Below are 288,358 nucleotides of genomic sequence, written 5' to 3'. Positions count from 1 at the left end.
GCTGCTACTGTTCGAACAACCAGGTCTTGAGGATTCTCCTGAAGGTCAGCAGGTCCTGGGTCTGTCGCAGGTGGATGGGGAGGGTGTTCCAGGTCTTGGCGGTGAGGTGGGAGAAAGATCAGCCGCCGGTGGTCGTTCGGTGAATGTGTGGAATGGTGGCGAGGGTGAGGTCGGTGGAGCAAAGCTGGTGGTTGGGGGTGCAGGAGGTGAGTCGTTTGTTGAGGTATGTTGGTCCGGCGTCGTTGAGTGCTTTGTGAGCGTGGGTGAGGAGCTTGAAGGTGATCCTCTTGTTGACGGGGAGCCAGTACAGGTCTCTCAGGTGGGCAATGATGTGGCTGTGGCAGGGGATGTCGAGGATGAGGCATGCGGAGGCATTCTGTGTGCGTTGGAGTCTTTTCTGGAGTTTGGCCATGGTTCCAGAGTAGAGGGCGCTGCCCTAGTCCAGCCTGCTGGTGACAAGGGCCTGGGTGACCATCCTCCTGGTTTCGGTGGGGATTCATCTGTAGATCTTGCGAAGCATGAGGAGGGTGTTGAAGCAGGAGAAGGAGACGGCGTTGACTTGCTGGGTCATTGACAGTGATGAGTCCAGGATGAACCCCAGGTTGCGTGTGTGGTCCAGAATACAGGAACAGCAGCAGTTGGTGGTGAAGAATGGCAGGCAGCAGTATCTGAATGTAAGTGAAATGTGTGGCTCTTTCATTTATAGGCCCCTTGGGTTGTTTCAGTGGTACTCAGCTGCTGCAATTGGTCTACCTGTTTAGCATTTTTCAATTGTAACCAATAACCGGGACCGCAGTGATGGTGCACGCCGACCATGGGTTTCAAAATTGTAATTTACTACCGCGATCGCGGTTCCCATTGGCTGCAATGGCATGGTCATTGGCGGTGGCACACTGCGGGAGCCAGGCGGTCGCTACTGCAATTTGGCATCTTTCAATTGTAACCAATGACCGGGCCCGCGGTAGCAGAGCACACCTACCGCTGGTTTCAAAATTGTAATTCACTACTGCGATCGCAGTTCCCATTGGCTGCAATGGCATGGGCATTGGCGGTGGCACACCGTGGGGCCAGGCAGACGCTACCGCGATTCGGCATCTTTCAATTGTAACCAATGACCGTGATCGCAGTGGCAGAGTACGCATACCGCACCTATGGACACATTATGCTCTAGCAATGGCAATAGCCAATTTTCATCATTGAACACTAGATCTTCACGATGTATCACAGCACCTGTTTGCAAAATTGAATGCTAGTGTGACATTCAACTCACTAATGTCTACACATGCCATGTCAGTGCACATGATTACATGCTTTGGCATGTACTTACTCACAAGTCACCTATGATATTTGTGTGCATGTACACAGATTTGGTGTGTAAAGGAGTCTCATATTTGTTAACATGTCAATGTGTGAGATGGATAATCAACACACAGTAATGATGGCCTGACCACATAATGTGCCTATTTCACTGTGTACATTGCTGTGCTCATTTTAATAGTTGATCAGCTTACGCTCACTGTGCTCATTGTGCAGAAAAGTTGTGCTCTGTGCGACTTAAGCAAGAAGGTGTGGCAGGTACAGCAGCTATGTAGAAGTCAGCAGTGTTGCTGTTTCCAACATGTGCTGTGTCAACTACTCCCAGGGCTGTGGATGTAGGAGTGTACCATTTACCATTCACATAGTCAGATTCTGTTTTGGAGGGACCACATGTACAACTACATGAGATCAAGGTGTTTCTGCATGTAACTTGTGCATTAGGCTGTTGTTACAGTCCAGTCATTGTCGGAGCTGCGTCAGTCAAGATGTAAGATGTTTTAGAAATCTCATAGGGGAATTAAATTGACATTTGTCCACTTTAATATTATGTAGGAGACAGCCAAATGTGCATCATCCGTTCCCAGTGCCGGCGAACATGGAGGATGAGGACATCATAAGGAAATTCCATCTGGATCGCCTTACCCTTCAAGACCTATGTGGTCATTTGGAGCCCCATCTGAGGCCTCACAGAACCTATCCGACTGCTTTGACGCCAACAGATAAGGTGATGGCGGCCCTGCATTTCTTTGCAACTGGTTCATGCCAGTACACGGTGGCCATCGCTGGTGGGATATCTCAAGCTATGTTCAGCATGGTGCTACGTGCTGTCCTGTCCGCACTGATGACATACAAGGAACACTACATCCACTTCCCAATGAGACATGAATTGGCAGGTGTGAAGGGTGATTTCTATGATCTTGGACACATACCTAATGTTGTTGGTGCCATTGACTGCATACATGTTGGCCTAGTTCCACCACAGGCAGGTGAGCACATCTACTGGAACAGGAAACATTTTCATTCCATTAATGTGCAAGTGGTATGCCAAACAGATATGATTATCTCCCATGTCTGTGCCAAATTCCCCTATTCTGCACATGACTCCTACATACTGCGTAGCAGCATCATCCCACAATTGATGGCAAATCTGCATCCGGAGCGTGCGTGGCTTGTTGGTGAGTACGCAGAGTCAAGTAGTGTGCTGTATGTGTGACATGCTATTCTCAGCTACTGTTTATATTAGTAAATTGCTCCCTGTATCTCACACCTCGGTGACTCTGCGTATCCCAATCGGCCTTGGTTGCTGAGCCCACTGAGGAATCCAAGGACCCTTGGTGAAGTCAGCTACAATGATGCACATGGGAGGACACGTCGTGTGGTGGAGCGTACTTTTGGGCTTCTGAAGTCTAGATTCCGGTGTCTGGACAAGAGCGGAGGTGCACTAGTCTACTCTCCCTAAAAGGTGTGTCAGATCATAGTTGCATGCTGCATGCTCCATAACCTGGTCTTGCGCAAAGAGCTCCCCCTGCTCCTGGACGATGATGAGCAGCAGATGACCCCCCTACAAACCCACACATGCCTAGTAACGACGATAGTGGAGAAGAGGAAGGTGTTGACCTGAGTCAACAGCTCATCAACACTACTTCCCTTGAATGTAAGTGACATTCTACAACAGTGACATTGTCTGTTGTCTTTGATGGTAGTGGCAAGGCATAGATGATCTTTTTGACTGCTGCCTGTTGTTATCTCTGTGCAAATGGCTGATGTGTGTAGCACAGGGTATTTTTATCCAGGTACCTCATGTCTATGTTGAAGTTGTTGCTCATTGTTATGTGTGCTGGTTTGTGTACGTTGATGGCTAGTGGTGTGTTCTAGCTGTAATGGCATCACCTGACAAGTAAATCTCATTCTCTTGTGTCTTTCTAGATCCCTTCACCCTCTCAATGCCTCGTCACAATCAGAGCTTGTGGTACACTGGAATCTGAGTTGACATTGTACATACTGTGATAAACATGGAGCTGACACAAAGACATAGGTGTGTAAAGAGTATTTATTTAAAATAAGTATTTGTGACAGAGAAGTGATTATTTACAAAATTGTGCTAAGTGAATTTATGAGTTGTCAGTGATGGTAAATTAGATAACTAGTGTAGTCACCACAATGATGTAGTCACACAGTCCAACAGACTCCTGCCATCAACATGGCAATGTGGGTAAGGATAGTTAACACAGTCAATGTCAAAGGGAACACAGGTGCCATCATGGCTGGCTCAGCGACTAGTGTTTAGATGGTGCATTGCCACGTGATCCTCCCCTGGTGTTTCTCGGGCGGCCACTTGTGCGTTTGGCAGGGGGGCCTCTGCTGCAGGCTCAGCGGTGTCTGAGGAGTCATTTTGTTGCAGCTCACCCCTCTCTGTGGCCGCAGCTGAGGTGGTGGGAGTATTAGCATGCGGGCCACTGGAGGGGGGTTGAGCTATCAGTTGGGCCGCATGTCTGTCCCTCAGAACACCCACAAGCTGGCCCATGAGGTCCACAAGTTGGCCCATACGCATGTCCATGGACCTCAGCAGCAGGCGGAGCTCACGCACTTCTTCCACAACCTGGCCCATCTGTCCCTGGAGCTGCTCCTTTGCCCCAAGGACCCTGGCGATGGTGGCCAGGGCTTCGGTCCCAGTGTCCTCCTGTATTTCTCTCCCAGTTTCCCTCACATGTGCCCTGCTGACCCGAACCTGTGGCGTAGGCACTCAACGCACCCACAAACTCTACCTGGCCTCCTCTGATTGTGTGGTGGTGTTGGTAACCACTGAGGCAGGGAGAGTGTTGCAGGCAGCAGTGGTGATGGTGGTGGTTGAGGCCGCACAGGTCGTTGTAGCGTAGGTCAGCGCTGTTGTTGTTGCTGTGGTGGTGGTGGTGACAATGAGAGCCTGAGACAAGGTGCGCCCTGGCAGTCCGGATGGGCCAGGTTGTTGCTCCTCATCCGAGAAACGTAGGGAGTCTGCATCCAAGAGTTAATGTTCTGGGGGGGAGACAGGCTCTGCAGGTTGGTGGGGGTTTTCTGCTACAGTTGCTTGTGGATCTCCTGTTGAACAGAGGTTAAATGGTCATTGAAGTGCACTCCACAAGCTTGGAGTTAGACTTTTGGATGTTACATTTGATACACCAAACACTTTACATTGCAATCACTTGGTATGACAGCAAGATACTGAGCATCATGACATGATTTTGAGGTACATACATTACTTGTCCATTGTGTGACATGTAAATAGAAACCATGTGCCATGTATAGATTGTGTGATTACAAGGACATGTCGTTATCTAACGACTTGCGGCACGTCATCTTTCTGTGATGCGTCTTTTTGGTTTGCTCTGCATGGTATCACTTTCAGCTAAGCAAGAACTAGCCATTGTAAAGTTAAACATACCTTTTACATATCATGTACTTTACTTTGTTTGTCCAATTGACCATGCATGTTTTGTGCTCATATGGGCCTTCATGCTCTGCCACCATGGCACTTACACATTGCATTATGTACTGTGCACGAATGGGCCCTGAATTTCTTCCACATGTGACTTGGTGAGTCAAAGTTTAATTTCTGTGACAGTTACGTATGCTTAGCTGTCTGCACACTGGATGTGGCGTTTGGATCAATGCCAAGTTGGCCGACATGTGCGGGCTGTTGTGGTAATATGGCTCCGTGCATTTTGAGAAGCATGGCAGGGTGCATGCACTGTCTACCTAGCTGTTCGGTGACACAGTGGAGGGAAATAGCTACCACATGGTTATGAGTGGGAGAAGTGTACCATCCTGCTCAGCTTTAGGACAAGGGTGCCTGGTGCGAGTTGTGGTTCTGGCTTCCCACCCACAAACACCCCTCCCTGTTAAGATGGCTACTTACCTGTAAGTTTGTGGAGAGCAATACAACGGCTGCCACGTGGTTGTGGGTATGGGTAGTGCTCCATCCTGCTCAGGTGTGGAACAAGGAGGCCTGGTGGGAGTTGTAATGCTGGCTTCCCACCCACAAATCCCCCTCCCTGTTAAGATGGCTACCTCCCTGTGAAGTGGAGCAGAGGAAGGGAATAGGTTACACATGGCTCTTGGGTGGGGGAGTGTTCCATCCTGCTCAGGGGTGAGACAAGAGAGCATGAGAAGGCCACCTACCAGTGAGTTTGAGGTGAGCAATGAAATGGCTGCCACATGGCTGTGGGTGTGGGGAGTGCTCCATCCTGCTCAGCTGTGGGAAAAAGGGGCTTGGAGGATTTGTAGTGCTAGCTTCCTTCCCACACACTATCCTCCCTGTTGAGAGGGCTACCTCCCTGTGAAGTGGAACAGACAAAGGGAATAGGTTACACATGGCTCTTATGGGGGAGTGTTCCATCCTGCTGAGCTGTGGGACAAGGTTGCCTGGTGGGAGTTCTAGTGCTGGCTTCCCACCCACAAACACCCCTCCCTGTTAAGATGGCTACCTCCCTGTGAAGTGGAGCAGAGAAAGGGGATAGGTTACACATGGCTCTTGGGTGGGGGGAGTGTTCCATCCTGCTCAGGGGTGAGACAAGAGAGCATGAGAAGGCCACCTACCAGTGAGTTTGAGGTGAGCAATGAAATGGCTGCCACATGGTTGTAGGTGTGGGGAGTGCTCCATCATGCTCAGCTGTGGGACAAGGGGGCTTGGAGGATTTGTAGTGCTAGCTTCCTTCCCACACAGTATCCTCCCTGTTGAGAAGCTACCTCCCTGTGAAGTGGAGCAGAGGAAGGGAGTAGGTTACACATGGCTCTTGGGTACGGGGAGTGTTCCATCCTGCTCAGGGGTGAGACAAGAGAGCATGAGAAGGCTACTTACCAATGAGTTTGAGGTGAGCAATGCAATGGCTGCCACATGGTTGTGGGTTGGGGAGTGCTCCATCTTGCTCAGCTGTAGGACAAGGGGGCCTGGTAGGAGTTGAAGTGCTGGCTTCCCACCCACAAACACCCCTCCCTGTTAAGATGGCTACCTACCTGTAAGTTTGAGTGCAATTAAATGGCTGCCACATGGTTCTGGGTGTGGGTAGTGTTCCATTTTGCTCAGCTGTGGGACAAGGGTGCCTGGTGGGAGTTGTAGTGCTGGCTTCCTACCCACAAACACCCCTCCCTGTTGAGATGGCTACCTACCTGTAGTTTGAGGAGAGCAATGAAATGGCTGCCACATGGTTCTAGGTGTGGGGAGTATTCTATCCTGCTCAGCTGTGGGACTAGGGTGCCTGGTGGGAGTTGTAGTTCTGGCTTCCTACCCACAAGACCCCTCCCTGTTAAGATGGCTACCTACCTTTAAGTTTGAAGAGAGCAATGAATTGGCTGCTACATGGTTGTGGGTGGGGGGGTACTCCATCTTGCTCAGCTGTGTGACAAGGGGGCCTGTTGTGAGTTGTAGTGCTGGCTTCCCACCCACAAACACCCCTCCCTTTTAAGATGGCTACCTACCTGTAAGTTCGAGGAGAGCAATGAAATGGCTGCCACATGGTTGTGGGTGGAGGGAGTGCTCCATCCTGCTCAGCTGTTGGACAAGAGTGCCTGGATGGAGTTGTAGTGCTGACTGCCTGCCCACATGCCCCCATGGAAATATTGCTAGCCACCTTTGAGGTGATTCAGAGGAAGGAAATGTTAGATCTGTGAGACATGTGTTGGGAAGAGTGTGCTGTACGTAAGTGCATTTGTGTTTGGGAAGTGTAGTTTTCTAGTTATGCAAGACAGTACATAGTAGTGTAATGGGAGACATTTGTTGGCACTTACCAGCCTTCACTCCCCGGGTATTCCTGTGAGACTCTCTGGATGCAGTATGGCAAGCACCTTCTCCTCCCATTCATTGAATGTTAGTGGTGGAATGGGAGGGCCACCACCAGACCTCTGAGCCAGCTCATGGTTCGTGTTGGCGCGCTCTTTCACCCTGCCCTTCAGGTCATGCCACTTCCTCTTGATGATCTTCAGGGTGCGCGGGGTGGTCCCTACTGCATTTACTTTTTTGACTACCTTTAGTGACATGGTGTGTGATGTGCAAATGGGTGAAAGGTGCAGGTGTGAAGGTGGTGGTGGTGATGTTTGTGGTGTGTGTGTGATTGTCATGGTGTGATGTGTGCTGATTTGCCTCTCCTTTGTGCTGTGGGATTGGGCCCTTCAGTTGTGGAGTTGTGCAAAGGATTCTGGGCAGGGAAGGGGCGGGTTTTATACTCAGCTATGTGGGTGGGTCAAAATGGAGTATTCATGTCAGGTGTGTTGTGTGGGTTGACCTGCGATTTGTATTTTTTACTTGCCATGGGGATGTGTCATTGGGGTGCGTTAAGTGTTTTTTGAGCCTGAGCCAGATTTACAGCCACACTTGGTAGTCTTGTTGTGTGGTTGCTTTCGACCGCCATTACTCTTCCGGCGTGACCTCGGCAGTCGGAATGCAACAATCTTTCCGCCGGCTCTCCCATTCTTCATTTGTTGCGATCGCGTTGGTCGGAAACAACTGATTGTTCCACTGGCACAGCCATCGTATCGTAATTTCACTAGCGGTCATTCCGCTGGTCGAACGGCGGTTTTTGGTCTTTCCACAGCACATCCGACCACCACGGACGGATTTTCAGCTTTTCCGGATGTTCCCGGTGGGGTTTTGTGGAATCCGTCTGCAGCGGTAGTATTTTTCTGGTGGTGAATCCCAATCTCACTGCCGGCTTTGCCGCGGTACATGCGGTCAGTCAATTTCCGCTACCACGGCATGCTTTTCTGACCGCCATCCTAATCGACCCCTAAGTTTCTGACTTTTAAAAAGATGCTAGTCACATAACACATGACAAAGACTCTGGTGGGTGGAGGAGGTCCATGTTCAGGTGTCATCCTAGGTGGTGTCCAAGCCACCCCCCCTACTTTGTCTTGTTTATAACAATATTATGAACACTGGAAGGTTCCCTTTAGAATGGAAATGTTGAATCCTCTAATCTTTCTGTAAGAGAGGCCCAAGATCAGATCCGGCTAGATATAGACCTATAGCACTTCTAGATGCCTATAGAAACATTTTCGGTATAATATTATTACCCTCTCTCGAATACTGGGCACAGAAAAAGCAACTTGTTACCATCACACAATCCGGCTTCCAAAAAGGATGGTCTATGATAGACAATATAATGTCGCTGGCTATGCTAGGTCTAACTAGCAAACCTTATAATAGAACATTTTGCCTTTGATCAGTCGATCATTGGCAGCTCTGGAAAAATATGAGTGATTGGGAGATTCATGTGAGTCTGTTAACTTTAATAATACAGTTACATTAAGAGACCTGATTAGAGTTTAAATAAAGTTTGAATGGGGCTTAGCTTACAATGGTTTGAAAAGAGGTGTAGGTCCCTCTGTGCTTTTGTATTTATGTAACAGACCTTCCCTAGCCTCTTTATGACCTAACGAGTCCCAGCATCATTTTCAGAAGAGAACCACTTGCATTTTAATCTAATTCATGATTAGTTTTATTGTCAAAGTCACCAATTGGCTTACAAACACTTTTAAACAAACTAGTCAATTGCAACAAGGAGAGCAAGTGGATAATCAACTTAAAAAAACTAAGGGCATCATTACGGACTTTGTCTGCCCGCCACCGCAACAGCAAAAGGGACTGTCCGCCATAGGTGCGGCGGTCCCACCATGCCAATCAGCAGGCATCCAGCATTTATTACATTGTGGCGGGCGGTGCTGCAAGCAGCACTCGCTGCAATGTAAAAAATGCATGTTGTGCATTTGCATGCACAATGTACAGGCACTGCGCGGTGCCTGCCACCTTGTGCATGCAAATGTAGGGGGCTACCATGGGTACCCCCCAAGTGCACCCCCCACCCCTCCAACACCCCGGGGGCCCGCAATGAGCCCCCATTACAAAACACCGCATGCCTTTCCATGACTCACAGTAACGCTGAATGGGACCGTCCGCTAGAGGTGCGGTGGTCCCGCTGTGGCCATCAGGATGCTGCCGCCACTGTCATGGTGGCATCCCCCATTCACAACATTGTGGCAGGCGGTGCTCACCACCACAATGCTGGGAATGCATGTTGTGCATTGGCATGCACAAGGTGACAGGCACCTTGTCCATGCCTATGTGCACCCCTCACCCCCCCAACACCCTGGGGACCCACTAAGGGACCCCTACAGCAAAGACTGCAAGCCTTTCCATGGCGGCGTTAGGCGAGTCACTGCCTGCATGTAAATATGGATGGTGGTGCAGACACCGCCACCATATTATGGCCTTTTTCCACCTGGTCGATGAGTTGACCGGTGGAAAAGTGGCGGACGGTCTTACCATCCGCCTCGGACCCCCCAGCCATACTAATATGGCGGGGGGTCAATCATGCAAGAATGGCGGGCGGATCGCTCCCGCCGGGCCAGCGGTGGCTACCGCCGGCCCGGCGGGGGCGATCCGCCAGCCATCCTAATAGACCCCATAGTTTGTATCTTAAAGATAAAAAATTAAGATTGTGACCTAATATTGTCTCTTGGGAATTGTAATGGACTCCAATCTCGCCTGGAACAGTAATTTAAGAAAACTTAGGACAAGTTGCCTTACATTTGTATTGGTCCTCAGGAGATTTACCAGAATGTAGTTGGGGGCATGGCATTGGTGAATCACTGCTTTTAAATCAAAGGTGTATTCAATATTAACTTACAGATCCATTGAATTTTGGGATTTTAGAATAGACTGCTAAATACCTTTGTCTCGCAATCATCAGGGTCCTTGAGAGAAGCATCTCCCAAACCCTTTCTCTGATTGGAGTTGGGCTTTATGGCTACTTCCATTGTAATTGACAAGTAAATGTGTCATATATTTCAAATGGTCTGTCAAACCAATGTTCAATATTATTTCTTTGGTAGGCTTTGGCAGACGGATCTCAGATCCACTAATTCAGTTATATAGTTACTTATCTGACAAGGTTCATCATTGGTTGCTGGTAAGGGCAGTCATCTCAGTATTTGGCAGTTTAAAGTTAATTTGAAAGTTACTGCAAGAGATTATTCTTTTACAGGACTCAAGTTGGGGGTACACGCTGGTACATAGTGTTCACCTACTCTTTTCACAATGAGGACGCCGTCAACCCTGCAATAAATGGGCCCCACATTCAGCAGCGCCCGACCTTGTCTGCTTTCCTTTTGAGCAGCAATGTGCACGCTTTCATATTTGAGATTCTAGCTGGCTCAATAACAAGATATATATAAGAGAAATGCATGCACTGTAAGAGTATGAGATGTGTTGGTCTGTTCCAGTATTTCCACAAATAACAATTTAAATACCACTTTTTTTATTTTCTTTCCTTTTTGGCGCTACTCATCCCAGTATAGAGTGTCATACCACTTTACATCACACGTACACATTATACATTGACAATAAATCCTATAAATGTGTAAATTAATCTACAAATTTGTTTTATAAGACAGTAACGGTTACAAGAAATAGGAGTTGCATGTCCTTCGTAGCTTGCTGTGCTACATTAGAACAATTGCAATGAATAAAATGCGAGTCACACAATGATCTCTGTGTTAAAAGCAGTAACTCACTTACCTAGCTACATAAAATATAAATCCTTCATTTGCATGTTAGATGATGAGCTTGCTTTGCCGGAGACACATTAACTCTCTGCGCTATCTTGATTCAAAACTGGGACTAGTGAAAACACAGGTCTCTCCAGTAAGTACGTTACCCTTCAAAGCTATCTTACCATTAATATTGTTCCATGGGATTTACTGAGCACAGAAAGATCTCTGTGGCAGGTGCTTTTACCCCATAATATATTTTAAAATGCACATTTTGCAACCAATGAAGCAGAGTAGATTTACTGCTACATATCTCCTTGTTGCCAACTTACTTGTGGCCGAGTAAACAAAAAATAATTAATGCATAAATTGAGTCCCCGCATTTTGTTTCGGGGTTGCGACACTTTTTTGACATAACCCAGATGCAAAAATCTTGTTTGTTAAATCTCATAATGTGCTCAAATGTACTCATGATAGACCTGCAAAACATGTGTGTGAAGTCTTAAGATCTGGCATCACCTCCTGATGTTGCACTGTGATGTCACGCAGCATGATGTCACTTGCATGCTGCCTAACTCGATCAGGATTTCCAAAAATGTGGACTAGAAAAACACAGTAGTTACAGTTTGCACTTATATACTACGACCCGACAAAGGTATTTAGATTTCAGTCTTACACCAAAAGTGAATTTCGAATGTTTAAGATTCCACCAGTTTTCTATTCCAGTTGCTAAGTTTGATTGTGGGTAGCAGTACTGTTTAAACACCAATCAAACATACAAATTGTTCCATCATGTAAGACTATGGAGCATTTGATTGGTGTATGCCCCACACAAAGCGTGAGAATTTCTAGGCAAATTTTTTCTAGGCAAATTTATAACAGAGCTGGTATACCGACCATCAACTTGGTAATAGCACTATGTTTCCAAGGCTCAACTAATAGTGATATTAGATTGTCTGAAGAAATATATTCAAGGTGCAGTTGATGAAATATGGAAAGGTGATAAAAAGCATTTTGACCAAATTTCTTTTTTATTTTATCTATGACAAAAACTTGGGACTGGCTAGTTAAAAAAAATATACTGCTAAACTATTTATTAATAATGTAAGTTGATCTATCCCTTTTCCTTTCTTGGGATCACTACATGTGTTGGTACTAACTGTTGTAATGCAATAAGGGCCATAAGTGACACTTTTTTAAATATCTTTGTCTGTTATTTTAAATGTTATGATATATTATAGTCATTTTTAGCAAACAGTGAAGGATTACTACTACTGCTACTTTAAAGGAAGATAAAAAGTGCCCTGATACCCAAGATTAGGAGCTGCCTTTCGTGGCTTGTGTGATCCTTATGCTGATGTTCCATACCTTCTTGGCTCGTCCGTCTTCCAGCACACTTCTCTAACCCCCCTGAGCCATTATTAAACCCCTTAATTATTAAATTAGTATAGCACCAATGAGACACCAAGGAACCTGAGCTGCCCTAACTTGAACATGAACAGTGGGTAAAAAGCACTAAAATTAGGTGAGGGACCAATTATCCTAGACAATATGAAATCACATCACTTCATCACATGAAGTAATGTCAGAACCCTTTCTGCTATTCACTTAGGAAAACATCTATTTCCTAGTAACTGCCGAGTTACTAACTTTCCTAGATATAAATATTGTAAATGTATGTAAATATAAGTATAGTTTCAATACATATCCTGTTAAGTAAAACACACATTCATTTCTATCACTTTTTTGACCATCTCTGCAAAGTAGCAGTCAATGAAAGAGAAAATGCAGGAGCTTACATCTTCAAAATTATGAATGCATTTATACATAGCTGATCATACATGACATGCAATAAAATAGACATTAAAATTACAAAACATGTTTAATAAACTAAGCACTGTTATGCTATAATTCTTTTTAATATCTCATGAAATCCTTGCCATTAATGAAGTTTGTTGTCAAATGCATGCATTTGTGTGAAGAGTGAAGTTTTTCATCCACTGAACAAAGAGGTTTGTAATATGTTCTGGTTTTATCGATGCTCTGAAGTGACCTAAACATTTGGAGCACTGTATACAACTCAGGAAACAAATTATATATTCTAAATGTGAATGAAATGTTTACCTGGTGGGAAATCACATGTATATGCCCGCATTTTAGGGGTATGACTCCTCTATTAAGTCATGTAGAGGGCCTCATTAGTAGTGCTTGGTAATCTCGATGAAGCTGGCAATTGGGCTACCAGCCACATCGGAATTACAACTGGCAGTGGTTCACACAGTGATGTCTGCAAATCTCTGTGTCAAACACCAGGGACAAGCATGGGGCAATTGATGCAGAAACACTGATCCTCTGATTTTTCCATAGAACATGGAACCCTTGTTATTTTTACTCTTCGAGGATTACCAGGATCCCAGGTAAAATTAATTTAGAAGCAGGGAAAGAACAGTTATTATCTCCTGACTCTCATAACGAGGCCCGAAGTGCCAAGATTTCTAAACCAAGAGAAATAACTACTTGGTTCGTTCAAAAGGGGTTGTTTTCTATTATTGCAACAAAGATTTTCAGTGTACATGTTTAAAGTGGAAATTGCTATCATTCTTAAGTGTCAAGTTAGCTTTCAACCACCGATTTCAGCTCAATAGTAAAGAAGAGCAGAGGCCAGACATATAAACTTCAGGTTGCAGCAGTGTCTGGGACAGAATGCACATTCATGTAGTACACTGTATTTCAGCTTTCCTGTTTTCAGCGTTTATTTTCGGGGTATTTCAGTGGTGTCTTTGCAGTAAGTTTTTGAATCAATGTTTATCAGTGTTTATTCAGCTACCTAACCCCAAATTAAACATGAACATTTGTTCCAGTGTTTACAAAACATGTAAACATGTTGCTTTTTTGCACTGCATGCTATAACTCACATATTTAATTTGAAGGAGACATATCGCAGGGTATATAGTGTCTTCCCATTAGCAGTGGGTCAAATGAACTTATGGTACACTGTGCTGAGTTTAGAGGTCTGTCTATTGCATTTTTACTAACACTCACAGACTCTTTCACATGCCTGCTCTGACATCTCATTATCTCTCACACTCACTCACTCAAGACTCTGGTTTACAAGACTACCATTTGATTAACAAATAAGAAAGCATAATAATAACATGTTTTTAATAAACACATTCCTGTACACAGTTGTTGGTCATTGACTTACTTCTCATTGAATATTATGACATTGGAATGGTGGTCAATTTTGCTAACACCATAGTACCTTGAGGAACGTGTAGGCCTGCATTGAAAAAGATATATGAAAACCAATGCTTTCACCATGCGAGACACTTTCTACACTCTTTGTCTGAATACATGAAAGTCGTGCTGCTGCTATTGTCTAGACTTTCAGAGATATATAGTGTCTTAGTTTAAGTCAAAACTAACTTTTTAACTGACATCATGTTGTATTCAAGGTTTTGAAATATTGCTGTTAACATTGTAATTATAGGCTCAAAAACGAAAGCAGTAAAGCACATGTGGTTAAAAAGCTTAGATTACCTGAGCGTGTTATTCATAACAATGGGACACCTTGCAGCTTTGTGAATAGTTTGGTATCATGTCTTCACCATTGTCCTATGCATATGATGACAACACACTTTACAAAGGTACCTCCCACTACGCCGTGCACTGAATGTTTGAAGCAAGCCTGGGGCAGTTTGGTGGCTGACATTCTACTAATAACAACTTGTGATCAAAAGGGCCTGATGTATGAAAGGCCTTTACCTTTTCTATGTCTGTGGGACATAGGAAATTGTGATGGTAGATATTGGCCAAGATATGTACGAGCCAGCCATTTCACCAATCAGTGGAAGAATTAAACATTACCAAATTATCACATTTTAATAATCCAACATTCTGTACTGTGTATAAATAATGACATCAAACATGAAAACGTGCTTCTAAACCTGGCATCGTTAATCCAAGCACACACAACCGGAAGAAAAAGTAAAAAGAAGCAACATTTTAGTGGGACCCCTAAAGAATAAAATGCAAGAAGTCTAATCTTAAAGCAGTCTTCTTTCTGCTGCCTTTAATAGCAAATTAACATTGTGTTGATCGCTTCAGGAAGAAATAAAAAATGACACATTTATTTTCTGTGAACAGCATTTTAGCTTGTGGACATTCAGGTATTTATCAGGCTTTATATATTTACACTTAGATGGGTTATTTGCATTTTTGTGGGGTTTTATCGGTTATTATAGGTTTAATAAAACAGGAATATCTAGGTGTATGTGATGCACATGCTACTTCTAGGAAGCAATGCTCCCTGTACCTGTCTTACCACAGACTTGCAGAAAAATTGACTTCAGAAAAAAACATGCTACATGCTACATAATGTTTGCAAAGTCAACATTTTAGACTTTGCAAAATGGAGAGTTTTTGCACTTAAAAGTTGTGGGTCACATCCACAACTTTCAAATAGATGAACTAGACTACACTACTTAAGAACTCCCCCCAATCATTCTCGTGAATTTAGAGCACAATTAAGTTACATCACATAGCTACCATAAAATAATATAACAATGAAAGCATAAGATTTTAGCCGTTCAATCGTGATCGGGCCCTAAAGTGTGCATCAGCCTGGAGTTGGAAGCACTGGAAGAAAGTGAGAGCAGATGTGAGGCTGGCAACTTAATTGCAGGGTTTGGAACTAATAAATGTCTGTTTGAATCAGGGTTGCCTCACTTTACTCGACTGTTCTACCCTTATTCTGTAAGTGGCTTGATTAATGTATCTGCTGAAGCACCTAGAAGTGAATCCGTTTTCAGCTGTGTGCAGTGCAAGAAACACCATTCAAGCAGATTACACAGAGAGTAAGCAGAAGCCCTTGCTTCCCAGACAATCTAGCTCACCTGCACTCTGTACCTCAGAGCCTCCAACCCATGCGGTTGCAGGCACCTCACTCCCAGGGTCCGCCCCACCACATAGAGAAATGAAACGTCAAATATCTGCCAATTGGGATTGGGAGTAACCTAAATCCAGCTAATTAACTACTGCTGGGGAGGCTGGGTAGATCAACAGTGTTTTTTAAGGCGTTTATGTAAGGCTCGTCGGTGGCCACAATCTTATAGCGAGTTAGATTTATATTTCATTATATCACCATTTCAACAATATAGCTGTGCTCTCAGCTCTCAATCCTACTGCAAGTCAAAGCATACATAAACTGCATTTCAAAAATGATTTACATTAAGACTAGTTGCCCACAAACAGCACCCAAAGCAGCCCAAGCACAGACAAAAAGGGCCTAAGCACTGCCAAACAATAGGCCTTTCTGGCAGTGCCAGGGTGTCTCATAGGCCAATTCATCCCTTGGGCATGTGTGATCTAATTTCTCTTGACCAAAGATGAGCTGGTTAGCAGAGTGAAGCGTGACTGCATTGCATTAATACTTCTAGGACTGTGATACCACCATCGATGTATGAAAGGAAAAGTGATTGGACTGCTGAATTGAAATCTTGTGGAATGAAGGGCTCAGCTTTATCCGGTAGAAGCAGTTAGTTTGAGGCAGATTTAGAAACGTTTGGCATGTGATTTCGCGAATAGAGCTGTTGATCCAGATAGAAGCCCAGTGACTCAAACCTTCACATCAATATACGTAGGACTTCTGAAGCTGGAGTTTGACGGTGCACCTGCCTGGAGTTTTGTGGGGGAGAAGGGTTTGCAAATATCTTTCATGACTGTTTGTATATTCAGTATAGGCCATGTGCAGTGTGGGTGGCCATTTGGAGAATATGATTAAAAAAAATCTCTGAAATTCCCTGAACCAAACGAAGGTTAAAGTGACATTAGAGTTAGGTATAATGCAAAACACTTTATTACATAAAAAACTGAGAAACTCACTGAAAACAGCAAGGGTTAAAGTGATGCTATAGTTAGCTGTTAAAATAAAACAATGACTTAAACTTAAAAACCAAAAACTACTGAAATTCGCCAATTAAGGTTTAGTCAACTAACTATACATTGTGCCCATGTCATGCACTGCTTATAAACTCACATAATACATCACTCACGGCATGTTAAAATACATCATTGTCATTGGAGATACATCACTGGTGACATCTCAAATGACATCATTAATGACATCACGGATGACCTCATCCATGATACTGTTATTCACAATACTTAATAAGCCCTTAATTAATTAAAAAAATAAAGGTGGTAGCAAACGGCTTCTACAGCCATTTACAGCATAGAATGCCTCTATGTGCATGTGTGGGTGCACATGTATGAAAATAGCATAGGCCCTAGAGTCAAGTGTAGATGTGTGTAATGAAAGCTATATATTGCACATTATACCTACTGGTAAAGTTTTGGGTGCAAGCAGCACTCCATGTGAAACAAGGTAAAGGCTGAACACCTGATGTGAGTTGCAGAAGAGTGTTTGAAAGTAGGTCGTAGCTTAAAGCCTGAAGTCGAATATCTGTGAGAAAAACTGTTCACAAATGATTATCCACCAGTGAATGTCTGGGCACATGTCCATGTTAATTTGTGGTGATATAGATAAAGTGTATGTAAAGTGAACCTTTATGAGGTATGATCGTTTACTAGACCACAGTGAAATTTAAATTATGCATGTGTAATTTTCATGATTTTGTGAATTTCATGTTACATTTGTTATGCAAAATTCCTGAAATTAGACAATTATGCAACTTTGTATAATTACACGTTAATCATGTTGAAGATCTACTGCAAATGTGCCATTCACAGTATAAAATTTACAGGAACATGAGTGGCTGTTGCTCATGGTGACTTTGTCCTTGAACTATTTTCTAATTGCAGAATCTATCCCTGTGCCAAAACTTGACATGAGAACTAATTTCACACTAAACTATAACATGAAATGACAGATTTGCTTTTCATTTAATTATGCATAATTTCTCATAATTTTGCTGAGATTTCACATAATTATACTATGGCAAACTATGCAAATTTCACACATCCATAATATTTATTTGCAGAACTTCGCTGAAAATGTTGAGGCACTGCACATTGCTGAAAAAAATAGAATGTACTGGTGTCCCACTTTGATGTGGTCTTTCTTACACTGGAATTGTAAGCATGGCTCTGAGGCTACATGCTATTGTGTCCATCTAGGGATGGAGTGTGTGTAGTGTACTAAACTACAGAGGGTTGTCCATGGGGCCTGTCAAAAGGTGTCTTTTCAGTTGCAAATTCACACCTGTCAATCCCTCAACTTAAAATTGAGAGCTATGTGAAATCTTTAAGAGGGAAACCCTGTCAATTTGAAAGAGTACAAACTCTTTGTGGATGGTATTTTAGGTTTAAAAAGACGTGACCCCATTAAAGTCTATGGACACATTTTGTTTATTAGTTGGCTAAACACCACTAAAACAAGGTAACATCTACCAAATATGGTTAACTGGACAGACATGTTATGTGTCCAGCATGTGATCAAAGGTAATTACTAACAGAAAATGGGCTAGAGGTGAAGTGTGTTCAGTGACTCCAAATTGACAAATCCAATAGGACGCTGTCATAATGACCAGGTGATATCATCAGTGATGTCATTGATGATGCAATTTGAGATGTCATTAGTGATGTTATCTATTATGTAATTATGTAATTTAACATCATGAGGGATGAATTATGCAAGGTCATAAGCAGTGCATGGCAGGGACGTAAGGTGTATTTAGCTCTGTAAACTTTAACTTGTGAATGTCAATGGGCCAGATACACAAAGGTAAACTTAGACCTAAAGTCTAAGTTTAGAACTGAAGTCTAAGTTTAGACCTAAAGTCTAACTTAACTACTAGTAAAGTTAGACTTTCGGTCCACGTTTAGACCAAAAGACTAACTTTACTACTAGTAAACTTAGACTTTTGGTCTGAGTTTAGACCAAAAGTCTAACTTACACAAAAAGTCTAACTTTACTACTACTAATGTTAGACTTTTGGTCTAAACTTAGACTTCAGGTCTAAACTTAAGTAGTAGTAAACTTAGACCTTTGGTCTAAGTTAGACTTTTGGTCTAAACTCTGACCAAAAGTCTAACTTTAGTGTTAGTAAAGTTAGACTTTTGGTCTAAGTTAGACTTTGGTCTATACTTAGACCAAAAGTCTAACTTTAGTAGTAGTAAAGTTAGACTTTAGGACTAAACTTAGACTTCAGGTCTAAACTTTACCTTTGTGAATCAGGCATAATTTTTTTTGGCTTTAATATGTTAGTTTTGTTCTTATTTTAACACCTAACTATATCGCCACTTTAACGTTTGCTTTTTTCAATGAATTTCAGGGTTTTTTTTAGACATAAGCTTGGATTGTGTTCCCACATCTAACTAAAATGTTACTTAAATCTTTTTCGTGGAGAATTTTTGAGGTTTTTTAATGTATGGTAAGATCTTATTACCACACCTAACAACAACTCACGTCAATAGCATAAAGTAGTGTGGTGTACAGTAGAATAGTGTATAGCTGAGTAGTTTACAGTCGAGTTTCATAGAGTGGAGTGTCGTAGACGAGATTGGCGCCTAGTGTAATGTGTACAGTGCAGTTGCATACAGTGGAGTGGTGAATACTGCAGTGCAGACAGTGGAATGGGGTAGAGTGGAATAGCATATAGTAGAGTGGCACAGAATAGATTGCCATCCCAGGGAATAGTGTAGAATGGAATGGCATACAGTCGAGTCTCATGGACTGGAGTGGCGTACAGTGGAGTGTGTGCATTGGACTGCCATACAGTGAAATAGCATAGAGTGGAGTGGCATACAGTGGATTAGTCAAATTGGTCGAAAGTGGTGGGTTCCACTTTCGAATTGGTGGCGCGCACAGATATACTGAGACCTGTATAGGTCTAATTCTTATCAAAACTTTCAAAATAAATTCTTTCAAAGACGTACTCTTGATTTATCATCTTTATGTTTATTCACAAACATTTTGTTGTATCTCCATTGCAAATTCATTATTTCCTCTGAATTTACTGTCTTTTTACAATCACCCAATGCATTTTGGGTCGATAAGTAGACCTTTCCTCAGGGGTCTGAAATTGGAGAGAAAAAAGGAAATTTACAGGGCTGTTCAGCCTATTTAACTCTTATGTGAAGTACAAAAGAACTAGTACAATGCTCTGATTATTTAATGGACAGTCTCTAGCTAATACCTCGCTACTCTTGGAGGGTAATGCATCTCTAGATTTAATGGTGGAAAAAAGGGCGGTCTAAAAAAACAATGTCAATATAAAAGTGAATGCAAGCAACTTCCTTTAGTTAAACAAAACGGTAACTGTTTTTCGTATTATCTCAATTCATATTCGAATGATGTATTTAAATCCTTAACATAATGTATTAACCTCTTATCCAGTGCACTAATGCTAACTACATAAATTTAGTAAATGATAGATAAAATTAAAAAATCGGTAACCTAGTTGTTCTCTGTTTGCGTGATTATGTCTGTACTTACTTCCTGGTGTAAAATTGCCGCGTATTTGTCTTCCAATGGAAATCGAGTTAGTGGACGATCACGTGTCTGTGGTATTTAAGTGTGTCCTGATTGGTTTGAATTTTTCAAGTCTTCCAATACGATTGCCTTATGGGAATTCACGTATTAGTGCTATTGTAAACCTGTGTTGATTGGTTTCCGTCAAAATGACGTGTCTACACACTCGTGACCCGTCTAGGACTCTTGCGTGTATGGGGATACCACGTATCTATTAACCAATAAGAATAAAGTATATACGTGTGAACTTGAATTCTATTTCTTAATTAAACTCTGATTGGTTCAAACGCGTAGATGTAACGCTATAGAACCGGTTAATCGTGTGATACTACGATGTTACTAGTTGTTGAAACAAATAACTACTGACATATGTTTAAAACAATACGTAAGTACAAACTCACATTTTGAATATTAAAAAGTGAAACATGAAAAATATCAGAAGGCTTATCATTCTAACATGATCAATGCAAACAATGTGAAAAGAAAATTAAATCAACAATGTATGATCCAAACGAAATATCATCTGAAAAACAAGAATTCATAAGTTCAGCCATCTTGAATTGGGATGGTGATATGGTATTCTAGCAGGAATACAATATTAGATCCTCAACAAATGTTCAAAGAAAGCATGATAATTCAATCCTATCATTGATTCCTTTCGGTTGCATGCTGTCCATTTTCCTGATCCAAAAGTATTCCGCTCTCAGTCTTTGTTTATGGGCACCCATAGTAGGATGTGGTTTTATCACTTCCAGTGGATTAGCACAGTGGGGAGTGTGGTACAGTGGAACAGCATATAGTGGAGTCACAAACAGTTGAGTGGTGTACACTGCAGTAGCGTACAGTGGAATAGCGTAGAATGGAGTAGTGTTAGTGTAGGTCTGTACAGTGTAGTGGGGAGACGGATGTGGTTGACATTTTGGAGAACTGTAGAATATGGTGTGCAGAGTAACGCAAGGCTGCCACTTGTGTTTCATTCCGCTTCTGTTCATGTACCAAGGAAGACATGGCTACGCATTGTAGCTTTGCATTGTTTTGTATATCTTACATGCATATGGCATTGCCTTTGTGACACTATGCATAGCCCAAGGATGACCTAATAGTATCCCAAATTTGTCACCTAGTGATACATTGTGCCATGGTATACCACAGTAAGTTAGCAGTATCCCGTGGTCCATGGCGAAAAAAAGACAGTGTATAATTGGCTAATGTCTCCCTTTACAAAATGAAAAGGCAGCCATAATCTTTTTTGTACACTTTTGTTGTGTTGTGGCTTAGGGCTGTAAACATAGGTAATAATTAGGTTTGTCGTTTCCAACCTACTAACATTTTCTTAAAGTGGGAATCAGCATAGGAATAGGTATGGAAATTTTCATATACTTTTCTAAACAATTATTTAACCAGTTTATGTAGTACTATGGGAGTACCTAGCATGTACCATGATTTTTACATAATGTACCTGTTTTGTAATTTTTTCAAGTAATGCGATAAATTGCTTGTATTACCATAGTAATGCGTAGACTTTTATGGACATAAGTAAATATGTAAAAAATTGTCAAGAAACTGTATTGCCTTTATTTGTGAAACTTAGTTTATTACAATGTTTTTCCATATTTATATTTTGTTTAGATTTTTTAGGGTACTGCTGTATTACCTCAGAACGTCGTAATATTTCTTTAAATACATAGAAGCTTATAATTATATTTCTCTACCTAATTTCACTTAAATTAAGTGGTATTAGGTAGGAAAAGACTATACACCCTAATACCTATCTATATTTAAGGCACTAAGCCAGAGCACCACCAAAGTAGCCTTAAAACAACATGGTTTCCTGGATGTTTTAAAGGCAGTCCTTATCCAATAAGATCATGTCTTGCCATCACTATGTATTGCTGTACTACCTCAAAACTACAACAACTACAGATAGCACCAAGGTTAACATGCTAATAACTCCAAAAATACTTCCCTTTCTTGATGCCAGCACAAAAAAGAATCATCTGCACACCACAATCTTCAATCCTACTAAATTTCATTTAAATTTGACTGACTGTTTATGCGCTACGTCCAATACAAAAAGTCTATGTAAAAAGCATTGAGATCCAAATCTATTTTGGGAGCCTCCTGTTTTTTGCACCCCCTTGACCAAAGGCCACAAAAACTTACATCCTCCGCTAATGTAACAGGGGCAATAGGTCTGCAAAATTGTTTCTCAGAGATTCATTAAAATGGCTCAAAGTTATTAAGGCACAAGAATCTGAGTAATTCCTATTTCTGGTAAACCTAGCTATAACAATTCTCTTAGAAAACCATGAGTTTGGAAGATTAAAGTCAGAAAGGACACCATATCAAGGAGCACCTTTGCAGGCAGCCTTGCATATACTTGTATAGTCAGATTACGATTATCCATATTGTATTTTCAATTTGGAAACAACTCTAGAAGACATCAAAGGATACTGTGTAGACCCATTTTGTGGTGAACTCACTATTCATAAAAGTTGTTATTTAGAATACTTGAGAGGGGCGTAGACAACATAGTTGAGGTCAAGCTGATGGAAGATTTTGTTACAAGAAATATTAAGGAATCCTTGTGTAGCACATCTATTGAATCTGTACCAGCTCCATATTTTGACCATAAGCTAAAGAAAATGAAGGAAAAGGTCCTGAAGAAGGTGGTTATGATTTGCTGAAGCCACTGAAACGTGCATTGACCGTGTGCCGATTCCCTCGGCCAGGACACATGGTTGGAAGGATGGAATTGTACCGCCCTGCTTTGTATTTTTATGAGGATATCTGGGGAAAAGTGAGCAGTGGTTGTTAGTATGAGTCTTAGATTACTTGGTTGTGAATGGATGAACGTTTGGGAGTTTGGTGATAATGTTTTATGTAACTTCTTTATGTAAATGGTTTTGAGATTGATCAAGTTGTCAGCATGGAATTTTGTATTATTGATGCACACTGATGATTCATTTAGATTGAATGTATATATTAATGGAATTTATTGTTTAGTTATGAAATTTGCATGATGATCCTTAAATGATATAATAAAATATGAAAAAACAATCATGTTATTTGAGATGTCATCAGTGATGTCCTAGAACATGTCATGAGTGATGCCATACATAAGGTGCAGGCACGCTTTTGGGACATGGGTCTTATCACGGCCAAACGCATGATTACCAAACACTGGAAAGCAGCAGTTTCCCCGCAAGTACGCCACTGGAGAGCCTCCTTTGTTAATTGGGCGCAAGCGGAGAGCGCGGTGCTCCTTCGCGAGGAAACGGCAGGGCTCCGGAAGTTCCCCATCGCACACCTCTGGGACACTCTCCTTGGGACATTCCAGGGGGCTTGCCGGGATAGGGGGATAACCTGAATCCCTGAGATATGTTGCCCTGAAGGCCCTCTGTCTCTTTTGTTCCCCTCTCCTGACTTGCGACCCCCCACGCACATCGCGCGGTCCTGCCGAGCCCAACCTGACAGCCAATGACCCTCCTGCTCTGCCGCAGACCGATCTCCACCCCCCCTCCCTCTTCACTCCCCCTCAGCCCTGTTTGAGTTTATGACCTTAACCCTAGCACATACTCTTGCTATGCATACACGGGATAGATAAGGACTATGATGCTGCATACCAGACTCGCCAACTCTATGCGCTGCCATATGTGTAGCTGTGAGCTATACTGGGTTATCCTTGCCGCGCTGCGGCCCGCACTCTGAGCGCGTTGCTGGCGTTTGTCCACCCGGAGGCCTCTACATTCTGGGGACATGGTGACGTCCGCTGGGTCACTGACTTGGGGCCTGGGTGGCGGCCGGCATAGCTGTGGAGTGGGCTAGATCACAGCGCCATCCTCTACCGTTGATAGCCTGCACCTGAGACACCTCTAAAACTAAAAAGCACATACGTAACATTCCGCGCCTGCTCCCTTCACAACGCACACACCCCCCCTTCCGCGCGCATGTCATCCTGAATAATGCCGCCGGACCTCCGGGTTGTCGGCTAAATGGCTGTGTTCTTATCTCTGGAAATGTACACTTTATTTGACTGCTTTGCCATATGGACGGGGAATGTGAGTTGTAAGATGGCATAAATGTGCACAATAAAGGTTTTCAAAAAAAAAAAAAAAAAAAATGAGTGATGCCATACATGATGTCATAAGCAGAGCATGATGGGGCGCAATAGTATAACTGGTGAATTTCTGTGGTTTGTTTAGTTCAAAATGTTAATGTTCTCACTGACAATTTCACCAAACTATGGGGTCCATTAGGATGTCAGGCGGTGGCACCACCGCGGTGTTGACGGTGTGGAAAAATGCCTCTTTCTACCCGTGATCAATGGTCCTCACGTCCGCCATATTAGTATGGCCAAACATAGCCCATTTCCCGTCTGCCGCGGTGCGACGCACACTGCCATCAAAGTGCACCCGCCACTGCGACGGTGGGAGCCAATGGAGACTCACTGCTGTGCGGAATGACGTCCACCCCGCTCCACAAATTAGGATGCCCCAAACAAGCAGATGCACCGCAGTGGAGATACCGCCCAACCAGAGACGGCGGAAGCTCAACAGCAGAGCACGAAACCAGAGTCCCGGTACACACCACCCAGTCACGACCGTCATGGATCCAGCTCTACACGTTTTCCCGGTGCTGTACCTGCTACATCACCAGCAACTCATGGACCGCTGCGGACGCCGCTGCAGGTACGCAATAACACAAACACAACACATGGGCTGACACAGGGTCCAAATCCACATCAGCAACCCTGGTGGGGACAGGGACACATCCACAAGGGCACCCACACATCACCCACACATCACCCACCTGCCACCAAGTCACCACTCTGCATCCTGGACACACATCTTCCGCCACCATGCAGCAATGTCCCAGTCACATCACCGCAGCGGTGAACACAAGGAAATACATGCGCACAATGCAGAAGGCAGGGCCAGTGCCAGGCATGGGCAGGGCACAAAGACCACAGGGCCACACCCCCTCCCACCACACACTAGCACACCCCATGAAGGCACAAGCCATGTGCCCCTTCTGTGCACCCCATGCACAACAACAAGCCAGGTGAATACACACCCTGCACCCTGCAACACACAACCAGGGAGACAGCCACTGCAGGAGTGGCTGCACAGGAACACACAACACACAGCACAGTAGCACAGGGCCAGGAAAATACACACACCACCACAAAACCACACTCAGTGAATCAAAAATGAGTCCAAGCACCAAATAAACACATACAAGGAACAAACATCCAAATGGACACACAGCCTGAATAGTCACACATACATACCACCGACTGACACACAGACACATACACACCCCACATGCCAACAGCAATGGAGCACAACAAATAGGAAAACCAAAGTGGGGTGCACACAAATGGAAGGTCATGGAGACACACAACAACCATGTGTACATCACATGCAAGACAAGGAACAGAGAACAACACCTTCAGACCATCAAAGCACACATGGCTAGTACAGGCAGTGATGGCAAACCACGGATATCACAGTGCAACAACACAGGGAGACAGCAAGGCAAACCATGTATAGGCACAATGATGAAAGGAAGGCCCTGAAGTCAAACTGTGAACAGCCACATATCTATACTACTTCACAGGAGTACACCAGCAGCACCCCACACAGGGCCCATTGACACACTCCATGACTGACAAACACCAGTAGGAATCTACACACATACCCCCCTCACACCAGCAGCACACAACACCAGTGTCAAACATAATGAAGGCTGGCAATACTTGCCAGTCAATACACACACAAACAATCACACACCCTGGGGGTAGCCACAAACATCACACACACACACAGGGATGCCAGAACAAATGTCTGCACAAAAACAACACACAAACACATAACCCAACAGAAACACACACAGAACCACAACAAGACCACACATGCCCTGTGCAGCTAAACTGTGGAAAGGCAATGGGAGCACAGACACAACAGGAGTGCACAACATCATCACTCAGGAAGAATGCACAGACAACATACCGCAACATACACAAGAAGTGCACCATCACAGAACAACACAGCCACATCAAACAAACAACAGATGCACAGGCAGAAATATCACATAGCAAACACATCAGGACATCAGGGGATGCACACCAGACAATGACAAGGCAACATACACACACATCACTGCATGCACAACAAGCAGTGTGTGCACACCAAGCATACCAGCCACACACAGACATCAGTGACAGAACAGCAACACACACAACACCATACAGCACACCACAAATACAACAGCACACCCGGGAGGTGAAGCAATAACACAGCCAACACACATGCATCCAACACAACACCAACAGATGCACAAGTCTGGGACACAAAGGTGGAAACAACTTGACCAGAGGACTGGGCAGCACACACAGTTGAACTGCATAGGAGCAACCATGACTGAAAAACAGCACAAGAACATCACATACAACCCATTGGTGAAATGCCCTGAGTGACACATTGATCCTGGCCAACGAACTGCACCACAAAGCACAGTGTCACAAATGAAGTGATGGAGAGGCACACACACATGTAAACCAAGGGGACAGCTGACACCAAAGTGAAGTGTACTGCAGGTCAGTAGGGGACATGGCAGGAGTGTACCATACACAAAGAGAGGGAGTGCAGACCCACAATGGGTAGGCATCTGAAGCACAAATAGGGGATGGTATGACATCACACACAACATGCCACACTGGAGGCAAGAAGGCACCATGTGACAACAATACATGAGAAAACACAACCACAATGGCAGTGTAGAACAGCAGGTATGCACAGTCTCCACAAACAGTAACAAGACACATGGATGTTTAACAAAACACAACACTGACTTGCCAGTCACACACTCTGCATACTCACAAGTGACAAAAACAACAAGTAGTAGTCAGACAGAACTGCAAGGACACACCAACACACTGCACAGTGCACAGCATACAACTCACACATGTGCACAACCACATCCACAGGGCTGAACAATCAAAACAACAGGCATACAACTCCTGGGTGACACATGTGTGTAGTTGACAATGCAGGGGCATGCACACATCAACACTCCCGACAAACTCACTCCCTCCACACTGCACACTACCTGACCATCCAAGAGCACACATGGAAAGTAAGCCATGGGACTAGGATGACTGGCCATCACAAGATGATGACACACATACACCACTGGGCACACATAAAGGAAGACTCCACATACATGATGACCATGGCCAGCCTGCCTGCAATACTGTGTGCAGAAACCCACTCTGTGCTGGCAGTGCCCCCCCAACCTGACATGTGTACAATATAGCCAACATTAACAAATTAAGAAAATGACAATTGCTTTCCATTGAAAATTGACACCATTGCCCCCACAAGTATCTGGGTCAGGAAGAACTGAAGACCCTGTCACCCCTGAAAAAATAGAGTAAGTGAGCCGAAACATTGACAATGTTGAAGTGGCACACACACCATGTGGCACAGTAAACCATATACACACAGCAAAATAACTTTATTCAGTAAGGACACTGACAAAATAGACAACAGGAGCAACTGTCTTTATTCACATATTGATCAGATAGGCACCATGAGAAGAGAAAAGCATGGCACAAAATGCAGAGCATGTCTATGAGAAGCTGCACAGGCAAGGACAAAACAGCAGTGAACAACAAGGCCAGTGGCCAGGGCTAAGTGCAGAGTATGTCCATGAGAAGCTGCACAGGCAAGGGCAAAACAGCAGTGAACAACAAGGCCAGTGGCCAGGGCTAAGTGCAGAGCATGTCCATGAGAGGCTGCAAAGGGAATGTGTGTGACTGTACCTTTCCATGGTCAGCAACACAGTCAGTCGGTAACAATGTGCAGTACAGGCCTATGTGTGTGAGAGACAGGTGTGTGAGAGTGACTAACACTCAGACTTGGCTGTCAGGCGGACTGGGAGCTGGATGTGTCTCGGGGACTGTCGGGCACTTTACCGGGGAGAGAGCAGACCAGCTGAGGTAGAGCTATCAGTGGCTTGGCAAGCCGGAGGGCTCCTTGGACCAGGTATTGTAGTGGCACATGGAGGCGGAGTCATGCAGACGGGAGAGACGGTGTGGCTGGGAGATTGTGGAGGGGTGCCTTTCCACTTCTTGGGGATCCTAAATGGCTTGGCTGACTCAGGATCAATGGGCAGTGGTGTGGACACAACAGGAACACTCACCACCAAAGCTGCATCAGGTGCAGATGCTGGCACCCCCTCTGGTGATGTGCTGGACCCAGCGGAACACTTTGCTTGGCTTTGCCTCTGCCCCACTTCCCCTGTTTACTAGGTGTCACCCCTACAATGCCCTCCTTCCCCTGTTTCACTGGGCTTGGAATGGGAGTCGAGGTGGTGGGTGAATCTGCCTTGGAGCCCTTCCTAGGTGTACCCTTGGCATGCACCACCTCCTTGGTGGGCACAGAAATTGTATGCTTCTGTTTGCGAGATGCTTTAGGGACAGGAGAGTCCTTGGATGGGGATGCCTCTGAGGCATGTGTGCCTGAGGTCTGCTGCTTTGCTTTTTGTCCTCTGGTGTCGCCTGACGGACTTTTCTCTCTGCACTCTGGGGTGGCTTTGGTCTTCTGTGGGGATGGTGTCTGTGCCCAGGACTACTTGGGTTGCTGCTGCTGTGTGCTTCGTGTTCCGTATCGTGACTTTGATGTATGTGGACTGTGGTCACTATCATCAGACGTGGCCACTGCCAGGGTGGTGGACAAAGGGACCAGAGCTGGACTGTGAGTATGTGCCTGTTGAAGGGCAGAAGTCACTGTTGAGGACAAAGCCTGGACAGTCCGGTGCAGCCCAGCCACGTCTGAATGTGTGCCCTCCATGAAAGCAACCACCTGGGCCAATTTTTTGTCGTGGTCAATTAAGGTATTGAGGAGAGCTGTCTGGCCTATACACAGCTGGCGCAAGAGGTCCACAGACTCAGCATCGATGGCAGCAGGGGGGACAGGGGCAGTGGTGCCACGGGTGAAGGACACTCTTCCCCTCTTACTGAGGTGGACACGTGCAGCACCAGAGGAAGTGGCAGGGAAGGTGGGCACTGGCCGCTGTGTGGTGGAAGACAATGCAGAGTCCCCATTCCCTGTGCCCGCCAACATAGATCCATCCTCGCTGGCATCAGATGAAGTGGTGCTTTGAGTCTCAGGCTGGGATTCTGGCAGCAGACTCCTGTCACCCTCTGAGGCGCTGGTGACATCTGTGTCACTGGGCTCCTGTGCAGCTGTGATGCTAGTTTCACCCCCACTGGTGTCCGTCTCCTGAACCTCTGTGACCACAGGAGATGCCGCATGGGAGAGAGAGATGTAGGGTCAGATCAGTGGCAGCAACAGAACAAACATATGCAAGCAATGCATAACAAAAGATGAGCAAATCTACATGTTGCACACCACCCTGTGCAATCACATCGTGCCAACTCACTATATAGACTCAAACAGTGCGTGGAAACTGGAAATTCAGGCATGAGTGAGCCATGTGATGACCACACAGCACAACACCCTGCTTGTGGCTCTGTTCAACCAGACACACAACTAGCTCTGAGCACACCTAGGTACATGATGGGGGCACACTACTTGTTGCCACTGACAGATCTGGTTGGAACAGGAGGGGACAACACAGACACAGACTACAACATGACAGTCCACAATGGCCATTAGCCCATGCAACCCACCATGTCGTACTTTGGGGCCCAAAGACTGGGGCACATTGTTGTCAGATGTCTAGGCCTCCCCAATCTGGGTGCATGCAATGGACGCATTGATGAAGGCACAGTCAGATTGGGCACACTGCCGTTCCCTCCCATGGGATTCCCAAGACTATCCCAATGCAGAAGAAACCTGAAGAGCACAAATCAGAATGCAATGGGAATGCATAGCATTGAAATCACCTTTGTAAGTACAGGTAGGGCAAATGCATGACACCGGCACCCAGCCCAGCAGCCACTTACATGCCACTGCATCACACTACCAACATCACATAGGCCAGCGCTGGCACAGGCTCTGTACAGATGCAGCCACTCCCAGCCAAAGTCACCCTCCCCAAATGCTCACCCCTGGCTTGCTGCTGATGCTCCTTCAAACATGCATCCAGCTCAGGCTGTGTCACCGCCAAGATGCGCCCCATTGGTGGTGTCATGCTGCACCGTGCCAAACGCCCAGTGCGAGGAAGCAGCCACAAGGTCATCTCCACCACGTTCTTTGCCAGCCGGCTGATGTCGTCCCACCTCTTGAGGCAGTGGGTGCGTGGTCGGTTTGAGACCCCCAGAGCTCTCACCTTCGCTGCAATGGCCCTCTACACAGCCTTACGCTGGTGTACCTTGTGCTGCAGGCATGAGAGACAAGAGGGGGAAATGATCAGTGACACAGTGTTATGTACCGACATCTCTCAGTATAGCAGCAAGATACAAACTCATCACATATCCAACAATATGTCTATCAGAGACTAGAGTACATCTCACATGGTACATCTGCATGGGAAAAGCTGATGTAAATGCATGCAGGTGTGAGGGAGAACACAGTCCCTGCACATCTCACACACATGCAGGATGCCAGCACTGAAACACCTATGTAGCCTGCCCACATCTCCAGTCCATTGTTGGGTTGAGCAACACATACATCACATATCAACCTGAGTTTGGGGGTAGACTCACTGTGTCCAAGACTGCGCAGCCCTCAATGTCCCTGCCTTGTGAATAGATAACTGTGTCATGGATGTCACATTGAGGGACATGATCTCACAAATCCAAAATCCTTTTCACAAGGCCGGTCGTGTGCCATCTACAGTGCTAAGATGGCCCATAACTGGAGTGCAATGTGAAAAGACTGATGTAATACTCTGTAAGTGAAGTGATGTGTCCTTGTCTTCATGGGCGGGGACTGTGCTGACCAGGTGGGCTCACACTGAGATGGACTACAGGGGCACACACAGCCATTCAGCCAAGCAATCACTGTCCTGACTCTTGCATGAACAACCTTCTGCATCACTGTATGGCTGAGAACACAACACAGGTCACTCATACATACATGTGAAGGCAGGGAAACCTGTGGCATTGGGTACACACGCCTGTTAGGCAGTGCATGACACAACCCCACACTCCCAGGCACATACTACATCAATCCAACTACATGTGTGCCCCCCCGCCCTACCACCCCACTGTTGAGTACTTACCAGGACATTTGGGGCACCACATAGCCTTGGGTACTGTATGAGCACCTCGTCCACTAGGACCTCCAGATTCTCGCTCGTGAAGGGACTGGCACGGATCTTCTCTGTCCTTGCCATCACTGTGGACAGGAGACAACAGCAGTGGAATTGGGTGGTGAGGGGTCTCAGGCAGCAGTCCCTGGAGGCAGCAGCAGCTGAGGGGTCTCTGGCAGCAGTCCCTGGAGGTGGCAGCAGCTGAGGGGTCTCAGGCTGCAGTCCCTGGAGGCGGCAGCAGGTGAGGGGTCTCAGGCAGCAGTCCCTGGAGGCGGCAGCAGGTGAGGGGTCTCTGGCAGCAGTCCCTGGAGGCAGCAGCAGCTGAGGGGTCTCAGGCAGCAGTCCCTGGAGGCAGCAGCAGCTGAGGGGTCTCAGGCAGCAGTGCCTGGAGGCAGCAGCAGGTGAGGGGTCTCCGGCAGCAGGCTCTGGGAGCAGTGGAAATGTGAGGCTCACTCCCACACATATATAGCCTCCTGGGGTCGTTTCAAAGGTAACAAGCTGCAGCAATTGGTGGTCCAGGTCTGCCTCTTTCAAGTGCATCCAATGACCACCTCCGCGGTGGCGGAGCACGCCTACCGCGATTTTCAAAATTGCATCGTGTCACCGTAATCAAGGTTCCCATTGGCTCTAGGGCAAGCTCCATGGTGGTGACACACCGCAGCGGCCCGGTGTGCGCTAGCGCGATGGTGCATCTTCCAAATGCATCCAATGACAGCCTCCGCGGTGGCGGAGCATGCCTTACGCGATCTTCAAAATTGCATCATGCCACCGCAATCAAGGTTCCCATTGGCTGTAGGGCAAGCTCCATGGCGAAGACACACCACAGGGGCCCGGTGTGTGCTCCTGCAATTTTGGCAGCAGAGCATGCCAACCGCCATTTCCCCATGTCTCCATGCTTATCACTACCGCACTTGTGTGAATGGGGCTGCTGGTGACACACCGCTGGGGCCAGGCAGTTGCTACCGTGATATGGATGGCAGAGCATGCCCACCGCCATTTCCACATGTCTCCATGCCTATCACTACTGCACTTGTGTGAATTGGGTGCTGGTGACACACCGCTGGGACCAGACAGTAGCTACTGAAATATGGGTGCCATACATTGACACGAGGCACCGCGATTCAGGCGGCGGAGCATGCCCACCACCATTTCCCCATGTCTCCATGCCTATCACTACCGCACTTATGTGAATGGGGGTGCTGGTGACACCCCGCTGGGGCCAGGCAGTAGCTACCGCGATATGGATGGCAGAGCATGCCCACCGCCATTTCCCCATGTCTCCATGCCTAACACTACCGCACTTGTGTGAATGGGGGTGCTGGTGACACACCGCTGGGGCCAGGTGGTAGCTACCGCGATATAGATGGCGGAGCATGCCCACCGCAATTTCCCCATGTCTCCATGCCTATCACTACCGCACTTGTGTGAATGGGGGTGCTGGTGACACACAGCTGGGGCCAGGTGCAAGCTACCGCGATATGGGTGCCATACAAGGGCAATGGCCATCTGGCAAACATCAACAGTGCACAGTGCCCACATGGTCAATGGCACATCATTGTGCACACAACGCCAATGTTCCATTTACTCCACTGGTGACTACACATGCCATGTTTGTGTATGTGATTTCGTAGATTGGCTTGTACTCCCTCACATGTAACTTATGAATTTGATGGTCGTGTAGGCAGGACAGTGTTGTCCTGGACTCTACAATGTGTACACATGTCAATATGTTGAGGTTCAGTGACAATCACAGCAATGCTCGTCTCAATGAATGATGATCTTTTTTGCATGGCCTCTTATGTCTGCTCATGTACACATTCATCATTTCTGCACCGACTCTGGTCATTGTGTTGTGGATGTGTGCCAGGTTGAAATGATGCATGAAGGTGTGACAGGTACAGCAGCGAGGTAGGAGACAGTGGGGTTGATTTGTTACACATATGCTGGATGCTATACTCCCAGGCGTGCCCATTTGAAATGTGGCCATATCCCTATTTTTGTTCACATTGACCAAGGTGGTGTTTGAGGTACTTGTTTTGTGAAAGTTGACAGGTGTGCCCTTTGTGTAGCTGAAGGTGTCCCTACATGTAAGCTGGTCTGTAACTCAATTTTGGTGGCAGTCATTGTTGTTGTTGTGTCATCCAGAATGTGAGATGCTGTGCTCATCTCATGATGTATTGCATTGACATCTGTCCACTTTCAGCTCAACTAGAAGGAGGCCAAATCTGATTTGTGACTTGACGGTGCTGGAGGACATGGAGGATGTGGCAATCATCCGGAAATGCCGTATGGATAGAACCACCCTAAAAACCCTTTGTGATCTGTTGGAGCCCTACCTGCAGCCTCGCCAGACATATCCAACAGGTTTCACCCCAACTTATAAGGTGATGGCGGCCCTGCATTTTTTTGCCACTGGATCGTTCCAAGAGACAGTGGCCAGCACTGGTGGGATATCACAACCGATGTTCAGCATGGTGCTGCGTGATGTCCTGTCCGCCATGATGATATACAAGGACAGATGCATCCATTTCCTCAGGGATGCTGAATTGCCAGCTGTGAAGGGAGACTTCTATCCCCTTGGACACATCCCCCATGTTGTTGATGCCATTGATTGCACCCATGTCGGGCTTGTGCCACCACAGGCAAGTAAGCACATTTACAGAAATCGCAAACATTACCACTCCATAAATGTGCAAGTGGTGTGCCTGGCAGATATGATCATCTCTCACGTGTGTGCCAAACTCCCAGGCTCGGCCCATGACTCCTACATCCTGCGGAATAGCATTGTGCCCCAGCTGATGGCTAATCTACTTCCCGAGCGTGCATGGATTGTGGGTGAGTATGCCTAGTTGAATGGCGTGCTGGGTGTGTGACCTGCTGCCCTCTGCCTCAGCAACATTGCAATGTATATTTGTGTATGTCATACCTAGGTGACTCTGCATATCCCAACCGTCCCTGGTTGCTGAGCCCACTGCGGAATCCCAGGACCCCGGCCGAAGTCCACTATAATGAGGCCCATGGGAGGGCACGTCGTGTGGTGGAGCGTACTTTTGGTCTGCTCAAGTCACGTTTCCACTGCCTGGACAAGACCAGAGGTGCACTGGCATGCTGCATGCTCCACAACCTAGCCATTCACAAGGAGATTCCCCTGTTTCTGGCTGATGATGAGGACCCAAGGCCCCAGCCTGCAAACCAACCCGTGTCCAGTGATGAGGACAGTAAAGAGGAGGAAGGTGTTGACCTGCGTGAACAGCTCATCACCCGCTACTTCACAAGAAGGTGGATGACAATGTACAACATACCCATTGTCTGCTGATATTGCTGTTTTCGTGAAGGGGTATGTGAGAATTGTAACAGCAGCCAGTTGTAGACTCAGTGGTGGTTGGCAATATTTCTGGGACAGGTCATTTGGGAAAATCAACAGGACGTGTATGTTAACACTTGTTGCCCATTGTGATGTGTGCATGTTGGGTTATCTTGAGGGTAGGTGTTGTGTGATGTCTGTGATGCCACACCCAGACCAGTAAATGTTATTCAGTTGTGTTTCCCTAGGTGCCTTCAACTTCTCCTTTCCTACATACAGTCCATACTCCTGATACATTGTGATCATGTTGAAGACTGTACATCATGCAATAAAGATGGAGAAGACACGACAACATGTGTGTAAGGATGTTTAATTTGCAATGATGACATGTGAGGGGGGTGTACATTTCCATTGAGGTGGCGGTGGAGCAGTGAGTTGACAGTTATGGTAAGTGAGATAATCGAGTAGTCACCACATTGATGTGGTGGCACAGTTCAACAGACAGATGCCATTCACAAGGCAGTATGGGGAAGGACAGTCCAAAGAGTCAATGCAGTGGTGAAGAGGGTTGCCATCAGGGCTGGCTCCGTGACTGGCGTTTGGCAGGTGCTTTGCCTCTAGATACTCCCAGGGTCTTCTTAGGACAGCCCCTTCATCGCTTGGCAGGGGGGGGGCCCTGCTGCAGGGCCAGTGGGATCTGAGGACTCACCCCTCTCTGTGGGCGCAGGGGAGGATGGTGAACTGTCATCCTGTGGCCCACCAGAGGGAGGTGGAGGGGTTGGTTGTGGCGCAGGCCTGTCCCTCAATACTGCCACTTGCTGGCCCAAGAGGTCCACAATTTGCCCCATGCGGGTGTCAATGGACCTCATCAACAGGATGAGCTCGTGTAACAGTTCGTCCAACTGGCCCGTTCGTCCCTGGGCCTGTTCATATGTGCCAAGGACTCTGGTGATGTGTTCCAGGGATTGGGTTCCAGCCTCCTGGTGTCTGTGGATGACCCTGCCCCTCCCACCTACCGTGCTGCCACGGACCTGTTGCCTCACCATTGTGGGCACTCGCATCCTCTCCCTGCCCTCCTCAGTCGGTGGTGTGGGATGGTCATCCTCTGGGACAGGGAGGGTGTTGCAGGCAGCACTGGTGGTGGTGTCGGTGATGGCGGTGGCCGCACAGGCCGTAACAGCAGGTGTCTGCAGTGAAGTTGTTATTGCCGCAGATATGGCGGGGGGAAATGGGGTCCTGGGACCTGTTGCTCCCTGGCACACCAGATGGGCCGGCTTCCAGCTCATCGTCCAGAGAATCCCGGAAGTCAACATCTGAGAGTCCATGTACCGGGGGAGACTGGCTCTGCAGGTTGCTGGTGTTGTCCTCTGCAGTGAGTTCTTGGTTACCTGTGGATCAGATGGGAAATGGTCACTGTAGTGCACCCCGCAATCTTGATGTTAGCTGTGTGTCATTCACTGTTTGTACATTGCACAATTGACTGTTCATCACATTGTTTCCAATGTGCACCACTGTGCTTCCTGACATGATGCAGTGGTACATGCATTACTTGTCCATGGTGTGAGTTGTCAATGCATACCATGCGACCCGTGCATAATTTATGATTAAAGGGACCGGTTGCCATCTAGGGACTGGCACAACATGTTTTTCATTGAGGACTCTTTGTTGATTTGTCTGACCTGGCAGATGTCACATCTGGCCATGGATTGGCCATTGTCATCTCCTGCAAACCTTTGTCTTGTCATGTGCATATCTTGATTTATACCACCACACATGCTTTCTTATTTCTCGAATGGTCCTTGTTGCACTTGCCCCATGGCGATGCAAATGTCAATATGTGCTGTGCATGATTGTGCCCAGACTTTCTTCTACATGTGCATTGGTGTGTCACACTTTGGTAGCTGTGAGAGTTTCCTTAGCTTACCTGTGTGCACACTGTGCGTGGCAATGGGGTCGGTGTGCATATTTGTGCAATGGGAGGACTGGTGTTGTGATATGGCACCATTTCTTTTGGGACAGATGTGTAGGTGCAGATATTGGCTACTTGCCTGTTACGTGCTCCCATTTGGCTTTGTGATGTGACACATCTGTGTGTGCGTGGTGGAGGCTTACATCCTGTTCAGTGGTGTCATAAGACCGAATGATATGTCTACCTACCTGTGAGTTTGTTTGGTGTACTTCAATGGCTTCCAATTGCTTCTGGGTGGGGTGGGGGAGGGCTCCATCCTGCTGAGGTGTGGGACAGAGGGCATGGTGGGAGTAGTGGTACAGGCCTCCCACCCAAAACACCCTCCCATGGAAGATGGCTACCTACCTGTAAGTTTGTTTGGTGTACTGCAATGGCTTCCAACTGCTTCTGGGTGGGGTGGGGGAGGGCTCCATCCTGCTGAGATGTGGGACAGGGGGCATGGTAGGAGTAGTGGTACAGGCCTCCCACCCCCAAACACCCTCCCATGGAAGATGGCTACCTACCTGTAAGTTTGTTTGGTGTACTGCAATGGCTTCCAACTGCTTCTGGGTGGGGTGGAGGGGGAGCTCCATCCTGCTCAGGTGTGGGACAAGGGGGCCTGGTGGGAGTTGTAGTGCTGGCTGCCTGTCCCCATGCCCCCATGGTAATGTTGCTAGCTACGTTTGGGGTGGATGGGAGTGAGTGAATGTTGGATCCGTGAGACATGTTTTTATGAGTGTGTGGTGCAGATGAATGGAATTTGTCCTAGGTGGTGTAGTTTTGTAGTTGTGCAAGACAGTACATGTCAGTGTGCTGGTAGTCATTTGTTTGTACTTACCAGCCTCCACTCCCCCGGCTACTCCTGTGAGACTCTCTGGATGCAGTGTGGCAAGCACCTTCTCCTCCCATCGTGTGAATGGTTTTGATGGAATGGGAGTGCCACCGCCAGTCCTCTGAGCCAGCTCACGGTTCTTGCTTCTCCTCTCTTTGACAACCCTCTTCAGATCATGCTACCGCTTCATGATCTCCTTTTTGGATCTTGGGGTGGTCCCTACTGCATTGACCCTTTGGACTATCCCTGCCCACATTTGTGTCCTTGTGGCTAATGGTGTCTGTTGGACCAGGCTACCAACAGTTGTGGTTCCACTCTGACTATCTCATTTACCATGACTGTCAACTCACTCTCTGTGAATTTGGGCATTTTCTGTGTTGACATGGTGTGTGGTGTGCAAAGTGGTTGTGGGTACAGGGGTGTGAGTGGTGGGTGTGGTTGTGATGTTTATGGTGTGTAATGTGCAGGGGGTTAGTGGTGCAGGTGTGGAAGTGGTGGTGGTGCTGTGTGTGGTGTGAGTAGTGCTGGTATGTTGCTTTGCCTATCCTTTGTTGTGAGGGTTGGTGGCCTTCAGTTTTGGAATGTTGCAAAGGATTGTGGTCAGGGAAGGGTCTGGTTTTATACTCAGCTATGTGGTTGTGTCCAAATGGGGTATTGCTGTCAGGTGTGGTGTGTGTGTTGTCCTGGAAAATGTATTTTTCTTTTTGCCATGTGGTTGTGTCATTGGGGTGTGTTTTGTGTATTTGGGGGTCATGGCTGGTTTGCTGTGTGCAGTTTTTAGCCTTATTGTGGGTTTTTTGCTTCGCCATTTTTTTTAACGGATCGTCCGCAGCAGTGGCTATGCTGCAGCTCTTCCGCTGGGTCTCCCATTCGTCTCAGTGTGCGACCGTGGCGCATGTAAACAGCGGAACGTACCGAGGGACCAACGGGGATATCCTAATTTCCCGTGCGGAGTTTCCGCTATGCTTGCGGCGGGTTGGTGTTTTTCCACAGCACATCCGACCGCCGCGGACGGGTTTTGGCAATCACCGCCCGCTACAGGCAGTTTTTCTTGGCCCCGTTCCGCCGCGGTCTGTGTTTTTTGGCGGATGATCCTAATTTGTCCGCCGGTTTTTCCACGGTCCCGGTGGGCAGTTGTTTTCCGCTTCCATGGCAGTCGGGGTGGTTTCCCGACCGCCATCCTAATAGGCCCCTATAATGTTACTTTAACCTTTGTTTTTTTAGTGAATTTCTAAGGTTTTTTTAAAACAAAAACAGATCTTTTTATCACACCTAACTATAACGTTACTTTAATATTTGTTTTCTGGGTGAATTTCTAGTTTTTTTTTTAAAGTATATTCATTTTTTTAAAGGGTATGTATGGTAGAATAACTGAATATTATATTGTGTGTGTAGACATTATTCTGAAAGGAAATTGCTCTCGTATTGTAACTTAAGGTGCAGAGACAGAATATCGACGTGGAAATATCGAGGTAAGAATATCGTTGATTTTTATTTTTTTTAAAGTTCAATTTTTTATTTTATGTGTTTTTGTGAATTTATAATGTTTAAATAAAAACATTTTGTTTAAATAACTTATTTTTATTGGTTTTAATATTTATTTTAGGAGCGGGTTGTTGGGTTTATAGGGGATAAGGGTGGGTAGTAATTTAAAAATGTTGTTTAAAATGTAATATACTTTAATAATTTGTATATATTTTAGGAGCAGGATGTTGGGTTTACAGGGGATAAGGGTGGGTAGTAATTTAAAAATGTTGTTTAAAATGTAATATATTTTAATAATTTGTATATATTTTAGGAGCGGGATGTTGGGTTTATAGGGCATAAGGGTGGGTAGTAATTTAAAAATGTTGTTTAAATAAAAGTTAATATATTGTAATAATTTGTATATATTTTAGGAGCAGGATGTTGGGTTTACAGGGGATAAGGGTGGGTAGTAAATTAAAAATATTGTGGGTATTAAATATATTTAGTAATATTAAATACAGTTTTGCTGTGGTATATAGAATTTTTATGGAATTTACTTCTTGAGTTATTGAAGAATGTTTGTGTAAAATAAAATAAAAAAAATAATTTTCAAATATTTATATATTACAAAAAAATCAAAATTAATTTTTTGGGCGAAATATTTATTATAAATTTCGCAAAATGAAAATTATTATTAATAGTTTTCATTTTTTTAAAAGTATAAAAATATTTATAAATTATTTAAAAAAATAAATTGATTACATTATTTATGTGTATAAAATTATATTAAGATTTAAATATTATTTTTGATAAAAGTTAAAAAAATTAAAACAATTAGAAATTAAATTTGTTGCAAAATTATATATTTTAATTTAGAAAAAAAGATTTATACATTTAGGGCCTTATGTAGGTGGGCTTGCATTTACCACTTCATAAATACCGAATCATACCGATTCGGTATTTATGAAGTGGTAAATGCAATGTAGGTAATGAGTCGGTAAATATTACCGATTCGGAAAAATTCGGTAATTACCGAATCGGTATTTACCGATTCGGTAATGAGGCATACCTTCCCATTGATGGGAAGGTATGCCTCATTACCGAATCGGTAAATACCGATTCGGTAATGGGGGAGCACATGCAAGGGTGGCAGGGTGTCACATTGACACCCTGTTGCACCCCTGATTCGGCCATGTGTGAACATGTGGCGCAAATACATGCCCTAAGGGCATGTATGTCTGCCACATTGCACACTTAAACGTGCACAAAAATGCTTTTTGTCACCTATTCGTCATTTACCACCAACCTTTAGTTGGTGGTAAATAACGAATCCCCACACCCACCACACACTCCCCCTACATCTCATTTCATGATTCGGTATTTACCGAATCGGTAAATTTACCGAATCGGTAATATTACCGATTCGGTAATTTTACCGATTCGGTAAATTCCGAATCATGAAATTTTCCCCCTACATCTCACAAGCCAAAATACCGGTCGGTAACGGTATAATTACCGAAAATCAGCCGTTACCGACCGGTATTTGGCTTTCTACATGAGGCCCTAAATCCATTATTTAAAATATTCATAATTGTAATTTTTTTCATAAAATGTTTTCAAATTGAATTGTATAAAAAGTTATTAATATTTTTTTGAAAAATTTGTTAAGGATTATTAATGATAATTAAATATAATTTTTAATAACTTTGAAAACAATTATATAATTTTTGAAAGATAAATCAAATTTACTAATGTATTTTATAGTTAAGGATTATTATTTATTAATTTTAAAGATCAAAATGGGGGTATTTATCATTTTTTTAGAGTTTATTTTTATGTGGAGTTGGAATACTAGGGGCCCCTTTAGGATGGTGGGCGGATCGCCCTGGCTGGGCCGGCGGTAGTCTCCGGTGGGCCGGCGGGGGAGATCCGCCCACCATCCACACATCAAAGACCCCCGCCATATTATGATGGCTGGGGGGTCTGCGGCAGACGGAAAGACCGTCCGCCGCTTTTTCGCCGGTCGACTCGAGAAAAAGCATAACATGGTGGTGGTGTCTGTTAGACACCGCCATCCATATTATGATAGGTGCGGATATGAGCCTTTCCGTGGCGGCGTTGCCGCCATGGAAAGACTCACAGTCTTGGCTGTTGGGGGCCTGTAGCAGGCCCCCAGGGTGTTGGAGGGGTGGGGGGTGCACATAGGGGGTACCTATGCCCCCAGCATTTGCATGCACAAGGTGGCAGGCACCACGCGGTGCCTGTCACATTGTGCTTTCAAATGCATAACATGCATTTTTAACCTTGTGGTGGCTGCTTGCAGCACTGCCCGCCACAATGTAGAAAATGCGGGATGCGCCTGCCAGTGTGGCGGTCCCATCCTGATGCCACTGGCGGGATCGCAGCACCTTTGGCGGGTGGTCCCTGGCTCCCTCGAAATGGCGGGCGGACTATGTCCACCCGCCATCGTAATGGGCCTCTAAATATTTATGGTTTACTATCCAGCACTTCCCCTGTTTTAGTTGGATCTGGAGTTTGAATAGTAAATTATTATGATTTACTAACCAGCATTTTCCCTGCGTTTAGTTGGATTCCGAGTTAGAATAGTAAATTATTATGGTTTACTATCCAGCACTTTCCCTGCTTTTTGTTGGACTTGGAGTTGGAATAGTAAATTATTATGGTTTACTGTCCAGCACTTTCTCTGAGTTTAGTTAGATTTGGAGTTAGAATAGTAAATTATTATGGTTTACTGTCCAGCAGTTTCCCTGCTTTAAGTTGGATTTGGAGTTAGAATAGTAAATTATTATGGTTTACTGTCCAGCACTTTCCCTGCATTTAGGGAGCGATTCCGGCCGCAAAACGAACCGACCAACAGTACAAGCCATACGACCGAGCCGTAGGAAAAACAGTGATTCAGCCGGAAAACCGACGTGAGTTGCTCCGACCGACACGTACCAGGAATGAACCCGACCGACAAGTACCCGCAATGTCCGATCCGCGCAGTGCGATGCAATGCGTGTAAACCCAGACCAACTCGCACGGAGCCCAATCCACATGACCGACACGCACAGAAAACAGTGACATCAAGCAATAGAGATCTCCACGACCGACGCATATGAAACGCAGAAGAAAGGCAGTGTGAACGACCCGGAGAAGCCCGCACGAGCCAACATCAGCGTCCATCTCGGTCAGAAGAACGTCTCCTTCATGCCTAGAAAACCCAAAGGAAAAAAGACAAAAAAAGGACTATGGGGCATATTATCAAGAAACAGCATTAAAATAATCGCCGCTTTAGCGGCAGAAAACTGCAGCTAAAGCGGCGATAATGGGCTTGATAATATGCCGTGGAGAATTGCCATAGAAGCCCATGTTCTGGTGTCAACATGGGCTTCTATTGAAATTCTCTGCGGCATATTATCAAGCCCATTATCGACGCTTTAGCAGCAGTTTTCTGCCACTAAAGTGGTGATGATTTTAACGCCGTGCTTGATAATATGCCCCCAAACAAGCAATGACAAAGCCAATAAATATCCCCCCAAAAAACCTGGAACAAAGACACACCCACAACTCCACATATATAAAGGACATCAATCACTACCATGATCCTTTGCAAATAGGAGACAACAGCCAGCAGAAAACACCATCACACAGTAACCACAGACACACTCCCAACTCACCCATCACACAACTTTCACACCATTAGCACCTCACCAAAAGCACATACACATACAGCTAGCAAAACCAACACTAACCCATCCTCACTTGCACCCTCACACACACATCACTCACCACCACCACCCATCACCATGCCCCCAAAGAAGAATCAAAAGTTCACAGATGATGAGTTAGAAGTGCTGGTAAACGAGACCATCAAAGTAGAGCCACATTTGTTTGGTACATTGTTCCAAAGGACCCCCATGTCACAGAAAACCAAGATGTGGGCGAGGATTGTGGACAAGGTGAACACACAAGCACCAACATTGCGCACAAAGGACGATATCCTGAACAGGTGGTATGACGTGCGCAGGAGGGTCAAGAAACTCATCGAGAAAGATCACGCCTTGAATCAGCGCACAGGCGGTGGCCTCCTGCCAAACCAATCTACTTCAGGACCTGGGAGGAGAAGGTGGGGGACATCCTGCCACCAGAGAGTGTCCATGGTCTAGCAGACATACCAGAGCCTGGTGAGTACACAAACAACATACTCAATATTGTGTGGGAAGGGGAGAGTGAAACCATGCACCGTTAGCAAAGCCACAGTAACCAATAGATAATCATCCAAAGATGTGTATGCTAGTCAGACAAACACAATACCTGCCATCTCATAGTGACTTGGAACAGTGTCATGACATGTACCAACCTACAAACAAATAGAGCAAGGCAGTGGCACAAAGCCAAATAAACACTGGCAGACAGTTTGCCACCACAAACACACTACTTCACAGTGCAGCTGACTGGCAGGAAGGAATAGTGGGTATACAGGTGAAGTCAGTGTATCCAAAGGCATGATGGGGTTTGTAGTCACAGATAATGCTCCCCCTCCAAATTGGCCCATCAAGACCTCTCTGAACCATGCCCACATCACAGGGAGTGGAAAATGACTGACAAGATGGCTGACACTGGGTCCTGCTGTCGGAGCAAAAGGCCATGGTAGGGCTTGTGCGCCAATCAGAAGCAGGACACCACTGACTGACATCCTGAAAGACAACTTGCATGCCCTCCAATGGAAGCACGTTTCATGGTGGGATGTCTGGCTGGGTGGGAAGGAGGACTGACAGCTCTGACCATACTTACCAGCATGTGGAGACACACACACCCCTCAACACAAACTCCACACAACTCACCGGGTAGAATGCATTGACTCACACCGTAGTGAAATATAACCCAATGATACACTGTACTGGGTGCTGCTGTGTGAAGCACAGGGGCCCTCTTTGTACTTGTAGCCAAACAAACACCAGGACTTCACAGTCAGCCATTTTACCATTGCTGTCAGACCCCCTCACAGGGAAGCAGAGTCAAAGGGAAGGAAGTATGGGCATGCTGGGTAGAAGGGTGTAGCCAAGAGCATGATGGGAGTTGCAGTCACAGACATTCCCCACCCACCTACATGGCCCAGCAAACTCACACTGAACCATGCTCGCCTCACAGGGAGTGGGAATGGACTGACAAGATGTCTGACACTGGGCTCTGTTGTGGGGAGCACAAGGCCATGCTGGGAACTGGGAACCAACAGACACCAGGACTGCACAGTCAGCCATCTTGCCATTGCTGTCACACCCCCTCCCATGGAAGCAGAGTTAAAAGGAAGGAAGTATGGGCATGCTGGGAAGGAGGGTGTAGCCAAGAGCATGATGGGAGTTGCAGTCACACACATTCCCCATCCACCCACATGGCCCAGCAAGCTCACACTGAACCATGCTCGCCTCACAGGGAGTGGGAATGGACTGACAAGATGTCTGACACTGGGCTCTGTTGTGGAGAGCACAAGGCCATGCTGTGAACTGGGCACCAACAAACACCAGGACTGCACAGTCAGCCATCTTGCCATTGCTGTCACACCCCCTCACAGGGAAGCAGAGTCAAAAGAAAGGAAGTATGGGCATGCTGGGAAGGAGGGTGTAGCCAAGAGCATGATGGGAGTTGCAGTCACAGACATTCCCCACCCACCCACATGGCCCAGCAAGCTCACACTGAACCATGCTCGCCTCACAGGGAGTGGGAATGGACTGACAAGATGTCTGACACTGGGCTCTGTTGTGGGGAGCACAAGGCAATGCCATGAACTGGGCACCAACAAACACCAGAACTGCACTGACTGACATCCTGAAAGTTAACCTGCACCCACTGCAATGTTGGCATGCTTCATGATGGGTTAATTGGCCTGGGAGGGAAGGAGGCCCTGACTTGTAAACAAATAACACCGATGCTGGTCATACGCACCCCTTCTATTCTAAAACACATTGCACACGTGGTACCAGTCACTCACAAAGGTGATGCCCGGGCAAGATGTCTGACACATGGGCCGGAGAAATGATGTGGCTGACAATCACACATATGCACTGGCCAAACAAAACATGGTCGCACACACAGCCATTGCAAACAAAAGTTCAAACTCATTGTCTGGGGATGCAGTGTCCAGGGGTGCCCCCTGGCCAGGCTGGGGAGCTGTGTCTTGCAGATGACAAGTGTGGAGAGCCATTTGTGGTACACATATACATCATTGACAGGGGACATGTGACAGTGAATGGAATGAACACACCAATATAGCCGACACCATAGCATGGTCTCATTCACACTCGGTGCTGTTGTGAGCTGCATTCCACTCCTACTTCGTGCTGAAACATATGCATCCTTCACACAACACACAACTCACTGAGATAGACACTGTAAACACAAGGTCCCACCTGGACTGCATTGGAGGAGACATGTTACTCACAGCAGCAAAAATGCAACACACACACCACCGGCCCTCACTGTCATGAGCATTGAAAAGCCAGAGTGCTACCTTGCCCAATCCATGTCACCATGGAGAACATTGAGAAGTCAAATCACATATGCACGTACAAAACTCAGCACCAGACTCATTAACGATGGTGACATCATCACTTGTATGAAATGAGATGGGAACTAGGAACACTGTAAAAAAACACTTCCTCCAAAGAGATCACAGGCATACTGGACTGTGGCCATGTCGTACCAATACACCAATGTGGCACACAAAGACTAGCAAAATCTGCTACCACACATGCCCCAATCTTACAACATATCCTCAGTGGAATAGCACGTATGTCCTTGTTAAAGCTCACATGTGTACAGGGATGACACACCTGTGTTAGCAACGGGATGGCCCTTGAGTAGTAATGGTCATGTACAGACAAATCTACATGAGCTGGGCATGCACACACTTCGACTTGCACATTGAAATGTTTCATTTTGGCTGGGCAATGTGCAACAACAATATCAATATCTGTCCGTGACAACCCTGGAAAAAGCTGTGTACAGGCAGGCATCCGGACGTACAGTAGAAAATGTCATGTATGTGAATCATTGATGCCTGTAGAAACCTAACTTACATTGTGTGTCTCTTCCAAACACAGGTGGTGCTGGGGACACAGCACCAAATGAAGAGCAGTCCCGGTCCAAGACTCTGGTGGACCCTCAGCTCTCTGGTTTGAATCTGTCTCTGTCCTCTTCGGATGACGACAAACAACCTGGCACCTCCGGTGTGAGTCATCATGCAGCAGCACCAACATCTGCACCACCTGTACCCATGCCTCCAGCATCTGGAAAGAGACAGGGCACCCCCGGCAACACGGACAGACCAAGGCCACAGAACACCGACAGCACAGGGACACAGGACCCCCAGGAAGCTACAGACAACACCAGCAGCAACACCACCCAAGGGGTCCCAGTGTCACCTGTGCATGCCGCCACTGGTCCTGCCCATGTGGATAGGGGTGCTGGGAGGGGTGGGAGGCAGAGGGCGCGCCTTGCAGAGGGGTTTGGACTACATGATGACTCCCAACTGGCACGCATCATAGATGCGTACCAGGATAGCACCGGAGGATTTGGCCAGGTAGTGGGGATCCTCAAGGACATTCAACAGAAGCAGGCTGCCATCCATGCCCGCATGGAGGCAAAGTGGGATGCACTTACTGCAGTGCATCGGGACATACTTGTATGCCTCTGCCAGATCACCACAACATCTGTTGCCACACCATCTGCCAGTGCCACAGGGAGGGAGGATGACTCTGGCGGAGAGTCCCCTGCACCGCAGACGCCTGCACCTGAGGATCCCCCCCAAGAAGAAGAGGGGTCGTCCGAAGAAGGATTTTTGAGACGCAGATGTCCCTACACATCCCCCAGGGCCTCTAAACCTGTTCTGGGCAATGTTCTTTGCGAGCAACCCGTTCACCTTGTCGTATCTGACACAACTCGCCTACATGACATGGAGGGTTCATGTTGGTCCAATGTAGCAGATGACTGTGGACTTTACTCTGGTAATTTCAGCTACCAACACTTCCAACTCTACTGTGAACTTTGGATTCTAAACCCAATGTACAGCACCCACCATCCTGTGCACTATCCTCACACATGTTTGTAAATAAACTAACCAGTACACCATACTTGCCTCTGTTGTGATTCCAACTTGTCATGCGTCATGGAGATGTTGATCTGCTAAACAACACAGTGCATGCCAAATACTACAACAATGTGACCACCGTTATGTGAGTCATGGTGATGTGACACATGTGAGGGAGACACACCACTATGGCACCACAACACATACTCACCATGTCCATGTAACCCATCCCACACAATGATGTTGACCTGAAATACATTGGTATGCACAGACACAACACCTATCCACAGTCAGTGGTAACAAGTCCACAGGTGAGGTAAGCAAATGTCACTCAGATGTGGGAAGACAGACATCACACCTAACAAAGCATTGCACAGGTTCATTTCACATCAGCAACATGTTTATTCCACAATAGTGGCAAGGTAATTGTACGTTACAGTGGACACACGGTCACAAAGTGTCAGAGAATTGAAGTCCAGGAGTGTGTGGCACAACACTTGATGGGAATTTGGGGGTCAGTGTTGACCAAAAACAGGCAAAGTACCCTGGGAAGGACAGACACAAACACAGTCAAAAGCACAGCAGAACAGGAGAGAAATGCAATACACATGCACAAAACATGTAACAAGAAACCTACACAGAAACAAGTGAGCAGTTCTATACTATTGGGGAGTACAGACCACCTGAATGGACACATCACTGCACGCATCCAGTCAAGTGGCACACAGACACACTCAAACATCAACAGAGCAGCCACAACACATTGCAGCCTAACTCCATATATGGACATAACAACCCTGTAAACTCACATTCAGGTGAAGAAGTTGTTGATGAGCTGTGTGCGGACGTCACCCTCATCATCATCATCATCACTGGCATCGTGTCCCAGGCCTGGATCCTCCACAGGTGGCGGAGGTCGGCCATCGTTATCCTGGATGAGAGGCAACTTCTTCCGCACTGCCATGTTGTGTAGCATGCAGCATACAAGGATAATTTTGCACACCTTTGCAGGCTCATATGGGAGGGCCCCTCCGGTCTTGTCCAGGCAGCGGAAGCGGCTTTTCAGGAGACCAAATGTCCACTCAATCACCCTCCTGCTCCGACCATGTGCCTCATTGTAGCGCATCTCGGCTGGTGTAACAGGGTTCCAGAGGGGTGTTTGCAACCACGGCATGTTGGGGTATCAGGAGTCACCTACACACAAACAATTAAACAATTAGCATAGTTTTGAAGGAGGGCGGAATACAACATTGCCAAACACACACAATAGTAAACAGTCAGTACCCACCGACAAGCCAGGCACGCTGTTCTGGCATCTGTGACATCAGCGTTGCAATGCAACTACTCCTCATGATGTAGGCATCGTACGCAGAACCGGGGAAACGTTCACACACATGTGTGATACACATGTCTGCAAGACATACCACCAGAGCATTGATGGAGTGGAAATGTTTCCTGTTCCGGTATGCCTACTCATGTGCCTGTGGTGATATCAGGGCCACATGTGTACCATCAATAGATCCGATGACGTTCGGCATCCTCCCCAGTGTATAAAAGGCATTCTTTATTTCTGTGAGTTGACCTGGGCTAGGAAACTTGATGTACAGGTCAAGGAAATGCAACATCCCCTCCAAGACATCGCGTAGCACACGACTAAACATAGTTTGCGACTTACCACCAGCAGTAGCCACAGTGTACTGGAAGGTACCAGTAGCAAAGAAGTGCAGGGCTGCCATCACCTTCACCTCTGGGGTGAGTGCTGTAGGGTATGTCCGGCCAGGTAGCAGATGTGGCGCCAACTGCTCCTCCAACTCCTCAATCAATGGCCTGGTGAAGCGGTACCGTCTGATGCAGTCGCGTTCCTGCATGGTTTCAAGGTCTGGGAACGGTCTATGTAAAGCTGGTGCCCTGCAGAATAGAGATGCACAAAGGAAGATTGTCGGTTCATCCACCCATGTGCCTAGGACCAAGAAAAATATCACATGATACATCATGACAATACACAATGTACTGAGGTGTGTGCTGTTGGGCATGGACACATATGTCACCTACATGGCCATCACCTCACATCTCAAGTCCACATGTCCACATAAGTCCCATGTAGTTCAATGGCCAATCATTGGGCTGTGTCACCCTACCTATGTACTGCTGTGACATTACAAACACACACCACAGTGACAAGTGAGGCCTGATGTCTCCCAGGCTTCACAGATATTTGCCATGCAGATACCCGGGCTCCCTGTATTGCCACATGGACACTGGCATGACATGGCGAAGCATGTACTCGCCACAACGCAACCGTGAGTCCTACAGGTAGTGGCCACTGCTGTCTCTGCAGGCCCTACATGTACGTCTCGTAGACACACACACAACATCAATGTTGATGCACAAACCACATGGATGTGGAGACTGTCTCCCATTGGGCACATTTGATCAGCCACATCTGAGACACAACATGCACACAGACTGTGGGTGTACATCAGAATTGTGGCTACAGTTCTCACTGTGACGTACATGCCATCGCCCCCAGGACTCAGGGTGTATGTGACATGTCCTAAACATATCCAACATGAAACTGTGTCCATGACTCATGCCCATAACTGTAGAGTTGCACATCAAAGTGGTAATGTGCACAACACACAAAGGATTCTGTCCCCATGAACACGTGCACACCCTGGGAGTGGCTGCACAAAAGTGCCACACAACAAACCAAATGTTATCCCCCCTAAACACACATGGAATGCAGCCTTACATGCCATGGGACACTGTGTGGCCAATGCTGTAGTGTGGTAGTTGTGCACCTGAGTCCCTGGCAAGTAATTGTGTGTTGAAGCCGTCAAATAGTCACACCAATGAGGCCCGACACGGGTGACAATGCGTACGCATTGCAGAGTTCAGGACCGAGCCGTGCGTACGCTTAGCCATTGACTGCAATGAGGTCCGACGCGGTTGACAATGCGTACGCATTGCACAGTTCAGGACCGAGCCGTGCGTACGCCTAGCCATTGATTGCAATGAGGTCCGACGCGAGTGAGTATGCGTACGCATTGCACAGTTCTGGACCGAGCCGTTCGTACGCTTAGCCATTGACTGCAATGAGGTCCGACGCGGGTGACAATGCGTACGCATTGCACAGTTCAGGACCGAGCCGTGTGTACGCTTAGCCATTGACTGCAATGAGGTCTGACGCGGGTGACAATGCGTATGCATTGCACAGTTCAGGACCGAGCCGTGCGTACGCTTAGCCATTGATTGCAATGAGGTCCGACGCGGTGAGTATGCGTACGCATTGCACAGTTCTGGACCGAGTCGTTCGTACGCTTAGCCATTGACTGCAATGAGGTCTGACGCAGGTGACAATGCGTACGCATTGCACAGTTCAGGACCGAGCCGTGCGTATGCTTAGCCATTGACTGCAATGAGGTCCGACGCGGGTGACAATGCGAATGCATTGCACAGTTCTGGACCGAGCCGTGCGTACGCTTAGCCATTGACTGCAATGAGGTCCGACACGGGTGACTATCATGCATATGTGTATGGCAGGCATGGTCCGAGACCGGCGTAGGCCTTGGCCATTGAATCGTATGGAGACGGGTGCATGTGTATTTTCAAACTACGCGTTGTACAATCAGTTGACCGAGCCGGGCGCACTCATTGACTCTGGACTGTCATGGAGACGGATGCAGATTCAAAACTTGGACGAGTCATGCGCTGGAAATTCAGTTGGAGGCCTACAACAATGTTGCAATTACTAGGGTTTCATGAAGGTGAAGATTTGAACGATGCAGAAGACGTGTGCGAGTCGTACATTTCCATGGATTGGCCAGATTTATAGAATGCAACATGTTGGACCTATCACTTGGGACACATGACACAGAGTCTGCCTCTGATATAAGGCTGGCTGGCCCCCAGGGAGCTCACTTGCCTGCACTACATGCTACTGGACCACATCCCTGCTACCATTGCTGCTGTCTCTGCATCCTCTGGCTACTGCTATGGCACCTACTCTGGAGAGGGCCCAAGCCATCACTGAGGAGGAGAACCAGGCCCTGCTGGATGGGCTTCTTCCACAGTACAGCAAGCTGTATGGGAAACCAGGGGAGCAGGTCAGTGTGCATTCCACTGCCTTCCTAATTGTGCATGTTTTCTGACTAGCAGTACTAGCAGTGTGTACACCAGTGTCAAGCATACTCACTGAGTACTTTCATCCCCAAAAGTGTGTAGGTACATGTAATGAACAGGTGTTCTGCAGCTAAAGTGCATTTGTGCAAGCTTCAACTTCCCAGGCATTGTTAATATGTCAGACAAGCAGGGCATTTGTCCTTTTCCATGGGTGCACTACCTGTGTAACTCATTTTCCTTTGTGATGACGACATGTATATCCAACTGTGTGCAGCACAAATATGGGGCATGTGTGTTAATGGGCTTTTAACTTTGTCATCCTCACAGGTTGATGCCCACCAGAAACAGGAGATATGGCTGACCATCGCCCGGGCAGTTCGATCGGTGGGGATCTACAAGCGCCGGATCCGCAACTGCCAGAAGAGGTGGCAGCACCTTCGGGGCTGGACCCAGAGGATCGCAAGGGTCCAGCTGAAGCTGTTGCCTCCTCGCAGGAGGGGCGGACACCAGACCCTGACCCCCCACATGCACAGGATCCTGGCGGTGGTCTTCTCGGACCTGGATGGGCAGCTGAAGGCCAGACAGCAGCAAGGAGGGGGTAAGTCCATGCCTAATCTGTGTACTATGTCTGACATGCTAATTGCAGTTTTTGGGCCTGGTCACACTTCCACATTACGTAGGTCTTGTAGTCCAATACTCATGTCCCTCAATTGCGTGATGCACCCTCCTCATCTGATCCACAGGTGTGGACCCTACAGTCTGTTGCTTGTGTCATTAGGGCACAGTGTCCCTGCAGTCAGCCATGCTTCAGTCTCCGGACAGCATCTGTTACCGTGACTCTGTTGTGTGTTTCATGGGTGGATCAATTGTTTACACAATGCCTGAGATCTGACATGTGATCTGTGTGTGCCCTTGATATGTGTTACAATTGCTGGTCTCACTCGCCACATGTGTCTGGGGTATTTCAAACAAACACATGCAGCAGGGGACTCCAATTTGTGTGCCTCAGGAGTATGTATATCAAGTGTGTCACACTTGCTTAGCCACCTGACTACTGTCCAGGGCTAAACACTGTTTCACATAGACCTGGGCAGTCATGCCTACTCAAGGGCATTTAGAAACACTCTGTAATCCCAATCCTGTGCATCAACTTACAGGTTGTGCTTAGTGACATGTGCCTTCAGGTGTCTGCCTCTGTGTCATTGTTTTGTGGCTTCCTTTTCCGTACAACTGAGGTGTTCATGAATTTGGGGGTCAGCAGGACATCTGAGATGTGACTATTGGAGACAAGACCTGTGTGACATATAGGTGTGTGATCACTTGACAGTGCACAATGGTGTATGCAAATGTGCACTTCAGGCAGCTGTATTTCATGCACAGCAGACTGTGATGTGCTAATGTACAGGGAGTTGTGTTCGCAAAGACTCATATGTCTGTTTTGTATGATGTGGGGTCTTCTGGGTCCGGGATATGTTGTTTGCTGGGGATGGGAAAGTGCACTTGTCAGCTGCAGAGTTTGCTATACCCGTGAGCTATGATTGTGACACAGTGCATACTGTTGTTGTCTGGATGCCCTGCCCCTGTGACAGGAGACAGTGTTGACTGACTTTCCAGGCATGCCAGTGCCATGGCATTTAGCTTGCTATGAGTGATCCTGCATTGTGTTCAAATGTGCTCCATGCACCCCATTGTGGCATTAACTATCAGGACATGAGAACATCATAGTGTGTGTTGCTGGCATGCATCACAAGCATGTGAAATGTGACTCTGCCCATCGCTTCATCCTGACACCTGTACTGAGTCAGTGGCAAGAGATGTGATGTGTGTATAGTGACATACTCCTACGTGTTCACTTGCATGTCCAACAAATGTGTAAGTGGTGCATGTCAGCACATTGGGGTATTAGCATCCAACATGCAACAGACATATGGGTGCAAGTCCAGGAGGGATATGAGTGCCATGGTTGATGGTGAGACTGACAATTGGGTTATTCTAAGCAGAGTGAGCACTTTGAGCAGTGTTCAGCTGATGATGCCAGGGCTTGCCCTGTGATGTGCTGTACTCACTGTGTTGTGTGCAGTCAGTGCAGCTGACTGATGTTGTTCTCTTTTTTCCTAATTCTATCCAGATACATCCATGGCCACAGGAGGGGACAGCTCCATGGAGCACGAGGAGCCACAGAGCCTGACTGGAACAGAAGGCGAGGAGTCGGAGGGACCCAGTGGCACGGAGGGCGAGTGGAGTCATACCGAGGAGTGCTCAGCACCATCCCCCCCAGCTGAGGGCCCCAGCAGCTCGGAGGATGACTCCCTTGTGGCGGCGGGTGTCAGCAGCCACCAAACCCCAGCTAGTGAGGCTGTCCCCGCCATCGCCTCCATCACCACCATCACCACCCTCCCATCGGCTCCCATCCCAGAGGTCAGTGGAGGCTCCCTTGTTCGGGAGCATGTCTCCTTTGTGCAAGGCACCGCACCCCCTGCCCCTGTGTCCCCTGCTGCCCTGAGTGAGGAGGCTGTGGACTTGCTTCGACAGATCCATGTAGGGCAGACATCAATGCTGAGTGTCCTCCATGCACACACCAGTCTGTTGACACAACTGGTGTTGTTCATGGAGGGCATTTCATCGGGCATGTCTGCCCTACAGAGGACCAATCAGTCCGTGGCCTCCTCCCTGATGGCAGCAGTGTCCCGCCTCCAACAGTCCCGCACCCCTCCTACCCCTGCACCACCCATGATTCCCAGCACCCAACCTGTCCAAAGCACACACACACCTGCACATTCTCACAAAACCACAGACACGGGCAGCACCCAAACACCCAAACCAAGGGCTAGATGTGTACGCAAGCAAGCGCAGGGGAGTGATACCACACTCACAGGGGATGGTTTACAGACACACTCACAGTCATCCACAACCACTCCTCAGTCCTCCGATACCTCTCCCTCCCAGCCCCCTTCCCTTGCCTCACCTGCAACCCCATCTCCACAGAAGCTCTTCCTCTGTGACCTTGGCCTCTTCCCCACCGACCCAGCAGATCCATCTTACAAGGGGAAGAGGAAGTCCCCACACACAGAGGGGAGTGCCCCTCACACATGGACACCCTCACCCAGGTGCAGTCAGACTGAGGCACCCACCCGCAAGTCCTCCTGGAGCTGGAGGAGCAAGATCCCACTCCCGCCCGTAGCTCCACAACAAAGTCTCCGTCCTCCATCCCCCAGGCCACCACTCCAGAGGTTCCCCTGCCACACCCTGTCCCAGGTTCCCCCACCCACAGATACACCATCCCCAAAATGCTGAGGCCCTCCCCCCTACCACTTGCTCTTCCACCCCCGGTCAGACAGTTTGTGCCACTGATGTGGGGACCGTGTCCCCCCTCTGTCCTGCCGACCTCACCTGAACCCCATTCCGCTCCCATTGAGTTAGGCACTGCAGTGGAGTCTACGACCACCCCGTCTGACTTGGGCACTGCAGTGGGGACACAGTCCACTCCATCTGACCTGCCCACTACAGTTGTGCTGGCACACACCCCATATGACTTGTGCCCCACAGTTGTGACTGCACCCACTACTTCAGTCAGCTCCACTGCAGTTGCCAGTGACTCTCCTGCATCCACCACCCCTTCACTGCCTCCTTCTGCTGCGCCCTGATCCTGTCCCTGCGGTGCCTGGCCTGCCCCCATGTATGCCCCGCCGAGGGGATGTCCCCTGTCCTTACCAGTGCAGGCAAGCAACGTATGACAGTTGTCACTCAAGTTAACGTTTTGTCATTTGGATATGGACTGGCCATTGGCCTTTGTTTTGGAAGGACTTTGAATTTAAAACTTGCTGAATAAAGCTTTTTTCTTTCTCCTTGTGAATTTTATTTAGCTGTATATTATGTTGATGATGTTCAGCATGACCTTGCAGTTGTAATGCTGGATTTCAAATGTTGAATACTGAGGTGTTGATGTGAGGTACTCCATGTGGTCCATGAGATATGTATCCTATTCTGGTCGTCATCCATATCATCCTTTGCAGCTAAATGGGTGTGTCAGGATTCACAATTTGTGGGCATCTCTGTAAACATTTCATTTGCATGGTCACATTTGTGGCTTGCACACATGCACATATGATGTGCTTCCCATTGTCCAATTTGTCTATTTCCCTGACTGTGGGCGCATCTCCATTGGACATGTCAGTGTGGGCATCATTGGGGTAGGAGCAACTGGGTCCTCTGTGCAACTTGCTGGACATATGTATTGTGCATGTGCAGATGACTTAAGGGAGTCTCCCGTACCCAGACCCAGGCTGTTGTGACCAGAGCCTTCATTGGGTGGTAACTGATGGCTGACTGACCAAGTGTTCTGCTGACATGACTGAGATCTGCTGTGACTATGTTTCGCACAGCTGAGCTTCCACAGGAGTTGAGTCCCCTCAAGTAAGTGTGTTGTTCCGTGACATTGCCTGGGCCCGTGTTGTGTGGATATGTGTGTGTGTGTACACATCCCTTTTCATGCACAGGCAGTGTTCCCTTGATATGTTCCTGTTGTTGATGCTTGCTGAGTGGTACTGTGTTCATCCGACATTTTTGCCATGGGCTACCAGATGTGTGGGTGCATGACACACTACTGTTAATTGGTGTTTCATCATTGGGATTTGTCTGTTCTGAGTGGTGATGATGTGGTCAGACGCAGATGGGACACAGTCAGGGGTCCCCAAGGCACTTGTTTGTTCGCAATATCAGGTAGTTGTCCCTAGGTGGTACCTTTCAGTGATTGAGACATGTGTATGTGTGTGTGACTGATCTCACTTGTCCGGTTCAGAGATGCAATGTTTGCAGGTGTCAGCATGTGTGCCTTGTGGTTCTCCTTGGCTTCTGATTTGTCCTGGGACTGTGGCAGTTATTCGGAAGGTTACGTGAGCTTTGATGTCATGGCCATGTACCGCATACTGTGCAGTATGTCTGTCATTCACTGTCCTTGTGTGATGAGTCTGTGCACCTTAGTTCCTCCCAACATTCCTGTGTTTGTCATGGGTGCATGTGCAATGTCACCTGTGCATGTGGGCTTCACAGATGCACATTGGTGCAGTTCAGGGTGTGTGGTGTTGAGGGTGGACTGATGTAAATGTTTGCATGGATGGGCCCCTATCTCCTGTTTGTCCATGGATGACGGGCCATGCTTAGTGATTTGTGTTTGTGTAGGTGAGATGTACGTTTTGTGGCATAGGACACATTTCTGGCTTTAACAGTTTGTACGACATCTACCTTTGTCAGCACAGTGGACGTGTCATGCATGCTTGTGTCACCCCAATGTCTTGTCCCTGGGGGTAGTGCTGTTGTGTGTGTGTCAGTCTCTTGCTGTATTAGTTGCTGTTCATTCCAGCTTGTGTCACATGTGTCTCTTGTGCTCCCTCTCATCTCACAATGCCTGATTGCCCACTAAGGGGGGCCCATTGATGGTTTCCTTTTGTATGGCACTGCGTCCACATCTGTCTCAATGTGGTTCATCCCCCGTCATGTATTGATTAGTTGCCTGGGGATACTGAGGCACACACACACACATGGTGTGTCAGATGTGCAGTGTGAGGTTGCCTGTTTGTGTTTGTGCATCTGCACCAGTGCATTGGTATTGCTGTTGTGGGCCATTGTCTGGATGTTGTTTTTGTGATTTTCCCTGCTGCCCTGTGAGTCATATCACATAATTCTGCACATTCATCCTGGTTGTTCGGTCCCATTGCTGCCATGGAATGTGAGTTTGTGACCTGACACCTACAGTCTACACAGTTTGTTTTGATTTGTGTGTCTATTTTCGAGATGTGTGTATGCTTTGTGATGGTCACTTCTGCTTTTGTGTCATTGTACACTGTATGCATTGTCAGCCCCCATGGGTGGTGCTTGTCTGCACATGGCCGAGAGTATGTTAGGTTTTCACAGCACTGTTAGCCTCACCACATCTGTGTGGGTATGGGACACAACCACTACTTTGCCCCAAAAGTGTTTCATGTGTTGGGACCAGAAATCATACATGCTGTTTGGCATTTGCAGCTTTGACCATGATGACACTTACCTTTTGGTCACTGTGATGAGGGGGATTTTGGACCCCATCCCCACAATGCTCAACATTTGCTGCAGTTTGGAATCACACACTTAACTTTTGTTCTACACAGTGAGGGGGTGTTATTTTTACATTGACACAGTGCTGATGATGCTTGTCTTGTGTAGGCCACACTCAGTTTTTGGTCACACATGTGATGGTAGTTACATTGTATGTTCGAAGTCATAATCACTGTTGTGGACATTTGTTACAGACTACATACTGTTGTCATGATGTTAGGGGGATGTATTTTGCTGACATACCTAATGTTGTTGTATGATGGGTGTGTTGCACATCACCCATCCTATAAGTGGGGGTTGCAGTAGTGATGGGCAACAGGTCCCCTATGGGTGGGGTGGCAGTAGTGATGGGCAACATAAACCCTATGGGTGGGGGTGGCAGTAGTGATGGGCAACATGTCCCCTATGGGTGGGGGTGGCAGTAGTGCTGGTCAACATTAGCCCTATGTGTGGGGGTGGCAGTAGTGATGGGCAACATAAGCCATATGGGTGGGGGTGGCAGTAGTGATGGGCAACAGGTCCCCTATGGGTGGGGGTGGCAGTAGTGCTGGGCAACAGGTCCCCTATGGGTGTGGGTGGCAGTAGTGATGGGCAACAGGTCCCCTATGAGTGGGGTTGGCAGGAGTGATGGGCAAGAGGTCCCCTATGGGTGGGGGTGGCAGTAGTGATGGCCAACATAAGCCCTATGCGTGGGGGTGGCAGTAGTGATGGGCAACAGGTCCCCTATCGGTGGGGGTGGCAGTAGTGATGGGCAACAGGTCCCCTATGAGTGGGGGTAGCAGTAGTGATGGGCAACAGGTCCCCTGTGGGTGGGGTGACAGTAGTGATGGGCAACAGGTCCCCTATGGGTGGGGGTGGCAGGAGTGCTGGGCAACAGGTCCCCTATGAGTGGTGGTGGCAGGAGTGCTGGGCAACAGGTCTCCTATAGGTGGGGGTGGCAGTAGTGATGGGCAACATAAGCCCTATGGGTGGGGGTGGCAGTAGTGATGCGCAACATTAGCCCTATGTGTGGTGGTGGCAGTAGTGATGGGCAACATAAGCCATATGGGTGGGGGTGGCAGTAGTGCTGGGCAACAGGTCCCCTATGGGTGGAGGTGGCAGTAGTGATGGGCAACAGGTCCCCTATGGGTGAGGGTGGCAGTAGTGCTGGGCAACAGGTCCCCTATGAGTGGGGGTGGTAGTGGTGCTGGCCATGCAACCCCTATGGAGGCCTGTTGCTAGTGGCCAGGATATGAATCCCCTGTGTGTGTGACACTTTGCGGGTACGTGTCGTTTGTTTGTGTGGTGGGTGTCTGACTTACCGTCTGCGCCATCCGCATCTGTTCCTGATCCGGTCATAGACGTACAGTACTGGTATGACCTGCGCGATGGGATTCATGATGCGTTCGTCTCGTACACGCTGCTTGTTGCTCCATCTCGTACCCGTTGCAAGCTGGTCCATCTCGTAGCCGTGGATTGAGTTCTGGCGCAAATCGTACCTGACATGCTTCTTTTCCGGATGCTGTGGCATGCCGTATGTGGTGACCCGTCTGGCGCGTATGATGTGCGCATCGTACTTGTCCGGTCAGAAACTGCTATGGATACTCCTTCCGGGCGATCGGTTCGGCGTTCGGAGTTACGGCTCGGACGTAGAATGAAGCTTGAATTACACCCTACGTGTCGGTCGGATTTTTGTCAGTTATACGCATCGTACTTCATCGCCTGGACGGACTGGCTCCGGATACGAGTCGGTCGCAAGGTAAGGCTACGAACCGCTCTCCGAGAGCTGTCTGACCCGGATCGGAATAGACCCCTTAGTTGGATTTGGAGTTAGAATAGTAAATTATTATGGTTTACTGTCCAGCAGTTTCCCTGCATTTTGTTGGATTTAGAGTTAGAAGAGTAAGTTATTATGGTTTACTATCCAGCATTTTCCCTGGCTTTAGTTAGATTTGGAGTTAGAATAGTAAATTATTATGGTTTACTGTTTAGCACTTTCCCTGCGTTTAGTTGGATTTGAGGTTAGAATAATACATTATTATGGTTTATTGATCAGCACTTTCCCTGGGTTTATTTGGATTTGGAGTTAGAATAGTAAACTATTATGGTTTACTATCCAGTACTTTCCCTGCGTTTAGTTGGATTTGGAGTTAGAATAGTAAATTATTATGGTTTACTGTCCAGCAGTTTCCCTGCATTTAGTTGGATTTGGAGTTAGGATAGTAAATTATTATTGTTTACTGTCCAGCAGTTTCCCTGCATTTTGTTGGATTTAGAGTTAGTAGAGTAAATTATTATGGTTTACTATCCAGCATTTTCCCTGGCTTTAGTTAGATTTGGAGTTAGAATAGTCAATTATTATGGTTTACTGTTTAGCACTTTCCCTGCGTTTAGTTGGATTTGGAGTTAGAATAGTAAATTATTATGGTTTACTGTCCAGCAGTTTCCCTGCGTTTAGTTGGATTTGGAGTTAGGATACTAAATTATTATTGTTTACTGTCCAGCAGCTTCCCTGCATTTTGTTGGATTTAGAGTTAGGATAGTAAATTATTAGTTTACTGTCCAGCAGTTTCCCTGCATTTTGTTGGATTTAGAGTTAGAAGAGTAAATTATTATGGTTTACTATCCAGCATTTTCCCTGGCTTTAGTTAGATTTGGAGTTAGAATAGTAAATGATTATGGTTTACTGTTTAGCTCTTTCCCTGCGTTTAGTTGGATTTGGAGTTAGGATAGTAAATTATTATGATTTACTGTCCAGCAGTTTCCCTGCATTTAGTTGGATATAGAGTTAGAATAGTAAATTATTATGGTTTACTGTCCAGCATTTTCCCTGCATTTAGATTTGGAGTTAGAATAGTAAATTATTATGGTTTCTTGATCAGCACTTTCCCTGCGTTTATGTGGATTTGGAGTTAGAATAGTAAATTATTATGGTTTATTATCCAGCACTTTCCCTGCGTTTAGTTGGATTTGGAGTTAGGATAGTACATTATTATGGTTTACTGTCCAGCAGTTTCCCTGCATTTAGTTGGATTTAGAGTTAGAATAGTAAATTATTATGGTTTACTATCAAGCACTTTCCCTGAGTGTACATGGATTTGAGCCTGTAGTTGTAAATTATTATTGTTTATTATTTAGCATTTTGTAAGTTTATTTGTAAATTGTAATAAGTTAATAGATGTATGTTATTTTAATTTTTATTATTTTTTTGATGAAAATATATTTTTATTTTCATTCGCAATTATATTTTTAATATTTTTTGGGTTTAGAAAATGTATTTTAACATTTAAAACAATAAACCATACATATTGATGTTATTCCAATTTTATTAAAGAGGTTAACATATTTGTAATATCTATTTATTATTCATAAATGTCAAACAAATCATATCTTATTACATATATATTTTTTTGGTTCAGTCTTCAACAACAGTGCGGACGTGTAGGGATGGGGTTACGGTGCGTACCGGGCCCCCTTTTCATCGTGCATCACGGCGTACTTAGCTTTTCCGGCACTTTTTGTGTCCCGTAAAAATTTTGCCGTGCGAAGTGCTGTGGGTACGAATCGTACTTGCTGATCCATAAAATGCTGCCTGACTCCGTGCGAATGTCGCGTACGCGGTGTCCCGGATCCGATTTGTGGTTATCTTTTAGCCGGTCGGTGTTTTTTACGATTCGTACGGAAATGGTGTTTCCGTACGAATCGTACTTGCGGGTTTGTAAGGTGTTTTTCCAGGGTATGAGTCGGACGGAGAAAACGCTCCGTCCGACGGTTCGTACCCGGGTTTTACAGGATCAGAATCGGCACCTTACTATACATTTCCTTTTTTTCCGGGTTGTTGGAGATTTAGTTTTTTTTAAACTATTTTCGGGTTTTTGAGGGTTTCGTTATTCAGAGGATTGTGGCATTGGATTTCCCTTTTCTACAGTTGTATTTTTTTTTTTATGGGGGGGTTTCCTTATTCAATGGATTAATTTTTGCCTGGTTTGTTGTGGATTTTATCGTTTTCGAGGATATTCTACAGCTACATAACTGTAAGTAATTATTTTTTTATTGTTGTGGGTGGGAAATGTTTATTTTTCATTGTCTTGTTTTTAAATTCATATTATGTCATATAATTTTGTGTTATAATTAAAATATTATGATATAATTATATTTATTCATTGAAAAAACAGATAAATACTTTGGGGTCGATTCCGATCCGGGTCAGACAGCCCTCCAAGAGCTGTTCGTAGCCTTACCTTGCGACCGACACATTCCGGGAGCCGGTCCGTCCGGGCAATGAAGTACAATGCGCATAACTGACACAATTCCGTCCGACACGTAGGCTGTGATTCTAGCAGCATTTCCCGTACGAGCCGTACCTCCAATCGCCGATTCGAGTCGCCCAGAAGCAGTTCCCACAGCAGTTTCCGGCCGGACAAGTACGATGCACAAATCATACGCGCCGGACGAGTCGCAGCATCCGGGAGAGCTGCATATCAGGTCCGATTCGCGCCACAAACATGATACACGTCTACGAGACGGACCAATTCTCAAGGTGTACGAGACGGAGCAATGAGCAGCAAGTACGAGATGAACCAATGATGAATCCCATCGCGCAGGTCATCCCAGTACTGTACATCTATGACCAGATCAGGAACAGACGTGCACAACGCAGACGGTCAGTCAGACACCCCCCACAAATAAACATCACGAACACGAGAAATGCTACACACACATAGGGGGGTCAAATCCCTTACACCAGCAACAGTAAAATCAGAGGGGTAGCATGATCCCCACTACCAGCAGTCACCACACCTAGGGGGGGGCCATCACCACTCCCCTCTCCACTCATAGGAAGCTGTATGCTCTGCACCACTACCCTTCCCACTCATAGGGGGATGTATGCCCTGCACCACTACCTTCCCCAGTCATAGGGGGATGTATGCCCTGCACCACTACCCTCCCCACTCATACAGTGCTGTATGCCCTGCACCACTACACTCCCCACTCATAGGGGGATGTATGCCCTGCACCACTACCCTCCCCACTCATAGGGGGATGTATGCCCTGCACCACTATCCTCCCCACTCATAGGGGGATGTATGCCCTGTACCATTACCCTCCCCACTCATAGGGGGATGTATGCCCTGCAACACTCCCCACAACTCATAGGGGAATGTTTCACCAGACCAGCATTTGTGACTACTGCACCCAACACCACAACCAATGTTTTGGCAATGTGGTGATTGTGCCACTTACAAACATAGACATGAGAGGCAAAGAATGCTGTGTATCACAAGAACTCCCTCTGCCATGTGCAGACAAGAATTGACCATGACCCCTGACAATGCCAACAGTGTACAATTAGACTGTGTGAAAAGGGAGCATCAAGATGCATACACATACCTCTACAAACAGACGCTCAAACTGCGGAATCCTGTGGAGACTGTCGATGTTATGTGACAAAGTCACATATCATGGCAGCAATGGGACATACCAAACATGATCAATGTGCAGGATGAAAACCTACAAGATGCGTGGACAATAGGGACAATCACACAAACAACATCCCCCCAATGGAACGCTGAAGCCACACCAATGCAGAGGCACAGATGCACAAGCACAGACAGGCAGCCACACACTGCATATCATACACATGTGTGTGTGTCACAGTGTCCCCAGGCTACTGCACAACGCATGATGGTGGGTTGAACTACAATGCACACATGTGTGCACTGTGCCATACAAAAGTAAGTCTTTGACTGGGCACACCTGGGGGGGCAAGCAGGCATTGTCAGGTAAACGGGATCACAAAGGATTCATGTGACACAAGGTGGGTGGAACAGCTACCAACACAGCAAGAGACAGACCCAACACAGCACTACCCTTTAGTGCCCTATATTTGTGGTGACATTAGCCTGTACGCCAATCCCACTGTGATGATAAAGCTAGTTTTTCCCCATACTGCGTAGCACAGTCAGATGTGTGTCCTGGGTCATGTGTCCGGGCCCACAAACTCACATCACACCTCCATAAACACAAATCACTGGCCATGGCAAAAAGTAGTTATGGGCCTAGACATGAAACAACTCCCATTTTGCCAATATCAACAGCACACACCTTGATCTGCAACAATGTGCATCAGCTAGGCACACAGGGACCGGTGATATTGCTCATGCACACATGACAATCCCAGGGGTGTTGGGGGGATCAAAGGTACCCACAAATCCTCACACATGGGCTGACAACAACACCTACACCAATGTTGAACCACAGGAGAGCCACAACGCACAAATGTCGACACCTTCCAACATAGCAGCAATGACCCTGATGATAGGGAGTAGTCACACACACACACACAAGTGAGCTTGTCAATGATAGATACCACATAGGGAAAATAACATGATGCTGCTAACACATAAGTGCCAATGGTAATCCAGAATGTGTCCCATGTGCGTTGGACAACAACCCTGGAATTTACTAATGAAACAGCCAGGGATGACAGCCTAATTACCAGTAGTGTGTCATGCACCTACATCCCAGAAAAGGCAGGGCAAAGAAGTTACATGAACACAGGCCAAGTCAGCAAGTCCACAAAAAAGGGACATCTGTCTGGAACACAGGCTGCGTCCAGAAAAGGGAAGTGAACACACACAGACATGCTCACACAACACACACCATGTGCCCAGGCAATGTCATGGAATGACACAATGCCATGATGGGACTGTACTCCTGGGGAAGTCAACTGTGCCACTTTTTGTCTGTGCAGGCTCCTGTCATGCCAGCACAAGACTTGCCCAGTAATACAACTATTACAACTCAAGAAAAGCAATGGTCACAGAAGCTTGTGTACGGGAGTCCTCCCTCAGTCATCTGAACATATGCAATACACATGTAGACCAAGTTGGACAGATGACACAGATGACTTGTGTAACATGGATGCACAAACATGCCTGTCCAGTGGAGATTGTACAAGTCAGGGAATCTTTCCATGTTCCCAAATGTAATCATAACCTATGTGCAACAGTGTATGCCAAAGATGTCCAGTAGCAAACCCAAAGATAAAACCCTGGTCACAACATTTTGCCATCATTACACTCTGAAATTGCAGCTAAGGATGTCATGGATACATAGCAGAAAAGTACACATACCCCATAGACCACATGAAGTACATCACATCAACAACTCATTCTGTTATACCTTTAAAACACCTGCACAACAGCAAGTCCATGACACCCATCATCAACATCATGTACATTTGAAGCAACACCACTGGATAACAAAAATGGCTTTATTAAGCACATAACTCATTGAAACTGTTAAATCCACAATGTCAAAAGGCCAATGGCCAGTCCATGTCAGGAGTCCTCCCAGGGTGAAATGTGACAAGTTGTCACCCATTGCTTGCCTGCACTGCTATGGGCAGGGGACATCTCCCCTTGGAGGGGCATACACAGGGGAAGGCCAGGCACCGCAGGGACAGGATCAGGGGACAGCAAAATGGGGCAGGGGAGGGCTGGTGGGTGCAGAAGTGTCACTGGCAACTGCAGCGGAGGCATCTGACACTGTGGGCGCCATCACCACGGCAGGGCCCAAGTCCAATGGGGTGTGTGCTGACATCAATTCAGGGCCCAAGTCAGATGGAGTTGTTACCAGCACCTCTGCAGTGGGCAGGTCAGATGGTTGGGACGGGGCCTCCACTGCAGTGCAAAACTCCAAGGGAGTGTCATGGGGCCCAGGTGAGGTTGGCAGGACAGAGGGAGGGACACGGTCCCCACATCAGTGGCAGGAACAGGCTGAGCATGTGAGGTGGGGGTGGAAGTGCATGTGGGATGGCCTAATCATTTTTGGGATGCGGTATTGGTGTGTGGGGGAACCAGGGGCAGAGTGTGGCGGGGGGACCTGTGGAGTGATGGCCTGGGGGCTGCAGGAAGGAGAATGTGACTTTAACTTGTGGGATTGGGGGGTCTTGCACTTCCTGCTCCGGGGTGACTTGCGGATGGGGGCCTCAGTGTCCGGGCGCCTGGGGGAGGGTGTCTGTGTGGCAGGGGAACTCCCCCCTGTGCGTGGTGACTTCCTCTTCCCCTTGTGTGTCTGAGAAGATGGATCGGTGGGGAAGAGGCCATGGTCACAGAGGAAGAGCTGCTTGGAATGGGGGGGTTGCAGGTGAGACAGGGGAAGTGCTTTTGGAGGGAGAGGCATCTGAGGTCTGCGGAGTGCTCGTGAATGCCTGTTTGTGTGTCTGTGACCCATCCCCTGTGTGTGTGCCATCAGTCCCTGGAGTGTGCGTGCCTGTGGATTTTGTTTTGGACTTGCGTGATTGTGTGCTGCCTGGGTTTGTTGTGGTGCGTGCTGGTGCCGGTGTGTGTGTGCATTGGTCAGGTAGGGTAGTGGGGACTGTGGGTGGTGCAGAGGTAGGAGGGGTGAGGGACTGTTGGAGGAGGGACACTGCTGCCGTCTGTGTGCAGGCCATGGACTGAATGGTGTAGGGAAGACAGGTTGGATGAGATACCCTTCGTGAAGGACACCAGTTGAGTCAACAGAGGGGTGTGAGAATGGAGGACACTCAGCATCGCTGTCTGCCCTATGTGGAGCTGCTTCAGTAAGTCCACAGACTCTACACTGAGGGCAGCAGGGGAGACAGGGGCAGGGGGTGCAGTGCCTGGACCAAAGGAGACTTGTACCCTCACAAGGGGGCCTCCACGGACATCTGGGATGGCAGCAGATGGGAGGGTGGAGATGGTGGTGGTGGCGGGGACAGACTCGCTAGGTGTTGTCTGGGGTCTGCTGTCACCCGCCTCCACAAGGGAGTCCTCACTGGAGATGCTGTGTTCCTCAGCACAGGTGTTTGTAGCTGAGGTCTCCTCTGTGTGGCTCCCCTCACCCTCTGTGCCACTGGGTTCCTCCAACTCCTCTAATGCTGACCCAGTCTTGCTCTGCGGCTCCTCTTGGTCCGTGGAGCTGTCTCCTCCAGTAGCTGTCGATGTATCTGCAATCAATCAGGATAAACAGATCCACATCAGTCACCTGTTTCACCTGACACATCACAGTTAGTACAGCACATTACAGAGTACGGCTTTGCATCAAGTGCCAGATATTGTGAACAGTGGAGACATCATTTGGAAATAACACCTGTCAGTCTGCAAGTCAACCATGCCCCTCAGATCCTGCCCCTCCATGGACCCATCTGCCTGGGACATGTTGTCTGCCACTTCTCATATGTGTGCACAAGCACCACATAGACATATCTCTGAACTGCAGGACTCGTGATTTAAATCTGCCTGGACTAACACATGCCATCTCCTGCCACTGACTCAGTACATGTGTCATGAGAAGGGATGGCAAAAATCATTGTCAGTAAAATGGATATGCTTCACTCACAAGACACCATGATGTGCACATGTCTTGATGGTCAATGCCGCAATAGAGTGCATGCTGTACAACTGACATCACTGCAGGATACACATCAGCAAGTGGGATACCATGCTACGGCCCAGTATGGCTAAGCAGCCAACACTGGTTTCAGTCTATGGGGTAGTGGATCCAAAATTAAACACTCTGCACTGTGTCACAACCATTAACATGTATGAGAATTTAAGCCCTGCAGATGTCAAGTGCACAGGGACACCCAATGCTAACCACATCTTCAGGCATCTGATGATCACACGTAATAAAAATGCAACAGATGACTGACTGGAAGCACTAATCTGTAAGCATGATGACATCACAGCATGATGGCAATGAATTGAGACTGACTGCACTGTGATGTACTATACAACATAATGCACCATCAAGTGATTCGACACCTATGCATGAACCCATTCTGATGATCCATTTCTCACACCCCAGCTAGCTGCACAAACCAAAATGACCAACACCAGAGGAGTCTAAGAGGCTAGGCCACCTCACAATGACACCGATGCAGACACTATATAGCAGACTTCACAATGCTCTAATGTTAGGCTGACACACAGGAGTAGAAGAACAGAATGTACTTCATGTCTGGAGTAGGGATACCTTTCCAGGAACATGTGCAACATGGGATTATCCTGGACACCAGGCATGTGTGAAACTCATGATGTACATTTTTCTGAGGCCCATAAATTCTCGTTGCTGATACATGGCTGTGTGTCAAATACCCCTGGCACATATGGTGTGCCAAAACATCAATTGGACACATATCTATTGCCCACACAGAGTACATGTCTTTTTTTCAGGCAATGTGCAGACACATGGAAATCATGTGCCTCACTCATGAAGACAAAACAATGCACCGGTCGCAGATGCTGTTCACAACGTTACGTTTGTACAACAGCAGGGACACACAACCCAAGTTACACAAGTCACAGCCTGAAAGGGGCACACCTGTGTATCAGATGAGGATGGGACATGACATAGTTTTTCCACATGACTCCTGTACAAGCAGACAGGAGATCTGTGGAAGTGTAACCAGGATGTGGACGTGCAAAGAGCATGTGATACATTGGACACAGAAAATGCATGCACTTACCCCCTCCTTGCTGCTGTCTGGCCTTTAACTGCCCATCCAGGTCCGGGAAGACCACCACCAGAATCCTGAGCATGTGGGGGGTCAGTGTCCGTCGTCCGCCCCTTCTGCAAGGAGGCGACAGCTTCAGATGGACTCTGGCAATCCTCCGGGTCCAGCCACGAAGATCCTGCCAACTCTTCTGGCAGTTGCGGATGCTGCGTCTGTGGACCCCCACAGCTTGAACAGCCCGGGCAATGGTCAGCCAGATCTCCTGCTTCTGGTGGGCATCAACCTGTGAGGATGACAAGGGTAGAAAAAGTCCTTTACCACACAAGCCACATGTTTGTACATCACACATTTGGATATACATGTCTTTCTCGCAAGGGAATATGATGGACACAGGTAGTGCAGATATGGTGATTGACAGTTGTCCTGATTATTCAACAGGAAAACATTTACTGAGTATTACAACCATGTGAAAATGCACTTTTCATGTACAGTACCTGTCCACTACAGGGACCTACACACCATGGGGGTATGACTACTCAGTGAGCATGGTAGACACTGTTGAACACAATTTCATTGGTGCCAGTCAGACAACATACACAATGAATAAGGGATGTGGAGTGCACACTCACCTGCTCCCCTGGTGTCCCATACAGCTTACTGTACTGTGGAAGGAGGCTGTCCAGCAGGGCTGTGTTCCCCTCCTCTGTGAAGGCTGGGGCCCTCTCCACATTACGTGCCATTCTTGGATCCAGAGGATGCAGAGACAGCAGCAGTGGTAGCAGAGATGTCGATCTGGAGCATGTAGTGCAGGCAAGTGAGCTCACAGGTGAACAGTCAGACTTATATATGTGGTGCAGAGGCAGATTCAGTCCCATGTGTCAAAAGCAATAGGTCCGACACGTTTGCATCCTATGAATCTGGCCAAGCACGCCTCATACAAGCCTTCCGCATCATTTGAAATATTCAAAAGCATTGCAATGACGAGTCTGAAACATTGTTGCAGGCAGCCAACGGATTTTCAAGAAACCGAATCGTACCAGGCTCCAATCCGTGTCTGTTCCAATTGAACACATTGTGCAAGGCGTGCGTGTGGCTCGGTCCACCCGTGTCAGTCCACATTGGTGACATTGTGCAAGGCGTCCGTGTGGATCGGTCCTCCCGCGTCAGTCCACATTGGTGACATTGTACAAGGCGTGCGTGCGGATCGGTTCACCCACGTCAGTCCACATTGGTGATATTGTGCAAGGCGTGTGTGCGGCCCGGTCCACCCACGTCAGTCCACATTGGTGACATTGTGCAAGGCGTGCGTGTGGATCGGTCCACCCGCGTCAGTTCACTTTGGTGACATTGTGCAAGGCGTGCGTGCGGATCGGTCCACCCGCGTCAGTCCACATTGGTGACATTGTGCAAGGCGTGCGTGCAGCTCACTCCCTAGGTGTTCAACGCATCTTTTGCATTGTCAGTCACCATATAAGTAACTGTTTAAGGTGTGCAACACACCTTAGCTTGCCATTGACACATGGGCACAACAACAATACACTCTGTGACAAAGTAACTCAAAGTGCATGTCAGGCTGCATTACCTGTGTTTGTATGTGGGTAAACATGTGAATTTGTATGTTTCACTTAGTGGCACCCACTCCCAGGCAGGGCAGGTTGTCATGGGGACAGATCCAATTGTTGGCTGGACACATAACCACTGTGTTTGACAACAGTACATTTCAGTGCATGAGGCATATACACAGTTCCCGGTGTACATTGTGTATTTCATGTGACATACACCCTGAGTCTTCAGTGGAATTGTAGGTGCCTCACAGGGTGTCACAGTGCCACATATGTGATGTTCATCCACAGTATGTGTGCATTGCCATGCAGAGATGACTCAGATTTCATGTGCTCAATGTCAAATGTTCACAACATCCCAGTATATTGTCAATGTGAGTGGATGTTGGGTCTGTGTGTCACAGACATCCATGTGTGAGCTGCCATGAAATCAGGGGGCACTTCATGTGTGTGTCATGTGTGCATTGTGTTGTGCACATTGTATGCCACATCATGATGGTGTCCATGTTGCGACACAAGGTCCCTGTGTGTGTCTATCAGGAACCTGTGATGTGGGGTAGACATCTGTCCTCACTAGTCACTGTGGTGTGTGTCTGGTATGTGACACTCGTACGGATGTACTGTGATGGGGTCCATTGATTGCTCACAGCACAACAGGGACCTTGTTGTGTGGCCCTGTAGAGCTGAGATGTCAGATGATGGGCATGTATCTGATATGTGGGTCCATACCCAACAGCACACACATCATGTTCTTGTGTCCTTTAATGTGGTATTATGTGCTATTTGTCATGTACACTGGCACATAGATAGGGGGAATGACAAACTGTCTTTGCTCTCCTATGTACTGCAGGAGACCAAATGTCCACAGACCATTCCCAGACCTGGAGACCATGGTTGAACGTGACCGCATGCGACGGTACTGCTTCACCAGGCCACTGATCGAAGAATTGGCGGAGCAGTTGGCTCCACATCTGCAACCTGGCCGGACATACCCTACAACGCTGGCCCCCAAGGTGAAGGTGATGGCAGCCCTACACTTTTTTGCCACAGGTACTTTCCAGCACACTGTTGCTACTGCTGGTGGGATGTCACAGACTATGTTCAGCCGTGTGCTTCCGGATGTGTTGGAGGCAATGTTGCATTTCCTGGACCAGTCCATCCATTTCCCCAAAGCACAACAACTAGCTGACATCAAGGGGGACTTCTATGACCTGAGCAGGATGCCACATGTCATTGGCTCCATCGATGTGACACATGTGGCTTTGGTACCACCACAAGCACATGAGCAGACATACCGGAACAGGAAGCATTTCCACTCTATAAATGCTCTTGTGGTTTGTTTTGCCGACATGACCATTTCCCATGTGTGTGCAAGGTTCCCGGGCTCAGCGCACGATGCCTACATAATGAGGAGTAGTCGCATCCCAACGATGATGGCACAGATGCAGTACTAGCATTCCTGGCTTGTCGGTGTGTACTGATTGCTTAGCATTGTGTGTGTTTGCTAAAGTTGATTCGCACCCTATTTTCACGCTCAACTAATGTGAAATTGTCTCCCTGTAGGTGACGCCGGATACCCCAACATGCCGTGGTTGCTGACACCCCTCAGGAACCCTGTGACACCAGTGGAGATGCGCTACAATGAGGCACATGGTCGTACTAGGAGAGTGATTGAGCGGACATTTGGCCTCCTGTAAAGCAGATTCCGCTGCCTGGACAAGACAGGAGGGGCCCTCCCATATGCACCTGCGAAGGTGTGCAGGATCATCCTTGTGTGCTGCATGCTACACAGCCTGGCAGTGCGGAAGCGGTTGCCTCTCATCCTGGAATACGATGACCAACCTCCGCCAGCTGTGGAGGATCCTGGTCTGGGGCATGATGCCAGTGATGATGAGGGTGAGGGTGGTGTTCGGAGCCAGCTGATCCAGAACTTCTTCTCATGAATGTCATTATACAGGTATGTGTTGTCCAAGTATTGTATCGGCATGACCTATGTTGGTGGTGCACTGGTGCTGATTGAATGTGGCAGTGTGCTACTTGTCAGTATGCTTGCTGTGATGTGTCCTATCTGGTAGTCTGTACTCCCAGTGTTTACCTGATTGTTAGGTTATGTCTGGATAGTTAGTGTTTTGTTTTGGGCATGTATATTGTTGTTGTTTGCTGTAAATCTGTGTTTTTGACTGTGTTTTCTGTCTGTCCTTCACAGGGTACTTTGGATGCTGTGTGGTGTGGTCTGAACCCCAAGACACAGATCCTTGTTCCAGAGTTCAAGTAATCGTTGTCCCAACCAATGATGTGTCACACACCCCTGGACTTTCATCATTCACCACATGTTTAATTTTAGGAGAACTGTCACGTGAGGTTAACCTGCATCAGTTGCAGTATTCTCACAATGTGAATATTTAATAAAACAGCCCTTCACTTTGAGATGTGCTCCGTGTGTCCACACATCCAACAGTAATTTGCATCCTGTACCTGTGGGCTGCTTGCCAATGACCCAGGATGGGTGTTGTGTGTGCATTCCACTGTATCTCCTGTTGACATCAGTGTTGACAATGAGTTAGGGCCCTGGTGAGTATGTGTTGTGTTGTCCTAGTGGTGTGTCTCCCTCATATGTGTCACATTCACATGACTCACATTACGGTGTTCGCATTGCTGTAATAGTTTGCATGCACAGTGTTCCTTAGCAGCTCATCATCGCCATGGCACAAAGCAAGTAGAAATCATGACAGAGGCAAGTATTGTGTGATTGTGAATTTATTTACAAACATGTGTAAGGATGGTGAATGGATTTTGCAGTGCTGTACAATGTGATGGTAATCCAAAGTTCACAGGTGAGTTGGTAGTCTTGGTAATTGAAATATCCAGAGTAGAATCCACAGTCATTTGGTGCATTGTCACAACTTTGACCCTCCATGTCAAGTAGGTGATTTTGATGTAGGTGGACAAGGTCAACTGGTTTGCACACAAAGGACGTTAACAGGAGCAGGTGTTGGGTGCCTGGGGGATATGCATGTCCATCAGCGTCTCAATTGCCCTTCTTCGGACGACCCCTCTTCTTTCTCGGGGGACCCTCATGTCGAGGACTCTCCGCCAGAGTCCTCCTCCCTCCCTGTCGCTGTTGCGGATGTTGTGGCAACAGATGTTGTGGGCGCACAGGGAGGTGTGGTCAGATTGGTGCTGATCTGGCGGAGGCATGTCAGTATGTCCCTATGCACCGCTGTTGGTTCATCCAATTTGTCCCACTTGGACTCCACCCAGGACATGTGGGTGTCCAAGCAGGCATGATGGGCAGCCTGCTGTTCTTTGAGTTCCTTGAGGATCCCCATGACCTTACCAAACCCTCCGGTTCTTTCCTGGTACGCATCTCTGATGCATTCCAGGTGTGGCTCATCATGTAGTCCAGCTCCCTCTGCATGCCGCGTCCGCTGCCTCCCCACCCTCCCACCGGCCCGACCCACACGGGCAGGCCCTGCCGTGGCCGGCCCAGCCGACACTGGGCCCCCTTGAGTGTTAGCGCTGGTGGTGTTGTCCCTTGCTTCCAGGGGTCCCTTTGTACCTGGTCCGTTGTTGTTCTGGGGCCTGGGCCTGTCCGTGTCGGCATGGGGACTCTGTCTGGTGTCCGATGTGGCAGGAGTGGTTGAGGGGGGTACTGATGTTACTGCTGCTAGGGCTCCACGATGGCTCATGCCGGAGGGGTTAGGTTGGTCAAGGTCATCGTCCGAAGAGGACGTAGGGTGATCCACACTGGAGAGCTCAGGGTCTGCCAGAGTCTGGGACTAGGACTGTTCCTCAGGACCTGCTGTGTCCCCAGCATCACCTGTGTTTGGAGGAGACACACAATGTATGTTCTGTTTCTACAGACCTCAATGTTTCACACACATGACATTTGACACTGAACATCATTATGAGGGTCTGTACATTGCATTGTCCTAAGTTGTGACAGACAGAGTTTGATATTGTTGGAGAACTTTGTAATGGCAACCTGGAGCATTTCGATGTGCACGTCGAGCTGTGTGCATGATCAGCTCATGTATTGATCAATTGTCTGTAGATGCCCATTGCCACTCAGGTCCCATCACATTCCTGACACTGCCGTATTGTCCCTGTCCACATTTGTGCTTTAACAATGACATACGTACTATTACACTTGGGGTATGTTGCGAGGTTGGGGCATGTGCTGTGTGATTCTTTTATTTCCTCTGTGCGCACATTTGGGTGTCTGTGCAACATGGTTGCAGTATGGTATGCCTGAGATCCATTGTGAGATACTAATTAGTTTTCTGTGTTCCTGGTTCACATCTCTTTTCATACAAGTCATGGGGTTAGCATAGCTAATGAAGTTGGTGCTGAGTTTTGTATGTGCTAACACCTTCTATCTTGTCAAATTCATCAACAGTGAGAGGGATTGGGCACAGGTGCGCTCTTGCTTTTCAATGCTCATTACAGTGATGGGCAGAGGTGTGTGTGTTACAGTTCAGCTGCTGTGAGTTGCATGCCTCCTCAGATGCAGTCCAGGTTTGTCATTGTGTTTGGGGTCCCCATGACAGTGAATGATGTGTTGTATGAATGATGCGTACAACGCAGGCCGAAGTGGGATTGAACTGCATCTCACAACTGCATATTTTTTGGATGACACTATGCTACACTGTCAGCAATGTGTGTGTCCATTCTAGTTACCGTCAGGTGTCCACTGTCAATGATGTATGGGTGACATTGGGTGTGCTTGTTGCTATTTACTAAGTCTACATCTCCCCAATAGTCATCTACAAGACACACCTTCACAGCCAGGTCAGAGGACACACCAGGGACACTGCATCTCCAGAGGGTGGGAGGATACCTACAGTTCCATTGGCTGTGAGTGTAAATGTGTTTGAGTTGGCCAGTGCGTAGGTGTGACTTGCAGCCAATTCATACATCATGACCATGTGTCAGCCATCTTGCCAAAGCATTTACTTTTGGAGTGACTGGTCCCAAGGGTGCACTTTGTTCTGGGTGAGAGGGTGTGTTTTGAGGCGGCCTTGATGGCATTTTGAGTCATTGCAGGACCTACTTCACCCACACAGGCCAGGTAATCCCCCATGTGGCATGCTTCCATTACAGGGAGTCACAATTTTCGTTCAGGCTGTCAGGAATTGGTGTCCTGTTGTTTGTTTGCACACAAGTCCCAACAATCCCATGTCCTTCATACAGCAGAACCCAGTGTGGTAAATCTTTGTGGGATATTTAAATGGATTCTTATTGAATGCATTCTACCAGGTGGGTTGTGTGGAGTTTGTGTTAAGGGGTGTGTGTGTGCAAGTAGCTGCTGGTAGATGTAGTCAGAGCTGGCAGTCCTCCTCCCCAGTCCAGATATCCCACCATGCTGCATGCTTCCATTGCAGGGAGTTACAATTTACGTTCAGGCGTCTGGCATTGGTGTCCTGTTGTTTGTTTGAGCCCAAGTCACAGCAGGGCCTTGTGCTCCCCACAGCAGGACCTAGTGTCAGCCATCTTGGCAGTACTTTTGCACTCCATGTGAGGTGAGCATGGTTCAGTGTGAGCTTGCAGGAACACATGGGTGGGGGACTGTTGGCTCTGACTGCAACTCCCATCATGCTTTCTGCTACATGCACATTCCCAGCAGCCCAACCTTCCTTCATTTTGACTCAGCTTTCCTGTGAGGTGGTGTGGCAGTGGTTGCAAAATGGGTGACAGTGTTTGTTGGTTATTTCAGGTCATGCCTTGCAATATTGGTCTTTAGGTTTGTACATGTTAGGACGTAGTTCCCTATTACTGTGGGATGGCAGGTATTGTGTTTGTGTAAGTGATATACACATCACAGGATAGTTGCCTTTCCGTTGCTATGGCTTTGCTGGCGGTAATTTGTTTCACAGTTCCCTTTACAGTGCTATATGTGTGTTGCCACACAATGTTGAGTGGTCTGGTATTCCTGTTAATCCATGTATGCTCTCCGGTGGTAGGATGGCCCGCACCTTCTCCTCCCAGGTCCTGAGGTGCGTTGGTTTGGCAGGAGGGCCACCGCCAGTCATCCTGCTCAGGGTGTGTTCCCTGTCGATGAGCTTCTTGACCTTCCTGCGCACATCATAATACCTGCTCTGTATGTCCTCCTTTGTGCGCACACAACGGTGCTTGTGCGTTGACCTTGTTGACAATCCTCTCCCACATCTTTGTTTTCTGTGACATGGGGGTCTGTTGGACCAATGTGCCAAACAACTGTGGATCTACCCTGAGTATTTTGTCAATCATGACTTCCAACTCACTATCTGTGAACTTTGGATTCTTCTTGGGGGGTATGGTGCTGGGTGGTTGTGGGGATTGATGAGAGGGGTGTATGTGTGTGTGGTGGGTGTGAGTTTGTCAGTGAATATATGATTTAGTTTTTTTAAGTGGTGAAAATGGTGTAGTTGTTGTGTGTTGTGTGAGTTGTGGTGTGTCTCTGCAATGTGGTGGTGGTGTCTGCTGTCCTATGCCTGTAGTTTGCAAAGGATCATGGTAGGGCTTTCCTGCCATTCTATAGGTGGAGTTGTGGGTGTGTCTTTGTTCTTCCTTTTTTATTTATTTATTTATCGGCTTTGTCATTTGTTTTTGGGCTTTTTTTGTGACTTTTACTTTGCTTTTGTTGTGCATGATGGAGACGTTTGTTTGACCGTGTCAGACGCTGGATGTGGCTCGCGCGGGCTAACCCGAGTCTGTCACACTGACATTCTGCTGTTTTCGACATTGTCGTAAGCGTGGGACGCAGAGGGGTCTGTTATTTGCTAGTCACTTTTTGCTGTGCGTCTCGGTTTTCATGTTCATGCTCCGTACGAGTCGGTCTCAATTCACACGTTTGGCATTGTACTGCGCAGCTCGTGCATCACGGGTAAGTTTCGGTCGCGTCTATTCCTGGTGCGTGTCGGTCGGTAGGATTCCCGGTCATTTTACGAGTGACGGATTTTCGTATGGGTCGGTCGTTCGGCTTGTGTTCCGTGCACATGGGTTGTAATTCACACGCGTTGCATCGTACTGCACGGGTTGTACGGTGCCGGTCGGTCTCCGTCCCAGGTCCGTGTCAGTCGGTACGTTTTATGTCCGGAATCGGAATCGGCCCCTAAGTTTTTATGTTTTCTATGTTTATAAGGTTTGCTCTTTGGTTTAATTTAAAGAATTGATTTTGCAATTATGTCTAGATATTTTAGACCTTCGGTATTTGGATACATCCTAGTTTTATGTTGGAGGCATTCATACATGGGGGTCCATTAGGATGGCCGGTGGACTTCAGTCTGCCCGCCACCCTAGCAGTGCTGGGACCGGCCGCTAGTGGTGGTCGCATCCCGCATATACAACATTGTGGCGGGCGGTGCTGTGAGCAGCACCCGCTACAATGTTTCAAATGCATGTTGCATTGGCATGCACAACGTGACAGGCAGCCGCGGTCGGTAGTAGGAGTAACTGCAGGGCGGTGACGTGGGGAGGGGGAGGGGCAGGGTGGGGGTAGTAAACTATAGATTACGGAGGTTTACAGGTAAGTTAACATAAATTAATTAAACAAACTTTGTTACGTGCACTGCATCCCCAAATGCGATGCAGTGCACGCAACGAAATTCGTTGCACCATTTTGTGGGCCTTTTCAGCCCGGTAGGCAATCGTGACAATTGCCTACCGGCAGAAAAGCAGCGGACGGTCTTTCCGTCTGCCGCAGTACCCCCCGCCAATGCTAATGTAGCTGGGGTAACAGGCCGTCCCGTGGAGTGTTTTGGCAGGCGGATCGCCATCGATCCGCCCGCCATGCTGATGACCCCCATAGTTTTCATTTGTTTGCTCAGTTTAGGTCCCATTTTGCTTAGAGATTGCTCTTGTCTGAGTTCTTGGTGGCTTTGTTCTTTTTTAATAGCTTCAATAAGTTGGTGTAATGTTGGTTGTCGTCTCCCTTTTGTGGCTTGGAAGGCAATATGCCATCCTTCCACTGCGTTGTTTGTTTTGGCTTTTTGAACCACTGTACTGGCATAAACATTTCATTAGGGGATTTGAAATTTAGGTTGTCTACGATGCCTTGATCTATGTAAACTTCCCACCCAGGTGTCTTCGAAGTAGTCGAGCAGGAAACTTAATTTTGTTTCATTGGCTTGATAGAAAGGAGTTTCTATTAGTAAGTTGTAGTGATTGGCTACTTCAGTAGTTGGTACATAGGCCAGGGCTATTCATTTTTTAATTTGGTAGGCAAAGTTGCTGTTGGTTGAATATTTTATGCTTAAAGTGGATTTTTGTAGGTGCCTCCATATGCTTTGGTTAAAATGGTAGTAGCACCCTTGTATTGCAGTGTGTGGGTATAGTTTGAGTGTTGCTTGAATCATTGCCTGTTCAAAATCTTTTATTATTCTTTGGGAATAGTAATTTTCTGGGAATTGTTTTATTGTAGTTAGGACTTCTATATAGGTGGTGTTATGTTTATTAGGCAGCAATGCATAAATTAATGGGATATTTGTCTCTTCAAATTCACCATGAACCGTATAAAGCTGATAAAATGGTTTGGGACACACTTTAAAAGGTCTGTCCATCATCCATGTTTCGCAGTTTTAAAGTTTTTGCAAATTAGTATTAGCTGCAAATATAATTCTTTTCTCGTGACTTTTGTTGTCATACAGCATGAATATTTCTTCTTTGTGGCTGATGGTGTATTCTGGGAGTATTTGGATTACTCCAAAAGTTTGGGGGGTAGGTGGAGTCTGATCTGAAGCTCTCTTAGTTTTTGCCATTAATCTTTTTAAGTTGGGGATGTTCTGGTACTGTAATTAAAACATTTTTTAGAATTTGAGTACTTGTCTGCTGAGAACTTTAGCTTACTTCCCTTATTGTCTCTAGGGCATCTCTTACTTCCACTTCAGTCACATCGGGGGATGATTGTGCTCTCTAACATTCACAACATTTAAATCTATTATAGTAGCTCTCCCATAACAGGCATTGGAATAATATTTGTTACATTTCCAATGAGTTTCATTTTCTATAACTTTTCCTTGGGTGTAAGTGTAACCCATGTAGAAAAGCATTAGTTTCCCCTTTTGAGATGTAATAAACTTCACACCTTCTGCCATTTTTGGGGTATATCTGTGAAGATATATAAATATGTGTTTAGTAAATATGCTATTGTGAATCATACAAATGCTAGTATTATTAATACTGTAGAAAAAATACTTACATTAGTGTTCTTTGAGTTTTGTTGATGGGATTATTTGATGCTTGTTGTTTTTCATAGTTTTATTTTCTGCTGGTGTGAAAGAAAAATGTTTATGTTAATTAAATGTGAGATATGTTTTTAATTTATTTGTATTGTTTTTTATTTAGCACTAAAGCAAATAATACTTACTTTTTGTAGTTGATGAATTTGATTTCGTAGATGTTCTTTGTAGGTGCAGTTTGTAAAAGCTGTGAAGAAAAACGCTTTTATTAGTTATGTTTTGTACTTTTTATACGTTTAAAAAAATCAGATTTATTTACTTTCTTTATAGGTTAAGTTGTACATTTAATTATTTATATTTTTGATTATGTTTAGTTAAATAAGGTCCTACTAACATATTTGTGTTGTATTTTATTGTTGTTGTTGTATTGCACTTCAGTTTTGAATTAAAAATGGGGAACATTTCATTATTTTAGTTATTTAAGTTAAGGAGGTTGAGGTATTTATATTTTGTAACAAAGTTTTGTTATTACCTGTGTTGTAGCATAATTTGATATAGTAGTTTGTGTAGATTTTCTTTCTTTATGGTCTCTATTTCGCAAAGTAACGCTCTCCCTCCGTGTTTGGCCGATAAACAGCAAAATTGTGTTAATTAATTGTTTGTTTTAAAAGTGTTTACTTAATTAGTTAACATTTTTTATTGGTTTGTGTGTTTTTAGTTTAAATACATTGGTTGAGCTACATTATTTGAATTTTTTTACCAGTTACCTTTTAATTAGGTAAATATATCTAATGTTTATTTAATGTTTATATTTATGTTATTTGTTTTTGATACTAAAATATATTTGTTTAGGTGCTCATGGCGGAATGGTTCCGTCATGAGCACCTGCTCAGAAAATCCCTCTGCTGCAGACAGCAGAGGAATTTCCCATTTTTTTTTGCCTGGGAAGTTGGGGAAGAGCTTCCCAAACTTCCCCAGGCCTGTTTAGTACTTTCCTTGAAATGACGATCGGCGCATGGCACGCTATCATCATTGCAACGAAAACAAAACTGAAACTTAGTTTCAGCTTCTCAGTTTCGGTGCTTGTGGGGCTATCTCAGCCCCCGAGCACGGAAACAGATGGGAGACGTGTCGTTGGAAAGGGGAGCATCTCCCCTTTCTAATGGTACCCTTCCCTAGTGGATCCCTGCTTGGGGATTGCCCCAGGAGGGCGATCTCAAGCATTTGAGATGTCATCAGTGAAGTCACTGACCATGTCATGAGTGATGTAATATGTGACGTCATCAGCAGTGCATTGTGGGGGCGCGAGTTATAGTTAGCTGAACTAACTATAACGGGGGAATTTCTAGGGTTTTGTACGAGGGAAATGTCCAGCTAACTATAACGCCCCTAAAACCTATGTTTTTTTCAGTGAATTTCTAAGGTTTTTTAAATGCCAAAACCTAACTATAACGCCCCTGAAACCTATGTTTTTTTCGGTGAATTTCAAAGGTTTTTTAAATGCCAATTCCTAACTATAACGTGCATGAAACCTATAGATTTTTCAGTGAATTTTAAAGGTTTTGTAAATGCTAATTCCTATCTATAACTTATCTCTAAAGATATCATGTTTAATGATTTTCATTGGATTTCTATATTTTTCAATTTCAGTGTGTCAATTTCATTAATTATGTTTTTTTGAAATACTATTTTATCACCATTTTTTTTAACTTACTTTTTCAATTAATTCTTTTAAAAATTAAAAAATATTATTATTTTTTTTAATTGGGTTTTTTAAAAATATTTTTTTATATTTTTAAAACTATTTTTAAACTATATTTTCAAAACTTTAATGTTTTATTTTTTCCCCCCACTTTTTGGGGATTCGCGCACCCTATGTGCAACGTTCTCGATGGTGTGGAAGGTTTTTACCTTCCCAGAAGGACAAAATAAAACTAATTCAACTAAAGTGACATGTAAAATATGTCAAAGAGTGCTTTCCAGAGGAGATCCATCAAAAAAATACTCTTGTGGGACTGCGAGTATGTTAAAACACCTGAAGACTCTGCACCCCGTGAACCTGGCCAAACAGGAATGCAGAAGACTCCGACAGCAGCCTCAGCCAGCAGTGGCAAGCACTTCTGCAGCATCACCATCGAGCACTCACCCGGACATACGTCCAGAATTTGGAAAACTAAAAATTAGTTGCGTTAAATGCAACAAACTACTATGTTACGCGAGCAGTCAATTGAACTAATCTGCTGAGCCCAGCAAAACCACAAGTGCTAAACTTGTGTTTATTTTTTTTTTTGCAGAAGTTGACTGTTTTGTTCCTCCTGTTGTCTTTTTTTCCTTTTGAAAAAACAAAAAAATAACAAAATTGTTCCAAAAAGTACAAAAAAATTAAAAAACAAAAAAGAAGAACTAACTTTCCTGGTTTAAAAAAAGAGCTATATTTGTTTGTCTGTGAAAGTTTAGATGAATGTATGTGTAGTACGTAATTGACTGAACGAATGCATTAGTAGCGTATGGTGAATGTATGAGTGCAGAACTATGAGGAAGTGCTGCAGCATCACACAGTAACCTCATTAACTACAGTGAGCTGTAGTAGTTCCTAAGCACAGGGATGCAACATATGTACATAAATATGTTGCAAATCTATGCTTCTCTCTGCACGGCTGCTTAAACTGCAGCCATGTGGTGACACAGGCACCCTTGCATCATAGTGCAAGGATATCTGTGTCATCAGTAAAGGCATTTTTCTCCTTCAATGTATGCTGAGCATTTTAGCATGCATTGAAGATGTAAACATGTGGAGAAATGGTGCAGCATTCACACACAAATCGAGTCTTATGATTTCTGACAAATCTAGACATGTGTCTTGTTCTATGAGTATTCTGTGCAATCATGCACAACAACACTTATAGAACACCCTTTCAACGCAAACTGGTGTGCATGATGAGGTTGTATTTACATGGAGTATAAAAAGTGCACAGAGTACCTTTTCCTCTCTTTGTAAATATGAAAGAGTGTCTTGCGCAATAACTATGTTACAAAAAGTGACATATTTCCAGTTTAAAAATTCTTTGCGAATGATAGAAGGTAAGCACAGAGTTTTGTCTGCAAAGATGTTCAAAGAAGAATGATTGAAATAATTGCGGTCCTTCAATAGCTACAATGGGAAATATTATGAACCCCTCAAATCTCTTTTTTTGCAGGTCACATGATATCCGATTATGGTCAGATTTCAAAACTAAATAGGTATAAACAGAGTATTTTTAGAAATGTGTTTCAACTTTGTAGCTTCTTGCAGACCTCCTCATTCTGTATATTGAGACTTAGTTAAACTTACCTTCACAGTAATAGCAATAAAAAACGGTATACATTTTTTTCAGATTTTCATTGCAATCTAAATTCATATAAATTGCTTATTTTTAAATTTGGATCTGTGAAAGAAAAGAAAAAAAAGATTATAACATGTAATAATACATTTTTTACAACACAGCATAATTTCCACAAAGTAATTTGTTTGCCTTTTTTGCTATTCTCAGAATATATTACATTTCACTAAAAATAGTGATTTCAATCGTACTCATCACTTAACAGAGGGCAAAAAAAAAAACAATCAAAAAGATTGTTAAAAAAACCCCAACATGCTATTATCAACAAAATACCACAAGATACAAATCACAGATATATAAAATGCTTACAGCGAACAAAATTTTATAAGTTTAACTTACAAAAACTGTAAATGTTGTCGCTTTAAAATATTCACCGAATCTAAGGATGAATTTTTGGAGGACGCACCACGCCCACAACGTTTTCCTTCAGTGGTGTGGAAATTTTTTACTTTTCCCGAGAGGCAAACAAAGATCAATGCCACCTTGGTCACGTGCAAGATATGCAAAAGAGTTCTGTTGCAAGGGGATCCTAACAAGAAATACTCGTACGGCACGGCAAGTTTGATGAAACACTGAAGGACACTTCATCCAAACAATCTTGCACGAGAAGACAGCAAACAGATGAGAAACACTCCTGTTCTGTATCTGTAAAAAAGAATCACAAATAAATGTATATTAATAACTTTCAAATTTATACTATTCCATTACTGTACAAACACATTTTATATAAAAACTGATTAAGAAACTATAGCCCTGAACCACAAGTGTGACGATGGTTAAATCACTAGTTTGAAGCAGTTCATGCCCTAAAGCCTACCTCACTAAAAGACTACATGCTAACTGACTGAATGATTACAGTACTATAAGGAGACACACTGGGTGAGTGACAGGGAATTTGCTAGAAGTGTATGAATACTGACTGGGGAATTGAAGGTGTGAAAGACAACTGTGTAGGTGGTTAGAGGCCTGCATGCATAGTGAATAGGCATTTGAAGCAGTCTATCTGCTAAGGCCTGGCTCACTGCATGAGTACTTGGGAACTGACGGAATGATTAGAGTACAGCAAGGAGAGTGCCTGGGTGAATTTATAAGTGGTTGGCTTTTGACACAGTGAATGGATTAGTACTTGGTACTGAATGGGTCACTAGAGGAGTGCAAAGGGAGTGACAGGATGTTTGCTGGACTGTATGGATACTGACTAGGGAATTGAAGATGTGAAAGACAAGTGTATAGTATGATAGAAGACTGCATGCATACTGCACAGACATTTGAAGCAGTCTATGTGGTAATGTATGGTTCACAACATGAGTACTTGGAAACTGACTAAATCGTTAGACTACTGCTAGGACAGTGCCTGGGTAAAACTTTTACATTTTCAGTTCTGGCACAGTGAAGAGAATAGTACATGATACTGCACTTTAGTGTCAAACCCTGACTCATTTTATCAATGCATTAGCAAAGACTAGCTTCTAATGCTACTAAAACTTGACAACATGACCGATTTTAAAACAGTTATCTGTCAGCAAATACACGATGTTACCAAACACTTCTATCACAATCCTTACCCAAATGTACACAGACTCACAGTGTGATTTTAGACAAGCAACACTATCCCCAGCAATTTCCCAAAACTCATTCACTAGTCTAGAAGAGGTAAGGGTACTGCACACAATCTACATATTTAAGTACAGCACATTAGTTTCAAAGCATGACTCGTTTAATCAACGCATAAGCAAAGACTGGCTTCTAATGCTACTAAAACTAGACAACATGACAGGTTTTAAAAGAGTTATCTGCCAGAAAATACACAATGTTACCAAATGCTTCTCTCACAGTGGTTCCCAAATGCACACAGACTCACAGTGTGATTCTAGACAACAACCACTATACCTAGGAGTTTACCAAAAATCATTCACTACTGTGGAAGTGATAAGGGAACTGCACACAATCTACATATTTCAGGACTGCACTATTGTGTCAAAGCCTGACTCATTTAATCAAAGCATAAGCAAACACTGGCTTCTAATGCTACTAAAACTTGACAACAAGACAGATTTTAAAACAATTATCTGTCAGCAAATACAAGATGTTACCAAATGCTTCTCACACAGTGGTTCCCAAATGCACACAGACTCACAGTGTGATTCTAGAGAAGCAACACTATCCCTAGCAGCTTACCAAAACTCATTCACTACTGTGCAAGGGGTAAGGAGACTACACACAATTTACATATTAAAGTTCAGCACATTAGTGTCAAAGCATGAATCATTTTATCAATGCATAAGCAAAGACTGGCTTCTAATGCTACTAAAACTTGACAACATGACAGGTTTTAAAAGAGTTATCTGTCACCAAATACACAATGTTACCAAATGCTTCTCTCACAGTGGTTCCCAAATGCACACAGACTCACAGTGTGATTCTAGACAACAACCCCTATCCCTAGGAGTTTACCAAAAATCATTCACTACTGTGGAAGTGGTAAGGGAACTGCACACAATCTACATATTTCAGGACTGCACTTTTGAGTCAAAGCCTAACTCATTTAGTCAACGCATGAGCAAAGACTGGCTTCTAATGCTACTAAAACTTGACAACATGACAGGTTTTAAAACAGTTATCTGTCAGAAAATACACGATGTTACCAAATGCTTCTCTCACAGTGGCTCCCAAATGCACACATACTCACTGTGTGATTCTAGACAAACAACACTATCCCTTCCACTATACCAAAACACATTTCTTCATCTAGAAGGAGTACTACATTTTAATATAGACAACATAACTCATTTCACAAATTCACAAACAATGACTGGTTTCTAATTCTACCAAAATATAAAAACAGCACAGTTATCTCTCTGCAAACACATGAAAAATACAAATGCTTATCACAGAATGGTTTCTACATGCATACACACTGTCAATAAGATTGCAGAGAAAAAAAGTACTCGCTACACTTTAGCAGGAGAAATACATTAGTCTGATTAAAATCAAAATAGTCTACATACATCCCCTCACAATTAAATAACTCACCTTTCAAGTTGTTTTGTAGATTAAGAAGTATATCAGTCACACACCAGATTTTCTTTTACTGAATCTCTGCACTGTGCACCTCTCAGCAAAAACACCTAGCGCAGCTGGCACCCAAGGAAATCTAGCAAACCTATACATTTTTGGAAACTAGACACACAGAGAAATCCAGGATGCGGTGATTTGTGTGGCTCTCACTTGGTTTTGGTACCCAGAATCCCTTGCAAACCTCAAACTTTGTAAAAAACCACATTTTCCTCACATTTCTGTGATGGAAAGTTCTGGAATCAGCACAGATCCACAAACTTCCACCCACCCCGCATTCCCCAAAGTCTTCAGATAAAAATGATACCTCACTTGTGTGGGTAGGCATAGTGCCCGCAACAGGAAACGGCCCAAACCGCAACGTGGACACACCACATTTTTACAGTGAAAACTGACCCTTTGTTGCAAGTGCCTAGCTGTAGATTTTGAACCATAGTTCTACCGGCACCTAGGGAAACCTAGCAAACCTATACATTTTTGAAGAGTAGACACCCAGGGGAATTCAGGATGGGGTAACTTGTCTGGCTCTCACCAGGTTCTGTTATCCAGAATCCTTTGCAAACCTCAAACTTTGTCAAAAAAACTACATTTTCCTCATATTTCTGTGGTGGAAAGTTCTGGAATCTGCGTGGATCCACAAAATCCCACCCACCCCACATTCCCCAAAGTCTTCCAAGAAAAATGGTACCTCACTTCTGTGGGTAGGCCTAGTGCCTGTGACAGGAAACGGCCCAAAACGCAACGTGGACACAACACATTTTCACAGTGAAAACGGACTCTTTTTTTGCAAAGTGCCTACCTGTAGATTCTAAACCCTAGCTATGCCGGCACCTAGGGTAACCTAGAAAACCTATGCATTTTTTAAAACTAGACACCCATGGGAATTCAGGATGGGGTAACTTGTCTGGCTCTCACCAGGTTTTGTTAACCAGAATCCCTTGCAAACCTCAAACTTTGTAAAAAAACAACACATTTCTGTGGTGGAAAGTTCTGGAATCTGCGTGGATCTATGAAATTCCACACACCCCGCATTCCCCAAAGTCTTCAGAGAAAAGTGGTACCTCACTTGTGTGGGTAGGCCTAGTGCCCGCGACAGGAAACGGCTCAAAACGCAATGGGAACACACTTTATTTTTACAGTGAAAACTGACCCTTTTTTTTGCAAAGTGCCTAGCTGTAGATTTTTAACCCTAGCTCTGCCGGCACCTAGGGAAACCTAGCAAGCCTATACATTTTTGAAAACTAGATACCCAGAGGAATCCAGGATGGAGTGACTTGTCTGGATCTCACCAGGTTCTATTACCGAGAATCCCTTGCAAACCTCAAAATGTGTCAAAACAAACACATTTTCCTTCTGTGGTGTAAAGTTCTGGAATCTGTGTGGATCCACAAAATTCCACCCACCCCACATTCCACAAAGCCTTCTGAGAAAAATGGTACCTCACTTGTGTGGGTTGGCCTTGTGCCCAAAACGCAACGTGGACACACCACATTTTCACAGTGAAAACTGACCCTTTTTTGCATAGTGCCTACCTGTAGATTTTTAACACTAGCTCTGCCGGCACCTAAGGAAACCTAGCAAACCTATAAATTTTTTAAAACTAGACACCCAGGGGAATCCTGATTCTGCTACCCAGAATCCCTGGCAAAGCTCACACTTTGTCAAAAAAATCAAATTTTGCTCACATTTATGTGGTGGAAAGTTCTGGAATCTACGTAGATCCACAAATTTCCTGCCACCCAGCGTTCCCCCAGGTCTCTCGATAAAAAAGGTACAACACTCATGTGGGTTCCCCATGTACCCGCGATAGGCAATGGACCAAAACGTATTGAGGAGACATCAAAATGACCTGTCACAAAACAACCTGGTTTTGCAAGAGGAGTCACCTGGGTTTTTAGCCCCAGGCTCGGCGGCCATCTTGGGAAATCTACCAAACCCACACATTTCTGACAACTAGACACCCGGGGGAGTCCAGCAAGGTATGGCTTGCGTGGGTCCCCCAACGTTTTCCTACCCATAATCCCCTGCAAACCTCAAATTTAGCTGAAAAAATCACTTATTTCTCAAATTTCTGTGGGTAAAAGTTCTGGAATCTGCGTGGATCAACAAATTTTCTACCACCCAGCGTTCCCCTAGGTCTCTGAATAAAAATGGTACTTCATTCGCGTGGGTGGCGTCAAGTACCCGTGACAGGCAAGGGCCCGAAACCTATTGAGCCGACATCAACATTACCTATCACAAAACAACCTGGATTTGCAAGGGGTGTCCCATGAGTTTTTGACCCTAGGCTCAGCAGCCATTTAGGTAATCCTACCATAACCCACTCATTTCTGAAAACTAGGCACCTTGGGGAGTTCAGCAAGGTATGGCTTGCGTGGGTTCCCCAACATTTCCCTACCCAAAATCCCCTGCAAACCTCAAATTTTGTTGAAGAAATCACTTTTTTTCTACCAATTCTGTGTGGGAAAGTTGTAGGATTACTGGGTTGACACAAATTTCCCACGACCCAGCGTTCCCCCAGGTCTCCCGATAAAAATGGCACCTCATTTGTGTGGGTAGGCATAATGGCTGCAACAGGAAATGGCCCAAATCGTACCGTGGAGACCTCAAAATTACCTACAACAAAGCTACCTGGTTTCTGGGGGGGCACCTGTTTTTTTGGCCCCCGGCTTGCCGCTATCTAGGGAAACCTACCAAAACCACACATTTCTGAAAACGAGACACCCTGGGGAGTCCAATGAGTTATGGCTTGCGTGGATCCCCCAACGTTTCCCTACCCAGAATCCCCTGCAAACCTCAAAATTAGCTGTAAAAAAAGCATTTTCTCCATATTGTTGTGTCGAATTACCGTGCTGGCACAAATGTCCTACCCCATAGCGTTCTCCTTAGTGTTCTAAGTAAAATGATACCTCACTTGTGTGGGTGTCCAATGCAGAATTGGCTAAAAACTTATTTTTTTTTTAAATGTAGCGCTTAGAATTCTTGGTGCTGTACCCTTAATCCCTTTGTTTTGGGCTCTTCACAGTCACAGGCCCTTGTCCACCCACACAAGTGAGGTATCATTTTACTCAGGAGAGTGAGGGGAATGCTGTGGGGTAGGACATTTGTGCTGGCACCGTGATTCCACCGACAAATATGTGGAAAATTAGTTTTTTTCAGCTAAATTTGAGGTTTGCAGGGCATTCTGTGTAGGAAAATGTTGGGGGATCCACATAAGCCATACCTCACTGGACTCCCCCGGGTGTCTAGTTTTCAGAAATGTGTAGGTTTGGTAGTTTCCCAAGATGGCCACCACATCCGAGGCCAAAAGCCCAGGGGCCCCCTTTGCAAAACCAGGTTGTTTTGTGATAGGTAATTTTGATGTCTCCTCAATACATTTTGGGCCCTTGCCTGTTGCGGGTACTTGACCCACCCACGCAAGTGAGGTATCATTTTTATCGGGAGTCCTGGATCCACATGATTCCAGAACTTTCCCACATAGAAATTTGAGAAAAAAGTGTTTTTTCCAGCTAAATTTAAGGTTTGCAGGGGATTCTGGGTAGGAAAAAGTTGGGGTCCCACGCAAGCCATACCTCGTTGGACTCCCCCTGGTGTCTTGTTTTCAGAAATATGTGGGTTTGGTAGGTTTCCCAAGATGGCCGCCGAGCCCAGCCCAAAAACTCAGGTGACTCCCCTTGCTATACCAGGTTGTTTTGTGATAGGTCATTTTGATGTCTCCTCAATACGTTTTGGGCCCTTTCCTGTCGCGGGTACTTGACCCACCCACGCGAGTGAGGTATCATTTTTATCGGGAGACCAGGGGGAACGCTGGGTGGATTTGTGGATCCACGCAGATTCCAGAACTTTCCCACTCAGAAATTTGAGAAAAAAGTGTTTTTTTCAGCTAAATTTGAGGTTTGCAGGGGATTCTGGGTAGGGAAATGTTGGGGAAACTAAGCAAGGCATACCTTGCTGGACTCCCCCAGATGTATAGTTTTCAGAAATGCATGGGTTTGGTAGGTTTCCCTAGATGGCCACCAAGGCCGGGGTCAAAAGCTCATGGGACCCCCCTTGCAAAACCAGGTTGTTTTGTGATAGGTAATTTTGTTGTCGTCTCAATAGGTTTTGGGCCCTTGCTTGCCGCGGATGCTTGACCCACCCACACAAGTGAGGTACCATTGTTCTCAGAAGGCTTTGGGGAATGCGATTTGCGTGGAATTTTGTGGATCCATTCAGATTCCAGAACTTTCCACCACTGAAATGTGAGGAAAATGTGTTTTTATTGGACAGATTTTGAGGTTTGCAAGGGATCCTGGGTAACAGAACCTGGTGAGAGCCGGGCAAGTCACCCCATCCCGGATTTCCCTGGGTGTCTAGTTTTCAAAAATGGATAGGTTTGCTAGGTTTCCCTAGGTTCCGGCAGAGCTAGGGTCCAAAATCTACAGCTAGGCACTTTGCTAAAAAAGGGTCCGTTTTCACTGTGAAAATGTGGCGTGTCCACGTTGCGTTTTGGGCACAAGGCCAACCCACACAAGTGAGGTACCATTTTTCTCAGAAGGCTTTGTGGAATGTGGGGTGGGTGGAATTTTGTGGATCCACACAGATTCCAGAACTTTACACCACAGAAATGTGAGGAAAATGTGTTTGTTTTGACAAATTTTGAGGTTTGCAAGGGATTCTCGGTAATAGAACCTGGTGAGATGCAGACAAGTCACTCCATCCTGGATTCCTCTGGGTATATAGTTTTCAAAAATGTATAGGCTTGCTAGGTTTCCCTAGGTGCCGGCAGAGCTAGGGTTAAAAATCTACAGCTAGGCACTTTGCAAAAAAAAGGGTCAGTTTTCACTGTAAAAATAAAGTGTGTTCCCATTGCGTTTTGAGCCGTTTCCTGTCGCGGGCACTAGGCCTACCCACACAAGTGAGGTACAATTTTTATCGGGAGGCTTCGGGTAACACAGAATTGTAGAGCAACTGCTATTACTTATTGACTTTCGATGCATTTCGGCCTTCCAAATGAAAGACATTGTGTAAAAAAGAAGTCACTTTGAAAAATGTCCTATAATTCTCGTGCTAGTATGGGTACTTCCAATTTTGGAAATGTGCAAATATCAACTGTTTATGAACTCTATATTTTGTTCCAATTTCAGAAATACATAGGTGTCTTTCATACTGATTTTTCCATGTATATATTTTCCCAAATTAATTGCTATATTTGCGTTACATAATAAAAAACCTTTGCTGCTCAGTTATTGGGTCTGGGTTCATCGGGTTCTTGGGGAACCTACAAGTCCTGTATATCCCCACAACCAGAACGATCCAGCGGATGTAACGGTATATTGATTTCAAACAGCTGTTATCATTAGAAGAACTTACAGGAGAAAATGTTGGCACAAATGGCTGTTTTTTTAACTAATTTTCAATTTTACCTATATTCAACTGTTAGTTTCTATAAAAATACCTTGAAGGATCTACACAAATGACCCTTTGCTCAATTCAGGATGTTGTCTACTTTTCTAAAATGTATAGCTTTCCAGGATCCATTATTGCTTTCATATCCATTTCTACCATTAACTGGAAGGAGGTTGAAAGCACCAAAAATAGCAAAAATAGGCTATGTCCCAGTAAAATGCCAAAACTGTGTAAAAAATGTTGGTCTGTCAGTCCCTAAAAGGTGGGGAAATGGAGATTGCAGCCCCACAAACCCTTTGTAGATACCATTTACAGGAAAAAAACCAGACACTTTTATTTGCAGCATTTTTTTCCCATTTTTCCCAAAAAAACCAAAATTTAGCTGTATTTTGGCTAATTTCTGGGTCCCCTTCAGGGAAACCTACAAACCCTGGGTACCTTTAGAATCCCCATGATGTTGGAAGAAAAGGACGCAAGTTTGGTGTGGATACCTTATCTGGTTAAAACATTACAGGGGCCTAATTGCGAACTACTCCAAATAGCCAAAAAAAGGCTTAGCCCAGAAGGAGGGGGGGGGAGGGGGGGGAAGGCCTAGCAGGGAAGAGGTTAATAAATGTAATTTATAAAATTTGTTGTGGTTATATATTATATTTATGTAATTTTAGTATCATTGGAAAGTAATTTAATTTATATTGTGAATTATAGTATAATTATATTATAATTAAATATTACAATTTTTTTAATCATTTAATAATTTTTATATATGTTGATATAATTTATTATAATTATTTGGGATATGTTAAATAATTAAATAATTGTATACAGTATTTATTTAATGTTTAATGGCATTGTTGATATTATTTATATATATTTTAGCGATATTTGTGTAGTCGATATTGGTGTTCTCCATACTTTTGTTGTATTTCATTATGATTTAATGTTATCAATATTTTTGTTATCTATATTTTTGGTGCCAATATTTTTGTAATCGCTATTTAATTAGGCGATATTTTTTATCAATATTTGTGTAATTTCTTGTTTAAGTATAGGGTGTCAATATTTGTGTGTACGATATTTTTACCGCAATATTTTTGTAGGTCGGTGTTTTTGTCGTCAATATTTTATCAGTGATCCGTAACTTAACAGGAAAGGGTGCACACTTTGCAAAATGTTTCTAAAAAAATTATGTTTGTGTATGAAACAGAGTAATGCAACAATATTGTGTTCAGATTGTCTCATCAGTTCTTGTAACTCTCATATTGAGACATTTTCCTATCTAGTTCTTTAATATTGTAATAGCATACGTTTCATAGCTTTTTATGTGTTTTTACATTAAATTTGCAATTCTAATTCAGAAAGAAAATAATAATTTTTTTAATATTGTATAGTATTCCATTTCATTATATAAATCTATTTTTAAGTGTGTGATTACTCTCGCAAGAAGCTTGCGAGATTGGAGAGTTCTATATTGAGTTTGGATCTACTGTTTAAAGTTCTTATTTATGTGTTCAGTTATTATTTAATGTTACTCTGCAAAAAAAGTAATTAAAATATGGTTGTAATAGTCATTTTTTTTGTTGTTGTTGGTGACTCTTGCGAGACGCTTGCGGAAGTCAAACACATAATCCCCTGCATGGATTCCTAGGGAAATAGACTTCCTGGTTGGTTATCACGACCCTCTCATGAGATCATATATTTGGGATTATGCTAAGAACAGTGTTTTCCTATAATTCTGAGCAAAGTAACAGATCACAGATGTTTATTTGCTTGGAAAAATTGATTATTAATTGTCCATTAAATATATAAAGCAATAATATTTTTACGATCTTGCAAGACACCCACAAGAATCTTGCCAGAGGTCCAAGAGAGGAAACATATCCTAAGAAAGGATTGTGGTTGGTTCATATGGAATAGGGGTGGGTGGAGCTTGTTGAGTTTGACTCCACGGAATTCCGTGGAGTTACATAAAAACTAAACGACATTCCGCAGAGTTCCGCGAGCCAGTGGAATTCGGCACGCCAGGCTGATTTGTAGCACCGGGAGCTTGTTCTTTGCTGTAAAATCAGTGTGAACAGCACCACACTGTGCACCAGAGGGGACTGCTTCTTTATGCCACTCTGGTAGATTTTCTACTTCAGCTGCCGCTTCCTCAGCGCAAATGGTTGCAACCTGCCATGACCGCCTGTGCTGAGAAATCTCCCTGGGAACTGTCATAGTGCCTAAAAATCACGCTAGGAGACTCAAATTCTCACTCACGTTCCCCAACTTAGGTGCTGATTCCGATCTGTTAAAAAATATTTCCGTACGACTCGAATCCGTATTTTTTTACGTACGAATCGTGCAAGTCACGTCTGACCCGTGAAGTACGATTCGTACGGGAAAAAGTACATACGGATTGGCCTGCTCCGTACGAATCGTAGCAGGAAAAGTTGTACGAGACGTACCCGGACACTTTTTCGTACGATTCGTAAAATGACAGTCCGAGCGTGCAAGTACGATCCGGACCGGCTATCCGATTTACGAATCGTACGGAAAACGGCCCGTACACGGGGAATAACTCTACCCGCTACGAGGCGAAGTTTGTACGACTCGTAGCCCGGGAAAAGTTGTTCCCGGGGTACGAGTCGTACAGGCCCCCCACCCCCCCTATGTACGCACCGAACCCCCACCACCCCCCGTATGTACGCACTGTACCCCCACCACCCCCGTATGTATGCACCGTACCCCCTATGTACGCACCGTACCCCCACCGCCCCGTATGTACGCACCGTACCCCCACCACCCCCCATATGTACGCACCATACCCCCACCACCCCCCGTATGTACGCACCGTACCCCCACCCCCCATATGTACGCAGCTTACCCCCAGCGCATACCCCTGGGTATTCAGGTTTTACGGCTGTCTTTGGCTCCCGAAAAAAAAAACCCGTACAGAGTGCCATAGGGACGGATCGTACTTGCTGGGCCGTAAAAAGCTGCTTATATCCGTCCGGACGGCACGTACAGGCTGTTCCGGATCTGATTCGTACGGTTTTTTACCCATACGGTCTTTTGTACGATTCATACGGAAATGGGCTTTCTGTACGAATCGTACTTCCTAGGTTGTACGGACAGTTTACCGGGTACGAGTCGTACGGAGAAAACGCTCCGTACGACGATTCGTAGGGCCTTTTTACCGGATCGGAATCGGCACCTAATGGCAAGCTTCACACGAGAAAAAACTCCACTAGACAGCGGTTGTCAGAGTTTTGCTGGAACTCCGCTTGGCAAAACTCCACAATCTCTGCCTGCGGAGCAGTATTTATCTCCCAGCCCTAATATGGATGTCTTTACTTAAGAAAAAAGATACCATTCTTTTTGCTTTATTTCCCTATTGGATTTTGATGAGGGTAGACATATCTGGCTTGCTCTCCTTTCCTGTTTCCCGTCCAACAAAAGGATGTCCTCATCAGATTCTGATGAGCAGCCAGGGGCAGCTGCACCAGCTCAGTCACCTCCGCCTCCCAAGGAATCCTAGGTGTGGCAGTTTTTTTAAATGAGGCAAGGTGTCAAGAAAGTTTCTGCAAAGTATGGCATCTGTAAACGTTGCATGAAGGAGTTCAGCTGGGGGAGCAGAAATAAACAGTATAGTGTAAGCACCAAAGGCATGTCGAGGCACCCCAGACCTATAAATCTGCAAAGCCTTGCTCGGGCAGAGTTGGCTTATGCTGCAGAGCTAGACAATTCTTCAGAGGCTTCCACATCATTTCTTCCAAGAGACACTGTGCCTGTGCAGGTAGTAAGTGCAGAATCAGACAATAACACTGCCTACCTGAATAAAGCACTATTTGTTGCTTGTGTAAGCAGATCATTTTTTCAGCAGAGAAAAGCAGTTCTGTTCAGGAAAGCTTGTACAAGATCACAAATTACCCCTAGACAGAAGTGGTTTTTAACAGTTTTTTCTAAATGTTTCTCCTTTTTGTTTCAAGGAGATGCTGTTATACTTGTTGGAAACTGTTAACAAAAATGGCTCTTTTCAGAGCTACCTTATAGCACATGATCTATGTTATTTGCACTATGTGTCCCTTTTTTCCCTTCTCCATATCAATGTGAGACTCTTGAGAGAGCCATAATTGGCGGCTCTCGCAAGGTTCTTCTGAGAGCTCACAAGAGCTAGAAAGGCAATCCCTCACATGGAATCTGAGGGGGCAGTACTTCTTGGTGTGCTCTCACGAGCCTCTCACAAGCCCGTACTGTTTATAATGGAGTTTGCATTTACACTAAATATATCCTGACATAGTATGTATGATTTATACACACCAGAAAAGTAACAGTGTGTTTAGTTTAATGAAATGAAATGATATGCAATCCATTATATAGTTGTGGGGGAAAATGAAGCACATAGATTTATTTAAAAATACCCGTTTTATGTGCATGAGACCACCATTGGTACATAGCACACATGGACATCATTTATTTGTTTTAAAATGCATTTATTATAATTAGAAAAAGTTCAATCATTATATAGTCCTTATCCTTGGGAGGCCACATAACGACTATGAATGTGAACTTTAATGGATTTTCTCTATTTATATCTACTTAGGGGCCGATTCTGATCCTGGTCGGAAAGCACTCCGACCGAGCCGGATCCGGAGTGTTTTCTGACCAAGCCGGAGTCCTGCAGTCCGACCGAGCGAGTACGATGTGGCCGTATGCTGTCGGACTCGGTTTGGTTGGACTCCCATAGAAGTCAATGGGAGCTGGTCGTACGGCGCGTACATGGGCTCCCATTGACTGAATGGGTACGTTGCAGACAAGTGCACCCCCTACAGTGAGTACGCGTCGGTGCCATCCGCACCGTACATGCCTGTGTTGCGGAGACCCATGGGTCTTCCCTTGTGTACGAGTCGTAGGGCTGCGGGTGACAGGGGGTCCGATGCGGACCCCCAAAGGCAACTGCCCAGACGATTTGTGAGCCAGACACTCCGACTCACACAGGCTGTCCGACGCGTGCATCGTACTGGCTCGGTCGTGAATCGCATCCATTGCACGCCACGGTTAGCTTACGACTGAGATGTACGGAGCGGTTCAGACCCGGAAACAAGTCGGTCGGTGAATGTCATCTAGCTCGCATCGTACTTGCTCGCTCGTACAGCTGTACGAGTTGGGCAGAAAAAACGCGTACGGCGGGTAGTTTTTCCGGCCCGATCGCGTTCGGTGCCCTTCTGACCCGGATCAGAATCGGCCCCTTAGAACTTTGTAAATATCATTTCTTTTAGTACAGGGGTGAGGGAAAAGACTAGCCTCTTCGCTGAGACCTCTCGCTGGGCTGCAGGTGTGCATAGTAGGATGTGAGGAGAGACTGCCTCTCCTCTGAGAGCTATGTCTCAGATGATGAGTAACCATAATGCAATTTGATAGAGGGCCTGGCCTCTCCACTGAGACCCCTCTCTTGAATCACAAAATGTTGTAGTAGAGCGTGGGTAGTGACTAGGCTCTACACTGACATCTGTGCTCATATCGCTCCCCACTTTGACGAGTATTTATTTTAAGGTGCGAGGAGCAACTGGCCTCTCTGCTGACAATCTTGTTTTGGATGACGGGTACACGTACTACGATGTGCAGAGGAACTATCCCGTATGCTGACACCCCTCTCTTGGATGATGACTGTTTATATTACTGTGCAAGGAGGGTTTTACTTATCTGCTCACACTTCTTCCCAGGGTGAAAGATTTACAACTAGGATGTGGTGAGAAAATTTCTTCTATGCAGAGAAGTATATCTTGGATGACAGGCATAGAAACTAGGCTATGGAGAGAGAGTGCTTGGTCAACTCAGACCACTCCCCAGAGTAATGCATGTGTTTAAAAGACTGTGGATAGAGATTGGTCTCTCTTTCCCTATCTCTCTTTATGGTAATGAATGTGCATGTTAGGGAATAGAAATGGAGTACCATCTCTCCTGAAAACTCTGTGTTGGTCTACTGGTGTGGATCGTTGAATATGGGTACGCACTCACCTCTCTCTCAGACCTCTCCCCATGGACATAGGTATGTGTATTAGGGTGTGCCCAGATACAGACATCTCTGCTGAAACATCTCTCCAGAGTGACAAGCATATAAAGTAACAGGCGCAAAAGAACTGCCATCTCCACTACCACAACTATACTAGCTAACAGTAATTCATAGTAGATTATGAGGATACAGTGGTCTGTGGGCCAACATCTCTCTGTTGTATGAGAAGTCTCTATACGACACTGTAGACAAGGACTCATCTCTCTACTGAGACTGAACTCTTGTTTGACAACTTACCATAGTAGGGTATTCAAATAATTGGTTTCTCCATTACGAAGTCTCGGAAGCATAAAACATGTGCATAAAATCATATATACGCATATATATATGCAGGACTACTTCTGCAATCCCTGAAAATGGAACTGCCAGTTGTAGTTAACATTGCTATACTAAAAGAATATGGAAATCTATAATAACCATGATGCAAAGCAATCAGTACTAACTTGAAACTTTTTTTTATTACAACAAAATAATTAACATTAGAAAACTACAACTATATTAATAAACTATTTGAAAACCTTTAAAACATAGCAACTAACTGCATTAATTGGTAATGTTTTCATCAGATTATGATGAGCAGGGCAATGTACTTCTAGCACCACATCCATCTCAGCCTGCCAAAGAATGTTACATTTTGGAGTTTTTTGTTTTGGGTCCAGCTGGTAAAACAGTATCAAAGCATAGTATACATATGTTTTTACATAAAGGATAGCTCAGGCAGAGTTAGCTCATGCTGCTGAACTGAACAACTCTTCAGTTGGTTACACTTCCTTTCAACCTGAATACACTGTGCTTTATCCGGTACTTATTGCTGAACAACACAATAATCCGGCTTGTCTTAACAAGACTCTGTTTGCTGCTTAAGTAAGCAGATACATATTTCCTCAGAAACAAGTAGGCCTACACAGGACACACTTGTCCAATAGGACAAATGCTTCCCTATGTAATACAAATATTATCACTTCTCCAATCAATAGTTTCTTTCCTCACTTTCCACAGACTTTTTCCTGCTTTTTTCAAACATGAACACAACTTCTTTTTCTCCTCCATATATTTTCATACATGGTAGTGTTCTTGTTCACATCTGTTTTCCATTTTCTTCCTACAGAAAGAGAAATTAACCAAAAACTAAAAGTTACTTACTAGTCAATAAATAACAGTCATTCTTCACTATATTCTTAAACATGTCTACATCTTTCACCCACAATCACATATTTATATCTAGTGTACCACTAACTTGTTATTCCTTTCTCCTGAAAAATTCCGCACCCTCACCCAGTCAATGAATTTTTTCACAAATAAATTATAACATGCCATCAAACCTGATTTCATAAACTTTTCTAAAGTAAACATTCCTCTGAGACACCTTTGCTAACACTGAGCATGCTGTTTCACTCTAGAAATAGCAATACCACAACTCAAACACCTCAGAGGGCTAAAGTATATGTACAGTGTGATTCATAAAAGCACTAAGGGCCAGATGTACGCCCCTAAATTGCATGCGCAAACTGGTTTGCGACCCGTTTGCGCATGCAAAATGTTACAGGGCCATGTACAATTCCTAAATAGCGAGTCGCAATTTATTTGCGACTCGCTAATTAGGAATTGCGAGTTGCTATTAGGAAGGGACGTGCCAAGGGCATCCCTTCCTAATAGCGAGTCTCTACCCTATGTAAGAATGTTTTGCGACCGCATTTGTGGTCACAAAACACATGCAAATTACCGCCTTCTTCAAGAGGGTAGTAATGGAGTCGCAACTGGAAAGGGGACCCCTTCCCCTTTGTGACTGGCACCAAAACCTCTACCTGCCCTTAAAAACTGAAATGAAAACGTTTCACTTTTTTTTTTTTTAATGCATCCCGTTTTCCTTTAAGGAAAATGGTCTGCATTTTTTTTAAAAACTGCTTTATTGAATGACATGGAGGTCTGCTGAGCCCAGCAGGCAACTATCCCTGGGAAGGCCAGCCATTCCCAATGGGGTTGCAAACTGCGAGTGGCTCATTAATATTCATGAGCCTCGCATGTTGCAACCCCATTGGGAATCACTAACAGTGTCTCTGACACTGTTGTACATTTGAGACTCGCAAATTTCGACTCGCAATTTTTCGCAATTTGCGAGCTGCAAAAGCAAATGGTCGTACACATCTGGCCCTAGGGCTTGTATTAACACATTCCACATTCTTTGTTTTATAGTTTGAGAAACACTGGTTCCTTTACTTACAAGTACATGCAGTTTCAACACTTCATTTTTTGACACAATTCTGCAATACTTGGTGATATCTCTGTACATTCTAATGTCTACCTCTCAAAAACTATATTGAGAAATCTACACCTATACAAAAGCTTTTCACTCAGTAAACCTTGTATAGAATGAAGTGACCAACATTTGTGCACTTAATGACTCTTCACAACAAACATCATAAACTACACTATTATATACCTGAGCTTGGAGCTCTTTCTTAAATGCAGCTGAAGACACCAGTCTCTTTCAATTCCAAATTAAGTCACATCTGCTGAGTACAACTCAAACAGAATTCCTTCTCCTCCAAAGTACCAAGGACAATCTAAGCTATCTCTGGTTCTGCACCTAATCACATGACAGCATTTCTTCAGCCATGTAATAAGAATGTTAACTATTGGTTAAGTCTAACTATTGCAAGTCTTACTAGACATTCGAAGGATCGTAAAACATCTCATGGCAAGCCCAGTAATCGTCCATGTGGGTCTCCATTGATGCTTACCATTCGAACAAGCCCAATACGGCAAGCTTCACTTTCTCAGGCTTGCACGCTACTCTCACATCACTCACATGGGATCGCAACACAATTCTAGGTAAATAGTAGTATATGGAAGGGACTGGCCTCTCTACTAAGAACCCTTTCTTGGTAATGGGTGTCTACCCTAGGGTGTAAGAAGGGTGTATGGGAGTGATTGCTCATCCCTTTCAGACCTCTCTCTCAAATGATGAATGTGAGTAATAGGATGTGAAGAGGAACAGCCTCTCATTTCAGTCTCCTCTCTCAGATGTGTGTAATAGGCTGTGTGGATGGGGTGGCCTCTCATTTTAGACCTCTCTCTCAGATGACGGCTGTGTGTAATAGTGTGTGGTAAGTGACTAGCCTCTCCTTTCAGACCTGTCTCTCACATGGTGTGTGTGTGTAATAGGATATATGAATGAACTTGCCTTTCCTTTCAGACTTCTCTGTCAGATAATGGCTGTGCGTACCATTGAGTGAGGAGTGACTGACTTATTCTATTAGAGCTCTCTCTCAGAAAATGTGTGGGCATACTAGTGGGTGGGGTAAGACAGGCCTCTCCTTTTCAGACAGGTATGCGTAGTAGGTTCTGTTCATAGACTGGCTGCTCCTTTCATACCTCTCTCTCAGATGTTGCAACCCCATTGGGAATCACTAACAGTGTCTCTGACACTTGTACATTTGAGACTCGCAAATTGCGACTCGCCCTTTTTTTCGCAATTTGCGAGTCGCAAAAGCAAATGGTCGTACACATCTGGCCCTAGGGCTTGTATTAACACATTCCACATTCTTTGTTTTATAGTTTGAGAAACACTGGTTCCTTTACTTACAAGTACATGCAGTTTCAACACTTCATTTTTTGACACAATTCTGCAATACTTGGTGATATCTCTGTACATTCTAATGTCTACCTCTCAAAAACTATATTGAGAAATCTACACCTATACAAAAGCTTTTCACTCAGTAAACCTTGTATAGAATGAAGTGACCAACATTTGTGCACTTAATGACTCTTCACAACAAACATCATAAACTACACTATTATATACCTGAGCTTGGAGCTCTTTCTTAAATGCAGCTGAAGACACCAGTCTCTTTCAATTCCAAATTAAGTCACATCTGCTGAGTACAACTCAAACAGAATTCCTTCTCCTCCAAAGTACCAAGGACAATCTAAGCTATCTCTGGTTCTGCACCTAATCACATGACAGCATTTCTTCAGCCATGTAATAAGAATGTTAACTATTGGTTAAGTCTAACTATTGCAAGTCTTACTAGACATTCGAAGGATCGTAAAACATCTCATGGCAAGCCCAGTAATCGTCCATGTGGGTCTCCATTGATGCTTACCATTCGAACAAGCCCAATACGGCAAGCTTCACTTTCTCAGGCTTGCATGCTACTCTCACATCACTCACATGGGATCGCAACACAATTCTAGGTAAATAGTAGTATATGGAAGGGACTGGCCTCTCTACTAAGAACCCTTTCTTGGTAATGGGTGTCCACCCTAGGGTGTAAGAAGGGTGTATGGGAGTGATTGCTCTTTCCTTTCAGACCTCTCTCTCAAATGATGAATGTGAGTAATAGGATGTGAAGAGGAACAGCCTCTTATTTCAGTCTCCTCTCTCAGATGTGTGTAATAGGCTGTGTGGATGGGGTGGCCTCTCATTTTAGACCTCTCTCTCAGATGACGGCTGTGTGTAATAGTGTGTGGTAAGTGACTAGCCTCTCCTTTCAGACCTGTCTCTCACATGGTGTGTGTGTGTAATAGGATATATGAATGAACTTGCCTCTCCTTTCAGACTTCTCTGTCAGATAATGGCTGTGCGTACCATTGAGTGAGAAGTGACTGACTTATTCTATTAGAGCTCTCTCTCAGAAAATGTGTGGGCATACTAGTGGGTGGGGTAAGACAGGCCTCTCCTTTTCAGACAGGTATGCGTAGTAGGTTGTGTTCATAGACTGGCTGCTCCTTTCATACCTCTCTCTCAGATGATGGCTGTGTGTAGTAGTGAGTGTGAGGGACTGGCCTCTCCTTTCAGACCTCACGCTCAGATGACAGCTGTGTTTAGTAGTGAGTGGGGAGGGACTGGCCTCTTCTATCATACTTCTTTCTCAGGTGATGAGTGTGTGTAGTAGTGTGTGGAAAGTAACAGGCTCTCCTTTCAGACTTCTCTCTCAGATGACAGGTGTGTGTAGTAGGATGTATGGATGGACTGGCCTCTCCCTGCAGACCTCTCTGTGAGATGTTGCGTGAGCGTAGTAGTACGTGGGGAGGGACTGTCCTCTCCTATCAGACCTCTCTCCCAGATGATGAATGTGCGTAATAGGGTTTGTGGATGGACTAGCATCTCCTTTCAGACCTCTCTCTCAGATGACTGATGTGTGTAGTGCATGGGGAGGGACTTCCCTCTCTTGTCATACCTCTTTCTCAAATAGCGGGTGTGAAGAGTAGACTATGTGGGTGGACTGGCTTTTCTTTTACGACCGCTCTCCGATGACGGGTGTGAGTAGTAGAGTGTTATGTTATGTTATGTTATGTTATGTTAACTTGAATTTGTAGAGCGCTTAATACCGACAGGTCTCTGGGATGTGTGGATGGACTGGCCTCTCCGTTCAGACCTCTCTCTCAGATGAGGGATGCTATTAGTAGAATGTGTGAATGGGCTGACCTTTCCTTTCAGACCTCTGCCTCAGATGATGAGAGTGCATGGTATGGTGTGTGGATAGACTGGCCTCTCCTTTCAGACCTCTCTCAGATGATGGGTGTGAGTAGTGGAGTGTGTGGAAGGACTGGCCTCTCCTTTCAGACTTCTCTCTCAGATGAAGGCTGCTATTAGTTAAATGTGTGAATGGGCTGACCTTTCCTTTCAGACCTCTCCCTCAAATGATGGGCATACTTAGTAGGCTGTGTAGTAGTAGCAGGGACGGCTCCTCAGCTATGGGGGAGGAGCATCACCCCACTGAAGAATAAAATTATAATGAAACCATTTTATTATAATTTTATTTTTCTTACCTTATTGCCAGCCGAGCTGAGGTTAGAGCGGGAATGGGCCATGCTGATGAGTATCACGTCAGCAGGGAGGAGAGATAGGCACTTATAAGTGTGCATGTCAGTTTGGCCGGCTGGCTTAGGCTGGCCAAACAGACATGCGCACTTAGGTTTCTCGAAATCAGCTGTGTAGTACAGACAGGTTGGAGAAACGTTGTGGGTCCCTGTGCCTGAGCAAGCATTAAACCAGCCCGCTCAGGCCAATCCAAGTGCTGCTCTCATGCAAGGTATAGCATGAGAGCAGCGTCTGGATTGGGTGGGGAGCCTGTGCAGTGAAGCCCAGATGCTTCCGGGACGAGAGGAGCAACGAGGCAGCCAACAGTGGGAGTGGTAGGTAAGTCTTTTTATTTTAGCTTAGTTTTAAAACCCAACCCCAAGCGCCCCTCCCCACCATTTTACTATAGCAGCAGCATAGTAGGGTGTGTGGATGGACTGACCTGTCTTTTCAAATCTCTCTCTCAGATAACAGGTGTGTAGTATGGTATATGGGGAGCAACAGACCTCTCTTGTCTGAACTCTCTCTCAGATGTCAGATGTGCATGGTAGGGTGTGTATAGGAAGAGCCTTAACTCTACTCACAACTCTTCCTAAACCAAGGGACGTAAATAGTATACTCTGATAAACACCATCTTCCGGAAAGACTCCTTCCTACAATAGCAATTGCGCATACCAGAGTGTTTAAAAAAATCACCTACTCCTTCCTACTTTTCACAATCCAGAGAGAGTCTTGAGAGATGATATTTTTTTAAAACATAAAACACCTTCTACTCATCACAGTGCACACTTCTCCACAACAACAAGGACCACAATAGGCATCATTCCTACTAGTAGAGTGTATTGAGATCTCAAATACTCCTTTTTACTATTCATGGTCCTGCGAGAGTGCTGTGAGATCGTAAAAATTTGTTAAAAACAATATACATTTATTTTATTCACAGTAATTATACCTTAGTCACCTCCTCTCTAAATTTAGGAGGACAGCATACCTTTCTGCTGCCCATTAATATAGTTTTTTACTTCATTTCCACAACACCTCTAAACACTAGTGGCGGCAATTTCATTTCTAAAATTCTAACAGCCAGCAAATCAGAGCACTCCCGTAACGCGAGGGAGCCTCTCGCGCCCACGAGAGCATGAAGGCTCACAGGAAAAACATGCCTCTCCACCAATCACAGGCATCCATTTTTTATTCAGGCTCTCGCATGAGGCTTGCAAGACTTTCACAAGCCCAACTACCAAAATATACAATTAATTTTTACCCTTAATTAAGCCTGGGCAAAGCACTACGCTACGCTCGCGTAGTTTGCGAAGTTCGCGCTACTTCGCACGACGCGAACTGCACGTAGCACAGTGCGAACACGCGTAGCGTAGTGTTGCGTAGTGCTGCGTTCATTTTTTGCTTGCTCGCGGTCCTCAACGTCAAGTTGGCGACTGCGAGCAAGCAAAATGACATCCCGGCAAGACTTTTTCCTTGTTCGCGATCAGCAACTTCAAGTTGGCGATCGCGAGCATGGAAAATAAACCTCCCGGCGAGATTCCCAACGCGAGGAGGTCAGGTTTCTCATTGCGAGTGGTCGCGTATGCTCGCGACCGCTCGCGATGAGAAACTACCAGTTCGCGTTGAGAAAGCTGAAGCTCGAGTAAAAATCTACTCGAGCAGCAGAAAACTACAGCTTGCACTGTGCAAGATGCCATTTTCAATGATTGCACAGTGCCGGTTGCTTGTCCGCACTGTGCAATCATTGAAAACGACATCTGGCACAGTGCGAACAAGGTACTACGCAGTTCGCGAAGTGCTACGCGTAGCTCGCGTAGTGCGAACTTCACTTTGCGTAGCTTCGCGAAGTGCTACTTCGCGAACTACGCCCAGGCCTACCCTTAATATCTTAAAAACTACTCAACGCATTTACATCAAACCACAAAAAGAACACTCTGCAAACCAAGATCTACCTTCCTGCTGAAGTTGGTGTCTTTCAGTTCCGCAGTTTTTGGTGCGTGCTGCCTTAAAGAAGTCTACGAAAAATGCATGGGGATTTTCTGTTTTTGTACCCGAATTTGAAAATATCGATGTAGAAAATATCGACGTAAAAAAATCAAAGTTAGTAATATCGATGTTATTTTTTAATGTTATTTTTTAATGTGTAATTTTGTATTATGTTATTTTTTGTAAATTTATAATTATTTAGGGGTCTATTACAATGGCAGGTGGATCGCCACTGCCAGGCCGGCAGTGGCGATCCGCCTGCCAAATGTTCCCGGTTCACCCCCGCCATATTAGTATGGCGAGGGGCACCGCGGCGGACGGAAAGACCATCCACCGCTTTTCCGCCGGTCAGATTGCCGGCCGGGCAGAAAAGGGACCCAATATGGTTGCGGTGCCTTGCAGGCACCGCCATCCATATTATGATGCTTGCCTTTCCATGGGGGAGACTTCTCCATGGAAAGGCATGCGGAGATGGGCATTGGGGGCCCATTGTGGGCCCCAGAGGTGGAGGGTGGGTGTTCACACTGGGGGTAGGTACCCCTTTCATTGGCATACACAAGGTGGCAGGCACCGCGCGGTGCCTGTCATGTTGTGCATGCCAATGCACAACATGCATTTATTGCATTCTGGCGGGTGCTGCTTGCAGCACCGCCCGCCACAATGTAATATATGTGGGATGCGACCGCCAGGGTGGCAGTCGCATCCTGATTGCCATAGTGGGACCGCCGGACCTCTAGCGGTCGGTCCCATGTACCGTTACAGTGGCGGGCTGACAAAGTCCGCCCACCATCGTAATGGACCCCATAATCACTTTAATTTTTTTTAATAAGTTATTTAGAATGAAATATATATTTTTTTTAGGAGTGGGATGTTGGGTTTATAGGGGATAAGGGTGGGTAGTAATTTACATTTTTGAGGTTATCATTTATATTTAGTAATTTGAAATAAATATGTGATGAGCTAAATAGATTTTTTTTGTATTTACTAATTTTTTAATTGAAGATTTATTGTTAAATACATTTTAAATTTGTATTTATATATTAAAAATTTTAATAATAATTTAAACTTTATGAAAAAATGTGAAATTAGAATTGCAAATTGTGTTTATTGAAAATTATTAGTAATAATTTCAACATTTAAAAAACATTGTGAGAAATTTAGTTTAAAATTTAACAAAAATTAAACATATTCTAAAATGTTATTTTGTAATAATGTATTATTATTTTTTGGGACAAAGGTATGAATAATTATTAATTATAAATTAATAGTATTTGTGAAATATTTATACATTTTAATAGAATTTTAGTAAGAAATATTAAGGTGCCGATTCCGATCCTGTAAAACCCGGGTACGACTGGTCGTACGGAGCTTATTCTCCGTACGACTCGTACCCGGGAAAACCACCTTACAAACCCGCAAGTACGATTCGTCTAGAAATACCATTTCCGTACGAGTCGTACAAAACACCGACCGGGAAAAAAATACCCACAATTCCGATCTGGGACATCGCGTACGTGACGTCCGGACGGAGTCAGGCAGCGTTTTACGGACCAGCTAGTACGATCCGTGCCGACGTCAGTCCGCACCGCTCATTTTTTACGGCAGCCAAAATCTCCCAGGAAATTGAGGACGACGAGAAGAAGGAGCACCGGTACGCGGCGGACAGCCATGGACCCCATCCTATGTGTCATCCCGGCCCTCCTAGCCTATGACCTGGTGCACCGAAACCGACGCAGATGCCGCAGAAGGTCAGAACAACACCCAGGGGCAAAGGGGTGGGGGGGCGAGGGGCAGGAAACATAACCCCCCCAAGTTAAAACATATATATCCTGCACATAACTTACCCCCATGGTCTGGTCACTTCGGGGGGGGCGTGTCCACCAATCCCACGTACCGCCACAACGGAAGTGGACGTGGACGCGTACCCATCACCACTACAATGGTGGTACGGGCCGTACCCACGCTCTGGGGGCGTGGGTACAGGCCGTACCACCATTGAGGTGGTGATGGAGGGGTATGCGCCGTAGCCACGCTGTGAGGGCGTGGGTACGGTGCGTACCCCTCCATCACCACAACAACGGTGGTACGGGCCGTACCCACGCCCCCACAGCGTGGGTACGGCGCGTACACCTCCATCACCACAACAATGGTGGTACGTGCCGTACCCACGCCCCCACAGCGTGGGTATGGCGCGTACCCCTCCATCACCACTCCAATGGTGGTACGGCCCGTACCCACGCCCCCACAGCATGGGTATGGCACGTACACCTCCATCACCACTACAATGGTGGTACGGCCCATACCCACACCCCCACAGCGTGGGTACGGGCCGTACCACCATTGGAGTGGTGCTGGAGGGGTACGTGCCACACCCACGTCCTCACAGCGTGGGTACGGCCTGTACACCCTATGAATGCGGGGTTAGGGTCCGTCCCACCTGTACCCCTACGGCACTAGTACAGAATGGATACAAGGTGTACACACGCCAAGAATGTTGGCATTGGGCCTGTTGCAGCATATAAGCAGTATATTGGTGTGTGTGTATGCACAGGACAGCAGTGTACTGCACCAAGGGGGCGGGTGGGTGGGTGGCTGCAGAGGACTCCCAGCAGTGGACAGAGACATGGGGGAGGGTGCATATCACTCCCAGCAGTGCCCAGACATATGAGGGGTGGGTGCATATCACCCCCAGCAGTGCCCAGACATATGAGGGGTGGGTGCAGCGGACTCCCAGCAGTGCCCAGACACATGAGGGGTGGGTGCAGAGGCCTCCCAGCAGTGCCCAGACATATGAGGGGTGGGTGCATATCACTCCCAGCAGTGCCCAGACATATGAGGGGTGGGTGCAGAGGACTCCCAGCAGTGCCCAGACATATGAGGGGTGGGTGCATATCACTCCCAGCAGTGCCCAGACATATGAGGGGTGGGTGCAAATCACTCCCAGCAGTGCCCAGACATATGAGGGGTGGGTGCAGAGGCCTCCCAGCAGTGCCCAGACATATGAAGGGTGGGTGCATATCACCCCCAGCAGTGCCCAGACATATGAGGGGTGGGTGCAGAGGACTCCCAGCAGTGCCCAAACACATGAGGGGTGGGTGCAGAGGACTCCCAGCAGTGCCCAGACATATGAGGGGTGGGTGCAGAGGCCTCACAGCAGTGCCCAGACATATGAGGGGTGGGTGCAGAGGCCTCCCAGCAGTGGCCAGACATATGAGGGGTGGGTGCATATCACTCCCAGCAGTGCCCAGACATATGAGGGGTGGGTGCAGAGGACTCCCAGCAGTGCCCAGACATATGAGGGGTGGGTGCATATCACTCCCAGCAGTGCCCAGACATATGAGGGGTGGGTGCAGAGACCTCCCAGCAGTGCCCAGACACATGAGGGGTGGGTGCATCATCCTCAGATGACCACAACTCCATGGGTCCATGAACGCATCCCCAATGTGCGACTATGTTGAGAGTGCCATATCAACACATCACTGACAGCAGTGTCCCACTCCCATGAGGATGGATGTCATTCCCTCACTGCATGACACACCACATGTGGGTGCGGTGACAAATGACACATGCATACCCACCCCTTGCGGAGGCTGCACAATACACACACTGAGATCATGTCACAAGACTGTATAGTCATGTGAAGCCCACTAAACTAAGAGAGCCAAAGGGAACACACATTGTCACGCCCATTCCAGGACTGATAGGAATGTACAGGTGCTGGCACAGCCACCAAGTTGTCTCCCATGGAAGGAATAGGGTGGACTTCCCACAGATACAATGCCCACAATTGTCAGTCAGGTGACCAAATACCCTGCAGAACAAGTACCATATGTGTGGTAGCCTGGGAGTACACACATGCATAGTGCGGAAAAGGGACCATTTCCTCATGGAGGCATGGCAACATACTCTATACACAAGTACAGTGACTACCAAGGATGGCACAGACGATGCAGCCGGACACATTGCTGAGCAGGCATGGACATAGTTGAAGGGATCCATCAGCCACCAAGGGAATGTAGACACAGGTCAGCACAACAATGGTGCAACTCCCTGCAGGGAAGATGCCAGGTGCCACAGAGGAAGGAACACTCCTTAGGACAATGTCTCAAAACACAAAGAGCATACACAACCAAAGAATCATTGCAGAGACCTTGTGATGCCACGCAGATACCAGGGTCCACCCCATGAGCAGCAGACTACTACATTTCCCAGATACCCAACACATGATCACCACCCCAACTCATGGAGCATCAGCACCAACATCAATACCTGAAAAGCAATTGTGTGCAAAGGAAAAACAAAATGCTTTATTCAGCATGAAAACAAAAAGTAGAAAAGGACACTATTTACATAGGCCAGTCCAGACACGAAGTCCCGGGGGGGGGGGGGGGGGGGACATATGGCCATGCGTCTCCCCTAGCTTGCCTGCACATTAGATACCTCTGGTTGATCGACTGGGGTGGGGGCATCATGTGGGGAAGGACCAGGCACCGCAGGGACAGGAGGTGATAGGGCAGGTGTTGGGGGTGCAAGGACGGACGACTCCACCACAGGGGGTGGGGCAGCACCAAAGGTGGAGGTCAGTACTGCGCTGCACACGTCCGCAAGATCTTGCAGCGTCTCCCCTGCACCCGAAGGAACCACAGGCCCCAAGGAGGAGGGGGTAGGAGGGATGGGTTGCAGCACTACTGGGGGAGGTGGTGGACAGGGGGGGGACTCTACTCCCCTACCCGTGGAGTTCCTTGCCCGTTTGCGCACAGGTGAAACAGTGGGGCTGAGGCCCAGCACAGCCAAGTAGGTCTCCTTCTCGGACTGTGGGGCAGGGGAGCCGAGGGGAGTGACATCGGAGGGACTGGGGAGTGAGGCATGTGGACTCCTACTGTGGCTGCGTGTCTGCCTGTGTGCCCTAGACCCAGTGGGTGTGCCTTCTTCCCCCTGAGTGTGCGTGACAGGAGGTGTGCGCTTGCCCTTCCCTGTTGGTGTGCTGCCTGTGTCTGGTGTGGTGCCTGCCTGGGAAGGTGTGTGTGTGCTTGGGACAGGAATGGGAGTGGGAAGTGTGGATGGCGCAGGGTTAGGTGGGGGGGACGAAGCGCTGCAGGAGACTCACTGCTGCCGTCAGTGACGAGTCCATGGACCTCAGTAACATCCGTTGGTCAGACATCGCTGATGACATGTCCTCCATGTACGACCCCATCTGTGTCAGCAGTCTGGTGTGGCCATGGAGGATAGTCAGGATCGATGTCTGCCCAACCTGCAACTGCCGCTGAATGTCCACAGACTCTGCAGTGAGGGCAGCAGGGGAGACAGGGGCAGGGGGTGTGGTGCCTGGCACGAAGGAGACACGTTGTTGTCCTACACGGACAGAAGGGACCCGAGCAAGTGGGAGGGTGGTGATGGGAATGGAGGGGGCGGTGACAGTTGTAGTGCTGCTGCCAGCTGTTGGAGCCGCCTCTGCCCCCTCAGGGAGTTCAGCCTCGGACCCGTCTGTGTCGTAGTCGGTGGTGGTACTAGCCAGGTCCTCCGCCACACTCCCCTCGCCCTCCGTGCCACTTGATGCTGCCGACTCGCCAGGAGTGGTGGCACTGGTGCTGGATCCCTCCTCCACGTCCGTGCAGGTGTCTCCCTCGGTGTCCCCCGATGATGCTGTGGGCAAGGTGAAGAGACAGGAAATAATCAGTCACCTGTGTACATCTGACACATGAGTCCAAACTAAATAGGTCACAGTGCATATCATGAAAAGCATCATGAGGAACATCTAGAATACCCAGCACATATGTAAGCCCTGCACTCCCCAGTTGGTTCACCCAACATGCCCCCTGAAATAATGAAAATCAGGACACCACAGCAAATAACTGGATATCCAATTATACAGAGAAGCTAGTGTCTGTGAACAGTGGAGCACAGGCAGACCATGACGGCATGCCACCTCCTGGTCACTGTGAACGAAATAGTATTGGTGCACCCAATGCCAAATAACAGACGCCAATGCTGAAGGGGTCCCCACACTCATAGACCTGTGAGTACTGTAGAAAAGCAAATGAAATACTATCTGATCCATTGGGAAGCACAAAACTTTACACAATTGACATATTTGGAATGTGTGAATGTCCCAACTGTGGAACAGAACACACATGTGCATGAATATCAGAAGTCACACAAGGAGGTGCACACAAAACTACATTTACACAGTCATAGTATGAGCTGCCCGCCTAATGCCAAGAAGCCAATGTTAAGAAGAAATGTGTTATCAGGAAGTACACCTACATGGCACCACGGTGGCCGGGATGACTTGACACCGGTAAGTTGCCTTCAGCAACAACCAAGGACTAACCCAAATGCTAACACACTGTGGGAACATGGATATGTATAAATCCTAAACAACATTTGGCCTGAAATGTGACCATGTTCTAATTGTGCCAGCGTGTTCCACAAAAGTGTAAAAGTGGTACTTGTGCACTCCCTTGGGAGACATCTGTCATGCATGCACATCATTGTCTTTCACAAAAATCAAAGTGAAAGCATATAAACTATTGGGACATGTTGTCAAGTGTAGTGAGTGCCAGGGCACATGCCTTCTTGAATAACAACTTAAAACATGCCACCTGTCACATAGCCATCCGTACCATGATGACACAGTTGGCAACACATCTGACACACTACCTGTCATGTGGAGTGGCACACATGTCCAGACACAGGACAATGCATTAGCAAATGGCCCTGAAATTGTGTTGGAATAAGGAGTACCTGCACTGAGGAGACACCCTGATGTGAACGAAGAATGTCCACACAGATGTCAGCACACACAGACCAAACCACATAGCATCTGGAGCACACACCCGTGCAAATAATGGATGAGCAGGAAACTTGTTTTTGAACTTGTGACACATGCTGCAAAGCACAAACATGACACCCTGCACAACATGCCTGGGTCAAAGCACGTTGAGTGCCTGTCCAGACAATCATCACACACTGGTCAGACCTGGCAAGGAGACATAAGGTATGGACATGTAGTCCTTGCCCGCAAAAACAACCCATACCCGAGACAATGTGATTGAGACAGCTCAAAAAGTGACACCTCTCAATCTGGGTTTACTAAAAAGTGCATCAGGAAATCCTAAATGTACTCCACATCACCTCGTGAGGCTGCCAACACATATTTGTGACACAAAACCTCAACAGATTGTTGTACATAGACACACAGGCACTGGCCAGTGTGAGGATGCAGAAGCAAAATGGGGTCAGCCTGTACAATGGGCACATGTAGCACACTTTAGATAAATACAAATGAGGCCAGAGAACAATGCCACAGAGGGAAAACTATGCTGAACACATTGAGAATGGGCACAGTGTTGGATGACACACATGATACCGAGGCAAGGGTGTCTTAGGGTACTGAAGTGGGCACACTGCTCCATGGGCCTGGAATTATCTGACTGTAACATGAGCTACCGTCCCGGCACTGTGCATATCTCCAACTCATGCACATCATGTCTGAGGCCACAACATCGGTCATGCATGCTGCAAGTCTGTTCATTTGAACACTCACACTCCTATGTTGAGTGTTGGACAGGCCACATGAAGGGCTTGCTCCCTCCCCGCATGACACGGCCCAAGCCCCGGCCCTCCAGGTGTGACCCACAGGACCAGCCCGCAACCCGTCTCCAGACGGAACTCCTGCCCCCGGACATCTGTGTATCATGGGGCCGACCCACTCCCGGCTCCCCCGTCCGGACCAGCCGCCATCTTGGACACTGCACCATGAGGCCGCGTGGCCTCAGCTCGACCCTAACCCTGGGCCTGGCCAGGCCCCGCCATCCCGGCACCACCATCCACCCAGGAGGTGAACGGACCACTTGGCAGGTCGATGGGAGAAAGGAGTGTCGATGGCTCTCCCCCGCCAGGTGCCGATCGCCCTCCAGCTCCCCCGGGCGCTGGCTCCACCCCCTGCTGGGTGTCTGGACTCCCTCATCCCGGACCTCCCGACCTCCAAGTGCGAGGGTCCGGACATCAAAGGGCGCCAGACCTATAACTAGGGCAGCTCCAGAGCAGGGAGGCAGTTGTATCCTGGAGTCGAGAGACACCGCGAAGAACTCATCCTTGATGGACTACCGGCGCTGCCGTAGCCCTGCCTTGTGAACTATCGTCCTGCCTGCTGGCGCTGCCGTGGCCTTCTACATCCTCCATCCTCGTCGGGACCTGCTGGCGCTGCCGCGGTCCGCTGTAACCACCATCTTCACCGGGACCTGCTGGCGCTGCCGCGGACCGTGTAACGACCATCTTCGTTGGGACCTGCTGGCGCTGCCGCGGACCGTGTAACGACCATCTTCGTCGGGACCTGCTGGCGCTGCCGCGGTCCGCTGTAACCACCATCTTCACCGGGACCTGCTGGCGCTGCCGCGGACCGTGTAACGACCATCTTCGTCGGGACCTGCTGGCGCTGCCGCGGACCGTGTAACGACCATCTTCATCGGGTCCTGCTGGCGCTGCCGCGGACCGTGTAACGACCATCTTCACCGGGACCTGCTGGCGCTGCCGCGGACCGTCCAAGCTAGAACACCAAGCTCGAGGATTGTGAGCTATCCATCATTGCATCTACCAGATTAGTAACCAGACTGTCCCGCTACCCCCTTTCCCAAACCCAGAGACTAAAATTGAGGGGACCCCGGTGTCCAGACCTCCTTGTACCATTCCATCGTACCTTAAGAAACTGCTTATAAAGAGCGTTAAAGCCTATCCTTGTGTGGTGTACATCTGTGGGGGGGAAGTTACGTGTCTGTACGATCGCTGGAGACGGCTCTCCCCGGAGACCTCTCCCCTTGTCCTCGGCCGACCCTCCCGGTCCGTCTAACATTGGTGGCCAGCGGCGCGATCCGAATCAACGCGTAATCGTACAGAGAGTAGCTCACCCCACGACAAAACCACAATGTCAACCAAAGAGAGCGGATCTACCGAGAAATTCCAGATGGATAAATTGGAAGAGTACAGCCATCGTGAATTAAAACAATTCTGCATGGAACTAGGCATTGCTACCACCGGCCTGAGTACCAAAGACGATTTCAAGCACGCCATTGAGTCGTGGGCAGAAACCGGGGTCACCAGATCCCCAGACCGAAACAGTGCAGCGTCAGAGAGGATCGCCACGGCTCCCGAGGAGCGAGGAACGGGCCTTTCACAGGAAGAGATCCAAGAAAGAGAAAAAAACAGACTACATGAGTTAGAAATGGCACGACTCAAAATGGACGGTGAACTAAAATTAGCCGAGCAAAAACTGAACCTGGAATATCTGCGGCTCCGAGAAGAACGGGAAGAAAAACAGAGGCAGAGAGAGCTCGAAGAAAAAAGACTAGCGTACGAACACGAGCGCAAACTGGCAGAAATAGACCTACGGAAGCAGAACAAAGAACCGGAGGTGCCCGAGCGACCGCGCACCCCGGGAGCAACAGAAAAGAAAGTCCACATCCCCAAGGATGTCGTACGAGAGTATGTCCGGGAGGACGACATACAACAGTGGTTCAAGGCCTACGAGATCGCCATGACCTCCCACCGGATCGATCGAAGTGACTGGGGAGCCGGCCTATGGGGGAGGTTCGTCAACGAAGGCCGTGATGCCCTGCTACAGCTCCCAGACCATCAGATGTCATCCTATGAACACATGAAGGCTGCCCTCCTCACCCGATATGGGCTCACGCCCGAAATGTACCGCCAGAGGTTTCGAGACTGCACCCGGATCCCGGGTACAACTTGGGTGGAATATGTCAACTATTTCAGCCGAGCCTTCGAGGGTTGGATCAAGGGAAGCCACGTAACGACCTACGAGCAACTTTTTAATCTTATGGTATGGGAGCACCTCTCTAACAACTGCTTCGTCGAGCTCAGGCAGCACCTCCTCGACAGTAAATTGACTGACCCCCGGCAACTCGCGGCCGAAGCTGACCGGTGGGAAAGCACCCGAGTGGGCCGGAGAGGGCCACACGAGCAGAACCGGAACCACCAAGGTCAGCACCGTCCCCGAGGAGGAGGAGGAGGCCAGGGGCGAGGGAGAGACACCGCCCGGCCACTCCCGCGGCCAGCACCCCGCCCCCGGCCGGCCGGGGCAACCCCCCGATGCGCCCGGGGTTCCGAGCCAACGTCACGTGTCACCGATGCCAGCGAGTCGGCCACTACGCCAATGACCCGAACTGCCCGCAGAACCAAACGCCAAAACCCCGCCAGGTAGCTGCCGCCGCCCTGGGGGGAGAACAAATCTCCGAGGAACAAGAAGAATATGAGCAGGCACAACAAGAGTGGGAACCGGCCGCCATGGTTCTAGCGTGCCTAGGGGGAAGAGACATGGTCCCGCGGGCTCCCCTACCCGCCAACACCAGAAAATATAGCCAGTGGGTGAACATTAATGGGCGCCGGGCCGAAGCACTACGTGACACAGGGGCCAGTGTGACGGCCGTCCGCTGTCACCTGGTAAAACCAGAGCAGATCCTGCCGAACATTCTCTGCCCCGTCCGTTCGGCCGACAATTCCGAAAGTCTATGTCGGATGGCCTGCGTCCCCTTCGAATGGGGAGGAGTCTCCGGCATGTTGAAGGTGACGGTCCGAGATGATGCCCCCGTGGACTGTCTCCTGGGGAATGATCTTGAGAGTTCCCCGTGGGCCGCCGTCGAAAGGAGAGAGCACTTGGGGATGTTGGGCCTCCCGGACTGGGCGTGCGTAACCACCCGGTCCATGGCCGCCCGTACCATCCCCCGACCAGAAGAACCAGAGTGGCCAGCACCTCCTCCCCCGATCGCTCCAGTAGAGGACACCGACTATACCGACCCCCCAGAGCAAACCCCCGAAGGGGTCGCCCAGCCCCAGGACCTTCCCGACCTAGCTCAGTGGCGTCAAGAAGGGGGGCCCACCCAGGAACAGTTCCGTCAAGAGCAAAAGACCTGTCCCTCCCTCGAGGGACTCCGCCAGCAAGCCCTCGCCCAAAGCGCAGGGGACACCACCGGAGCCCATTGGATCTATTGGGACAACGACCTACTATACAGTGAACAGAGAATCGCAGAGTTAGGGGCCAGCCGAGTGTTGGTCGTGCCCCTCCGTTTCAGAGACTTCCTGCTAAATTTGGCCCACGATGTCCCTCTGGCGGGACACCTGGGCCAGGACAAAACCTACAGTCGCCTGGTGACACACTTTTTTTGGCCGAAGATGAGAAACGACGTCCTCAACCACTGCCGGTCCTGCCCCACGTGCCAGGCCAGCGGGAAGAGCGGCCGCAAACTCAAAGCACCTCTGCAATCCTTCCCAGTTGTCACCACCCCGTTCGAGAGGGTGGGAATAGACATTGTGGGGCCCCTGGACCCCCGTACAGCACAAGGACATCGGTTCATCCTGGTACTGGTGGACCACACCACCCGCTACCCCGAGGCTGTGCCCCTGCGAACGGTAACAGCCCCGGTGGTCGGCCGAGCCTTAATGGGGATCTTCTCCCGGGTGGGCTTCCCCCGCGAAGTCGTCAGCGACAGAGGCACGAACTTTATCTCGAAATATATGAAGTCCCTCTGGCAACAGTGCGGGGTCACCTACCGATTCACGACCCCCTATCACCCCCAAGGAAACGGACTAGTCGAGCGGTTCAACCGCACGCTCAAGGGAATGATTGGGGGGTTGGAAGAGCCCCTCCGTCGCCAGTGGGATGTACTACTTCCGTGCCTCCTCTTCGCCTATCGGGAAGTTCCCCAGAAGTCCCTCGGCTTTAGCCCGTTCGAACTCTTGTACGGGCACCCTGTGCGAGGGCCCCTCAGCCTAGTCAAAGAAGGTTGGGAGATGGCCCCCCTAAAGACCCCTCCAGATGTCTTCAAATACCTCCTGACACTACGCAACCAGACCCGGCGGTTCAGGGAGATGGCCAAAGCAAACCTTGAGGCCAGTCAGGAGGACATGAAAAAATGGTACGACCGCAATGCCTCCTCCATCGAATTTGAACCAGGCCAGCAAGTGTGGGTGATGTCCCCCACCGAACCATGTGCCTTGCAGGACAAGTGGACAGGGCCCTTCAAAGTGGTCGAACGCAAAAGTCCCGTCACCTATCTCATCGATATGGAGTCTCCCCGGAACCCCCTCCGGGTCCTCCACGCCAACAGACTCAAGCCCCACTTTGTGCGCTCAGAGCTCAGCCTCCTGATGGCTACAGACAGTGGAGCAGAAGAAGACTCCGAGCCTCTCCCGGATCTCCTGACGACTCAGGAGAAGGATGGTTCCGTGGACGGGGTTCGGCTCTCCGACGCCCTCACCCCAGAACAGCGCCAAGGCTGCCGGGACCTCCTGCTGCAGTTTTCTACCTTGTTTTCCCTTACCCCAGGGGTCACCCCCTGGTGCTTGCACGACGTGGACACTGGGGACAGTCCCCCTGTCAGACACCGGGCCTACCGCGTACCAGATCGGGTGCGGGCCTGCATCCAGGAAGAGGTATCCAAGATGCTCACGCTCGGGGTCATCGAGCCCTCGGATAGCCCCTGGGCCAGCCCGGTCGTGCTAGTCCCCAAAGCTGCTGCCCCCGGCACCATTCCTGAACTCCGATTCTGCGTCGACTATCGGGGCTTGAATGCTGTCACCAGGACCGACGCCCATCCCATCCCCCGAGCGGATGAATTGATCGACCGCATGGGGGCTGCCAGCTACCTCAGCATCTTCGACCTGACAGCGGGCTACTGGCAGATCGGCCTCACACCCCCGGCCCAAGAACGTTCCGCCTTCTCTACCCCCGATGGCCACTACCACTTCAAGGTCATGCCCTTCGGCATGAAGAATGCCCCAGCTACTTTTCAGCGACTAGTGAACCAGGTATTGGCGGGGCTCGAAGAGTTCAGCGCCGCCTACCTGGACGATATCGCTGTGTACAGCCGCCACTGGTCCGACCACCTCCACCACCTCCGAGAGGTCCTGCAGGCCCTCCAGCGGGCCGGTCTCACAATCAAGGCCGGCAAGTGCCAAATTGGTCAGGGATCCGTGACCTACCTCGGACACCAGGTGGGGAGCGGTCTGGTGGCCCCTCTGCAACTCAAAATCGCTGCCATCCAGTCCTGGCAGCCCCCAGTCACGCAGACCGAGGTCCGAGCCTTCTTGGGGCTCACCGGCTACTACCGGCGGTTCGTGAAAGACTATGGCAGCATTGTGGGGCCCCTCACGGGACTCACCTCCAAAAACCAACCGAAGAAGGTTAACTGGACCCCCGACTGTCAAGCGGCCTTCGAGAAGCTGAAAGCCGCCATGTGCACTGCCCCTGTGCTCCTGGCCCCCGATTACAGTCGGGAATTCATTGTGCAAACGGATGCCTCCGACCATGGCATCGGGGCGGTCCTCTCCCAGCTGAACCCCGAGGGGCTGGACCACCCGGTGGCCTTCATTAGCAGACGCCTCCTGGCCCGAGAACAGCGCTGGAGCACAATCGAGAGGGAGGCCTTCGCAGTGGTGTGGGCCCTCAAAAAGCTCCGGCCCTATCTCTTCGGCACCCACTTCCGGGTGCAGACAGATCATCGACCCCTGCAGTGGCTAATGCAGATGCGGGGGGAGAACCCCAAACTATTGCGCTGGTCCATCTCCCTGCAGGGGATGGACTTCACTGTGGAACATCGGCCGGGCCAAGACCACGCCAACGCAGATGGCCTGTCACGCTTTTTCCGCCTCGACGAGGAAAGTCCCCAAGAGGATGGGTGACTCTCCCCGCCTTCAGCTGGGGGCGACGCATGTTGGACAGGCCACATGAAGGGCTTGCTCCCTCTCCGCATGACACGGCCCAAGCCCCGGCCCTCCAGGTGTGACCCACAGGACCAGCCCGCAACCCGTCTCCAGACGGAACTCCTGCCCCCGGACATCTGTGTATCATGGGGCCGACCCACTCCCGGCTCCCCCGTCCGGACCAGCCACCATCTTGGACACTGCACCACGAGGCCGCGTGGCCTCAGCTCGACCCTAACCCTGGGCCTGGCCAGGCCCCGCCATCCCGGCACCACCATCCACCCAGGAGGTGAACGGACCACTTGGCAGGTCGATGGGAGAAAGGAGTGTCGATGGCTCTCCCCCGCCAGGTGCCGATCGCCCTCCAGCTCCCCCGGGCGCTGGCTCCACCCCCTGCTGGGTGTCTGGACTCCCTCATCCCGGACCTCCCGACCTCCAAGTGCGAGGGTCCGGACATCAAAGGGCGCCAGACCTATAACTAGGGCAGCTCCAGAGCAGGGAGGCAGTTGTATCCTGGAGTCGAGAGACACCGCGAAGAACTCATCCTTGACGGACTACCGGCGCTGCCGTAGCCCTGCCTTGTGAACTATCGTCCTGCCTGCTGGCGCTGCCGCGGCCTTCTACATCCTCCATCCTCGTCGGGACCTGCTGGCGCTGCCGCGGTCCGCTGTAACCACCATCTTCACCGGGACCTGCTGGCGCTGCCGCGGACCGTGTAACGACCATCTTCGTCGGGACCTGCTGGCGCTGCCGCGGACCGTGTAACGACCATCTTCATCGGGTCCTGCTGGCGCTGCCGCGGACCGTGTAACGACCATCTTCACCGGGACCTGCTGGCGCTGCCGCGGACCGTCCAAGCTAGAACACCAAGCTCGAGGATTGTGAGCTATCCATCATTGCATCTACCAGATTGGTAACCAGACTGTCCCGCTACCCCCTTTCCCAAACCCAGAGACTAAAATCGAGGGGACCCCGGAGTCCAGACCTCCTTGTACCATTCCATCGTACCTTAAGAAACTGCTTATAAAGAGCGTTAAAGCCTATCCTTGTGTGGTGTACATCTGTGGGGGGGAAGTTACGTGTCTGTACGATCGCTGGAGACGGCTCTCCCCGGAGACCTCTCCCCTTGTCCTCGGCCGACCCTCCCGGTCCGTCTAACATTGAGACTCAGCATCAGTGCCAACTGATATGGACCCCCAAATGACTGAACAGGACAGAGCGCAGGCAAGGTAACAACACATGTCTCGGACCCCACCCCCACATGATGCAGACAGCAATGTGCACTTGGATTAACCGCCAGCCTAGATGACCATGTGCAATAGTGATTACACACAGACCAGGGAACACATGTCAAGGAGGGGAAAGGAGGAAGAACAGCAGCGGATGACTTTGGGGAACAGAAAATGCAATGCACATATTAACCCTGCCAGTGTATCCATGCGACTGGGCACTTCCCAAAGCTGGTGACACACAATAAACACACATGTACCTACCCCCTTGCTGCTGCTGCATCACCTGTAACCGCCTATCCATGTCAGGGAAGACCACCGCCAGGACACGCTTCATTTGGTGGGTCAGGCGCCGGCGCCCGCGGTTCTTGCCTTCTGGTGAGTCCCCCAGCAGGACCCGGGCGATCCTCCTGGTCCAGCACCGGATGTCCTGCCAGCGTTTCCTCACCTGTGCCAGGCGCCGACTGCGACCCTCCACAGATCTGACGGCCCGCTTCCATATCTCCCCCTTGGCGTAGGCAGTTACCTGTGAGGATGACAAAGTGAGACAACATCACTACACCTGCTCCATGTCACAGAGACACACATTTGAACATCTTTGATATGTTGAACAGGGCATAGTATGCTGCCAACGAATAGCACCTTTGTCATAGGGACATTAGGCTCTGTGGAAGCCCCAATGCACTACATGGCATTGAAAGTACACAGGTGGCATGAGGGGTGCGACACACTCCCTGATCATGGCACACACTGGACATCACAAGCAACACAAAGCTGATGGCCAGCACCTCCAAGCAGTCACATGCCCCAGGCCACTGACCCAATAACAGCAGACTACACAGACACACACAGGTACAGATCATTCACCTGCCAGTGGCAACAGCCGATACAAACCTCACTCTGCACATGTGCCACTTGCCTGGGGGGTGTCACAGGCGTGGGGCTAGCCCAGCAAGTCAGACACACAGCACGGATCACTTCTCACATCAGATGGGTCGAGCTGTTGCCTCCTCCATGCAGCTGTGGTGCAACACTCCACATAGACACTCACCCACATGACAAGGAACATTCACACACATCAATGTCCAGATCATTTGGACACTCTCACCACAGCTCCACTCAACTCACACACATCTGTGGGTACAGTCACCTCTCACACGGGGGAACACTGAATCACCTCAGGACTATAGAACAAGAAGGGCCAAGAGGATTAGCTATGCTGAATGTGCCATGCAGCATGCAGTGAATGTCACAGTAAGCACAATGCAAGTGAGGAGTGCACACATGAACCACATCATGCTCTGCATGACAAACTTGAGCCATTCCCCCCCCCCTGGGACCCACTCTAAACAACATTTCATGTCTGTCACACGTGGACACAATGCCAGAAGTGCCAGTCACAAAAAGAAGGGGCACAGTCAAAGGTAGCGGAGTCAGCACTCACCTGCACCCCTGGTCTACCATACAGGCTGGGAAACTGTGGGAGGATGACGTCCAGCAACGCCTCATTCTCTTCCGGTGTCAATGGCTGGGCCCTCTCCACAGACCGCGACATGGTGCCAGAAGAATCACAAGCAGCAGCAGTGGTGTCGAATCAAAGGTTGTGCAGGCAAGTGCCCTCTCATGGGTTCTGCCTGACTTATATCTGCCTTGCTGGCCTATTTCAGTAACAGGAGTGCAGAGTGATTGGTCAGACTCCTTTGCATCCTACGTTTCCTCCAATCCCTTTAAACATACACCAGTGACAGCATTAGCATTTTTTCAAATTTGCAGCATCATGTCAAGTCAACAACCACTTTGCAACAATGTATAATGTGGCCAACTGCTTTTTCCAGGCCACAGGATGGAAAGATTTGATCTTCAAACTGGGTATCCATGACAACCAGCATGCATGTAGGCCCTAATACTTGTCCCTTATGTGTCCCCATTGTAAATTTCAAATCCCCACACAGGTACGGTGCATTTCACACGTACCCCTAGGGCACCACTACTCTAGTGCTACGGGCCGTACACGTGTGTGTACGGCCCGTAGCACCATAGCGTATGCCTACGCCAACAATTCCATAGTGCTACGGGCCCTACACAGGCGTGTACGAGCCGTATCTCTATGGCGTATGCCTACGGCGACACTACCATAGGGATAGGACCAGTGTGTACACGTACATGTGTACGGTCCGTACACACACGCGTACTCATACCCAAACCCCATATAGTGATACGACCGTACCCACGCCCTCAGAGCATGTGTACGGTGCGTTTCACAGCTTACACTGGTGATAGGAGGCGCACAGGAAAGGAATGGAGGTGTCTGACTTGCACAAGGATGGACATCAAGTCGTTTTCAGTGCAGTCTTTCATGTGTAGGGCCTAGGTGTGTCAGGCAGTGAAGTGGCACATGTCTCCTCATGTTTTAACCCAATAGTTGTGTGATGACCTGTGTACACATGTCATGTGTGATGGGGTACTATGTGGCGCACTTCCCCTTCACACCTTTTACATGTGTGCATGTAGTTCAAACTTGCCAAGCACTGCATCACTGGCATGGCACAGTCACCAACACCCGCAACTGTCCCCTGATGCCAGGTACACGGATGATGACACCTGTCATCTCACTACCAGCGTGCCCCGATATGACTATGTCATGTGTGTGTCATGTGTTCCCATGATCTTGCTGTTGGTGTTCCGTCAACGGCATCTGCTGTAGCTGCATCCAACATGTGTCTGTGTGTAGATTCCCATGTCACACTATTACGCAAACCAGGACACATGTGGAATAACACGTAACGTGTGTCTGTATGCATCGAACAGGGACTTGCGAGCTTAGGACATATCTGCATAGTCTCAATGTCTGTGTGATCATTTTTGACATGTACCCCTTCATGGCAAGGTGTGTGGTCTGTCCTTTTTCCATGACATGTGACCTGTGCGTCTAGCTTGCCGGCAGCTGTCTGTTTGAGATAACATCCTTCAAATGTACATATGTGGATGTATGTCACTCCTGTAATGTGTCTGGCTGTTCACTCACACTGGCCCACAGCTACTTTCATGGCATGTCATGAAGACCTTGACAATCCACATTTGTAGCTGGCTCTTGGTAGGAGTATCACCTTGCTGGCATACGTGTGCAGGATGTATTGCACAGGTCAGACTCTGTATGTAGCATATGTGTATTAGCTGTTGAACATGTGCTCAGTTCATTGACATTGGTGTAGTTATGTACTCAATCTTGGTTATTCCTTCCTAATTTCTGCAGGGCACAGCCTCTCCCCCGACCAATGCCAGACTTGGCTGCCATGAGGGAACGTGACTACATACGCCGCTACAGATTCCCCCAACAGTTAATTTTGGCCCTGACAAACAGGCTGGCCCCACACCTCCAACCGCGACACAGTTATCCGACTGCGCTGACCCCCAAGATGAAGGTGATGTCAGCCCTACATTTCTTTGCCACGGGTACGTTTCAATTGACCATAGCTGATGTGGCTGACATGTCCCAGACCATGTTCAGCCGTGTCCTGCATGATGTTTTAGAAGCCATGTTGGAGCACCTGGATGAATTCATCCATTTTACAACTCGTGAGCAGTTGACAGGTATCAAGGGTGAGTTCTATGCCCTGGGAGGGATGCCCCATGTAAATGGGACACATGTGGCTTTGGTACCACCACAGGCACAGGAGGTAGCCTTTAGAAACCGTAAACATTACCACTCCATTAATGCCCTTGTGGTGTGTCTTGCTAACATGCTGATTTCCCATGTCTGTGCACGGTTTCCAGGGTCAGCACACAATGCCTACATCATGAGGCGTAGCAGGGTGCCAGCAATGATGCTGCAGCTGCACAACGAACAAGCATGTCTTGTTGGTGGGTAGACTCTGTTTGTCCAGTATTCAGCGGTATCTTAGTATGTGACGGCATCTCCTGACCCACTTCTTTACATGATGTTTCCATGTAGGGGACTCTGGCTATCCCAACATGCTGGTGACGCCTCTCCGCAACCCAAGAACAGCTGCAAATCACCGTTACAACAACGCCCATGGGCAGACCAGGCGAGTGATTGAGAGGACGTTTGGCCTCCTGAAGAGCCGATTCCTATGCCTCCACAAGACCGGCGGGTCCCTCTCATATGCACCGGTGAAGGTCTGCAAAATCTTCCTCGTGTGCTGCATGCTGCACAACATGGCAGTGGAGAAAGCTGTGCCACTCATCCTGGATCCCGATGAGCAGGAACATCCACCCGTGGAGGATGACGGCCTTGGTCACGAGGCAAGTGAGGAGGAGGAGGAGGAGGACATCCGGAGTCAGCTCATACGCAACTTCTTCTCATAATGGTGAGTCCCTGGGTCTGAGTGTGCATGCTTGGAGCCTTGTGTTACATGTGTTGCAATGTGTGTGTCCAGCTGACTGTATGCTAAGTGACTTTGAGGTGCATGCTGATGTGTCACTCGAGTGCTGATGTCATTCCACACATTTTAGCTGACACACTCAATTGACAACTAGCATGGTGTCAACCTTATTCATGTAGAGTACATGACCATGCATGCGGATGACTATGTTTTTCCTGACTTCTTGTGTGTCTCTCATCCCCAGGTAGTTGCGCATGCTGTCTGCTTGTGGCATCATTGTGCTCATGCTATTCCTCATGAGTAATGCAACGTGTGCTGACTCAGCGTTACATGGTGAAAAGTCTCCTTTGGATAAGGATTGCAGCAAGGCTTTTTGGGTGTGGTAGTTGTTTGTAATGTGTGGGCACTGCTCCTGTGCAGGTTTTGTTACTATGCATACATGTCGACTCACCATGGGGCACATGACATGTAGCATGACTCACATGAATTGACAGTCACACTTCGTGACAGTCATCTGTTATGGGATTGTGGTTTTTGATGAAGGCATCAATGTGTGTACAACTTCCCTCGGAAACATACGGGAGGCTACGGGTGGACATATTGCGGGACATCCCCATAAGATGCTCAATGGGGAATTGCAGCCTCTCCGTGTGCAGTAGGGGATGTTTGGCTCACCCTCTTCACTTGTGTGCCACTCCCATGGATTTACAGCATCTGTGGTGCGAAAGGGGTGTCCAGTGTAGGTCCCACATGTTAATCCAAAAGACCTGTGAGTCTGTTAATATTGATGCATTTCCATAGGTGTGAGCCTGAGTAATAAAGGTGTTCCTCAGCCTCCAAGGTGCCTCATCTCTGTCAATGCAGGTCTCTTGCCACTGTGCATGCACCATCTCTTGCATGGTTGTCAAGGATTGTGCACATGAGTCTATGTGTAGATTAGCAACCTGCATGCTGTTCTACATGTATTTGATTCTCTATTGTGCATGAAGTCCATGGCTGTGTATGTGTTTTGGTATGTTGGTCCCCACAACGGGCCGTCAACACCTTCTGGGGTGTGTTTCCTGTGCGCAGCTTGGCCTTCAGTTTCATGATCCGGTGTCAGTCATCTTTGGGGATTGTGCATCCTTTGCCATTGAAAACCGGTCACTCCTTCCTTGACATACACCTGTTGCAGTAGTCCTTTCTGACATCCTAGTCTTTGTGTGGAAATTGTGGCATAGTTCCCAGGACATGCCGCCTGCTGTTGCAGCCACTGCAGCAAGGGCACACGAAGTTTCCTGATTTGGCAACACACACACATCAAAGATGCTCCTCCCTTCCTCCATCAACCCATTCATTTGGCTGTCATCAGCTTGTCTGTGCCAAAGTTGCGGCCACGCGGTGCCAAAGGCTGGACCGTCTGCACATGCAATGTGCACATTGCACGAGCCTCATGTCCTTGCATGACCCACATCACACTACAGTCTGATGTTGCAGCCACCCTCCAAGCAATGTCCATCCACACATCTGCCGCCAGCTCTCAGGCATACACTAAGTGCACACACAACACCTTTGCATGATGAGTGTGCAACTCTGACTGCCTACATAGTGCTGCCACGCCTTCCAGGCCCTGTCACACCCACCAGGTCATGTCCCTCCTACTCCCCACCAGCTCTGTACCCCGGCAAGGCCATGGGAGTGGGACTCAAGGCTTCTGCATGTTGTATGCTGTCGTTGTGAGGCACATGGCACAGGTATCATCTCTCAGCATGTCAATCTACAATGTGTCCAGGATCCCCCTCTCCATCATCACATGCGCACACAACCTCATCATCAACTCGTATGCCATTGACAGCCAGGTGCTCCTCACCCTCACCAAGGACGCAGACATTGCCATTTCCAATATTCTAGATTGCATGAGATCCATTGATGAATGGCAGAACAGCAGCCACCTGAGGCTGGACTTGTACATGACTGAGGTCAACATCTGAGGATTGTCCCCTTACAGCTGGGTCAACTGCTTGTGTCCCACCCGCAGAAGCCCCGCACAAGCACCCAGTGTCCATGCACACAAGATGGTGTGCATCATGGATTGCTTGCTCACATTTGCCATGGTAATCACCAGCATCTGTGCCTCAGACTGCAACACCCTCTGCATTATGCACATGATCTCCAGATTGATCCACTCCAAGGAAAGGCGGACCATCCCCCAGGTCCACGACAACATCCGTGTCAAATACTGCCCTGCCCTCTACGGGGCAGCCACATCCAAACTCCCAGGACACTTGTCCACATCCAGGCTGCATCTGCACACCTCAGCTGCAACATCCCGCGCCCCAGCCACATCACCGTCCAGCAGAGATAGCTGCAATGGATCACTGTGCGCTGCAGGATGACATTCAGACCACGCGTACCCCTACGTCACCACTACAATGGTGGTACGGACCGTATACGATATATTTCCCGTGATATTTTTGTAGGTCGGTGTTTTTGTAGTCGATATTTCATCAGTGATCCCCTTTTGAGCTATTAAATGAAAACTAAGGGGTAGATTAAGATGGCAGGCAGACTTCAGTCCGCCTGCAATCCTTGCAGTGCTGGGACCGGCAGCCAGATGTGTGGCGGTCCCGCACTGCAGATTAGGTTGCGACTGCCACCCTGGCAGTCTTATACTGCATATTTGACATTGCGGCGGGTGCTGCTTACAGCAGCACCCACCTCAATGCCAAAATTGCATGTTGTGCATTGTTGTGCACCGCACGGTGCCTGTCATGTTGTGCATAGCAATACAGGGCGGTACCCCAGGTACCCCCCCAAGTGCAGCCCCCCAACCGCCCCACACCCCCAAAAGGCCGCTTTTTACAGGTATCTTAATCTGGTGGATGGTGCCTGCTAGGCACCGCCACCATTTTAGGCACTCTGTACCGTTTGCAGGCAATCGGAAAAATTGCTGGTGGCAGACGGTATTTGCCTCCGCTGCGGCGCAGTCAAGTTCCCACCACCATCCTACTCTGACAGTGGGAAAAATCTGTTTGATGGCGGAAGGACCGCCGCCACAGGGCCGGCAGTTGCCACCGGTGCCCTGCGGTGGCAATCCTTCCGCCATTATAATCACTCTCTAAATTTGTATATATGTAGGGATGCAGATCTTCTGAAGATCTGACAGTCCCCGTGCTGAAATCTGATTCGTTGTCAATACTTCAACCCGTAAGTGTTGGCAATGATCAAAAAAGCGTTAACAAAAAAGAAAAAGGGGCAGGGTAGGAATACCCTGACCCCCCCAGGCCAGGTCCTGAGTCTGGGACCCAGCTAGGGCAAAAAAGCATTTTAAAAAAGAAATTTGCTGTAAAATTGCAATTGAGTTGTGAATCCACTGCAGGCATTTTGTTTTAAACCAAGGGCTCCCACGCTTCTTTAGACTATAGCCCTGGGGTGGGCCAGGTCTCAGGGGCATGTGGGCATATCTTTTTTTAAAGGAGGGGGCGCACAGGCCTCTCAAGGGTCATTTGAGCCCCGGTGACCACCACCTCCCCGAGGTTTATTCAATTTATTGGAGAGGCCAGCGCAGACCCCTCTCTAATTAATCGTTTGAGCACTGGGGAGCACCATCAACCCAGGGCTTTATTATTGATGAGGGAGGGGGGCCTCCCCAGGACTAAATTATACAATATGGAGGGATCCGCATGGAAAATAATATATATACTTTTCTTTCTGGGATATATATTATACAGACCTCAGACGCTTCGATGGGCAGTACATTTGCCCCCAGTCTAGCAAATTTGTACGTCCATTCGATAGAAGCTGAAACCATCTTGACGTCTAATAACCCTTTCCTTTCCAGCATTCGTCTATGAAAACATTATATTGATGATATCATTGTGATATGGCGAGGTACTGTTGAAGACATCAAGCTTTTTCACAACTGGCTCAATTCTTGTAATGAATTCCTGAAGTTTACCTGTGAATCCAGCAAAGAGCAATTCCCATTCTTGGAACTTTTGATCCACACCACTGAGGGCAGTCTGAGTACAGAACTGTACAAAAATCCCTTTTCCAAGAACTAGCTTATTTCATTCTCTAGCTATCATCCCAAATCTTTACGGGAGAATTTGCCCTTTGGACAATTTTTCAGGATTCGTCGCAACTGTACTGATGTTGGGAAATACAAAAAGCTTGCCTCAACCCTGGCAGGACAACTTCTAGACCGACAATACCCTCATTCACTCATTAGTAAGTCTATGAAAAGAACGAGAAAGAATAATCATGAAGCTCTTCTAGAGACGTATCCCACCAATGAAACCACAGAGAGGTTGATCTGTGTCAGTACCTTTAGCAGCAAGTCAAGTCTCCTGAAGAAATGCATAAACAGAACTGGAACATCTTGAATAAAGGCAGCCATAGGCTAGCCAAACCCATCTTTGCCTTCAAATGCAGCACCAACCTCAGGAACCAGCTAGTCCACACAAGACCACGGACTAAAACGTTGTCCCAACAAAATACACTTTGGAACCTTCCACCAATTAAAGGGCATTTCCCTTGTGGGAATTCCATGCTCAGACCTTACAGACTACCTCCTATAGGCACGGGTCCCCCCTGGGAGTTGAGACAACATACCAACTGTAACTCAGAGGGCTTAATATATCTCATCACCTACCCCTGTGGACTTAGGTATGTGGGGATGACCACAAGGAAGGTCAAGACATGTATGCTTGAACATAAGAGCACAATACGCTGCAAAAAAAATTAAGAGACTTACCACACACTTTCTGGAAACGAGACATGATGCCAAATATTTTTTGTGGGTTGTTTTAGACAAACCTAACATCGCCCAGCCCATTACCAACATGACTCAGTTCTTATTTAGAAAAGAACAATGCTGGATCTTCAGGTTGCAAACTGATACCAATGGTTTAAATGATTACATTTCTTGGTTCAGCCTCATTCATTCGTAAATGGTCCAATGGACATGTTATTTTCACCAACACAGCATTCATTTTTCACATGCACCCCTATATACCCCACTTTGGGCGATACTTCCCATGTGTTTCTCAACCATTATGTTTGAATCTATCCCATGTCTGAGCATAGCAATATACTTATTAGGCACACTAAGCCTGCCATCACTCATTGTAATCTCAATAACGTTTGGAGTTTCAATTTTGGCTGTCTGTCAATATTAGTTGACACTCAATAAAGTTTTTTGGTTTGATAGCGTTTTTCTATGCCACCGACGCTTTTCATGTGTCTTCATGTCACCCATGTTGAGCCATGGTACTCAACGCATGTATGTCCTTGGATGCTTTTCATTAAATTTCATTACATTACATTTTTTGCCTAATTTTTTGCTTAACTTTGCCAGCATTTATTATATCTTATTTAGGTTGAGATTTGAGATGTCATTCTCTTGGGGTTTCCATTTCCATGCTCTCTTTTTACCCCTTTGTGCCTTTTCATCAGTATTCGTGACGCTGCAAATACAGCTGCCAAGCTCCTTTCACTTCTAATAGGAAGCACTCAGAGTCCTTCCTTTGTTTCTATGATTCTCTTAGGAGCCCTGTAAGACTTCGTCAGTTTCTAGTTCCGGGTAGGTGGAGCTCAAGCCCATTCAGACGCAATATATCGCGTGTCCTTGTCTGAGCTCAATTCCCCGTCCCGGTCACCCGAACCACTCAGAAGAATTTCACCCCGAGGGAGGCACTATTTAATCTCTTTGTTTTAATTCTTCTTAACCTCCTTTTGCTAAACTGAGTTTCCCCTCCGTAGCATTTAAAGGGCGTGTTTTATGACTTCCGCCCCCTTACTTCTCTGCAGACGTCAGCAGCACTTTGGCGTCTTGGAAACATCCGGTGGGTGAGTCAGGCAACACTGGCCAGCGATGTTGATCAAATCAGAGAGTCTGCTTACGAGGTAGCCTCCACTTTATAGCCTCTCATTACATAGCGGACAAGGTGGAGACTCTGACCACTCTCTTGCTGAGATCGCCTGATCATTTGGCGTCTCCCTCTACCCTGGAAACTTCTGGGTTTTTCCACAAGAAAATCTAGTTGGAATAACTTGACCGCCGGTTTCAGTCAGTTGGCTGCTCAGTAGCTCTCTGCCTCTTGAGACAGGCTCCATTCCACTACCAAAATGGAGACCTGCGTTACATTGAAGAGAGGTTGGGTGTTACCATAGCTCCTTACTAATTACCCCGAGCGAGCGACATCATTCAGGCATCTCACTTTTTTCTGGGAACAACTTCATAAGGCGATCTGTCCATTGCCATCCTGTACCTCCAAGGATATATGTGTGTAATTTTGCTAATTTTTTTCTAATGTCCATTACCACTGAGGACTTCCTTAGGAATAGTCTTTCATATTTATTTCTAACATTCAGTATTGCCATCTTACACCAAGGTATAAATACAGTATCCTCTGGGACCTTTTGTAAAGCATATCCTTGCACTCTTGCTGATTGCTTTACCATTCCTCCCATGACAGGTTAAATCTTCGTGCCATGGCCCACACACTTTTGTAATCCTGACCCCTGGATGTCCAATTAAAAATGTATCTTTAACATTCCAGGTAGTTAGTTTTAACTTCACCCTCACAATCCTCACAAACTCCCTTCACGCCCGGCTCATCTGAAGGTTTTAGCATACCTAGCAAACTATTTTTTTTAAAAACATCTCTTAACTCCTCCCTCACAGTAAGGGGGTTGTATTCCGCATTACGACCAGGTTTGCAGTGCGAGGAGGTTCCCGATGATGAAGAATGACACCTACGGGTGGGTGAGGGAATTCGTCCTTTAAAAAGGGACTCCCCTGCACTTCATTGTTGCAATTTTGACCCAGGGTGGCTTGTTTTGTGTTGCCATAATATATTATAGCCCCACTGGGTAGTTTTAGTTAGGATCATGTTTTCGTAGTTAAAGTATTTTTGGTTCACCTTTTAACTCTGGTGCTCTTTGATGAATTGTCACAAAACTTTCTGAAAAAAGTCATTCCACCTCAGTATATAATGTAGGTTTATTGTGTATATATATATATATATCTTCCAAACGAATAAAGCCTCTGCATCCAGAGTCAACAATAGAGCCCACCAACCGGTATAGTTGTATATCCATTTTTTTTATTGTAGAAGGTTAAAGCATTATGCGTTTCAGCCTCATTCAGGCCTTAATCATATGCATCATGTGACATGGTCAGATGGTCTGCTTTTTAAATCCACAGGTCTTTAAACATTGAAGTTGGACTACTGATCAGATTCAATGTCATTATTGTTTTCAATCTTTAGTAGTTCATTTTTTGCGATACTGTGGTGCTTTTGTAAAAAATAAATTAATTCAGAAAACTACATGTGAAAGGCAGGCTGACGCCTTTGTTGTTCAACAAATTGGACTACTTGTTTACACAAAATGAAATTGACTTCTTTAGTGGCAAGGGGAGTATTTGTAATTTGAAAAAAAAGCAGATGGCGTCATTGACTGTGTTTTAACAACTCTAGTGGAATAATCCATGATGGACGAAATGATAAGTGCAACTGATGTTTTGATGCATTATGGGTACTGTGGTCTTAAGAATGCAAACTGACGAAATATATAAAGAAAAGCCCAGTTTTTTAGTGCCAACTGTTGGCTTTAATTGTGAAAATAACATGTATACTTTTCAACTGTGACCACAGTATCGCAAAAAATGAACTATGTCACATGATACATATGATTAAGGCCTGAATGAGGCTGAAATGCGTAATGCTTTAACCTTCTACAATAAAAAAATGGATATACTAACATACCGGTTGGTGGGCTCTATTGTTGACTCTGGATGCAGAGGCTTTGTTCGTTTGGAATATTAATACGGTGACGCCTGTGGAATGAGCCCCGATCCGCCAGGCAGGGTGTCCTCAGAGCGTCATGCTCATATGGAGAAATATATATATATATATATATATCCAAAATAATTTCCTCACAGAAATGTGACGACTCCAGTGTACGAAGGATTTCAAGCACTTTATTTCGAACTCTAGAGACAGGCTGGCAGTCCATCTTTAGTCACTTGCCATAACTCCTTACGCGTTTCAGCTTGTCCTTAAGCCTTGATCACAGGAAGGCAAAATCAAACTAACGGAAAATGTCACATGCTTTTCTAGCATAAGAAAGACTACCTGATTGGATGTAGTCTACCAATTACTGTGTCCGTGTTTGAAAAGCACATTTTCGAATTTTTTAAGAGATTTCAATGAACTGCATACTTGTTGAATTGTTATTTGTTTGAAAAACTGCAGTTCTTAGTATTATTCATGCTTTACGAAAGTGTGCAAAATAAACAGTGCCATGAACTTGCCTTGTGCATTTGCAGACTCCGAGTGTGTGCTTTATTTCCTTGAACACCAGCCCGCAGAATGTATTATTCCACAGGCATCCCTTGCCGGCCTCCTGGTACACTTTCTCCTGGGCAATGGTCCCGTTTTCTTTTGTGCAGGGGGGCAGGCGGGTCAGGCTCCTTCAATAAATCCCAACACAGTTTCCTCGTTTAGAGAGCCCAGACCCTCGCAGGGCGGCTTCGTCAAGCAGGAACGAAGAATCCTGTTTAAAATCCAAAATAATTTCCTCACAGAAATGTGACGACTCCAGTGTACGAAGGATTTCAAGCACTTTATTTCGAACTCTAGAGACAGGCTGGCAGTCCATCTTTAGTCACTTGCCATAACTCCTTACGCGTTTCAGCTTGTCCTTAAGCCTTGATCACAGGAAGGCAAAATCAAACTAACGGAAAATGTCACATGCTTTTCTAGCATAAGAAAGACTACCTGATTGGATGTAGTCTACCAATTACTGTGTCCGTGTTTGAAAAGCACATTTTCGAATTTTTTAAGAGATTTCAATGAACTGCATACTTGTTGAATTGTTATTTGTTTGAAAAACTGCAGTTCTTAGTATTATTCATGCTTTACGAAAGTGTGCAAAATAAACAGTGCCATGAACTTACCTTGTGCATTTGCAGACTCCGAGTGTGTGCTTTATTTCCTTGAACACCAGCCCGCAGAATGTATTATTCCACAGGCATCCCTTGCCGGCCTCCTGGTACACTTTCTCCTGGGCAATGGTCCCGTTTTCTTTTGTGCAGGGGGGCAGGCGGGTCAGGCTCCTTCAATAAATCCCAACACAGTTTCCTCGTTTAGAGAGCCCAGACCCTCGCAGGGCGGCTTCGTCAAGCAGGAACGAAGAATCCTGTTTAAAATCCAAAATAATTTCCTCACAGAAATGTGACGACTCCAGTGTACGAAGGATTTCAAGCACTTTATTTCGAACTCTAGAGACAGGCTGGCAGTCCATCTTTAGTCACTTGCCATAACTCCTTACGCGTTTCAGCTTGTCCTTAAGCCTTGATCACAGGAAGGCAAAATCAAACTAACGGAAAATGTCACATGCTTTTCTAGCATAAGAAAGACTACCTGATTGGATGTAGTCTACCAATTACTGTGTCCGTGTTTGAAAAGCACATTTTCGAATTTTTTAAGAGATTTCAATGAACTGCATACTTGTTGAATTGTTATTTGTTTGAAAAACTGCAGTTCTTAGTATTATTCATGCTTTACGAAAGTGTGCAAAATAAACAGTGCCATGAACTTGCCTTGTGCATTTGCAGACTCCGAGTGTGTGCTTTATTTCCTTGAACACCAGCCCGCAGAATGTATTATTCCACAGGCATCCCTTGCCGGCCTCCTGGTACACTTTCTCCTGGGCAATGGTCCCGTTTTCTTTTGTGCAGGGGGGCAGGCGGGTCAGGCTCCTTCAATAAATCCCAACACAGTTTCCTCGTTTAGAGAGCCCAGACCCTCGCAGGGCGGCTTCGTCAAGCAGGAACGAAGAATCCTGTTTAAAATCCAAAATAATTTCCTCACAGAAATGTGACGACTCCAGTGTACGAAGGATTTCAAGCACTTTATTTCGAACTCTAGAGACAGGCTGGCAGTCCATCTTTAGTCACTTGCCATAACTCCTTACGCGTTTCAGCTTGTCCTTAAGCCTTGATCACAGGAAGGCAAAATCAAACTAACGGAAAATGTCACATGCTTTTCTAGCATAAGAAAGACTACCTGATTGGATGTAGTCTACCAATTACTGTGTCCGTGTTTGAAAAGCACATTTTCGAATTTTTTATCTCTTAAAAAATTCGAAAATGTGCTTTTCAAACACGGACACAGTAATTGGTAGACTACATCCAATCAGGTAGTCTTTCTTATGCTAGAAAAGCATGTGACATTTTCCGTTAGTTTGATTTTGCCTTCCTGTGATCAAGGCTTAAGGACAAGCTGAAACGCGTAAGGAGTTATGGCAAGTGACTAAAGATGGACTGCCAGCCTGTCTCTAGAGTTCGAAATAAAGTGCTTGAAATCCTTCGTACACTGGAGTCGTCACATTTCTGTGAGGAAATTATTTTGGATTTTAAACAGGATTCTTCGTTCCTGCTTGACGAAGCCGCCCTGCGAGGGTCTGGGCTCTCTAAACGAGGAAACTGTGTTGGGATATATATATATATATATATATATTATCTACTGGCGGTCGCCAGTAGATAGTTATAGTTAGGACCGAGTTTCCATAGGAAATCTAAAAATTCTATTTTGAATAACTTTGGCGCCGATTGACGAATCCTCGCGAAATTTTCAAAACTAATGAGGCGCTCCGCTCCGCTCCTACCCTGAAAGTCTCGGGGTGATTCGTCAAGCGGGGGCCAAGAAAAAGGGGGGGTCCCAAAACGCGTTTTCCCCATGGATTTTTCCATAGGGACTTTAGTCGCAGCTACAGCCTGAACGGCTGAACAGAATTACGTGAAATTTGGCAGAGAGGTAGCCATAAGGTCCATGAAGTGCCTTTTGCAGGTTTGGTGTAAATCTGTTCAGTATTTCCAGAGAAAATAGCATTTAAATCAATATACATATCTGTACGCGCGCAGCGTGCGCGCTGGGTGCGCGCACCTTGCCGTGCGCGAGCGCAATTCTGATTGGTTGTTAGATCTTAGTAAACATTCGAATCGGTCGAAACCAGGAAGTGTCGGCCGCCATTTTGTCTCTCGCACTGCATGTCCTTTCCCAGGCGTCTACCTGAACGCAAGGGTGTGAAACATCCGCGTGCACAGAAATGCATGCAGCAGATGCCTCTATGTAACACAATTATGTGGATTTTTATTTTCGAGACGGCGTGGCTTCGCCATGCTCTGCCCTCTCGGGGATGTGGAAACCACTGACCTCAACGTTTCTAGAGTCCAGAAGCAGGGAGTGAGAGTGGCGCTAGTGCTGAGCACACGGGAAAGAGGTTAGTAGAAAGGAAAAAGGGACTGTGATTCGTTGTATCAATAACTGGTGAGGCCTCACCGGGTCTACTGTCTTCGGGTCTGTAGATCACATGTCCCTAGAAGATAAAGAAGGGGAGACCAGATGGAGGAGGGGCGATTGGGAGGTGGAATGGTTCAGCACTAGCGCTCCAGCGCCTCGCCAGGGGCCGTAAGCGCTACCCATACTATGACATCTCTAGTAATCCGGAAGAAAGGTGGGAGAAGCGTGGGTACTAGCGCAGTGGAATAAGACGCTGTTTTCAGTGCTCGTTATAATGTAGACCAAAGAACAGCAAACCTGCTATGCTAGGGAAGGACCTGAGGTAACATGGGGGACGTTCCTCACAGGGAGTAAGCTCATGCGTCTGCCTTCTAGTAGTCCTAGGGAGCTACAGTAGGTTTCTGAATGCAGAGGACGGGTAGCCTGCTCTTCAAAGCAGAGAGATGGGCGTGTTACATGGGCCTGACAGTCCCACTCCTTTCACGTGCAGATATGAAAGTGAAGTCGTTTCTACTAAATGTTAAGGCACAGGAATATTAAAGACGATCCGGTTAGTGGGTATGAGACAGTGCTTAGTTTGTGCCGGTGCCTGACAGTGCAGGCCACTGGCACAAATTGGGGGGGAAGGGGGGCGGTGGTGCTGTAGCTTTTCATCTTCAGACTTTGATCCGTAGAAGAAATAGAGAAAGAAGTGGGAAAGAAGCAGATTGAAAAGATAGGGAAACCGTGACAAACTGAGAGAGGAGGAATGAAAAGAACATAAGAGTGAGATAAAGATGCAGGAAGCACATCACGGTAGAACAGGCATGACGGGTATCAAGGCTTGGCACTCTTGGTGTTCGGCAAACCTGCCATTTAGGGGAGCCGGCTGCAGGCGCCTTAAATACACTGTGAACCCATGCACTTTTTTAAATCAAGTTAAGTACCATTCTATGCGGATGAGAATTTCTGCCAGACTCACGCATCGCAGCATCACCAGAATAGGTGTGCGCGAATCTCAAGCTAGGCACGTGGTACAGAGTAAGGCGCTATAAACTTCCCTGATGGATGAAGTATTGCCTAGTTAGCATTCATTTTTATATCGCTTCATACATTGAAGAGAGCGGCTGTCGGTTCTTTAGAGGTCCAACCTTGACCGAGATGTAAACAGAATTACCTGGTCCCAGCGCACAGTTTTTGGCCTGTCCAGTCAAAGGCAAGAGAATCCGGGGAGATGTTTGTATAGCTACAATCTGGACTTCCCTTGACAAGGGAGTGGACAGGCCAGTCCTGTCGAAGACGGACAAATCAAGTTAGTTTCAGCGCCACCTCTACCTCGACTGGACCAGATGCTTTGAAGGTTACAGCCAGGCTTTGATGTCCAGGGGGGGGGAGGGGGGGTGATTATGCTCTTCCCTCGCGCCTTTAATACACAAAGCAAATATCCCAAGTGGTAAGTGGAGTTAGCAAATCACTAAAAGAACCTAAGCTCCCAATTACAATCCACATCCAGCCCTCTGTGCCGTAGCCACAGCAGGAGATCTCCTTTACCTGGAGGTTAGAAGTGGAACAGGTTATCCAGGGTGGCCAGATGTGGACATGATTTTCTCAACTTTCAGTCTGTGTGGAGTAGTGGAACCCCTTCACTCTCAGTGAAACATAGCTATGCATCTAATTACGCGCTCTACATTTATGTAGCAGGAGGAAAATTAAGGCCATCTGGGGAGAGACAAGGACATATATATATATATATATATATATATATATATATATATATATATATATATATATATATATATATATATATTATCTACTGGCGGTCGCCAGTAGATAGTTATAGTTAGGACCGAGTTTCCATAGGAAATCTCAAAATTCTATTTTGAATAACTTTGGCGCCGATTGACGAATCCTCGCGAAATTTTCAAAACTAATGGGGCGCTCCGCTCCGCTCCTACCCTGAAAGTCTCGGGGTGATTCGTGAAGCGGGGGCCGAGAAAAAGGGGGGGGGGCCCAAAACGCGTTTTCCCCATGGATTTTTCCATAGGGACTTTAGTCGCAGCTACAGCCCGAACGGCTGAACAGAATTACGTGAAATTTGGCAGAGAGGTAGCCATAAGCTTTTAAGGCTGCTCATTACCAAGCGTAGTGTTTGACAATAATTTTAATATTACCCGTTTTCTATTTGTTTTAGGTTTTCTTTGCTCATTCTTCCCTGATTTTAACTCGCCCCCTTACCTGCACGTTAAATTGGCCCCCCACCGCTGCTTAGCGGGTCATTCCCAGCGCGTTAGGCGCCCGTAATTGGACTTTAGGCGCCATCTTGGATAGGGGAGGCCGGTAGTTACTCTCGCGTTGCAGCGCTCCAGCTCGCAGGTGGGCCCTGATTAGAGGCAATCACCGAGGAAGCCTTTAAAAGGTGCCCTCTCAGGTTGGACAAGCTTTTAAGGCTGCTCATTACCAAGCGTAGTGTTTGACAATAATTTTAATATTACCCGTTTTCTATTTGTTTTAGGTTTTCTTTGCTCATTCTTCCCTGATTTTAACTCGCCCCCTTACCTGCACGTTAAATTGGCCCCCCACCGCTGCTTAGCGGGTCATTCCCAGCGCGTTAGACGCCCGTAATTGGACTTTAGGCGCCATCTTGGATAGGGGAGGCCGGTAGTTACTCTCGCGTTGCAGCGCTCCAGCTCGCAGGTGGGCCCTGATTAGAGGCAATCACCGAGGAAGCCTTTAAAAGGTGCCCTCTCAGGTTGGACAAGCTTTTAAGGCTGCTCATTACCAAGCGTAGTGTTTGACAATAATTTTAATATTACCCGTTTTCTATTTGTTTTAGGTTTTCTTTGCTCATTCTTCCCTGATTTTAACTCGCCCCCTTACCTGCACGTTAAATTGGCCCCCCACCGCTGCTTAGCGGGTCATTCCCAGCGCGTTAGGCGCCCGTAATTGGACTTTAGGCGCCATCTTGGATAGGGGAGGCCGGTAGTTACTCTCGCGGTGCAGCGCTCCAGCTCGCAGGTGGGCCCTGATTAGAGCCCTATATATCCTCGCCATGCTGACGCGCAGCGTGGTCACGCAGCGTGGTCGCCGTTCTCCCGCCGGAGTCACGCCAGAGTCCAGCCCGTCTGCGCCCGTCCGCGCTAAGGACGGGCTGGATGGCGCCAGGATAGATCACATCGTTCGGGAGTATCCGAGGTTAGTATATACAAGGCTGGAATTTACTGCTTTAAAACCGCCCAAACTCCCCTGCCATCGCGGGTATGCTCCTGAGGGATTTTTGACCTCTCCCACCTGCCTCTGCTTCGGATCCCCTTTCCAGGGATCGACCTCATCAGTTGTTGTTCCTAGGCCTAAACTCGATTCTAAGGTGAGGAGCAACACGGGCTTCCTTGTAAATGCGAGGTCCTTGATTAAAAATAACCTAGCCTTTAAGGATTTCGTATTGTCTAGAGGCCCGGACTGGGTCTTTATAACTGAAACCTGGGCTAGGGATTCCTCAGGTCCCGATCTAGTGGAGGCTGTCCCGGATGGCTATAACTTAGTGAGATTGGATAGAGTGGGGCGGATGGGGGGAGGGATTGGTATCCTACATAGGGACCATCTGTCCTGCCATATTACTCCGCTAGACGATTTCCAGGAGTCCTTTCAGGCTCTCCAATTTTCTATCAATGATGCCTACGGAGTGCCGTTTAAGGGCCTTCTCATCTACAGACCCCCCGGGACCAAAACTGACTTCTGCAGTCAAATGCTTAAGATCCTAGAGTCACATTTTGGCTGTGACCATTTCACTGTTTTGGGGGATGTAAACTTCCATTTGGAGAAGGCGGACTCGTCTGAAACTCAATCTCTTTTGGACACCTTCTCTGGGTGTGGGCTGATACAGTTAGTCAGAGGACCCACCCACATGGCGGGCCATACGCTCGACGGGGTATTCTCCAACGACACTCGGTTGGTCGTTGAATCGCCTTTTCCCCTCTCATGGTCCGACCATTATGCGATTCCCCTGGTCTTAACGACCTCCTTGTCAAGCAATAGGGGCAATAAGCCTAGTAAATTTGAACGGAGACGTAATTTAAAGATTCTGACTAACAACCTACTCGCTCCTAAACTTACAGGGCTTTTGATCACTCCTGGGGAGGATGTAACTTCGGCAGTGGAGAGGTTGGAGAAGGGTGTTACAACAGCCCTGGATGAACTTGCACCGGCCACCCTGTGTTATTCTGCCAGAAGAACCCCCTCGGCCCCATGGTTCTCCGAATCACTTAGACTGCTTAGGCAGGGATTACGGAGACAGGAACGTCGTTGGCGGTCTAGTGGAGCCGTGTGCGAGAGGGACAAACATAAAATTCTTTTGAAGACTTACAAGAAGGAGGTAATCAAAACCAAACAGGAATATTTCACCTCTCTTACCGCCTCCCTTTCCTCACCCAAAGACCTCTTCAAAATCGTGGACACGCTCATCTCATTAAAGATGCCAGATCCTGTGGTTAGCTCTCAACAGCTATGTAATGATATTGCACGATTCTTTAACACCAAGATTGTAGATATTCATTCAGCACTGGAGCTACAAAAGGCGGCTCTATCTACATCCACAGTTTCTCCCATTACCCTGTTGCCTCTTTCTGCGGAGTTGTCCCATGGAAGTCTGTCCAGTTTTCCTTCCCTTTCCCTACTGGAACTGGAAGCTCTCCTGGCCAAGGTTAGGTTGGGGTCCCCCTTAGACCCCTGCCCTCTTAAACTCCTTAAACAGTGCAAGGACTGTCTTCTCCCACCCCTATTGGGTGTGATGAACGGGGCAATGAAGGAAGGGTCCTTTTCCCCACAGTGGAAGAAAGCGGTGGTCAAACCTCTTTTTAAAAAATCCACACTTGACCCGGGTGTGCTTGAAAACTTTCGCCCCATTTCGTTGCTCCCAGCTCCCGCCAAGATGCTGGAAATTCATCTAAATAAGCATCTTGCCGACTTTCTGGAAACCCATGACAGGTTAGACCATTCGCAGCACGGATTTAGGAGAGAACACAGCACCGAATCTGCCCTTACCATCGTGCTTGACACCATCCGCACCAGGGTTGACAAGGGACTGACCACTCTCCTCATCCTTTTGGATCTTTCTGCTGCGTTCGATACCCTGTCTCCCTCAGTTCTAACATCAAGGCTGAGAGAGATAGGGGTGGAAGGAACGGCACTTAGCTTGCTGGCATCCTTCCTGAACCAGAGGGAACAGAGAGTAAAGCTGGGGGAGTTTTTATCTCCATCCCTCCCTGTGCATTGTGGGGTCCCTCAGGGGTCGGCATTAAGTCCGACCCTTTTCAACATCTATGTTACCCCACTTGCCAGGCTTATTAGATCTTTTGGGATGGAGGTAATCTCTTATGCCGACGATACACAGATTCTGCTGTCTGTTACCCAACCTGCTATCTTGGCCGCCTCTAAATTTAAAAACTGTATGAAGGCAGTCGCTCAATGGATGGTCTGTAATTCATTGAAGCTCAATGGAGAAAAGACAGAGATTCTGGTGTTCGGGGGAAAGGAGGATTTTTGGTCGGCTGATTGGTGGCCTTCCACTATGGGGGTGTGCCCTTCACCGACTACTCTGGCTAAAAACTTAGGTGTCCTGATCAATCCCCTCTTGAGGATGGATCAACAGGTAAAGAGGACCATCTCAACCTGCTGGGGCCTTATAAACATCTTACGGAGGATCAGGCACTATTTGTCCTTCCAGGCCAGGAAACACATTGTCCTGGCATTGATAGGTTCCAGACTCGATTACTGTAATGCTCTTTATTTAGGCATTAACAAGGGTCTAGTAACCCGTCTTCAAATGGTGCAGAATGCCGCCGCTAGACTGGTTTTGGACCTGCCCAAACGGGCCTCAGCTCATTCGGCAAGAAGGACTCTACACTGGCTCCCAATGGAGGCCAGGATATCCTTCAAGTCCCTGACCTTGATTTATAGAGCCCTGGCCACTAACCGGTCCGGAGGTGTGAGGGACCTGTTGGTTCCCTATACACCCTCCAGAACTCTCCGGTCGTCCAACAAGTTTTTGCTCCAAGTTCCCAGGATACGTAAGGCTAATTGGGGAGGTAGAGCCTTTTCAACTCTTGCTCCAAGGCTCTGGAACACCCTGCCCTTGGAGATAAAATCTCTTCCCTCGGCGCTTGCTTTTAGGAAGGCTCTTAAGACATGGCTTTTCGCCAAGGCCTACGCTTAGACATGATCTGCCCTACTTTTTGAATTGTCTTTGGTTAGGCGCCTTGATGCCTTCGGGCTAAGTCGCGCGTTTACAAGTCTCCTTTCATTCATTCATTCATTCATAAGGTCCATGAAGTGCCTTTTGCAGGTTTGGTGTAAATCTGTTCAGTATTTCCAGAGAAAATAGCATTTAAATCAATATATATATCTGTACGCGCGCAGCGTGCACGCAGGGTGCGCGCACCTTGCCGTGCGCGAGCGCAATTCTGATTGGTTGTTAGATCTTAGTAAACATTCGAATCGGTCTAAACCAGGAAGTGTCGGCCGCCATTTTGTCTCTCGCACTCTGAGGGGATGAAAATCAAATGTGGAGAACGTGAAAAGGGGGCAGGGTGGACAGTTCCTAACCCCCTAGCCGTGGTCAGGGGGTCCCAGAAGGACCCCCAAGGGCCAAATTTTTATTTATTTTTTTTTCGAAAAATCGCCGAGTGCGCGCACCCTGCGCGCACCACCCAAATGGAAAAAATTCTGCGAAGTTCGCGCAGCGTGCGCGCACTCCGTGATTTATCGAAAAAAATAAAATGTATTTGGCCCTTGGGGGCGAAGCGCTCCATGCGCGCACGGCACGAACTGTGTAAAGTGGGCGCCCGGCGCGCGAACGCGCACAGTGTGCCCACGGTGCGCGCGCCGTGAAAAAGTTTTGTTTAAAAAAATATATTAATAAATACATAATTTAGCATTTAAAAAACCGTACAAATTCACTGAAAAAACCATAGGTTTCACACACGTTATAGTTAGGAATTAGCATTTAAAAAACCTTGCAAATTCACTTAAAAAACCATAGGTTTCACACATGTTATAGTTAGCTGGGCATTTCCCTCGTAAAAAACCAATGAAATTCCCCCGTTATAGTTAGTGCAGGCAACTATAACTCACGCGACCGCAATCCTCTGCTGATGACGTCAGATATTACATCACTGATGACATATGTGTCTTTCTGAAAAAAAAAAAATGTAATATATGTATAGCTAAAAATGAATGGAAGAAGACATGGGTAAATAAGTGTCTAAATACAGTGATGTAATATCTGACGTCATCAGCAGAGGATTGCGGACGCGTGAGTTATAGTTGCCTGCACTAACTATAACGGGGGAATTTCATTGGTTTTTTACGAGGGAAGTGCCCAGCTAACTATAACATGTGTGAAACCTATGGTTTTTTAAGTGAATTTGCAAGGTTTTTTAAATGCTAATTCCTAACTATAACGTGTGTGAAACCTATGGTTTTTTCAGTGAATATATATATATATATATATATATATATATATATATATATATATATATATATATATATATGCGAACCCAAATAGGGAAAGCCTGCCCAGAACTAACTACAGCCAAAATGTGGCTCCAGCCTAAAAATGGGTTTACCAAGTGCTCTACCTGCAGGGCTTGCAAGTTTGGTATTAATACGACACATTATCTTTCCCCCTTCAGTCCTGACAAAATAGCTATCAGAGGTAATCTTACTTGTAAAACTGAGTTTGCGGTGTATGTCCTGACATGCACCTGTGGACTTAGGTATGTGGGTAGTACCAAGTTGCAGGTGCATGTCAGGATATTACAGCACTTACGTGCCATTGTTAACAACGACACTTCATATCCAGTGGCCCGCCATTTTAAATCAACACATAAAAATGATCTCAGTTGTTTAAACTATTTTGTGGCAGCTGCAATTCCAAAACAACGCCGGGGCGGTGATCGTGAAAAGGCCCTGAGACAGTTGGAATCCAAACTCATTTTGGAATTAGATACTAAGTTTCCTTCCGGCCTGAACAACACTGAGGATTTACATAATTTCCTATAAACCAGTATCTTTGAATGAATTTTTATAGCTCCTTGCATTCGTTTCAGCATTGTATATAGATTGTCTTATATTCTCTTTCACACTTTGTGTATACATATTCAAATTCCGCTCTATTTGAGAGGAGGGGGAGAGGATTAATACTTGTGTCTATATGTAGTTTGTATATTTACAATTGTCACACATGGTGGATTATGTATATTATGACCCAAGGTGTCTATAACATGGTCCAAGTGTATGTGAAAATTCGATTTTTTCTGCTTTTAGATATACAGGCACATCTATGAATTTTTCTATATATTTTCCTTTTTTTGCACAATCACACCATAGCGTAATTTGCACATATTATTTTGCTTTTAGGTGGCTCCTTGAAATCTAGAAATCAGCTCTATAGTTATGTCAAAAGAATGACCCATTTTCAATCTTTAAAGTCCTACGGTAGAGCATTATTTTTCCTCTATAAGTTCACACCATTTCGGAGCACATCGGTGGACATTGTCAAGGGTTTTTTTACAGATGTAGGAGATAGGCGTGATAGCATAATTTGTAATAAGAGTTGTATCATTTACATAAAATAGTTCTTTTAATGTTTTTAATATATTTATATATATTTATACATTTTACCATTTGCATTGTTACAGATAGAAATTTGGATTCATGAAATATATCACCGCACTATGTCATGAGATTTAACTCGGGACCTTTTTATTGATGTGTCTCCACGGAATGATAGAACATGAAATTACAAGGACAACATACGGGCACAAATATATGCCGTTTTGCATTTTCTTTATTAATGATATGTATTTCTATCACGATTGATATATTATCAAGGACATTTTCTATAGACGGATTCGAAAGGAGAGATCAAACAACAAAATAACAAAAAAACTAAGCTAAAAAACAAAAAAAAAAATGTTTAGCCAATGTTATGATGGATGTTGTGAAATTTGTATAGACACCTAAAAACAATCACGTATAGTAACGGTTGAATATATGTATATATTTCTTCTATGTCTATACATGGTGTGTGGTCACGTGGTTTTTTGCATCACTATTTAAAAATTATTGAGTTACCTTGCCTCGTTGATGTGAACAAGGGCGAGTGGCGCCCGAAACGCGTCTTCTAGAGAACTTACAGCTTCAATAAACATCTTGTTGCTTCCAATCGGTGGTTCGTGGTTCCTTGGTGTGGAGGTGGGTGTAACGGACGTTACTCACTAGCTGAGGACCAGGTGTGTTTGGATACCAATTGACGGAAGGTGGTTGCTTCTGTGACGAACCCCCTCCCCTGGAAAGTGGCTGCCTCCCTCAACCGGCTAACGTGTGGATCCGAGAAAGGAGTTTTGGCGGCAACCCCCTTACGTTATTGCATCTTGCTTCTGTGGTAACACCGGATTACGGCTTCGCGGTACAAACATTGAATTCCGTGGACAACCAAGATCCGTAAGCACAGCAATACGATTGTAAGGTGGGGAGGTGATTTCTAGCAACGTTGGACTTGCAGCTTACGCTGCGGTCGGATAATAGCTGTTTGTTCCTGCTATGATGTCAGCCGAGGTGGTTCGCACCCGAGAGGCTGCGGCAGAAGAAGTATTTAAAGATGTACCCAATAACCATGCTGCACGGGAAAATACAGAGACTGTGAATACTAGTGCAGAAACGGATGCAAAGAACTTACTTAAAAAACTGGAAAAATGTATGAAAGCTGAAACAACTAAGTGGTGGGAACATAAATCACTTACCAAATATATTGAAGTTGGTCGTGTTCCCAGGGGCCTGCGTATCCTGTTAGCTCCTAGCTTTGAAAATCCTAACCCACTGATGTTAAAGGAATGGGGAGAAAGCAATCTAGCGGCATCAAGAAACCTGGTATGCATCTTGGTTAAATATGCTGAGATAGACCGCTTGGCAATCTTGGAAGAGATGGCCACAATAACAGAGCAATTGGCAAAACTAGAACCAAGTGAGTTTATTACTAAAACGAAACGTGACATTGAGGAGCGAATTAACAAACAGGAAGAAAAAATTAAGAATCGGAAGGCACAGAAATTCCTTCGTGATAAATACGACTATGAAGAAGGTCGTATTTTTACTTTCGCGCGTAAATATGAAAACGCGAAGAAAGCAATCTTTCCGAAAGGCCCTCAAAATGTGAGCAAACCGATGATGGCAGGACCAAGTTCTACTACAAATGTAATTACCGATAGTGATTCTCTGACCAGCGAAGTTTCATCAGAATGTGAAAGCACAACCAGTCTGGAAGTATCGAAACAAACAAAGATCCTGAATTTGGGAGAGGAGATTGATTTTTTAGCTTTCGACAGACGCCAAACGCTAAGGCCTCGGAATCTAAACAACAAGAGACCAGAAAACGTAAAAACATACGAAGAAGGGAGCGGCGCAAAAAGAGGAAAAGCGCCAACAAGAAAAGCATATTGGCGAAGGAAATAAAATCTAACACCATCATCAACCTCTCTCCATTGATTTTATCAAAAGCTGAGGAGCAGCTATTGAGCTTGGGACTTTCTTTTTGTCCGGTAAGCGATTTTAATTATTCCCAGACTAGAGTTGATGTCTTCTGTTTTATCAGAAAATTAAAACTTAAAAAGTTTTTCGCCATCAAGGATGGGTTAAAAGAAATACAGACGGATCAGGATCAAAGGCAGGCTAATGTAATGACGCTTAATAAGGATTTAACTGCCTCCGACGCTGCTCTCTTACGAGATATGCAACATCTCAATAGAGAAGCAACTACGGGGACGGATTTGGAGATAGATCTATGCTCCACACAGGAAGGTCTGCGCATGGAATGTATAGCGCAATTGGGAGCGGGCATTAGCCCGTTTAAAGCAAAATCGAAATTTATTCCCATTATGCCTAAAGATGCGATTGACATCTATCATGAAGTTGTCATAGAGGATATAAAAAAACTTCATTATCGCACTAGGCACAAAAAGCGTCACAAAAGTCAGCATGAAGTTGAATATTCCAAACTAATCAAGAAACTGAGTAACATGCATGAAATCATTATCACCAAATCAGATAAAGGCGGCAATGTGGTGATTTGGCCCCAGAAAGATTATATTTTAGAAGCCAAGAGACATTTGCAAGATGTGGAGTGCTATGAGAAAACTTCCTTGAACAAATATAACGTGGCCAAACAGACTTTAAAGAAGGAGCTGATGTCTTGGAAAAGAGAAGGGGTCATTTCTATGGATGAATTTAAGTTTCTCAATATAGAACACCCAACAATGGCCAAGCTTTATTTTATTCCTAAAGTGCACAAAAAAACAATGCCAGTTCCTGGGAGACCGATCATATCGGCCATTAACAGCATAGGGGAAACAATAACGCAATATGTGGATTATTTCCTACAAGACTATGTTAAAGCACTACCGAGCTACATCAAGGACACTGGGGACTTTCTGTCTAAAATAGAAAATATCATGTGGTCAGATGATTTGCTTCTTATTACATTAGACATAGAGTCCCTATACACTAGTATTGAGCACTCCACAGGTCTAAGGGCGACCAAATTCTTTCTGGACCAAAGACCAATTGAAATGTATCACCACAATAAGATGCTTTTAAATTTGATTTCCTGGTGCTTACATAATAATTACTTTATGTTTGGTAGCGATTTGTATCTCCAGAAAAGAGGCGTGGCGATGGGGGCCTGCTTCTCTCCTAGCTATGCATGCTTGCATGTTGGCTGGTCGGAGGAGCAGGTCCTCAAACTTAGCCATGCTAAGGTGTTTAAGGAAAATGTTTTATATTGGATGAGATACATCGATGATATTTTTTTAATCTGGAAGGGTAGCGAAATGGAAGCTTCACATTTTATTGAAGAAATGAATATTAACTCTGCAAATCTTAAATTTACAGCTAATATAAACAGCAAAAGTGTTGACTTTTTGGATGTTAAAGTATATGTAAAGGATGGAGTATTAGCAACAACACTATATAGGAAAGAAACAGCAGGCAATCTGACTTTACATGCCAGCAGCTCACATCCTAAACATATGATTGATAATATCCCATATGGGGAATTTTTACGTTTAAAAAGGATTTGCAACAACACTGAAGACTTCGATAGATGTACAAAAGAAGCTTACAGGAGATTCAAAGACAGAGGGTATAGTGATAAGATCTTAAAAATTGCCTTAAAATAAAACCAAGGATAGACCTAGGGAATCTCTTTTTAATAAGAAAGCAGACCCAATACCTGATGACAACTCTGCCCCCAGGTTAATCACAGCCTTTAACAAACAAGAGAGGAACATCCGTGCCATTATGAAACGTCATTGGCCTATTATTCTTACGGATGGAGTATTATCAACTAGGTTACCACCCCAACCAACTGTCACATATAGGAAGGGTATTTCCATGCGAACCCAAATAGGGAAAGCCTGCCCAGAACTAACTACAGCCAAAATGTGGCTCCAGCCTTAAAATGGGTTTACCAAGTGCTCTACCTGCAGGGCTTGCAAGTTTGGTATTAATACGACACATTATCTTTCCCCCTTCAGTCCTGACAAAATAGCTATCAGAGGTAATCTTACTTGTAAAACTGAGTTTGCGGTGTATGTCCTGACATGCACCTGTGGACTTAGGTATGTGGGTAGTACCAAGTTGCAGGTGCATGTCAGGATATTACAGCACTTACGTGCCATTGTTAACAACGACACTTCATATCCAGTGGCCCGCCATTTTAAATCAACACATAAAAATGATCTCAGTTGTTTAAACTATTTTGTGGCAGCTGCAATTCCAAAACAACGCCGGGGCGGTGATCGTGAAAAGGCCCTGAGACAGTTGGAATCCAAACTCATTTTGGAATTAGATACTAAGTTTCCTTCCGGCCTGAACAACACTGAGGATTTACATAATTTCCTATAAACCAGTATCTTTGAATGAATTTTTATAGCTCCTTGCATTCGTTTCAGCATTGTATATAGATTGTCTTATATTCTCTTTCACACTTTGTGTATACATATTCAAATTCCGCTCTATTTGAGAGGAGGGGGAGAGGATTAATACTTGTGTCTATATGTAGTTTGTATATTTACAATTGTCACACATGGTGGATTATGTATATTATGACCCAAGGTGTCTATAACATGGTCCAAGTGTATGTGAAAATTCGATTTTTTCTGCTTTTAGATATACAGGCACATCTATGAATTTTTCTATATATTTTCCTTTTTTTGCACAATCACACCATAGCGTAATTTGCACATATTATTTTGCTTTTAGGTGGCTCCTTGAAATCTAGAAATCAGCTCTATAGTTATGTCAAAAGAATGACCCATTTTCAATCTTTAAAGTCCTACGGTAGAGCATTATTTTTCCTCTATAAGTTCACACCATTTCGGAGCACATCGGTGGACATTGTCAAGGGGGTTTTTACAGATGTAGGAGATAGGCGTGATAGCATAATTTGTAATAAGAGTTGTATCATTTACATGAAATAGTTCTTTTAATGTTTTTAATATATTTATATATATTTATACATTTTACCATTTGCCTTGTTACAGATAGAAATTTGGATTCATGAAATATATCACCGCACTATGTCATGAGATTTAACTCGGGACCTTTTTATTGATGTGTCTCCACGGAATGATAGAACATGAAATTACAAGGACAACATACGGGCACAAATATATGCCGTTTTGCATTTTCTTTATTAATGATATGTATTTCTATCACGATTGATATATTATCAAGGACATTTTCTATAGACGGATTCGAAAGGAGAGATCAAACAACAAAATAACAAAAAAACTAAGCTAAAAAACAACAAAAAAAATGTTTAGCCAATGTTATGATGGATGTTGTGAAATTAGTATATACACCTAAAAACAATCACGTATAGTAACGGTTGAATATATGTATATATTTCTTCTATGTCTATACATGGTGTGTGGTCACGTGGTTTTTTGCATCACTATTTAAAAATTATTGAGTTACCTTGCCTCGTTGATGTGAACAAGAGCGAGTGGTGCCCGAAACGCGTCTTCTAGAGAACTTACAGCTTCAATAAACATCTTGTTGCTTCCAATCGGTGGTTCGTGGTTCCTTGGTGTGGAGGTGGGTGTAACGGACGTTACTCACTAGCTGAGGACCAGGTGTGTTTGGATATATATATACATATATATATATATATATTCACTTAAAAAACCATAGGTTTCACACATGTTATAGTTAGGTGGATATTTCGCTCGTAAAAAACCAATGAAATTCCCCCGTTATAGATAGTTCAGATAACTATAACTCGCGCGACCGCAATACACTGCTGATGACGTCACATATTACATCACTCATGACATGGTCAGTGGCATCACTCATGACATCACTGATAACATCATCCTTGTGATAGAGTGGCGGCCGCGCGGCAGAACCGCAGAACCGCCTTGATACGCGGCGGTGCTCCCCACGGCCGGGCCAGCTGTCATATTTTCAAATCCACAAGAACCCACAAGGCAGGGTGCACTCCCAGGTTGGCGTCTTTGAGATTCAGGAAGAGACCAACACAGCAGGCGCCAGCAGTTACCTGACGCGTTTCGAGTTAACACTCTTCCTCATAGGTTTCACTGCTTACAAATGACTGCCATCAAAATGGTGTTTCCAGCGATCTCCCTTTCTTTATTTCCATACCAACAATCAAACTCAGGTGAGTAAAATCCTGGTGTATACTGGGACTGGAAGTCCATACAATCTAACCCAAATGGGCTTTGTGGCAGCCAAATGTACAAATAAAATTCAATCACTGGTGTGCTTTTAAAACATCTCCCACAATTTTCTTTTCGCCAGTTTGTTCCGCACCGCTGATTAACAAAACAGCAGCAGAACCGCCTTGATACGCGGCGGTGCTCCCCACGGCCGGGCCGGCCGTCATATTTTCAAATCCACAAGAACCCACAAGGCAAGGTGCACTCACAGGTTGGCGTCTTTGAGATTCAGGAAGAGACCAGCACAGCAGTTTGGGTTGAGGTACCCTGACCCCATGGGAGGAATAGAGGGTCTCAGAGGGACCCATAAAGTCCAATAAATTGCCTTATAACACTTTGTTCTAAAAAATGAGTGAATCTATGGATTCCCTGTGGTGCTCAGGGTGACCTCCGTTCCTTGTGGAACCCCGATTTCTGATGCAGCTCATCAGAGGCCCTGCCCTCCTTGTCCACCACTTTGTAAATGCACCTCCTGGTGCACTACTGGTTTGGGGATGAAGTCCCCTTGGAAGCTGAGGGTGCTTGGAGGCCAAGAACCCCTCCTGTTACCTTCAATAAGTCCCACACAGTGAGATTGATAAGAGATCATCAGAGCCATGCCCCATTTCCCCACCACTCTGCAAACACACCTCCAGGTGCACTACTGGTTCTGGGATGAAATGCCCTTAGATGTTGAGGGTCATTGGGGATCAAGAACTCCTCCGATTACCTCCAGTAAGTTCCACACAGTGAAATTGCTTAGAAGTTTTTGGAGGCCCCACCCCCTTTCTCCACCACCCTGCAAACGTGCCTCCTGGTACACTACTGGTTGAGGGATGAAGTCTCTTTGGATACTGAGGGTCAGTGGGGGCCAAGAACCCATACTGTTACCTCCAGTAAGTCCCACACAGCTGCCGTGCTGAGAGGTTATCGGAGACCCCCTTTCTCCACCACTCTGCAAAGTCCCTCCTGGCACAGTACTGGTTTGGGGATGAAGTCCCCTTGTATGTTGAGGGTTCTTGGGGGCCAAGAACCCCTCCTGTTACCACCAGTAAGTTCCACACAACAGGAATTCTGAGAGGTTGTTGGAGGCACTACCCCCTTTGTCCAGCACTCATAAACATGCCTCCTGAAGTCCCCCTGGATGATAAGAATCATTGGGGCCAAGAACCCCTCCTGTTACCACCAGTAAGTTCCACACAGCGAGATTGCTGAGAGCTCATTGGAGACCTTGCCCCCTTTATCCAGCCACTGTAAAAACCCATACAGCCACTCACACACCCATTCACAGCCCCATAAAGCTACTCACTAACCCACTCACACACTCACACAGCTACTCACACACCCACTCACAAACCCATACAGCCACTCTCAACCCCACTCACACACCCACACAGCTACTCAGACACCCACATAACCACTCATACACCCCATCACAGACCCATACAACCATTCACAAACCCACTCACTGACCTGTACAGCCACAAACACACCCACCCACACAGCTTCTCACACACCAACTCACAGACCCATACAGCCACTCATACACCTGCTCACACACCCATACAGTCATTCACAAACCCACTCACTGACCTATAAAGCCACAATCACACTCCCACTCTGATAGGGTAGAGGTTACAGTTATGAAATAAAATTGCCATGTCATGAGCGATGTAATATGTGAGGTCATAAGCAGTGCATTGCAGGGGCGTAGGTCATAGTTAGCTCAGTTAACTATAACTGCTGAATTTCAATGGTTTTGTCTGAGTGAAATCTGAGTGGCTGAAGCTGAGGGCCAAGATGGCTGCCAACACTTCCTGGTTGAAGTGTTGGCAGCCAATCAGAGCTCTGTAGATCTCTTAACAAGCTCAACATTATTCGTGAAGACTTCGCTATCATAGATATACAAATTTGGATTTCCTTTTAATTTCTCGCAAACTACTTAATGGTTTTACACAAAATAACAAAAAGTGTGATCTGCGAACTAAAAGATACCTTTCTGTCAAATTTGGTATTTCCATCCAGCAGTTCAGGCTGCAGACATTTCTAAAGACTCTATAGGAATTAACATCTTGAGAAGCCTGGGGCAAGATGGCGGCTGTGTGAGGTTCTGCAATACATCACCCATCTGAGACTCCAGGGAAAATTCAGAGGCGATAACAGTTAGAATGAATTATATGGCCAGGCACTGCTTGATGTATAGTCTGAGGCGAGAGCTGGAGCGATCAGACGGCAAAACGAGCATCTTGGCTTACCTGCTGAACCGGACTGCCGTGCGGCTACTGTCGGTCGTGGGCTGCAATGGCTGTCAACTTCGGCGAATTAGCATGGAGCCAAAAACACTCAAACTCCTAAAGGACCGCGAAGACATCGGGGCAACAAGCAATGGAGCGGTAGTTGCTGCGAGTCAGCGTCCCCCCCGGCGACTCGAAAGGCGTCAGGCGCAAAGAAAGGTGGAGACACTACTCCCGCAGCATCAGGAAGCGCGGTGCAGCCCGATGGAAAGTGAAAGCAAGGGATCAGCGTCCAGGTGAGGAGGCGGGCTCTGCCTCTGACAAACAACGGGTGATTCCGGGAATGTTTGCCAGACGAGGAAAGGCTCAGGAGGTAGGCGACCAGCGCGCTGAAATTGTTGCAAAAAGTAACAGTAACAGAGAAGCTACACAAGTACTGGCTGAAAGCTGTGAGGGACTTACAACCCCGGCTACTGTAAGTACGGGACTTGAGCCCTTTTTATCAAAAAATTCAGACCAAGTAATTTTACAGGGGGAACCCCAACATGAGAAGACAAATGACTTGGTGGGGGAACAGGGAAGAAACTGGAGCAGGTCTCTGATGATGGTTTATTTGCAAAACCTAGGCCCTTTCTGGCGCAGTATCCGACTGCTGGAACTCCAGAAGGGGGGGTTAAATTATTTTCCCTCAATGAGGACTCGGAGCTATCCAATGCTAGTACTAGTGGCGATGCGTTTTCTATGCGGGAGGAGTCTGTGATGGATTTGGACAGCTCTTTCTCTAACCCCAGCACACAAAAGCATCTCCATACTCAGACACGGCAGAGCAGAAATAAAGGGGGAAAAATACATCTTTGTGTCCAAGATAATCTGATTCCGATCAAAGTTAATCAGGGCAGTTAAAATGGTACTACTCCACTACGCAATTTGATATCGATGATGGACTGTCACTTGATGTTGGTGCTCAAGGGGAAAACAACATACCTACTCTAACGAAGCCCACTACTGAGACCTCTCCCTCAATGGAACCTTTATATTCAACTCTTAAGCAGATACAATCTGAGGCTCGACAGGAGCACAAGAGGGCACACCATGCAACTAAGTTGATACAAAGGCGCCATCCGTAAAATCAAAAAACCTGTACGGAAATTGCGGAAAGGACAACGGTTTTGGAAGAGCGAGTTTTGACATTAGAGACAGGGGCAGAGAATATTACCCAACAAGTGACATCGAATGAATCAAGGATGACAGACGTCATGTGGAAGCTCGAAGATTTCGAGAATCGCCAGCGGCGCAATAATCTAAGGTTATTGGCCATTCAGTAAAAATGCGGAGGGGGAAGACATCCGAGGGTTTGTGTTACAACTGCTGAAGGGCAGCTTTCCTGAACTCTCACATTGGGATTGGGGTACTGAAGTACAACGCATACATCGATTTCCACTCATGCTGAAGAAAAGAAAGATTCAATCTGAAGGGGACAATAAACCCAGAGCTATACTATTTTTTTCTGCAACTTTCTTCTACGACAAGCAATGTTTGACAAAGTGCGCCCTGAAGCAAGGCGTTCTGCAGAGGGTCACTCCTTTTTTGTACAGCAGGATTTATGCCATGCTACTGTGGAAAGGAGGTGGAGGTTACGACAGCTTATTACTCCTTTTCAAAAGGCTGGCTGTGAAGTGTACTTGTTGAGCCCTGCCCGCCTTAAGGTCATCTATCAGGGAAATTCAAAGGTTTTCTCCTCGGAGATACAAGCACAGGATTTCTTACGAGAGATATCAGGAGGATTAGGATAATTTAGTCTGAAGTACTCGGATAATAATGGTACTTAATTTTTTGGTGTTGACACAGTGGAGCTAGATGGGGGGTGGTGGGAAGCAGTATCATGCAGGAGGCATCCCAAGGGTCTTCGGACCTTTTTTGCCACAAAGTAGGGTGGGTGGAGGGAGGGGGTGGGTTCTTCTGGGGGCATGGCTGGTCCATTGGGTCAAAGAATTTGCAATGGCATGGCGATTATATAATTGAATTTCTATTTAAGTTAATAGAGAAGGTTGTAAATGGCAGGGGGTAAGCTAAGAATTGCATCGGTTAACATATGTGGCTTGAACTGTCCGCGTAAAAAACGCAGGGTCAATAAGGATATTCAGCTTCTTAATGCCGATATAGTGTGTCTACAGGAGACACATATTGAAGTGGGGAGACAAAAGGTGGCGGAATTATCTGGCTATCAGCTAGTTTCCTCTACAACTGAAGGTACACGTACAAAAGGGGTAGCCATCATGGCTCGAAGAAAGAGTTTTCATTTTTCACGTTCTAAGGCGGATCACCTGGGCAGATTGGCTCTTACTTTGTGTAATGTGGATAATTATATCTTTACGCTCTGTTCGGTCTATGGTTCAGTACTCGATGACTCAGCTCTGTTTAATTGGTTAAATATGGAACTTGTCGGGTGGCCGATGCTGTTAATTATTTGTGGTGACTTCAATATAAATTTGAGAACTAACACGGTGAAGTTGGGGCCGAATTTATACAGAGGACGCAAACCCAAAGTCTTCAAATCACTGTTGGATTTATGTCAGGCTCACGGACTTATTGATGCCTGGGCTTCGCAAGAACCTCATGACTACGGCTTCACCTTTTTTTCGGCCCCACATGAGACCCATGCAAGGGTTGATTATTTTCTTGTATCCCAGAGTCTTTCGATCAAATGCCGGATTTCTAAATTCCCTCGGGTCATGTCTGACCACAATCCGTTAGTCCTTGAGATCCCACTACAGGCCTTAAAGAGGGAGGTACCACGGTGGACCTTTGATAGAGCACTCCTCTCTAATCAAGAGTATATTGCACATATGAGAGCATGGATCCCTAGATTCTTATCCGAGAATAAGGGTTGCACTCGGGTGGATATCGTATGGGATGCTTTGAAAGCTGGGATAAGGGGGAACCTCAAGGTATGGCTGGAGGGTTCAGAAATCGGCTAAACTTTATCTTTAGGAACTCTATGATAAACTAGGGGTCGCAGAGATGCAATTGGTCGAAGCTATTATGAATGGGGGAAAAGTGGGCCAGGTACAAACTAGGGTAGCACTAGCCAAATCTAAAGTTTTAGAATTCTCAACAAAGAAAGCGGCAGGGACATTCGCAGCATGGAGATCCAAAATGTACGAATGTAGCGAGAGAGTGGGACATTTGCTCACGGTACTCACTCGACAGAGGGTAACACAGGGAGCATTTCTCACAATTAACGATCCTCAAGGGGGGCTAGTCTCAGAGGCCTCAGGCATTTGGGCTGTCTTCCAGCGCTTCTACCAATTGCTCTATACCGAATATACGACGGGAAGTGAGGAGGAAATTTGGGTTTATTTAGCAGAGCTGCCGGGGGAGAGGCTAACTAGCGAGGAAAGAAAAGCATTAGAGGTACCCATTACGGCTGAAGAGGTTGCAGAGGTCATCAGTTCTTTGGTTAATGGGAAGACGGTGGGCACCGACTATATTCCAGGGGAATTTTATAATAAATTGTCTCCCTGCTTAATGGAATTACTGGTTGATGTCTTTCTTCAAGTCCAGTCTGGTCAGAGGGCACCCGACTCATGGGGATCGGCCAACATGGTGGTCTTTCCCAAAAAAGGGAACTCGGTCAAGGAGCTGGGGTCTTATAGGCCTATAACGCTAATAAACAGCGATGTTAAAATCTATGCCAAGATTTTGGCAAATCGGCTAGCCGCAGTGATTAAATAATTAGTCTCACCCGTCCAACACGGGTTTGTTCTGGGTTGGAGCACAATTGATCATATCTAGAGGGTGATTTCTCTCTTTGACGCGGCAGAGATTACGGGAGACCCTATCGGGCTGATCCTGCTTGACGCGGAGAAAGTCTTGGCCATTCTTATGGGCAACTCTCGAGAGTAGAGGGCTCGGTACTGGTTTCATTAAGGCTATCTCAATGATGTACAACAATCCGGTGGCCAGAATTGCTATTATGGGGGAACTGTCTGGTCCTGTGTCGATTAACAGGGGGACGCGCCCGGGGTGCCCTTGCTCCCCCCTTTTATTTGCTTTGTACAGTCACCCTTTGGTCAGGAAAATTATGGATAACAACCAGATTGATGCTATACATTGCAATGGGGGGAGCACTAAGATCTTGGCACATGCCAATGGTTTAGTTATCATGAACCCTAACCCACTTGATGCACTAGCTAAAATTAAAAGAGAGGCAGAGATTTTTGGGTGTATCTCGGGTTATCGACTTAATTCCGATAAAACTCTTATTGTAGTCGGCAAGGGACTACAGGTTAGCGACCCTCGGGTTGTACTGAAAGCAAACTATCTTGGGGTCGAGATATTGGCAGATGTGTCCAAGATTGTAGAAACTAACCTGGATCCATTGCTCGTGTGATTACACTCGGCAGCACTTGAACCCGCTGGTTCACTGCCTTTATATTCCATCATCTTCTTTTAACATTTTAGAGAATGTTTAAAGTTTAAAGTAGAACTAAACTGCATAGATAATCTCAAATTAAGTCTTGTGGGAAGGTGCAATGTTATCAAAATTGTGTTTTTACCCCAAAAACTATATTTTTTAGGGCAAATCCGCTGGCCATTAACATTTCTTGGTTTAAAATGATGAACCAACTATTTACTAGGGGGCATATCATCAAGGGCCGGCGTTAAAATTATCGCCGCTTTTGCGTCCGATTTATCGCCCTATCAGCATGGACACGCTAACGGGTAAATCCATGCTTTAGCGCCCATTTTCTTTTCTTTTCGCCTTGCATCGCTAATGAGATGTGAGGTAGGCGTTCCCATGAGAAATACAGCGAAAATAATCGCTAACGAAGGATCTCCCTATCAACAAGGGAATCGCTAAACGGCCTAGCGGCATTAAAAGGAGCGCTAACCGGCTATATCGCCGGTTCTTTACGCCTGCTAATTCTTTGACTTAGCCATGTTTAACATGGCAGGTGCATCGTCATGCTGAGTCCACATCTCCATATCACCGATGTTTTTACTATCGCTGCTTTTTTATCGCAGGTAATCCTGCGATATTGCCCCTTATCGCCGCTATTGCCGGGATTTCTATCTCCTCGGCGATGCACATTGCTGATAGTGCGCTCACCGGGTGATAGAATCTGGTGATAGGCGGCGTTATTATTGTGCACGCTAAACACGGCCAGTGATAATTTTCGCTGGCCGTTGATGATATGCTCCTAAATTTCTTTGGCCAAATTGCCGTTCCCGTAGAGCGGTAACATTTTTGATGCTACCCAGAGATAGAGAAGGATGAGCGGTTCCTAACCTTCAGTTGTACCACTGGGCGGCCATATTATTTAAATTAATAAGCTAAATTGGGGGGGAACTTGATCAAGTGCAGGAGACGGGTTCCGCATCAATTTATGATCTGCTGTTGGGGCTAGGGGCTGACTCTCACATTATACTGATTTCAAGTACTACAAAAGAGTGAAGCTTAAGACATTAATGTGTGCTTTTATAACTTGGGTTCTAGTTCAAAAAAGGCTTGGTATGGGCCTAATTCATGCGTATACCCCACTGTTTGGTAATAGAACATTCCCTAGTGTTCTTAATGATGGCTTCATGAAAATATGGCATGACAAAGGTGTTAGGATGGTTGGTGACATCATGGATGAAACAGTGGTGATTACCTTTGACATAATTAAGGATACTTTTGGGGTTGATAATTGGCAATGCTTTAAATATCTCCAGATAAGAGATTTCTTAGGGAGGAAATCTGGTGGCAGCAGCGGCTTCACTTGGGTGAAGTTGGTTGAGATGCTACTCAAAGGGTCTGGTACACTTGGTGGGACTTATAAAGAATTAATGAAAACGATGACTGATGATCTACCCAAACATTTTGAACATTGGCAAGAGCGGTTACAGGTTGAAGTGGGGGAGGTAGAAGATTCATTAAATATGGCCCAAACCTCCTTTGTTGCTACAAATATCCAATTGTAATGTTTTAAGACCTGGTTTAATCTGTATATAACATCGGAGAAGATTTCTAAATGGGGAGGAACAGCGGGAACAACATGTCCACGGAATAGCTATCCAGTAGCAGATATTGTGCACGTTTGCCTCCTGCCCTGATTTGAGATTAATTAAAAGGGGAAGTCAGTATGATTCTTGAATCCCATCTGGGACAGCGAGTAGAGATGACATCGCAGTTGACAGTATTAGGAGTGAGCAGTTCTCACCTACCAGCTTGGGTTCAGACCTTTATTTTTGTCGCTATGACAGTTTTTCGACTCTGTTTGGCCACTCACTGGCTTAATCCTGTTCCTCCTACAGGACAACAATGGCTGGGGAGATTCCTGGCAGTTTTTAGGCTAGAGACTGCAGAATATGTCAGAAGGGGGCAGAGATCAAGAGCCAAGGGGATGGACATCTGGGCCCCTTTGACTAGATGGTCAGAAGACAGCTAAGATGACGGGAAAGGCTTATAAAGCATGTGCGTATTGTTTATGTACCATGTGGTGTTGTAATACGGGCCAAGATATTGATTGGTCTTCATTTCTGGATTGTGTTTTTTTGCACTTAATCTGATGCTTTTCTGTTTTTTCCCTTTCTTCCCTTCTTTTTTTGTGTTTTTGTTTCTCTTCCCTTTTTCTCATACCAGAGGACGAAAGTATCTCTCTATGGCTTTTTTTTTCTTTTTTTCTTTCCCTTTGTTTTTCTTTTTCACTTTTTAATGACCAGCCAGGGTGGGGTGGGTGGAAGTTCTTTTGGGGTGGGGAAGGATGGGTAATCGGATACACCCTTATTTTTATATATGCTGTTTACTTGTGATTATAAAACTCAATAAGAACCTGGGGGGAAAAAAAGGAATTAACATAGGAAAAGCACTTTTTTTTTACCCCCCTCCTTTTTCTCGGCCTTCACTTGACAGATCGCCCTGAAACTTTTCATGCAAAATTAAAATTACCGTCACACATTTTTGAGAAAATTTTGTGACAAGTTGTCAAAAGGCGCCAAAATTATAGGCAAGTGTGTGTGTGTGTGTGTGCGTGTGTGTGTGTGTGTGTGAGTGTGTGTGTGTGTGTGTGTGTGTGTTTGTGTGTGTGTGTGCGTGTGTGTGCGTGTGTGTGTGCGTGTGTGTGTGTGTGTGTGTGTGTGCTTCATTGTCTGCTCTACTCCTCCAACAAAAACTTACAGCACCATAGATAGTAGGCTTCATTGGGTTTTTTCCTTTCTATTGATTACACCATAGTGCAAACACTCAAATGAATGGTCTACCCATTTCGGCTCCCAGCCTTCTACTGGACCATATATATAGTCAAAAAAATATTTTGCTGTCATGATATTGAGGGCATTATATCAAGGTCCAAATATCAACAGGTTAGGTGCACATAGGTAAGTATAGATTTACTATTCTTACACATCTATGTACCATGAAGATATATATCATAAATGTACATATATGTGGAGTTAAGTAAAGTAACCCTATTTAAACCTATACTTTCCTATATATTTTTACATTGTCAATATTTTGGTCCTCAGTATTTTTACCATGATATTATGTTAGCATAAGATTTTGCAATGATTTTATGTTGATTACCTTTTTGGGATTGCACTGATTAAAGCTCACTTTACTTGTTGTTATTTCATGAAAGAATTGTGGGGATCAGATCTTTCTTAGCCTTCCTATTTCTGCTGTGGAAGTGTTAAAAATGTTTTAATAATGATTTGTCTAGACAACAAGGGGTCTGTTTAAGTAGATGGTCATCTTTATGTTTTACGGAGTTAAGCAGAACCCCAAATAATTAATATTACCGGTAGGGGGGCGTGGCTTGGCGCGTCAAGATGGCGGTTGCACTCCAAGAGTGCTCCCGTAACCCTCCGTAATCCGCCCAAGCTCCGCCTGTCTCTGCAGCCATTCATCTTCAAATTTCGCTGCCTGCTCATTACCACCGCCGTGGGCAGACAATTCCAGCTGCGGGGCTCCTCCAGGCCCCACATTTCTGCGCTAACCACGCTCATGGGACACCCTCACATCTAAGATGGCGCCCCCCATGCCTTGACCCGTGGCTCCGGAATCCAACAGAGGAATGCGACCTACATCTGTCTCACTGTGGCCGAGGCTGCAAAGGGGAATTGAGGAGGCACAGTGTGGCATCTGGGAGAAGCGGACTGCGGATCCTTCGGGGCACTCCGGTGGTCTCGTCAATGTAGGATAGTCGGCTGGGGCCTCCTCTCCCAGCTGGCCTGGACTCCGCCTCAGCAGCCTGCTGCCGATGCTTTCCAGCCTTGCTCCCTGCGTGGGGCCCATCCTCCCTGGCTTGAGGTTCCTGGCTCAGGTAGAGGCATCCTGGGGCAACCAGGGCTAGACCGGGTGCTCCGGTGCGACGGAGCCGTAGTTTCGGTCACCATTTCGGGCGGCAGGGGGACCGAAACTGCACCCAGCTGGGGTCCGGCGGTAGCGGCAGACCTGTGGCCTACATACCTCCAGGTGGGGATGCCTGTGAACTGACACACAGAGTTTCTGGAGCTCCGGTGAGTGCCCCAGCAGCAGGGGGGTGCCAGAATTGACTTGTGCGGTGCACCCGTGTGCTTTGGGCTGCCGGCTGGGGGGTGGAGTTGGCTGCTCGGCCGGGCAGCGTGGGGTCGGCCCCCTCCACTGGTCCCTCTCACCTACCTTGGTCCCGCTGTGCTGACCTGGTCCTCGCCTGGGCCAAACAGCTTGAATCCACGCAGTGGGCCTGTTGGCCCATGCCGGGGGTGTTGTATCTGACACGGAGGATCGCCAGCCTGGGGGGGTGGAATTGGCTGCATCCAGCGAGCGGCATGGGATCCTAGATGAGGACCACCTCCTAGTACTCCCATACAACCTGTTATCGGCCTTCTGCTATTGGGGCCCCCGGTGTTGGGCCCGGAAGCATGCTCCCGTGATGCTGCTGCCGGATGGACCGTTGGGGAGGGGAGTGGATCAGACTACAACCCTTCAGCAGTGTGGGATCCTTGGTGTTGGAGCCCATGCATCATTCCTGCATCTGTGCGGCCCCTGGAGAGCCCTGCCGTGCATCACCCCTGCCGTTACAGACCACCTGCGGGGGCCACGTTTAACTCCATACACTATCAGATTACTGTGGTGGCTGGCTGACTGACGGAACACGCGGAGGGGTGGAGCGGTGGTCCGTCTGGACAGTGGGTGGCTGGGAGCTCCCGGGAAACTCTGGGCAACGATCTGGCACGGCGGGCCCCCGCCCGGATATGCTGCGGTCCTCGCAGAGGTCCATCTCTGGCCACACTTTCGGGCGTGGGCTCCCGACTGTGCCCAACACTGGAGCACTGTCCTCCGCGTCAATGGAGCTTAGGTTTTAATACCTGAGGCGCTCCTCTGCTCCATATCTTTTGGAACCCAGCCAGCTCTACCCTGACCTTAATCTAACACGGTCCCGCAGCTCTTGAGGCATCATGATGAAGGCCAGCCACCTTAAATCCACGACCTCCCATACCCAAACCAGTGGACCAGTTTACCACAGTAGATCAAGAGACCGTGGGGCAGGGTGAGGGTGGCCCCCTATCCAAGGTAAAGAACTAGCGGTCATCTTGCAGGTGATCAGCACATCCCAGGCCTCGGTGGAAGGTAAAATGTGGAAAGTCAAGGTTGATGTATCCCTCATACGGCAAGACCTCTGCAATGCCACTGCCTGCCTCACAGAGGCCGAGTCCCGTCTCTCCGCGGCGGAAGACGACATCTCTCGGCTGAAGGACCAAGTGTCCAACCTACAATCCCACACCAAGGAGCTTCACTGGTAGGCGGAAGATGCAGAAAATTGTTCATGCTGCAATAACCTCCGCCTGGTAGGTTTTCCTGAACGGGCCGAGACAGCACAGATGTCCGACTTTATCAAAGCCTGGCTCACCTCTTGGATGTCTAAAGAAGCCCTCTCCTCCTGGTTCGCGGTAGAGAGAGCCCATCGTTCTCTTGCGCCCAGACCTCCCCCCAGGGCTCCACACTGACCCATCATAGTCCAAATTCTCAATTTTAAGGATCGAGACGCTATCCTGCGTGAAGTCCACTCCCTTGGACCCCTCAAATTTCAAAACCACACCATCATGATCTTCCCTGATTATACCAGGTAAGTCCAGGACCAACGCAGCTCTTACACTTAAGTAAAGAAAAAGATGCGAACCCTTGACCTACAATACCGCCTCCTGTTTCCGGCCCGCCTTCGTGTCATCTTTCAAGACAAAGAACAATTCTTCAAATCCCCTCAGGCTGCCTGGACATGGCTGACGGAGGAGCGCCCTCTCAGATCCCAACAGAACCTGTCCCCTCGCGCTCGGGCCTCCTGTCCACACAACCACCATCACCTAAGCAGCAGCGCCGGTGAGCCCACAATCTCACAGGAGGCGCCAATCTGGCAGAGTTGCCTCTAGATCCTCCAGCCTGGTGGCCGGTGGGGCAGATGGCTCTCCCAGCCCTTCGGGTTCCCCCACGTGCCGCAGGCACCAATCGGCAGGCGGCTCGGCCGGGTAATCATCTCCGCAGAGCCTCCAGGAATCGAGGGCCAAAGAATCGGACTTATCCCGTAGCCCAACCTTGTGATTGCCCATGGAGATAAGACCATGAGACGGGGGGCAGGTGTCACCTCCCAGTTTGATCAACATCGGTGAGACACAGACAGCGGAGGGGAAAACAGACAGAGTTATAATGGTGGGACAGATCGGGGCTACACCCAGGTGGCGACCCCCCAGTCTGGGTCGGCGATTCCCCCCCATGACGACACGTCTCCTCTAACCATGCGATGCTGAGGCATAGAATCTCAGTGACCCGACCAGCGGGTGCGACACACTCACTGATCATGCCACACACTGTGCAGCACATGCAACAGCAGGCTTAAGGGCAGCATGTGCCAAGCAGTCACATGTCCCACTCTACTGACGCACCATCAGCATACTAGACAGACACACCCAAGCACAGATCACTCGCCTGTCATTGACAACAGCGGATATAACCCTCACTCTGCACATGTGCCACTTGCCAGTGGGGTGTCACAGGTGTCATGCTATCTCTGCAAGTCAGACACACAGCACGGCTTACTTGTCACATCCGATGGGTTGATCTGTTGCCTCCTCCATGCAGCTGTGGTGCAACACTTCACATAGACACTCACCCACATGACAAGGAACTTTCACACACATCACTGTCCATGAGGTCGTACACATCATTTGGACACTCTCACCACAGGGCCACTCAACTCATGCACATCTGTGGGTACAGTCACCTGTCACACCGGGGGGACCACTGAATCACCTCAGGACAATAGGAAAAAAAGCCACCAAGGATTTGCCAGTCTGAAAATGTCATGCACTATGCAGTGAAAGTCACAGTAAGCACAATGCAAGTGAGGAGTGCACACAGGAACTACATCATATGCTGCATGAGAGACATCAGCATGTCGGCGTGTCCTCACCGACCTATGAACAAGACACCGCAGCAAGACTTTTCCTCTGATATATGTGGCTACCTGCTGGGACATTGCTTTATCCGGAGATATGGAGGGGTCCTCCACGTCACCAAACCCGAGCATTTTATTTTGGTCACTATTGTTACTACTTGTGGGACGACAGATGCTTCTGTTTTCGAAGTATAGGGTGGGGGGACGGGGTAGAGGAGGGAATGGAACCGTTGTTCCATTATTGTTACTGTTGCGTCGACATATTGTTCACCAGCCATATTGATGCACAATATGAGTTTGCTAGTACGCATTATAATGGCCCTTCATGTCGCTCGCACAACACAGACACTGCCACTGGCCTGCGCTAGGCCCCACCTACACACACTGCAGACCGTGGTGTGGGTGTTCCCCCTTCTATACCAACGACGACTATGAACACTACTATCAGTCTTGGTGCCCCCCCCTCCTTACACTGTCCTGGAACATTAATGGGCTATTAGACAGGGTTAAACGAACCACAGTCCTGCGTTATGCCCAGCGCATGACAGCGGGTATACTCCTACTGCAGGAAACCCACCTGGCGGGGAACTACTGCCCCTTCCTGGCACGGTATGGGTTTGACAGAGTATGGCACTCAGGGTTTTCCCAGGGCTCCCGGGGGGTGGCCGTTCTTCTAAAGCCTAACCTCCCGTTTGTTCTCATTCAGGTTGCTTATGCCCCCAGGGTAGATATGTGACCCTCTGCAGGACTCTAAATGGGCAACCCCTCAACCTCATGTCCATTTACTCCCCCCGTTCATACTCATGACTACCCTGAAAGACACCTCAGACCTCCTCCTCTCCCTACCATTGGGCGCCACCATCATTGGAGAAGACGTTAATGCGGTCTCCGATCCCTACATTGACACTACTGGCACCCCATCTACTTCCAGAATTACCCAAGCTAAACACCTAATGAACTGGGCGGGCTCCCTGTGTCTGTGCGATGCTTGGTGACTCTGGCACCCTCATAGCAGACACTTTACACACACGTCAGCATCGCACCACAAGCAGGCACGTATAGATGCCGTATTTGTCCCATCCACGGACTGCCAAAAGATTAAAGATATTTGCATATTCCCCAGGGGTATCTCCGACCACTCATTGGTTCTCCTCAGCACTGGGGATCCGCCCACCTGGGCACGTCCAAAGTGGCGGTTGAACGCCTGCTTTTTGCAAGACAAAGACTTTAGAAAGGCGATTGGAACGGAACAAAACAGTACTTCCTCACCAATACGGGATCCGTCCCCTATCCCAGCACCCTTTGGGATGCCAGCAAAGCTACAATCCGAGGCATTGCCCGGGGTCAGTTCAAACTTCAACGACAAGCCCAAACCCACCGGATCACAATACGAGAGGCAGAGGTCTTGCTCCTCGAGCAATCCCCCCCTGAGGATCATGATGCCACCCACTTGAGGCAACTCACGGGTCTCCGGACCGAAATTAAACAGCTCTTCATGGAAGCCGCCAAACACCTCTGGAGGTCCTCTATAGGCAGGGTGTATGGATAGGGCGACAAGAATGGGAAGATCCTCCACTGGCTGGCCACCTACCCGAGGGCCAACCACTTCATCACCAAAATCATAGACCCAGATGGTTTAACTCACCGATCCCCACTAGCAATGGCCCTAAAGTTTGCCTCATATTACCGCACTCTATACTCGGCTCAAAGGCCCAAAATCTCCCTTTCGGACTTGCTTGCCACGGGCCCCATCCACCTCCCCCGCGTCAATGTGACCACCATGGCCGCCCTGGACCTTCCCATAGCCCATGAAAAAATCACTGACACCATCACGCGTACCTCATCGGGCAAGACTCCAGGTCCAGACGAACTCCCACAGGAGTTCAATGCTACATATCGGGACATTCTTGTCCCCCCCTGGCAGACCTCTTCAGAGAGGCTCTCGAAAAAGGCTCCTTCCCACCGGAGACAGACCTGGCCACGATAGTCGTTCTCCCTAAAACGCAACCTCCGTCACCTCGATGTGCAGATTACCATCCAATATTTCTCATAAACACCTAGATTAAATTCTTTGCTAACATCCTTGCCCAGCGGATGAAGCCTTAACTCCCTCAGCTCGTCCACCCGGACCAATGTGCGTTCATGCCCATGCGGGGGACTAGACATTGTCTGCGGCACCTGCATCTGGTCTTGGCACATCGTCATTTACTCACCCCTTATTTGGCGCTCCTTCTCGTGGATTTCGAGAAGGCATTCGATTCGTGGACTGGCAATTTATGGAGGGCGTTTTGGTGGAGAAGGGTTTTGGCCTAAAGTTTCGCAACATGGTGAGGGTTTTATTTGCCCGGCCTCGGGTACGGGTGCTTGTCAATGGGGTGTAATCGTAGGTGTTCCCCATTTGCAGAGGGATGAGGCAGGGATGCCCTCTTTCACCGCTCCTCTTCGCCTTGGCGATGGAGCCTCTGGCGACTCTGGTTCGCTCGAATGACCGAATCCAAGGCTGGAAGTGGCCCAACTCAGATACAGACAAAATTGCACTTAATCTTCCTTGCGGAGCCAACTCTGTCGGGCCCTCGCTGTCTCCTGGTGCTGCAGTCCTTTGGGCAAGCCTCCGGTATTCAAATCAATCCCAGCAAATCTGTCCTAATTCCCCTGCACTTAGCAAGGGACTGTTATGACTGGCAATCCACGATACCCCTCAGGCGCCAATCATTCAAATATTTGGGGATTTGGGTTGCCATGTTACCAGACTTTGCTTGGTCCCTCAACATCACTCCCTTAGTGAAGAAAGCAAAAGAGGACCTTGGGAGAAGGCAGGCGCTCCCCCTCAATCCCCTGGGGAGGGTCACCCTATTTAAAATGATGATACTCCCCAGATTCCTCTACGTCCTTCAAAACACCCCCTTTTGCTTTCAACGGTCATGGTTTCGGACGCTTGATGGCATGGCCACCAGTTTTCTCTGGGGGGTATGGAGGTCCCGTATAGCTCTGACCCATTACCGGATCCCGCCCTTTGATGGTTGCATTGGAATGACCAACCTCTATTTGTACTATTTGGCAACCCACCTTCTCATTCTCCATGATTGGTTCAACGAAGGGGGGTCCGACCAGGCCTATAGGCTGGAACTGAGCGAATTAGGCTTACCCCGTATCCAGGCCATGATGTACGAAGACCGCATATCACGCACTCTACTTGACGTGACATGCACAGCACATTTGGCGTGACGCGCATCACTGCGACACACCCAATGGACACAAAAGTTAACCCAACATACACCTTTGTAACACGGCACTTGGTTGGGCGAGGTTAGTGGGCTGAAGGGTTTCCGAACCTGAGACCTTATAGGGATCTCCCAACTTGGGAACGTGTGGGCCAGCGGTCACTTACGCTCCCACCAGGACTTACAATCTAGGCACTCCCTAAATCCATCACAATTCTGTAAGTACCTACAATTGCGCCACGCCCTTTACTCACACATACAGAATGGCACTCAGATCCCGGAATACAACCCACCCGAGGCTCAGATAATGTTAGGGAACCTAGGGAAAGGGGGTATCTCCCGTATTTACCGCACACTAATCAATAATACCCCCACTACACTTGATTGGCTCAGAAGCCAATAGGATGATTGGATGGGTCCACTGGAAGAGGAGTATTGACGGGATGCACTGATGGCGCCTGAGACGGTCACCGCCTCGGCCAGACTCCGGCTAATCCTTCTATACTATCTACACGCCTCTTATTTAACCCCAGCAACAATGCATAGAGCTGGCCTCTGCCCTTCCCCCTCCTGCACACGCTGCGGCCATGAGCCGGCAGATTTCTTCTGCATGGTATGGGCCTGCCCACGCTTGGCCCACTTCTGGAGGGGCGTTAAAGAGGAACTCACTGACATCTTGGGGTGGGAGGTCCCTCATGACCCGCGACATTCCCTTCTGGGGATCACGGACAGACTGGACGGGTCCCGCAATGAGAAATTGTTCTTTAAAACGGCCATGTTGGTGGCCAAGCGAGACATTGCGGCTGCCTGGAAACGACCCATCCCACTCACCATCAGGTCCTGGAGGGAGGGAGTGGACTGGTGTGCGACACAAGAGAAACCCATGTATAGGGCATGGGGATGCCCAAAGAAATACCGAAGGGTGTGGGGCAAGTGGCTGGGTACCATGGGGTAACTGATGTACCTCACCTAATGTCTGTAATATTTGCATTTTCAAGTGTTGCATGCAGTGTGACGACTCAACCAAATGAATGTAAAGCTGAGATTTCCTGTTGTGTGCACTATTGCTGGCTTTATTCTTATGTTCGAAAATCAATAAAATTGTTTATCAAACAAAAAAAGATTACCGGTAGGAAATACAGGTATTTAAGATCATAACCTTGACAAGTGTGTCACACAGACTAGAAATTAATTTGTAAATGAATAAGTGCTGGGGGCCCAAAGGTTTTACCTAGGAGTCTGAAGCTTACGCCACCCAATACCCGTATTCCCAAGATAGTCTAGTCTAGATTCCTCCTCATGCCTCTTTCATCCACCACCCTACACTCCATGCACCTTTATCTCACTTTTGATTTTTAATCCCTGATTTGTTCCTTTGGCATTATTTTCCACTCTTTCTTTTCCCTCTTCTTTGGCCCCTTATCTGCATTTGTAGGAACCTCACCTGCACCCATTGGCTCAACTTAAGCTCTGACACAAACAGACATATACAGACACATATCCACGTACACACAAGACACCTCAGACACACATTTTGCCCTCATTCTGAAAAACCTCTCTCTATCACTTGCCTTGTCATTTATGAAAAGAAAGGAAATAACAGTGGAAAAGTGAAAAAGATTGATGAAGGCAGGATTGCAACCTCTTAAAGAAAGAACTGCTCTTCGCATCTGTAATGATTAGACAAACTGCAAAGGATTTGCTGTAATAGTAATGCCTTATTCTTAGCAAAAAGCAAAAAGGGCTCATGTTGAAATGTAATAGTCTTTTTTATAGGGAGTAAAATAATTCGCCCTAGCCTTTCCGTTATATTATCCACAGCAATGCAAAGAAAGAAGCACACACAGGCTTGAAATCCCAAACCGAGCTCCAGAAATGCTAGGCAGTGTTTGACCTATGCCCATTTATGTCCAAGCTTGACCCGTCTGCAGTAATTAAGCTCCCAGTGGAAGCAGTTTAAATAGTTTGAATGCAATCCTCAGCTCAATGGGGAGTCTGTGGAGACGGATTTCAAGAAATCAGGAAGTGAGCCTCCACCAGCTACCAAAATGTACACTTGGGAAATAATGGATCTTTCTCAAGCAGGAAATGAATACATCTGCATAGCCTAATCTACAGTTCCAGAGTATGGGAAAATACTAGAGTCATAATTTAAAGGTTGGTGGCCAATATTTGAGTTTCACTTCCCGGGAGAAGGACGGAATATTGCTTCTGCCAGCACAACCATGGGTATTGTTCAACCTACCCCAAAAAAGAGGTAACTTTCCACTACCTGTCCCAGAGGTGCTGTAAATTCCCAGTGGATCAGTTACGATGTCTAACACACTATTGATGCCATCGGAACATGTGGCATTGAATGCTTCTCTAATAGGCCAGGTGTGCCACCACCATTTTAGTTGCCTTCATGGCCGCCAGATGACTGTTCGTGATGAAAGAGTCGGAGGTGGATCTGTCATTCTTAACATTGACTTCTAGCTCCATCTAAATCAGGTGGTGCAACAATAGCAAAGATGGAGGTGAATGAGACATCCACCATTTTGGCAGTGTTCATTTGCCAGTCTCATCTGATTAGGGCCCTAATCACCTGGAAAGAGGAGGCCAAAGCAGATTCCCGTTTATACGAAAGATGTAGCCACATCTGAAAGAGATATGAGGAGAAATGTACGCAGTCTGACATCCAATGAGCTAAAGAAGCCAATGTCATGACTAGATGGTTGCCACTGAATGCATTTAAAATACAAATTATTTCAAAGAATATAGTTGGAATTTTTCTGGTGAAAATACATCATGGGCCCCGAATTAGTAGGAGTGGATCCCCAGGCGAGATACCACTCTGCCTGATCATGAACGGCCTGGTTTTCTAGGGTGCAGAAACACCAGTCCCAGTTTTAATGGCCTGAAATTCCATTGGTAAACTGTCATGAAGCTTTGGCTGCAACAGCAGTCAATCCTCATCCCTTGGACCCTACTAATTTTTTTCTATAGCAAAGGCAGTATGTGCAGTGCTCCCCTCTGACAAAACTATACTTAGCTTTCCCTCCTTTAACCACACAGCCCTCCACCCTCACCCTGCAGGGACGTCACTGCACGCATTTACCACCTGCTCCTCAGAATGGGGAATACCATCTAGAAATTCAGCAGACTCATTCTGAGTCAACACAGTTCGTCCCCATTCCGATGCATCTAACTCTTAATAAGTGGAATTCCATGATGAAATACAATCCGGTAATAGTAATTCCAGCAGCTGGGTATCTCCTAACAGATTTCCAACTAACTCACAATCAGGTCCATTGGAAAAGCATGTGTGTAATTAATCAGATTTACACATTATCTTGCATGATGAGCGGGTGCCTTCCTTTTTTGTCAGCAATGGTCATTTCCCATTTGTTTGCTGTTCTCACTGTCAGGTTCTGCCAGCCGATGAGAGGAGAGGGTTTGGAGATACATGCTCTGGCTTTATTCCCAACTCCTTCACCTTTCTTCACTCTTTAACTACAGAATATCGACAATATTTGTCGATGCGAGTATTATCTTACTCCCCTTTACGCATATCCTTGCTTCTTCTTTTGATTAAGGTTACCTTTGGCTTCCACGAGGCACATGGACATGGGTGCTACCTGAGATGAATCTCTAAGAAATAACAACCTCTAATTGTTTTTATTTCTGAAGTTGCTATAAGTCTGATATGTTTTCGAAGTAGAAATGATTCATGCTTACACAGATGTGAGCTATAGGCTTAATAAACCTGCTATCGTATAACTATGCGGTATGCACTTTGACATGTTATGCGGTATGGACTTTGACATGTTCAAGTCGCCAGGGTGAAGAATGCGCTAGTCTCCCGCCCTTCACAGAGAGGGAGGCTCAATTCGTTGTGTTGCGATGGAATAGTACACCTGTTCCACACTTTTTGTATCACGCCGCAGTGAGATATTCGTGCACCCACCCGTAAACAGCACCGTTATCATCCTCATCTGTTATGTGCTATTCTCTGTTTGCATCAATACAGATGGCTTAAGTAGGACATTACTTCTTGATTTTGTGTGGAGAAATAATAAAATAAGTTGGTGTTGGAGCAGATCTGAAAGAAGTGAAACCAGCAGCCGTAGTTCTGGAAATAAGAAAACTACAAAAATGTGCAAAGCAAGCTGTCATGTGAAAATACCATGATTAGCAGGAGTTGTAACACGGCCAATAATATGAATGCTGAGAATAGCAATTACAGTAATGATAATGTTATTGCTGGTCGATAATATTATTATTATTAATGTTGATGTATATTGGTAATACTAGTGATAATAATAATAATAATAATAATAATAATAATAATAATAATAGAATGCATCATTATTTTACTGCTGCAATTCTTTGTAGTGCTATTATTCTTCGGCAGTAAGAACAGAAGTGATAGTCGCATCCGAGTAATAATAATAATATTCTAAATTATATATATCATTTTATTTTAAACTCCTCTACCTGTGCCTAGCCCTGACTCAAAGGTTGATATCTTGACGATAATTAATAAGACACTGACCTATCGATTAATATCTCAGTGGTATTTTGTAAATCAATTGGGATCACTTCGTAAGCGTTTGCATCGAGTGGAGAGACACGCTGAAGAAAGAATGCAGTTTTGACAATTGCTGATAAAAATGCGGGAATTTCTGTTTTCTTTTCCTCGCCTTCATATATCATTTAGTTCTTTGCATCTTGCCAATAATCCGACAGAGCGGACGGATCTAAACAACACCCTTGAAGCCGAAGATAAAGGTATAGTCACGCCTTTTAAAACATCTCTTTCTTAGGCACGTTTCATGAACATCTCTACCCGTTCTTACAAGGCGCAGCGTTATAAATGCTTTACTGACACTTTTGCCTTCCGCTGTGTGAGGCACGCTTTGTGATGAAAACGCCATGTCCTATCATGAGCCGTGTCAGAACTATACAATGTTCATTATACGCATTTTAAATCTCTTTTCTACGCTTTAGAAGGATTGCCCGTCGTTCTCTTATAAAGCGCGGATTTTACGTAGGCGCGCGCGTACGGCAAGACGCCTCCTCGCGCGCACCAACGCCTGCTCGGTGCCGGACGCGGTATCCGGCGCTTCCAGGCTGCAGCTGGGCTGGCGGCAGTCAGGGTTGAGTTTTTTTTCGGCACAGAGGGGAGGAAAATATGTAGGGCCATGAATCAATCTCGATAATGGGGAAGGCTGGCTGTAATAAATAATACAGTAACAACCCCAAACTAATGAGCTGTTGCTAAGGTACATTTCACAGGCTCATCCTCGATAGAAAAAGTCACTAATAATCCCTTGGTGTAATCAGATGATAAAGCTTTGCCATAAGGCAACACCTGTGCAATTAAAACTGCAGATTCTTTTGCACGTTTCATTAATTTCAGGATTTTGTAAAGACACAATTGACTACACTAATAATCTAGTCTACTTGACTCCATGTCTACTGGAAACAGGGTGTCTAATTACGTAAAGGTAATTAATTAAGGATAAACGGAGATAATCAGACTCTGTTAGCATCCCTTCTCCAAATTAAGACATTGTGGGACATCTCGTTTTCCAGGGCTTCTGCGTTTGCCGTTATGCTGGGTGGAGGTGTTTTCAACCACCGCACGTTGCTTGTTCGCTGCCTCAGGTCACTGCGTGTTGCTTATTGTTTGCCATGTGAACCTCCTGGACCCCCACTACTAAAATAACGTACTTATCGGTCAGTAAAATAAAATGTGTTAGGTTTGAAGAGGAAACCCTTCACAGAATAAATAGGCCTTCCAGCGGGACATTTCTTGAAATATTTTCACACCCATAGGATCTTGGAAATTCAGCACATCGCTATATTTCCTTTTCAAGTTTCAAACAGTATGTTTCCAAACTGCCCTCATATTGTTTATACTAGAATTTCAATAAGGTGCATGCTATGTTATGTTGTGTTGTGTTACATAGATCCCTACAGTGCCGTACAGCCATGTGTATGGCATTGCAGCACTAATGTGAACTATGGCAGTATTTTGGAAATGTACTTATTTAAAGTCCACCCCCACCACCCCTACTTTCAGTTTAGAAAATAGCCATGGAAATTCCTCGTGCAACATTGTGGTTCTGAAGGAGTAAAATATGTGACTGTCGTTATTTTTCACAAATCCAGTTTCCACAAAATGAAATTGGTGCAAACTTTTCAATACCAGTACTTACGTTTATTTAAATAACACTCATGCCTCTAACAGTGGTGTAACATAACATGATGCGGTCCCGTGCAAAATGCGATGAAGTGCCACTGAGTCTCCCACATTTCAAAGAAATGTTTTGGTCTTCGGCTTAATGGGGACCCTTGAACTTTTGGGGGCTCCCCTGCATTGGAGAGGCTTTAGGGGCCTGCATTACGCCACTGGCCACTAGACAAGACTTCATTAATTGGGAGGGGCAAGGGAAAGAAGGCTGTGCTAGGAAATGAGGAAGAGTGTAATTTCTTCCTGAGGTATAATGGTAGGTTCAGACTCAAGAGCAAGAACGGAAAAGCAAGTAGTAGTTGCTGGAGCGGGTAATGCAAAAATGTTGTATACCCTCCCCATTTCTGCATGTTTATATTAATTAGATTAATTAATTAAATATAATCAAACTAATTGATTGAAGTGAAAATTATTAACCAATCTTATTAATAACTGAAATACACGTGGGATTGCATTTGCATGACTTAATTAATACGTAAACTAAATTAGGTACGCCTACTAATGATAGACAATTAGAATACTGCATGATATATGTTGCTTTGGTGATGTATTTTTGATTTGTGCTTTATTCAGTAAGTATAAACCGCTTGAGTGTTGCTTTCAGCTAGATAAATACACACACATATGGGTATTAGCAAGGGAATAACATTTATTTAGCTATTTCTATGTATTAATTGCGTTTTGTGTTTCTTTTGCTTAAGTTGACCATTTGGGCCTGCCACAAAATGGCTGCCTCCTGTACCTGACTTGACTGACGACGCTACACGAGGTTTTGGGTGTAGTGCGCCTGCGCTAACGCCAGCAACAGTGGCCTCGTCGTGACCCTAACCAGACTGTGCCCACCAAGGTCGCCCTGGGAAGCAAGCCAGCTTTTCTGAAGAACAATAAGATGTCTCTTAAAACCGGAACAAGCAAGTGTGATGACCTAAGGGACACTATTCCATGTGAACTCTGTCGGACGATCTCTGATTATCCAATCAGAAGAGCCGAAAACCAATATTTGATACTTTTTGACAATGATTTAACTATAAATTATGGTAGAATAGAGAGGTTGCATAGCGCTTTCTCATTTTCCTGTTATGCTGACGGAGAGGACGGTGACGCTGCAGGACAGCTGTTTCCCTGAATCTTTGACGGACTGAATTAATGCCCAATCTCCTGATGAACTGAAATTACTAAATTTGATTGGCATAGATTTGTGAGACTACTGGATTTGACTTAGAGGACGACGATTAGCCAGAATAGGTAAATATGATGATTGGTGGCTTGAATAAACAAATGATTTAATTTGCATTAATTAGATAAAGATTGAATTGATTAATTACAAAATGAGTTGGGTTGTTTATTCATCGAAAATGTATTGATTCAAAGGTAAATAGAGAATTAGAAATGAACCTAAACCAGCAACTAACTGATTCATGCCAATTTATGAGAGGAATACCAAAGGTGAAATTCAGGGCCTAATGAGTATCAGAAGGTTACGTGGATTTGTTGCTCATTAGGGTAAAGAGGTATTTCCTTTCATGTCAGCGTTTGGAGTAATCATTACCCAAGAAACACAGATTGATGGTGAGTAAATGTTGGAGTTTGGGCCCCACCAGCGAAAGTATTGGTTGTGTGTGTTTGTGAGATCTTTGGTCTGTGACGGAGGGAGGGACTTTGTACTCCACGCTGCAGCATAGTCACCTAGTGAATGCCAGCTGTGGGAGCCGTGTGCATGTGAGAATCAACAATTTAAATGTTTTTTTTTTTTTGACGAGCAGAGGGTCAATCTGAACTATAGGCATCAGCCTGGCTGCAAGAACCGAGGTGCTGTGGGATTTAGGGCCTGATTACGATGTCGGACGGAAAGCCTCTGACCCACGATCGGAGGCTTTCCGCCCAACATCGTAGGTTTCATGTCGACAGCTGTATTAGGATGAAGGCGGTCAAAATGAAACCAGCGGGGGGATTCCGATGTGGTTCTGACGGGCTCAAGGAGCCCTTCGGAAGCCAGCATAATCCCCTAATAACGTCTGAGCCAGGCTTTCCGACAGCCATTTCATGTCGGCCTTTCCGACATGAAAAGGCTGTCGGAAAGTGTCTTTGGGGCCCTACGGTGCATGGATGATTACAAACATCCATTTGTCAATGGAAGCCTGTGCTGTGGGCCTTTTCCACCCGCAGCACAAGCTTCTATTGACAAATGGATGTTTGTGAACGCCAGGGCGGTTGCCTTATAATTCTGCGGTCGGAACAGCCAACCTAAGGTCGGGCGGTTGCATTCTGCAACCGTGTCGGGCAGACATCGAAATTACGCCATTAGTCGTTGAGTGCTTTTTGAATGCAGCAAAAGGCCAAGAATTCCACAAGTTTCTTGATTGGGAGTCAATGTAGAATATTCAAGGCAGGTGTGATGTGATATGAACATTTGAGGCCTAAGATGAGGTGGATTGGATAGTAGATGATCGCATTTTCTTAGTGTGAGGTTCTCATTATGAATGGCATAAATATATCGATTCCAGAGGACTCAGGAGTTTGTCTCCATATTGGCATTATGAGCCATGTAGTAATACCACTTGTGGTATTACTGTATTTATTTCTGGGGATCAAATATGGAGGAATTTTTCCCAGGAAAAAGGCCTCAAATTATGGAACAACATGCACAATTGGTGCAATAGCTCTGATTTCCACGTGTCAATCCCCACTGCTAAGGGACGTATACTTGTAATCTTGCAGTAATACTGCAACCCAGAATTACTGAAACTCCTAGTATTGGTATTACTGGAAGTGGTAGTACCACCATTAAAACACTGCTGGAGATGTAATGGGAGTCCCCATAGAAGCTGAAGCAGAAGGAGGAATGCCCTAAGTTTAATTGTGTACTTTCCCACAGAGTCAAGCCTTATTTTTAGTCTTATATGAATGGAATTTTTAACATTTACTATAATTTGACCAATTATCATATAAGCCCATTTACTTGGGCATGCCACTATGCCCATTCTACAGTCTTTCCCACAAGCCACTCATCAAAGGTTGGGTCCCAGTTGAGAGTCATCACACAAAGTTTATCATCTGCGTGGGCATACAAAATAATCACCCCCTCACCCGGCTGAGGAGATTCTGGCCCTGATTCAATTGTGTTAAATGGGGGAGAGGCATAGACCGCACCCAGAAAATACCATTACCTGTTGGCGAATTATTCACTGAATGTGGTAAATACCTCGTTTTCCAGGTTTTTAACTTGTAAATGAGACATATCATGCAGAATTTGCAGTAAAAGCACTGTATTCTGCAGGTTTTGTCTTTTAATTTGGTGTTTTTACCTGAGAAATGTTGGCAGGTTCGACCACCAAAATGTTTCAGGGAGAAAACAGTGCAAGACCATTAATATCACACATCTCAGAATTCTGATCATTGCACAAACTCCTGTCTCCACAAGAATCAAAATGTAACACCCAGCTCATGATCAGGGTTTTATTTATTGCTCACTGGTCAGCAGCGTCAGAATCTTGCAATGTGTTGGAGGTCTTTACAATTGGATTCTCTCAATTTGACACCTTTCACATTTGCTAGTAAAATCTACCTGCTAAATTCTCTCTCACACCTAGAGGACATTCAGTTTACCATGTGAACAATGTAAAAAAAACACATATCCCTCACTGCTTCTCCAAACTAGAAACACTTTTAGGGGCTTATTACGATGTCGGTTGTAAGGCCTCCGACCTCAGGTCGGAGGCCTTACGACCGACATCGTCGGTTTCAATTCCGACCGGCTGATTTTGATTCAGTCAGTCGGAATTGAAACTGGCGGGTCATTCCGGCTGGCTTCCGTCAGTCAGTCGGAATGGGCAAGTAATCCAAATGGACGGTGGTTTATGCCGTCTGGATTACTGTGCACGTTTTCCGTCAGGGTTTCCATGTCAGCCTTTCCGACATGAAAACTCTGTCAGAAAGCGTGTTTGGGGGGCCCTAGGAAGGCCCCCTTTCTCTTGCGGCCTCCGGTTGGGCCCAAGGGTGCACTGTTAATCCCTCCACCCTGTAGCAGGCACCTTGGTGCCTGCCATGGGGTGCAGGGATTAACACCACCTTCTATTTCCCTTTGGGAACTTGTACTACGGCCAGTTTACGGCTGTAACACATGCTCCCAAAGTGAAATGTCAGAATACGACTGAACACTGTTTGGTCGCATCCTAATCAGGCGGTTTCTGAGATGGTGTTGGGCGGATGCAAGCCTGCCAAACATCGTATAAGGCCCCTTAATGTTGAAAAGGCATGTATACTGAGTAGAGGGGGTGAGCCAACAACATAACAGAAAGAGTCAAACCAAGGGTCTGGTTTGGCTCTAAGAGTCTGTGCACGAGCAGAGACATGAAAATGTCTGGAATGTAAACTGAGTACCAAACATCATAATAATACAATAAAGCCTCTTGAAAATGAAAAGAAGAGTCTTGTTTTAATGCGTGGAAGAGTTCACCTTAGTGTTCGTTTCACCCTAGTGCATTGAATTATATCACTGCATTGAGAGGTATGTTTTTAGAAACAATAATTGTTAAACATGAACCTAGAAATATTCATGCCTCCCTCCACTGTGATGATAATGCCATTAGTGAAGTCAGATGCAAGCCAATTATTATATGATCACTGTACATGGCCTAGATTCATATTATACATGAAGCAACATTATAGTCTCTTAAATGAAACACAATGTTTTCGTACTGGACATATCCCAAAGTTGCACACTTCAAGATGCTGTCATATACAATACTGAAGAAAAAGGAGGCATGGCGAAATAAAATATTTGCCTGGAATCACACATTTCAGTCAAGCTGGGAAGCCTGGATTCATACAAGTTTTGTTTAGTTTCATATTGCACAATTCAACTAATAGGTATCGCTTTCTCTCTCTTTGTTTACATCAAAGGCCAATACTCTATTTTTAATTGTTGTTGCATGGGTTAGAGAATGAGCGGCACACTAAAGCCACATAAAACCACAGCTAGTTTTGGGATTTAGGGTCCCAGTGGATCTCAAGCTGAGGCAGTGCCAGCCACGGGCTCGAGCCATAAGTGGTTTGCCTACCTTTATCACTGAAAGGATGCTTTCACAGCACACGCCTTTCCGAAGAGACACTATGGGGCTTATTAACATGGCGGGTGGATCGCCACTGCCTGACCGGCGGTGGCGATCCCCCCGCCAAAACACCCCACCCGACGGCCATTTACCCCCCACCACATTAGCATGGCGGGGGTACCGCGGCAGACGAAAAGACCATCCACCACTTTTCCGCCGGTAGGCAATCGTCACGATTGCCTACCAGGCGGAAAAGACCCATAATATGGTGGCAGTGCCTTGAAGGCACCGCCATCCATATTATGATGATGGCGGTGGAATGCCTTTCTATGGTAGAGACTCCGCCATGGAAAGGCATGCTGTGTTTACTTTGTGGGCCCGTTGCGGGCCCCCGGGGGATGTGGGGGGGGCTGCACTTGGGGGGTACCTATGGTACCCCCCTACATTGGCATTCACAAGGTGGCAGGCACCGCGCAGTGCCTGTCACATTGTGCATGCCAATGCACAACATGCCTTCTCAACATTGTGGCGGGTGCTGCTTACAGCACCGTCCGCCACAATGTTGAATATGGAGGATGCGACAACAGGGTGGTGGTCGCATCCTAATTGGCAATGCGCCGCTAGGGTGGCGGGTGGACTGGAGTCCGCCCGCCATCCTAATGGGGGGCCATAGTATGTGAATTATCATACGATTTGAAATGGACCTGTCTTATACCACACAGTGGTTGGATCTAATCAACCTTTATACAAATCTTTATTAGTCATCAGATTTTAACATGCATATTTACATTTCCTAGGCAAGTGAACTACATCACACTGAGGGGCTGATCATGATGTCAATGGGACTGCCACTGACAGGCCATTGGTGGGGGTCCAACCGACAGACAGCCCTTTGGTCCAACCGGCACATTATGATGCTGACAGTCGGCCCAAAACCATTGGGTAGGAAGTCCGCTGCCTCAAACAGGATTTTTGATCCCATCAGGGTGGCGGTCGGAGTGGTATCCCTTGAATGGCAGTGGTGGGAAGGCAGGCATCACCATTGGGATTTCAATGTACCTTTCTGACAGCCTTTTAATGGTGGTCCACTGCAATGAGAAATCTGTCCTGAAGGGACTTTGGGGACCCAAAGGGCCCATCCCTCATGGGCCACTGAAAAGTGGCTCTGAGGGCAAATTTAGTGCCACCACACACTTCCATGCACTGTGCGCCATACACCACTTGGTGCATGCCATACTGTGCATGGATGTGCACAAAATGCTTTTTTACAATGCTCTTTTTCTGGGCTGCAGCACCAGCCGCCATAATAAAGAATACTTTTCTGACCACCACCACGGCACTCGCCTCCTAATTCGGCGGTCAGAGTGCGACTGCTTGCCGGGAAGTCTCCTGACTGCCGTGATAGTGGATGGTGGTCCGAGCACCCGCTATCTAAGTTCCAAAAGGGATGAAACAACTATAGACAGGAAAGAGTGCCAGGTTTGAGGACTTCCTGTTATGTAAAATGTTTGCTTTCAGGTTATTCAGTCATGTGATATTCTGGCCTTCCTATGACTCAACTTCCAATTACTATAGGTTGTCGGAAGAAGATGAAATTCTTCTCGCCAGTCCTAACAGAAAGACACATATTACAACGGATGTGTTTGAATGGAAGAATGCCCCTGCATGTTGTTTATACTTGCACTGTAACGAATTACAATACAGTAATGTACACTGTAGGATTAAATGATCATGAAATGTTATTTTTGATACAGGTTAGTTTAAAATGAAAGGAATGACCAGGACCATTGAATAATGCTTCTGACTCGCACTTCCCTATTCCTATCTGCACCTTTTGGATTCATTTTTATTAGTTTCTGTAGCGTTTTGTGATGACATGTTAGTGCTTTATAAAAATCCTAAATTAAACAGTAAAGAAGTAAAGATTACTTTCATCCATCTGGTAAGAAGGATGTACTTGAAAGAACATATCAATGAGTTTTCCTTGTTGTCACATAATTTATCAGAACAGTCACTTGAAGTAGATTAGCATGCCAATGATGTATTCTGACTTCTGTGTTTGTGCTCCAGTTCCGGCTTATTTTAGTGTATCATTTGTTTGGTGGGATCATTATAAAAAATAGCTGCAGAAAGCAAAGTCGGCCGTCATTATTGCTAAGGCTAACGTGACTTCAATGGGAAGAACATATACAATACTACCAAGAGTAAGTCCCTTATTACAAGTTTGGCGATCTGACTGGCAGAACACCCTGGCCGCCAGGAGAGTGCAGTGCCAATGGTTTATAGACATCCGTGTTATGAGTTTACCTCTGTGTGGTTGCAGAGATTTTGCAGCAGTGGTGATTATGTTTCCCCATGTATCAATTACTGTGTGAGCATTTCAACTGCATGTGGAAAAAAAACACCTACTCATTGCTGGTGTCGGGCCCCTATATGGGCAGTCCAGGCAATGGGTATATGGTGCAAAAAGGACTCACCTGTACATCGCTGCAAGCAGGGTCGTAATCCTCTGAGTGAAGATGCTGCTCTGAAGGGGGTGACTTGAAGAAAGGGATCCATATTGAACTCTAGCTGAAGAACAAGAAAGGCATGAGTAACCACCCCAAATCCTTCATTTCAGCCGACTAGAAGCTGGCGTTCTCACCGCCACACTCAGCTCATGGAAAAGTCAACTTGTAATACAGATGGCGGTGAAACTTCCCTGTACTGCCCAATGGCAGCTGCCTTTCCCTGATGACCATGAGCACGGTGGTCTGCGGTGTGTTGGTGGTGTTGGAGGTTCAGCCGCGGTCATCATAGGTGCAATCCGCACAACTCGTAATATGGTGGTCAGACCTCCAAGCTCATGCTGCTCAGAACATGGATACTGTGGTCCATGGACCATCAGACTCGTAATGAAGACCTAAATAGTCAAGAACCGTCACTTTTAATTTGACAAAAACATAGTTCTACCAGTCAGGCAGAAACCACGTTTCTAAGCAACGTGTAAATTCCTTGTAATAATTATGATAAACCTCATAGACACAATATACTGTCAAAAAGAGCCTTTATAAAATCTCTGCTGAAAATGCAGGCACTGAATGTATTTCTGTTGACTAATTATCACTTTCCATTATGTTCTTTGCACTGTGGTGTGATGGCACTGTGATGTAAGTATTTCTATGGTGAAGCTCACTTTGAGGGCAACAAGCTACCACACCCACACGCATGTTCATGCCGCCTTGTCCACTCAGAGAATGAAACTTCATAGATGTCCAGATTCCAAAAATGTGGGACTCTGGGTCAGCTAGATTTTTGTGAGGCATTTGAGCTTTTTTTTATTATAGTATGATGACAGAAGAGAAGCATGTTATGCCTGGAATGAAAGGCGTCATGTCACAATGGACTTTGCTTCAATAATGGGAGCGCAGAGCAATATCAATGATGACTTAACTTCTGTTAATCACATCTAAATATGGAATTATCAAGGTGACATCCAGTCTTTTACTCCCATAAACCTCTAGAATTGAACAGATGTCAAGTTGTCAAGACCCATGCATGACTAGCTGTACCGGGTTTTCATTCTGGGACTTAAAGTAATAGTTTTGTAACAGGATAAACATAACTACAAGGCACAGAATGCAAAGAAAACAAGCTTTCACAAAGAAATCAGACTTTGAGCCAGGTTCAGACTACTGGATACCATTTCACCATCTACCCTTCACTGCATCAACAATCAATGTGGAAGGTGCAGGTGGCCACATCCACAGCAGGGAGATGAAGTAGAGCAGAAATATGGGGTGGGTGCCCCTCATAAACCAAAAGAAAGCACGGTCATGGGGGTGGATCCCCATAACAAAAGAAAGCACTTGTCGCTCTTCCATTTTACTGTGGAAAAGAAGTGTCTCGCCTTTCACTTAAGTTTGAGACAGACCACGACCCAGATCTCATTGTGGACTACTGTGGTCTGCCGAAAAAATGACAAAATTGCACCCACATGTGTTATGAGGTTTTATTTTTTTATTTAACTTACTGCTCCAACTTGAAGGGCATTTGTTTTGGAGTGGCAAACTGAGAATATGTTGAGCATATGAAAGGCATAGTCAAGAAAGGAGCAACCCTGTAGCATATTGCAGCTTCCAGGCCCCCCAAAAAACAAAAGAGAAAAAAAAAACAGGATGGAGAGGGACGAGGATGCAACATTTAGAGTGAGAGGCAGGAAAGTAACTAAACAACTTTGAGTGATATGAAGCAACAGTGAGCATAACGGGATGGGGCAGCAATGGAGGAGGTCAAGGAAGACATTTTTAAAAAACTGGAAAGAAGCCAAGCAGGATGTGGAGGGGCAATGAAGCATTGGAGTGGTTGAAGGGAAGAAACACAAAGAAGCAGCATGTGGGAGAGAGCAATAAGACACATGCACATCCCATGGAGTAGTGAAAGCAAAATAAATAAGTATTCTCTGAATAAAATCAGTGGAAGGATACAAGTCATTCAGTTGGAAGGATTGTAAATAAGCTATGCTGAAGTGGGGGCAAACACAAGAAGAAGAAGGAAAAACATTAAATAAGAAGGAGGTGTTGCAGCTGAAGTGTGGTAAAATTTGAGTATACCCTTACTCTCCTTGCTACTCTAATCGTACTGGGTCCTTCAAGATTAGACAATCTGCAGCATTTCCACTTACGATCAAACAAAATGGACAAGTTGCATGACTAAAAGCAAACTTTTTTCGCTGTCATTATGGGAAACAATTTTGAAAGGAGAGAGAGCACAACTGCTGTGTAGGAAACCCCTCACCCACCTACCTAGTAGGTGGCATGCTTCATCATCGGGGCCCAACTGGATTGTCTAGCACAATCCAGTTGTGCTACAACGCCTGAGATACAGCGGAGCAGGGTTATGAGCAGTGAGTGAAGTGCTATGTGAAGTGATTTAAGAGTTAAAAAGTCTCTGGGAAATACCCTTTGCAAAAACTTTAATTTTAAGGGTCCCAGGACTAGTGTAAAAAAGAAGGGGATATGGTTAGGAATGTTATTTTCCTTGTATCCCTAGAAACTCAGGTCAACTAGTTTCAGCCTTCATTATAGTTCTAGAGGCTTTCGTCAGGACCAACCAGAATTGAAGTAAAAGTAGTTTTGGTGAATGGCCGTAAAAATAATATATAGGCCAAGTGTAATTATCAGCACACGCCCTAAAGTGTGCTGTGAGTGTGGTGATGAGGTACTCACAGTAACTCCGTTCGCGGTTACCTGTAAATGAAAAGTTAATTTAAAAGTGGGGAGCAGTTGTAAATCATGCATATATATTAAATGCATGCTCCTTTCGATTAGAAGGCTAGTGGTATCGAACTAGACTACTATGGTGAGGGTGTACGAACACTATAGAGGCTTGCGTGGCTACAATGTGCCCCTCGAGATCCGTAGGTGAGTGATTATTGTAGTATTGGGGCACATGGTGCGCATAATCGTTATCCATTTTTTTGTGCCTATAGCGAGGTCATACACATGTTGTGTTTGTGGATTTGTGACTGTGCAAGTATTGAGGACACTGGTAGCTGTTGTGCTAGAGTAGTCATGTGCACGTGCAGTTTAAAAATGAGCTGATTATATGGTGGTATATATCAACATTATGTCCGCTGTGTGTGCCGTTCAGCAGACAGACTTTCGTGCTTAAAATTGAAAGACAAACAACAGCTACGCGACAGACAACATGGAACATGAAAATACAGTCTCACTTGAGTAGAGAGGTTGTGAATCCTCTGGAATTAGAACGCCGTATGATTCTCCGCTTGCCTTTAGTGGGGAAGGGATGGCAAGGAGAGTGTAAGAGCGTGAACACCCTTTACTAGAAACAAGGAGTTAAAGCAGCATAGTATTGAGGGTCTAGACTGGTCCATGGTGGAACAGTAAGTACTTACAGTTTGTAAGGGAGAACAGGTCCGTAGTACCTAGGGCGGCGATCGGTTCCGCTTGTTCAGCGCCGATGCACGGGTGGGGCGTGGTTAAGAAGGAAGGCAAACAGGAAGTAGCGTGATTAACGCTGGGAAGACTAGAACGTCTTCAATGTTCATGGAAATAGAAGACATACTCGGTGTCCCGAGTGCGGAGCACCGAGTGGGACAAAATTAAAATTGAGATACTGGGCGAGTAAACATTATGTTAAAATGTTTAAGGAGACCAAACAATGGAATACTGTGAAGAGCTCCAGCCTAGAAAGATAGGAGGAATCCTAAAATGCAAAATATGTCAAAGTAATAGGATGGAGGGTTAAAACAGTCTACCCATTAGGACTAAGTATGACTATACCTGACAGGGGGTTACAGGCTGCCACTTGGAGTAGTATGATAGTATTTAAAAGTAGCGGTGATGGCGACAATGCACAAAGGGCGGGTTAATTGTAGACTATAGAGCGATCAATGTCGATGTATGCTGTTCCAGGGTACATTATCGTTGAGTCCTGTAATGTGGGTTGAAAGTCTGTAGACCCAGCGTTGTTCTTTTTCAAAAAGACGTTCCTGGATGTCAGTTGGGCTAGGGTCTAGTTGTTCAATAACTACCCATGACATGTCATTGGTGGTGTGTCCCTTGGCTAGGTAGTGTTCAGTGAGTTTGGTGGTGCTGCGTTTGCAGCGGATGTTACTGCGATGCTCGCAGATCCTGGTTTTGACCTTTCTGGTGGTCATCCCAACATAACGCAAGTTACATGGGCATGTGATGAGGTATATGACGTTTGCCGAATTGCAGTTGGTATGTTTCTTGATTATCCAGACCTTGTCCTGTTCAAGATTCAGTGTTTTTGTTGCTTCAGTGAGATGACAAATACTACAGTTGCCACATGGGTAGTGGCCCGTTACTTCTGGAAGTCCCCATGCATTCAGAACTGAACTAGGCATGTTCAATGTCTTTTTTGGCCTGGTCGGTACTAGGCTGTCTCTGAGGTTATGAGACCTCTTGTATGAAAATAGAGGTTTTTCCCATTGTAGTTTGCCTGAGGTAACAATTTTCCAATTGTTTTGAATCAATTTAGCAACTTGATTAGAGATGGTGTTGAAGGTGGTTACGCATGTGAGTGGTATGATCGTTGACTGATTCATCTTGGGTTCCAAAAGACCTTCACGATTTTGGTTGCGGGCTCTTTTTTGTGCTTTATGGATGACTTTGTTTGGGTATCCACGGTTTTGCAACTTTTTAGTTAGTTCTTCTGATTGGTATTTAAAATCTTTTAGATCACTACAGTTACGGCGCAATCTGAGATATTGGCCGAACGGTAGATTGTCCCTTAGAGGTCTAGGGTGGAAACTCTGGAAATGCAGAAGAGAATTTTTCGCTGTTGGTTTGAAGTGGGTTTTTGTCATCAGTATTCCATCTTTTGCTTCAATTTCCAGGTCTAGGAAGGTGATTTTAGTTTTGCTTGTAGTGTGGGTGAATCGCAGGTTTTGGTCTAGTGTGTTAATCCAATTCAAGAAGTCGTTGAGTCTTTGGTTATTACTTGTCCAGATTAAGAGTACATCATCGATGTATCTTTTATAGAACGTGATGTCTTGATGGTAAATTGACTGAGGGTTGAGGATATATAGTTCTTCAAAGTTTGACACGTACAGCCCCGCTACACTAGGAGCGAAGGTGCTCCCCATGGAAGTTCCGTACTGTTGTAGGAATATGGTGCCTTCATACTCGAAAAAATTATCTTTGAGGGCTATTTCCGCACATTCCATTATGAATGATTTTGGGGTGTTGTACTCCCAGATTGTTTTATCAAGGGAGGTGCGGAGCACCTCTAGGGTGTCGTCTTGGGGTAGGCTAGTATAGAGGCTCTCAATGTCCAGACTTACTAGGATGGAAGTAGTAGGGTTGAATACCAAGTTGTTAATTTGGCTCAGTAAGTCTTTAGTATCTTTTAAGTATGCAGGAGTCGACTGTACTAGAGGCTGTAGATAGAAATCACAGAAGCGAGATAGGGGTTCAAGTAATGAGCCTATTCCAGAAACAATGGGTCTGCCCGGTGGTGGTGTTTTATTTTTATGTATTTTTGGGATGGTGTAGAAGTATGGAATGGTTTTACCACCTGAGGTAAGGAATAATGCCTCTTGTTTGCTGATGTAGCCATTAGATTCTGCTTCATGAACCATGATGTCAATTTTGGTCTTGACTCTGGTAGTTGGATCTTCGTTCAATATTTTGTAGTTCTTTGGGTCATCTAGGAGGCGGGTGCATTCTAGATGGTAGGCATCCCGATTTTGAATAACTATCCCCCCTCCTTTATCAGCTGGTTTGATGATAATGTCTCTGTTGTTTTTGAGACTCCGGATAGCATTGAACTGTTGAGTTGTAGTGTTGTTAAATCCTTTGTTCTCCTGAGTATTTTCTATGCCTTTGTATATCGCTTGTTCGAATGCGATGAGTTCTGCTGGTGTAGTGTGAGGAGGAGGAATGAAAGTTGATTTCAATTTAAGGGTGGTGTCCCCTTTCGCCTCTTGTTGTGATTCCTTATTAGGTGAGTTTTCAAAAAAAGCCTTAAGTTTAAGCTTGCGAAAGAATTCTGATAATTCACAGTGTAATTTGAATTTATCAAGTTTCGCTGTGGGTGAAAAACCAAGGCCTCTATTGAGGACCTCTTCCTCCGCTGTAGTGAGAGTATGGTTTGAAAGATTGGTTATTAGGTTCTGCTTGTGCTCGGCTGGGGTTCCTTCGTTCTGCTGCGTGTGTTGGCACTTGGGTTCTGATTGTCTTCCCAGTGTACTTGGTTTCCTCGTTGGCGTCTTCCGCGTCCCCTCTGGCCTGATCCTAAAAAAGGAAACCGTTGGTTGGGGTTGCCAAATTGGGGGTGGGGTTGTTGGAATTGTGGATTCCAGCCATAGAACATTGGTTGAGTCATGGGAGGGAAGGGAGCCGGGTAATTAGGTACCATTCCTGGGTGCATGTTAGGCCATGGTTGTTGCCAGTGTGTGTTTCTTCCTCTGCCTCTTGCCCGTTGTCTGTTTGTGTAGTAGCTTTTCTCTGATCCTGAGCTCTCATTGCTGCCACCACTATGTATTGAGGAACCTTCTTCCGAAGACATAGAGTGGCTGGATCTCGTAGGGGTTTTGTAGTCTGCGTCAGAATAAGGGTATGTTTTGACATATGAGAATTTTTTTAAATCCTTTTGAAATTGTTGGATCTTGGATTGTGTTAGCTCTTCTTTGTAATCTGCTATTTCTTTATTGACCTCCTCTAGTCTTTTCTTATATGATGTCAACGTGGTTTTGAAATGTTGTTCAGTTGCCTGGATTTCTATAAGGATCGCATCTGAAAGTCTTTTTGCTGTTTGAATGATCAGAATGATCCAGTCTCTTGTGCAGTGCCATGCAATTTGTGCCCAGTCTCTACGGAATGCTGCATCGTCTAGAAAGATGCGTGGCGCGTTAGTTACTATTAGACCTTTAGGGGCTGTATTGGAACGCAGGTATTCAGTCAGTATAACCCCGTGTAGTATAGTTCTGATGCGTGTTCTTTTTTTCTCAGAAAGATTTTCCCAATCTGCGCTCTGAGAGATTGTTTGTGCCACATTGAAGTCAGCTAATAAAGGAGTAGCTGCTAAGATGTTATTGACATCTTCGTCAGTGAACGTGAGTCCTGCATTTTCAGCCATAGTGTGTCAAAAGCTGTAGCTTGTACTTATCAAATAAATGGGAGCAAAAATAAAAAGTTTTTGGCTCTCACAGCTGTGCGCTGTAATGACAAATAAGAACAACAAGAGAGCGAGGAAGCAGAAAACTTGTCCTCTTCCCCAGAACAATATGATCAAACAAAATGGACAAGTTGCATGACTAAAAACAAACTTTTTTCGCTGTCATTATGGGAAACAATTTTGAAAGGAGAGAGAGCACAACTGCTGTGTAGGAAACCCCTCACCCACCTACCTAGTAGGTGGCATGCTTCATCATCGGGGCCCAACTGGATTGTCTAGCACAATCCAGTTGTGCTACAACGCCTGAGATACAGCGGAGCAGGGTTATGAGCAGTGAGTGAAGTGATTTAAGAGTTAAAAAGTCTCTGGGAAATACCCTTTGCAAAAACTTTAATTTTAAGGGTCCCAGGACTAGTGTAAAAAAGAAGGGGATATGGTTAGGAATGTTATTTTCCTTGTATCCCTAGAAACTCAGGTCAACTAGTTTCAGCCTTCATTATAGTTCTAGAGGCTTTCGTCAGGACCAACCAGAATTGAAGTAAAAGTAGTTTTGGTGAATGGCCGTAAAAATAATATATAGGCCAAGTGTAATTATCAGCACACGCCCTAAAGTGTGCTGTGAGTGTGGTGATGAGGTACTCACAGTAACTCCGTTCGCGGTTACTTGAGTAGAGAGGTTGTGAATCCTCTGGAATTAGAACGCCGTATGATTCTCCGCTTGCAGTTTGTAAGGGAGAACAGGTCCGTAGTACCTAGGGCGGCGATCGGTTCCGCTTGTTCAGCGGCAATGATCCTCTGATGAGGCAATGATCCTCTGATGAATCTTTCTCTGCTGACAGTAGGGGTGGAGATTAAGGAGGCCAAAGTACCACATTAGCTGTCCAATGAGGACCATTAATTGACAGCTAAACCACAAACTTGAGATCAGAATTGGGTGCACAACTCTTAAGATCATGCTGTAGAAATAAAGAATAGCAATGGGAAGACCCAAACTCCTAAAGAATTTAAGTCAGACCAGAATTATGCAGACTGCTATGGCTACACAGAACAAAAGAAGTAGAACTTGATGTTCTGTGGAAGCTTGCTGATTCTCCCTAAATCCCATTTAAATTATTATAAAAAATAGCACAGTTCGAATGGAAGAATCACACAACTCAATAACAGACTCAGACAAGTATTAGATTAATTTGGTTATTGTATTAAAGATTTAAAATCCATAGCAACAAGCGATCTTTTCAGATTTTCAGTTAAGACTCTCACAGCTTGCATGAAAGCGCCAAACATTTAGGCAATGCTCTGTCGGATGGTTATTATAAAAATCAGTTTACAAAGCTACAGAATCCCACTTCCATTAAAGGCAGTAGGATAATTAGTTTGTCTAACAGCTCAAATCCTAAGAAGAAGAGGAAAAGACTTCCTTTAACTCTGTGTTTATCTTTTTCTAAACACCACCAGTTTATAAAGAGTTTAGAGACTTGGTTCATGGCCTCTGCTTGCAAATAGTAGTGGCAAAGGTCCAACTCCAGTATAATGCAGCACTTAGAAAGCAATTTAGGATCACATAATGAGATTTACATTACAAATACAATTATTGGTGTTTTAATGAGCATCATTAGTAGGGAAGCCGTGGCCCTCTTGTGGAATACATTTAATTAGGCTAACCATTGACAGCAGAAGAAGTTCAAAGGTAACAGTGACCACCTGCAATTTATGTTCATGAAGAAAACCAACTGACAGTTCCATAGTACTGTCCTGCAGACCTTTCCATGGAAATTAGTTTACTCTACCGACTACTTAGTGAAGCTGTGACATGAGCAGAGAGGATAATGGATTCTAAACACAACGAAGGCTACCCATTCACCTCTTCCCCTCCTGTTATTCATCTTTCCTGACACCATCCCTGATTTCTAAATATAACAGATCCATTCTCTACTAGGACAGAGATCTGGTCTGTTCTCATTTAACACATGCTTATTTGAGCACAATGAGTCCATGCATAAGTGCAAAAAGATGCAAAAAGAACAATTGAGGGACAGAATACCGAACAATGTCAGACATTTTTCCTTTTGCTTTTGTCGCCTTAAGTGGGAAGGCTATACCCAGACGTGAGTCCCGTGCTCAGTGCGACACTGGAATCAAGCTAGCCTGGCTGTTTAGGGGTGATGCACCAAGTTTCCCCACTAGTTGTGACCAGGGTTTTTGTATAAAGGATTTAAGCCCTGTCACATTTTTATGCAAGTCTGACTTCTCTTGTGTGTCTGACCCCAGTATCCATGTATTCCTGATGCCACAGACAAGCTTCTTTCATGGTTTTGATATCAGGTCAGCTGCGTATTCTATTGTTCTGCGCTGGAATTAAAATGTGTACCCACACCCTTACATGAGGAAGATACATTCTTTTTGCCAATTAAGAAAGAGACTGGTGGTTGGTGACAGTGAATCTTTAGTTAAGTATGCAAAATGATTTGCCTGCAAATCTGGGGACAGGTTCCTAATCGCTTGTACGGTAAAGTAGGCCTAGTCCCTCAATACGAAGGGCCAGACATTACCCCTTATTATATTGTATAGAAAAATGTGCTTATATGTGAGTTTATTGCTACACCAAATGGTATTTGTCCATACAAGGGTCAATAGCTGCAGACATGGCACTCTGCATTAGCAGGCTCCTAGTAGCTTCCTTGGATAGCCCTGTTGTCTTTTTCGAAATTCCCTGACTTGGCTGTTTAATGCACATCCGGCTAGCTGGGACCCTCATCTTGTCTTCACGCCTCCTCCTAGAGTTCTTTGTAAAGCAGCGTTCGGCAGAAGAATGGACACACAGTTTCAACATGTGGTGCAATCCCTAGACAGGTGATGGTGTTTAGAAATAAGTGCTGGTGCTGAGCACAAGAAAACACCTGCAAAAATTAAACACTCAACTGAATGTATGTTCTTCCACACACACAATGCTGTCTGATATACATACACACTTCCTGTTCTCCTGTTCATCAACCTTCTACTTAGTTTACCCATGATTTTTAAATATCGCAGAACCAGCGTTAGACTGCACTTTTCTAAAACGGATGTAATTAATTATTAGCCTGGGACTCTGCATTCACATTTGTTTAGCAATTTAAGTCCTTGTAAGTGAAGTCAGATACATCATCTTTTCTGACTTTTCCACGCTTTTGAATTGTCTTATGTCATCTTGATCCTCAGTAGCCGTGAATTCTTGAGACCACTGGTAAACTGGTTGAATATTTCTGCATGTTCTGCAGCAGAGTGTTTAATTATGCCATATGCTGTGGTTGGTATTTGGACAGAATATAAAAACCAAAATATCGTCCTACCAAAATATTGTGTTCAAAATATTTTGATATGGAAATATCGTCTGCAAGAATATCATTTACAAAAATATAATTGTTAATAATATTGTTTTTTAATTATTGTTATGTATTTTAGCATATATTTTAAATGTACATGTTGCACATTTTTCATATAATTATTGTTTATGTTGTTTAATGTAGTTGAAATTTTTAGTAGTTTTGAAATTAAATTTAATACAATTTTGGGATTTTTAGTACCATAGCGGTTTTTGGGTTTATATGGTACAGGGTGTGAAGTAGTTTAATTATAATTCATGAATAATTCATTTTGAATTAATATCAACTATTTAATGTATAATTAATTATGTTAATTGTGCAATTAATTTCTTTTTAATTTGAATTTCAGGTGCGGGTTGTGGGGTATATAGGGGAACCGGGTGTGAAGAAAATTAAATACAATCCATTATTAATTTGTTTTTAATTATTTTACTTATTTAATTGATAACTAATTGTGCAATTAATTAAAATTTTAGGTGCAGGTTGTGGGGTTTATCAGGGTAGAGGGTGGGAAGTAAATTAATTATACCTAATTAATATTTTGTTTTTAATTCATATTAATTATGTAATTGATAATTGTATTAATTGTTCAATTCATTTTTTTAAGTTAAATTTCAGGTTCAGGTTGTGGGTTTTGTAGGGGTATAGGGTGGGAAGTAAATTCATTCTAATTAAGTAATAATTCATTTGTAATTGATATTAGTTATTAAATTGATAATTAATTACGTGAAATGTGTAGTACTTTTTTGTTAAGTTACATTTTAGGAGCGTGTTGTGCATTTTGTAGGGCTATATTGTGGGAAGTAAATTAATTATAATTCAGTAATAATTCATTTTTAATTTACGATAATTAGTTAATTGATAAGCTTTTATGTTAATAGTATAAAAAAATAAGTTAAGGTTTAGGTGTGGATTGTGAGTTTTGTAGGGATATACATTCGAATTATTCAGTATATATGTTGTTTTAATAAATAATATTTAAATAATATCATTTATTTAAATGAAAAATAATTATGTTAATTGTGTAATACAATTAGGGGCTCATTACGATGTCAGACGGAGTTGCCTCATTGCCGCATCGCTGCATCGCCGCTATCTCGGGATCGACCGACCTCCGGTCGGCGGTCCCGACACCACAATTATGATGCAACCGCACACGTTCACAAACCGGCTGCAGGACAAGCTCCCATACAGAAATGAGAGTTTCTGTTAATCCCTGCACTGCGTGGCAGGCACCTCACGGTGCCACTGAACCCCCAAAGTCACTTTCCGACAAGTTTTTCATGTCAGAAAGCCCAACATGAAAAGCCTGTTGGAAACCGACATCATAATCCCCACAGCAGAAATGCCATCTTTAGGAGATTATGTGCGGCCTTCGACTGGCCGATGGGCTCCGACCGACCGAATTAAACTCCGACCACCTACATTGCAATTAGGCGATTGGACTTTAAACCTATGATGTCGGTCAGTGAGCCTTTGATGAGCGGTCGGATGCTCACCGACCAACATCGTAATAGGGCCCTAAATGTTGTTTTTTGGGGTATGTGCTGTAGTTTTTGTATGTGGAAAGGGTGTATAGAAAATTAAATATACTAAATAATAAATCAAGTTAATTTATAATAATTATAGAAATGACAAATAATCATGTCAAATATGTACATAAAATATGTTTATATTATAATTTAAAGGTGTGAGTTGCTGAAGTTGCAGGAGTAAATGGTGGGAAGTTAATTAAATATTATTAATTTATTATTACTTAATTTGTGATAATAAATATTTAATTGAGATTTAATTATGAAAAAGTTGAAAATATAGTTTTCTTAATTTATATGTTTAGTGTAACTTGTTTTTATTTGTGAGGATAAATGGTGTGGTGGTAATTAACTATATATTTTAGGAATACATTTTTATTATGAATATTTTAACTAATATGTATTATGTAATATGTGTAAATAATGTTATTTTAACAAACATTTGTATATATGTGTTGTATACTTTGTTGAAGTACAGGGTAGAATGTAAGTTAAGTTAAAACAAATTTAAATATAGGTAATTCTTTTCTAAATATTATAATATATATTATTGTAAGTGTTCATTGTGTTGTGTTTTTAAATGTAAATAATATTTTACTTATTAGTTGCTATAATTTTAGAATATATTTGTGTATTTTAATTACAATAATATTTGTAGTATTTATGATATTTAAATTTTTAATTGTTTACAATACTTTTGAAATTATTTAATTATGTTGAAGAGAATTTGTTTCAAATGTTGCACTGACTGGAGTGGGAATAGTACATTGTACTCCTCCTCAATCCAACACTTTCCCTACTGTTGCACTCAATTGATTGGGAATAGTAAGTTTTACCCCTCCGCAATCCAACACTGTCCCTACTGCTGCAGTGAATGGAATGGGAATAGTTCATTTTACCTCTTCGCTATCCAACACTTGCCCTAGTGATGCACTGACTGGAGTGGGAATAGAATATGTTACCTCTTAGCAATGCAACACTTTCTCTACTGTTACATTCACTGCAGTGGGAATAGTTAATTTTACCTCTCTGCTATCCAACACTTTCCATAGTGCTGCACTGATTGGAGTGGGAATAGTATATTTTACGTCTCCACAATCCAACACTTTGTCTACTGTTACACTCACTGGAATGGGAATAGTAAATTTTTCCTTTCTGCTATCCAACTCTGTCTCTAGTGTTGCACTGACTGTAGTAGGGATAGCATAATTTACCTCTCTGCAATCCAACACTTTCCCTACTGTTACATCTACTGGAGTGGGAATAGTAAGTTTTACCCCTCCACAATCCAACACATACTGTATTAAATTATAGTGAATGGAGTGGACATACTAAATTGTAACCCTTCACTATCTAACAGTTTTTGTACTGTTACACTTAGGGGCCGATTACGAGTCTGGTGGTGCACGGGGGGCGCAGTGGCATTGGTCTCCTGACTGCCATATTACGATTTGGGTGGTTAGACTGCCATTGCCCAAACACAGCCACCAGGGAACCACCATTCCCTGGCAGTGTTGCTGCGGTCAGGAGGCCACAATATGCTTGGCGGGCAAATAGCCAAGGCGGGCATGGCTATGGCATAAGACATTTCACATACCGCTCTGATGATTTCAAACACAGAAAAAACAGGTGGACGAACACCCAAATCAAAGAGAGAATTGAGGCTGACATCGGGAGGATGGAAGGCTGAGAACACCTTTTCAGACATGAGCCCATCACCCACCAATCATAATACATATCAACTGTGAGCCTGTAACTCAGAGAGCCATCCAGCCAGGATAGAGTCTGGGATGACAATCACTGAAAACCAAGGCCAGGGCCCTGTAATCAAGACACCCGGAAAGACTGTCCTTGTAACTACAAATAATGGTTTCATTGCACAGATGACCCATCGCACAGCTTAACACCCATCAATCCTATAATAGTGTAAAAGGCAGTCCTTATGGATTGACATCCCACCTGAAAGATCAGAGCAATGCCAAAACCAGGACACAAAACCAGCAGAGCTCAGTCCTTATTACTCAGCGCCACCTACCACATTGCTAGGTGCCTCCAGTGGACTCACATTCCAGAGATGTCATCTAGGATGCTGTCACTGTAGCAACAGCTCCACGCTGCTGGAGGCCAATAACAAAAGCTTGTGCAGACACCATAGGACGACCTCCATAAGCAGACTCTCATTGAGCCTATGCCCAGAGCCCACCTGCATAGTAATGAACAAAACAGACTCCAGAGCTGATGGACAGTGACAAACATGGAAGAAAATACTGCCATTTCCACAGTTGTCGGTTGGACCATCGCCCACCACCAACTTGCAGTGGAACCAACAGCCTCACAACAGACCCAGCTGCCTAAACAGAAGAAAACAATGGCAGGGCAGGGAATAAAAAGTATAGGGAAGTGCGTCAGTCCATGCAAGCATTGTGGTGGAAAAAGTTGGGCACCCGATAGCAATCAGGAAAACCGAACATCAATCCTGTAACAGAGAAACACCGTCCAGATGCCCACAGCCTTAATGAGAACCCAGAGCTTCAACGACACTCATCCGAGAACAAACTACGGAAGGGAGAAGAGGGATAGGCAGTCAATGCCACAGAGGGAGACCTACCCAGCCAAGCAGGGAAAATAAATATCCTTCCCCTTCACCCAACACAGTCTGCAATAAGAAAACGTGGGAGGTGCAGTCAGTGCCACAGGGAGACAGGCCAGTCAAGACAAACCACAGACCTCTTAAGCAAGGTACACAAGGAGAACACAAAAAACCCTTCTGTTGTGGCGCACTGTGCAAGGATCCCATCAGCCCCACTGACACAACACAAAAGTTGTAGAAAGAATCCTAGGGCAACTGAAGACACACATTAATGCAGACACATCATGAATCCAGGCCACATGCGAGCAAAACTGCCATCCCAAGCTAAAGCCACAAGCAGGACAAAACTATTCCGGGACCTGGGGTCTTCAAGTTTACTTTCAACACAGAATGCTCAAAGCAAGCCCAGCAAGGACCTTGTGATGAGGAAAGAGAGAAACAAGGCCTACAAGTGATAATGCAGGACTTTTCTCAGGCTAATAGTCGACAACTATAGGTAACGTTTCCCCAGATTGGCTAGGGATGTGGGCCCTGGGATGCCCTAAGGTACATAATTCCCAACAGATACAGTCATAAAATAGGAAACTAAAATATCTTAAAAGCTGAAGCACAGCACAAGGAGAATACACTTAAACCAGTCAAGCTGCACCAATGGGAAACAAAATCCCCAGTCCTCTGAATAGAGACAGAAAAAAAGTTGAAAGGACTTGGTGGTCTTTTAAAGCCACAAGATCAGATGTTACTTTCATATTTTTGATCTTCTAAAGGAAGAATTTTTTTTGCTTGGAGAGAATAAGAATTACCTTTCTCTAGAGCACCGTCTTCAAACTGTGGAGAACGCCTTCCCTGAGGACCAAGGCTGCATTCCCAGATGGGTGCAAATGGCTCTTCTAATACTTGTAAATGAAAATGACCTAGAAGCGCGACTTTGTTTATTTGGCACATTTCCAGACACTCTTCATTTACCTACAGCATTTTGTTGTGCCCTTACACACAGGTTGACACAAGTAGCCATGTAGAGTTTCATTGACTTGTTTATTAGTTCCAGTTAATATGTACATCAGTCTATTCCAGCTCTATTCCAGTTCTTACACCAGCCCCACCAGGAACAGTCTCCCTGCTGCTCAGCCCATCTCTAACTGTCACCATTCATCCACATAGGCACCCAGGCATTCCATTCATCACAGTCACACCAAGATTCCGTTACCATCTCTCACTCTGGCTGAGCAGCAGGAGACAGCTCGGCTGGATTACATTCAAAGACACTTAAGAGGATATAACACAGTTGAAGTGCCTTAAACCAGAATGTGAACTGTGATCCTGTATGACATTGGTCAGGATCAGTGAATGGTGTGATGGGTTAAAGATGTGGCTATAAAGAACAATATATTCTGTAACTGTTTTGTTATTTTTTTAACTTCAATTAACTGCATATAAAATAATGCGCACATGTTAAATGAAAAATAGATGCAAGTTAAAAGAAACGGTTTTACTATGAAACCTCAGTTGGCTAATAGGATCAATGCAGATATTTGTGTGTGAACAGAAAATAAGGGCCTCTATAATGCAAGGGAGGATCAAAATTATGTAGCAGGGTTAGCTAAATTATGCTGCAAGAAAAGGCAAATTGTGTGGTTTAATGTTTAATGATAGTATTTAAATATTTAGCTGTTATGCAGCAGATGACATAATAAGTGGCAAATGCAGCATATCCACAATTATATGGAAAACATGGAAGAATCGCAGAATTCCAGTGATTGTGCCAGAAAATCATAAAATGTAATCCTAGTTGGTAGAATGGTGAATAGTGTCATGTATTTATAGTGCTGTGAAATCAGGGCCTGTCAGAAAGCACCATGAATGTGTAGGTTATTATTTATATCTGTATATTTTAGTAATAAGCAATCATACTGTACCTAGAAACATTTGAAGACGTGTCCATAAAAATGAAGCACTAAAGAACTCAGCTGGTGACCCCCTTACATTACCTCTCAAGAAGAATACCTCTGTGGAGCTCCAAGTGATTCTATTGGTTAGTCCATAGTGGCGCCCAAGAAGCCTTTATATTTGGTGATTAACCAATTGCACAAATTTATAAGCAGCATGCACCCAGGTGAGAGGGCTTGTTTCTTCTTTAGTTTTATGTCCCTACCTGTGCTTCACAGCAGAGGAGAGCCCCTTCCACCCACCCCTTTCTCTTCGTGCAGAGGTATCTCAAGGTCAGCCTTAACCTTTATGGTATAGTTGTTTTGTTGTAAAAGGGTGATTCCAGGGTGTGGCAGAGAGGTGGCCAGGAGAGTTCAGATGTACAGCCATGATCCTCCAGAACCCTGGGGCCTCAGGAGTAATTACCCAGGAGAAAGGGGAAAGGAGCCAGATCCATGAACAGGGGCACACATGGGGGCTCACTGGTTTTTTATTTTGTTTTTAAAAAATGGACAGAGACATCTTTCCCTGACCAATGCCCCTGGGGTGGGGAGGCGATGTAAGACAGCCTTTTTAAATTTATTTTTAAGGGTCATCACTATCATTAGTGCAGCAGGTTCTGTGGCAGTGAGGCTATGTGTGTGAATGGCCACTGTACCCCAATTATATCTGTCTTACTACAAGAAACGCGAGGGAAAGCCTCTTGGTTAGTATTAGGGCCCAAGTCACTCTTGCTGGGCCCAAGCACAACAGGGGAGAGATGTGGGGCTTATTTTTTCACACAAATGACCAGAAGACCTGCTTTGTGCCTCAGGCCTAGAAGTTATGGCCCAGTGGAGTGGGCAGGGTAGGCAGCCTGCTTCACAGAATTCCTTGCCTACATTAAGGCCCAGTGCACACTTGCTGTGCTAGTGTTACTTTGGGCCTCGGAGCAATGCCCTGGGGGGAAATGGAATAATTGATGGAAGGGAGACATCTTAGTTTGGGTCTCAGAGAGATGGTAGGGAGAGGAATGAGGCAAGATGGTAGAATAGGTTTTTAACAAAGGTCAGAGGAGAGAGCCTACTGTACAAGGCAGTAGCTATCATTAGTGAAGCAGGTGCAGCGGCACTAGGGTACAGGGGTGTGAGGGGCCCACTGCATCACAATTATGACTGTATTTCTTTTGTTTTTTTTTAAAGGGTACAGAGGCTCATTTTCCTTGCTAGAGTTAGGGCACCTTTGCTGAAAAACGGTGGCAACATGTGGGAGCTCATTTGTTTCTGGAAGGGAAGAGAATTGGCCTGACACTAAGAGCTGCCAACTTTATACCTGGGAAAGCAGGTTCAATTGCCAACATTAACTCAACATCCTGTGATTCTGGGCAAATCATGTAATCTTCACTTGCTTAAAAATGCATAATTTGACCTTGTGCAAGGTAACTGGTGCTTGTGTAAAGTGCTCTAATGCCCTTGGGCCAAGTTTGTGCTATATATATTGCTCCCCATAAATAAAAGGGACGGAGTCTGTTTCAAGTCTGCATTGTTGAGCATGCATTGATGGGAAAGGGGTGAAAGAAAGTAGAACTGAGAGGCAAGATGGCGGCGGCCTGTTAGACCGCTCCGAGGCAGCTCCCAAGCCAGCAATGTAAAAGAAGATTAAAATAAGTTAAACAACAATGAAAACTAAAGGACTCACCCCACCTTTCGCTACTATTTAAAATCCTACTTGCGATCCTGAAGTGATGTCCGGGAACAAAGTGGAAGACCGACCTTTGATCCCTGCACTGGACCCGAGTGCATTACAGCTACGCTTTTCATTTTGTACCTCTTTGATTGGGGTACTTGTGTTGCGGCTAATTGCCCGTATACAGACCGCTGGGGCAGAAACGCGAGGGAAGCAAGACGGACTTTTGGGCTCAGAGCAATCGACTCAGCGCTCGGACACAGCTTCGCCCTCACGGAGTGTTTTCTGTATATCTGGAGGCATGGCGCCAAAAAACGCCGCTGCGATAGCCGCTGCTGCAGCCAAGACGAGAGCAGCAATGCAGGCTCTCAGAGACAAAGAGTTGGCTATGAAACGAGGCGGCACACGTTTGGAGGACTGTGGGGATGTCACGGATCACGATGCGGGAGTTGGGAAATCAGCAAGGGGAACGAGACAGCAGCCGAGCACGCCCGTAGCGGGTCCATCTGTGATTGAATTACTTCGGAAAGCTCCAGCTCCAATACCTGCTCCGGTTTCTTCAGTACTGAAACCAACCGTTTCTCTATTAGCCGTGGATATTCCTGAGTCTACAGTGACACCCTGTGGACAAAGTCAGAATGGCAGAATCGAGGACAGGGAAATAGTGAACATTTGCACAAATACGTCCACAACTATGAGAAAGGACAGCCCTATGATGTGCAAGGAGCCTTCAGCTGCATTGGCAGGAACAACAGATCCTAAGGTCGGGACAGACCCTAATGCTGGGACACAAGGTATGGAGAACTTTTCCTTTTGCGACACTCCTGTTTTTTCTACTGTTTTGTCACCCTCTTCAACAGTACTGACACAGACTACTTCAGTGGGTTCACTCGCGTCAGCACCAGCAACACTACTGGATGTTATACCATTGGTTAGAAAAGCACCAGTGACTTTGGCTGTGCAGGAAGATCAATTATTGCTAGGACAGCCCGCATGTAATGGGCTAGGAGGTGATCAGGGGACTGTAGATCCTAGAGCCATTTAAAAAAAACTGGGAGATGTGTTGGAGGCTTCCGAGGGCAAGGAAGAAATCGATGGTGACGGAGACGAAACAACCCCCGATCCTACCGACCCTACCGACACCGACAGGGACCCTTCAGAATTCTATTCAATATCGGAAGGGATAGAAGATGAAAGATGGTCAGAAGACTCTGAATTTGATATTGAATCCAACAGTGGGTCCGAGACGGAGAGTGACCACGCGGTGAGAACGGCAGAATCTAGGGAGAATAAACAAGCTACTCTACGGAAGAAAAGGGCCCAGGGGCTGACTTGGGATTATTCCCCTTCTACAGTGTTGGGGTCTCAAGAGCATGCCACTGGCTCCAGATCGACGCAGCGGTGCTCTCCACATCAACAGGATGCTACGCTCTCCACGGTGATGGATACAGTCCTCCAGGCTATTGCCTCCCACCGAGAAGAAACATCAAGGGATGGACGCAAAGCACAAATAGCCTTACATAAGGTTCAGGGTGTAGTACGCAAACTGTCAAGATCAGTCAACACCTTCAATACCAGAATGACAGAAATGGAAGACCGTATAGTTATAAACGAGGCAGAGGCTACGGTCACACAGGAACAAGTTAAACTACATGAAGCAGAACTAACTGACGTCAGATGGAAGCTCGAGGACATGGAAAACCGTTTACGACGCAACAACTTACGCGTCCTCGGAATTCCTGAAAATATTGAAGGTACTGATATTCGAGCCTTCATCATCCAACTTTTTAAAGATACACTTCCCGAGCTCTCTTCATGGAACTGGGAGATTGAGGTGCAACGGGTGCACAGAGTTCCAATCATAATGAAAGGCATTAGGAAAGAAGGGAATTATCCACGAGCAGTCCTAGTATTTTTTGGAAACTTTCTCCTCCGACAAGCTATCTCTGATAGAGCCAGGCCGGAAGCTCGACGGACTCGGGACTCTATTTCCTATTTTGTTAGACCGGATTTTTGTCACACTACGGTCGAAAGGAGGTGGCGCCTGCGACAACTTATCAAACCTTTTACGGAGAAGAAGGCACAAGTCTACCTTAATAACCCAGCTAAACTGAAAGTCCTTTACAATGGTCAGACCAAATTCTTTACTTCAGAAGTAAAAGCCAAGGAATATCTAGATAGCCTCACTTAATGGTCTATCAGTGATCTTTAGGAATAAAGAGATCAAAGGACTTGGATACTTGACTTGATGGATTTGATGAAAAGGGAGAGGTGAACAGAGAGCGTGTCGGACATTACGGAGACCTTATATAGTTACAAAGATATATTAGATCAAGTTGTCTTTATGTGCCTATATATGCCTATATATGCCTCTCTATACCTCCTTCATCAATTTCCCGATTTTCTTTTTTTGTTTTTTTCCTTCTCTTCCCTTTTTTTTTTTTTTTTTTCTCTTCTGTCTCAATAGTTTATCTTTTTTTTTCTCTTTCAGTTTAAATTTGGTTTGGGAGCGTCTCTCCATCACGAAAGACTCCTGTAGAGTCTAATTGCCTCACATTACGGGTGGGGGAGGGTGGGGGGAAGGTTGCAGGGGTTTGCCGGGAGCGGGAGGGAGGGGGGGAGGGTGTGTGGGGAGGGGGGTGGGTAGGGGAGGGGATAAGGGGGGGGGGAAAAGCAGAAATGAATTTGATCTGTAGCATAAGAAATCTTAAAAGCTTTTTGGATACGCTAATCTTCTTTAGCGAATGGAGACTTACAAGAATTATGTTGACCAATGATAATGGAGTGAGGAAAATCAGTGTAAATATTGAATTTAATGTTGGCTGGTGGTGGTGCAAATTATGTAATTCTGACGGTACCGGGTTAAAGGGAAATAGGTCTGAATGGGGAGAGTAAAATTGCGATGCTGGAACGTATCGGGTCTCAATGACGGGAGAAAAAGGGCTCAGCTTTTTCAATTGTTACGACAGGATCCTGTCGATATTCTCTGTATTCAGGAGACCCACATAGCTGGAGGTGATAAAAATCTTTTAAAAATACCCGGATTTAATCTGATAGCAGCAACATCTCAAACGTCTAAAACACGGGGGGTTGCCATTTTGGCAAAACCTGGTTTGGGCAGTCCTAGACGCTGCCTTGTCGACAAAAATGGTAGGTGGGCTGTGGTTCAACTAGAGTCGGATATAACCATCTGCTCACTCTATGGTTCCAACCTGGATGACCCACAACTCTTTATTGAACTTGAATTAGAACTTGCTTCTTGGGCCGGCCCACTTATCTTGTGTGGGGATTTTAATATAAATATCGAAAAACTAGTGAACAACAGACTCCCACAGAAGTATAGCGGTCGAAAACCTAAAGTGTATAGGGCTATATCCCATTTGATGGATAGTCATGATTTAAGGGATGCTTGGGACAGTTTAAGACAGAAGGATAATGGCTTCACCTATTATTCTTATCCCCATAACAAGTATATACGATTAGATTACATTATGACATCAATACATAGGACAGCTTTTGTAGACATAATCAAATCTCCCAAAACCATCTCTGATCATAATACACTTACGTTAATTTTTGAACTGGATAACTTTAATAGACCTAACACTCAATGGTCGTTTGACCGAAAGCTTTTTTCTAATCCAGATTATATTAATCATATTACAGCATGTGCTCAATCTTTTTTTGATTGGAATCAATATAGTGCATCTAGATTCAGCGTATGGGACTGTTTTAAGGCAGTAATTAGAGGAGAGACTATAGCTTTTGTAGCCAACCGCAAGAAAACTCAGGATAGCATTAATAAACAACTCAATGCGGAACTTATCAATCTGGAAATAACGCACGCTAAACAAATTCAGCAAGGAATATCAACATCTGATACACTGCAAAAATTACTGATCTTAAAAACAGAAATCAATAGCTCGCTAACACAAAAAGCAGCGGAAATTTATCAAGCCAATAGAGACAGAATTTATGAAGCAGGGGAAAAAGCAGGGAGGCAATTAGCTCTCAAAACTAGACAAAAGGAAACATACAAAAAGATAAAGAACATAGAACACGAGGGTCAACAGTACACCCTCCCTCAAGACATTCTGGAAGTCTTTCGTAAATATTACCAAAAACTATATCAAAATGATAATGAACATCTATCTGCAAAAGACATAAAAACCTTTCTCAGTGAGTGGCTACCGGAACCAGAGGTATCTAGAATACTGGATCAAGGAGATAGAGAAGAATTGGAGAAAGAAATTACAATGGAAGAACTAGAGACTGCATTATCGGACCTAGCTAATGGGAAGGCGGCTGGCCCTGACAGGATCCCCCTAGAGCTATATAAGGTATTGGGCAAACAGATACTACCTTATCTATTAGATCTGTTTCTTGGAATACAACATCACTCAGCTACACCAGAGTCCTGGAAACACACTAATATAGCGATATTCCCAAAAAAGGGGAAACCCCCCCAGCTTCCATCTTCATATAGACCTATATCACTTATAAACTCTGACTCAAAGCTATACTCCAAGATACTTGCAAACCGAATGAGGGGGATCATTGAACATCTGGTATCCCCCTGGCAGCATGGCTTCATCCCCGGGAGAGGAACAACTGACCATACCCGTAGAGCCATTGCCTTATTTGACATCATGGGCGCCAGGGGGGGAGAAATGTCGATGGTCCTACTCGATGCCGAAAAGGCATTTGATCGAGTGTCTTGGCGGTTTTTATGGGAAAGTATGGAACTTAATAACTTTGGCCCAGGCTTCATCAAAGCCTTAAAAGCCCTTTACATTAGTCCACGGGCTAAATTATCCATTGAAGGCTTTGAGTCAGAGTTTGTAGAGGTACAGAGGGGCACTAGGCAGGGCTGTCCGTGTTCTCCGATATTATTTGCCCTAGTAAATAATCCTTTAATTTTAAAGCTCCTTAACTCCCCTCAAATACAACAAGTTAAGGTGGGCTCATACTCTACTAAAATATTGGCATACGCCGACGACATCGCTGTGCTTACAACCAAACCGGCTGACGCAGTGGCAGAAATAGAACAAATAACCCAGGTTTTTGGATTTTATTCTGGCTACTCACTTAACAGAGATAAAACCATGGTTCTATGTACTAATAATACTATATATGACAGTCCCTATAAAGTCAAAAACGCTACCTATCTTGGTGTGATTATTTCTCCTGAGGTAAAAGAGATTAATTGGCTTAATTACGATCCCTTGATCAAAACAGTAAAAACAGATCTCAAGAGGGTAGATAATTTACATCTATCAATAATAGGGAGGGCGAATTACATCAAGATGAGTATATTTCCTAGAATACTTTATCTATTTCGGGCTATACCATTGATGGCCGAAGGTAGCATTGTTAAAATCTTAGATTCCACAATATCTAAATTTATATGGAATTTTGGCAAAATAAGAAGAGCATTACCACTATTAACCCTCCCCCTACATAGAGGCGGCCTTGGTATCCCAAACTTGACGTTCTATCTCTGGGCGACATTACTTCAACAAATGGGCCTGCTCTTTAGAGTTAAACCGCCTAATTTACCCAACACAGACTCTTATATTCCTTCCATTTTTGAACTTGGACTAGGTGATAAATGCCAAGGGCTATTTCTGAAACAACTCGAAACGTCCTATTACAAAAAGACCAAGTTTAAGGTAATGGGAGATGCATGGAAAATTTGGAAACTTACCTCCAAACAACTAGGAATACCTAAAATAACAAGATACACCTCTCTTTGGCACAGTAAGATTATTTCAGCATCCCTGATAGATAATGTCTCTAAGAGATGGGAGAATAAGGGCATATACACATTCGGTCATTTTTTTGGACAGAATATTACTCCATTTTTTGAGGGGTTACAACAGAGATTTGATATTCCATCTACAGATTATCTAAAATATTTCCAAGTCTTTACCAGTATCCGTAATTCTAAATTTAATATTAATTTAGATAGTTTCAATTTCTTTTCTATTATTGAGAAACGAGCAACCAGGATAGGTAATCTATATGATATTCTTCTACAATCCTCTAAGGATGATCTAGATCGTGTTGAGAGATCTTGGGCACAAAAACTTGGAAATCCGGATGTAGATATTGATTATTCCCTAACCCTTTACACAACATTATTTCTAGCACCTAATCTTAAGGCACAATACTTTAAAACTATTTACGACCTTTATTTTACTCCGGCTAAACTCTTTACCTGGGGATTACGAGTAGACGATTGTTGCCCTAGATGTAAACAAGGACAGGCAAATCTAATTCACATGTTTGCTGAATGTCCAAAATTGGACAATTTACAAACATTGATTAGAGGACTCTGGACTCAGGTATTCAGGCGGAACTTTAGATCTTCCGCTACCCTATATCAACTAGGTTACGATGAATCCTTAGGGTACAGTCTGGAGGAACAGAGGATTGTTTTCTTGGGCACTGCCGTCTTTCGTATTATTCTAGCGGCTTCTTGGAAAGACACCAATGTACCCACCTTTCAGATGTGGCTCAGCCGATTTCTCGCCATATACAAGCAGGAGATAGCTATATATAGTACAAGAGGTAGGAAAGCTAGAGCCCGGGGTACTCAGATTTGGGTCCCAATTTCCAACTGGTACTCGAAAGTAAGATCTCCCCTCTGATAAGAAAAGGTTTGACACTTTTATTTTGCATTTCTTATTTCTCACTTCAGTTGTTTATATGTACTGGGCTGTAATGATTCTGTTTTCTTCTTAGATATATTTTCTTTCTTGTTGTTTCATTAAGAAACTATTATGTCTCTAAAGAAATTGCTTGAATGAATGTTACAGATCATATTCAATAAAAATAAAAAAAAAATTTAAAAAAAGAGACTCACTGCAAATTCTTGCAGATGATCCACAAGTGTCTTTTTAAGTAGGAGCCCATAAAAACAAAGATTCAATGTATATTTAATCATCAACATATTCCATTTCATAATGCCGATAAGTCACATACAGTTTTACTTTCTGAATGCTAAAGTAAGCATAACCTCAAATTCCATTAGCACACAATGTTACTGTGACCCTACAACTATTGTGCTGAGGGTGTGTATTATGACTGAGGGGTATTAAAAGAAATCGAGAAACAATAGACACAGATGTTAGGTGCCTCTTTGGAGATACCTTCTGCGCAAAATGTGCAACAGAGTGGATGTAAGAGGAATTTTGGGAAGTGGATCAGCTTCTGAATGAAATTGATTTATGTCCTTTCCAGAATTTAAGACCTTTGGGATTGAAGTAAAATATGATTTCTACAAATTACTACTATTAAAAGTTTTTTCTTTGGGAAAAAAAAAAAAAAAAAAAGGGAAAGGGGTGAAAGAGGTGTGGGTGATATCCTTCTACTTAGGACCGTTGCTATCACTAGTGCAGCTAGTTCACTTGCATTGGGATCAGAGTGCTAGGGGATCACAACACACCAATTATGGTGAGCAGAGTTTTTCAGTCAATTTCTGTTTTGTTTGATGAATTTGCTCTTTTATAAGTTTAGATTTACTGTGGATTAAAAACTGCTGTAAAATTATCCCTGAAAAGATCTCATAAGCCCGACTTTTTCTGAATCAATACTGCAACAGTGAGTGTGATAAATCCTACAGGTAGACGAAGTGGAGAAATCAAATAACTCAAAACTGTGCATGTTTCTAAACTAGTGCAGATAAGAAAAGACGTGAGTGCGTAAAAGGGCTCTGCTTGGCAGCGGGAATGTTTCAGATGTCATTAAGAGCTGTGACCATGCCGCTTGACAATTTCTTACCATTTGCCATATTCGTATCATTCCTTTCCTCGTTGCAGGAAGATACAGGTCAGCAGAGAAGAGAGTGATGCAGCGGTGCCACTCTTGGCTGTGCAGCCCTCTGCGACACCAATGGCACATTCCTTGAAGCCTGAAGTTCCTTCTATGTTGTGTGGGACTTTCGAGTGCAGAGTGAGGGTCGAGTGTGAATCACACCTTCGATTCGGATGAAATTAAAAACCTCTCTGTTCTTCGCAAAAGGTGAAGTTTTCCCACTTCACGAAACCACACTTAGCACACCCCTAATAATACAAAAAATGTACATTAAAAGGAAGAATAACGTGAAAAAACCTATCCGTAGTCTTTTCCGCATTTATTGCTGTAAGTTAATACCAGCTTTTGACGTTTTTACCAGTCTTCAGTGTGGTTCAACTAGATCGTGCAGAAAGTGCTAAATGAGCTGTAATCAATTTACCACACATTCACATGGATTTTGTGCAAATTAGACCATGTCTTAATGTGGATGATTAGGGCAGACTGCTCAGTTTAAGACATCAATAAACCAGTAGAGTTCAGTGCTTAATTTGTGGTTGCCAGTGGGGGCCACTGGGGACTGGCACTTATTTTTCTGCATTAGACATTTAGAAGAGAGACAGGAAAGCGTCATAAAATGAGAAAGCAGGAACCTGCATTAAGGAGATAAAGAGGCTGGGAGTGAGTGGTAGTAGAAGAAAGAAAGAAAGAAAGAAAGAAAGAAAGAAAGAAAGAAAGAAAGAAAGAAAGAAAGAAAGAAAGAAAGAAAGAAAGAAAGAAAGAAAGAAAGACTACACAGCCGTGGTATTGCCTTTTTTTTTTTTTACAAATGAATGACTGGTAGAGATCACCTGGTGCCTGTGTGAAAAGCCCTATATAGGTGTTTCATCTCCATCAGAAGGCCAAAAATAAAGTAGCTGTGGGTGGGGTTTATATTATCAAAATAATGTGTGCATTTAGTGAAATAACCTACAAAACCTTTAGTGATTTTCAGCTACCATCCAACACATATATCCACAGTGCTGTCTCCCTGTTTGTGATACCCACATTTCTTTTATTTTTTATCCATAAATGTCCTTTATTTAAATGTACGCGTTTTCTTTATTTTTATCTTTCTGCAATGAAAAGGCGGCAAGCTTGTGGAAGCGGTAGAGAGAGAGGCGACCCTGAATTAACTTATTGGCTACAGTTTCCTTTCTTAAGTGAAACTAAAACATTTCCGCTGGTGATCGGAAGGGGGTCACCGTCAGCTTAAAAGTTAAAACCAATCTGGGACTTCTGCATGGGCTAATCTCCAGAAAATATTTCAGACTCTAAATTCATACAATTAGAGATTGACAAATAAGAACGCTGCACTTGCAGAGCGGAAGACATTTTAACATTCTCTGCATGGGCAGAATTCATCTGTTTTCCTTGGGAATCACCCCTCAGGGAACGCTCATTCTAAATTCCAACCGAGAAGGTAACAAGATTTGTGCTCTGGTTTTAGGATTCAAATAAAGTGACAATAAGCTATTTTATTTGTGTACAAATGTTCAAAGAATAGATGCCTTTCCATATTTCCATCCTATTATGTTGGTTGTAACCTGAGGGACCAATTTCTATATAATGAAACCATGATTTGTAGTAAAGTATTGAGCCGCTGAGTAAACTAGCTCATTGTGTGTGGTATTAGTGTGTGTGAGAGTAAATCGCTTTAATCCGTTCAGTAAGGTATTAGTACCACTTACATGTCCTGTTCCACATGTGGGCAAGTGACAGGGGTGGGCTAAGATTTCTCCTGCCCACTGATAACAGCGCAGACCTCTCGCCATCAATACTAAATGCAGCCGGCATTGAATTTATCAGAGGTAGTATGCAGATAAAGTGAGTGTGTCAAGGGTGACTCCTTAGAGGGAAAGAACAAATTGGTCTCTGCACATGTGACTCTTGCAACTGCAGGACCACCTTCGTCTTTCCATAGTGAGGTCAAGCAGTGAAGTAATGTGCTTGCTTTGAAGAGTTTAGAATTTACAGAGGAATTTCTCATCTGTTCAATGTCATATACTGATCCATCCAGGTTTTTGAATTTGTGAGACTAAGGGTTTACTTACTTATTTAATCATTTATCTGGTTTATTAGGGTGTGCACCAGGCCACACATCAGAGAATGATAAATTGCTGAATGGTTACACGAGGAGTGTAGGGGAACATGTTAACCAGATAACCAGACAGGGTTCATAAAAGTGGGAAGAAGAATATATTGTACAATCCCGATCATTAGCCCGGAACAAGATTCCACCAGGGTGACGTTGAGGTAACTTTTGAAATCTTCCTGGGCCATAAAGACAGGGCGCGGGTAATGGCTTCTCATAAGAAGGCTTGCTGGTCATCCTTTTGGGATGAGTTGGATATTATAGTCCAAGAATCTTTCAAGTGTGCATTGATGCTTGCATATCTGGTGTGGCCAAGATTATATCAGATGGACAGCATTTAAAGTGAATGAGGGTGTTAGTTATAGGGAAAGGGGAGGTGAAGGTGGCAATCTGAGGCAAATGTCTAACCAGCAGGCAAATGGGAGATCAAGCCTTCCCTGATAAAATAACAGTAGAAAACTATGCACCAGGATGAAGGTCAAGAAATGAAATGTGTTGCATATTAGCACAATGGAACATATTCACCCTCAATATATTACACAATGATGATGTGCTTACAGAACTCTTGTGTGGAGAGGGAAAATATAGAGAAGATGGGAATAAAGGCAGTGCTCCATTGACTGATATGAGGAGGACAGCCCATTTACATTTGTGTTAGTTGGTCACTTTGATGGCGGGGTGTATACAACTATTGTGTGAAGAGTCAGAGCAGAAGAGAATGAGGAGACTTAAAAGAGGGTCTTCAACTGAAAAAAATATTTATATTTATGTGTTGATAGCACATAACTATGCCAACCACTTTTTGTAGACACTGGAAATTGTTGGAAAATATGCTTTTTAGTGGACATATCTAGGAGCTAAACTCAAAGTAGAATGATTCTGTGAGATGAAATACAATTCTGACACAAGGAATGTATTTGTTTGTATTTATATTGAAGAATTTGGCAAGAGATAGAATAAGTAAGCTACAAAAACGGCATGTACGTTATTATTAAACTTTCGACAGCTTAAACCATGAAGTGGTAAAGTGGGAAGTAATGAGAGGTGAGTGGAAAGATGAATGCTCTAAAAATCTGCATATAACAATGCAAATGGCTCTCACTGGCCAGACAGCATTTTGCTAGGCAAGCATTTTGGGCTGCACAGGCCTTGAGATCTTTAAGTATAGTGAGGTAGTTATTGAGAGCTTTTTAGATGGTTTCTGTCAAAGAAGTTACTTTACAGTCCAGAGTAAATATTTACTGTAGAGGGTTGCCAAAGTCCAAAGGAACTCACTCATACGTTTTCACCATAGTTAGGTGAATCGGTTTGTGAGCTAATGTTGGGTCTAAAGGTGGCAGGAGATGGAATGATAAATAATGTGGGGAAAAGGCAATGGACTGAATTGTGGTGATGTCAAAAGGACATGGTCAGTGGGGAAGGCTCATGGGCTCTATGGACGTGAAATAGGTTTCAGTGTTGGAAATGAGTGTTATAGGAGACCACTAACAAAGTTATTACAGTAGTTCAGTTTTTCAAAGGATTAAGTATTGATCGGGGTCATTGCTGAGTGGACTGTGAAGGGAGAATGTACCTTTCCAATATTAAGAACTTATTGGAGAACGGGGGTTTTAATGTAGTCGATCAAGTTGTAAATGTGGGGACTATGGCAGATCTGATGTTGTCACCAGGGAATGAGATACGAGTGGGATCTTTTTGGTTGCTTGATGCTTAGTAGATTTCAGTGTAGGTTGAATGAAGCAGAAAGCAAGTCAATTCCTTTTAGTCATTGATCGAAGTGAGGCAACTGTTTACCTGAGGCTGCCATAAATGGTGTTGGCAAAAGTTAAGAGACGAGAAAGGTTCGAACACTAGATTGAAAGGTGTGTACAGGTTTACAGGTTGGTGTGGAGCTTGAAGAACACCTACAAGCAGATCCACAATTACTAAACCCTTTAAGTTATTTATCAGGGGATTATTTAGGTTGAACTCAATATTTCCATTAATTCTGCACTGCAAACATAATGGGGTGCCTGATATCTTTAAATCCTGTAGGTACGGAATTAACACCAGTGCTTCTGGGTATTTTTATGGGGCTCTAAGGAGTAATTAGTACATATGTTTTGTTGATATTTTGCCAGTAAAATCCACTAAGAGATAGATGCCTAAAAGCTTGCACATTCACTGTAAGGCCATTGAATTCTGATAAGCCATGTTCTTTTTCCAGTCTATGGACTCTTCATGCATATACTGGACAGAGACGTTTTAAGGCAAAGTGGGCTCTGGCCCTGGGCCCCAGCCTTTCAGGGGCCTCCAGATATATCTGGCTCTTTTCTGCACAAGGTCCTACCCTGATGACCTTGAATGATTTTTAAACATAGATTGTTTTCAATACCATTTTTTTAAATTTATTTTTAAAATGGGTAATGTGTGGGAGTCTATTACAGACATTTGGCAGAGAAACATTGTGTTTATATTTTTCAACACCATGCAACATCAAAATAAGTTCATTTTTTATCAAATCTGGGTATCACACATGAGCAATAGCAGTGGGCCTCTGATATTATTTACAGTAATATTAGTGAGCTGCTGCTATAATACAATATTGAAAACACACATCACTATCCCTGAATATTGGATGGAAACACATTTAGAATTTGAACCAGTCTGCCTCTGCAGTGTCAGTAATGTGGCCAAAGAGGGCATGAAAAAGGTGAAATTGGATCATGAATTCAAAGTTGTCTGAACAGTGGCCCCCAAAACATGTTTGGCCTTGGGTCCCCAAAATTCTTAAGATTTGATCCTGCATGAGGTATCAAAGTGTGAAGAGCTCGCCCAAATAATGTGTTACAAATGAGAGATAGCATGTTTCAAATTTTCAAGCACTTTTTTTTTCTTATTTAATCTGCCAGAATTATGTTTTATGACTCTTTTTATTTGTGAAAAGCTTTATCTACACGGCTGCTTTCTTTCTATGTCCTTGTATAATTTTATTTCTCTCTACTTTTTAAGGATTTTAGATTATCCTTCTGTTGGAAATGTCCCTTTCGAGGGTGCTTTCTCTTGACTTTTTGCTTTGTCCCTCCTGATTTTCCGCCGATCTATGTGCTAGCCTTAGGACTTTAAGCACTTTTGACACTGCCAAACAGTGCCAAAGCACTGTACTTGTCATATAAATACTGATGGTTGGTGTATACTTGATTGGCTGATTTGAGTTTGCTGTAATTCCCTTGTCTAGGAGTAAGACACACCTAGGGTATGTAACTCAAATGCTCCCCTGTGGGCCTGCAGCACTGGTTCTGCCATCCATGGAGGTAGCTCTTCAAACGTGCCACAGGTTTGCCCTGGTGGGGCCTGTGTGGGCAGGTTATAGTTACTAAGCTTGGCATTTAAAAAGCTACTTGCCAAGGTTCTGCATGTCTCTAGCTACATCAGAGTACTCCCTGGGGGCAAAGTGTTGTGTGAGTAAGAGGCAGGTCACATGTGTATGTGTGTGTGTGCTACATGCACTGATAGCGAATGGCACCAGAGGGTGTGTTTGGTACGGTGGTGCCTGCTTCTCGCATTAATCAACATGGGGGACCAGTGGAAAGGCTATTGAACAGTATTTCTGGCGTGTAGAAGAGTAGCAGTTTAATGTTTGTTATCCTCTCCGGTCATGCGAGTCGATTCAACATCATTACTGTGGAAATGCAACTTTGGGAAAGTGGGCATTTCTGTGTGACTATTGGCTTCTCTTCAATCCACATCTTAGTGCTGGGTGGACAGATACATCTGTGTGTTCCTAATAGAAGGCCATAAACTAAGGGCTCAATGGAAACTGCATACCTCTGACTCTGAGGGACCTTCCAGGGATGGATTCAAGGGGGTGCTATTGGCACCAGCATTCCAAGGGGCAGGGTCTGGCCACACTAAAAATATTGATCAAGCCTCTCAGGGTAGGACAATAGACAGGACAACATTTAGAGGGCCTGTGCATTTCAAAGGTGGCCTTTTGAACTGATCTCATCTTCAAAGGCCATTCTGCTTACAAATACTGTGGATCTGCCTTAAGGAGTTAGAGATGCTTTTGGGATTGGAACCATACTACACTGGTTCGACGCTGGGACATCGACCATTAGAGCAGGAGGGAGTGTAACTGGATTATCCACAGACTGGTGGTGGTCTGGGGCTTGTCGGTTTCCAGGAAGGGCCTGGATGTTGTGGGCATGTAGCTAATTGCCAACTGTCATGGCCTGGGCCCGTAAGCAGTCTCCAAGGACCAGTTGGCTGGGCTCCTGTCCATGAGATCCCAGGGACAGAAAAGATCTCCTGGTTTTCGCAGTTTCCAGAAGATCATAAGGACTGCGCAAGGTGTGGTGGAAATCGGTGGAAGTGACTACGGGGGGATAGTGATCCCACACTCATGAAGGTACCACTGGGTGCTTGAAGGCCTAACCTGGAGGGATGAAATGAAGTAAATGTTTTAGGTGGTCCTGACAATCTAATTAAAGTGTCGCCAGTGCAGCGTGTATCGTTAGCTGGTGTAGTTTGAGTGGCTGAGGGGCTGGGTAATGAGGTGTAATCCAAACCTGCAATTTTTTAACCATTTTAACTGTACGATGTATGCAATATTGGGAATGTCATGTTCTATGCTAATGTGTTAGTGGGAAAGTGGAATACCTCTCAATAGCCCACATATATGTTTCTGTTGCTTTTGATGTGGGGGAGATTGCTTGGATCATTAACACCTCGGGGAAGTATGCACATGGGTTTATGTTGCTCACAAGGCTGAGGGGATAATGGAGCAAGTCAATACCTATGATTAGTACATATATGTTCATGCTGTTCTGCTGCTAAACAGAGAGTTCGATAATTGCATAAAACTCGAAAGTATGTGTCCAATCTGTATGCTGTTTTGATTTCAATGTGTTGTAATACAAAGACCAGTGGTTTATACATACAGTGTGCAGTCTTTCTATAATGTGAACTTAGTATAATGAGAGGGTAGGGTTGTGCCAATACTTTACACTTTGACCCTAAGCCTTACTGCTCTGAACCAACCTACCCAAGGGTGAGCACAGGTTATCAGACAAGTTTGTTGTAGTCATCCTATCTAGGACAGTGGATTCTGTCTGGTTTTGATGTGTACCAACCAGCCTAAAAATGCTGGGTCTAACAGCATCACTTGCTATTTTTTTTTCATTTAAACATGTGGCAATTTCACCATTTTGAACTAGGTTTTGTATTAACTTTACAATATGTCGTTTAAATGAAAGCCTGCTGCCAGCAATTCAAGCCTTCAATTATTTAAAAAGCCACTACTCTCCTTTGTGTATGATTTATATAATGCTTTTTTGTTGGGACTCCTGAGCAAGGAGTTACACAACACCCTCACAGTCCTCCTCATGATTGACAGCAAAGAACATTTGTTTCTGGGAATTTTCAATAGTTCGTTTTGAACAGCGTGGGTTTAATCTGTCTCTTTCCCTTTTTGATTGCCTTTCCTGTTTCACCTTATTTCTGTCCTTACATCCTCTTTCTTTGTTACTCTGTTCACTTTTCAATCTCTTTGTCCTTGAATTTTGTTTTTTTGTTGGTTCAGTCTTTTTATAGTTCTGTCAGTTGTGCTGCAATCGCAAATCTCTATTATTACACCTCTGTAGCATTTTCCATCCTTCACCTCATATTACTTTCCATTGAGACTATCTTGTGTGTTTGCCCTACTTCTCTGAGGCTAGACTAACATTAGGGGTTGGAAGGACTTCAGGCACATGTCTCTGGCATAGGATCAGGGGCAGAGATTGTGGTCTGAGTGGACACAACAAGAGACTTTGTAAGAATTTCCCTACATACTACTTACCTTGGAATTACCTGATTCCTATGTGATCTTTAACATCAGGTAAAAGGGAGACACTGTGAGTGAGCCAGTGAGTTGGGGTGCAAGTGGTAAAATATAGAAGACCCACAGTCAACAGTTATGCTATGGCAATATTTATAATTTCCTACTAACTAACCAATATGACACAGCCTCATTTTGAGTTCTGTAGATAAGCTGAAATAGGGCACTAATTGTGTTTATGTTCAAATTCAAATATTGAGTTAAAAGCAAATTGCACATTGACTAATAGTGTTTATCTGCTCACATCTCTCCAGATATTACCTGCAGAGATTAGCTCAGAGAAATAAGGCTATAAATGGGGATGCTGTGCTATTTTAACACACATTTTTAACTCTTGGTAATTCTGACAAGATCAGAATGAGGGTTTTTCAAAGGCATACAGTTCCTAATGGCTGCGCCTAATAGTGGGCGCCAGGGTACCCTGTCAAGTGATAGTGCGCCTTAGAAATACACATAAGAATGGCTTTTGATATTCAGTTTCATTTTACCAACTGCTTGCGCCCTTCGTCGTAGGAGTTTTTGAATTTCCAGAGTGTATGAGTTATTGTTATTGTTATTGTTATTGTTATATCCATTTGTAGCGCGCTCAGCTACTCCAGAGAGTGTCCGGGCATGAAACCTGAGAGGATCATATGCCAAAGTTTAAAACAAGAAGGTTTTCAGCTTTTTCTTAAAAGTCCGGGAATCTTGGATGCTGCGAAGAGCCAATGGCAATGCGTTCCATGCCAAAGCAGCTTTCCGGACAAGGGAGCATCCGCCAAGCCTTTGACAAGAGAACCGGGGGATCTGAGCCAGCAATTGGGAGGAGGAGCGCAGCTGTCTCACCGGAACATAAAAGGAGAACCTCTTTTGTAGATAACTGGGCCCCCAGCCATACAGGGCACTATGGGCAATCGACAAGATTTTAAATTTAATCCGCACTTCCATAGGAAGCCAATGCAGGGAGCGCAGATGGAGGCGCACACTACTCCTTCTGGGGAGGTCCAACACGAGGCGGGCCGCTGAATTCTGCACTACCTGGAGCTTGTTCAACAGATAGCCTGGGGTCCCGACATACAGCGCATTAGCGTAGTCCAGGCGAGAGAGGATCAAAGCCCGAACCACGGTTTCCTTGCAGCCTTTGGAAGAAGAGAAAGAAACTTCCTCAGCGTTTTTAAAATGCCAAAGCAGGAACCCGCCAACTTCTTAATCTGGGCTGCAAAGGTTAAGTTCTCCTCAAACCAGACACCCAGATTTTTTATGACGATGTTGAACAAGCAAGGCAAGGGAAACCCTGCGGGCCACAGTAGCTCTCTGAAATTGGTCAAGAATTTGCCATAGAAAAGTATCTCTGATTTCTCCTCATTACACTTCAGCTGGGCCTGAGCCAGCCAGCGAAATACCGAGAGTAGGCAGTGTTGGGTAGAGGAGATCGCAACATCGTCACCATCCCAGGTAAACAGAAGCTGAGTGTCGTCCGCATAGGCGATCACCTTAGCCCAAGCTCCTCCGCTAAATATATCAGCGGGTTGAGATAGATGTTAAGGAGAAGGGGGCTAAGGGACGAAACCTGCGGGACACCCGTGGCCACTGGCTGAGGTACAGAGGCGCATCGTGGAAGCCAAACCTGCTGCAACCAGTCAGCCAGGAAGGAGGTAAGCCAACCATAGGCAAAACCGGCAATGCTGATCTCCAAGAGGCGAGCAAAACGTAAGGAGTGAAGCACCGTATCAAATGCTGCGGAGAGGTCCAGTATAATCAAAGCTGCCCTCCCGCCGGCATCCAAACACTCCTGGATTGCCTCAGAAACCTCCACCAGCGCAGACTCTGTGCTGTAAGAGGCCCGAAAGCCAGACTGCGCTGGGTGCAACATGCCAGAGCCTTTCACAAAGTCAGTGAGTTGTCTCGTGACCACCTTCTCACAAACTTTAGCCAGACTTGGCAAAAGAGAGATTGGGCGGTAATTTCCAGGGGACAAGGGATCTAGTAAAGGCTTTTTTAAAAGAGTGAGAATTTTTGCCTTTTTCCAGGTGGTTGGCACCCGGGCCTCCGATAGGGAAGTATTGACAATATTGTTGACTTCTGGATTAATAATGTCTGCAGCTAAAGCTAAAAGCCTAGCTGCACACGGATAACCGGGTGAGCCCAATGTAAACCCTTAAGAATTTTGAGGGTACAGGACAGCTCTGCTGGAGAGAAGATGCTGTTTCAGTTTTTGGGAGGTCTTTGCATCTTAATCCAAATCTAACTCTAGACAATAATTACTGAGTTATTTGAGGTCATGGGTAAGGCTTACCTGGTATTGCTTCTTGGGTCTCTTCAACCCCAAATGCTCTTTCACGTCACTGCCCATGCATGCTAGTTGAAAGAGCTTTACTAGGTTCTGTCTTACCATCTGTATAGGGCGAACGCAAACTGTAAAGGGATAATAGAGCATCCTGGCAACATTAGAAGGCAACTGTTAGACCTATCATCCTTAGGGTGGTCTTCCTTCGCACTTTTTGCCTGCTTACCTCCTCTTTTTGCTGTATCTTTTTGTTGGCCATAGGACTCTGAGCACTTTACCACTGCTAACCGGTGCTTAAGTGCATGTGCTTCTCCCCTTATCATGGTGACATTGGTGAATACATGATTGGCATATTTAGTTTAAGTATTTATCCCTTGTAAAGCGGTATACTATGTACCCAGGGCCCGTAACCTAAGTGCTACTATTTGGCCTGCAGTACTGATTGTCCCACCTACACAGGTAGCCTTCAAACCTATCTCAGGCCTGCCATTTCAAGGTGTGTATGTGCAGATTTACTGCCACCTCAACTTGGCATTTAAAACCACTTGCCAAGCCTTAAGCTCCCCTTTTATTACACATAAGTCACTCCTCAGGTAGGCCCTAGGTATCCCATAGGGCATGGTGCTATGTAACTAAAAGGTAGATCATGTACTTTTAGGTTTTACATGACCTGGTAGTGGCAAACAGCTAAATTCTTTTTTCACTACTGTGAGGCCTACTCCTCTTGTAGGCTAGCATTGGGAATTTCTCAAAACACTTTTAAGCAGTGATTCATGATAAGAAAGGAGTAGCCTCCTCGTGTTTCATTTCTTTGTACTGGTAATGATAAATCCTCTTTACTGGTAATGTTGAATTTAAAATTACTGTTTTAGAAATGCCACATTTAGAAAGTGAAAAAAGAACAGGTGATGAACGGGATGCTGAGCAAATCAAACAATCACCCCCAGTCACAGATCTAAGTTAAATCCATAATTTTTAGGTTGAGCCTGCAGTTAGCACACATGCGCTGCTCTGCAAGACTTGCTGTTCTGGAGTATGGAAGAGAAGCCCCTCCCACTTTCCATCCATATTTTTAATTGGCTTGTGTCTTTGTCCTTAGTAAATGCTGGCTTCTGATTCAGTTATCAGTTTGTTATGCCCTCCTTACTACGGCCTTGTCTTCATTTGTAACCTCCCATGGCTACTGGCCATTTTACTTCTGTTGTTACATGGTATGTGTTATGTGTTATTTAATCTATAAGCTCTACTTCCTTTAATGAGTTCCTACTACTGCAGGCAGGGCATGCTTTCAGCCATTAATGTGTGCTTTCACTTTCCAAGCAGCCCCTCACTTGTTTTATCTTTCTCCCCCCCCTTGCCCTTCCGAGATGCTGTTTATTTTTTTATTTCAAGTGCTAGGTCCAGATTTGCTAATAATTACAGATGTTGAGCCACCGCCAAGGCTCGAACACTGGTCCCCAGCTCCCGAGTCGACAGCATCCGACCCTTAAACCACAACCGCTCCCTCGGAGAGTAACATACAGTTCTCTCTCCATGCTTGTTTAATGTGCACATGCATCGTAAGAACGTTTTGCAAGGTCGATGCTGTGGCTCAGACTTGTCTTTCCTGGTCGAGAGGGTCCAGCCCGCCACTATTAGCCACGAAAAGCCATCCACCGCCACAAGACTCGACTCGCACTGCCCAGTAGAGAAGACCTTAGTATTTCAAAACAGCAGCATGCTATTGGGAACTTTCTCATCTAACGACAACAGCGAGCAGCACCAGAAAAACGGGAAGTAGATTCCCTTTTCTTGCGAACCTGTGTTTGCTGACACCGGCTCCACCAGTGCACTGTTTCCCGCTCAGGCATCGGTTGCTGCGGGTGCCAAATAAATCACAATGGCGGCAGGGGTGTTCTTTTTGGAAGATTAGAGGCTGCTTTATCAGCTACATCTTGCCGAAGGATACGAGCAGGTAAAAAGGCAACGAGACTTTTGAATGCAAGTGGACATCTTTAAATACGTGTTACGCATAAGAAAGAAAAGAAATTGAAAACCATGAACATTTCTGTCATGTGCAACCCCCCTATTGAAACGACACAGCCTTAGCGTTTTTATGCAAGCTGGTGCACCTTCCAAACTACACTTCATACAGGGCGGACGTGTAATGTACCAGGTTCCATTCACTGGTCTAAGTGAAGCGCTAGGGCACCTTTTATTGTCAACGCGGAGGAGCTCCCTATGCCGAGGCCCTGCTAGCTGTCCTTCCATTACAATGCGGTATTGTAGAGCCTCCCAATAATTTGGCAGCCTCCCCACCACCCGGCCAAACACCTACCAGCTGGGTGGAAGTATGTGCTGCTCTAGTCTCGCGGCCTGGCAGCAAGGAAGGATAGGCGTAGGGTGGACAGCTTTCCATCATCTCTTTGCAATACACTTCTCACGGCGATACAACATAAGACGTCTGCTGACGTGCACAATGTGGCTATGCGTCACATGGCACACTTTAGTGGTTTCATTCCCTAACCACCTCCTTCACATCAGGTTCATTTAAAAGATGTCATAGCTGGATAATGATCTATTGGGTGGGATTACTGTGCTGTACTACATTTGAGTCTTAATGCCTTTACAACCTCCTGCAGTAAGGCTTCACTGCTTGCTATTGCCCCAAGACAAGTTTACAAATGAACAGCACTGTTGTGCAAATATAGTTAAAAGAGTCTTATCTAATCACTGATGGTAAACCACTGTGTCCACCACAGATGCTGCCCAGTAACAACCTGTTTACTCCTTGACTTTAAGAGAAGGTCTCATAATCTTCTTCTCCCGGTTTCCCATTATATTAAAATATTGGAGGAGCTTAGACGCAGGCAGAATACAGGCAACAAGTGCTATAACAATTGGTTTGACAGAACCCGTAGCATGGTGGGTAATTCAGTGGAATGGAGCAATGGACCTAGGGACACTTGAGGTCTAACTTCAGCTTTATTACTTTACCGAACCACATTGGATGGAAAGACTGTATTGAGAATCTTGAGAAGGCACACAGCACAGTGACATTTCCCTGGGCAGAGTAGTCCATGGCCTTGCTATCAGCATCTCTCATACCCCAGTAGTGTTCTAGAGGGCTAGCTGGAAACTTTGGAACAAGAATACATGTTTTTTAATCCAAAATTTCTAGTTGGCCAAATCTTGTGCTCTTCAGTGCTTGCTTTGGCTCGTCATACTGTTAGAAAACAGTGTTCCAGGCCACTTTTCTTCAGTTTCGCCCCTCTAAGCTGAGCTTCACTGGTGCACACAGTTCCATTAAAGTCCTCTGCTTTTGTCATCTAATATTTTATTACTCAAAAACTCAACAGAAACTCAAGAGATACATTCCTGCACTATACACTTCTCTACTGCTAACTTTCTTCTGGTACCCAAGATTCATAAGCAAAGAGCAGTAGGTCATGTTTTCTCAAACCATGGACCCAAATTATTGAACAGACATCTCTCAAACCTTCAAAAAGAATCTTGCTGTTTATTTTTCAATAAAAAACTGGTTTTGTTTACTTAGCTTAGTGTTCTATGGTACTCTTAATGTTGTCCTGTTTCGGTGTCTTCTCCTGCTTAGTACCAGGATACCCTCTAGGGTAAATGTGCGCTTAAAAAACCCCACAAACCAATCATTCAAGTTTTGAACTTCTTCCCGTGCTCTCATTTTTAGGTCGAGCCTGGGCAGCGCATGCGCTGCTCTGCGAGCCAAGCTGTATTGAGTTAGGGATTTGAAGCCCTGCCATTCATCTATTGTTCATTGGCTTGTGTCGTTGTCCTTCGTAAAAGTTGGCTTCTGATTCCTTAATCAACTTGTTAGTCCCTCTTTAGTACTGCCTGCTCTTCATTTGGAAACCTCCCATGGGGACTGGCTCTTTTATTTTGGTTCTTTGGTTGCGACTCAGTATGTTTTTTTTGTCTTTAAAAGCACTCTTTTCTTCAATGAGTTTCTGGTTCTGCAGGCACGACGTGCAGTGCCATGAGCACTTTCACTTTCAAAGCATCCCAGGACAATGTTTGCTGTGATCGTGTTTGAAGTGGCTTGGCTACGTACGTGCCTTTATTTTTAGGTCTTGCCTACGCAGCGTGCATGCGCTGCATAGGAAAGAGACCTTTAGTAATCTGCACAGCTGTCCCCGCAAAAACGTGCACGCGTTGCATTGCTTCCAATGGCAACGCGTGCATGTCTGCCGATTTACTTGCGGGAGCGAGCTTTCAAACCATATGTTTTTAATTAACTCGCTTACTCCCGCAAGGGAAATAGGCACCGGCCCCCTCCTCTCTCCCCTCCCCCTGCTGCCTCCTTTCAGCGCGAGGCGCGTGTGCTTGTTTTAACAAAGGATCAGCCCATTTCGGAATCTCTCTTCCCTGTTTCAATCAGGGAACAGAGAGCAGTGAACTACCTATTTGCAATGCACGTGTGATTCTGTAGCTAAATTGTTTTCTTTCAAACTGACAATTTATGTGCACTTTTCTAACAGTATGGTCGACATTGAAATGCATTAATGAATGTTTATGTGCTTACATCTGAATGCAAATATGGCATGCAAAAGGCTTTGCAGAATAACGAGCCCATAACTTTTATGTCCCCTTACACGACGGAAATACACCGTGGCGCAGCCTGCACGTTTCACTGACGCACTGAGTGTAGTCACACTTGTCTTCCGCTCACGAGCTGAAGATGTAAATACAGGCCTGAGATTCTGATAATAGCACACGCGTCAACCACACCTTTCTCTATCTCAAGGCTGCAATCGCTGTCGCACAACTGAACCTCAACACGCTGCTATACTACTATATAGTACTATATCCCTCACTCCGTGCTCCACTCCCCTTAAAAATAACACCACCTTCAGGGGAACAAGCTGCACAACTCGGCATGTTTATTCAAAACACACCCTGCAGAACAATTTGTGCAGAACACGCCTTATGCGTATTGTTGCCCGAGATGCTTCATTCGTCCCGCGACTGTGCTCATCCTGGACTTATCCCGGTTCTGCCCAGAATTACTTACCAATTCCTGCCTGATCGTACTTTTAGGAACGCTGACTAAACCAGAGCGACTATTCATCCCGTTCCTTGCAACTTTTAGAGCGCCTAATTACGATGCACGCTCTACTGCTTATTTACCTTCTTCACCATTGATTTATATCACAGTCAACATCCCTTGGTACCCTGACGCTACCACGTTCCGTGTGGTTCATTCCCTCGGACCTTCACCATCCCTTGACTCCAGAAGTACCTCTGAATCATCGTAACCACAGTCCTGATGATGACCTCAAGGTAAAGAGGTTGAAACGCTGTCGACTCCACAACGCCAATTGCGGCATTGAAAAGGGTCATTCACAAATAGAGAAATCATGTTTGTAACTGTAAATTCCTTTGTAAATACTTTTGTTTGACCCTCATGGTTTATTTGTCCTTCACCGTTCCACGTTGTTGCCTGAACACTTATGCACTGCGCCGTTCACTCACCACTACACCCCCAGTGCACATATGGTTGTTATGGTTACTGTAAATTAGTTGTATTTTTTGTGCTTCTATCTACAAATAACAACCCTTCATCCTCCTCTTGGTCTCCCTTGTCCCTTCCTGTGCTATATGATTAATTCTCATATCTAATGGTTCCTTTACATGATTTAACATTACCATAACAAGCATTGGCATAGCCAATAGGTCTCGCCTTTGTGACCTTATAAGTATTTAGTTATGCAGCACAATATCATTGGTACAACAGCATCAACTGTTGCATGGCTAAACACTTATAAGGTCCCAAAGGCGAGACCTATTGGCTATGCCAATGCTTGTTTTAAATGTTGCTTTCTGTCCATCGCGGACTACTATCAGCACCTCCACCCAGTATAATTTTTTTTTAATTATTACTTTCCACTCTAATCGGGAGGCGGGAGGCGGGAGACAAGCCTTCAAATAGGTTGTCTCCCGCCTGAATAGGGTGGGTTGACATATATGAAATAATGCTTCATAATCAACGTGATCAGTGCATTATGCCACCATACATAGTACAAAAAATAACTGAAAGATTGAGTAAATCTGTAAGCCAAAAAAAATTGATGAGTTCAAGAGTAATTTCATGCATTCAATGGAAAACCAAGTGTTTTGTCCACCAACGTAACGTGCATAATTCCCTTATTGAACCCCCCCCCCATGATCCTTACACACATCAGCTACAATCACCAAGGTGTGGGGCCCACTTAACAAGCTTGCCTGCCTCAACAATATCGATTCAGTGAATTAAAGTACCAGTGCTGGTTACAGCAACAGTGCAGATGAGGCTTATCACAGTCTCTAAACCCCTCGTCTAATGACCGTTCCTGCCATCGCTTTCTCTCTCCCCAATGGCAAAAAACAAAACCAAACTGCCGCTTCCACACAGCTCAGCTCTTGTACCCTGCCTCATACGCTATACTGGTCCTACCTATGCCTCGTGCAATACAATAGGCGAAATCAAGTGACCTAATAAATGCTCCGACTGGTATTAACATGGGTAAAACTCTTCTCCCCTGTGGAATGTGCCACCAGCATGAGAATCCTGGAAAACACCCAGCATGCTTTAACTGCTCAAGGGAACCGATTTAGCAAATGTCTTAAAGTAAGCTTTGTTTCAAATATCTTTATTTTTTTCAACCATTTTTTGCACCATGACTCCTTTTTGCCTGATTTTAGTGGTTAACCCATGATTCAAGCCTAACTTGGTATTCAACTTGAATTATTATACCATGTAATTTTAAGGTGCCTTAGTCGCCTCCCTAAAGTCAATTGGATGCTCTTTTGTTATTGATGATTTGATTACAGTGTGCACTGTAATCAGTGATGTAATGAATCCCCCCTTTTTAGCAGATAAAGCAGGGGCTGCCTCTTTGCTCGCCGGGCTGGTGTACTGCATCCCATTAGAGTATTAATTCATCATTGTGGATCACTTCTTTCTGCAGACAAAATTCTCATAGATCTCACTACTAGGGAAAACAACGTAAAGGAAGGTGGTCTATGGGCTACTGTACAGTGCAAGAAACTAAACAAGCATTTGCAATGCAATAGGTCTCGCATTTGCTAGAGTTTGAGCAATTGGCATTATAAATTGCAATGCATTTTCTTTATGTGTTTTGAAAACCTGCAAGTGGTACGTAAACACGCACTTTGCACTCACAGTTTTTGCTTACGAGAAGCAAGGCTGGCAGCAACTGTGCCTCTTTTACTGCCAGCCTTGCTTCTCATAAGCAAGGACTATAAGGACAAAGTGGGGGTTTATGGACCGCTTGCAGGTTTTCAAAACACATAAATAAAATGCAGTGCAATTTACAATGCCAATTGCTCAAACTCTCCCAAATGCGAGACCTATTCCATTGCAAATGCTTGTTTTGCTTGACATGTCATTCCAGTTTAGACCCAGCCATATGCAAATCAGCCTTGACCCTGCTCCCCATGGGAACAGTCCAGCCTGAACTGCCAGGCCAGATCCTACGTTCTAAACCTTTGTGGACTATTGTCGTGGTGTTTTCATTGTGTTACTGTGTGTGTGATGCACAAGGAGTTTATACATTGCCTCATGTTGATATGCCTGACTGCTCTGTGCCAAGCTACCAGCGGGTGAGCACCGGTAATCTTTTAGTGTGTATCTAACTTACCCTGACTAGGAATGTGGTCCCTACTTGGACAGGGTACATACCTCTGCCAACTAGAGACCCAATTTCTAACAGCAACCAGCAGCTCTCTTACTCCTAGAACTCACTGTAAGTGGGTGGAGTTTATTCATATGATATTTACTTATAATCTTCCTTCTCTTTTGACCCCTTTCTGACTACCGGTTATACATAGTGCAGAAAGAAGTGGCAAACAATTACCAAGTTGTTGATTTCTGGATGAAGGGATCTTTCATCAAAATAGTTCACAAATTTCTTCCCATGAGTAACTGTGCAACGTTGAGGAGGCATAAAACACGCTTAATCTATTCAACATGTAAACAAGATTGCAGACTGGAAGAGAAAAGCTGCCTGTATTAGGCATGTTCCAATTGGTTATTCGCAATTATATCAAAAATACAATTTGTAATAAAATTCTTGTCCTCCTTCACCACCATGGTTATTATAATAAATTGATTGAAATTCTTTTGCTGAGGAAGAACGGTTCAGTGTCCTAGGCACTGTTGCTATTTACATTTTCAGAGGTCATGTGGGGATGTGTGTCAGGAGCCCGGCTTCTGCTGTGGAGATGTCCTGGTTGAGGGTAAAGCTGATCAGCTTTACAGCTAATGAGGCAAAAGCAGGCCTTCCACATCTGTTTTCTCTCCAAGGTACAGAAGGGAATCAACTGACATCTGATCAATGTTTGCCCGAGATAGGTGTCTACGCTGCCTGTCAAGGATTGCAAAGGTGTGTCTGCGGAACACGAATCCTCCTCCTCTGTAGTGTCATCATTTCCAGGATGCTTGGCCCAATAAATGTGATTTGCTTGAAGTTTCCTGAGGTGTCAAGAGTTGCTATACATTTGTGAGTATTCATGCTGGTTATAGCAAATAGGAATGGATAACAATGAGGATGGTACAGCGATATGGAATTACAGAGATGGGACCAGGACAGCGTGTCAAGGGAATACTGCAAGGGATTTACACTGGGAAAGTGTCGCACAGCAGTACTATGACAACACAAGGAGTAACAGCGTGCATCAGACGAGCACCACATGCCATGGGCCAAAGGGTAGCAGGATGGTCAAATTGGGGGATTTTTCAATTCTGCCCAAGAGTTTGTCTTCCAGAACTGTGAGCATTAGTAATTTGTCAAATTACATATGTGAGCCTCATTTTGAATCCTATATTATTCCCGATTTGGGTGCAAAGCGGAGTTTATGCCCGAATCTGGATTGCTACTGGTGTAGTAATACCACACGTTTCCCCACATGAATTACAGTATGTAAAACCAGGCAGAAATGTGTTAAGAGAAAACCCCACACGCTCCCAGTTCCAATTCTGCAGCTTGGTTTAGGGAAAACCAGGCTTTGTTACAGAGTTATTCCACAAACCGAGGCGTGAAACTCGAGCTATGCAGAACTAGGGCACCAGGTAAATACCCCATCTATCAGTTTCAACATTTACCTGGTGCAGTATTACTAGAGTCCGTAGTCTATTGGAGCAGTGCTGAGTGAGCACAGCATGTTGTGAATGTGCCTATAGCACTTGGGTAGATGAGGTTCCCCATAACTCCTTTGGACTCACAAACAAGTCAACCACTCGTCTGTCTGTCTGCACACTTACCACAGCAGGGCCTAAACCACTGCAACAGAAAGCACATTCAGAAATATTTGAATACAATTTGGAAAAGCCATGCTCGCCCTCCGCTCACGGGCTCTGCACAGAACCTCTGATCCACCGATATAAAATGCTGGAAATAAACACGGGGCCCAGGCAACCCTTTCTTTCAGAAAAGGATGCAAAAATGCCGCTTTGGCTTCTGCAGATCTTCGGTTGTTTTCTGCTGTGTCAATGCAGCTTGTTGTGCTCCCCTCGGGTCTTTGCACTCCGCTTTCTATTTACATGCTTCATCTTACTTCCCTGCTGTTTTTCCTGTTTTCCACCACCTTTGTGATATAAATTGCCATGCTTCGCCTTCGGGGACATGGCATTCTTTACAAAACATTTTATTAAGGAACTAAAAAGCAGGTTTAAGCAAGAGGAGAGGGCTTATACTTAAAAGACAACACGGGAAAGGTGGGCACCTGGATGAATACCGAGCGAGGGTGAATTGAGTGGAGAGCTGGCTGCTTTCTGAATATAATACTCCGTGCACCAGAGACCTGATTGGAACAAGGTTGGCTCATTTTTGTTTCATGGTTGCACTACGGTATACAATGCCATGGCCTTCGTTCATACACCCATTACACTGGAAATGTTACTATTAATTCACCAGCCTTTTCACCACAGTGTAGGCGGATGTGCACGAGTGCACGTTGGTATTCCCAGAGAGATGTTTTATGTGCTCACTATAAGTGTGCACGGATTTATTTCTTCCTAACTTCAAATATCTTTCACAAAAAAACTCAGCAAAAATACGTTAAGTTGGAGAAAATGAGTTTTCGCGTGAAAATTCGAAGTTTTGCAAACATTTTATGGGAGTGTAGTATAAGTCACAAGTAAGGAGAAGTTAAGCAAGGTATGTCCTTATGCACAAAATGCTCTCAGGTTATAGGTGCTACCCGGTTTCAGAGTACTCATGACGCCACCCTAAGAAATGTATGCACATTCGAGTTACAAGCGCAACTTGTATGCCGAGTACGTGCAAGAAAAAGCTATCCAAGATCTATGCGTATGTACAAAATGCTCACACGTTACTGGTGCCAATTATACTAAAAAAAAAACAACTTTGTGAGTGTGTAGGAAATGCATGAAATTTCATACTATGGGGTAGGTCAATAATTGAGAAATTCAAGAGAATATGCTTTCATATTTTAGAAAAATGTTCACACCCCTATTGGTAATGTGCAAAGCTCTTCCATACACAGCAGTTTTGATCGAGCAACATCATAGACAAAATAACCTCTGAACCCAAAGATGTGACCTTCGGCCTAGAGGAGGCTCGGGACCTTGAGGATGCTGACTGACTACAAAAGAATAACTGGGTGGAATGGAATGTTACCAATAGCAATATCGGAATGGCGGTCAAAAGAATGTCCCAAGCAAGAACCCGTCTTCTGGAATAAATATGTTGAGCAGGAGGACCATAGTGAATGGTCTAAACATGTGAAATATTGTGTTTAAATCCTCCCTCCATCGCAGGAGGCTTCCATTCACAGCCTTGCTCGTTTCTAATGTTAATGTGACTTTTGATGACGGCTTCAGCGTATATTATAGGATTGAAGTATAAAGATTTCAACAGCAGAGGTGGGGCCTCTGCTGTTAATGTACCATTTCCCATTGGAGAGCTGATTCACAAATGTTATGTTGAAAATTCAAATATTTTATTGATTTTTATTCCCACAGAGTATGCATAGAAATCTGTGCAAATTGCAGACTTTGGTATGTACTCCTATTTGTCAGTGCTTACTGCTGATAATTGCCTGTATTGTGGACTCTCGGCGAAAGTAGGCCTAGCGGAAATGTGCAGTAACTTGTACTTTTTTTTGCTTTTGTTTTTAACAGTAACAACATCTTTTGTCCTGAGAGAACCCTCTCCAGCACTGTGTTTAATGAGGTTGTTCTCTACCTGTTACAACCACCACAATCCACCTACCCTTACATTCATGGTAGTTCTATGCAGTGTCTCTTAAAAGGATATTAAAGAAACCGCAAATTACTTGTGAATACCAACACATTTATGAATATGTGTGTGTTCCCTGCATTTTGTGGTGGCCACTGCCCCGTAATGTCTCAATTCGCTGAATGCAAACTTAGCATTACATACAATTCACCAGGATGGCACCCATTTGCAGATGTGTGCATAATATTTGATTATTCTAATTTTGTGTTTCCGGATCTGGGAATGTAAAGTTCACCTATTTGCACACCTTGGTACATCATAGCTGCACATACAAATGTGAGAAATAGATCCATGAAGATTAAGACTTGGGGTGTAGCACTGCAACAGCATTGGACTATAAGGTCCATGCATCATGTCCCAGTCACTAAACAGAGCAATGCCTCGTGTGGTTTAGCACCTCGAGCACCCAAACACACAGAAGCATGCAAAGGGCTGTATAGGAGTGCACAAAGAAATCATGTTGAATTGCATATGGATAACTATGTGCACACATGTTCATTTGCAAAAATGCCAGGACTAGTGACAGAGACATTGTGCACCATTTGAGATCCAATGACATCACACGGTTGCGCCCTTGTCGTTAACCTAGACTCTCAGCGTCCTCATGTTGGCTGCTGGGGGCTAAGGGAAGGGCAATGTGTGGAAACCCCACCTGGCCCCTGACATTAGGGGTAACCACCAGCGCCAGGGGTGTGAAAGTACTGGCTGTGTGTAGCAGACATCCTTGGATAGCCACAAAGGGCGTCGATGGCTGGGTGTGGTACACCCGGAAACAAAGAGACTGCGGACTGGGCTTCTCGTTCTGTTCTCATGAGATCAGAATGTTTCTGGATTTAATGCATACCTAAAGCATAATAGGGGACACCTCAGATGGTGTTACTCAAGAATAAAAAAACCTGTCACTGTGTATAATTAGCCCACACCAATCCTGCATTGGGCCCACATTGTTTCCACATTACTGCTTCCAGCGGATATGTCTTCACTAAGGTAATGGCTGTTTTACCAACCCGATGTACAAACTATAATGAGCCATTCAATGTGTAATTTAACTCCAGTGCAGTTGATGAATACTTAATACTTTAAATAGGATGCCCTAAAATTTAATAGTTTATTTTATTATTACTCTTTGGTATAATTAACTAGGGATGCACTTAACACAGGCTTATCTCTGCCATGGAAAAGGATTTTATGTCTTCCACAGGGGAAAAAGTCTGTCAGACCACGGGCCTCTCCCCTGATACACATTATTAGAGTCTTTTTAGAGACAAGCAAGCAATTTTGCTGTCATTGGTCTTGTTCAAATAGAATATGTTTATCTTGGCAATCCTCTCGGGAAAGGGTGTCAGAAAAGCATCACCAGAAAGCAGCTGACACCGCTTCTGCATGCTCATCTAAAAAAACAAAAAAAAAAGAAAACACAGCCGAGCCACGAATACATATATTGGTTTCAGATTTGTGTCGCTTTCAACGAACATTGATTTACTTGGTCAATGCAAACACATCATCTAACTCGAGTTTGTTTGAAAACGGCTGCTTCCTGTGCAGCTGTTAACACCCCCCCCCCCCACCCCAATTGCTCATTGGTGCTTATCACTGATGGCGGAAGTTTAGGCAGGTGTGTGTTTTTTGCAGGTTAATATTTTGAGTCGCAAGAGTGTTAGAATGTTTTGTTTACAGGAGTATTTTAATTTCTACGTTTTTTTTATTTCTATACCTGTGCGCGTAGTTACAGACCATTTCATGACGTATGACATGTGTAGATCTATTTATGCTGCATGCTTGCCTGCTGATTATCACAAAATGGAGAACGATCACTATTAGCATTTTTTCCAACCATTACCACATGCATCATTAAAATGTTTTCTTGTTTACGCGCTCTCGCGCTTTATTGCTGCATAACACGGACAGCCCCTTGTCCAATTAGGGCAGGGAAAGTAATATATTAAAGGTGAAGATAATCTCTCAGAATTTCAGAGCAGCAATTAGTTGTGGCCTGGGTGGATGATTGAAACGGGAATGTAAATCATCCTCAAAGAGGTGCAGGCCCGCGGGGCCCCTTGATGAGGGGACTGCACAAAGACAAGCCCCAGGGGGGTCCTGTATCGCCTGGTGCGCGCTGCGGCGTGGGCTTGTCTTTCTGAAATAAACCCTTTCTTGTGTTCCTTCTGGACGTGGTGCTTGGCACACATTCATCCTGGTAAACATGCCCCATACCCAGCAAGGGACTTCGTAATGCAAGGGACGAGTCCAAGCCTCCTGTCCTGGATGTTTGGTTGTATACTTTACATTTATTTTAAATTAACTGTGGGTATAAACCGTGCACATATTGAACAATTGCCCCTTGCAAAGTTTTTGCTCTTTTGAAGGAGGGCTTGCCACAAACGTATTTTCCTCTAGTTCATGGATTACTCAAACTTGTTAGTACCGGGGCAACAATGGAGCACACAGATTACTAAACGATCACAAAAATACATGATAGATATTTTTCTCACAAACTGTTTAACGTAGGCAAGAACATTTTTATAACAAAATAAGATCTTTTGTTAAAAAATGCAAACAAATAAAATGCTTTTGCACCTTTGATGCTGCATTTGTAACTTCACACTTCCCAAACTTTTTCAGCCTTCATATTTAACAGAGAAACACACTGTGAAAGATCTACTCTTTTAGCAAACACTACATTTAGCATTTTCTCCATGGTAAACTCTGGTACACAAATATATATGTGATACGAGCTTCCATTTTTGCTACTTTTCTTATTATGCAAACATCGCAGTGACGAGAGCATTTTTGCACAAAAATAGCTTGTGCAGTCGGCCAACAACATGGCCTGTAGCACGGCAGGTAGTTTTATTGTATATCTGCATTTATGACATTTCACCAAAAATAAAGTGGGTCCTTTATGTGTAAAAATCAGTAATAATGGTAAACTAGGAGTCGCCCTTTTTTTTACTGGTTTTGATATATGAACGGCGGGGGGTGGGGCCTGAAAAAGGAGAAGTTCTTTTCAGAGACACTGAATGATGTCATCTATGACTATCAGATCCGTGACCATGAAGAGTGACAGCATGAGCATTTAAAAAACAGGGACAAGATTGTGTTATATTGTGTATTTCAAATGTCTTCTTAAAACTCTATAACCTGGTAGGCATTCAAATGTGAGAGCACATCGTTAAATAAATGTGGAAACTTGCTAGATGTAGCTTGCTTTTTTCCCAGTGCTTAATTTGTGAAAGAAAGAGTGCCGGTGCCAGAAGGTCTGCTCAGAAGACAGTGGCAGGTCCAATTAAATGTTGGTGTACCAAATACCAAGGCCGCTAGTCATAAACCCGCCTTCTACCTCTTTAGTCTACTGGCAGACAGTCCCTGCCCCCTTTTCTCCCTCTTCCTGCTTTCTTCCTGTGTCATGGGTTTGCTGTCTTTTTCTTCCTCCTAACTGTGTTTTCCCTCTCTTGCAATGTATAAATATTTGACACGAAGATATGCGCCGGTCTCCAAAAATAAGTACAGGTGCCACAAAACCAGCAACCACCAGCTCAAATTAAGCACTGACACAAACCAAATATAGATTATTAATAGGACAGGGAAAATGTAGATATGGATAAATACAGGGGAAGTGTAAAAAGATGAATCAATACCATAAAACTGTGAGGTCTACTCAAATTAACAATTTAAATAAAACCGTGAGCTACTTTCCATGCTCTGTACTGGCCACTAAGCACGTTTGCACTAATGACTAGTCTATATTGTCACAACATTTGCACTAACTGACCATTACAATACACCATTTTTAGTCAGGGCAATTTTTTTCCCCTCTATTGGCTAGACAGTGCAAATGTTATTTTGATCTGGTGAGTCAGTACAAATGCCAGTTAAAATTGACTGGTCACCAATGTAAAATTGTTCAGTCACTGGTGAAATCCATGTAATCCAGCCATTCAGTCTGTCATAAAACTAAGGGGGAGATTTACTACTTTTTCACACAGTGCAGTGCAGCAGCCGTAAATGCAGCACTGCACTGCGTGAAAAGGAGAAAGTAGGAGAGCACCAAATTTACAAAAATAAGACACTCTCCTCCCCTCTCCCTAGCGCCAACTCTGAAATTAGCTGCAGTGTGCCACGGAAACTAGGGGTGGGCGGAATTTGCGTAGTTGCGCTATGCAAAGCTCAGCAAAACGGTACAAATCTCCGCGAGCACGTAGAAATTCCGCGCACACACGGAATTGCTTGTTCGCGATGCTTTATTCCTGTTCGTGAGCGCTGTTTGTGTGATCGGGGGGAAATATCTCACGAACACGCATTTTTAGAATGCGAACAAGCAAAAAAATTCAGCGAAGCCGCGGAACGCAGAATTTTGGGCAATTCCACGTTCTCCGCGGAACACGAAATTACCCAAATTCCGTGAGCTGAACGGAATTTACTGCCCAGGCCTAACAGAAACACCTTTGTGCCAGGGTGAGAGGGTGTCTCCATGAGTCTAGTATAGGTTTTGTACTGGAAGAGTCACTTTTATGGTGCAAACACGGCATACAAATGTTAGTAAGTCTCCCCCATAGTGTTTTGCATTCATGTATTCAGGTGCTAATGTCGATGGTAATCCATTTTTAGTAAGAACTAGACTACTAACAAGTACAATTCTTACTGCAATGGAAATTCTGTACATGCCCAATGGACAAAAACAATCAATTGTGCTGTTGTATAGAAATGCTAACTGCAACTAATCAATATAATTAGGTAGCCAATAACCACTTCATAGAGACCTAAAGAATCACATTTTACTAAAGCAGTTCCTCAGATTTCTAAAAATGTATAGAGCAGCAACTTCATACAATAGAAACATGTATAATAGGTTACATACAATTTATGTCAGGCAACTTGTACAATCCCTTAAGAACAAAATATAAAAAACACAGCTATAGCATCAAAAACCTCATTTCTACTCCTCATTGTCTTCCGTGTCACTGTCGATGCATAATGAGGTTTCATCACCATGAGATAGACAAACTATTTTCTCCACAGAGAAGTTGATGATTCCTCATAATCCTTTAATATAGATCGTAATAGTCTTATTTCTTTTAATTCTACTCATTCCTTAAAACGTCACCCAGTATTAATATGTTCCCTACCTGAATCACAATTTCCTGTTCCAAAACCTGTTCCTGGGGAATAGGCTCCCTGATAAGGGTGGTTAGGAATTTAACAGGACTGTAATGAGAAATACTGAAACATGTAGTCATCAAGATTACTAGTAAAATAGAGCCGTTACATCCTCATCACAGTCCTCACACTGTAAAGATTTTCCAAGTTGCTTTCAAATCAAACTATGAAAATATTTTGATCATATAAAAAGGAAAATTAATGAATACGCATTTTGCCCTCCATGTGCAAGTAATACCTAAGTGGTTGTCCTACAAATTGCATGCAGTTGAATTCACTGAGGTTTATAGCAAGAGGCCTCCATGAAAGCCGTGGAGCCCTCCAGAAATCTCCCTTCACCATAGAAGCCTGCCATTACCGGATGAATTGTTCATTATAAACAATGTCTCTGACCTACAAAAAAAATATTTTGCAGTCAAGATAACTCAACAAGGCATGCTAAACAGGCAGCCAGTATGCAGAACCCAATCCTCGAGGGAGAGGGATGATTAAAACTAGAGTACTGCATAATCTCCTGATCAGAGGCAAAAAGAGGAGAAAACCATAGGGTAAAACAAAAGGGGTATGACATCTGGATGGAAATGTATGGGTGGGTGGCAAAGGTTGTTTTAAAGAAAGAACAACCAGGCTTAATGGTAAGAAGAGTGTAAAGATCTAGACATAATCATTATGGGAACCATCTTCTTCTCTTTAGAAAAACTAGGGTATGTTTCTTTAATTCATCTCAAATGCTTAAGAACTGTGATGAGTGAGGTGGTTGCTTTATGCGTAGTTCATGTTTGGTTTTCTGGTCTTTGTTCGAAGTTATCTGTTAACATAAAAGGAGATGGAAAGTTACATCTTTGAACCATGGGGCTTCTCATACTAATGTGGCACGTGCCCCCATATTTCTTACGACCTTGGCAAGTGATAGAGAAAAGATGACATCAAATGATTTTGTTGATCAAATACATGGAAATGGAAAATGGAATGGAATGGAAAAACATTTATAGAGCGCAGGGCGACCCGGAAGCATCCCAGCGCTAATTGCCGACAACAGGAGAACCAGAAGGGCTAAGGAAAGAGCAAATTTGCTTCCGGAAAGCCATGTGGTCAGGGAATAAGCGTAGGTGAAGAGGCAAGGCATTCCAGAGTTTGGAGGCATTGTAAGAGAAAAGTCTGCCACCTCTTCTGGACCTCTTGATCCTGGGGATCCATGATTTTGACAACTTCTGTGTAATCCATAGAAAATGTGTGAGAGGTTTCACTTTTTGAAAATGGATACAAATATGAATGTTAGTTACTACATTGTAAAATCATGCAGAAGAAAAGATATATTTGGCACATGTTAATCAATTAATTAGCATAGATGTGACTATCAATCATGAAATACTATTTTCACTCATGTATATGTGTTAGAATAAAGTAGGAGAAAAATCTAATGTTTTGGATTTTATTGCTAATTGATTTGATTTTTATGTAATGAATATAAAATTAATAAGACTAAAAGTTGTTCACTATGAGTTAGTTTGATTTTCATGTGAAAATTAGTGTAATGTCAATTCATGTAATAACGTGTGCACCGAAAATGACAAAAGAAAAGTAGGTGCTACACAACTATTTTTAGATGTGTTCTCATGAAACTTCTTTAGCATGTATTTCACACATGTATTAGTTAACTAACACATAAACAACAAAGATTTATATACATTTTTCTATATGATTAATGTCGACCAAAAAAAAATGATGAGTACATTATGCTGACATGTATTAATTATGGTCCGAATTAAACATTTATTAATGTATTTCTGTCATACTTTGAATTCACATACTAGTTACCTATTAATTTATAATTCACAAATTAACATGATCTTCTCCTATAATAGCCCGAATTTCATGTAGGCCTCATTTCTCTTTCCCATGAAGTCATGGACTGAACATTTCCAAGCGTATGAGAATTTCTTTCAGTATTACAAGTTGTAATGAAGTGATAACTGTTTCTTCTGTCGTCTCTCTGACTGAATAGTGCACTTGCAACAATTTTTGTTACACTCTGGTATAGCTGCTTGGGAAAGAGACCTTGTGAACCCTTATACTTTCTTTTTAATGCCCTACTGTTAAATGTGTCTTAAACTTACATGAGCTAAGGACCTGTGTAATTGATTCAACAAATCTTTTCCAGATTTGTGTCTTCTTTTTGTCATATCACCATCACCCTATTGCAGATTAACCAATGAAATGAATGCCTGACAAATTGAGGTGATGCCGAGGGGTGTCACCCCGGAACCTGATCAAGTATAATTGCTCATTTTTTGAGAACTTGAGGGCATTCAGCTTCTACTTCTGCTTTTGAGGCTGACTCAGATTCCGATTCTGCTGCTGAAGGACTTGGACTCAAATCTGCTGTTGGTGTCCTGATGTAGACTGAACCTTTTTAGACAAGGGCTCCTGTCTTGTTGCTGTGAAACTTGCTGTTACAGCGGCGGACTGAGACAGATTAATGTCTTGATGAACTGGACGGCTACTTGAACCTCGCTGAACTCTCCTTAGAGCCTTTACCCAGGCTCTTCCTGGCTACCTATTCCTATCAATACATATGCTGTATGTGATCTGCCTTGGCTGAGGAAGATTTCCCTCCTTATTGTCCCTGAATCTTAGAGGCTTGGTATATTTCATTATATCCTTTACTAACTGAATTATAGAGTTGTATGCCATTTTATCGAATACAAACAATCCTTAACTATTTGATTGAATAACTAAACTTTACATTTAATCTGATTCTGATGTTCTGTCTCATCATTCTGAGACATTACACGTTAATTGGATTATCTATGTATTGGGGAGAAATTATTCTATGAGTTGAGGTAATTGGGTTTAGAGATACAGTTATCCTATTCCTACTCCTCATTGGGTAGCTTCCATTTCCACAACCCCATTCAGCACAGAGCAAGATCCATCGGAGGACCAACTAAATGTATGAGCAGCGTAAAAAAAATCATTCCATTGAGGGTCAGTTAACACTACAGCACAAGTGCCCTGTGAACTGTTTCTCTGTTTGCATTCAAGAATCGGGAGAGGAGAGGCTCTTTTACAAGTGCATCTGTGCAAGAAGTAGAGAAAGAGAGAGCCAGAGATAGAGGCAGGGAAAGAGAGAGGATAGGAAAGAGAGAGAGTGAGAGAGACAAAAAGACCAAAAGAGGAGATTGTGTGTCTTTGTGTTTGTGTGGATGTTTGTGTGCACGACTGATAATGAGAGAGCTGTACCAGCCGTTAATGATATGTGAAACCTATTACACATATCACTCAGACCAAATTGATGCTAGTAAAGTTACCTACTCGGTTTCTTACAATGCAAGAGAGATTTGCATGCAAGTGGTTTGCTCCTTGGGAGAGGAATCAACCTCCAAAGATTGACCAAGCCCACCATCTTTAAACATGCTTCAAAAAGAAAGCATATGTGTTTACTCCCTAAGGAGGAAGAATGTTTATTCAATCTTACTGTGGATTGATGTAACCAAAACACAGAGAAGTACTTTGTTCTTATGTTAGTGGACTGCATGTCCCAGTCATTCCTGAGCCTTAAGTGTTATACTGACCTTATTTGCTGAAATTGTTGGAAGGTCTGCATTGCTCGTAGCTGAGGTCTAATCTAGATTTCATTAAACAGATGGCATATACATCCTAAAAAGGCATAGCTATGAACAAAAATGTGATTTTATTTCTAGCTCAGGCTTCTCCAACGAGGTGCTCCTGAGCTACTGGTAGCTCTCCAGGTACCTGTAAACAGCTCTCCTGTGTGCAGTCTAGTCAACTAAATTGGAAGCTGTCTTTGGCTGAATTAATATATGTGTACCAAAATTGAAAAACATGTACTTGAGACAAAAATCTGTGTATTTTTAAAACTCATAACCTCATGTGTGGAGAAAAATGGTTGAATTTCCAAAATAGATTTAAAGCTGGTGTTGGGTAATTTTTTTTACTGATAATATTAACTTGGTCGCAGGGCATTGCACCTATGGCTGTTTTGTATTACCAATGTAGAGACATTTCACATTGACAAAGCACTTTCACATTACTGCTAGCAACCGTTCCTGATGCACTGATATGATCGCTACTGGTAAGCTTGCATAAGATGGCCACTAATGTATTGTTGTCAGATGTGGTCTATTACGTCTGAAATAATAGTAGTAGCTCTTATTGCAGAAAAGGTTGGCGAGCCCTCTAGCTCATGTCTTCTATTTTTCCAGCTATACTTATGCTTAAAGCATCTTCAAACCAAGAAGTGAGCTCACCTACTGGACTGGTTACAGAAAAAGAGTGCATAGGTAAATTCTGGAATTCAGGCTGCTTATCAGTGAATGAAATGCAGATGGTTTACTTTTACAGTTGTGGGACCACCCACTAGGAGAGAAGTAGGAACATTTATTCCTAAACCATGACAAACAAATTAACACATAGATTCAGACGTTTCTGTTTTATAATGCACTAGTAATGGTTGAAAGATTCACAGATGCTAAATCCGCACCATGTCACATTGCAGTCAAGTTTACACACACATGTGCACATTCTATAACAAAGTTCTTCCAAAATGGTAGAAAAATATCCTGCTGCGAAGACAACTTGTATCAGTATTGAACGTTATAAACTTTTTTGGCATGTCAGTTATTTGGTGACATCAAATACGAGATGGAGAGTACACACAATAATATAGATGAACATGCACATGCCACATTCAAATGTGCAGTTGTATACATGACAGCAAGAGATGCTGCAGCAAAATATGGGCATTTAGCATTGATCTTAGGGGTAAGAGGATTTCAAGGGGAAAAATGGGTAAAGTAAAGAGAATCATTACATCAAATAGCATTATTTATCAGTATAATACCAGCTCTCTTCTGTTATTTCAGGTCATGCCTTATGACCAAACAATTATAATTTGAAAAGTTGTGTATTCATCTCCTACCCTCAAGTCATCGGATATGGGACCATTAATGGATATCTTATTAAAAGAAGCCTGACAATTAGATAAACGACCCATCTTAGTAAGACTATCAGTCTCATAAACAAGTTTGATAGAATGTGGATCTTCATACTAGCAGGGCACTGCAAGGAAGGGTTAATCTTCTAAGTGTATGCCCATCAGAGAAAATGCCCCCATTCAGAGAAAAGCCTAATCCTATGCTAACCAACAGCTACAAAAAGGCAACGTCTCGACATATACTAGGGCAAAAGCAACTTTAATGTCTATTTAAAAAAAAATGTAAGAAAGCACTTGAAGAACCACAGTTATCATGCACGGAATTACCCACTGGCAGTAGCCAGTAGGTAGTTATACTTAGGACCAACTTTTCCCATAGACAAAGGGTTTTTAGTTTTGCTAATACCTTTGGTGCCGTTTGACAAATGTTTACGAAATTTTCAAAACTAGTTTGCAACTCACCTTAGTTGCTGTCTAGAAAGTTTCGGGCTGATCCCTCTAGTGGGGGCTGAGAAAAAAGGGGAGTCCCAAAAACAAATTTCCAAATGCACTTTCCATAGAATTCTTTAAGCAGCACTATATAAAAACTGCTGAACAGAATTACATCAAATTTAGCAGGAAGCTAGACCTTGGTCTGTAGAGTGTGCTTTTTGTGATTTGGGGTAAATCTGTTCAGTAGGCTTTGAAAAATGAATGTTAAAAAATATTTGTACATCTGCACGGTTGAGTTTGAGGGATTCTCGCAACAGTCCCTCAAACCCAATATGAAAAATAGAGCCTTCTGATTGGCCCAGGAAGCTTTTGTCCCTTGGGCAAATTTACTTCAATGGGAGTCAGATTCCATGTCAGCAGTGCTCTGATTGGCTACCAGCAACATGAGAAAAATGTTGCTGGTGGACATTACAGGGCAGGACAGGTGAATTTCTGTGATTGTATAAGTGCAGCACATTATGTTGGCACTGACATATTCACCTAGCTATAAGAGCACTCCAATCTTTGTTTTTGTTCCAGTGAATGTCTAAGTTTCTTTTAAATGTAATCAGATCTTTTTATCACACCTGTTAGACCTGGCATCCTTAGGGTGGTCTTCCCCCAATGTTTTGCTAGCTTACGTCCCCTTTTTGCTGTAACATTTGGTTGGCCTTTGAACTCTGAGCACTTTACCACTGCCGACCACTAAAGTGCATCTGCTTCTTCCTAAACATGGTGACAATGGTGTATAACAGATTGGCATATTTAGTTTACTTACAGGTCACTTGAAAAGTGGTATACCATACACCCAGGGCCTGTCATCTAAATTCTACAAGTGGGCCTGCAGCACTGCTTGTTCCACACACAGCCGCGGCCCGTGGAGGGAGTTCCGTGGGGCGGAAAGGCGGGGCGGGGGAGGGGCAGGGTGGGGGGTTCTAAAAACCGGAATATGGATAATTGCAGGTAAGTAAACAATAAAATAATCAAAACGAATTTCGTAGCGCGCGCTGCATCGCATTTTGCGATGCAGGGCGCGCAACGAAATTCCTTTTATTTATTTTATTGTTTGCTTACCTGCAATTATCCATATTCCGGTTTTTAGAACCCCCCACCCTGCCCCTCCCCCACCCCGCCTTCCCGCCCCACAGAACTCCCTCCACGGGCTGCGGCTGTCCACACACAAAAGTAGCCTTTCAAAGCTGTCTCAGGCCTGCCAGTGCAAGGCCTGTGTGTGCAGTTTAATGCCACTTCTACTTAGCATTTAAACCACTTGCTAAGCCTTAAACTCCCCTTTTATTATACATAAGTTACTCCTAGGGGAGTCCCTGGGTAGACCTAAGGGAAGGGTGCTGTGTAAGTCAAAAAGTAGGACATGTACTTTTAAGTTTGACATGTCCTGGTAGTGACAAACAACAACATTTGTTTTCCAATGCTGTGAGACCTGCTACTCTCTTAGGCTAGCATTGAAAATATCTTAAACACTTTTAAGCTGCAAGTCCTGATTAGAAAGGAGTAGCTGCATCATGTCTCAAATCCTTGAAATGGTGATGATAAATCCTCATTAGTGGTAAAGAGGGATTTAACCTTACTATTTTAGAAATGGCACATTTAAAAAGTGGGCATTTCTCTGCTCTTACTGCTCTGTGTGCCTTTCAGTCTGTCTCCAATACACACTTGGGATTGGTGACAGCTATATTTTGTGCATTTCCTCCAGACAGCCACAAACACAGAGAGGGTGGGTGTGACATTCATCTACATCCTGATAGCTCTTCCTGGAAAGGAAGAGGGGGGGAGCTGACATACCTAAATAGGCAATGTACTGTGTCCCACACAAAGGGCTGATTACATCCCATAGACACCCTGACAGATATAGTTGTGATGAAAGGGGATATGTGCACTTCAAGGGGTTGTTTTGAAGTCACCCCCACTTCAAAGGCACATTTGGGTGTAAGTACTGGGTCTCTGACCCTACCAAAACGGTACAGTACTGGATCTATGAAAAACTCTGCCAGGAATAAAGCCTGCTGTGCTACAAGTGTTGCCACTCTGCTTGACTGACTGTTCTGAAGGAGCTGCTTCTCTGCTTTGTTGAGCTTCCCTGCTGCCTTCTGATCTCTGTCTTGTTGAGGAGAAGGACTGGACCCATCTCACTTGAACCCCGAGTACCTCCAAGAGCATGCTGGTGTCACAACCCCCTAAAGCGCCCTCTTTGAAGTAAGCCTAGCGCGCAGGGCTCATGTTACTTTACCCCATGTCGCTTTCTGGCATGCTATGATATCATGACTGAGGTCCCCCTACCACCCTCATAACCGATGTTTCACCAGTACCTTCACAACTGCCGCCCCCCAACGCCTTCATGACTGATGCTCCCCCGGCACCCTCATGACTGATGCTTCCCCAGCACCCATAATTTCCATTATGCTTGAACCCCTGCAAGCGTTCCCCCAAATCCTATGAACTAATGAATTGCTCTCACTGTTCCTAGAGCCTTGGTGTTGTTTTCCATTATGCACATTCTAGCAAAACTAATACATTTGTTTCCTTTTATTTGGTTCCGAACAACAAGTTGCACCTGACCATTTTGTAAGGTCAAAGAGAGTGCACTAACAGGTGTTTTCCCCAAGGTTTGAGAACCTTCCAGATGGCCTTGTGCCCCATATGCGATGAGTGATAGGCCTGGGCCAAAATTCTGTTCCGTTCGTGGAAATTGCGATAATTTGGCATTTTTGCGTTCCGCGGAAAGCGCGAAAATGTCAGAATTTCCGCATTCCGCAGCTTAGCGATAATTTGTTTGTTGCTCGCGCTGTAAAAAAATACATTCTTGCGTGCGCGCGATCGCCTTACCTGAATCCCCGCGTTCGCTGACAAGTTTTCCCGACCCGGTCGCGTTCTCCACGAGATATTGGATTGTTGGTAGCCATTTTGCGCTGTCTCGCAACAGTTTGCGCTCGCATTGTCATGCGATGACGTCATTTGTTGCGCGAACACGTCATTCTTCTCGTGATCATGCACCGCGCGAGTATGAGAAGATTGAGATCTCGAACAAGTCATTCTACATCGCGAGCGAGAGGGTGAGGACGCGGGCACGTCTAATCGAACGCTAACAGGAGAAAGAGCCCCCGAACACGTCATATCCAACGCGACAGGGACGAAGAGAACGCGATCATGTCATTTTCGACACGCCGGCGGAAGTAATGTGAAGCTCGAGAACTCGAACATGTAAAATTTTCAATTTGGAGAGGAATATCAGCTCTAGCAGCATGAAACCTTCTGCAAATGCTGATTTGGATGAAAACAACTCCTTACATTGACATTTCGGCTGTCATTTTTTGTGCAAGGAGTCCTTTTTTTAAAAGGTGGAGAGAGGGAGGAAGTGACACAGAATCTCCAACTTCCTGTTCCTGTCCAGCAGGCTCCTCCCAGTGCTTTGTCCATCTCCTGCTCATTCTGCCTTTGGATTTGGAGCTGGAAAGATTACTCTTTTTGTCTGCTGCATCATTGCAATTGGATTTGGGGATTTTTGGAATAGGATATTTTACAAGTAAGTGGTTGTTGTGTCTGTTTGATTGTGGGCATTGCAGTTGTTGTAACTACAATTTATTTTTGATAATTATCATCATTCCTTTTTTTAAAAAAATGTTGTGGGAAGTAGTAGTAGGCCCGAGCTAGCCATGGGCATGGCCTCATGGGTGTGTGCATGATGAAGCAACTGTTCCTTTTGGTGTTTTTTGAATGTATTTCATTTTCAAGCACATTTAGGGCATGGATGGCATTGGATTGAGTTGGGGAAGTGTGCTTTTTGGGGGTGGCCTTTCTGATGTTGTTGTGCCTGGCCATGTGGCTGGTGGCCATTTTGAAGCCTAGGCCTGCAAGCTTGCCTGGCCTTGTCCGCCAACAGGCCTGCTTTCATCCACTAGGATCAGAGCAGGTAGCCACAGCTTTATTAATCTAGTGTTTTCTGTGTGGTCTGTTGAATTTAGACTTCATTTAGGGCATGGATGGCATTGGATTGAGTTGGGGAAGTGTGCATTTTGGGGGTGACCTTTCTGATGTTGTTGGGCCTGGCCATGTGGCTGGTGGCCATTTTGAAGCCTAGGCCTGCAAGCTTGCCTGGCCTTGTCCGCCAACAGGCCTGCTTTCATCCACTAGGATCAGAGCAGGTAGCCACAGCTTTATTAATCTAGTGTTTTCTGTGTGGTCTGTTGAATTTAGACTTCATTTAGGGCATGGATGGCATTGGATTGAGTTGGGGTAGTGTGCTTTTTGGGGGTGGCCTTTCTGATGTTGTTGGGCCTGGCCATGTGGCTGGTGGCCATTTTGAAGCCTAGGCCTGCAAGCTTGCCTGGCCTTGGCCGCCAACAGGTCTGCTTTCATCCACTAGGATCAGAGCAGGTAGCCACAGCTTTATTAATCTAGTGTTTTCTGTGTGGTCTGTTGAATTTAGACTTCATTTAGGGCATGGATGGCATTGGATTGAGTTGGGGAAGTGTGCTTTTTGGGGGTGGCCTTTCTGATGTTGTTGGGCCTGGCCATGTGGCTGATGGCCATTTTGAAGCCTAGGCCTGCAAGCTTGCCTGGCCTTGTCCGCCAACAGGCCTGCTTTCATCCACTAGGATCAGAGCAGGTAGCCACAGCTTTATTAATCTAGTGTTTTCTGTGTGGTCTGTTGAATTTAGACTTCATTTAGGGCATGGATGGCATTGGATTGAGTTGGGGTAGTGTGCTTTTTGGGGGTGGCCTTTCTGATGTTGTTGGGCCTGGCCATGTGGCTGGTGGCCATTTTGAAGCCTAGGCCTGCAAGCTTGCCTGGTCTTGTCCGCCAACAGGCCTGCTTTAATCCACTAGGATCAGAGCAGGTAGCCACAGCTTTATTAATCTAGTGTTTTCTGTGTGGTCTGTTGAATTTAGACTTCATTTAGGGCATGGATGGCATTGGATTGAGTTGGGGAAGTGTGCTTTTTGGGGGTGACCTTTCTGATGTTGTTGGGCCTGGCCATGTGGCTGGTGGCCATTTTGAAGCCTAGGCCTGCAAGCTTGCCTGGCCTTGTCCGCCAACAGGCCTGCTTTCATCCACTAGGATCAGAGCAGGTAGCCACAGCTTTATTAATCTAGTGTTTTCTGTGTGGTCTGTTGAATTTAGACTTCATTTAGGGCATGGATGGCATTGGATTGAGTCGGGGTAGTGTGCTTTTTGGGGGTGGCCTTTCTGATGTTGTTGGGCCTGGCCATGTGGCTGGTGGCCATTTTGAAGCCTAGGCCTGCAAGCTTGCCTGGCCTTGTCCGCCAACAGGTCTGCTTTCATCCACTAGGATCAGAGCAGGTAGCCACAGCTTTATTAATCTAGTGTTTTCTGTGTGGTCTGTTGAATTTAGACTTCATTTAGGGCATGGATGGCATTGGATTGAGTTGGGGAAGTGTGCTTTTTGGGGGTGGCCTTTCTGATGTTGTTGGGCCTGGCCATGAGGCTGATGGCCATTTTGAAGCCTAGGCCTGCAAGCTTGCCTGGCCTTGTCCGCCAACAGGCCTGCTTTCATCCACTAGGATCAGAGCAGGTAGCCACAGCTTTATTAATCTAGTGTTTTCTGTGTGGTCTGTTGAATTTAGACTTCATTTACGGCATGGATGGCATTGGATTGAGTTGGGGTAGTGTGCTTTTTGGGGGTGGCCTTTCTGATGTTGTTGGGCCTGGCCATGTGGCTGGTGGCCATTTTGAAGCCTAGGCCTGCAAGCTTGCCTGGTCTTGTCCGCCAACAGGCCTGCTTTCATCCACTAGGATCAGAGCAGGTAGCCACAGCTTTATTAATCTAGTGTTTTCTGTGTGATCTGTTGAATTTAGACTTCATTTAGGGCATGGATGGCATTGGAATGAGTTGGGGAAGTGTGCTTTTTGGGGGTGGCCTTTCTGATGTTGGTTGTCTTAAAGACATGCTTTTGTTGTATGTGTCTGGTCACTGGTGTGTTGTTGGTGTGCAATGCAGGCACCCTGCAGACCTTTTTGGGGCCTGTGAATGTTCGTATTTATATTTTGTTGCATTAAAAAGGCAGAGCAGTGTGCTTTAGCATGCATCCTTTACCTGGCTTTTATAGGCCTTTTGTCAGCTCCTGGTGTTCTGTTCTCCAGGTCCCCGGCTTGTTTGTGATTTGTGAGTGTCCATGTGGGTGGTGGCCTTTTTTGGTGTTTGGACTGGGAGTTATTAGTGTCCTGCTTTTGCCATAGGCCTGCATGGTTTTCCTATTGGCTATTTGGCTTACTGCTTCCATCCATCCACCCCCTTTGCCAGCAGCAGCTCCATGGATGCTGAGATGCTCAAATAATTTAATGGCAAATAGGGTCCTCCCCACTTCCATTACATTTGTATTTTGGTGGTTATTATTAACTTTCCTATCCTTACTGAGAGTGTAGTGTGTGGCTGTACACATTAGTATAACAGAGCCCTAGTTCAAAAAAAAAAGTCATAAATGGCTAGACTATCTTTTGTTTGCACTAGTACAGTACTAAGTAACTGAACCACAACAACAAATGCAACATTTCACTGATGTTCTTCTCCTGGCTTATTTGCTTTTAGATGCACAAAAGACAGAGTAGGAGGTGTCATCAGCATCACCCGGCTACCCGTTGTACTGCCAGCCAGACAGAAGTCCTGCTGCGCATCACGTCCACGTGTGACCAGAACTTGTTGTGCATCTGCATCCTGCCTGACATCTGAAGAAGATGGCCCCAAAGAAAGGTACCAGGTCCAGTACCAAGAAAGTTGCCGGTGAGAAGAAGGAACAGAAAAAGGAAGTGCAGTTAACCACGACTGGTGGTGTGCCGGCCAATGTTTTTTTTGGCACCCAAAAAGTTACGCCTGCAGCAGCGTTGTCCGGGAACCAAGCTGGGAGCAGCACAGCGGTCCAACCACACCAACCTAGGCACAAGAGCTTTAGTGTCGCAGAGGTAGCCAGTCTACTAACGAGCAGCGATGTTGAAGAAATGTCATTACCGCAAAGTAGTACACAATCAAGTTCAACGCAGGCGCAAACTCAGCAGATCAGTGTGCAGCCGCAACAAGAACAGCAGCAGCCGCCACAACAAGAACAGCAGCAGCCGCCGCAAAAAGAACAGCAGCAGCCGCCGCAACAAGAACAGCAGCAGCCGCCGCAACAAGAACAGCAGCGGCCGCCGCAACAAGAACAGCAGCAGCTGCCGCAACAAGAACAGCAGCGGCCGCCGCAACAAGAACAGCAGCGGCCGCCGCAGCCCACCATAGTAGTTGTTGCTCCTGACGTAGGGGCATTTCAGGAAATCGAGCTTCCTGCAGACAAAGTGGAGCAAAGTGAAACCACTGTTTCAGAAGATCTATTGTCTTCCAGACCACCAGCAAGGAAAAGGAGGCTTAGTCCATCATCTTCTTCTTCAAGCCCCGCTTCTGATGATCGTGATGCCACTTGGCTCCCACCAGCTCAGTCTGAGAGTGATATACGCCATAAGACAATTTTTCTGAAAAGGAAGGTCCCAGAAAAACTTAGAGTTATGGAGGTAGATGTAGAAGAGGGGGGTGATGATGTTGATGAAGACGAGCCAGTCATCACGCACATTACTCCCGCCCCAAAGGGATTGGAGACCAACATTCTCACCCTATCCAGAAAGGCTGCTACTGAGCGGGATGTAGCATGGATATCACCAACACAGGTTACACCACCACTACCTCCAGCTGCCATATTTTCCAAGGCCCGGCAGGGACCTACATCCAGCTCAACCATCTGAGTAGGTAGTGGTAGTAAAAGTCACAGTCTAGGTGCACAGGGTCACATTTCAAGCACCCCCTCCAGTTCATCTGGTGTTGGAAGTGGCACATCCAGCAGTGCCAGAAAGTTCTCCTCCCCAGTTTGGGACTTCTTTTCTGTTAGCGCCAAGGAGGAGAACATTGCTATATGCTCAATTTGTCGGCAAGGTGTTCGGCGTGGTAAGCTTGGTACAAACTATGGTACCGGAGGACAAGCAAGTCATCTAAGAATACACCACACTATCGTGTGGGATGATCACCTACTTAACTTAAAAGAAAGTAGAAAAACTCAACCCATTGAAGTTGGTCAGGATGAATCAGAGAGCGATATTATTGCGGTGGCAGGTGAAGAAGAGGGAGGCATTTCTAGCCCTGTCCCCAGTAGTGCAGTGGTAACGCCCACATCCTCCTCAGTAACATCAGAGTGGCACCGCAGTAAGAGCCATACTCAGAGTCTGGGTGAGACACCAAGGCGACCGGCGAGTACCTCAATGAGACACTCTGTGTCGTTGAGCCTTAGTTGGTTAATGAAAACAGCACCACTAAGGAAAGTAAGCCAGCCTACCATTGAGAGCATGTTTAGGTTGGAGGGGCAGTTCCAACGCAACCACCCAATGGCACGATTGTACAATGCGAAGCTGGCTAAAATGTTAGCACTGGACCTTCTTCCTTTTTCATTTGTGGAAGGGGTGGGTTTCCTTGAATTTGTGTCTGCCATCTGCCCGAAATGGAAAGTTCCCAGCCGGTCCTATTTCGCAAGAATTGCTGTTCCGGCACTACATCATGATGTGCTGGAATTGGTTGGACAAGCTTTGCAGAAGAGTGCTGTGCACAATATCCACCTGACAATAGACATGTGGAGCAGTTGCCAAGCCACAGATTACATGTGCATCACTGCACACTGGATCTCTTTTGTGGGGGTTAGAGATAAACTATCTGCATGAGGTGTTGTTGACACAGCTGCGATTTTTGAAGGTACTCGGAAACATGCATCTGTAGCCATGTTCGCCATGGAGAAATCTCATACGGCTGAAACATTTTACACGAGTTTCGCAGCAAGGTTTTGGAATGGCTGCGGCCCAGAGGGCTTGGTATTGGTTTTGTTGCCACAGACAATGGCAGTAATGTACTTAAGGCCATGGAACTTGGTTCCTATTTCAGGGTTCCGTGTTTGGCGCACTGCATAAACATTATAGTTCAAGAGTTTCTGAAAAAAGAACCCATAGTCAGCAATTTACTGGCCATCTGCCGAAGAATATGCACTCATTTCAGCCATTCTTTTAAAGCTCGGAAGCAGCTGAGGGTCATCCAACGTGAACTTAGGATGCCAGTCAAGGCACTCATCCAGGAGGTGGCAACACGTTGGAACTCAACGTATTACATGCTTGATCGTCTGTACGAACAGCACAGGTCACTCCATGAATATGTCTGGTACAGAAGCAGGGATGCTAGTGTTAAAGGCATGAACCTTGAGAGGGATCAATGGACCCTAATTAAATGCCTGACTGAGATGCTGTCTCCTTTTGAGGTCTTCACACGTGAAGTCAGCAAGGAGGACTGTACAATGGGCCAAGCTATCCCCTTATTGCAAATGCTAGAGCATGAGCTGAATAATGTATCTGAATCATACAAAGGTGTAGAGGACAGGAGGCAAGCCCATGACTTGGTGGAGAGCTTATCCCGGCGCTTAAATGAGGATACAAAATAAAATTTTGTCACAAGAACATTACATTTGTGCCACAATTCTGGATCCACGTGCAAAATTAGGACTACTGAAGACATTCCTTGCTTTTTCCGACATTGATGTTGCCCGCTACAAAAGTTGTATAGCTGAAGAAGCCAGTAAATTGGAAAACGAAGGGCTGCTAATTAAAAGCCCGCAAGATCAACACACAACAAGTACTGAAGCAGGCCATGCAGAATCAAGTGCAACTTCGTCGGCTGAGGGCAGTGCGTTTGGCTCACAATCACAACACTCACCATCACTATCGACTACAGAAACAATAACTGGATCATTAGGCCGAGTACAATCATTATCATTACAGGATTGGTATGTAAAGATGGGCCTTTGTAAGCACAGTGCTGATGCACAGAAAAAACAGCACAAAAGCTTACCAGCAGCAACCCTGAACATTGAGCGGATGGTCCAGGCCTATCTGGACGACCCAACAGAGGTGTACGTTGATCAAAACCCATTGCAGTATTGGTATAGGAAAAGGTCTTAATGGCCACAGCTCAGCAGGCTGGCGATAAGCTATCTGGCTTGCCCTGTCGCAAGTGTCTCTTCCGAACGTGTTTTCAGTGCTGCTGGTTCCATTGTAACATTGAGAAGGACCAGTCTATCTCCAAAAAACGTGGAGAGGTTAACAATGATCAAAATGAATCAGCACTTCATCCCACCGAATTACACAATACATGAATCAACGAAGGAAGATGAGGACAGCGGCTCAGGTGACGAAAGTATTGTGTCAGATGATTACCTACTACTGGCTGAACCCCCAGAGTTTGAGGATGAGCTATACTTCCCTGACAATCACAACAAATCCATTACCACCGTCTTCTACTCTTCTAATTTAATATACAAGTTTCAGGTGTCTGCTATTTGACAGTACAGTCCTCCGAATCCAGCTCCTCCGCTCCATCATACTGAATCTCCTGCTCAATTCCATTTCCCTCATGAATGATGATTGGATGATGGTAACAACAAATTCAAACTTTCCTAGTCCTTCCAAAAGAAGTGGAGCATGAATCAGATGACTACTATAGCTATCCTCCTTTCAGAGCCGAGAGAGACTGGCCATTAACTGAAAATAAGATGGAACAGGTAATGATTGATGCCATGCATTGGACGCAGAGTCGCAGACTGAATGATTTAGATTTTGTTGTGTTTGTTGTGCATGAATTTATGTAATTGTGCACTGCCACTAATCAACTTTCTACAGAACACACTAAACTTAACTCAAGGTGAATTCAATTTTCCCCTTCTTGCAAATAAGACATTTGTACTTCTCCTGCAGCTTGGTGATACATTGCTTTTAATTCAATACAGGAAGGGGACTCTCTCAATCTGCGCAATGAGTATGATTGACACAACAGCACCGTCCATCATGATGATGGCGAAATAGACGGCCCGTTAACTTAAGATGAGAAGGAACAGGTAATGATGACAATTAATGGCATGCATTGGACACCTGACTCTGAGCGATTGGTCTTTGTGTTTCCGTTGTTTGTTTGTTGTGCACAAAGTGATGTCAAAGTGTACTAGTAATCTATCTTTCTGTACACAATAAAGAATGACTCAAGTCAGTAATATTTATATTTCTACTCTTGTTGTGTCATAAAAATTTTACTTATACTGCAGGCCGATATTCACAGTCAGTCAGTAAAAGTATCAGAGATGATGATGAAGTCAGGAGGACGTTTCATGAGTGGCATAACACGGAAAAGCCTAAAGGTAAACATGTCAACAACAACCACAGCAGACCCAAATCTCTGTGTAGAAGTTGAATAGAGTGTAGCGGTGGGATGACTGCAGTGCATTGATTTTACTAACTTAAACTGTAAAATGCTATGTTTGGAATGGATAATGTGCTTTGCGTTTGTCCAACTCTTTGAGAGAAAAAAAAAGGACTCTAAAGTGTTAACGTAGGATGTGCTAATGCTAAGCACTGTGGGCCTGCTCTCCTGTTACTGTTGAAGGTCAATGCTGGAAACAGACTAGAGTAGAGATGATGCATACATGCCACCTCGGAAAGTGTTCTTGTTGCACTACACCATAACTTGTGCATTTGTTTCAACTTTGTTTCTCAATATCCCCTTTGGTTTTCCCATCTACAATTACAGGCCGGGCCTTGTCCTATACTTTGGAAAACATTACAATGCATACTTACCTTACCAATAAATCAACATTTTTTTTCCAGCCGGGCAGTGGCGAGTGGCGAGGCGACACACCCAAGATTGATGGACGAGAGGAGCAAGAGGAATGCCGAGATGCAAATCCAGTCCACATTTTTTACCAGGATAACACAGTAACAGTATCCACTTTAATCTTCTTTTAAATAATTTGATTAATATTTTGTATACAATCTTTACAACAGTGTGTTCTTGGAGTTGTTATTATCATCATTAGGTTTGCTCTGTGTTTACGATTCTTCCCTACCAATATTTAAAATTTCTATTTGCTATCTGTAAAAGTATTAAGGCCGGAACAACAGAACAAGAACTAGAAGTGTATGTAATCCGGGTCTCTCATCATCATGCATGCATTGCCTTTTTCTCCCTTAACATATGGATATGGTAGTCTTCAATGATTGTCGTTTGTTAGTCTATGTATGCATACTGTTTTTCTATGTCAAACCTTTCCCAAAAACCCCCTTCCCATCCATTCAACAAACCCTAACCCTCTTCCCCCGGGCTGTGTGACTTATTGTCGAGGTGTAACTAAATTAAATGTACACCAATACTTAATCACACACTTGCTGGGGCGAATGTGGTGAAAGCAACACTACTTCAATTTCAAGGCAGAGCGATGATCTTCTTCTGCTTGGCCACCCATGAGTAGGATATTTCAGAGGTTATTTTTTTTAACAAAGGAACATATACCTCAGCATGAATTGCCGGCATTGATTGGATTCCTCATATACAGCACTAACTGTTAGGCTGTAGGCCTAGTCAAGTGACTCGACACAACTATAGTTTGTAACTCTGTCTAGTAGGCTATCCTAACCACCATTCTGTTTTTTTGTCAAATATTTGAGCATATTATTGTTGCCTGGTAAGTTCTGTACTGTACTTCATTCAACTACTCCTCTAACAGTCTCTCAAAGGCAATTGACTGTCTCCTTTTCTTTTTTTGCAAATGCTGTCGCCCTGCCAGTGTCTACTACTACTACTATGCTACCACCACCACCACCCCCATCATGGCATTTATGAAAAAGGAAACCATCTTCACCATGCAGCCAGTGCTGTGCCACAGTTGGACATAAACATCAAGCACCGGTAAGAGAGAAGTTTGGGGGAGGCAGAATTAATAATGGACATGTTGTCAATGATTTCATTTTCACACACCAGTACAAAGAATGCATAGACTAGAGGACAGACTGAAAGTACTAGAAGGACCAGTCAATGAGTGAGGTGTGTCGCATCTATCTGTTTGTGTCTTATACAGTCAGCCAATTATTGAAATCAAACACAGGCTATGGGCGGCCATGCACCAGCAAGGAAACAGTGTGATGTAAAACAGTTACCCCACCTACAAAACATTAACAACATTGCATGTAACATAGAAAAATATATTTAATTTACCCTAACAAAAATAAACTAAACCCACAAAAGCTGACCCACCCCACTCCCTAACCCCAACCAATGTCCATAGAAGTCCGTAATGCCCAAACAAGTTCCCACCCACCCACCCAAACAAGAATTAAAAAAGGGGCAGAACAGGATGACAGGGACTAAGTGGTGGGGCGGACTCAAGGAGGACACGCATCTGGCGCATCTTGCCCTCTAAACGGGCGACGCGGCGTCTAAGGGCACGGCAGTTGCAGCCACAGTGGGGGGGCACCGGAGATGGCACGGTGGCGGCGGGCAGCCGCCAGACGGTGGTGCCGTACCGCTGGAGGCCGGTGGCTGGGGCCCGGGCCACGGGAGGAGGCTTCAACAATTGCAGCCGCAGTCTCCTCCTCCTCCTCGGCTATGACCACCAGCCGCCAGTATTCTCGCTGGATTGGCTCCAGCTTCCGGCGCCGTGCCTTGGCGGCTAACTCCTTCCGATTTTGTTTCGGAGTAGCTGTGTATCAAAAAGAAAAAAACAAGAAAATTGTAAAATATACTCTTAGAAAAACAGTAGGACAAGGTAATTATTTATACACATAGTGGCATGGTAGAGTAGCACTATAAAATAAAGCACAGTAGTACATAACATTTTAAATGTCGCCCGTCCTTCTTCCTTCCACCCGTCTTTCACTTTTTAGTTGAACAGTGCACCAGGTGCTCTTCTCCATAAAACTTTCAAAGCGGAGTTGAAATCAGATAGATGAGGCCATTAGTTACTCAATACTCCCGCTCCTATGCCAATTAAAGGGAATTCTAGTCTTCTAGTTCACTCTTCAAACGTCCCCAACAACTCATACTTACTTACGACATCGGATAGCGGGCGGACTTTGTCCGCCCGCCATCCTCATGCTAAAAAGGGTGGGGGCCCCGTGGGGACAATTAATTAGGATGATGCGCCCGGCACAGTGGCGGGCGCATCCTGTTTTTTTTTACATTCTGGTTGGCTTTGCTGATAGCAATGCTAAAATGTTGTGCTGCTTTTCCAAGCACAACATGACGGGCCCCGCACGGAGCCTGTCACGTTTTGCTTTGAAAGGCGGGGGGGTACCATAGCATAGGTAGGTACCCTCCATGGGGGCACCCAAGCATACTCTGCAATGTCTGCATGCCTTTCCGTGGCGGACGGCAATGCCGCCACGCAAAGTCATTCCAAAATGCAGATTATATGGCTGGCGGTGTGTTCAGAGAGACACCACCGGCATATTGAACCCTTTTCCGCCTGGTCGACACGTGGGGGGTCTGAATATTTTCTACAGGGATGGCGGGAGGTTTGCCCCTGCGGTGTCGGCAGTGAATTCCAGCCGGCCCAGCGTGGGCAATACGCCCACCATCCTAATGGGGCCCTAAGTCACAACTGTACAGTATACATATACATACAGTACACCCTTGCAGTGAGTGTACTGTCAAGTTCAACAATAGTTAAGGATTATGAATCTAACTTACCACCGCCTGCCACTGGTGCTGCCACTCCTCCTACCGCTCCGTCGCCGGTATCGGCAGCAACTGCCGCATCCTCGCCCTCCACGTCGCCTTGTTCGCTGGCCCCGGCAATGGTGGTCGGTAGTGCGCCTAGAAAACATTACACATTTATTAGGCGTCATATACACCTCCCCCCTATTGATCAGTAGCAAGGTTGAAAAATGAGTTAATACTAACATACATCACTAGTACAAATCAGGTAGTAGTAGAGTAGACACATAGTTATATATGATCATTGTAAAGTAAGGGTGTGCATGTGAATTGCTTCCACGACTGAGAGGTTGGGTGTGTTATGTTCTGGGTTGTCTACTTGTTGGGTATCTTGGGGGGAGGGTTCCGAGACCTAATAGTTATGACAAGACAGTACTATAGTCAAGCAGTGGAATTGTGGTGGGTGCGGAATTTCTGATTGAGGTGTGCAAGGAAGGTCCAACCTACCATCACCAACATCCTATTTTCTGGTGCAAATGTCTGTGTATGTGCAAGATCCCTACAACAGTAGTATGTCCTATAGGGTATCATATCAAAATAGTAATAAATCTGGTAGGGCTGTTGTTGCTGTGAATTTTCAAAGCCTCAAGATCAATAAGAGTAAAAGTAGTACAAGACGACGACCCAACGGATTGGACTCAATGGCTCGAGCTACTGGTGAATATGAGTTTTATATTACAACCTTTCACAAAGAGTGGCACTGGCCAACTGGGCAAGACTAGCTACTACAGTACAGACAGACTGATAGTATGTAGTAGTAGTAGTACTCAGAGTCATCATAGCGGAGGCAGGGATAAGATTTTTGAAACTGTACAGATCGAAGGATAATTGGTGGTAAGAAAATAGCATTTGGAAACAAACAATAGTTCGGGAAAAATATGGGGCAGTAAAAGTTATGGAATAAGAAATATTATTAAAAACTAGAAGACTTACTGGGGCCAGCAGAGGAGCCCTCAGCGGTGTCCTCCTGGTGGTGTTCTGAGTGTCCCGCCGACTGCCCAGTCCCTGTCGGTCTGCCCCTGGGTGCTGATGAACAGGAAAGATATAAGAAAGAGACAAACATTGATGGATGGTGTCAAACAAATACAATATTTTTCAACAACGGTCAAAAAACACTTATGTAAACAACAATTGCAATAACTAAATTGTCCGATCTTATCTGGTCAACAAGTAATATCAGGGGATTCGCAGTTCGACTACTTAAGTTACTATTTATCAACAGTAATCCAGTATTCCATTCTGATTACAGAATACTAAGTTACAACTAAGCCTAAGTACAACGTACCACCCAACCTAGCCCACCTATTCCAGGCATGCCAATTGTACATTAAGGGGCCGATTCCGATCCTGGACAAATTTCCCCCGTCCGAATTGAATCTGGACTTTTTTCCGTCCGAATCGTACAAGTAGCGTACAAACTGCCAAGTACGATTCGCATGGGAAAAACTCCATACGAATCACATCGGGAACATTTCCCCACACGTCCTCGGGTCGGAAATTGTGTCCGACACATCCCCGGACGATTCACCGTACGAATCGGAAAAATGAAGTCCGACCGCGCATGTACGATCACTCCCGTCCTTTCGATTTCACAACTGTATGGAAAAAACACCGTACGGACCGAACTCCCATAGCAACCATGGAGACACGTGCCCGCATACGCACCGAACACCCCACCACAGACCCCGCATGTAAGCGCAAAACGCCCCCCGGCCGCAGATGTACGCGCTGAACCCCCACCAGTGTATGCATGGAGCGTAGCCCCACCCATGTATGCATGGAGCGTACCAACTCCTCACCCGTGTATGTACGGACCCTACACCCAGCCCCCCTGTATGTACGGACCGTACTCCCACCTGTGTATGCATGCAGCGTACCAACACCCCACCATTGTATGTACGGACCGTACCCCCACCCGTGTATGTACGGACCGTACCCCCACCCATGTATGTACGGACCGTACCCCCACCCCACCCGTGTATGTACGGACCGTACCCCCACCCATGTATGCATGGAGTGTACCAACTCCCCACCCGTGTATGTACGGACCCTACACCCAGCCCCCCTGTATGTACGTACCGTACCCCCACCCGTGTATGCATGGAGCGTACCAACTCCCCACCCGTGTATGTACGGACCGTACCCCCACCCGTGTATGAATGGAGCGTACCCCCACCTGTGTATGTACGGACCGTACCCCCACCCCACCCGTGTATGTACGGACCGTACCCCACCCCACCCGTGTATATACGGACCGTAGCCCCACCCGTGTACGTATGGACCGTACCCCCACCCCACCCGTGTATGTACGAACCATACCCCCACCCCACCCGTGTATGTACGGACCGTACCCCCACCCGTGTTTGCATGGAGCGTACCAACTCCCCACCCGTTTATGTACGGACCGTACCCCCACCTCACCAGTGTATGTACGGACCGCACCCCCACCCGTGTATGCATGGAGCGTACCAACTCCCCACCCGTGTATGTATGGAGCGTACCCCCACCCGTGTATGTACGGACCATACCCCCATCCCACCAGTGTATTTACGGACCCTACACCCAGCCCCCCCTGTATGTACAGTGCGAAACACCACCACCGATGGACTGTGCGGACCAACACCCTGCCCGTGTTCGTACGCACCCTACCCCAGGCCCACACACCAGCACCCTCACCCAACATCGGGCATGTACGAGTCGTACTAAGCCATAGCAAAGGACAGCACTGTACAACAACATGGCCCATGTACGCACCGTACAGACGCAAAAAACACTCCTACTGAACCAGGACAAACCAAAAAAACACAAGGAGAGTCAATTCGAGGCACACAATACCACAGAACATTTCCAACAAGGCCAAATACATCCTATACACTGACCTGCAACTGACAAACAGCTAAACAGAGGCCCAAACCACTACCACTCCTTATAACACACCCACCCAAAGTTCAAACACAGCCACACCCACAAATGGACCAATAAAAAGGCCCAACACACACAAACCATGATCCTTTGCAACAGATCCACTGCTGCCAGACCCCAGAGACAACGCACTGCACCATACTTCAACCATCAATACACCTTACACTTGCACTCCTTCACACAACCACCATCACAAACACACCCTCATCACATTCACACACACACACCCACACACCCACAACCATCCACACCCACACCCCCACAACCATCCACACCCACACCCCACACCATGCCCACCAACAAGAATCCAAAGTTCACAAAGGTCGAGCTGGAGGTCCTTGTCGACGAAATCATCAGAGTCGAGCCACAGCTCTTTGGAACATTGGTCAGACGGACCAGCATATCAGAAAAATCAGACATGTGGCAGAGGATAGTCAATTCCGTGAATGCTGTTGGGGCCACCAGAAGGACCAGGCATGAGTGCCAAGCCAGGTGGTACGATCTGCGGAGGATGGTCCGCCGCAAAATGACGGACGACCACAACCAGGCCAACATCACTGGAGGAGGTCCGTCCCGCAGACCGGTACACTACCATCCCTGGGAGGAGAAGGTGATGGCCACGCTGCCGCCGTTGGGAGTAGACGGACTAGAAGGAGTCCGAGAGCCTGGTGAGTACACAAACAACTCACCTCACATAGGGGGAACGCCATATACAACCAAAATACCAATCATGCACGCAACCCCCCCAAAGCCAGCACCGGACACAACCACACTCTAAAAACACACACATGCCACTAGCGCCTCCATGCCCCATGCCCCAAGCAAGGCCATGCCAAGTCACAGGCCACACAAAACACCAACACAAGACAGGATGTCCCCGATGCCGGGAGGGTGGGCCTCAAAACTAACATAGAGCAACTCTGAAGCACACAACAATGCCCTCAGCCCATATGGCTTAGGGCACAGCCATACAAACATTGTGTCCCCACACAGTACTGTTTTGCCTGCTAATGGTGGCCGCGTTGCATGACGACATGGGTATGAAGGCACAATTTGCACATAACAGCAGCTAATGAAGACGCAGCACACTGAAAGAGTGTCAACACACACCGCCACAGCAGCAGCGCAGACTCAGACACTCCGCCCAATGGGTGCTGGCAGAGAAGAAACAAACCCACATGAACAAGCCAATGGCCTTTGAAAGACCTGCAAACTGTGTGTGCCCAGGAAGCTGGGCTGAGGTGACAGAGGGTGACACACAGAGGGAGGGAGACGGGCAGAGAGAGGGACAGAGACAGAGGTGGACACAGGGAGACAGACAGAGGGAGGGAGGAGGCTGACAGAGAGAGGGAGAAGGGGAGATAGAGGGAGACGGACAGAGGGAGGAGGCTGACAGAGGGAGGGAGAAAGGGAGACGGACAGAGGGAGGAGGCTGACAGAGGGAGGGAGAAAGGGAGATAGAGGGAGACGGACAGAGGGAGGAGGCTGATAGTGGGAGGGAGAAAGGGAGAAAGGGAGACGGACAGAGGGAGGAGGCTGACAGAGGGAGGGAGAAAGGGAGACGGACAGAGGGAGGAGGCTGACAGAGGGAGGGAGAAAGGAAGACGGACAGAGGGAGGAGGCTGACAGAGGGAGGGAGAAAGGGAGACGGACAGAGGGAGGAGGCTGACAGAGGGAGGGAGAAAGGGAGATGGACAGAGGGAGGAGGCTGACAGAGGGAGGGAGAAAGGGAGACAGAGGGAGACCAAATCACCCTTGGGTGGTGTGGCCATGTCCGCTCGTCAGCAGGTGGACTGTGTGCATGTAGACAAGGTTTCGCAGTGCGTGAACCCCCCCCTTCAACCTTTGATGAACACTAGGCCATGTGTCAATCTGTGCACGAGTACATCCGTGCTGCAGGCCCAAACAGAACCTTACACCCAGTATACCCACCCACTGTGTTTGTCAGAACCCTGTCACAAATTGTTAAGTTACCTACCTGCATTCTCATATAGCTTGGAAAAAACAACATTTGGCCACGTACAGTGCAACACGTAAGGCGGCTCTGCGTGGCTTGCTACGCCCGCTCACTACACTGCTGACTGCGTTCCCAAAAGATGCATCAACTAAGATTGTGTCACACATAGGTAAAGTGTCGAAAGCTGTGGCCAAGGGAAATACCCATGCACAAGTGCACTGTGAGAGGAATGCTAGCCAAATCCAACCACCCAGAGGAACTGTGCCAAATCAAAAATGAATGAAACATGGATGTCGCATGTAACACAATTAACACTGTCTCTCTCACACACAGGTCAACGTAGTCGATCTCCCCCCAACACTGGGGGGGAAGACTCACAGGACCAGGCTCTGCGTGAAGAGGACCCCACCGGCAGCGACGACTCTCACCACTCCGTGGATGACCCAGACCAACCTGGCCCCTCTGGTGTCCACCCACCTGCAGCACCTGCGTCAGGTACAACTGTGCCAACCACCACCCCCATTCCTGCCACATCCCAGGAGACACCCAGGAGCCATGCCCGCACACAACAACGCAGCCAGTCTGTCCAGGAGGGACAAGGTTCTCCGGGCACCCAGGAGGAGGCAGGCGACACCGCAAATGCCATCCCTCAGGGGTCCCGGAGACCCGATGCGCCCACAACGGCAGGCCAGGCGCAAGTGGGCAGGGGTGGTGGGAGTGGAGGACGGCGGAGGCGCGAACCTGCCCAGTTGGCTCAGGACCCGGCTATGTCACACGTCAGAAACATCCTGGACGCATACCGGCGTGACTCCAGAGGCATCGACCAGGTAGTGGGGACCCTCAATGAGATGAAGACCATGCAGGTCGAGCATCATGCCAGGACTGAGGCAAGACTGGTAGAGCTCCTGGCGGTGCACAGGGACATGAGCCAATCACTCCGTCAGATCGCCCAAAGCCTGGCAAACCCTCCCTGTGCCACCAGGCGTAGAGCAGCACCAGAAACAGGGAGGGAGGAGGAGGAGGATTCATCTGACGGAGTGTCCCTGGCATTGTCAAGGCCTGCTTCAGAGGGACCCCGCAGGAAGGTGGGTCGTCCACGAAAAAGACCGTGAGAGTCAGCGGAACATCACCATCTCCCAGGTCACCTGGCCTGGCACCTGGCCCTCTGGCCCAACAGCAGCACAGCAGCAAAGGACATTCTCTGCCACATGGCCTTGCTGGTCACTGTCTGACCAATGTTGACAAAGACTGTGGCACAGACTCTGATGACTTTCAATGGCAAGGACACCAACTCCCCCTGTGAACTTTGGATTCTACACTCCCGCCAAGCACCTCTTGTCACCCCCCCCAAACACGTACCCCAGCACTAATAAAATTCATCACAATCACAAGATGATGCCGTCATTTTGCATTATTCCACCACATGTGTGTGTTGTAAAGTCAAACCATGCCTGATTTCTGAAGTAACTCCAAACATCCATACCCTGGGGTCTGAGTCTGGCACAGGACGCACATGGGTCACAATGTACCATCCAAGACAGACATGGAGCACCATACTCACCCGTGATGGGCCCAACCAGCTGAGGGGGTGACCGCACAACTGTGCCTACAGACCTATTTAGAAGAGCAACAGTCATGCGCAGAGGTCAGGGATCATGTGGAGTGTCCTGGGTTGGGAGTCCCAGGTATGTGTAGACACATGGCAGAACCATGTTCTGCATGCTTGAGTCAGGTGGATGTGGAGAATGGTGGGCCAGCCAAGGTTGGATGCATGGAGATGGCACAATTGGGTGTTGGATCACAGTGCCACAAGGTTGTGTTGTGCTTGTGGGCTGCATCCTGAGTGTGTGCGTGGATTGAGAAGGTCATCCTGCAGCTGGCAGTGATCCACTCCCCCCATCTCTGTTTGACGTTGATGTGGCCTGGTCGCCGGATGTAGTAGCAGAGCTGTGTAGATGCACCCTGGATGTTGACAAGTATCATGGGATTTCTAACGCACATGTCCGTAGAGTGCAGGGTAGGATTAGACACGGATGTCGTAGTTGACCTGGGGGATGGTCTCCCTCTTGCCTTGAGGTGGATGGAACTGGGGATCTTGTGCATAATGCAGAGTGTGCTGCCGCATGAGGCACAGATGCTGCTGATCAGCATAGCACATGTCAGCAAGCAATCCATGATGAACACCAGCTCGTTTGCGTGGACACTGGGTGCCCTTGCTGCAGGGCCTGCAGCAGCATGCGCCATGTCAAGGAAACAATGCCACAAGTAGCACACAAAGACAAGGATCTCAGGAAGGAACTATGCAAAAGGTGTATGTCAAGGAAGGAATGTCTGGTTCAACATGGCACACACACACACAATGGATTCACATGCAGCACAGTGGCCGTCGTGGAGACTGACATGCCACAATACCTACACAGCCATGGACATCATGCACAAGATAGAATCTAATCCCTGACAAACAGCTTGCATCTTGCTACTCTACACATAGACTCATATGCACCATCTCTGAGAACAATGCCAGACATGCCGCATGCACAGTGGCAACAGACCACCATTGACAGAGATGAGGCACCTTGGAGGCAGAGGGACACCTTTATTACTCATGTGTGTCGGAATGCTAATGCAACTCTGTCAACACATACACAGGTCATGTGGATGAACACGTGGGACCAACACTGGCACCCGCTTACCACCACAGATGCTGGAAATCCATGGCACTGGCACACAAGTGACGGGTTACAGCTAAACACCCCCTGCTGCTCACGGAGAGGCTGCTATACACCATTGAGCCCCTAATGGGAAATTCACACACCATGTCAACCCGGTGCAACCCGTATGTTTCCGAGGGCAGTGTTACACACATTGATGGCTCCATCACAATCCACAATCCCATTACAGATGACTGTCACCAAGTCTGACCATCAATTCAGGTGAATTCTGCTCCATGTCATGTGCCCCATGGTGATTCTATATGTATGTAAAGTATCCAAACATGAACAGGAGCAGTGCACACACATTCAAAACAAATACCACTCCCAAAAAGCCGTGCTGCATCCCTTACCCGAAGGAGATTTTCGAACTTGTCCATGCATGTAACGCTGATTCAGCACATGTTGCTGTGTTCATGAGGAATAGCAGGAGCACAACAATGCCACCAGCAGACAGCATGCGCAAGTACCTGTGGATGGGCGACACACCAGAAGTCAGCCAAAAGAAGCACATCCGCATGCATGTGCATGTACTCGACACGTATTAGGTTGTCAACATGCTAGGTGACAATGATGACTCTGGAAAAACATTCTTCTATTGCACCATCACTCGAGTGACACATCCAAACACACCTCTGACTCACTTGGAAGACATGCAGATGGACACACACATTGCAACACTTGCCACACACAGCCCAATGCGTGCACACTCAGACACTGGAACTCACCACTAAGCAAAGAAGTCGCGTATGAGCCGACCCGCATGCCCTCTACCGCCTCCTCCTCCTCCACATCACTTGCCTCGTGACCAAGCCCTTCATCCTACACGGGTGGATGGTCCTGCTCATCTGGATCCAGGATGAGTGGCACAGCTTTCTCCACTGCCATGTTGTGAAGCATGCAGCACACGAGGAATATCTTGCAGACCTTCAACGGTGCATATGGGAGTGCGCCACCGGTCTTGTGGAGGCAACGGAATCGGCTCTTCAGGAGGCCAAACGTCCTCTCTATCACTCGCCTGGTCGGCCCATGGGCGTTGTTGTAGCGGTGATCGGCAGCCGTGCTGGGGTTGCGGAGAGGCGTGATCAGCCATGGCATGTTGGGATAGCCAGCGTCCCCTACATGGAAACATCATGGACAAGAGTGGGTCAGGAGAATCAGTAAGACAGGAAGATGACGTTAAATACAGGACTGCCAGAGTATACCCACCAACAATACATGCTCGTTCGTTGCGCAGCTGCAGCATCATTTCAGGCACCCTGATACGCCTCATGATGTACGCATCATGTGCTGATCCTGGAAAACGAGCACAGACATGTGAAATCACCATGTTGGCAAGACACACCGCAAGGGCATTAATGGAGTGGTAATGCTTGCGGTTACGGAAGGCTACCTCCTGTGCCAGTGGTGGTACCAAAGCCACATGTGTTCCATCTATGGACCCAATGACATGGGGCATCCCTCCCAGGGCATAGAACTCACGCTTGACAGCTGTCAACTGCTCAGGAGTTGGGAATTTAATGAACTCATCCAGGTGCACCAACATGGCCTCTAAAAAATCATGCAGAGGACGGCTGAACATGGTTTGGGACATGCCACCGACATGGGCAATGGTATGTTGAAAGGTACCCGTGGCCAAGAAATGTAGGGCTGCCATCACCTTGATCTTGGGTGTCAGTGCAGTAGGATACCTGTGTAGCGGTTGGAGGTGTGGTGCCATCTGTGTCGTCAGGTCCTCAATCAAGCGTTGGGGGAAGCGGTAGCGGCGTATACAGTCATTTTACCGCATGTCAGCCAAGTCCGGAATTGGTCGAAGGAGAGGCGGAGCCCTGCAGTGAATTAGAAGGGACAATGAAGAGTGAGTACAGTACACCACCAATGTCAATGTACAGAGCACATGCTCAACAGGCAATACACATATGCTACATACAGAGTCAGGTCTGTGCAATATGCCCTGGACACGTATGCCAGGCATGTGACACTCCTACCAAGAGCCAGCTACAAACGTTGATTCTCAACCTCAATATGCCATGCCATGAAACTAGCTGTGGGCCAGTGTAAGTGAGCAGGCAGACGCATTACAGGAGTTACAGACATCCAAATATGTGCAGAAGAAGGATGTTTATTGTACAGACAGGTTGCGGAACACTAGAGGCACAGGTCACATGTCATAGAATAAGGACAGACCACACACCTTGCCATGAAGGATTACATGTCAAGACTGATCACACATACATTGAGAGTATGCAGATATGTCCTTGTTTCGGAACTCCGTGTCGATGCATACATACACACCTAACGTCGGATTACACATGTGTGCTGGTGTGCGTAACAGTGTGCCATGCCCATCTACACACAGACACATGTTGGTTGCAGCAACTGCAGATGCATTTGACCAAACACCTACAGCAAACCTATTGGAACACATGACACACACATGACATAGCTACAGCGTGCAACGCGGGCATTCACTTGTCAGGGGTAAAATTCCGTGTACCTGGCATCAGGGGACATTTGCGGGTGTCGGTGACTGTGCCATGCCAGTGACGCATGGCCCACCAAGTCAGTACTACATGCACACATGTCAAAGGAGTGAAGGGGATGTGTGGCACATAGGGCACCATCACACGTGACATGTGTACACAGCTCATCATACTGTAATTCGCTTCACACCTCAGGAGTATGGTGCCACATCACAGCCTGACCCACCTGTGCCCGACACATGTAGTACTGCACCGACAATGCCTTGATGTCCAGCCTTGGCCATGTATGACAGCTCAATTCATTCCTGTGTGCCGCCTGTCACCACTGTCAGGTGTGAATCCCACCGTACATACGATCCGAGGGCATGTGTAGGGTCCCTATCACTATGGTGGTGCTGGCGTATGCGTACGCCATAGTGATACGGACCGTACATGCGTGTGTAGGGTCCCTATCACTAAGGTGGAGCTGGCGTATGCGTACGCCGTAGTGATATGGACCGTACACGCGTGTGTACGGTCCCTATCACTATGGGGGTGCTGGCGTATGCGTACGCCGTAGTGATACGGACCGTACACGCGTGTGTACGGTCCCTATCACTATGGGGGTGCTCGCGTACGTGTACGCCATAGTGATACGGACCGTACACGCGTGTGTAGGGTCCCTATCACTATGGTGGTGCTGTCGTATGCGTACGCCATAGTGATATGGACCGTACACGCGTGTGTAGGGTCCCTATCACTATGGTGGTGCTGGCGTATGCGTACACCATAGTGATATGGACCGTACACGCATGTGTACGGTCTGAACTACTATGGCGTACACGTACGCGAGCACCCCCATAGTGATAGGGACCGTACACACGCGTGTGTACGGTCCAGACTACTATGGCGTACACGTACGCGAGCACCCCCATAGTGATAGGGATCGACCCTACACACGCGTGTGTACGGTCCCTATCACTATGGGGATGCTCGCGTACGTGTACGCCATAGTAGTCCAGACCGTACACACGCGCGTGTAGGGTCGGTCCCTATCACAATGGCGTACACATACATCAGCACCACCATAGTGATAGGGACCCTACACACGCGTGTACGGTCCGTATCACTATGGCGTACGCATTCGCCAGCACTCCCATAGTGATGGGGACCGTACACACGCATGTACAGTCCGTTGCAATGCATTTGGGGTGCCCTAGGGCTCTGGAACGCACCGTACCTGTGTTGTGACATAGGATTGACATAGGGGACACATGAGGGACAAGTATAGGGGCCTAAATGCATGCTGGTTGTCATGGAGACCGAGTTTGAGGATTGAATTTTGCATCATGTGGCCAGCAGAAGTCGGTTGGAGACAATATACTTTGTTGCAATGTGGTTGTTGACATTACATCATGCTCAATTTTAAGACCATGCAAAGCCTGTCACTGGGGTAGTTTTAAAATGATTGGACGACACGTAGGATGCAAATGTGACTGAGCCAATCACTCTGTACTCCTGTAAATGAAACAGGCCAGCAAGGAAGATATAAGGCAGCCAGGTCTCCTTGAGAGAGCACTTGCCTGCACATCCTTTCATTCCACAACACTGCTGCTGCTTGTGATTCCTCTGGCACCATGTCCAGGTCTGTGGAGAGGGCCCAGCCATTCACCATGGAGGAGAATATGGCGTTGGTGGATGTGATCCTCCCACAGTACACCATGCTGTATGGTCGACCAGGGGAGCAGGTGAGTGCAGACTCCACTAGCTTAAACTGTGCCCCTTTTTGTGACTGTGACTTCTGGCATTGTGTCCAGGTGTGACAGACATGCAGGGTTCTTCATAGTGGTTCCCAGGGGGGAAGGGCTCATGTCTCCCATGCAGAGCATGCTGTAGTTCCTGTGTGCACAACGCACTAGCATGGTGCTTACTGTGACGATCACTGCATTGTGCATGCGGCTTTCGGACTGCCTAATCCTCCTGGAAATGTTGTTTCTACAGTCCTGATGTGAGTCTGTGCTCCCCCCAGGGTGACAGGTGCCAGGACCCACAGATGTGTGTCTGTTCAGTGTACCTGTGGTGAGAGTGTCCAAATGATGTGGTCGTCCCCTGGACATTGCTGTGTGTGTGTGAGTCACCTGTCATGTGGGTGTGTGCATATGTGGAGTGTTGCACCCCAGCTGCATGTGGGATGGATACACCCTGCCCATCTGATGTGAGCAGGGAGCTGTGCTGGATGTCTGCCGTGCTGAGACAGCCCCACATCTGTGACACCCCCAGTCTAGTGGCACATGTGCAGAGTGAGGTTTGTAGCGGCAGTTGCCTATGCCAGGTGATTGTTCAGTGCCTGTGTGTGTCTGTGTACTCTGCTGAGGTAGCGTAAGTGGGCTGGGGCATGTGACTGCTTAGGGGTACTGTTCAGATTCCTGTTGTAGCTTGGGATGCACAGTGTGAGCCTGCATCATTGATTGTGTTGCACCCCTCATGCCACCTGTGTACTTTCAATGGCACCTACTGCATTTGCCCATTCCCAGGAGGATGATGTCACTATGACAAAGGTGCAATGAGTTGGCTACATACTATGGCCAGTTCAAACATGCATAATTTGTAATATGTGTGTCTCTGTATCATTGATAAGGTGGATTGATGTATTGTCACTTTTGCATCCTCACAGGTAGGCGTCTGTGCCAAGGGGGAGATCTGGAAGCAAGCCGTCAGTGCCGTGAGGAGGACGGAGGGTCGGAAGCGGCGCCTAGCCCAGGTGAGGAAACGCTGGCAGGACGTCCAGTGCTGGACGCGGAGGATCGCATGGGTCCTGCTGGGGGACTCACCTGTGAGCCAGAAAAACCGTGGGCGCTGTCGTCTGACCCACATCCAGAAGCGTGTGCTGGCGGTGGTCTTCCCTGACTTGGATAGGCGCCTAGCAGAGAAGCAGCAGCAGGAAGGGGATAAGTACATGTGTGTTTGTTGTGTGTGGCCAGCTTTTGGAAGTGCGCAGTTGCATGGATACACTGCCAGGGTTTAAATGTGCAGTGCATATCCTGTTCCCCAAAGTAAAGCGGTGCTGTTCTTCCTCCCTTCCCCTCCTTGCCATGTGTTCCCTGGTCTGTGTGTAGTCACTCTTGCACAAGGTCATCTAGGCTGGCAGTTACTCCAAGTGCCCAATGCTTGCAGCATCATGTGTGGGGGTGGTGTGTAACAGGTTTTTGCACGTTGCCTGTGCCCTGGCCAGTTCTGTCATTGTGGGGTCCATGTTAGTTGGCACTGATGCTGAGTCCCGACATGGGAGTGTGTGTTTCATGTGTACTGCCTTACTGCCTGCATGTCGAATGTTGTGCCCTCTGACATGATGTGCTTGAGTGTGAGATATGCATAGTGCAGGGATGTTGGCTTGTGTTCCAGTCATATCCATCCAGGGCCATGGAGTAGTGTGGCCACTACAGTCCCCTGGGGCACCTTTTCCTAGGTATCATGTGTGTCATCAGACAATGTGGACATTCTCTGTGTCTTCAGCATAGTTTGGGCCCTGTGGCATAGTACCCTGGCATCATTTGTATTCACGTATACTGTGCTACATGTGTCCACTGTACAGGGTGACCTAATTTAGCTGGTGCATACTCACAGGGGCCAGTGCCTGTGTGTCTTGGTACAACTATCTGATGATGGTTGTTTGTCAGTGAAATATGTGGACAGGCGCACCAGGGGTAGTTTGTGTGCGTTCAGGATTAATTGCAGACCATGTGTTTTCATCCCAGACTAAGAGGTGTAAGTACTTCCTCTGTCTCAATCACATTGTCTCAGGTAGGGGGGGGGGGTTGGTGCGGGCAAGGCCTACATGTCCAAACCTGAAGTCTCCTTGCTCGGTCTGGCCAGTGTGTGATGTTTGTGTGGCCAAACACTCAAGGTGCAGTGCCCCAGTCATGTTGGCCATGGTTTTCAGTATTACCTTTGCAGCATGTCCCAAGAGTTGATAGACATGGTTCCTGCTCATCCCTTTCTTGGCTACGCTGTGTGTCACTGATGCTGTGCTAGATTGTCCCCAGAGCCTGGCTCCTCTGTACAATTTGATATCAAGTTATTTGCTATTGTGTCATGCTCTCCATATTTTAACTGTGGCATGGTGGGTCAACAAACTGTGTGTTGCAGGGACTACATATGTACCTTGTATTGTAGATGTTACTCTTGTTGCTTTTCAGGCTATGCACTGTGACCTATGTAGAGTTGACTCATGTGACATATGTATACAGGTGTCTGATTTCTCCTGTCTCTTCACCTTGCCCACAGCATCGTCGGGGGACTACGAGGGAGACACTGGCACGGACCGTGAGGAGGGAGCGAGCACCAGTGCCAGCAGTGCTGAGTTGGCTGGCACATCGAGTGGCACGGAGGCCGACGGGAGTGCAGCGGAGAACCTGTCCAGTCAAACCACCACCGACTATGACGCTGACGGGTCCGAGGCTGAGCTCTCCGAGGGGGCGGAGGCTGCTCCCACAGCTGACAGCAGCACTCCATCACTACCTGCCCCCTCCATTCCGATCACCGGCCTCCCACTTGCTCGTGTCCCTTCCCGCCGTGCTAGGTCACCACATGTCTCCTTCTTGCCAGGCACCGCACCCCCTGCCCCTGTCTCCACTGCTGCCACCAATGCCGAGTCTGTGGACATCCTGCGGCAGTTGCAGGTTGGTCAGACTGCGATGCTTAATGTCCTCCATGGCCACAGCCGAGTGCTCAACCAGATGGAGGCATACATTGAGGGCATTTCAGCTGCGCAGTCTGACCAACGCAACTTGCTGAGGTCCATAGACTCGACACTGACTGCAGCAGTGGGTCTCCTGCAGCGCTACGTCCCCCCCTACCCCTGAACCATCCACACTTCCCACTCCCATGCCTGTCCAAAGCACACCCAGACGTCCCCATGCACGCACACCACCAGACATAGGCACCACACCACCAGGGAAGGCAAAGCACACACCTCCTGGCACGCACACACAGGGTGAAGTAGGCACACCCACTGGGTCGGGGGGGAAACGGAAGACACGCAGCCAGAGTGGGAGTCCACATTCCTCACGACCACCACCCTCCAAATCCACTCCCCTCAGCTCTCCTTGCCAGGATTCCACCAAAGACTCCTTCATGGCCGCTCTGTCCCTGAGCCCCAAAGTGACACCACCCCGCAAGCGGTCAAAGGAGTCCCCGGTCAGGGTGGTTGAGTCCCCCCCCTGTCCACAACCTCCCCCGGTAGCGCTGCGACCCATCCCTGCGACCCCCCCCCTCCTTGGGGCCTGTGGTTCCTTCGGGTGCAGGGGAGACGCTGGGCGACCTGGCAGTAGTGTGAAGCGCCGTGCTCGAATCCACCTTTGGCGCTGCCCCACCCCCTGTGTTGGAGTCATCCGTCCCTGCACCCACAACACCTACCCTTGCCCCTCCTGTCCCTGCGGTGCCTGGAACTATGGACTGCCCTATGGGCCTTGTGCATATGGAACTTTTCATACAATTCATTTTAGAACATTGCTGAATAAAGCTATTTTATTTTCCTTGGCACACTACTGCTTTTCTGGTATTGCTGTTGGTGGTGCTGCTCCATGATTTGGGGTGGCGATAATATGTTAGGTGTCTGGGATATGTTGTAGTGTGCTGTTCGTGGGGTGGACCCTGTTATCTGTGTGCCATCACACGGTATTTGCTATCAAACTTTGCTCATGTTAGCTGTTACTGCATGGTGACATTGTCCCAAGGTGTGTACCTTCCTCTGTGGACCCTGACATCTTCCCTGCAGGGTGTTGTGAAGACATTTGTGCAGTGCTGTGTCTACATTTGCTGGGTGTGTGACGGACCCCTTCAACTTTGGCCATGCATGCTGGCCAAGGTCTCCACCTGCATCATTTGTGTCATCCTTGGGGGTCACTGTACTTGTGACTGGAGTATATTGACAGGACTTCATGTGTACATGTTCCCTTTTCCGCACTATGCATGTGTGTACTCCCAGCCTCGCACACATGTGTTTCGTGTTCTGCTGGGTCTTTGAGCACCTGCCTGACAATTGTGGCCATTGTATCTGTGTGTACTCAACCCCTTTCTTTCCATGGGCACAGCTGGGGGGACTCTGCACCCACCCCTCCTGTGTCTGGGCACTGCTGGGAGGACTCTGCACACACCCCTCCTGTGTCTGGGCACCGCTGGGAGGACTCTGTACCCACCCCACCTGCGTCTGGGCACTACTGGGAGTGATAGGCACCCACCCCTCCTGCGTCTGGGCACTGCTGGGAGGACTCTGCACACACCCCTCCTGTGTCTGGGCACTGCTGGGAGGACTCTGCACCCACCCCTCCGGCGTCTGGGCACTGCTGGGAGTGATAGGCACACACCCCTCCTGTGTCTGGGCACTGCTGGGAGGACTCTGCACCCACCCCTCCTGTGTCTGGGCACTGCTGGGAGGACTCTGCACACACCCCTCCTGCGTCTGGGCACTGCTGGGAGGACTCTGCACCCACCCCTCCTGCGTCTGGGCACTGCTGGGAGTGATAGGCACACACCCCTCCTGTGTCTGGGCTCTGCTGGGAGGACTCTGCACCCACCCCTCTTGTGTCTGGGCACTGCTGGGAAGACTGTGCACACACCCCTCCTGTGTCTGGGCACTGCTGGGAGGACTCTGCACCCACCCCTCCTGCGTCTGGGCACTGCTGGGAGTGATAGGCACACACCCCTCCTGTGTCTGGGCACTGCTGGGAGGACTCTGCACACACCCCTCCTGTGTCTGGGCACTGCTGGGAGGACTCTGCACCCACCCCTCCTGTGTCTGGGCACTGCTGGGAGGACTCTGCACCCACCCCTCCTGTGTCTGGGCACTGCTGGGAGGACTCTGCACCCACCCCTCCGGCGTCTGGGCACTGCTGGGAGTGATAGGCACACACCCCTCCTGTGTCTGGGCACTGCTGGGAGGACTCTGCACCCACCCCTCCTGTGTCTGGGCACTGCTGGGAGGACTCTGCACACACCCCTCCTGCGTCTGGGCACTGCTGGGAGGACTCTGCACCCACCCCTCCTGCGTCTGGGCACTGCTGGGAGTGATAGGCACACACCCCTCCTGTGACTGGGCTCTGCTGGGAGGACTCTGCACCCACCCCTCTTGTGTCTGGGCACTGCTGGGAGGACTCTGCACACACCCCTCCTGTGTCTGGGCACTGCTGGGAGGACTCTGCACCCACCCCTCCTGCGTCTGGGCACTGCTGGGAGTGATAGGCACCCACCCGTCCTGTGTCTGGGCACTGCTGGGAGGACTCTGCACACACCCCTCCTGCGTCTGGGCACTGCTGGGAGTGATAGGCACCCACCCCTCCTGCATCTGGGCACTGCTGGGAGGACTCTGCACACACCCCTCCTGTGTCTGGGCACTGCTGGGAGGACTCTGAACCCACCCCTCCTGCGTCTGGGCACTGCTGGGAGTGATAGGCACCTACCCCTCCTGCGTCTGGGCACTGCTGAGAGGACTCTGCACACACCCCTCCTGTGTCTGGGCACTGCTGGGAGGACTCTGCACCCACCCCTCCTGTGTCTGGGCACTGCTGGGAGTGATAGGCACCCACCCCTCCTGCGTCTGGGCACTGCTGGGAGGACTCTGCACACACCCCTCCTGTATCTGGGCACTGCTGGGAGGACTCTGCACCCACCCCTCCTGTGTCTGGGCACTGCTGGGAGGACTCTGCACCCACCCCTCCTGCGTCTGGGCACTGCTGGGAGTGATAGGCACACACCCCTCCTGTGTCTGGGCACTGCTGGGAGGACTCTGCACACACCCCTCCTGCATCTGGGCACTGCTGGGAGTGATAGGCACACACCCCTCCTGTGTCTGGGCACTGCTGGGAGGACTCTGCACCCACCCCTCCTGCGTCTGGGCACTGCTGGGAGTGATAGGCACACACCCCTCCTGTGTCTGGGCACTGCTGGGAGGACTCTGCACCCACCCCACCTGTGTCTGGGCACTGCTGGGAGGACTCTGCACACACCCCTCCTGTGTCTGGGCACTGCTGGGAGGACTCTGCACCCACCCCTCCTGTGTCTGGGCACTGCTGGGAGGACTCTGCACCCACCCCTCCTGTGTCTGGGCACTGCTGGGAGTGATAGCCACACACCCCTCCTGTGTCTGGGCACTGCTGGGAGGACTCTGCACACACCCCTCCTGTGTCTGGGCACTGCTAGGAGGACTCTGCACCCACCCCTCCTGCGTCTGGGCACTGCTGGGAGTGATAGACACACCCCTCCTGTGTCTGGGCACTGCTGGGAGGACTCTGCACACACCCCTCCTATGTCTGGTCACTGCTGGGAGTGATAGGCACACACCCCTCCTGTGTCTGGGCACTGCTGGGAGTGATGGGCACACACCCCTCCTGTGTCTGGGCATGTACGGTCGGGACATACACGGGTGTGGGCACGCTCCATTCATACACGGGTGTGGGTGCGCTCTGTACATACACTGGTGGGGTGTGGGTATGCTCCATTCATACACGGCTGTGGGTACGCTCCGTACATACACTGGTGGGGTGTGGGTACTCTCCATTCATCCACAGGTGTGGGTACGCTCCATTCATCCACAGGTGTGGGTACGCTCCGTACATACACGGGTGTGGGTACGCTTCGTACATACACTGGTGGGGTGTGGGTACGCTCCATTCATACACGGGTGTGGGTACGCTCCGTACATACACTGGTGGGGTGTGGGTACGCTACATTCATACACGGGTGGGGGTACGCTCCATTCATACACGGGTGGGGGTACGCTCCGTACATTCCCATGCCAACGATTTGCAGGCCTGGGTACGTACCGTACCCAGGCCTTAAGAGCGTGTGTACGGGCCGTACCACGCCCACCACTACGTCACCCCAACAATGGCGGTACGGCCCGTACCCACGTTCAAATGGCCTGGGTACGGGCCGTACCAGCATTGTTGGGGTGATGTAGGGGTACGCATGGTACGACCCGTGCCAACGCTCTGAGGGCCTGGGTACGGTGCAGACCCTCAATGGGGTGCCGTAGGGGTACGCACCGTACCCAGCCCTTCAGAGCGTGGGTACGGGTCGTACCACGCATACCCCTACATCACCCCAACAATGCTGGTACTGCCCGTCCCCAGGCCTTTAGTACGTGGGTACGGGCCGTACCGCCATTGTTGGGGTGACGTAGTGGTGGGCGTGGTACGGCCCATACCCACGCTCTTAAGGCATGGGTACGGTACGTACCGGTATTGTTGTGTTGCCGGTTCGCGTCAACATCCACTTCCATTGTGGCGGACGCTTGCGTTGCTGGACACACCCCCACCCCCTCGAGGTGACCAGGTCCTGCAGGTCAGGTATGTCCAGAGCATGTGTAATTTGTGACTTGTGTGGGGGTTATGTGTCCTGCCCCTGCCCCCCCCTTTTCCCCTGGGTGTTATTCTGACCTTCTGCGGCGTCTGCGTCGGTGCCTGTAGAGCAGGTGGACTGCTATGAGGGCTGGGATGACACGTAGGTTCGGGTCCATGGCTGTCCGTCGCGTACAGGTGCTCCTTGTGCGCGTCGTCCTGATTTCCCGCCAGTTTTTGGCAGCGGGAAAATATAATCCGTGCGGGGTGACGTCGGTGCGGATCGTACTTCCTGGTTCGTGAACCGCAGCCTGATTGCGTCCCGACGTCACGTCGGACCATTCCCGGATCACATTCGTATGTATATTCTCGTCGGTCGGTGTTTTTTACGATTCGTACGGAAATGGTGTTTCCGTGGGAATCGTACTTCCATGTTTGTAATGTTTATTTCCCGGGTACGAGTCGGACGGAGAAAACGCTCCGACCGACGGTTCGTACCCGGTTTCTCCAGGATTCGAATCGGCACCTAAGTATGCATTTCCACTGTATTCCTCATTAATGCATATGGTCAAATGATGGAGGACACATGAACATGACTACATTTTTTGTATACACCAAATTTGGGTTTGATTGATTGATGCTGATCTGCTAGTGCTAAGTAACTGCTAAGCCTACCACCACTCATTGAACAAACTAGAAAAGGTTGTAATAAAGACTGCCGTACTAGCAGCACGTCACGTAACTGAGTGAGGGGGCATCACGCATACCACTAACAAATTAGAAGCTCATACAAAGTACCTGAACCTAAGTATCAATCCGCCCCTATCTATTAGTGACAGGACAAAGTAAGGAGTGGACTAGAGTCACTGTAGCATTACGTAACTTAATTTCTCTAAAATAAACTCGTAAAGAATCACGCTAAGCAAGCACAAACGCAAAGCTGCAAACAAGTAAGATTAGTAGTAGCGCAGAAGAGCACCTGTGTCAAAAAAAATCACAGACTTTTAAACGTAATTAACCTGGAATGTAAGCAGCAACATTCTAGCTGGTTGGAAGAAAAAAAAGATATTCGCAATATATAACACAGAGCAGAAGAACAGACACAAAGTAGTAATAATTAAATAAGTACTCACCAAGCCCCGGGATCTCCACTCCCAGCAGGTCCAGCAGGTCCTGCTCACGGTCCAAGATGTCGGACCACCGGTGCGTCAGCTGCGCCTGGGTGCGCCGGACACCAGAGAAGCGTGACACTGCCCGGCGCACCTTCCCGGACCGCTGCCGACGCTCCCGGAGGCCGTACCCGGACCCAGGCCTGCCACCTGCTGCCAGGGTTGAGGGGAGGTGGCGCTGCACAAAGAAAATTAGTGCAGCCAACTCCACCTCCCCAAATAAGGCCCGTGCCTGCACCCCTTGTGGGTGCCGCCTTCCGCAAGGAAGGCGGTCGCGGCTCTGGCTGCGCCGGCGAACAGCCCTACCCTTGGACATGGTTCTGGGGACGGGGCGGGAAAGAAAAGGTAAAATAAATAAAGGAGTAAAGGAAATAAATAGCAGGCAATAGAAAGAGAAAAAGTAGCTAAAAAACAAAAAAAAGTAGACAAAAAACAAAAATATAGAAGCAGGAAAATAGTTAGAGAAATAATAAGTAATAAAGATCCCAAAAAAATGGCTATAAACAAAGGATTGAAAAGATTTTGGGAGGATTCAAAATCAGGCCCCAGAACCATGCAATAGAGTGAAAAACAAGATGGCCGCGCCCATTGCGACTACGTGCGCAAGTTCGCGCGATATTTTCTCCCGAGCAAGCAAAAAGCAACGCGATCAAGTAAAAGCGGTCGCGAACAGAAAATATCGACCGCGAACGGGCGCGAACATGCATTGCGCGACCCGGAACAAGAAGTAAGCATCGCGAGAGGGCGGGACAAGTGAAAACAAGATGGCCGCGCCCGCGATCACGCAAAAAATACCGCGAACAGGCGGGAAAAAACCTCCGCATCTTCGCGATATTTCCGGCGTGTTTGCATTTTCGCGATAATTTGCGAAAGTTAATTTCGCAAATTCCGCCCACCCCTAATGAGTGATCTACCTACATCCATTGCGTTTTCGAGAGGGTATATAAACCATGCCAAACCCGAATCGTGGCTTGGCCTCTCTCCCTGTGGAACAAACTTCACCCTTCCCACTCACCTAAAGGATCCTGCCAGAACCAATAAGGTCTCCAGTTTCCTTAAAGTCCATCCAAACCAATGGTTCCTGTGGCAAAAACTCTCTTGACGTCTTCCTCCTTGCTTCCTGCTGCACAGCTACTACGGACCCCCCAGGAATCACTGAGCCAAAGCCTCAAAATCTTCTTTGAACTTTAGTCAAGTGGAAGAAATAGGCTGAGTACTTGATATCAGGTCAGTGGGCACTAAACTTCCTACAGTAGAAAATAGGACCAAGTATCCCCGTCTTCAAAGGCTATGGACCTTTCGTCCATGTCCTCTCTGTGAATTACTTCAGCGCTTCTTGTGTGCTTATACTCCTGATCTTTCCTACAACCTTGGCGCTAGAACTATTTCTCTGATGATCAGTAGTGGCTAGAGGAAGAACTTCAGAGTCATTGATATATGTATGGACCTTGTACCAAAATCTGTATTTCAAGTTATTACTAGTGGGGCCACCCTCCAATCTGTGGTTTTAGTCAATGTGCTCTCATGATGAGCTGCTGATGAAACCTGTAAGGTTGTGTCACTGAATGTAATGCATATTCATTGTAGGTATAGACTTGTTAGTGTACTGATGGTAACTGCCCCCTCTTGTTATTTCCAGTTCACAGCTTCATCGCAAAAACTAAGGTTCTGGTTCCGGGCACATCTACCTCGCTAATGTAGAGGGACTCAGAAGTGACAGATCCTGTCACGGTGTGTTGCACAGCCGCAGAGCAGATCCAATATCACAAGTCTTCTTATTTTATCCTAACTCCCTTTCCCCTTTGGGGACAGTGTGTGTTGTAAGGTTTTGATTCCTCTGCATTTGCTGTCCTCAGGATTGATAGGAGGTCCAGCATTGGCTCCAGTGTTGTCTCCGCTGTTGGGACCAGGTGAGTGCAGGACAGCTGGCTTGCCCCCTGTTTTTTGGAGGCTCAGGGTCATCTAAGACTTCCTATAACTCTGTTGCTGCTGCTAGACTATGCCACAAGTGAGTCCTCCCTTGTCTGAGGTGCCAATCCAGTACTGGGCCTCATAAGTGTGTTCTGCAGCTGTTTTTGCTTCAAAATCGACTAAGTGATGACTTTGAGCAAATCAGAACTGACACATTGCCCTTAAATGCCGATGCAGTAGCAGATCAACAACATCGTCCCAATGGACTGTGCGACTTAATGACGATGGACAGCATGGCTTGACGATGACACATCACCTGCATCGTAAAGGGGTTCATAAATAAAGCCCTCATCGATGGCACTGATCCAGGCTGATGTTTCACCTCCATCGACAAGATCGACGACGACACGGCGCCTCCACGACTCCTTGCATCAAGTGTTTGACGTCGACGCCTGCTCCATCCTAGGTACTATGTCAGTGGGATCTGTCCAAGTCCTGTAGCCGGCGTGCCCTCCATCTCATTTGGCCTGAACTTTGGATTTACCCCAGTCTAGTGCGACCTCAAGTAACCTTTTAGCGCTTTTTACTTCCAAACACTATTTTTTTTTTATTTGTTAAAAATTCATAACTCTGGTTCTATCAAGTGGATTTTTGTCGTTTTGGTCTTGTTTTACTCATAAAATGATTCTCTATTTTTCTTAACCTGTGTGGAGTATTTGTGTGTGTTGCACAAATACTCTACACATTGCCTCTTTAGATAAGCCTAACTGCTCTGTACCAAGCTATTGGATAGTGAGCTCGGGTTACCTTTTAGTGCAGTTATACCCAAAGTAAGGCCCGGGAGCTGCATGCGGCCATCCTGACCTTTACATGCGGCCCTCTGGGCAGCAGCAGCACTGTGAAGCTGTTTATTATACTCAGCACTAGCATGAACAAAATGTAAAAAATCCAGCAAACACTTATTTAAAGGTTAATTGCCGTTAGGGAAAGGAAGTAACTAGTCCCTTAACTTTGGGAACACCTTAATTTTAAAGACAGCCACTACATATACATGCTTTCCTTTCTTCACACCCCCATTGACTCAGTGTGGCCCTCCGTCACACCATAGACCAAACTTTGCGGTCCCCGGGAAAATGTTTGTGAGTACCCATGTTTTAGTGTGCATCTAGCCTTCCCTGACTATAATTGTGGTCCCTACTTGGACAGAGTGCATACTTCTGCCAACTAAAGACCCAATTTCCAACAAGAATTAACTATAAAGTCATTTTAACCTTTGCTTTTTTCAGTGAACATATATCCATATATATATTCACAGAAAAAACCATAGGTTTCAGGGGTGTTATAGTTAGCTGGCAATTTCACTCTTACAAAACCATAGAAATTCCTCTGTTATAGTTAGTTCTGCTAACTATAACTCGCGCACCCGCAATGCACTGCTGATGATGTCACACATTGCATCATTCATGACATGGTCAGTGACATCACTGATGACATCTCAAATGACATCACTGATGACATCACTGATGACATCATCCAGTGAATATGGTTTAGTTTGAAATTTAAATATGTATTATATATATACCAATCTGTATTGAAGATTGAGTGGATATATAACTGTCTGAATGGAGGATTTAGTAGCTGTCTGACTGTCTGTTAAAGTGAGTAATTAAAAGTGTCTCACTTAAAACATGGATTAGTAACTAAACTATGTGAATGTGTGCATCACTGTCTCTGTTGTTGTAAAACATGCTGCATCAGGTGGTCACTAACTACATGAGTGTGTATATTAGTTATTGATTAGTTGGGTGAGTATTTGTATGGGACACCGAGTTTGTGTGTGGTTGGATAGGGTGTGTGTAACTCTATGCATAGATGTGTGAATGGTTGATTGACTAGGTGTATAGGTTTAAGAGTGCATGTGGAAACAGTTGTTTGGGTGACTGAGTGTATTTATTTGTGTGTTGGTGAGCGAATATATGTTTTAGTTGTACATCTTCAACAAAGTAAACAAATAAAAGGCATTGTATGTGAGAGTTGGTGAATATAAATAAGTATGTGTAAGAGTCAGTGATTGTGAGAGTAACTATATGAATGAGTGTATAATTGTAATGGTGATTTCTTAACATATTAACTATGAGTTACTATGTGTTTGAATAAATGAGGTGTTGGATAATTGTGTAAGTGAGTAAATGAAAGTGAGATTAATTTTTTTCATGAGTGAGTAGGATGACTGCATAACCGACTAAGATGACTGCTGATGTGTCAATGTCTATATATGTGTATAAGTGCATTTGATAGTGTTCTATTAATCAGTGACTGCATGTATAAATGATTCTGTTGTTGAATGGGTAGTTGTGTGTGTAGACTTAGGAATCAGTGAGTGGGTATGTAGTAACTGGTATTGGTGTGTCAATGGTTTCAAATATGGTACTCTGTATTTTACAGTGAGTGATGAAAGGTTATACTCATGTATGATGAGGTGTATCAGATTGTCACATGGATGATGTCATCAGTGATATCATTTGAGATGTCATCAGTGATCTCATCAGTGATTTCACTGACCATGTCATGAATGATGCAATATGTGACATCATCAGCAGTGCATTGCGGGCGCGCGAGTTATAGTTAGCAGAACTAACTATAACGGAGGAATTTCTATGGTTTTGTGAGAGTGAAATGGCCAGCTAACTATAACACCCCTGAAACCTACAGTTTTTTCTGTGAATTTCTAAGGTTTTTTAAATGCTAATTTCTAACTATAACGTCTCTGAAACCAATGTTTTTTTCTGTGAATTTCAAAGCTTTTTTAAATGCTAATTTCTAACTATAACGTCTCTGAAACCTATGGTTTTTTTCAGTGAATTTCAAAGGTTTTTTTAAATGCTAATTTCTAAGTGTGATAGTAGTTAAACCTATTTTTTTGTACTGATATTCTACAGTTTTTTAACTGTTTATTTATAAATATTTTATTCATTAAATAACATTATATATTTTTCTGAAAATTGCAAAAAACATTTTTTTAGAGGAATTCAAACTGAAATATTGATTCATTTTTTTGTTTTCGGTTTTTATTTTAATATATTTTTATTATTTTCTTTAAAAAAATGTTTTTCCAAATTTTATTCGGAGTCGCCACTCAAAGCGTACACATCATGGTGGGTGCACGGATTCTAGCAACCATTTTAGAAAAGTCGGGAAGGATCCGCATACGGTGTGCGACTGCTGCGTGTCTTTCAGTTACAGCATATACATTTAATATTACGTGATGTGTGCATTTGGTATGGGACCAGTCCGCGACTCCTGCTCCCGCGCATTTGCGACACATGCACATTACGGTACGAGATGCTTGCGCGGTGGCGGGTCCCACATGAAGTCATATACGTGCTGGGGCGTGCTGGCTGCGCGACTCCCGCAAAAAAAAATTATGTTCCAAAATTATATGTATGTGTCTTTAATATACATATTAGGGCTAGAGATTATCGAATATATTCATAAAAATTATATATTTGTACTTATAATAAACTTATATAATTTTTAAATATATTTTCACAAAGTTGGGTGCATGCATCGTGAGTGCAGAGAACCAGGTCAGCAGAGCTGCTGTAGCGTGAGAGAAACCAGGTCAGCAGAGTCGTTGTAGAGCCAGAGAACCAGGTCAGCAGAACTGCTCTAGAGCCTAAGAAGCAGGTCAGCAGAGCTGCTCTAGAACCAGAGACCCAGGTCAGCAGAGCTGCTCTAGAGCCAGAGTCCCAGGTCAGCAGAGCTGCTTTAGAGGCAGAGAACCAGGTCAGCAGAGCTGCTGTAGAGCCCGAGAAACCAGGTCAGCAGAGCTGCTTTAGAGGGAGAGAACCAGGTCAGCAGAAATGCTTTAGAGCCAGAGAACCAGGTCAGCGGAGCTGCTCTAGAGCCAGAGAACCAGGTCAGCAGAGCTGCTTAGAGCCATAGAACCAGGTCAGCAGAGCTGCTCTAGAGGCAGAGAACCAGGTCTGCAGAACCGCTTTAGAGCCAGAGATCCAGGTCAGCAGAGCTGTTTTAGAGCCAGAGAACCAGATCAGCAGAGCTGCTCTAGAGCCAGAGAGCCAGGTCAGCAGAGCTGCTCTAGAGCCAGAGAACCAGGTCAGCAGAGCTGCTTTAGAGCCATAGAACCAGGTCAGCAGAGCTGCTTTAGAGCCAGAGAACCAGATCAGGAGAGCTGCTCTAGAGCCAGAGAACCAGGTCAGCAGAGCTGCTTTAGAGGGAGAGAACCAGGTCAGCAGAGCTGCTTTAGAGCCAGAGAACCAGGCCAGCAGAGCTGCTCTAGAGCCAGAGAAACCGGATCAGCAAAGCTGCTTTAGAGGGAGAGAGCCAGGTCAACAGAGCTGCGTTAGAGTCAGAGAACCAGGTCAGCAGAGCTGCTCTAGAGCCAGAGAACCAGGTCAGCAGAGCTGCTTTAGAGCCATAGAACCAGGTCAGCAGAGCTGCTCTAGAGGAAGAGAACCAGGTCAGCAGAGCTGATCTAGAGGGAGAGAACCAGGTCAGCAGAGCTGCTTTAGAGCCAGAGAACCAGGTCAGCAGAGCTGCTCTAGAGCCAGAGAACCAGGTCAGCAGAGCTGCTTTAGAGCCATAGATCCAGGACAGCAGAGCTGCTTTAGAGCCAGAGAACCAGGTCAGCAGAGCTGCTCTAGAGCCTAAATACCAGCTCAGCAGAGCTGTTCTAGAGCCAGAGAACCAGGTCAGCAGAGTTGCTGTAGAGCCAGAGAAACCAGGTCAGTAGAGCTGCTATAGAGCGAGAGAACCAGGTCAGCAGAGCTGCTTTAGAGGGAGAGAACCGGGTCAGCAGAGCCGCTTTAGAGCCAAGGGACCAGGCCAGCAGAGCTACTCTAGAGCCAGAGAACCAGGTCAGCAGAACTGCTTTAGAGCCATAGAACCGGGTCAGCAGAGCTGCTTTAGAGCCAGAGAAACAGGTCAGCAGAGCTGTTGTAGAGCCAGAGAACCAGGTCAGAAGAGCTGCTCTAAAGCCTAAGAACTAGGTCAGCAGATCTGCTCTAGAGCCAGAGAACCAGGTCAGCAGAGCTGCTGTAGAGCCATGGAAACCAGGTCAGCAGAGCTGCTATAGAGGGAGAGAACCAGGTCAGCAGAGCTGCTTTAGAGCCAGAGAACCAGGCCAGCAGAGCTGCTCTAGAGCCAGAGAACCAGGTCAGCAGAGGTGCTTTAGAGCCAGAGAACCAGGACAGCAGAGCTGCTCTAAAGCCTAAGAACTAGGTCAGCAGAGCTGCTCTAGAGCCAGAGAACCAAGTCAGCAGAGCTGCTTTACAGGGAGAGAACCAGGTCAGCAGAGCTTCTCTAGAGCCAGAGAACCATGTCAGCAGAACTGCTTTAGAGCCTTAGAACCGGGTCAGCAGAGCTGCTTTAGAGCCAGAGAACCAGGTCAGCAGATCTGTTGCAGAGCCAGAGAACCAGATCAGCAGAGCTGCTCTGTAGCCTAAGAACTAGGTCAGTAGAGCTGCTCTAGAGCCAGAGAACCATGTCAGCAGAACTGCTTTAGAGCCTTAGAACCGGGTCAGCAGGGCTGCTTTAGAGCCAGAGAACCAGGTCAGCAGATCTGTTGTAGAGCCAGAGAACCAGATCAGCAGAGCTGCTCTGTAGCCTAAGAACTAGGTCAGCAGAGCTGCTTTAGAGGCAGAGAACCAGGTCAGCAGAGCTGCATTAGAGCCAGGGAACCAAGTCAGCAGAACTGCTATGGCTGACACTGACTGACTGACACTGACTGATTGACACTGACTGACACTGATTGACTGAAACTGACAATGACTGACACTGACACTGACTGACACTGACTGACTGACACTGATTGACTGACACTGACTGACTGACACTGACTGACTGACTGACACTGACTGACATTGATTGACACTGACTGACTGACACTGACTGACACTGATTGACTGACACTGACTGGCACTGATTGACTGACACTGACAGACTGACACTGACACTGACTGACTGACTGACACTGACTGACACTGACTGACTACTCTCTACTACTCTACTACTCACTCTCTACTACTCACTCTCTACTATTCACTCTCTACTATTCTCTCTCTACCACTCACTCTCTACTTCTCACTCTCTACTACTCTACTACTCTCTACCACTCACTCTCTACTACTCACTCTCTACTACTCTCTACTATTCACTCTCTACTACTCACTCTCTACTACTCTCACTCTACTACTCACTCTCTACTACTCACTCACTACTACTCTCTACTACTCACTCGCTACTACTCTCTACTACTCACTCTCCACTACTCACACTCTACTACTCTCTACTACTCTCTACTACTACTCTCTACTACTCACTCTCTACTAAATCTACTACTCTCTACCACTCACTCTCTACTACTCTCTACTACTCTCTCTCTCTACTACTCACTCTCTACTACTCACTCTACTACTCTCTACTACTCACTCTCTACTACTCACTCTCTACTACTCTCTACTGCTCACTCTTCACTACTCACTCTCTACTACTCACTCTCAACTACTCTCTACTACTCACTCTACTACTCACTCTTTACTACTCTCTACTACGCTCTCTATTTCTCACTCTCTACTACTCTCTCTACTACTCACTCTCTACTACTCTCTATTACTCACTCTCTACTACTTGCTGTCTTCTACTCGCTCTCTACTACTCACTCTACTACTCACTCTCTACTACTCTCTACTCACTCTACTACTCACTCTACTATTCTCTACTACTCACTCTCTTCTACTCCACTACTCTCTAATACTCACTCTCTACTACTCACTCTCTACTACTCTACTACTCTCTACTACTCTCTCTCTACTACTCACTCTCTACAATGCTCTCTCCACTACTCTCTACTACTCTCTACTACTCTCTACTACTCACTCTCTACTACTCATTCTACTACTCACTCTCTACTACTCACTCTCTACTACTCTCTACTACTCACTCTCTACTACCCTCTCTCTACTACTTTCTACTACTCACTCTACTACTCTCTACTACTCTCTCTCTGCTACTCACTCTCTACCACTCACTCTCTACTACTCACTCCTACTGTCTACTACTCACTCTCTACTACTCACTCTTTACTACTTATTCTCTACTACTCACTCTCTACTCTCTATTACTCACTCTCTACTCTCCAACCCTCTACTTCTCTCTCTACTACTCTCTACCTCTCTGCCTCTACCTCTCTACCTCTACTTCTCTACCTCTACACCTCTACCTCTCTTCCTCTCTCTACCTCTCTCTACACACACACCTATATATATGTATGCATATGCATTTATATATATGTATGTGTGTATATATATATACACACATATATAAACATATATATAATCTGCATATCTATATAAATACAAAATATAAATGCATGCATACATATACATATACATATATGCATACATATGCATGTTATGTACACCAAAGTTTGAAAAACACTAATACAAGCAAAGCTAAAAAGCCACCTAATTACAAACAGAATTGCTTTAACTTAAACGAGGGCGAGACCTATTGCATTTTCAATGCTTGTTTACTTTGGTTCCATCAAGAAGGAATTCAGATGTGACACACATTTGCCATAAATTTTGAATGGTAGCACTCTAGTTGCTCATTAGATCACTGTAGTAAAGCTACTGCTCACCAGGGAAGTCTTCTGCTGGTATTCAAAGTGCACATTTCAGTCTGCATGTCAGAATTTTTTAATGAAATAGAAGAGGATTTAAGAAGTCAAAATGTGCCCTAATTTTTCTTTCTGCGGCACTAATCATAATTTATACGGCAAAATGAACCCCCTCATTTTGTTCCTTTGCAAATTAAATGTTTTAAGTGTTACCACTTTATTACAATCAAGATGGCTTCAGGTGTGCCATACGTTTGTCATAAGTAAAACTGTTAGTGCTCTAGTTATTCTTTAGAACACTCTGGAACATTCTGTCATTGGGCTATACTTGGGCTACATCTGGGTGATAGTTGTGCTGCATTTGGGCTCTTTTGTCTCTGGTGGCCATCTTGGGAGACTTATTGTTATGAAGTTTCCTAATTTCCTCATTTACTACAGTCTCCTCATTAGGAAATACTTTCAGTTTTTACTTTGATTCCATCTAGAAGGCAATCAGATGTGTCACACATTTGCCATAAATTCGGAATGTTAGCACTCTAGTTGCTTATAAGATCACTGTAGTAAAGCTACTGCTCACCAGGGGAGTCTGCTGCTGGTATTGAAAGTGCATGTTTCAGTTTGCATGTCAGAATTTTTTAATGAAATAGAAGAGGATTTGAGAAGTCACTCAAATTGTACCCTAATTTTTCTTTTTTCAGCACTAATCATAATTTCTATGGCAAAATTAACCCCCTCATTGTGTTCCTTTTAAATTAAACTACTCACTCTCTACTACTCTCTACTACTCACTCTACTACTCTCTACTACTCTCTACCACTCACTCTCTACTACTTTACTACTAACTCTCTACTACTTTCTACTACTCACTCTACTACTCTTTACCACTCACTCTCTACTACTCACTCTCTACTACTCTCTACTACTCTCCACTACTCTCTCTCTACTACTCCCTCTCTATTACTCACTCTACTACTCTCTACTACTCACTCTCTACTACTCTCTCTCTACTACTCACTCTCTACACTCACTCTCTACTACTCTCTCTCTACTACTCACTCTCTACTACTCTCTACTACTCACTCTCAACTACTCTCTCTCTACTACTCACTCTCTACACTCACTCTCTACTACTCTCTACTACTTACTCTCTACTACTGTCTCTCTGCTACTTACTCACTCTCTACTACTCACTCTACTACTCTCTCTCTACTACTCCCTCTCTACTACTCACTCTACTACTCTCTACTACTCACTCTCTACTACTCTCTCTCTACTACTCACTCTCTACACTCTCTCTCTACTACTCACTCTCTACTACTCTCTACTACTCACTCTCAACTACTCTCTCTCTACTACTCACTCTCTACACTCACTCTCTACTACTCTCTACTACTTACTCTCTACTACTGTCTCTCTGCTACTTACTCACTCTCTACTACTCACTCTACTACTCTCTCTCTACTACTCCCTCTCTACTACTCACCCTACTACTCTCTACTACTCACTCTCTACTACTCTCTCTCTACTACTCACTCTCGACTACTCACTCTCTACTATTCACTCTCTACTACTCACTCTCTACTACTCACTCTCTACCACTCTCTACTACTCACTCTCCACTACTTACTCTCTACTACTCGCTCTCTACTACTCTCTACTACTCACTCTGTACTACTCTACTATTCTCTACTACTCTCTCAACTACTCACTCTCTACTACTCACTCTCTACTACTCTCTACTACTCACCCTCCACTACTTACTCTCTACTACTCGCTCTCTACTACTCTCTACTACTCACTCTGTACTACTCTACTACTCTCTCCACTACTCACTCTCTACTACTCGCTCCCTACTACTCTCAACTACTCACTGTACTACTCACTCTCTACCACTCTCTCTCTACTACTCACTCTCTACTACTCTACTACTCTCTACTACTCTCTCTACTACTCACTCTCTACTACTCACTCTCTACTACTCTCTACTACTCACTCTCTACTACTCACTCTCTATTACTCTCTCTCTACTACTCTCTACTACTTACTCTCTACTACTCTCTCTCTGCTACTTACTCACTCTCTACTACTCACTCTACTACTCTCTCTCTACTACTCCCTCTCTACTACTCACTCTACTACTCTCTACTACTCACTCTCTACTACTCTCTCTATTACTCACTCTCTACACTCACTCGCTACTACTCTCTCTCTACTACTCACTCTCTACTATTCACTCTCTGCTACTCACTCTCTACTACTCACTCTCTACTACTCGCTCTCTACTACTCTCTACTACTCAATCTCCTCTACTCACTCTCTATTACTTGCTCTCTACTACTCTCTACTACTCACTCTCTACTACTCTACTATTCTTTACTACTCTCTCTACTACTCACTCTCTACTACTCTACTACTCTCTACTACTCTCTCTACTACTCACTCTCTACTACTCTCTACTGCTCACTCTACTACTCTTTACTACTCTCTACCACTCACTCTCTACTACTCTACTACTCACTCTCTACTACTCACTACTACTCTCTCTATACTACTTACTCTCTTCTACTCACTCTACTACTCTCTACTACTCACGCTCTACTACTCTCTACCACTCACTCTCTACTACTCACTCTCTACTACTCACTCTCTACTACTCTCTACTAAACACTCTCCACTACTCACTCTCTACTACTCGCTATCTACTACCCTCTACAACTCACTCTACTAGACACTCTCTACTACTCTCTCTACTACTCTCTATTACTCACTCTACTACTCACTCTCTACTACTCCCTCCTACTACTCCCTCCTACTCACTCTACTACTCACTCTCTACTATTCACTCTCTGCTACTCACTCTCTACTACTCACTCTCTACTACTCGCTCTCTACTACTCTCTACTACTCAATCTCCTCTACTCACTCTCAATTACTCGCTCTCTACTACTCTCTACTACTCACTCTCTACTACTCTACTACTCTTTACTACTCTCTTTACTACTCACTCTCTACTACTCTACTACTCTCTACTACTCTCTCTACTACTCACTCTCTACTACTCTCTACTACTCACTCTACTACTCTTTACTACTCTCTACCACTCACTCTCTACTACTCTACTACTCACTCTCTACTACTCTCTACTACTCTGTCTATACTACTCACTCTACTACTCTCTACTACTCACGCTCTACTACTCTCTACCACTCACTCTCTACAACTCGCTACTACTCACTCTCTACTACTCACTCTCTACTACTCTCTACTAAACACTCTCCACTACTCACTCTCTACTACTCGCTCTCTACTACTCTCTACAACTCACTTTACTAGACACTCTCTACTACTCTCTACTACTCTCTATTACTCACTCTACTACTCACTCTCTACTACTCCCTACTACTCACTCTAATACTCACTCTCTACTACTCCCTACACTCACTCTCTACTACTCCACTACTCTCTACTGCTCACTCTCTACTACTCACTATCTACTACTCACTCTATACTACTCACTACTACTCTCTCTCTCTACTACTCACTCTCTACTACTCACTCTCTCTTACTCTCTACTACTCACTCTCTACTACTCTCTCTCTACTACTCACTGTCTACTACTCACTGTCTACTACTCACTGTCTACTACTCACTCTCTACTACTCTCTACTACTCACTCTCTACTACTCTCTCTCTACTACTCTCTACTACTCACTCTACTACTCACTCTCTACTACTCTCTACTACTCACTCTCTACTACTCTCTACTACTCACTCTCTACTACTCTCTCTCTACTACTCTCTACTACTCACTCTACTACTCACTCTCTACTACTCTCTACTACTCACTCTCTACTACTCACTCTCTACTACTCTCTCTACTACTCTCTACTACTAACTCTACTACTCACTCTCTACTACTCTCTACTACTAACTCTATTACTATTTACTACTCTCTACCACTCACTGTCTACCTCTCTACTACTCACTCCCTACTACTCACTCTCTACTACTCTCTACTACTCACTCTCTACTACTCTCTCTCTACTACTCTCTACTACTCACTCTACTACTCGGTCTACTACTCACTCTCTACTACTCTCTACTACTCACTCTCTACTACTCACTCTCTATTACTCTCTCTCTACTACTCTCTACTACTCACTCTACTACTCACTCTATACTACTCTCTCTCTGCTACTTACTCACTCTCTACTACTCACTCTCTACTACTCTCTCTCTACTACTCCCTCTCTACTACTCACTCTACTACTCTCTACTACTCACTCTCTACTACTCTCTCTATTACTCAATCGCTACACTCACTCGCTACTACTCTCTCTCTACTACTCACTCTCTACTATTCACTCCCTACTACTCACTCTCTACTACTCATGCTCTACTACTCGCTCTCTCCTACTCTCTACTACTCAATCTCCTCTACTCACTCTCTACTACTCGCTCTCTACTACTCTCTACTACTCACTCTCTACTACTCTACTACTCTCTACTACTCTCTCTACTACTCAATCTCTTCTACTCACTCTCTACTACTCTACTACTCTCTACTACTCTCTTTACTACTCACTCTCTACTACTCTCTACTACTCACTGTCTACTACTCTACTACTCTCTACTACTCTCTCTACTACTCACTCTCTACTACTCTCTACTACTCACTCTACTACTCTTTACTACTCTCTACCACTCCCTCTCTACTACTCTACTACTCACTCTCTACTACTCTCTACTACTCTCTCTATACTACTCACTCTCTTCTACTCACTCTACTACTCTACTACTCACACTCTACTACTCTCTACCACTCACTCTCTACTACTCTCTACTACTCACACTCTACTACTAACTCTCTACTACTCTCTACTACACATTCTCCACTACTCACTCTCTAATACTCGCTCTCTACTACTCTCTACTACTCACTCTACTAGACACTCTCTACTACTCTCTACTACCCTGTCTACTACTCTCTATTACTCACTCTACTACTCACTCTCTACTACTCCCTACTACTCACTCTCTACTATTCCCTACTACTCACTCTCTACTACTCCACTACTCTCTACTGCTCACTCTCTACTACTCACTCTCTACTACTCACTCTATACTACTCTCTACTACTCTCTCTCTCTACTACTCACTCTCTATTACTCTCTACTACTCACTCTCTACTACTCTCTCTCTACTACTCACTCTCTACTACTCACTGTCCACTACTCACTCTCTACTACTCTCTACTGCTCACTCTCTACTACTCTCTCTCTAC

Source organism: Triturus cristatus, chromosome 4_2 (assembly GCF_964204655.1).
Source record: "Triturus cristatus chromosome 4_2, aTriCri1.1, whole genome shotgun sequence".
NCBI lineage: Eukaryota > Metazoa > Chordata > Amphibia > Caudata > Salamandridae > Triturus > Triturus cristatus.
Note: the sequence above shows the minus strand (reverse complement) of the source record.